Genomic DNA, 232,892 nt, shown 5'->3' on the forward strand with positions numbered 1-232,892 from the left:
TGAGGACAGCAAACTACAAACCCCCCCCCCAAAAAAACAATTCTCTCCATGTCTAATAAATCACAATAAAGATTCTGCTTTAATGTGAGAAAAAGTGAAAAAGTTCGTGGGGTTTGAATATGTTTGCAAGGAACTCTTAGCATAACAAAGCACACGGTGACATAATGACCAATCACATTCAATATAATAAAAAAAAGATGTTAAATAAATTGTAACTTGAGTATCTATCTATAAAGCTAATAATAAGAACAATAGCCTGTGTAATTCAAAATGTACATTTTCATCAAAATTCATATGTATGTACATTTTTAACAATCAAAGTGACTGTGTGTGTGTGTATATAGCTGTGTGTACGTGTGTGTGTGTGTGTGTGTGTGCATGTTTGTTTTTATTTCCTTGTGGGGGCCATTTTCCTGACACATACTACGTTATGGGGACCGAAGCTGTTTTTGGGACATGGGTCAGATTTAGGACTAAGGTGTGAATTGAGTTTTGGTTAGGGTTAGGTTTAGGCTGTAGAAATGAATGGAAGTCAATGGAAAGTCCCCACAAAGTTAGCCACGCAAACATGTGTGTGTGTGTGTGTGTGTGTGTCATCACCTATTGGATATAAATGATGAGATCTGATCATTGTACTGACAGGCTGCTCTCTTTCTGTGGCTGATGGGGGAAAAAAACATTTTCAGTGTGTGTCAGAACAGGCCACCCACACACACACACACACACACACACATTTATCTGACATCAACCTTATGCCGGAGGCTGTGTGTGTCGGTGACGCTGCTGACAGTCGGGGAGGACCACAGACTTCTGCTGAAGGTTACGTGGACTGGATCGAAAAGGACACAAAGAATCACAGTTTCTGCAGCCAGTCAGATATTGCTCCTTTTTTTTTTTCTTTGTGGTGTGATCACAGAGATCTGGACCTGTTGCTCTGTATTATTAATGCTTGACTGGACTAGAGACAGGAAAACATGGTTCTTATTACTGTTCATCAAGAAGAAACTGAAAATAAGTTGAAATAAACTAAACACACAGTGTCCCTCACAAGCTAATAAGTACCCATTGTAAAGATAAAATATCACATGGGCAAATTTATAAAAAAATAAAACATTAGAAAATAAATGAATAATAAAAACTAAAAGAGAAAATATTGGAAGATAAAGAAATAAAATTAAAAAGAAAAATGTACATCTAAACAAAAAACTATAGAAAAAGAAATATAAAAAAAACAATTGGGAAATACATAAAATTAGGAGGAAAATCATATAGCAAACATATAAATAAAATGGGAAAAAACCCATTAGAAAACAAATTAATTAATTAAATTGAAAGACAAAAATAGAAAATATATTATATTTTCTACAATTATTGAACTTCTTTCTTATTAAAACAAAGAAAGAAATAGAAAATAAACAAGCTACTTAATAAGTAAATCAAATTGAAAGAAACAAAAAGAAAACAGAGAGAGAGAAAAAATGTGTGTATATATATATATATATTTAAATACACAATGTTTTTAACAAAATCACCGATGTCTCACTCTTTGGTGGTTAAAGAGGTGGATAAAAAATATCCCAAAATCACTGTCAGAGAATTAGAGAGGCATTTTTATAAGCAAAATGTTAAATATCAATCTGGTGACTTTCACTAAATACCTAAATGTCCAGCCGAACAAAATGTTAAAATGTGGCCCGGTCAACCCAGAAATGGTTCAACACATAAAGTGTTCACAGCTCAGCCCACATCAATGTCAGGTGAGCTGAAAAGAAGAGATCATACTGAAGGAAGATCTCTCTCTCTCTGTCTGTGCCGACTGTTGAAAAAAGCTCCTAACCATCTGGTTGGAGCTGCAGAAGGTCTGCGAAATGCTGCGACAATACTAATTATGTATTATTATTTAAGGCTTTTTGGACATCTTTACCAGGACTACCATAAGTGGGAGGGCACTGTAGATAAAACAAAAATAACAATAAAGCAAAACAAATAGCAAAAAGAAAAACGTCAATGAAAAAACCCTTCCCTCACATTCGCCTGGTTAATGCTTTTTTTGTCTTTTTTTTTTTTTTTAGAAATTATTTTACAGTTTCAGCCAAATATTAAGACATGTGTGGCTTTTTTTTTTTTTCTTTTTTTTTGATACAGCATCAGAGCACAAATATCAGGATCAAGTAAAAGCAAAGAGGCAAGCGGAGATCTGGCAGAAGAAAAACGGCTGACATCGGCTTATTGAAGGCGTCGGGATGTGGCGTGTTCAGGAAAACAAACAGCTACCGATCATTTCGATGCTTAACAACTGCTATGCATTAAGAACCGTGTTGGTCCTGCCGTGACCACACGGGGGCGGTAATGTGCCACAGCGCGCTCTATGGGCGAAGCTTTCGCGGCGTTCGGTTAGACGTAGTCGGCGACAGCGTAGCTCTCTCTCTACGAAGTGGGAAACTATGCATGCTGTTTTTAGCTACTTCTACAGAGGTCTCTATGTACAGGCTCTTTACATTTAACAGCCAGGAGATTATTTCCTGAGCAAAGTAGCAAAGGAAACATGGCGTCTGTGTGCTTATGTGTGAAGCTGCCTCGTTCAAAGGTACAGAACCGGGTGTAAGAACTCCCAGCCGCTCCGGTGCTCAGTGGACAATAACAGGAAGTCAAGACGCTGAAGGAATGAAAAGGTGCAAGTATTTCTCGTGTGGAAAGAAAACACACATTATGCCATGAAGAAATATTCACACCTTTTGATCATTTTCTCCGATTGGAAATGTATGGAGCTAAATTGTGACCATTAAGTTTGTTTGATCCCCCCTCCCCCCGACTTGAATAAAATTGATTTGAAAGCTGAAAACAAAGTTTTGAACATAAAAAACCCCCAAATTTTTAAACTGATAGTTTTGAAAATGAGAAGTCTTCAAAACTGCTTTCCAGATACTTCATTTTGAAACTCACTAAATAATTTTGAAGCGAAAAATAATTTTGAAACTGACAAAAAAGTTCAAACCTACATTACATTATTATTATTATTATTATTATTATTATTATTATTATTATTATTATTATTATTATTATTATTTTATGGAGCAGAAAAGATGACATCATTGATAGAAAGTTCAGACTACGCAAAACTTAAAACTGGAGCCAAATTCAACTTTTAGCAGAAAAATGACCCTCAACAAAGTCAGAGCTACGAGAGAGTGGTTTTGAACAAAGCGTATTCGTGTGTTTGAATGGTCTAGTCAAAGTACAAACCTGAATCCAATTAAGAATCATAATTTGATGTTAACAGATGCCCAATAGTCAGTCTGACTGAGCTTTTGCAGATGTTCGATGTAGATATTTTGAAAGCCATAATCACTTCCTGCCGTATTAGTTATGCATTATTTCACTCTGACTTATCAAATAAAATCCACTGCAGTTTGTGATGATGAGGATCTGGAACGGTTCGAGGGTGTGAATGTTTTTCCAGGCGCAGTACCTTGTGTTTTGTTGATTAGTATGGTGGCCTACAGGGGACCATTTCTGCAATTTCCCCCTTGTCGGCTTATTAAGCGCTAATCAAAATCAGTTTTAATACATTGTCTCTCACTTCTTTACACTCTCATTACCATTTGTAATGGCAGGCTTTAGGTGTGAGCTAACGGCTTGACAGTTGAACTCGTTTGACTCTCTGAAGCTCAAGTTTGAGACACATTTGATTATTTAACAAGAAAGCGCTGTACAGGTTAGAATAAACAGAAAGGCAGCGCTCAGCGAAGGAAGCACACAGCCTTCATGAGATGATGCTAATGCTGCAAGTGAGGAAGAAGCAGAGTCAGTGTCACCATGCTAGCAGCTAATGTACAGTGTGCAGGAGGAGAGTTCGCACCGTGCTGGTACCGTGGGCGGTAAGGGCGGGGCTTTAACCCTGCTCATCCATCGCCTCGCCAGCCGTGTGAAGCGCAGCAGAAGCTTCGCCGTTGCAGCGTGACGTGGGCTCGGCCACCTGCGGCTCCTCGGCCGGGGCCGGCGCCTCGGCCGCCGCCTGTTGGCTCTTCTCCTCTCCGGCGGCATCGGGAGCGCCATCAGGCCCGGCCGCAGACGAAGGTGCTGAGGGGTTGGCAGAGGCCTGGGGAGCCGCGGGGTCGGCAGCTGCTGCGGGGACAGCGGGCTTCGACACGCTCTGCTCAGGCGCTCTTAGTCTCTTCATGATGGTGGTGACTCGCACAGCTTTCTGTAAGAGGAAGAATGGGGATTTTTACACACATGAACAAAATACATATTAAGCGTGTCCTGTCCAGCATTGTGGCACTCAGAACAGTTGTCCAAGTGTCAAAGTGAGGCGCAACAGATTTACTTTCATAAATTACGGCTTTTGCCATGGTACTCCACTTGATATGCATACATAAAACTTTGGTAGAAATTGCTTTGAGTTTAAGGACACGGAGATGGAACAGAAAGAGAGAAAGGTCAGGAAAGGCTTTAAGGGAGATGAGGAGACATGCATAGAGGAGAGAAAGAAGTGTAGAGAGAACACAAGTGAACATCTTATTAGTCTGACTCTAAACCAGCAGAGAGAGAGAAAGGAAAACAGAGAAACCATAGCAACAAACAACATGTGGATATGCAGGTCCTTCAGAGCCACTAGGAACCTCTTAGCTCTCTGTGCCGCTCCAGTCAGGAAGGACGGCCATCTCCTCTGAAGAGAGTTGCTTTCTTTGTGTAGGATCAGAGTAAATACAGCTCAGGACAAATGAGCACTGCTGATTTCTTTTTGTAAAATATGTCCTTTCCTTTTCATGGAAGAGAATTAGGGCAAAATAAAAAAAAAAATATGTATTCTGACTTCTTCTCAGAATTCTGACTTTTATCTTCTGAGAAAAAAAGTCAGAAATTTGAGGGGAAAAAAAGTATGATTTTTTTTTCTCTTCCATCAGTGGTCCTGATCGTCTTCCGTACCCTTTCTTGCTACTTTGTTGTGTTCGTTCAAATAAACCTCCAGTATCGCTGTAATTTGCGGCTGTAATGTGACAAGGCTCCGTTCGAAATCTTTTTCTTTAAATTCACAGCAACGAGAAGTGAAACCCGAAATGCTTTCCGCTTGTGGAGGAAGAGAACAAAAGGGCTCACCTTCCATTTAGCTCTGGCAAAGTTCTTTTCTATCTGTGCACACACATTTTCCTTGATGTTCTTATCAGAAGCTGCGCCACCGGAGATCCTGCAGAGGAAAGAGGAGGATGGAAAATGATGGGTTTACACACACACCAAAAACAAGTTGCAGATTGATAATCCTCTTTCATAAACATGGGATATTTTAGTCCTTTTCTTTCGGTGCAGTCCTAGAAGGTTGTAATATTACTAAAGGGTAAAGGTTGTTGGAAATACCTCTGCAGTACAACTAAGCAGACCAAGGGACAATCTGTCCAAATTGTTCAGGATAATTTATCTTTGTTTTTATTTATTATTATTTTTGTTTAAAACCTCCTGAGAGGTTTTTTAATCATGTTTAGCACACTCAGCTCCCGGCATTCTGATTTAGTCTGATGTATCTAAAAGTCGTCCGCCTACCATTCATGATTTATGGCCTCCTGGGCCGTCAGCCTCTGGTCTTGATCCACCTCCATCAAACGAGCAACCAGGTTCTTAGCTGTCAGAGAGAAGACACAAGGAAGGAAACGCAACGAGAAAAAGGGTTTTTACTTCCTGACGGCGTGACAACAAAACCGTAACCGCTTTGAAAAGTCAACAGGAAGGCAGGCGGGTTCCTTCTGGAGTGTGTGAAGTGTGTGTGTGTGAGAAGCTGCCAGAGAGAGTACCTGAATCGGAGATTTCATCCCAGTACGGAGAGTCGAACTCGTAATCGCCCGCCAGAATTTTTCGGAACAGGTTCTTGTCGTGGTTTTCGTAATCGTCGTCATCGCTTTCGTCGTAGAACGGAGGGTTGCCTGACAGGCTGTGGTAAAAAAAAAAAAAAAAAAAAGAATTAATAAAATGAAAAATTAAAAACAGTGGTGGTCATGAAATCTTTGTGCGATACACCGACCACATTTGAGAACGTCAATGTAGAGATGCACCGATCAGGCCAGTACTGATGTTCCTATTTAGTAGTTCAATGTGTGTGATTTCATATTCCTATCATGTTCAAATTAATTAAAATTATTATTTTTTTTCTCATGCCCGATCTAGTAATTCTGATGTAAAAAACCCCAAAACATTTTATTACAAGAACATAAAAAAACAATCGAAGAACAGGTTGTTTGATAGAGGTGATCATTTTAAATACAACTGAGATTTCCAAGACTTTTTCCATTTATGCATCAAATCTAAGGTCCAAAATTTGACTTAAATTTATTTCACACAGTTTTGTATCTGGGAAAATAAATAAAATAAATAAATTTTTATGCATTCTGACCTTTCATCCAGACAAAAACATTGTTTAAAATCACTAAAAACAATTATTTATAAAAAAAATAAAATAATGCGGGAATATATCAACTTAACTGCTTCAATATGATTCCAAATCGACATCATCTTGGGTTTTAATAATTATAATAATTAATAAAATTTTATCTGTATAGCACATTTCAGTTTAAAGTGCCTAATTAATTTTAGTACAAATATTGAAACATTACATTCTAATAGGCTGTATAAAAGTATTTCAACCTGCATGTCTGTCCACACAAATGAACCTCCTTGCTTCATGTCTAACTCCAAACAGGAAGTTGTGGTTGGTTTGAAGCAATCTGATTGGCTGACAGCTCTGTGCTACACTGCCCCCTATGGGTTTGGCATGTTTAAAACAACAGTCAGGGAAGGCTTTGTATGGGTTCGTGTGGATGAAAACTTTTCTGAGACTGATTCCGTGCACATAAAATAATTTCTTCTGAACAATGTGGCGGATATATTTATTTTCAGGAATACTCAGCTATGTTTGAACAAGGGCTTAGATAATCAGACCTATTAGATTTAGGTCTAAAATAATTTTTATTCAACACAGGAGTTTGTTTCTGGTAAAAATAAATAAATAAAAAAAAGACAGGCAGTAAAAAGAACTATCAAGGAAGAAAAAAATCTTATTTACATTTTATTAAGTAAAAGACACATAAAAATACCAGATCACTAAATTTCTATGCTAGCAGTTTATTGATCAAAAATAATATAGGTAATTGGTTTTGATGCATGTAACGATTGGGGTAAAAACACACATTTTTTGCATTTGGACTACAGTTGACTAGAGACGATTCTGATAACTTACAGTATGTACATGATGACACCGATGGCCCAGCAGTCCACAGGCCTGCCGTACCGCTGTCTGCCAACCACTTCAGGGGCTGAACGGGAAAAACACAAACATCATCAATGACCCAGAACCTTGTTCCACATTATAACTCTTGAAAATGAGATCTAGATCTCAACGGGGTTTACCCGGTTAAATAAAGGAAATGAATAAAACAGAAGAAACATATCTGATTCACCACATTTCATAATCTCACCCAGGTACTCTGGGGTCCCACAGGGGTCTTTGATCAGCCCGTTCTCCAGCTTGGCCAGGTGGAAGTCACTGATGACGATTTTGGAGTGCTTTAGACGGTTGTAGTACACCAAGTTCTCCAACTGTGGGTGAAGAACAAATTACAAAAAGTCACGCACGAACGATTAAAATTAAAATTTTTTGTGGGGAATCCAATTAAGTCAATGACAGAAAAAAAAAGTCTGTTTTAATTTGAACTTCATTATAATTCAACTTTGAGACAAAACCTTTTAATAATCCAATATGTGCAGCCACAGCAAGAAACACTTAGAATCTGTCAGATCTGCACAACATTTGCAGCTTTCCTCAGTCCTTTCAGACTATGAACTCATTTTCAGACTGTGCTTGAACAGTGGTCTTAGCTCTGTCAATCACCCTAGTGCACGCACTGCTCTCATCCTCCCACTTACTCTCTGCTAGGCTAAGCCACAGCTAGCCTGTCGTGAGTGCGAAGGCTAGTTTTCATGACCACAGATGATGTCAGATAAACAGTTTTCCTGCAACAGTAAGATGAGAATACGCAAACACACGTATGATTGACAGCACTGAGTCCCTCCTCCTGGCTCTGACTGGTTGTTTTTGGTCGGGAACGGTTCATTTCTTCAGAAGGCAAAAACACCTCAGTGAGGAGGTGGACGATGATGATCAGTCTGATGTTATAATGTCACAACATGGTGACAGCTTTAACAAATACCATCACTTAGGAGGGTGACCATATGTAAAACATATATTGTTTCTAGCAGTTACATGCTGCAGCTTTAAGAATATTTTCATTTTTTATGTGAAAATCTTGCCTTATGAATAATAGTAATAAAAAAATTTAAATATGAATCAATTACATATGCCACCAGGTAACAATTGGTACCATTAAGAGTGGGCCTCTCAAAAACCATTCAGGGGGCCACAAATGGCCCCTAAGCCACACTTTGACCACCCCACAGTTAGATGCTACAAACATAAAAATTAGGAGATTATGTTTTCAGAGTTGCAGTTCTTGAGTTTGCAAGTGTTTGCTGAAAAACCGCAAAATCTTACCAAGTATTTTTATCCAGTTCCACTTGAAATACAACAAAACTACAGGTAACTTTTTAGCAAGATATAGGAGCTTGTTTTAAGTCAATAATGTGTTAATATCGATGAAAAAGTTCTAATTCCACTATCAGATTATTAGCTTATAACAAGACATTATTCCCATGCTACCAGGGAAATAATCTGGCTGTGGAATAAATATGTTATCATCAATATTAAGGAATTATTGACTTAAAACAAGCTCCTATATCCTGCTAAAAAAAAGTTATTTGTAGGTTTGTTCTGTCTTATTTCAAGCGTGCAGCAATGTCTGCACTAGAAACCAAACCAAAAAAAATACTTGATAAGGTTTAGTCACGTCGGGCTCCCCAAACTCGGTCCTGGAGGGCCGACCTCCTGCATGTTTTAGTTCTCTCCTTGGTTTAACGCACCTGAATCAGACGATGGCTCGTTAGAAGGCCTAAGAAGAACATTGACCTGCTGAAAAGGTTGTTGGTGCCACCAGGGAGAAAACTAAAACATGCAGGATGCCGGGGCCCTCCAGGACCGAGTTTGGTGACCCCTGGTTTAGTGTTGCCGCTGAGCTGTTACCTTCAGGTTTCTGTGGACGATGTGCAGGGAGTGCAGGTAGGCCACGGCCTCCAGGACCTGCCGCACCACGTTGCTGGTGTCCCGCTCCGAGTAGTAGCCCTGGTCCAGAATCCAGTCGAACACCTCTCTGCCTGTCGCGCTGCGGAGAGGTGGGTAGAAAACAAATATACAGTAAAAGGTTCGTTCATTTCTGCAAGCTAGCTATATTTTGCTTTACTTTTTTTTTTCTCTTTCTTTCTTCTTCAGTTCATTTGCCACTCAAAAACAAAAGCAATAAAGTCAAAGAAAATCAGACAAACAAATGTGAGAGAAGCTCCTCGTAATTTAGAGAACTCAGAAAAACTGACTTCAGCTACGAGAAGGTATTTCTGTCTTTCTAAGAACGGAGGATCGTCCACGGGGTGAGTGATAATGATCGTTTCCCCATGGATGACTCCTGTTTGCTGAATTTTCAGCATAACCCCAAAAAAATCCCTCAGGTCTTCTCAGTGGGAAACATTCATTTCCACATTTAGAATTTCCACAGAAATGCACCCGATTCCCCAAACCGGGGGGCAGGAGAGAGGGAGAAGAAGAGAACGGAGCGACCGAAAGCCATCGCATCTGAATACCAAATGATGCGGAGCCGAGAGCTGCTCTCGGAATCCGCTTGGGCCCCGAGCAACACCGGCCCGTTCCCCCAGGAGCGCTCCATCTACAGAAGCGGCTCGGTGGGGGTAGAGACGAGCTGGAAGCCTTTTATTCCCCCCATCAGACGCCTAAACTCACAGCTCCAGGAAGAGGAAGTACTCCTTTTTGGTCTCGAAGACGTCAACCAGCTGGAGGATGTTGGGATGCTTCACCCTGAGGAAGGCAGAAGAGACCGATGTCATTCGATGAGCCAAAGCAGCAAGGCGAGGAAACCGCAGTTCAAAAATGTAATTTACGATGTTTATTATTCAGCAGCAACATTTTCCTGATCTCCCCGGCACGAAGCGGATCAACCTCGCCTGCGCTACAGAGAGCAAAGGGAATAAAAAGTCGTGCATTTCTCTGCCACCTCTCAGGCGGTGACAAACAGTTTCCTTCGTGAGCGCAGAAGGAGAGCTAGACGAGCAGCGGTTGAGTCCTGAAGGAACCCAGAGGAATCGTTCAGGGAGAGAAAAATCACGTTTTGGGACATTTCTGCTGCGCGTCATCTCCTGATTGGTGTACTGACTCAGCTGTAATTAACACATCAGAAAACTTCATTCTCCTTGTAGTAGACGAATATAAAGAAAAGCATTTTGTACTGAAGGAAAATGAGGCTCTGCAGACACAGCTGAGAGTTTGTCTCCACCATGCTAGAACATGTAAAGGTTGTTTTAGCCCAACTCATTCAGTCGAACCAATCCCTGCAACTCGGCCTAAAAAAATACATAAATAAGAGAATCACAACTTTTTTCTTTTCTCACATGTATAAATTTATGCGCCGCTTAGATTTTATCAAGCAACTTAACAGTAAGAGCTCTGACAACAATATCAGATACTTTTAGCTTTTTAAAATATTGGAACAACTGACTTTGTGATGAATCTGTTCCTTTTTTCCTTGATGATTTGTTTTGCTTTACTTAATTTTTTGTCCTAAATTGTACAGACAACTTTTTGTTTCAAAAAAGACTATCAAAGGCTATGTGTTCCCAAAGTCTTCAGAAAGAGAAAATAACACACTTATCTCTCTGTCAGCAACAAATAGTTCAATAAGATTATGCTAAAGCAGGATTTACTGAAAGCCAGATAATCAGAAAAACGGATTTAGATATAAAAAAAAAAGTTTAGATGTTAACTTTTTCACTTTCAGCTGCTTCTTTTTATTATCTTGCCTAAAAATGCTATTTAAAGAGGAAAAGAAAACTATTTGACAAAGTTTTACACTGTCCCAAACCCCCCGCCCCCCAAAAAAAACACAACTCACATCTTCAAGATCAGGATCTCATTTTTGGCAGCCTTCCGGACTTTCCTCCCGTCTTTCTTCAGGAATTTCTTACACGTGTACATTTTCATGGTGGCTTTGTCCTTGGCCCTAAAGATCTCGCAGAACTCCTCCCTGAAAAGAAGCGTTTGGTGTTAAAAAGCACCGTTCGGGTCTCTACACCACAATAAGGCAGACTTAAGGATACTCACGATTTAACAATCTGACCCAGGTCATACTTATCCGTCACGTCCGAAGGATTGTGGTATTCCTTCTTTTCACCCACCGTTAAACAGCCAAATGGCATGGCCACGCCCGACCTGGGAACAACAGGGAGAGACACAGAAGACGGGGAAACTTCAGAGCCTCCAACTGCATTGTGATACTTTGGATGATGACTTTGCACAAAAGAAAAAAAAAAAAACTGTTATTTTTTTCTTTTATGCTGAGAACGCTACCAGACGACGTAGGCCACCAGAGGCAGTTTTAATGCAGCATTTTGTCTTGTTTAACTTTCTGTAGCCAAGCTTTCCATAATCCTGTAATATTAAAAAAGAAAGAGAAAAAAAAACACAAGAAGATATCGGCCTCAGTCCCTCAGCTCTGCGCCGTCATCTTTTCCTCAAAGCGGTAGCCTGACAAATTTTTCTCTGCGGGCGGACAGCGAGAAAAGTCGGGGAGCGAGAACCACAAGAAAGCATCCTAGTGTTTCTATCACTGCATTTCTAAACAACCGAGAACAACACAAGGACGGGGAGAGATGAAGAGATGTTCATCAGTCAGAAATCAGTGAACTACTGCTGCAGCTCATTAAAACTTCTTCCCAGACTCTGGTCTGTGCGGCGCTGTCCGAGGTGTTCGCTGCATGTCTTTTTACTGATTCATGCCTTCATCCTAATCTTAGAAAAATGCCTGATATGAGCCAAATGAAGAGCCCACTGCACTGAACCTCTCTGAAAACCTCCTGGTTTTCCCACCAAATGTTGATTTCTGAACTCTTCCTGAGTTAAAACATTTGTTTTGTTGTTTATAAATGAACATGAACTTGTTTTCTTTCCATGATTTGAGGTCTGAAAGTGCTACAACTTTCTAATTTTCTGGAACTAAATAATAGATTTTTGCTTGATGTTCATTTTACTCAAACATATATCATGAGGCTTTGCATTTCTAGAAAATAAAACCAGATATACTGATAATTTAAGTGGTTTCTTAATTTCTTTCCAGAGCTGTATAGAAAGTACAATATTTGCAAAACTCAAATTCATAAAAACAAATAAAAGAAAAAAATAATCTGCTGCCAAAATAATAATGGCTCCCAAAAAAAGTTAAAAGTCCCTGGGGAACGACTTGATAAATGTAATGAGAGAAGTTGTTTTATTAATATCTTTCTTCAAATTCAGAAATTTACATACAACTTTGTTATTCCTTAAAGCGGTCTAAAACAAAGAGGAGGTGGATGAAGGAATGGGCCAAACTTCCACAAAACCCCCCATTGTTCGGAGCTTGGGAAGGGTTCAATTAAATGTTTGTTAACGGCAATTGTGCTAATATTAACTGACTGTATGTAAACCTAAGAGCTTAAGAGTTCCTAAAAAAAAGTTTTTATGTTATTTGATTGATGCTGTTTTATTTCATCTGGGGAAAAAAGTTCTGCAGTGACGTGAGCATCTGGTTCCAACTGCAGTATACGGAGCTAAAAAATCAAAGCTGCTGGACTGCAGAAAAACAAAAACAGATATGAGGTCGAGTCAAGTCAAGTTTATTTGCGTAGCTATTTCTAGAGCCTTTGTCCTTCTGGAAATGCGTTCTGCCTCTGAACTTCCTTTACAAGGTAACAGCGATCGTGTAAAGTTAAAGAGAAACATTCTCATGTTCAATAAGACGCTCAAAGCTGCTCTTACTTTATTTTATTCTTTTTAAAACACTGAGCTCGTTGGATCTGTGCAATAAGTGAACATTTTGCTGGCCATGTCGCGTACTGGAGGCAGGATAATGCCTCCATTTAAAGCGACCACCATCAGCACCATTAGAGCACTGAGCTCTGACTGGTGTCCCGCCCTCAGTGTGACCCGGTCAACCCGCGGGTCTGACTCGGTCCCCCATCTGGTCTCTACAGGAACGGTGAGGCTGTAGGGCTCAGAAAACGATGTCAGGGAAATGTTTGGGGCTCCATCTTCTTTTCTGACATCGAGTCAGAAGCTCTTGAATTGCTCAGCAATGTTTAGGATTAGGGTAAATGCAGTGCAAAATATGCACTGTCAAGATTCTTTTCAAGCAGCGGTGAGGGGGATTAGTCTACCTGCATGATATGGAAATGCATCTTATAGGAATAAGTTGTTTAGGGTGGTAAGCCTCTATGCAAAGAAGCTACCCGCTGCATTAATCCGATGAAATAAAATCCTCCAGGAGAGGTGGAGGTGTTCTCAGAGGCAGGTTCTGTTTGCACAGGTTTCACGACTTCCACGGTACTCAAGCTGTGGTCCACCAGGCGCAAGACAGTCACGACTCCAGAGCTTTTATATCTGTTTTTCAGCATATTAAACCTGATTTAATAATCCTTTTTTAACTAAGTGGTATTATTCTTCTTTATTCAAAAGATCTCAGCAAGTAAAATACAATTCAGTTCTCTCTGATTCTAAGTTAAGTAGCACAGGGGCCCCCCAAAGTTGGGTCAGTTTGCCTTACCTTTTTATTTTGTACACAGATTAATGTGTTAGTTCTCAAACCAATGAGTACATAATAACATTTTCATAAGATGCTGTTTTTCTCAGTCTCTTAACAGACAATCCCGACAGTCATAAAGCTGCTGTAAATATGCTTGTTTTATGGTGCGACTCTGATAAGCTACAGATAAATACCTCCAAATCTGTTGAATTATTTCTGGATCCTAATTCAATCAGGGACCGGAGTCCCATAGCCGTACATGGCTGCTCCATCAAACAGGTTACATCTTTTAAATATTTTGGTTTGTACATAGATGGCGATTTGAGCTGGCGGACACATGTGACAAATGTATGTGCAAAGGTTCACCAGCGCTTCTATTTTTTTAGACGACTTCAATTGTGTGGTGTTTCAAAAACAATAATGTTGATTTTTTTATAGGGCAACCATTGAGTCTATCCCTAGATATGGCATTAGTGGATGGTTTGGAAATCTTACTGTTAAATTAAAAACTCAAATTCAAAGCCTGGTGAAGATGGCAAGTAAGATTATCAACTCTCCGGATCAATCGTCACCACAGCACCTGTTTGAGCAGGCTACTGTTACCTTCCACCAATCATAAAACGTTTTTTTTAAATGTTTTTATGACACTGGACAATAAACTACAAGAGTACAAATTCTGTAGTAATACCGTTTCAAAGTAGTACTCTAAAGAGATTGTGCCAACTGAAGAGAGGAAGAAATGTACAAACATCAGCATGAGTGTAAAAGTATCAGTGGTTCTGTGCAATTACTTCCACTGAGCCCGTCAAGGTCTTTACCAGCTGATAAACATTTCTTTCAAAGTTTTCAGCCGTTGTCATGGCGAACCTGCAAGCTGCTGGAGTCAAAATGAACCTTTTATAAATACAGTCTACCTGTCAGCAACGTTATATTAACAGTATGTTTTACATCCTTCCTGTTGGTGCTTTGTTTTAGCTTTCACTTTATTACTGCTGCAAGATTCCTTTCCTCTGTCAGCTGGATCAGTGTGTTTAAAGGAGTGAAACTCAGCTAAATTACCTCAGAGAATTGTTTTTTTTTGTTGTTGTTTTTTTTTTCTTCCATGAATAGCTTTAAGCTAAAACAGCATCGTTTCTGGGAATGCAGAGCACTGGCTGATAAAAAAGAAAGACTTCTACAATACAGACTAAAATCCATAAGAGGTTCTTTTCTGCTTGAAGTGCCGTCATGTTGACGTATTTTTACATAAATAAAGTGAAGTGTCAGCAGGTCCAACATTCAAATAAACTTGGACCAAGTTAAAATTCATCTCAGACACGTCACAGCTAATGCTATTGTATGAACTTTTACTGCAGTCATGTTTGGATTGGATGATTTTTTATGTATTTTTATTTTTTTTTACACAAATTCCAGTGATTGCTAAAGGAGCAAATGGAGGTGGGAAGCAAACGTTCACTTCCCGCGAGAAACACATGAACACAAAGCAGGTTACAGGTGCGATTAGCTACCTAAGAATCAACAATATGTTGTTCACGTAAACCATTAAAATATTACTCTCCTAATGAGACAGTTATTCTGAAAATCTGAAACATTTCCAGTTCGTGTTTCACTCAGGAAGATCATAGCTGTTGCGCCAAATTCAGCCTCCTTTTCCTGGAGGTTGAAGCTGGTGAGAAAATTGCTGTATTAAAAGGAAGGTGGCATTATAGCGTGATTTACCCCATGTTTAGAAACACAAGACAGACAGACTCAGTGTCCAGTACAAATTTTGATCAATAATCTGCTAATATTCTATGGTTAATGGAAACAGCGAGTGAGACGTTGCACTATGTTTCTCTAGTTAGAAAATACTTTGAGTTCATTCTGAATATATGCCAGAAAGGTTGGAGGTGTTGAGTGAGTTTTACTATAACTTGCATTCTCTTCACCAAACAAGCGATTTTCTTCCCTTGACAGAACCTTGCACAACAATCTGAGGATTGTTACATTTAACTAATAAGATCTCAATCTTATTAGTTTTCTGCTTTAGTCTTCTGCTTGGATTTAAACACAATTCAGTGGTTACTACAAAAATCGAAACATGAATATCGTAGTATGGCTCTTACAGTATTAGAACTGATCTCTAAAAATGAAGGACTTCATTGATTCAAGTCTTAAATGAGTGTTTGTACAAGTAAGCTAATAATTCTTTTAAACTGACCTGATGGCAGCCTTCAAGAGCGTCACATCGGACCCTCTACTTATCATCCTGCCATCCTGAGATTAGATCTGTCCTCAGCTCCACTCGGAGAACCTCTGCAGCTATTAGGAAACAAACGTCTTTGACATTAATTTTGCTTTCATACCTTCTGATTTCCTGATATTTCCCACGAGAGCCATGAGAACCCTTTCTCCATCAGCTGAAAAGAAAATAAGGTCAGCACACGCGAGCGTGGCAAGTCGCATAAATCTCCGCAGCGGATGGCAGGAGAAGGATGGATCTCATCGACTCTCTGCTATTACGAGTGAAACCGTTCAAGAAAGCGATGTCGTATTTATTGCAATGGGGGCAATGATGAGTTTATTTATTAAAGGGGGAAAGCAAGTCTATTCCCTCCAAATTAGCCATATTTGAAAAGTACAGTTGTTGCTGCCAGTCGTCTTTGGCAGCAACAACTGCCACCGACGACTGCAACAGCTGACAATGAGTGTTTTATATCGATGTGGAGACATTTTGGTCCATTGTTCTTTATAGAATTGTTTTGAGCCACAACTGGAAGGCTTTCGGGCTGGATTGTTTCTAATTGAAGACTTTCCCAGGCAACTCCAAGGCCTCAACTTTCTTTCTTCGTATGTGTGTGTCATTCAGAGGTGGACCTGCTGGTGTACTTCAAGACCCTAATCTGTTGCAAAACTCCAGACTTCCTCAGCCTCGGGTCATAAATTGATGGCCAGACATTTGCTTTCAGGTTTTATTACAGTGGAGCAGAATTTATGATTCTATCAATTATGGCATGTCAACCAGGTCCTGAAGTAGTAAAGCAGTAATGTTTGGCATTCAAACACGGCAGCATGTTTGGCATTTAGTTTTTTTCCACCTCCACCCCTTAATTTCTGTGTAGTTTTACCCCAGATTTAACGGGTGGGACATCTTTGAAAGAGTCTTTGTTTTATCAAAGACTCATTATCTACAGGATAATGAGTCTTTGGATCATCGGGATGTTTGGAAGATGAGCTGCTGTTCTTCCTGGTCTGCAGTTGTTTTTGCCGTTGAACTCTCCTATGGATGACTTTTTTGGACATTGTCTTTCATACTGACTTTAACTGAGGCGAGTTAAATCCTTGAACTGAACTCCAGTGCGTTAGATGCGTTTCTGGGTTCTTTGTAACCTCCTGAATTTATTCTGTTTTTTAACTAATTGTAAAGACAAAATGGGGCACCAGAAGTAGAGACAAAGTAACACATCTTTACATATTTTACATTGTGAGGTCCAAGCTGCATTATTTCAGTGCCCTTACACAAAAAAACCTTCATTCAGGGACTTCATCCTTCTGCATCATTACAGTACCTCATGTGAATTTATATTTCTTTTTGCTTCTGACTTCAAGAAGAAATAGCTTCATGGGAGCACTGACTTAAAAGTTTGCATTCCCAGTCTCTAGGGTTCTTTATAGCTCTGATTTAAGTTTGAATGCAGCATATCAGATTTTTTATTTATTGAAATTTTTTCCCGTTTCAGTTTTTGGAGGTTCAGTGGAGGAATACGGACCTGAACGCTAAGTCAAAACCAGCACAACAAGAGGCAGAAAGCTGCCTTCATTGTTCGATCGGAGAAAAGGTGGTGGCAAAGATTTTTAAAAAGTGGGCGGATGCATAGTCGAGTTAATTATTCATGTCTGGCGGACTCTTTTTCCTCTGCTCGTCTCTCTGGGCTGGTGATTCATGTCTTTCTTGTGTCGAAGAAACTGCCGAGTCCCGCGGTGCCTGCTTAGCGGCGCGCTCGGAGCAGAAGCGTGGCGGCTTTGGCAGAGCACTAATAATTACCAGCCTCCTCTCCTCAGCCCTCGCCTAATCCCAGTTCAGTGAACCGTCCCGCCTGTCGGTGTCAGCGCGGGCCTCACAGAAAACACAAATCTCCAAAGGACGTAATACAGCCCTCATTTTGTCTGACGGCTCTGAAGAATGGGGGTTCTGTTCTGAGCCAGGGACATTAAACCGTTAAGGCACCTTTTAGGAACAATCGTGCCGTTTGTGTCGTCGCTCATTCTGAGCTCTGCTCTCCGTCTGAATTACACTGCAGCATTATTCTTGTTAGAAAATACTGCAGTGGCTCCTGACTGAACACGTTCAGTGCAGATTTCAAATCAGCTTCTTGCAGCAAGCGGCGACTCTAACAAACTCCTAATAATCTTCTCGGGTTAATTTGGTCAAAGTTCTCCAACCATCGTCTCAGTTACACTCGTCAACAGCCAAAAAATTATCTGGGGCTTTTCAACTGTTTTAGGGTCATTTTGATGAGCTGAATCAAAAAGTCCCATTGGTTTTGCTCAATCAGGTCGACTTTCTGAACTTTGGATGCAACATGAGCATCAAAATGCACGACTTGTTTTCACATCTGGATCCTCAGAATCTGGATCAGTGAGTGACCAGCAGGAGGAGAGAGACTCCACCAGGACAGAAAAGAGACGGAGAATTTAGCACAATGAAGACAAATTGTTCAATTCACATGAACTGACTCTTATTAGTGTTTATTATTTAATTTACAGAAATCCTAGTTTGTAACATTTAATTAATACACTCTGCTAGAAAACCATTTTGTTCTCCTAAAACCTGTTTTTGGATAAGAAATATTAACAGAAATGAACTGATAAAGTCAGAAAAATGTTATGAATTTAGTCAGGAGATCAGATTTCTCTAAACCAAATTAGAATAAAAACCTGATTGAGAAAAATGGATGTCAGTTCAGGATTCAGCGGAGCAAAATAATCCTAATTCAGTTGAAAAAACATAGAGGGATTCCAAAGAATATTTTTTGTAACCCGGCGTTATCATTGGTGGTTTGAAAATAGTTTTGTGACAAACGCCCTCTCAGCTCAACCCTTCCCTAAAGTAGTGATGCATTTTGCATGCGATGCCTGCAAGTCATACAGATACGGTGAATATGCGGTTGGGTCACATCAATTATTAAAGCGACTCAAACCAGCAGATAAGCTGACTCTGCCACAACCGCTTGAATAGTAATAGTAAGCTGTGCTTGCATTTCCAGAGGGCATCTTAGGTCTTCTGTGTGGATATTTTTATTTAATGTAGTGTATCACATTCCAGAAAGTAAAAAAAAATAAATAAATAAAAGATTTCAGCAAAAAATGATTTTTTTTAGCAGCCACCAGTCCATCACGTTGCTGATCATCTTTGGGGAATTCAACCAGAAAAGCTGCAATGCTGCTGCTGAGGGTTTATTAGAGAAGAAAGGCGGAGCTAGCTCCACCCAGGCGTTTTGCACAGCTGAATGGTTGCCATGGAGATGGAAGGATTTCTCAAAAATGCACCAAAGAATGAATCAACTCCAGGTATTTTTTTCTTTTTTTGATGAGGGTATAACATTGACGCTAAAAAATTTTAATTTTTCATAATACTGCCTTTTACGTGTTTTTTTCAGGCAGACATTTAACGAATTTTCTTTTCCTTATTTCTACTGTTGGATCCTATTATTGTCTTTCCTTGTGATGAGGTCACCTAGTTCGTTGTTATTAAAAGCCATAGAAATCAATAATCAATCACAAATCAAAAATGTCTTGTCAGGTTTTCAAGTGATTAACCAATACCAAGTAGAGCACAAGACTGAAGTGGAAGGAAAGTCAAATATAGGTTTGAATAAAAACCTCAAAACATCTGACATCTGTAGTATTTTTTGTCACAGTAAAATCAAATCGCAGCTCTTAAGCAATATTCCTGTTGGAAAAGAAACAAATGCACAATTCTCAACCAAGCTACTGCTGTGAAATCAGTGGAGTAGGAACGACATGCTGCTCACAGCACGTCCTCTCACACATAACACCGTTATGCAACCGAGATGCATCAGACATGGCTTAATCTCAGTCTGAAGTACTTTCTGCTCCGCTTGTTTTTAGGAGCTCCTGTTGTTGGCGAAGCAACGCTAACAAACTGCTGTAAACATCTCTGTTCTCTCTGAACGCAGAGGTTCAAAGATCGCGATCCGAGGAGAGAACCTCGACTCGGTTTACAACGCCGTGATTAAGAGACTTTTTTTATTTTTTATTATGCCTGTCCATTACCTTAGGTGAAATCTGTGACCTGTCTTATTGTTGCCTTATAGTTTAGAGTCAAAGAAGCGCATGGAACCCGACTGGAGTCAAAAAACAACTCTGGTCCACTAGTTTAAAGGGGAGGTGTTATGTATTTTACAAGCATATTTAGCCAATTTATACAACAGTCAAGTAAATATGATAACTTCAGCTCTTATAAAAACATTGTAAATATAAAAATAACTTTAAAGAAATCTGACTTTGCTTCTTTGACGCATTCAAATTGGGCTTCTGTCTCTTTAAGAACCTCCTACTACTTCTGACACTCCCTCTTCAGCAAGTCCTCGCAACAGGGCTTGTTGTGGCGTTCACAAGCCGCTCCTAAGAACAGCATCAACCGGGGGTGCTGTGGTGGCACAGGGGCAAAGCACAACCCATGTATTGAGGCCTTAGTTCTCGTGGCGGTGGTCGCAAGTTCGATTCCTGGCCTGGTGGCATTTGCCGCATGTCTTCCCCCTCTTTCCTGTCAAACTACTTTCAAATAAAGGCCACTAGAGCCAACAAAACCTTTAATAAAAAGAACCGTTCTTGGTAGCGCTGCAGTTTGCATGATAAGCACAGCAGACTCTCAGCTTTACTAACTGTTGCTGCCACTAGTCTTGAGGAGCTGTGAGGAGGAACCCTGGGGTAGAGTGCTCTTTTGATCTCAGCATTGTGAGAAAAAAGATACAAATCAGAGGAAAAGGACAAAATTCTGATAATAAAGTCAAATTTTAAAAAGTCAGAATTCTTTGTTTTTTTTCAGTGGCCCTAATCTTCTTCCGTACGCTGGCGAACCAAAGGTGGCTCTCACATGGAAGTTCACGTTCCATCAGACATTATCTGGGGAAAAGTAATCAAAATGTACTTCATTTAAATGCCAGAGAAAGATACTTGTAGAATTATGAACTTTAAACCTACTACTTTAATACTTTTTCTTCAGTAAGTGTTTTTTTCATTGTTTGTCTATGTTTTGGTTTCTTCACTGGAATCCATTTGCATAATTAAAAAGTGATTTCTAAACAGTCTCAAGAACTAAATTTAAAGTGGATCTAAGAGTTTTTCAAATTTAAGTAACAATGCTGATATCTAATATTACAGAAAACGCCACCAGTGCTTTGAAAATAACTCAAAAATAATCAAACTGACTCATCTCCATGTCAGCTAACAATGTTAGTCAGCAGCGATTATTGATGCACCGTCCATCTACGACTGAATGACCACTTGTTCACCTCCAGCAGATACCCAAGGGTCCTTCTGTTCAACACACACAAAAGCTTCCAGCAGCCAGTGTCTGATTTGTTTTTTAATAAAACATCTGCTGACAATTCATCCCCAGGCTGAACGATGTGGTAGCTGTGTAAATATGAGCCCCCTTTATTTATTCCTTACTATATCTGCTGTAGTCGGAGCGTTTTCTGTCCTCTCCTATTTGCAAACAATGCACCCACTATTTCTAATTTTAGCCCTGAAAACGTCTCCGCTGTCAGAAGCAGTGTACCTTTATGCCATTCCGGTGTGATGCAAGAAAGCGCTGTGAGCGCGGCGAACGAAGAAAAAAAACCCCAACAACAAATAAAACAAAAAAATAACCGGAGGATAACAGTATTGTCTGAACGTGCGACTGCGAATCCGGGTGATGCGATTAATGTGTGGCGGAGGTCAGACCGGAGCAAGAGAGACGGCGGACGCAAGAAACTTAGAGCAACTTTAGAGTGAGCGACTGAGCGCTCACTGATCCATTCACTCCATGTTCCTCAGATTATACAGATTATAATCTCAGACAGCCAAAAACAGGCTTCTGCATTAAACAAAAAGGTCAACCTGAGTGATTTGTTCACTGAATGCATCGCGGTAATAAGACGGAGGCTCCCACTCTTCGTCCAGCAGAATCACGTTACATATTAGTTACAGATGGAGGCTCTGAGGCAGGCGTGTCAAACTCTGCTTCATTTAAGAATCGCAACAATCTTAAAGGGTCGGTTTAGCTAGTATGTATTGATAAAGCCCATTAAACTGTTAAAATATTAATTTATAAATACCTGTGCCTCCAGGATTTTGCGATTCTTTTTGTGGGGGCCTTTTTGTAACCAAAATCACAGATTTTGTGGCGCTAATTTAGAAACACTTGTAAGGAATTTTTACAATATTTGCGCTAAAGTGTGATGTTAAGTGTGACTTTTCATTCCTCATTGTATCGATCACGGATTACAACTTGACATCAAGTGAGGATGAGGCAGCAGTCAATAAAACCCAACGTTTTTGACCAGTTTTGAGAAAAAACTTTCAATAAAGTCAGAAAAAATCTGGGGTTCTGCTGAGTCTTGCAGCTCTGTGAAAAACCAGAGGGACTTATCCAGTTGTTGGAACTGGATAAGCTAATCAACATATTTGACGTATAACTGCTTGACAATTTGATATGATGTGACAACGTTCACTGTTTGCTCCGTAATTGGTCAACAATTGGTGTTTTTACGACGTAAAGAACTTTGAAGTGCCTTCTCGCTGAACTGTGCTATGAAAATAAACCTGACTTGGTAAAATTTCTGAAGTAAATTAAATTTTCAATAATATTGTGATTTATTGAATGGGTTTTGTCACCTTTATCTTGCATGCGGTTAATCTTGATGGAAATGAACATTTTTAAGTTTTATGTTTTAGCTTAAAACTGCTAACAGTTTTGAGCTAATCCGAAATTTCAAGCAAGACCCAGCAGTCTGAGAGTAGTGGGTTTTCAGGTAATTATTTACTCTTTGGAGTAAATAAAATCGAATGTGATCTCTGTTCCATTTCCAAGCATATTGGGATCAGTGTTTCCTCCTTAGTATATGAGATCTTGACTCAAGCTGCAAATCATCCTATTCTGCTTTAATCAACATTTTTACGCACTCCCTCACTTTTCATTCTTTCTTCTTTTTCATTGTTATTTTCTGAGGAAATGACTTACACATGAAGAAGCTAGCGCTCGTCTGCAGAGCACGAGCCAATCTCATTAGCTCCCTGTTCCTGTACGCTGCTTCGGTGGACAGAAATTTTAATTGCCGTGCATAAAATCGACGTTACATGAAAAATGATCATCTAAAGGCGGGGATAAATAAAACGGGCGCCGCTTTAATGTCGGACCGGCGCTAATTGAAAGTCCCCCCGGACTGCTGACGGTGGAATTGATAGAGCAAAGGAGAAACAAATTATGGGCAGTGAACTTGAGAAATGCTATCTATGAAAATAACAACTTTAAGTGGATTGTATTTGAAGTGAGGGTTTTGGTGCGTCGGTCACCGCGGGAAGAGCTGATTCCCTGCGGCAAGGAGAAGCTGTGTGAGTGTCAGAAGACGGACTGCAGCAGAAGGTGCAGTCTAGTGCTGGATCTTCTGTCATAAACACACAGCGGTCCACTTTTAGGACAGTTCTGCCTCACATCAGGCGTTATACAGTATCCCATTATTTCTGAATGAAACTCAGCACAGTGAGAAATGAGAGTAAAATCACTTTTTAATCACATTCTCTGCTATCGGTTATGTTTGACCGTCCGCTCCTTCAACAAACTGACAGCGTTCATCTGTGTTTCACCTGTTAGTTTTACTTCACAGTAAAAAGTTATTGTATTTTGAGGGAAATTATTGTACACACATCATAACCAAAACAACAAGCCTATTGATGCTCTACAGTCAGTTTAGTGTTGAATATCACTCAGAGTTTTGTGGCGTCAGTATGGCATGGATTCATCAGCAGCTCCACAGTTGCTTAAGGCTAATGTGTTCTTCATTTCTTTTCCGAAAACAGATGCCTTCAGGGTAGGGCTGTCGCGATCAACGATAAATCAATTAATCGTACGATAAATTAAAACTATCGACGTAATTTTAATTATCGGCTTTATCGTCTCTTCCGGTCTTTTTCTCTTTCTGTTGATGACAATGAATGAAAAAAGGCTCAACTCCGTTCTTTTCCATCCCGTATTTTTACTTTCCACGATATCTGGTTCCATCTAGTCGTCACCTGCAGCGACAGCTAATCTAATTCACCTGTTAAATGTGTTCTGACTCCCTTCTGGGAAGAGCATCTCCAGCATCCAGCTATATTACTTACTAAACTCGACTTGCTGCTGAGCAGAAAATGTTTTCTTTTTTTCATTAAACCACTACGTAAAACTTTGTTTGTAAACTTTTGCACCCTGCATAATAAATTGAAGCATTTAAATTCACAAAAACAAAACCTCAAACAAAAACACGTCTTTATCACCCCATCTTTTGCTGCCCCGTAAAATGGAAATGATTTTTGATTAACTTCATAACCTTGTTTGAGAGATGAGATAACAAGACAGAAAGGATATGTTTTATGTTTGGCTTCAAGCCTGTCTTAAATGTTATATTTATTGACTTTTAAAGCGTTGTTACAATGCTTTGCAAAAGTATTTAAACCTCTCTAACTTTTTTACTTTTGGTCACATCACAACCACAAACATCAGGGGTTTTTTCCACAGTCAGGTCTGCGAACGCTTCTGAGGTTTACTGCAGAACGTTTGTAAACCAACAACATCAGGAAGATTAAGGAAGATAGCAGACTGGAAAAGAAAACAGCAGCTGGCAAAAGAATATTCTGATATTGTCAAAAAAACAAACAAGATTTTACAATTGCTGTGTCTTCATTAAATAAGAAACGGAATTAAAATGACACACAAAAAAGTTTGCTCACATGATAAGTCAAAAAAAGAAAAAAGAAAAGCTGTGCCATCGTACTTCAACTACTTCCTGTTGTCTTCTTTGCAGTTTGTGCCAGTGGTTGTTGATCATGTGACTCGTGTGACCTGAAAAAAAAATTGTTTCCATTGCAGTTTTGCAAAAGTAAACCTTATCAGCCAAAAAAACCAACTCATCATAGCGTCAAAATGTTTATCGAGAAAAAAGAGCTTGTTTGAAATTGCTGCGTTTCCATTAAGCAACTGTATTTTCAAAATGTCAAAATGCGCTGATGGCCCAGCCTTTGCAGTCACCAACTCTTATGTTTTCGATGGCAACTGTTGACTTTCCTCTAGAAGACTATATATAAGGTCAGACACTAATGTTGGACAAAATGGCCTCTCGAAACAAATGAGATCTAGATCCAACCCAGCCCGCCCCCGAACCAAATCAACTACTTAGCATTAATTAGAGGCCCGAGTCAGAAGAAAGCCCAGCCCAATTTTAATTAAGCTATTACTGCTTCTGCTTTTAGACCAAAATTTGAGTAAGCAGTATAAATTCTCCTGTTCTTAGCTTTTGTTTAGCATCTTTCAGCTCCATTTTGTCGTTTGATGTAGTCAAATACAAACCATTTTGGAGAGGCATTTATTGTGCCGTGCGCTGCGCATGTTATAATCTAATGAAAGCCTGCACCTTCCTGCCTTTTCTCAACAGGGAAAGCTGCCTGCTCCTATTTGCACTATAATGAGCAGATCTCATTTGGTTTTATTCTCTGCTGTGTGTATTTGAGCCCAATTTGTCCCAATTTTGGATATAAATCTAAACTGTAGTGAGATAATGTCGTGTCTTTCTGGAAGAACCAGGTTGAAATAAGAAGGAGCAACAACCAAAGCACCGATGAGTCCTAAACTCATTGGTAGAAAATGCAAATGTAGCTTGGCTAATCAGTTAAGGCCACTGATACAAGATACGATAAAATAATCCATACAAAGTGACAACAGGTTGATTTGAAAATGTAGCAAGCAAAAAGACAGCCATTTTTTTTTTTTACTTTAACACAAAAACAATGTATTTTTCTGCCCCATCTCTTATTCTGTCGGACCGAGTTACACGTTTCCCCGTCTCCAGTGAAAGTTTGTCTCATGCTCTGATTAGCTTCTACTCCGTCTCGGCGTAGAAGTGCACGCTGGCTCCGTCTTCCACTTGCTCCTCTCATTCAGTTTGAACAGCTCTGTTCTCCATCTGGGAGAGGATGCTCCTTTAATTCCTCCCTTATATCATCGTTTCACTGAACTGAAAATAGGAAGTTCACAGCTTGAAAAGGGGCTTCTGAGAGAGAGAGAGAGGGAAGCTGATACAGAGGCTGATACACCCAGCAGCTGTTGGAGTTTGAGGCAGAGCTCCTCAAAACCCACTTTTTTTGAAAAATGTTTCAAAATATGTCATGAACAATATGTAGCATAATATAATATAGGATGATTTGTCTAAAGCTGCTGTCTAACGATGATGGGATTTTGAGAAAAGTGTTGCATTGGTAAATTGTTGGCTAATTGTGAGAACAAAAACAGTATTTTGTGGAAAATCAAGTCCTGTCTTTCATATCTTTAAAAGACATGTACTTTTTTTGATGTGCTCTTATTCTGAATAGTGCACGTGCACTGGGATCAGTGCTGCGGACTTCACAGTGTTCAGCCTCATCAGAACTGGTGACATTACTTTTCCTACTTTTCACTGTCTTGTTTGATTGTTTTGCTGTCCACAAAACTCACAGTATGCAAAGAGACTCTTTGAGTGACCCCAGGTGGGAAATTATTAGCCCAGTTAGTTAGCAATGCCATCACTCTCTTTCCGTTTCAAGCATCCAGCACCATGACGTGAGTGAGTGTCAACACAGTGCAGCATGGGAAGTAATATTATTATTATTGGGTCATTGAACTGATATTTGAGTTGCAGTTGCATAAGTTCTGTAGCTATGCTACAAGTATGCTGTACATTGTGTTTTAAATATGGTTAGAATGTATTTTGAATGTATATGTATTTTATGGCTACAATTTGCTATCTTGTCTATTATTATGAAATATAAATAATCCCCTTGCATTAAAAATCAAAATTTAAAATAAAAACTGACTAGGGGTGCTATGATGGCGCAGGGGCAAATCATGACCCAAGTATGGAGGCCTTAAGTCCTCGTGGCGCAGGTTTGATTCCCGGCCTGGCGACATTCTTCCCCCTTTCTCATTGCCCTGTTTCCTGTTGGACTACTTTGAAATAATGGCCAACAAAACCTTTAAAAGAAAATACACTAGCTACTTCTCTCTATGTTTTTTCTTACTGAGAAATCCTTTAATCTCCTGTGGCAAACAACCATTCAGTTGTGCAAAACGCCTGGGTTGAGCTAGCTAAGTGCAATTCTTCAATCAGCAGAGGTATTTATGGGAGCTACTTCTCAGTGCATCCATCCATCAATTTTCTAACATCTTTGTCCCTAATGGGGTCAGGAGGGTTGCTGGTTCCTATCCCCAGCTATCATTCCAGGTGAGAGGCGGGGTTCACCCTGGACAGGTCTCCAGTCTGTCGCAGGGCAACACAGAGACATACAGGACACGTAAACATTCACACACACACTCACACCTAGGGAGAATTCAGAGAGCCCAATTAATCTGACAGTCATGTTTTTGGACTGTGGGAGGAAGCTGGAGAACCCGGAGAGAACCCACCATGCACAGGGAGAACATGCAAACTCCATGCAGAAAGACCCCGGGCTGGGAATCGAACCCAGGACCTTCTTGCTGCAAGGCAACAGCTCTACCAACTGCGCCACTGTGCAGCCCCTTCTCAGTGCAGCGCTGGTAAAAACTTTGTTAAAGGGTTAATAGAGGACGCATGTTGTGATGACTTCCTGAAGGCGGGGCTTCAGAAAGCTTCTAAAAGAAACAGAGGCCCAATTACGAGGCGTTGTATTACAAAGTCAAATGATCTATAAAGCCTTTTTATAACAACATAAGGTAACATAGCTACTTGATTGTGCTATAAAATAGAATTACACGGCTGCTTTAATGGCAGGAAGCACAAGTAATAAATACTTGTACATTTCCTCTTCTGGGATCCTCCAACATCATGAAACAGTTCTGACAAATACATCAACTCCATTACACTCCTTGTGTTTGTAGTCACTACTCTGATTTGTCGTTGTTAATAACGATGATCCAGTTACATCTCTCACTCATGCTCATCATCCATTCTCCCAAACATGAAGGAGGCAAAAACTGATTTCCATCAAAAAATAAATAAATAAATAAACGTCAGGGTTATGAAGACGGATGATGCAAATTACAACCAAATTCAGCTGAATGCAGCTGTCTATCACTCTGGATTTGAGCGTACATTCCTGAATGCTCACCCCATAATTACGAAGTGAAGCTGCTCTAAGTTGGTGTTTGAAATGCTAAACCACCTCGCTACCACCGTCCCCCACTTTTTCCCTTTATGTACTGAACACTATCATGAACACTTTGAGCATTTCTCTACCGTTGACTGTGTTTTTTCAGGCAAATGTTGTTGATTTGACCTTCAGATTTCAGAAATTCTTTTTGGCTTTGGGAGAATAATTAATCATGCTTGAAAGATTCCCTGCACCATCTGTGACAACCGTTTGCACGGCGAGGCAGAATATTTTGTAACAATATGTCACAGTCTAACCAAAATCACTGAAACTTGTTTTATTTTTTTGTTTGTTATGTTTTATTTATTTATTTATTTTTATTCATAGGCCAAGAAAATGGCACTGATGAGAACGTCTAATTTATCCCAAACACCGGAAACTGACAAACTGTGAAAATAATGTGTGAAAGAAGAATATAAACTGCTGTACTGAACAGTAATTATATTTAAAAAAAAACCTAAATAGTAGTTAGTGTTGTTTGAAATGTGATAAGTGATGCAGTGAGAGGGGAAAGTATGAATCCTGTGGTTTGCGAACTGTGAACAAATGTTTTGAATTTAAAGATAAAAATACATCACAAATGTGCTAAAATTTTGATTATTTTTAACTCTTGCAAAACAATCTATGGCTCTTCAATTTCTTCTTATTTTGTCTCCTTTAAAACACAAAGCTGACGGAGATGTACCGCAAAATGCGATTCTACAAAATACTGACTCCACGTTTTTGAAAAGCACATATAAATGTCCATTCACTTCACAATTATCTGGCACACTGAATACAATTTCATACAATATACATGGCAGTTTATGTTTGTAATGTTCCAAAAAAATAATAAAGAATCAGGGGGAATGATGCTGTTTACTGAGACAGGACCAAAAATAAATAAAATCAATCAAACACACCTTTTTTCTCGAAATGCTAATTTTAATGCATCACTCCCAAAGAGGTTCTTTTAACTCTTTTGTTCAAAATATTATTTACTCATTTTAAAGGACAAAGCTGATCTGAAAGAAATTCAAAGATTCATAAGCAGGGATTAGAACCATTTAATAAAAAAAATTAAAAAAATCATGACCCAAATATTTGTTGAGGAAAGAAATGCTGATTTTTATAGTGTACATAGATGAACATACTCCTAAAAACAAATCTCCCTCAACAGCTGCATTTCCATTGACCTTAAACTTGCACAAATGAAGCCTAGGCGAAAATTCAAGCTGGGAGACAAAACACAGCCGTCCCACATCAGACACTCACCACGCCCCCGCTGCAGCCAATCGGGACAGGTGCGCCGCACCGCTTCAGCCAATCGTCGTTCACGGATCCCTTCAAAGGACAAGCCTCCCCGGATCTTCTCGCTCGTCAGCCGTGCTTCAACCCACCTCCTCCCCATCTCCACCATCATCCCAGGGACATCTTCATAGCTCCCTCTCTGCTCCTTCGTTCAAGGCTCCGTTCCACCACCAGTATTCGGACCGGGGGGAAGACTACCCTGAGCTAAACCTGGACCGATCACCTGCCTGGTGATCCTCAGCTCACAAGTCTTCCGCCGGGTTCGAGCGCCAAAGAAAAATTTCGGATCATTAAATCCTCTAACTGCTTCTCTTTCTCTGTGTGAGTCTATCCAGATTGAAATTTAATTTATGAAAATGAATTTATTTAATGGAAACATAATTAAAAAAAAAGAAAAACCTAATGTTTTTCCATAAGACGTTTTTGCGCTCGGGTCAGGTGGTTTTCCTAGCCATATCGAAATTAGTGTATTTCTCAAAACTTCAATGGAAAGATTGTTTTCGCATCACACGAGTCACATGATCAACAACCAGACATTACCAGCGGTGGAAGAAGAAGAACAAGTGGTCGAGCGATCGTGACGCGGTGTGTTTTTTAATGACTTATTACGTGGTTCACGTGTGGTTCAAATTGTGTTTCTTATTTAATAAAAACACTGCATTTGTTTTTTGTTTTGTTTTTTGCGACATTAGCGGAACATGGACAAGGTTTTGTACACATTTCTAATGGGAACGTAGCTATTGTTGAAAAGAGAAAGACTCTGCAGCAGATTTCCAGTCTGCTGTAAACACTGACACGGCGAGGAGCGCTGAGCAGTGCGGCGTTTAGCCTCGACGGTCTGGAGGGAATCACAGCACCGTCTGCCCAACGGCTGAGCCCACCTGCTCATCAACGGCGCCAAGCGAAACTTCATCCCCATACCGGCAACACTTCTATGTACACACAAAATCTAGTTTACATTCCAGCCAGTGCTTAAATTGTTGCAGGCACTCATGCATGTTTCACACCCACAGTGTGATCACTTTTGTCCTTCACATAGGTAAAAGGTTCCAGCTCTTGTAGGTCCAGCACAGCACTCCAGTTCAGCTTACTGTTTTATTCAGCATGTTGCAAAGAGGGTGTTATCTAATACATCTCTGCAATGAAGTTTTCTAAACTTCCCCCGGTTTTTTTTTTTTTTTTGTACTCTGTTTCATCTCAGAAAGTAGAAAAGAGCAGCAGAGAAAAACTGGCAGCAATAAAAACACATTTGTCTCGCGAATGCTTTGTATCCACTCAGCAAAGTTTCGGAAGGAAGTGTAAATCACACAAACGCATTTTCAGCAGCTTCTGTCTGGATTTCTAAGAAAAGAGGAAACACTATAATATTAGCAAAACCAAACACCGATGTCGGCATTTTTGCTATTTTTGAGCCCGCCAGCCTCAGGAACGACAAAAATATAGATTTATTAGAAGTGGGAGTCAATAAAAAACAATCGAGTTAAAGCTGCAGTATATAATTTTGTTTTCTTCAGTATGTGTTTTGCACATTAGTTAATACTGTCACCATGTCATGACAGTATAATGTGAGACAGATATGAAAGGATTGGGCTCTTGCACCTCCTGCTGCTGCTACTTTTGCAATCTGAAGAAATGCACCGTTCCCGACCCTCATCAGCAGTGGCGCAAAAAGTGGATCTGCCCTGTATGCAACGCATAGGAGTGCTGCACTGGAGGTGCAAAAACGACGTGGGGAAATTTTTTCTAGTCGGCATTTTCTGTATTTAACAGCTGTTTGAGCATGCATGAAATGATCAGTAATAGAGGAACGGCACTGATTAGGTCCCTGTTTCTTCACCACCCCTCTCGTCGCCCCCGCCGCCCCTCCTCATACACACAGGAGGGGAGGTAGATTGGACACTTGCCCCTTCGATAACGCACTGAGGCGCGGTTTCTTTTCTTTTAAATTTGAATGGTAGTAGTGCACTTGACAACAGGGAGCTAAAGATGGGGCGGCAGAAAAAAACTCCGGGGCACAAAACAGAATAAGGACAAGGGGGAGGGATAAAGATGTTGGAGAGACGAAGAAAAGCTTTTCAAAGTGGTTGAAAGACAAAAGGTAAGTAATGCCAGTGTATCAACAAGAGAGTTGTAAATATTCAGGTTAGCTTAAGCTAGGCTACAATGACAGGTGACTGTTGTTTTGTTATAGTTGCCACCCGTCCCATAAACTACGGAATCGTCTCATATTCGACTGTTAATTGTTGTGTGCCGTATTGAACCGATACCGGGTGCAATTTGTTTCGTATTTCTATACATGTCTGATAGACACACCTGTCACGCAGATCTCAACAATAATGACCAAAACAAAACAGGAAATATTAAGGTCAGCTAAATTGTCGTGGCGGGAGCAAAATAGGACCCCCGGACGCTGTTGTCATGGTTGCCTAGAGACGGACACTACGCAGCCGCGATGAGCTGCTATCAACCCGCATCTTTTTAAAATGTCCAACCGATTCTCCACTGTCCTCTGGCAAAAATACAGACGTGAGGAGGAAGACACACATTCCAGGCTGAACAATTTCAGTGAAGTTAAACAGGGGCGATTTAAAAAGAAAATGTGTCGGTGACATTCAGTGACGCTGACACACCCACAGACCCATTCTGTCTATATGACCGTGGTTCCCAAAGTGTGTGTGTGTGTGTGTGTGGGGGGGGGCAGCGTCATTGCAAGGGGGGGCGCGGGAAGTGGTAGAGATGAATGAAAAAAAATAAAACACTTACTCAAAAGTGTTTCACAGTAAAAATGGTTTGTAGTTTGTTTTCTTGCAACCTGAAGTGAGAAATAAACTTCAGTGGAGTTTGAAAACAAAGTATGTGTATCAGTTTATGCCTGGTTGAACGACGCGTGTTCCCAGTTGATTCTTTTTTTGTTTGATTGTTTTTTAATTGCTTTCTAGCCTGCAATTTATTCACACATCAGGAAGGAATAATAACATTAGGGAGGCAACAAAAACCTAAATACCATGATGGTTTTAATTTAATTACAGTGTTTTATAAGTGCATGAATAAGGGAGAGCTATATGGACATATTAAAGCTGGGGGAGGGGGGGTGCTGATGATATGTTCACATAGACCTCAGAAAGTATGTATTTGTGCCCCTGCTCATCAGTGGCTAAGTAAACCAGGGGCTGAGGGGAAAGCTGTGCGCACATGAGCATGATTGACAGCACCATAAGCATCAAAAACCTTTTCTGCTGCTAAATTATTGAGTAAATAGATATATGAGCTGCACAACAATATTTATTGTTTTTGATCTGGAATTTAAATTATTTACCCATCCTGATTATTCATGGAACTTGATTAGAAATGTGAACTGTGGACACTGACGTTAGCGTTGGGGGCTTTGTGCTGCTGCTACTCTGTGCTAACATAGCACTGAGATGCGATGTTAGTCTTAAATAGCAGTAAAACCCAGTAATGTTTGGCCCTATGATGAATGCTTAGCCTGCCTCGTACACGCTAACACGACTAGAAAGCAGCTCCACTGCTTTCCAAAAGCTTCCTCTCCACCACAGAAGTTGGACTGGTGCTTCTTTTCCTCCCACACGAATGAAAAACAAAAGCGGCCCTGACTCTGCACGGCTTCCTCAGATCAATAGTAGCAGTCTGAACCTAAATATACTTCCCTTCCTTCCCTTACTTTGTCTAGGCTAATTGACTCTCGCCTTCCGACGATGGGAAGAGCGCGAGAGAGTCCCAACATGAAGCGATAGAGAGCGCCAGGTGACTCAGGTCATGTGACGGGAGGTCACTGCAGTGGGAGGAAGTGAGACGAATGACTGGGGTGCGAATCCTCTCCGCTAATAGAGGCATCCACCTCCACTTAGGTCTGTGGTGCGCTCCTCTCCAGCCAGAACCGTGCCGTCAGCCTCACAGCTCTGCGGCGTTCTGCGTGTTGATCTGATCGTCAAATGAAACCTCGAGGAGACGCACAAACGACCTCAAAAAGGAAGCAGCACATCCAGCTGGTAATGTGCCTTTCACCGTGAAAGCGCTCCACATTCACCGGCTAATCTGACCAAATACCATACCTGTAGTTGGTTGCCTTGGTTACAAAGCCACAGTGCTCGGCGCAGAGGAGCACGAATCGTCGCTTTGGACGACTGTCTGCAATTTCATCATACTGCTAAATTAAGAAGATTCAATTTCAGTTTTCGTTCAAGTTGTTTGTCGCTGAGGAGGTAAATTATCATATGAATGGGAGTTTTGCTGCCGTCTCTTTCATACAGGCTGAGCTGGAACTGTTGTTCTGAATGATTTTCATTAAAGCTGCTCATTCACGACTACCACCTGCTCTCCCGGCGTAGTTTTACTCTTCCATAATCTGTGGATTTCCGTCAGGTTGAGACAGGAGCGTCTAATTATTAAAGCAGTTTTAAGATGTAGTAAAAATCTCCAATCTGGTTTTTTCTTCTTAGTGTACATAAATTCTTCTCTAGGTTACTAAATGACACAGGTGCCTGACAGATAAGGATTTTAATGCCAAAAGTAGAAATACATAAAACTTAAAATCTGTCTTGTAGATTCTTAGAAGCAGTGGAGACATTTGTTCACGCTCTACACAATGAACTAGTTATCTGTTGAGAATTTCTGTCTATTTTTGTGATGTAAAAGTAATCCTGTGATTAAGGGTGTAATCAAAACTAAATTTAAACTCATAATTGTTCATACTCCAGGAGATTTTCATTTTAATCAAATAAGAAGCTCACTTTTTTTGGGAGGGGGGTCGGGGGGGAACAGAAATCTTTCAACAGATAATAAGAGAAATGTAAAATGATTACTGGATATTATTAGATTTAATCAAAGACCTTCCAAAATTCATTTTGCCCTTCTTTTAGTAGCTATGTTAAATATATTACATATTGTAATGTTATTCCCTCATCAAAAACAGACCTGGAGTGTTGCTTTGATTCTCTCTTGCATGTTTGAGAAATCCTGTAATCTCCCATGGCAACCGTTCTGGGGAAGCCAGCTGAGCTTCCGGCTCACAGATCAGCTCCTCTAGACTAGCGGCAGCAGCCATTAGCAACCACCTAGTGGAAGTGTGTATCAGCTGAGCTCATCATATGAACTATTTCTCTGCTCCAAAGAACTTTGTTAGAGACTTAAAGATGGAGCATTAGTGTGAGAACACCCTGAACTGAGAAACAGTTGTCTTGATGGTTAGCCTTAGCTACTGCTAATTTTTTTTATGAGTTTAGTAGTTTAGTGTTAGCTTCTGCAGAAATGTATGCATTTAGCATTAGTTCCTGCTATTTTTTATGTGTGTAATGGGTTAGCGCTAGCAGAGATACTGTTTTTATGTCTTGAAATTTATTCTCAGCTTCGGCTAATTTTTTTGTGTTTAGCTGTTTAGCATTTGCTTGCGTTATTTTTTATGTGTTTAGCAGTTTAGTGCAAGTGGAGCTAAGATTCTTGTTCAGTAAATTAGTGGTGAGTGAACCAACATTTTGGCTAGCTGAGCTCACCACTGTTGGGAACTGGGGTTTTTGGTTTTTCTTTGTGGGTTTTTTTTTCCATTTGCCAGTAATGGTACTCTGAGCCCATTAGAGATACTCTCTGTGTTTTCCTTAGACAAACTTCTAGTAATCGACTCTTGTTGCCTCTCTCTCTCTCTCTCAGGTGTTTCCTCGTGATGCCTTGGAAGACTACCTGTGAAGCCCAAGACCTGGCTTCTTGGATTCCCTCCCTCGTGACGCCGTGGATAGTTACCCACTGGTTGCCCGAGTCCCTTCTCTGCCCCTGCAAACTAGCCAGAGAACCGTTCCTGGATTTCCCAGTTGGAGGTCGGATTGCTCCTCTGTTTTCCTCCATGCCTGAACTTACCTGTCCGCCCTCCACCGCAGTCTCCACATCATCAACCAGAACTCATTCAGTCAGTCAAGACCTCTCTCTGGAACCTGGATTACTCCAGACACCCACAAAGGAACCAAGACCACAAACCCACAGTTTCCTCTCTTCTTGGCAGAAGCGAGCTTCAAATCAAGTAAAGTCAGTTTTCTCTCAAAGTTCCCATTTCCGACAACCTCAAACTCACCATCTCCCTTCTGCTGCTTTTCAGTTTGCAGACGACTGTGTGTGCCCACCCCAAGGACCCGAACTACTCACTGAACCATTTCTTATTGTTTAAATAAACTTGATTTATCTGATTTCCTGTCCTCCTGCGGTTCTGCATGTGGGTTAATAGTTAATAGCAGTAATCTTTCGGTGAGTGCTGAGGATAATTTCGCTAAGACCCTCACAGTCACCAAACTGTTGCATCTAAAGAGGGCATTATCATTGGACATCTTTCTAAGTCGAATCTGTGTTCCAGTTGGTCCGTGTTCATTCAGGACACCGCAAAAGGTTGTTGCTCTAATAGTGAGGACTGATTATGCCCACAGGAAATGCTGTTTGAATCTGTGCTAATTCTTTTTACAGTACAGAACATCTGCTTCTGCTATGTTTTATTAGACGCTGACATTTATGCTACAACTGGTGCTTTTTTTCTTCAACTTTCTCCTCATTGTCTCCCATCTTTCTCCATCGAACTTCATGCAAACAGCAGAATATTGTGTGACTACAATAATTTCCCCTGTAAAATGCGGGGAACGCTGAAAGATGAACTGTCACATGAAATAAATGAATCATCAGTTTAGAGATTATGTCAGTGGGTTGCTCAATGAGTCTTTTACGTCGTCACTCAGCCATTTTCTTTAGTTGTCCAAAGGTCAATGCACACAGGCGATGCCACACACACATCACATATGATCCCACAACCCACACAAGCAGCATCTGGTGGCCGGCTGACGCTAAAAGATCTTTCTGAACCTGTAAGACGTATGCAGAAATGTCTCGAAATGTCTCGAATGTCATGTCTTTGGTTTGGTGCACTTTGTGTCCTTAAGACTCCTCTATGTATGACTTCTGGAGCACTAGAGTTTAACACTGAAAGTTTATCTTGACAGGGTCAAAGATAAACTTTTATCTTTTAGGTCCAGTCTCTTTGACTTCAATGTGGGGACTTGGAGTTCAGCATTTCTATAAAGAAATTTTATTATAATTTAAAATATATTTGTAATTTAGCTGTGATGTTAGTCATATTCTCAACAGCTCATTTATAGTCAAGTTTATGTTGCACAACATATCCATGATCCCGGTCATGGATATGTTGGAAAAATGCTTCTTTCTTTCTTTTTTTTTGCCTTACTTTTAAAATATGAGTCTTGTCTAAAGAACCATCTTAATTTCTCAGGCTCAATAAAAGCTGAAGAAGCTGATAGAGCAATTTACAGTGTTTTATGAGGTGGACTTAACTGATAAATACTGTGGGATTTTGTCTTGTTGAATACTGTTGCAATAAGATCTTGTTTCTTGCAGTGCTTTAAGTTGGCCAGTATGAACCGGTATGCAGTACGACCACTTTTAAATTTTCCCCCTCAGCATACTGAGACCTTTTCCGGTGTCTTCGCTTCTCTGTCAACATGCATTCCCTCAACAGCGCTGCACACTGGGCTCTCCGCACTGCCCAGGCGCCTCGCTCCCGGCCTGTAACTGCCGCGCTACGCTCAAACACCAGAGGACTAAGGCGACCATGAAAGCTAAAACATCCTGCTCTGGTGAAGTAAACCCACTGTCCTCCCACCACTGTCCTGAGGTAGTGTTCAGTCATCACATAAAACGTTGGATAATACTGCTAAACGGCCATGGGTTTGTTGAGACCAGGCTTAACACTTAGAAAAAAATACAATTATATATATATATATATATATATATATATATAAATTTATTAGGGAAGGAAAAAGGAATAGTAGTAAGCTTACTGAAATTTTAAGTTTAAAAGGCACTCATCACTACTTTGTTGTGTTTTTTTCCCCCTCCTCTCCAGGGGTCCTTTGTGGGCTCTAGTGTCCCTTATATGAAAGTAGGCTGACAGGAAAGGGGGAAAACATGCGGCAAATGTCGCCGGGTCCGGGAATCGAACCTGCAACAGCCGCGTTGAGGACTCAAGGCAACCAAAGATGAGTCGTGCTATCCCCTACGCCAGTGGTCCCCAACCACAGAGCCGTGGACCAATTGGTACCGGGCTGCGCAAGAAATAAATGAATATGTCTGTGCTATGTATTGAGTCTGGAGGAGCTTTTATTTTGAAAATACTAAACCGGAAGCTGTCGGTTACGTCTTGTGCGCCAACATGCTGCAGAATGAGTAAGAAACAACGGCATCGCTGTCGATCCTCACGTCCCCTCACTGAGACGTAGCTCATATTATGAACTCAGCTGATGTTCCACCGGGCGTTTGCTAATTGCTGCTGGCTAGTCTGACGGACTTGTTTGGGGGAGGACTGCTCCATGAGGCGGAAGCTGATAAACTTGGAAACTACAGTTCAGAGGAGGAGCTTCGTCTTAGTCCCTCCATGTTGTGATGACATTAGTCCTCCATTATAATGCACAACGGTATAGGATGAATCGGATCTGGACCACAACAAACGGCAGCACTTGCTTCTCCATACATGAACGGCTTGCCCAGGAAAATGCCCAGAGTAGCAACACAAATTGATGCAGAGGTGAAATATTAATCCGTTTCCATTTAAAATTCCCCTTCAATTTTTCTATCTGTGGATAGTGGGCAGGGTGGCTCTTTGATGCTGCACAGTAGAGCAGCCCTTCCTCTAACGATGAGAAGCGACCACAATAAAGACACCTTCTGCCTTGTATCTGCTGTGTCTCCTGGGGTTTAATTTAGCTCTCCAGGTTACACCCCTGGTTTAATGCACTCTGTTTCCTCCTTAGGAACTGAACTGGTACTGCTGCGTGTCATTAAAGAATAATTACTGCTCAAGCCTTGTCTGATAGAAGCCAGTTAATGACAACAAAGTCAAACTGAGTCAGCAACTTGTTCGCCAGAGCGCCAAGGCGAGAGTCAAGTGGGCAGGAGGCGGTAAAAGGTGAGAGGCAGACGCTGCATCGCTCACCGACACGACACAAAACATTTTAACAAGTAAAACAAGAGGAGGTTAAACGTCAAAGCAGTGATCACATTTAATGTTTTTCTTCCAGGTTTCTGTTAATTCAACAAACTTAAGAGCTCGTAGTGGAGCAAGGATTCATACCCGGCCCTGGGGCATTTACTGCAAATCCTCCCCTTCTCTACCAAACCTTCCTGATCGACCAGCACCACAAAACCATGAAAAAACAAAGAATCTTAGGTCATATAACCTAGATATCATCACAGAGCATGTTTTCTATTTCCATATCACTTCTAATTCCTCTTGTCAACTTCCACTACTGAACAAATTTATTGGCAGTCCTGAAAGTGAGTATTTCTTTCTTTTTTTTTTCAGTTGACAAAAAAAAAAAAAATGTTGAGAATGTTTAAACAAAGTCAACACATGTAAAATTGCTGGAATCCCTTTAAAAATGTAAATAAAGATTGTTTTTTAGCTTCCTAAGAAGTTTGCCATTAGTAGTAATTACTAATCAGGAAACTAATTTGTGTCATTGAGGTAAAAATATGACACAAAGAGCCAACTCTATCAGACTCTGGTGTCTAGGCAGGACGATGATCTATATTTATCCCATCACAATGACCAGGATGGTCAGTAAAGGAGAAACATCTCTTGGCGAGGTAAAGACATGATTAAAAGCTCAGGTCTGAAACTTTCAAAACAGTCCATAAGAAACCAGCTGTTTCTTATGGAAACAGATATGTCTAGCCACTGCTGGCTGTTCAGTGCTATCTGGCTTTCTCTCTGTATGTTCCCAGAGACTCTTAAATGTCTAAGCTTCCACTCCAAAGGCTGGTGTTCCTGATCTGGTCGTGCATCCAGAAAGCATAAGGCAAGAATCTCATAAGTATTCTGATAAACCTTATCTGCCATTATTTATCTTGTATTATAAACCCACTAATACATATATAATCCATTTCCTAACATTCTTGTATATTCTGTATAACCTGTGCATATAGGTCCCATATTTATATTTATATTTAGTCTTGTACACCTGTAAATAAATATTTATATCCTGTATAGCACTTCTGGATAGATGCAAATTTCGTTGCTTGTACTTGTGACAGTGCAATGACAATAAAGTTGAATTCTACGATCTGCTAGTTTAGGGCATGAATGCCGATGTAGCATAATTTATCCTTTCTAGATTCATCTGTCATCTTTCATTATGTGAGCATCCATCCCTTCATGATGAGATTAGAAGCTCACAGGCAGATTTCAAACAGCCATTTAACAACTAGATTGTTTTTTTTTCTAGTTACCTAACTCCCTTTTCATCTCTTTTTAATCTCTCACTTCTCACAGCATGGTATTGATCTACTAAAAAGAAGATCACTCTATACTGTACGCCCATCTGCAGAATACATTCATCCCATCTCTCCCTGTGCCGTTCCTCTCTGTGTTCTCCCGTTTCTGTAGTGACAGCTTCGGTCATGTGAGGACAGCTTTGCTCTCTGTTTCACGGAGCAACAGCAAACAGCAGCAATGACATTTCAAAACTCAAATCAAACAGCGGCCGGCTGCTTAAGTCACGCCAAACGAATCAACACGTGGAAGCGAGAGTCTACTTGATTCCCTCCGATGGTTTGCACGAAGCGTTTTGCCCAAGATGTCTGGGAGTGTCACATCGCATTTGCACGCCGTTGCATTCGCTGAAACAGAATGCCTCCGCAGGCTGTTTGAAAACGACTTCTAATGAGCAAATGTTTAATTATGGAACTTCCTTTATTTTACTGACTCATGTAAAATGAAGGAGGCAGACTTTATGTATATGAGACGAACCTTGCATGCAGGGTACGTAAAGTCGAAATGAGTCAGCCTCAGCACCGGCCGAGCTTCTGATTTCACTCTTCAGAGCAAGAGACTGCACTCAGAGTCCACACTGAAAGGAGCCGGGTCCTATCTTATTATTGCGGATCTCACTTTTCCGCAATCTGGTGGATATTGTCTCTGCTTGACTTGATTTCATTAGGCTTCTCTCTCCTCCATCACACAGAAATCCTCACAGTTACTTCCAAAGGCCCTCTATCGTTACGGTCTCATTGTTTCAAGTGTCAAAAAGTATAAAAAAAAAAACACCACCTGGGGTGAGAGTCTGACAGCAGCAGTGGACCTAATGGGTGACAGTTCCTGCTTTTGGTATTGAACTATCAAGTTCATCCTCCAGCCTTTTTCCACGGATGGACGGGAAAACGTAAACATAAAAAACAACACAGCCGCATTAACACACTTCCCACTTTATATACGGCGGAAACAATTAATCGGATTAATCGTGATGAATCGATTATTGAAAGAACTGACATAGTAATCGATTAATTGTTAACTGGAGTGCACAGGCTCAAAGCAAAAGCCATTTGCTGAAAAAAACCCAACATACTCAGAGCAGTAATTAAGCCGAAACTGTGCGTTTCAGTTAAGAACATCTTTTTCAGTACGTTTTACTTCTCAAGCGGCTTCACCCAGTTCAATTTCACTAAAGGAATGCTACGTTATTGAATTGAAGCACTATAATGTTTATTTTCTTATTTAACAAAGGAATAGAAGGTACAAGTTAAACAATAAATCAGTATAATGTGTAAAAGTTTTAATCCGATTAAGCGATTAATCGTCAGCATAAGCGATAGGATACTCGATTTCTAAAAGAATCGTTAGTTGAAGCCCTAATTTTATCATGTCACAAATATACATTTTAAAGCATCTTAGTCCAGTGTAGAGAGTTTTCTCAACTTTTTTAAGAGTAAAAATCTTTAAAGTGTTACGTATATTTGTAATCAGACCCCATTTACTCTGACGCGTCTAAATAAAATCAAGAATAAAGTACTGGATGTTAATGCCTCTCACCTTTAATGTCAGTGTGAATACTGCTGTTGTATGAAGTACACTGAGGTTTGAGAATAAAACAAACCGTATCATAAAGACCAAGGAACATGGGAGACAAGTCAGGGTTAAGGATAAGGAGAAGTTTAAAGCTGAATTAGGTTAGAAAGTAACTACTAAGACATGGCAGTCCACCTCAGACGAGAGGCTGGACAAGAAGAGCATTCAACAGCTTATGAAGGAAACATTCACACAAGCCGTGTTTAGTCCGCTTTAATTGAATTCCAGTCCATTTTTCCTAGAAAGTCCAGTTTATTTGGGGAGGGTTAGAGCAAGGGAATGCATAAATCAACAACAAAAAGTGAACTGTGGCCCACCTAAAAACCTATGTCTCAGCTTGGTTGAAGTGAACTCTGGCGCGGTTTGAATGTCTATGTGGATGCAAGCGGACCAGAGACCACTTCTACAGCAGGAAGCAGAATTCTGGGTAAATACAACCAAAACAAACGAACGAGCGTAGTGGGAGAAATGGCTCGTGATCTTTTACCAACAACAACTGCTAAAATCTGACGCTGCTCCATTTTTGGTTTCATTTAGTAAAGGAGGAAGTTGCGTTCAGGGTCCTCCTTAGAGTTTTTTTGTGCTGTTTCCTTCAGTGGTTCTTGCCGCAGCGCCACGTCAGGTGAGGTGGGGGGGAAGGTTTCTCAAACGGCTTTGTTCGTTTGACACAGTGCGGTGTAAAAGTGAATCGCACCTCTGGAAAATGTAACAAATCTTACAACTTTGGTCCCCAGTCTAACCGAGTCTACTGGATTATCAGGTGTGGAAAAAACATACCTGATAAAAATGACATCCAAATAACTCTTTACAATTCAGAATTATACATTATTGTCTTTTGGTTTGTTACACATAATCTGAATTAAAAAAATTATTTTCGTAAAAACACCTTTGTGCTTTTCTAAGTCTGTACTAATAGATCCCAATGCCATCTATCCTTACAGTGCAGAAGAATCAGGATCCCTCTCCTCCTGTTCTCTTGTTCATTTGAAAACGTCTTCATTGCCCTCAATAAATCAGCAGCTATTGCAAATTTGTACCCTGACAGTCGCATTTGCAAAGCACTCCTCAAAAGTGTTTCCTTCTCCACATTGCCAGAAGCTCACAGAGAATTAAGAGCGGATGACGAGGGAAAGTTGGAGTCGTTTCCCCCGGAGAGCTAATTGTGTACAAACTGGGAGGCCGTGGTGGTCCGCTGCCGTTTCCTGTAAGCGGCTGGCTGCGGCCTCGAGGGACACCTGGGGGGCCAAAGGAGGTCTTATGGGTTTGAAAGAAGAAAGTCATTATGCTCAGCTCGCTGGCAACTTGAGGGCACGTTATAAGGAGGAATGCCATTATAATCTATAATGGTGATGCTCCTGCGGGTGATTTCTTTTTCCTGTGGGACTCCAAGCATGTGGCTTCGCTGCCAAATATACAGTTAGTGATAAACCTCACAAGCAGAACAAATGAAATGTACGTCTTAGACGGAGCTGGTCTCTAACATATTATAGCAGGGCTAGCGGAAAGCTGCATGAGGCCCTAAACAACTGGAATTCACGTGTGTCAAACTCAAGGCCCGGGGGCCAAATCTGGCTCGCCATAGCTTTTTATGTGGCCCTCCAGGCTCCAAATTACACCAATAAGTTCTTCCAGTTTTTCACAAATGTGTAAAATTCAAACTAAATCAACAAATCTCCACATTTCTTTCTTGACTTTACCACAAATTTTCCCCAAATTGGTCAAAGACATTGAGTTCAAGTGACCGCTGCCTCAGCCTTCATGTCAAGTTCTCGTCTGTAATTGATACGGTGAGTAATAAAAAGTCACATATTTGATATCATCCACCAGCACAAATTCTGTAAAAATTCCTTGCAAACATTTCTAAATTGGCGCCACAAAATCTGACCAATTTGATTGGACTAAAACAATCAAAATCCTGGTGGAACAACTACTTATTGATATATTAACAATTTATTGATTTTTTTTCCATTTTTTTTCTCCGAAGAGTTTTTGTGGCGCAAGTGGCTCGTATTTTTTGTGACAGTAGGCTGACAGGAAAGAGGGCGAGGAGAGAGGGGAAGACATGCGGCAAAGGTCGTCGGATCCAGGAATCGAACCCGCGACGTCCGCGTCAAGGACTGAGGCCTCCAAACGTGGGGCGTGCTCAGTGACGTGCGGTCAGGGGAGGCAGGTGAGGCAGTGCCTCACCAGCCATCATGGAAAGAAAGAAAATATATAATCATAAAGTAATTTAAATTGTTATATTCATCCGGTGGTTTGTACTAAAAATATTTATTTTCATGAAGCTTCACCAATTTCGATTTTTATTTGTTCAAAATCGCTGAATTTTCTTATTTTCCCATTCAAATGCTTGAAGCGATGCGGTGAGGCAGCAGCGAGCTCTGCCTCACCTTGGATTGCGCAACCCATGGCTCTGCGCTGGCTGCTAAGCGGAGAGAGCATGTTGCTGTACGGCGTCAATAAAATGGTTTAAACAAATTTAATATGTGAACTTATTTCCAATAATTTAGCTTATGTATATAATGTACAGTGCTTTTTGTCACCAACTGTGTTTGTGTAACGTGTTTCGTGTAATGAGCGATTATAAACGGCAGAGAACAGGTTCGAGGTGAGGCAGGCAGTTCTCTTGCCTCATGGCAGGGGGCGCTCAAGATCCCAGACGTTCGTCTTGTTCACTCCTCAACTGCCGAGTAAGTGACAGCGAGCTAGGCTAAACGATTCGGGAAGCAAGTCAAGTGCAGCGATAGATTATAATAGAGATAGTGATTTTTTTCCTCTCGCTTATCCCGACTTTCGACATGGATGACTACATTACAACACCAAAAAAGTTTTCTCAAGTGGACTTTCAATCGAAGCAGGAGATAATATGTGTGTTTTGTGAGCTACAGTTTGTATGTGTAAGGATGCAGAAGTGAAACATAACCTGTAAACTGCTGTCAATCTATGCATCTGTTTGCAAATCTGATTCTGATGACGTCAGTGCCTCACCAGCTATGAACCTCACCGCACGTCACTGGGCGTGCTAACCCCTTGCGCCACCACAGCACGGCCCAATACTTTAACAATTTAAATGGTTTGATCAACATATTCTGGCACAACTGGCCCTTTAAGAGCTTTCAGATTTTTGATATGACCCAAAATGAAAATGAGTTTGACACCCCTACTGCAATTTCATTGGAGGATCCACAAATAGATTAGCTGATTGCAATTAACATGCACATTGGAATAATGTAATGTTTTGCTCACGAGCAACTCAATCTAGAAAATGTGACCGCAGCTTAAGCAGAAAATCTTAAAGTAGACAAGAAAAATTATTAGAATAATTTGGGAGGAGATGCAGAAATTTTTTTTATGTCTTGGGTAAAAAGTTTCACAACAAATCCATTATCAGTGTGGAATCCAACTTTGACCAGTCCACAAATTGTTGGTAAATTTGTCCAGTTCTAAGGTGGTCTCAATGTTTTTTTTTATTGTTTTTTTTTTTTTTTTATTAAATTGTGAAAATCCTGTCCTTCACAAACACAAGTTTCTGTTAATAAAACAGCTCAACAGTTATGTAATAACAAGCCAAGCCCCAAGCTACATGCTAACTTTAGCGGCTACTTATTAGCCAGCTATGGCATTCTTCGCTTAAAAATGCGTAGTATCTCATCACTTCACCGTTTTTTCTACATTCTGCCAAGCAAACAGTATAAAACTAGTAGGAGGTTCTTTACACAACAGTCTGGCTAGCCATCTTTATTAGCTAGCTCTGCTAATTAGAGCACAGCATCTCAGAAACTACTTCCTGCATTACTTCAAAATAAGAGTCTCAAACACATACCAAACAGATTCTATCTGAACGCATTTTCATATCCAGGGTTCCTAATAGTTTACACTCGCTTCACTTTTCAGAGTCACACACAGAGGAACAGGATAGCAGGTTACAAGACAAATTTCACTTGGCTGATAAATATTGTAGCCTCTTAATATCACGAGATCTCAGGCCACTAAATCTCATTACTCGTCTGTTTTGTGTAGAACTGGCGCGTTTCTAAACCCGTAAATTCAAGCACTCTTGAGGCACCTGGTCAAGCAGAAGGAACTCAGAGTTCACTTATACCTCAGGCCGACTCTGGACTGCATCTTATTCTATCCTTTCACCTGTTAGTTTTCTTTTCCGATTTAAGTTTTTCTCAGAAAACTGTTGAGTTTCTTTGTCCTTTATATGTGCTAAATAAGAAAACCATAAACTAACTATTTAATAATAATAAAAACCCTAGCTAGGACTGGCAGACTGACAGCTCCTGACCCTGAAGCAGCTACAAAAATATTTTCAAAGCAATAATGAGTAAAGTAGAATACAATTTTGACTAATTATAAGTTATAAGTAAGTTATAAGTAAATGACATCTGTGTTTCAAATTTTAAGTAATTCTGCCACACTTATCCGGAGGATGAGAATATAGATGAAAAGATGAATGGATGGAACTCATGAAACAAATATAATCATGCATGATTTCAACATGGGAACACCTCCAAGATTTTACATTGTATTATTATATATGCAGAAAATAAATTTAGACATTAAAACAATTATAATTTTACTTTTAATTGCATTTATTTTCAGTTAAGCATAAATTGTAAGGTAGATAAAATAACTATTCTGTTTAATCACCTCTGGCATTCAGAAATCCTGTGCTTTACCATAAAGAAATTGAAGTTGTCACCATGTTCCCACAAATGTATTCTAACAAGTGATTGGCTAATCTGCAGTTTATCCAATAAATTTTATTGATTGGGTCAAAATAAACCACGCCCATTAATTCTGATGTTTAAGGCTTAAAGATTAAATTAATTCCTTGAATTTATTTAATCAAGTATGACAGCATGCAGCCATAACATGGAGAAATTATGCAGGGGTTTTTTCATGTAATTGTCTTAATTAAGCAAATACCTGATTATGTACTTGATAATTGATCTATTAATTTGTTACTGATTTTTTTTTTATGGGATTGTGTCACGTTTGGGCTTCCACACGATGCAAAGTTAACAGTTTTCATTTAACAACATCAGCCTATTTTTCGCAGAGGTCCCTAAACGCGATGGTTGGGTGGCTGAGCGCCGCTCCGCGTTGTGGCAGCAGCATCCTCACCGGGCTGCATCATCAGCACCAAACTGCAGGGGAAGTGCTCCCGCGGAGCCGCGGCGATGATGAAGTGCTGCAATAAACTCCTGATCAGAACTTGCCAAATGAAGTTCATTTGGACCCTCCACTTATTTAAACTTCGTCCGACATGTTGAAATGAATCGGTTTTCAAGTAAATTCATCAGAACCGGACACAGTTAAACCACGTGTTTTGTAAATTGGGTTCAAGTTAAATTAACGTATCTAATAGTCACTACTGCAATCAACTTGTTTTTCACTCAAATGCCGATTTAAGACACTCCATTTGTACGAAAAAGTGTTGAATGACACAAAAATGAGAGGACTCGTCGCTTCCTCTGCGCACCCAACAAGATTTTTAACGCCTTTCAGAAAAATCCAAACTTACCTTGGCAGCAAACTGCGCCTCTAAATGCGGGGGTCCAGTGACTGTCGGAAAGTCGACTTTTGTCAACGGAGAATCCCGCCACTTCCGCTGAGACTAAACGTTCCGGCGAAGTTCGGAGGTATAAAAGTACTTCTGAGCCAATTTCTTGCGCTCCTGCAGCCTGTGGTACTGTACCATCTGTTGTGCCTGTGCGCGTCGAGCTCTGCGCGGCGAGGGCAGAGAGAGGAGGAAGGGGAGGGGGAGGAGAGGAAAGCTGGCTGAGCTGGGGCCGGAGCGCGCGGACACCGGTGGATGTGAGAGCGAACCCGCGCGCGCGCATGGGAGATTACGGAGTCTCAAAAGGCAAATCGACGTATGGCTAATAATTAGCAGCGCGACCAGAGGTGACTTCAAACATCTTATATTCGGCGAAAGGAGGCGAATGTTTGCAGGCTTAGTTTGATTTATGCAATTCTAAAGAAAGAAAAGAAACGTAAAAACACAAAGGTAGATTTTATAGCAGTAGCATAATCGCTCTTTGAAAAATCCAACCGCACTTTGAGAATATGTCTAGAAGTAACAGGTAAAAGCCAACAATTTCCTTCAAAATAAACATAGAATTTATTTGTAATTTAGGTACTTCTATTGACAGACTTCCTGGGAAATAGATAAGACGTGATGCAGAAGTCACAAGACTGGATGAGGTCCTTTATGGATCTTGTCTCTTCGTTTTTTTAATCTTTAAACACTCTCTACATGGCTCTTTGGAGTATTTTTTTGCACGTATCATCGCAAATGTATAGTTTACAAAACTCTACAGGGACGTTACCTGTAGAATTATATGCTTTGATTAGGTGAGTTGGTCAAAAACAAAAAAGTCAAAAGCCTTTTACTGCCATTGAGCCTCCAGAAAGAGGAGATGCAGAATGCATCATAATTTGGATGTTTCAAACACTCCACGTGGGTCTGAGGTTTAATATATTTTGCATAGCTTATGATTTAAGGAAGATTTGGTTTACAGATATATACCAACAATTAACTTTGGTTAACTCAAACAAAATACATAAATAAAAAAAATATCTTGTGGAGGAAAGAATTAAGACACCCTACTACTCTGGAAGACCTGTTTTTTGTCAATGTATTATTTAGCTTATTCTTCATGTTTTACGTTCAGAGTAAAGGTTTGAACACTCTCCATAAAAGTTAAAACTTGTGCCTTCTCTTTCAGACAGGCCTTTTTATCTCAACAGTGGCAAAATCCTGCACTGATGACAATTTGGGGTTCCCGAAGACTCCTTTCAGCATCTTGCTGTCTGCTCTCAGGGTGAACTTGCTCATAAAATGAACTCAGCAGATGTGCAGTTCCCCCTGCTGTTAGCTAATTCCTGCTGGCTAGTCTGAAGGAGCTGAGAGGCGAGGGGTGCTATGTAGTGTGGAAGGTCAGAAGCTTTGAAACTGCAGCTAAGAGGAGGAGCTTTGTCCTCAAAGGCGGGGCTAGGTCCACCCAGGCGTTTTGTTCAACTGAATGGTTGCCATGGGAGATGAGAGGATTTCTCAAACATGCATGAAAGAATAAAAGGAACACTCCAGGTATGATTTTGATGAGGGAATAATGCTAACTATATAAATAGCTCAAAAAAGTTAAGTTTATCAATCAGTCCTATTTATTCAGAGACAAATATGGTCCATAATAAACAAAAACAGAATAATACTGCCCCTGTAATAAGCTGAAACAAACTTTTTCCTGAAGATCCTAAGACAGATCCTGTATCCTCACTATGATGTTCACTTTCACTTCTGTAAAAGCCTAATGAGGTTCATAATATGAATATTGGACTATCGATAGTGTACAGTGTAGTATACTGTAAAAACACGTTCTAGCGACAGCACTCCCCATGGAGCACCTCCATGATGTCTGGTTCTACAAACCTGAAACTGATGGTAGAGGTGCAGAAACTTTCTATATTCAGTTCTAAAAGAACAACAAAGTGCAAAAAAAGTGTAAAAAATAAGATGCGTGAAAAAACCTTGACAAGGTATAAGTGAGCAATAAGATCCATGATCGCACTTATACTACAAATAGGTTTTCCATATTTGCAGCCCGTCGATTGTGGGCTGATGCTAATCCGGTTAAAAGCACCGCAATTTAAAAATAAGTGATAAGTTAGCCTTGTACTGTGTTAGAGGAATCTCTGCATCTCTGCTGCTGCAGCACAAACCACTTAACTCCACAGCAACAGATAAGGAGACGCGGTTCAAAGACGCGGGCTGTCGGTGCGTCTTACAAATGATTTGTTTACATCTGGGGACTCAATTCATTTCACTTGCAAAGTGCACTTCTGCTGACTTCGCGGCCAACGCGCGAGACACGTTTCACACTTTTTCGCAGGCTCTCGCGCAACACTTAACTTCCATTAATTCTCACGTGGGAGAGAAAGGTCCGAAGCTACAAAAACGCCGAGGCATAAAAAGAAGAGAGAGACCCGGGACACAGAGACGGGTCGGGGTGTTTCTGGTTCTCTGCTTTTCTCACGTGCGTGACTCTGCCGTACACCTCAACAGGCGCTGAGTTGTTGGTGTTAGTCCAGTTGCCCTTAGAGAAAGGGCAACTGGACTGTTTGGACCTTTTATTTATTAAGTGTGAAACTATGAGGTCTCGTACAGGGAGCTATCGCGGTTGGAAGAAACCATCTGCTGTCTGAGAATCCACTGCCACCCAATAAAGCGTTTATATATATAAGCCACTGAAGGTTCAATCAAATATTTTCCAGTTTTTTCAATTTAAAAAACTCTATGCTGTCTTCTCTCTTGATGCAGCCTGGCTTCCATATTCTGCTGCTCTATTTCCAATCTGAAAAGTTATTTCAGCATCGTTCCACCATCTCCATCTTCCTCCCCGAAGTCTCTTTTTTGTCACGGCGTTCCTCTTCAGTCGCCTCGCATCACAACGGCATGCGTGGCCTTGTAGCATCGCAGCACTCTATCTGGAGTTGCCATGGCAACGGGCGGTTGGAGGGGTTATTTTTTTTGGGCCGAGCGTTTGTGAACATATTGAGGATATGATGGGGAGAGGATGATTTTTCATAATCAGACAGAGGCAATCCCAACACACCAGTTTTTTTTTGTTGTTGTTTTTTTTTTTTTTAAGCCTGACGAGTAAAAAGCCCTGGTTTTTGTTTGTTCAACAGTGAATCACGCCAGGACACTGATGTAATCACCATGAGGACGTGGCTGCATATTTTTGGTAGCCATCCATGAATGAATGGCTCTTTTGGCAGCGGCTTCCTGCTGTGCAGATTCCACAAAAACAGGAATTTTAAGAGGGAGACGCGGCTTTGTGGAGGGATTTGACCGCACCGCAACACTCAAAATTAATATCACAACACGCCTTCTAAAAGTATTTATGCCCCTTTTAGCTTTTTCACATTTTGCTTCATTGCAGCCACAATCTTGATGAATTTCATCCGGGGGGGGATGCACCGATCCACTTTTTCCACTTCTGATTCAGATATCAGAGGTTTGGTTTCGGCTGATCCCGATCCGATGCAGAAAAATAAAGCTGGATTGACTTAAAACATTTCTTTTTTCTTTTAAACACAGACATAAATGTACTGAATTACAAATTTGGTTGATAACTCTGCACCACTACAGCACACTTTAATACAACAATGTCGTCCCAAGCTTGGTCAAACATGTAAGAACAACACAACTTTAATGTTGTGAAAGTGAAAGAAAATTTTATTTTTGTAATAGTTTTATAAAGTGCACCTTTTTGGGACACCAATGTGCTAAGTGCACCAATTCAAAGGTTCCCCAAAGGTTGATTTGTTGAGTCAGTGTAATTAAGAGTAAAACAGTCAATGTAAAATAGATCATAAATAAACTGACAAAAACAATAGCTTGACTACATTGGCGAAACAAGTCAAATTAAATGCGACAAACCTTCCTTCAAACGGTTCAGAAAGTGTGATTAGGAATTCTCCATGTAATTTGGAGATAATAATAAAGCATGACATCGCTCTGAGCACAAAGTATAGAATTCAACTAAATAGATCTGCACAGAAAGAACTGTGGAGCATTGTCATCGATATCTGATCTAGGATTTTTTTCCAATGCCGGGACCGATACGGTTGTTAATATCGGATCGGTGCATCTGTACTTGCAAGTTGTAACGGGACGATGCTAAAAAGGTTCAGTCAGTTCAAATAGTTCTACATCAGTCAGTGGGATTCGGCACACTCTCTCTGCTGAGACGTAGATGAGCATGTTTTGTTCAAATATCCACTTAGAGGACAACAAGTCATTAACATGATATAAAGCCGAAACATTTCTATGATTGTTGGCTTGTAAAGGGACGTTCTGGTATAAAAAACGAGATTTGGTAAAAAAAAAAAAAAAATAGATGAACAATCTGCACAACAGCCAGCTGGTAAAAGCCATAAATCATAGACAATATTTAACACCCAAACTACAGCAGGAACATGAAACACAATAAGAGGCTGCTGGAACTTCATGTTCCCTGCTTCACTGATCTGTTCGCAATACGTGCAAGACAAGCATTGGATCTAAGATTTGCAGGCTTGTTCGTCCGGCACTACGGCAGCTCATAACAATAACGTTGTTTGGGATCGTTCCTCCTTTCCTCAAAAATTGCTCCCCTCGTGATGCATGCATTATTTCACAATACATAAATGTATTTGTCTTTGCTTAGCTCGGCGCTCCAGTGGGTTTCTAACACAACGCCAGACTTCAAAAGCATCCTGCAGGTCCTGCAGAGGAGTGTGCCCAATGATGTAATGCCTTTATTGATCTTGTTAAAGTGTTAGATTTATGCTGTGCTGATGTATGCAGATATACGTACATCTCTTGTTGAGCTATGATCATTAAGAAAATAATATACATATAATTGATGTGACTATTTGAAGTTAGTTAGGGTGGACGATTAATCGGATAAAAAAAAAAAAAAATCTGCAGATTTTTTATTTAACTACTTAAGCCTTTTTAGACAATATTAGAAAAAATTTAAATACTGAAAAAATTCAATTCCTTTTTTAAAATAAGAAAAGGCATTTTAGTGCCTGAATTGCAAAATCATAGCATTCCTTTAGTGAACACTTAATCGTTTGTAGCACAGGATGCATAATGTTAAAATCTCAAGCCTTTCTACTTGAATTAATATTAATGCCATGCAAAGCTGACCTGCTGATTATTTATTGGATTAACCAGTCAATAATCAGATAGCAAAAGCTGCAAAATAGGAGATTTAATCACAGAATTTGAGCCAGGTGAAGCCAAAATTACCACTTTAGTATTTCTGGGTAGAACATCATTACAAAAAATGGTTTTTTTTTATCATAAATATGAAATGTATATATTTCTTACAGTTTTGGCTTAGTTACTGCCATGGGTTGTCATTTAAGCAAATGTTTGTTTTTTTTACTGTGCTTTATCCTCTAGATAAAGATAAATCAATTACTAAATTAGTTGACGATTATTTCAACAACCGATTCATCACGATTAATCTGAATAATCGTTTCATCCATTCCTTACTTCCATGCATAATATGATTAAAAAAAAATAAAGAATAGGCACTCTGAATAACGGTGAAAGTCCCAAAGACAACAAACACGTGCTAACATTCACTGTTTCCTCTTACAGAAATGGACATTATGATTTTGATCAGCAATAAAGCCAGGTGAGTCTTCCTCAATAAAAATAGATTCCCTACAAATCCTGAACTCAACTAGTTTAGGAATCTCGTTATGGTTAAGTGTTAACCTCTCAGAATGGGGAGGATTATGTGGGAGGGGCTGAGCACTTCACACTACAAACATTTTATTGACTCACATCTAAAACCATCAAAAACAAGTTTTTATTGTGTTGACAGTCATTTTCAATAAATTAGAATATACGTCCCGATGAGTTTTGTTTCTCAGGTTAAAAGTTGAGAATAACCCTAAAGAGCGTATTAAACATACTTTTCATTAAGTCCATACTTCTAATTTTAAAGACAGATTTTTTTTATTGGTCTGATGTAATGTTCTAATATTAAATGTCCTGTTTTCATTAACATTAAAGCGTAAAATTATAAGAAAGAAAGGCTTTCAAAGAATATATCTATCGCACGTTATATCTATATAATGTGCTTCACTAGTGATAAAGTTTCTTAACTTTTCAATAGCATTCCATTTTATGAAATGAGTCCAGTAGCTTTTGGACTTCACAACATTATCATGAAGAATACAGAAGGTTTAAAATGGAATATTACACATCCCTATGTTACATGTAGGGCTGTCGCGATAAACGATAAATCAATTAATCGTACGATAAATTAAAACTATCGACGTCATTTTAATTATCGCCTTTATCGTCTCTTCCAGCCTTTTTCTCTTTCTGTTGATGACACTGAATGAAAAAAGGCTCAACTCCGCTGCTCTCCACTGACCCTCCTTCCCTCATTTCTTCAGTGTAATGTCCAGTTCACACGACACCATCTTAGAGCTGTCGGTCGATTGTCGGCCCATTTTCAAAACCTGAGAGATCACACAATAGCCGACAGAAATCCTAGGTATAACGGTTACATTTTGCCCTGTGATGTCCAACAATGTACACAAAATAATGGCTACAAGTCCAATTAACTAATTTTAAAACCAGGCATTAATCAATGCTTTATTGCAATCTACCTGCAACGCATGCAGCTCTAGTGTCAGCGTAACGTCCTGCCTGAATGAAAATCATTAGAACCTGTTTATGTCACGTTAACAAAGAACAGCTGAAAAGTTACCGGGTTAAAAGTTATCGCAATAATTTTTGAGACAATTAATCACTCAGCAAAATTTGTTATCGTGACAGGCCTAGTTACATGTAGAACATAATGTCTGTTGTGTATAAAACAATAATGTAAAATGGAGATCCTGAAAAATGTGCAATGTAAGTATATTTCATGCGAACCTGCACAGTCAGGTTGAAGAAGAGAAAACGCCACATTATTCTCTAACACAAAGGCTGAAACTATAAGATCCGTCTCTCCAGAAGAAGGATAAATGTTCCCACATCAGAACCCATTACAGCACTAAAAGGCCTCTTCACAGCACGTAGATTGATCCACTTCTCTCATGGCAGCATTTTTTTTTTTGTTTTTTTTGTTTCCTGAATAAGAGCTAATGGTGAAATCGAAAATAAAATTAGAACAATGGAGAGGCTGTAGAGTGAAGATCTGCTTGTGTTATATAATGGACGCTTTTGAACAATTTTGGTGGCAAACAATTGGAGCCGCAGAGGAACAATGGCAGACCGCACATGGACTTTATTCACCCGCGACGCGTTTAAGCCCGTGGTGGGCCCGTTGTTGATAAAATGTAAAAAGTAAATAAATAACAATAGGAAATGTGATACCATTGGCATTGTGTTTTTAATCCTTCAAAGGAATTCGACATGCCATCTCTTAAGTGTCCGTGAATGCTTCACAAATCCCAGAGCGTCAGCATATTTAATGTCGTCTGAGCAACAAAGGCGCTCTCTCTCCCCGCTGCACAATGGCGCCGAGATTCAATAATAAATGACTGCAAACCACAGATGAAGTTATCTCGCTCTGAAAGTAAACACTCGCTGCGATCAGTGAGTATTTACTGGCCGGTCTGTCTTTTCTGTGGCCGACTGCTCTGCAGCGGGTTAGCATTTGCAGCGTTTCAGCGCCAGACCGCGGAGGGGTTTTAAGTGCGGGAACACAGCCAAATGCACGAGCAGCTCAACATTCAAATATCTTCATGTCTGTGTTTTTTTTTTTGTTTTTTTTTTTCTTCATGCCAGGTAGTGGATGCGAGTGCTCGCCAAGGATTTCTGCTATTTCAGACAGCCCCGAAATAACACAGTGAGCTAATTTCTGTGAAAGGCTTGGAGGATTTACGATAGATTAAATGAATGATTAATCATGGCCAGGCAGACTTAAGACTTATAGATTTCTCTCAGAAACGTAACACAGACGCAACTATGTGAAAGTTGTAAAAATAAAAAAATTAATTATTAAGTCAGGATTGTATTAAAATAATTTTTGCTACAGAAAAGTTTACATTTCAATTCGTGTGTCTGCCTGAGGAAGCGACAACTGTCCTGGTTATTGAACACAATAAAACAAGCAAGAAAAAGTAAGGAGCAATTTGTTGTCGACATCAAAGCTTGTCCAGGGAGTAAAGATGAAGCAGCGTCTTTCTTCAGACATGGAAGATCAAGCAGCACTTTGGACGTGAGCTGCAGCTGACTCATCTTATGACGGCCAAACTGTGGGAGGAATCAGAAACCAATGGCTGCGATTCCATTGACCAGATAATTACGCAATTTCGCATTTTGAAAAGAAATTTGATTCATGGAAACACAGCAAATAAAAAAAACAACTAATTTTTCAAAAAAAAATTTCAATTAAAAAAATGTTATCACTAGGATGAGGCGTTTTTTTGTTTGTTTGTTTTGTGTGAAGAAATCGGTTTATTTTACAAAACCGCAAAGGAAACGTTTTGTCCGCATCACACGACTCACGTGATCAACAACCGAATGTTGCCAGCGGCGTAAATAATAAAGAAGACGAAAACAGGAAGTAGTTGGGTGATGACGCGGGATGTTTTTTAAACTTACAGCATGAACAAACTTATTCACGTGTGAATCAATTGAAACATTGTGTTTTTTGGACATTAGTGGAATACTGACAACGTTTTATATGCACATTTGTAGTGGTGCTGCTTTTCAATCAGCAACATCTCTTCTCCAATCCATAGCAATTAGGGATTGTTATGAAACGCATCAGAGCATCAGGATGTAGGATTTACAGCAAACCCACCACTTCTGCCAGCAAGGCAAAGATTTTAATCAAATAGGTTTTTCCAACTGAACAATGGCTCTAAACTTGTGGCAACATTCGCTACAAAGTGGTAAATAAAAAACAATGTCATCATTTTTTAGAATAAGCGTCACAAAGCTTTGATTTCCATTCAATAGAAATTGCTCATGTTCCTTGTTGGAATCTACCCGTTTCACTTTTAACACTTATTTCACACGTGTAAAACGTGAGACACCTGAAGCTCACGCTGCACGCAGCCGTGACGTTCACTTTTACAGCGACTGTTGTTCTGAAGGAAACGAGTTGGTTTTGAAAAATATTCAGCCATTTATGCAACATTGTGTAAAAGCCACCTGCAGTTCTGGAGATCCATCTGGCACACTGAGATCATCCCAGGATATCAGACAAAATGCCAGCATTTGGTTTCAGTCCTCTTTTGCGCAAAGCACAGGATGGCAAAAGCCTTCGTGTACCAACTGCAACATCCACAGCATCTGAAAATCTGAGTTGTAATCTTCATAATTTAGCTTCTACAGTCAAACATGAAAATTAATCGACCGTCATCTGCTTCAACGCTAATTTGAGAGAGCACTAGACCAGTCCTCCTTTCTTTTCTGTTTCTTGACTGATTTGTGAAGCTCTTTGGTTGCCTTTGATTCTAAATAAATTAATAATTACAAAATAACAAAATCAGGCAAAAATCAACATTTCCAAATCAATTTCTTTCAACATAAAAAGTATGAAACTTTGAGAAAAACCTGCAGGTGTGTCTGTGTGTCTGGTGAATTTAGTCCTTCATTCAGTAAAGTGACTCGCAGAGAACAGAGAATCCAGAAACTTTACTCAAGAGTAGCAATACTTTATAATGAAACTGTAAAGTACAAAGTAGTGAAAAATACTCCTAAAAGTACTTTTTGTCCCCAAAACGTCACTCAAGTCAATGTAACTGCTCACTATCCACTTTCAAGTTGTTGCTTGAGTGATAAAGTTACATATTTAAAAAAAATAAATTATGTGGAATTGAGCTTTCCCCCTCAAAGATAGATGTGTATTTTGTTTATTCTGGAGGTGCATATGGCCGTTTCCTCTGGAAAGGGCCTGTCCATGGAGAACTCGTGGCGTTCACTGCTGGGTGGCGACCATCTGCAAAGGCCCCAGGGAGGAACGGGTCGACCATGTGCTAAATGCGGTTTCTGCTTGTGGTTCCGCTAAAGCACGACTCAAAGCAACAGTGCTTGTGTGTGTTAGCGACCAAACGGCGCCGTTTCATCCAACAAGAGGCAGGATTTCACTCCATTATATGATGAGCAGGGTATGTGGGCCAAATCCCCCCGTATAGAATCTATTAAAGGAACGGGGGAGATCCAGGGCTTTTCGCCACGTCAGCAGTAATATAGCAAAATCTGAGTTCAAGCGATGCTGGTGGCTCAGCAGACGGGGATGTGTCCATTGATGAAATGAAATGAAATCCATTAAGTCCGGTCTGAGTGACAGATCATTGAGTTTGAAGGCGGCTCAAATGACAAATCAATGCGTGCAATGTCAATAGCACAGAGCCGCTTTTCACGGAATAAGTTATGCCGACTCTCACATTATATCATTCGCAATGGATAACTTTGATGAAGCTCTGTCTTTTTAGGCCCCACGCTTTGTAGCTTTAGCGCCCTTCACCCAGCCTGCTCCAGTGTAACGAAACATCATGAGTACATTACACTTAAATGACAGAAAAATAATTCTTAAAACAATTTAAAGAGGCTGTATTATGTAAAATCAACTGTTTTGAGCTTTACATTATGTTATAATGTTAAGCATCAAAACCATACCTGAAGTTCTCGCATGTTTGAGAAATCCTTTAATGTCCCGTGACAACCATTTATGTATGCAAAACACCTGCTAGGCCCTAGCACCGCCTTCAAGGAATAGCTCCTCCTCTGAGCTGCAGTTTCCAAGCTTCCGCATAACAGAGCAGCCCTTCCCCATCAACTCCCCCACTCTTAAGTGTCCGTGAATGCTTCACAAATCCCAGAGCGTCAGCATATTTAATGTCGTCTGAGCAACAAAGGCGCTCTCTCTCCCCGCTGCACAATGGCGCCGAGATTCAATAATAAATGACTGCAAACCACAGATGAAGTTATCTCGCTCTGAAAGTAAACACTCGCTGCGATCAGTGAGTATTTACTGGCCGGTCTGTCTTTTCTGTGGCCGACTGCTCTGCAGCGGGTTAGCATTTGCAGCGTTTCAGCGCCAGACTGCGGAGGGGTTTTAAGTGCGGGAACACAGCCAAATGCACGAGCAGCTCAACATTCAAATATCTTCATGTCTGTGTTTTTTTTTGTTTTTCTTCATGCCAGGTAGTGGATGCGAGTGCTCGCCAAGGAGCACTCAGACTAGCCAGCAGCAATTAGTAATCTGGTGGAACTGTGCATCTGCTGAGTTTATTATATGAGCTACACCTCAGTGCAGCCCTGGTAAAAACGTTGTTAAAGGGTTAATAGAGGAGCCACGTTGTGATGACTTCCTGAAGGTGGAGTTTCAGAAAGAGCAGGAGATTCTTAAAGAGACAGAGGCCCAACTTCAAGGTCACAAGTCCTATTTGAAATAGACAGCATTTTTATCCCAACTGGAGGTAACATAGTTACTTGATTGTGCTGTAAAATGATTTTATGTGATTGGAAAAAACATAATACTGACCCTTTTGAAAACAAGCGCGTTCCATAAATGTGACCTGCATAAAGACAATGAATTAATGGGTGCAGTAAAGTACTAAACCTTTCTTGTCAGTTTCATTTCAGAAATCAGTTTGAGTCCAGCTTGTAATGCGTTCCAAACTCCAACGCCCAAATATGCAGTAGTTACTCCTAGTGCTTTGTAATTTTAAATGACTCAGAAACACATTGAAACAGTTTATTTCAAACTGAGTTTAAGACTATGGTTCAGCCACTGATGAGTAATACCTTAGAAGAGATCTCTGGTTTGTAGTTGGCTGCAAAAGCACTGGGTCAAACAAATCAGAGTATGAAGAAAAATACAAAACTACATCAGAGAAGCCTGCCAAAATATGAGAAACAATGAGGTTGAGCAGACAGAGTAGATGAAACGCCACAAGAGTTACCAGTTAAATGAATCGCCATGCCACTAAATAACAACATTGTGCATTTCCTGCTTTAACATGTCAATAAGGTTCATTGGAAATAATAAGCAGATTGAAACACTTCTTAAGAGAAATTAAAGCAGGTCTCAGTGTTGGCATCGAAAGCTCACAAATCTGACTGGCATGGATTGCGATGTGTTTAATGATGCAGTGGCTGGGTCTCAGTATAACGTGTTGTTCATCCCCAGCTGTTACAGAGGAAGACTCTCACCGGACTCTATGACGGCAACTTATCAAAGTCTGATTAAAAAAAGAACGACTTGCAGATTTTAATCAGACGTGGAAGGCAGATGCAGTTTATTGCAATCCGCCTTAAAACCGGTGGGCCACCAGCTTTCATTTTATAGACGTTTCTTCTGAGGCCACCGGTTGTGTTTTGGAAAGCCTGCAGCGTGGCAGGTTGGATCATACTTGACTTCATGAGAGAATTTATAGTTAGATGATCTGAGCTGGCCTATTGCAAACTACCTCTGAATCACAGCTGCCTCACCAGCACAAGGGGTTCACACACACACACACACACACACACACACACACACGCATACAAATATCGTTTCCATGGCGACGTTATTTGATAAGCGCTCTTGTAGCGATCAAAAGGGAGAATAAAGAGCCACCTTTTTAATAAGTTATAGACTGGTGAGAGCTACTCTATGACTGCTTAGCAGTGTTGTAGTACTCGAGACCATTTTCTGATGGTCTCAGGCGCTGAGGACTTGGGATTTTATTTCAAGACCAGCCAACACCGCAACTGTGGAAATATCACTAAACTTACAGCATACTGACCAGTTTATTTGTTAGCATGTTTATTATCACTGGATGCAAAACGCACCGATTAAAATCCAAGCAATAACGTGACTTACCAATTAAGCGTTTCTGTCACTCCCCCCGTGCCCACCTTTCACTTGTGTAAGAGTTGTAAAACGGATCAATAAAGTCACACTGGAATCAGGATCTGCTTCAGTTTCTTCCTATAAGACAGAGTGAGACACACTCAACCATGCGGGTATGGCACACACAGTCACAGTCAGATCCCAGCAGCTCAGTTAGGCAGCTTCTCGCTTTTTATATTAACAACAAATGGAATAAAGAAAAATAAAATTGTGTACAAAACAGCATCAATGAAATATGTTAATACATGATGCAAAATAGTATAAATAAAAATCAAAAATATAATAAAAAAACTTAAAAGTCTTACTTTATGTAAAAGAATGCATAGAGGACCTATTCTGTAATAAAGTAATTAAATTAAAAGATATAAAACTACAACAGAAAGCTGTATTCATCACATACCTATAAGACACCGTGTGGGACACACTCAACCATCATCGGGTTTGGTACACAGTCACAGTCTGATCAACAAAAAAACGTCAGACAAACTTTATAGGAGTAACAGTTTCATTTTAACCAAACCCAAAGATTTTATAACACTTAAAGACAGTTAACATTATATTTTTATGCAGCACAAAAACTGAGAACTATTTTTAACGTTATAAACATTATTGAGAGTGAGAGGTAGCATTAGCACACGTCTTAGCAGCAGCGCAGTTAGGCAGCTTCTGCCTGGCTGCTGCAGCTGCCTCCCAGAACCCTGCTTTGTGCAACACTAATAACCGTCCTCCCAGAACAATATTTACAGCAGGTACCAAAAATAAAAGCAGTATAAAACAGAAATAGCCTGCCGCAGTGCAAAAGCGATAACAGACAAGTCAATTCAACAAAATCGTGTTTGGAGAAGGTTTTGAGACAAAAATATATACACAAATAAATAAATAAAATTAACTCCGCTACACTTCCACGCAGCGCTCCAAGACATGCGCAGTGGTTTTCTTTGAGTGGTAGAAGATGTCTGTCCAATCGACAGTAATGGCCTCTTTGCACCTCAGCTTCCGTGTTCGGGGAAAAGCGGCTCAGTCGTTTCCGATCTATTGAAAATAGCACTTTACGCTAAGTGCTTGTCCAAGGTAACAATTAATGATGTACATCGATCTGAAGCCCCAACAAGTAAGCTGGAGAAAGGTTTTAAGATGCATGCATCATTATACATTCACAGACATGAAGGTGAAGGTTACCTTCTTTAAACTTTGTGGCTAACATTAGCTTTAGCATTTGCTAGTAGGCAACATTCTCTGACATTTTTCTTGTAAAAATTTGCTATTTAAGTACCTAAACATTTTTCATTCATTCTAACGGACAATGTTTTTACCATATGTTCAAGTATATTATGTGACTTTATTGTCGTTACAGTCAGAGACCAAGTAATGGGGGAGGTTACGGTTCAGGCTTTTAGCTTCTGAAGCAGGAGGAAGCACAACAACCCCGTAGCTTAGCAGTAGAGCAGCTCTGATGTCGGAGTTCTAGTTCAGCTGACTGTTCAGGTTCAGAGTTGTTGCTTTTTGAAAAATATGGTCGTGTTCCTTAAGATGTCCATGTTATTTCGTTTTATTAGTTTTGCATGCTTCTTGTGAAGCGCTGTATATTTCATAAGTAATCCAATGGTGACAGCTAATTCAGCAGCGCTTCGCTTTCACAGACGGTGGGGACTAGGTCTAACTTTTTTCGTCACTTAGAAAAGAAGCTCAAAGAAAGATAAGCTGCTCCGTTGACGTGATGTTAGCAAAGCTAGCTGTACAGAGACACACAAGCATTTGTGATGAAAAAAAAAGTCACTCACTGCTCTGAATTATTGTGCGGAGGTGTTGACTAACGTGTCGTATATATTGGACAACACTGTGTCCAAAAGTCTGCAACATAGTGAGGTGACTTTCACGAATGATCTGAGTCTTCTGAACTTCTCTTTGCTAATGTAACAGTTATGGGCTAGGCAGCTAACTGCGGCTACAGAAGCAGCATCAGAAGAGTGTTCTTTTAGGAGCCGATGTGCATAAACTGAGTAGCTAGTGTTTATTTTTTTAATATATATACATTGATATTTATTTAAAACAACAATTACAACAACACTAGAATGAGACAAGACAATTGACCCATTGTTCTTGAATAAATTAATTGCTGTAATTATCATTAGCAGTTCAGAGTAATGCATTATACCATCTTCAAATTCTATAATGCATCTGATCCAACCGGAAAAAACCCCGCCCTTATCAAGAGAGGGGGGTTAGGGTTAGCAATCAGCTGCGCCAGAACTTCTTGCCGGCGACATCCAGGTAACAACGCCAATAATTCAGGCAATCAAATCAGTGCTGTTTAATGGTGCAGACAGTGGTGATTTCTGGCATGAATGATATGGGCAAATGCCCAGGGCATTATCTTTTTAGATAACACCCTGGGCGTTATCTAAAATTTAAATACTTAAATTTATTTCAGCAATAAGTATTTAATATCTAAGTGTTTTTATGAGAATGTGAATCTTTCAGATCAATTTGATTAGTAATTTTGACCATATTTCACATTTTATTGTGTCATTTAGCATGGGGCACTGGTCTAAACTCATCGTAAGCTTTCAGTTCCTTTGGGTAAATTCATGTGCGCCTGCCTTTTATACTGATGAGCTAAAGTGAGGATTTTCGCCTCATCACAAACCCAAAGCAGGATCGTTGTACCAGTGTGTGGAACAGTTTGGCCGCACAACACACATGAAGCTAACCTCAGATTCTGCCCTGAAGGTGAAATATTAATACCTTTTCTTCCTGCTTGAAGTTGCCAAGCTTTGTCCTACAAAAAAAGTTTCTTAAGTTTGCAGCTGGTTCCTCGCTAATTGATTTTCTTTTAACACCGCCAGAGTGAGGAGTGCTGAGTTTAGGTCTCGTCGGGTCATAACTCTGCGGATAAGTTTAGGATGTACTGAAAATATGAATGTCATTTATTAGTGAGCTCATGTGAACAGACTATCATGTTGATAGATCAAAGCAGGTTTAGCTTTTCAATCAGAGCATTTGGACACTTCCAGACTTACCAAGACGTGGCCATCTACCTAAACTAACCGGTTGTACAGGGAGAGCATTAAGCAAAGAAGCTACCAAGGTCCAGACATAGATCCATTGCTCAGATGGGACAATCTGTCAGCTGGTCAACTAACTGCCAAGTCTGGTACTTATGCAAAGGGAACAAGAACCCGGCCATTGTTGAGAGAAAGCCACAAGAAGTCCTGTTTACATTTTGGTAGGGGATGCAGCAAACATGGAAGAAGGTGGTATCTATCAAACAATTCAAAACAATCTGTGGTTTACATCACTGACAGCACATCTCCGTACCATCCCCAATGTAAAACATGGCAATTGCATGATGCAGTTGGGAAGAAAGATGAAGAGAGACTACAGAAGAGTTGATACTGTGAAGGTTTTCCTCATTTTTAGACTTTTGTTTAAAATAAATACTATAAATTCCACAGAAGTTTGTGATTGGAATATGACCAAATGCTAAAATGTTTACTGGGAGTGAATATGTTTGTCGGAGACTGTTAGACTATGTTCTCAAAGCAGGCAAATGCGACCTATATCCAATCTTTTTACCGACAAAAAAAAAAATCGGATCTGTGCTACTTCCATATGTGTGACTGTATTTTCAAAGTGTCTCCGGTCTGAATGGCCATGTCGCATCTGATCCGGCTTTTACGTCACTGACGTGAGACGTGCGTCATAATCCTGCACCAGAAAAGGCCAGAGAATTATAAAGCTGAATAATCATGAACTTATGAAGGAAGTCTGTGTCACTGAAGCACATGACTTTATAATCCCACAACTCTTGGCTCCAACTACACATCCAAACAGACTTCTCTACAGAAATTGTGGTCACTGCTCCATGGAAGGCAATCGCTATTAGCTATTTTCTTTTTGTTAGCTCCCATCGCTGTATGAGCTTCAAAACTGATCCATACACGACTCTATCCCTTATTACTTCTGCAAACGGTGCGCTGCCATGTGGCATTTTATGCAAACGCAGGTTGCTTTGGGGATGGGTTTACTTAGTTACATGAACAGCCACACACACACCAAAAAAAATCTGAATACAGCAATAAACCTGCTGTGTGAACATAGTCTTAGTACATTTTTCAAGAACAAGGTTCTTTCATGAACTATTCTTATTCGATTCAGAATCTTCCATAAGAAAAAGAAAAAAACTAATATTTCAGCCTAAAAGATGTGCCACCGTGTCCCATTTTACACCCTGAAAATAACTCCAATCCCTCCATGTGTGAGGCATGATTTGTCACCATCAGCAAATAAATGCGGCGATCACAGATTGGATGACATAATTTGACCGACGCAGTCATGGCAACCTGAAGAGGCGGCTCTGGCATCTTGATAGGCTGTCGTCTCTGTGGCTAGGCGGCTCAGTTGCATAATATTCTCAACCTTGATTTTTCTGGGCTCCTCTTTGTGCCTTTGTACCTGCGCTGAATATTTATATAACGAACAGAGAGAGGAGAGGACAGGAACAGCTGCATTACAGAGCAAGAGTGTTAAAGAGATGCTGGAGGTGAAGCTGGATTTTAGGGTGTTTTTGTTTTTCTTTTTCTCTTTTTTCCCAAAATCCAACATTCCCCTGCTGGTGCACCATGCAAACTACAGCACACCAAACTCCAGAAAGCAATTATGAAGAGAATCGGCAAAGTTCCTCCTGTTTGGATGGAAGGTGGCCCGGCAAGCACAGCAAGTTTAGCTTCTGTCAAAGCCATCTGCTGGCCCCTTTAATCAAACGCGTTTGAACCGTGTCACATTCGTTCGACCGGCCTCACCGTTTACTCCACCAGTCTCAGCGGCGAGAGATGACAGAGAACGGTGGCATGGGTGGGAAAAAGGATGCGAAAATGTAATGTGTGTGTGTGTGTGTGAGAAAGAGCTGCTGGCAGCGGGTGGGTGGGTAGGTGGGAGGAAGATAGGGGTGCGGGCAGTGAAAGAAAGACTAAATGTCACTTTAAAATGCAGCGTGTTCCTGCTAATGACCGGCATTACAGCGAATTAAAATGCAAGCGGCGTTTTGTCCCTTGGTAGGCAGACCTTCGCTTGTTCCTAAAATATTTAGAAACGTGCTCAAAGAGTTTATAGCAGAGGTCCCCAAACCTTTTGAGACCAACATCTACTTTTTTCTGTCACCGGCTGGCTGAGATCTACCACATGACATGAAGATATAAAAATTGTAAATGAAACATTTTTGTATGTGAATATAAATTAGCTAAAGCAAACATATTCAAGCGATGGAAAACCCAATGCAGTTTCTTCCAATTAATTCACATAATTATCGCGGTAGGAGGCAATTGTTGAAATACAGCTTTACAAAGACGACATTACATGACGATCTTGACTGAGAGGACAGCGGCCAAAGAAAAGAACTGACCCGGCTGGGGAAGATTTATCTGCGGCTGACCAGACAGCAAAAGCCTTTGCTGAACTGACCAGGCAAATTTTGACTTCATCGATTTCATCTCTGTCTTTGCCAGAAAAGTCTCCATTAAAAGGCACATACACAAGTGTGTTTGAATGACCAAGTTCCCCAAACGGGAAACTTATCTCAGAGGCAGAGAGAGTCAACAGAGATGTCACAACCGTCGACTTGTCCAAAAGATCACCTCTGAATTGTAGGGTATCCGTTGTTTTTGAGGAGAAGTTTTCCCCGGACGGAGAACTTCAAATACCACATTCCCAAAGGAATAACCGACCTGGACGAGAACGTTAATAATTTGGAACTGACCGTTGATGAAGACGTCCTAGATGTAGAGAGGATAGAAGCTGCACAAGGACAAACTGAGATGGTAATCAAGGAACAAGTACCAAAACAATTGGGTGAATGCCAGTTTTCAAAGTGTCCTTAACCTGAGCTTTACCAGGAGGTGTCTCACTCGGGAAAGGGTGTTTGTAGAGACTTCATCCATCCCATGTTGTGCAAGTCTGATCCACTCAGCAGTTAGACATCCAGGCTAACACTTTTCCCCAAACGAAATCTCTCCAGTTCTGATGGAGCTGAGAGAAAACTGTCATCAAAGGTGGGAAAAGAATTTGAGACAAAATGCCTACTGGAGTCTCTCTGTTGGTCTGGCTGGACTCATTTGGTGGGGACACAGACAGGGAATTTCACACCGAAAAGTCTTGTACAAAATGTGAGACAGATTCCCTGGAGCTCCTGAGTAACGGCCCTCTAGTTGTCCTTCCACTGGCAACAGCTCCCTCCGACAAAGCTTCCCTCTTTATCAGGTGAGTATGTTTGGGGAGCAAACGTTACTGTTCAGGGTGCAGGTCAATGTGCTAGCATTTTTTCTCCACCGGTCGGCCAAGTGTTATTGTTTGAGTCATCAAGTGATTCCCAATCGCACCATTGACATTCCTGGAGCTTGTGGGACTGAGCAGTACCACCTGTCCTCCATCATTCGTGGTGATTCTGAACTGGTCCATTTTTGTGACTGGACAGGAGACACTAAAGGCCAATGATGAACATGTCTTCACTGCAGATAGCCAGTGCAGTGAGGATTCATTCATGTTTATGAAAAGGACATAAAGGGAGAGGAAGACACCACTCAACAGGATATGATGGTTTCTCTTGCTGACGATGACAAAGGTGCTGTTGTTTTAAAATTATTTTGGCAATGGAACCGAAACGCACAGAATTGCGCAGCACCTTGTTGAAACTATAATTACTGAGATAATTTTTGTTGGGTCACAAATTTTGAACACGTTTTGTTGAATTTTTTTATTCTTTAATAAAGCTAAGTTTGTCACCCACTGCCAAGATCGACACAAAACCTTCCGCGAACGACGTATTGAGCACCCCTGGTTTACAGTGAGAAGTTTCTATTCATGAATGGATTTTCTGCAGTGGAAGGTATTAGCATGAACTCACATACAAGTATTCCTCTGTGGCGTATGCGTCTGTGACAAAAAGAAAAAGAAAAAAAAAAAGAGCGGGTAGCAGCAGAATGTAGAATGTATCCTTCACTATTTTTACACCTTGTACTGTGTGAGATGGTAAAAATATTGACATACTGCAATGCTTCAAGTACGACTCAGACCCAAAATTCACACCACACCACAAGAAGGGTTAAATGGATTTTCCAGTCAGTCAGAATGTGAGAAACAGCAGATTTTCATTGGGATTGTGTTAGAATGGCCCTTAGCTGCTGGATTAAGTAGGAGTCTTGAGACAGAAACGGTGCAGAACCACTGGGTGTTTATTCACCAACATTTAACACACAGACAACCCTGCTCCACAATGGCCTAGGATCTCAGCAGCAGCCACTCACAATGTGGCCAACATGCAGCCTTTTATAGTCCCTGGCTGCTCCAATTAACAAACCCACCAAGAAAACAGGGTAAAACAAAATACATACAAACAAACAAACTTTGACAAAAATAACCAAATCTTCAGGTAGCAAATAGTATTCATTTTAAGCACCTCTAAAAACACATTTCTATAAATATAAACGTAACATTAAACTTGTAAAGTGCATAGTTCTATTGCTCCCCCCTTCCATCTGCATTGGTCTCTTCTGTAACCTTTAAAAGGCGTTGAGGCCCCTGGGGAACCTTTTAGCCTGAACACCCTGCAGAGGAAGCGACAGAGATAAGACACATATCTACAAAAAGCCTTCAAACATTTCAGTGCATCCCAAACAGTCACAATACTTATATTATCCATTTGTTTGTTTTATTATAACAGAACACCATCAGTTCCAGCTGAGATGACGCTGCATGGAAACACATGTCGTGGAAAGAATACTATTTCCAAGCACTGTTCAGGTAAAATCACTCAATCAGGTTTATTCATATATTGTGCACAATACAGAGAGCTTGTAGGACAATCAGTAATGAAGCAGGTCTGGATGAAAAGCTGTCAGGTAGAGACAACACATAAGTTTTATACCAAAGATGAAGAATTAACAACAAGGGGCGAGACAGCCTGGTTCTGATGCAGCTGTAGAAAACAACTTCCAACCTTCTGCACGTGACCCAAATAGTTCTTTTGGTGAGAGTTCATAAGCATTTCATATGACATGACTAGCACATGTGACCTTATTGTAATTTTTCCATGACACACACAATCAATAAAATACTTCAATCTGTTTGTACTTGTTAAGTAATGAAGACCTTTGTTACAGATTGTCTCACCTGTCAGACTCTGAAGAAAAATAGGTCTATGAGTAACCAGCAGAAAAAATGGGAAGTATTGAAGAATCAAGAATTGGTGAGCTGCCCATAATTGCACAACTTGACATTTCGAAAATAAGTTTCTCTAATGGCAACACATCAATTTAAAAAAAAAACCCTAGTTTCTTGATAAAACGTTCTGCCGCTAGGAAGAGGTGGACTTTTGACCGTATTGAAATTGGTTTACTTAGCAAAACTGCAATGGAAACACTTTTTTTGGATCACACAAGTCACGTGATCAACAACCGGATGTTGCCACAGGCACAAACCACAAAGAAGATGACAGTGGTTGTAGGATCATGGAGCAGCGTGTTTTTTTAATGATGAGTGCATAGTTCTATTATTACAAGAACAAACTTATTTGCGTGATTTTAATTGTTTATTTAATGAAAATACAGCAATTGCGAATCCTGGGCACTTTTAAATTTGCGGAATATTGACGAAGTTCTGCGCACTCTTGTAATGAAAATGTATCTATTGAGATGTGTTGTCATAGAAACGTCCCAATGAAATACGGTGAATTTTAGCTGTTATATGGCATGATGTGAAAGGAAGAAGGAATGCTTTTCATAATCTCGAGTAACTTTCTCTGCAGCTATTTCTTTCTTACCCATGAGACTAAGATAGGATTTTTTTTTCTGCACCTAAATGACTAGTTCCTGTAAGAAAATCAAAGATTTTCACATGCACTCAAAGACTGTCTGCTTAATACCCACAATCCTCCTTCAGCTCCAACACTCTGCTCCATTGACAAAACGCGACTTCAGCCCCGTGTCACTTCCTTTTTTTTAACAATGCTCCTGAGGACCAACTGCACTGGTTATTAATATTTCAGCTGTGTGTAAAGTATGCATTCTGATCCGTATGTAAGCGAAGGAATCAGCACTTTATCCCGACCGTTTTCCAATAATGCCGGAGCTTCACGTTTCCGCGGCTTGAGCCTGTCAAAACACTGCAGTAATGGGAGAACATTAGGTACGTTTTTGCAGAGCCTAAGTGGAGATTCTTATTCACAGTCCAAAAGTGATTCCTGCATGAGGAGAAAGACGTTCAGCATACGCGTTGCCACTGCTTCTCGTCTTCTGCAACCCGTGGCGCCTGATGAGTCTCATTAAGAAACACAGATGGAGTTGGAGCGATCTCGGCCCTGAACTTGATGTTAGGGGGAAGTGTTGACCTCGTCACGCAACACATGGCAAATTCAATATGGCCCTAAGTGGGGTGAATGCTCGAACAAATTGCGCTGCAAATAATGTATCAAATAACGGAACAGATTCAATTTCTTACACACACACACACACACACACACACACTCCCTGGAGATGGATTTGGAGAAGTTGCCTGCTAATCCTCGACATGAACACACACCAAGAGGGTGAGAAGGAAAGCAACAACAATCGTTTATTGTGTTCCTGCCGAGAGAAGAAAAATTAAATTCTTAAGGCTGCCAGCATCTTTTTTTGGTTTGCCTGGATCTGTCTTACAATGCCAGCTCACAATGGATTTTTCTATCTTTAAATGCTCTTTTTTTTTTTTTTTTTTTTTTTCCCACAGAAAAGCAGGCCCGCTGAGGTGAGGCACTGCTACACCGTCAATATGCCAGTATTAGCCCGTTAATCCCAAAGCACGGCGATCTTAGAAGCGGGATTACTTGCTGCATCGACGCTGTGTTTTCTGGCAGAGTTAATTTAGTATCTGGTGGGAAATAGTGAATGAGGCTCCCGCTGCAGGGAGACGTATGTGTGCACTGTTAGCAGATGAAGCTCGTTTTTGCCGCAAATCAGATGATAAAGTCTCCAGGAATTCACAGAAACTCATCGGCGCTCACCAGTTCTTCCGTCCTGCAGGAGTCAGACCAGTGTTTACCTGTCAGCGAGCTGTGAAATAAAACTCCAAACTCCTTCCAGCCAGAGGTCTCAGGGAGATGCTCAGGTTCTTCATTTCTCTTGGCAGAATCTGCCAGAGGGAAGTTTAAGAAGTGGGAACCTGCACAGACAGGTGGATGATGTGTTTTTCACCAGTGTGTTGCAGCTCTGCAGCAAGAGAAACTTCAGGCATATTTAGTGTGGCATTCAGTTTATGACTCCAGGATTGCCGTATTTGCTACGTTTTTACAAAATTTTGCATGTAATCGTTCTCAAATGCTTTCTGGAGACAACAGAGGTGCAACGTCCATGCAGCTTTAAATTTAAAACAATATGCCATAACTCATGACAGAAAATCGGTCAATCCATTAATTTGTATGTATGGAGAACTTTTTATTAACAATGAGGGGACTGCAGAGTGACAAAACAGGAGCTGATGAAAAAGAAAGCATACAAAGCATAAAACACAAACGACATAATGGGCAAAACAAGAAAACATAAAGAAACATGTAGTTAACTTAGGAAAGACTTATGTTGGTAGAAAAATTGATTGAGGTGTTATAGAGCTGTGGAACATGACATTACTGCTCTAGGCGTAGGGATATGAGCGCCATCTCGCATTAACAAGCCTATTCATGTATGATTTGAATTTCATTTCTTATTTAGCAGAAACAACTCAATTGTGTTTTGTCGTCATAAGCACAATATCGAACAAAAGTTTGCGCACATTTGTAATGGAAACACAAACTCTTCTCACTTTGACATGGCAGAGTGAACAGGAATATTGTTTAATAACGTAACTCTGCCGCGTTCGCTGGTCTCCAGGGTGCAGGAGACAGAACACTGATCTGACCAAATCAGCCAATTTGATTCGTTATTGAATGTCATCTAAACTAAATTGAACTATTAATTGGCATTTTATTTTGTAATGTACTTAAATTAATCATCTACTATCTATTAAAAAAAAGAAGCTAAACAGTCAACAGCAGGAAACGGTACGACTGGGACGCATGATGTCAATCAGGGACTTCCTGCAGAGAGCTGGAGGGAGACGGCGCTCTGACCTTATTTCCAAACCCTGTAAATATCCTCCACCTTTCTGATCCTGAAGAGAAACAGTGAATAAAGCCTTCTTTCCTGACAACTACATTTATAATTCATCTTCTTTCAGGCCACATGTATACAGGCATCAAATAAATATAGCCTTTTTTTTCCCTGTGTTCTGCTACAATCCTCACATGCACCTGCATCACACAACACTCCTTCCTCTTGGCTTCCTGACTCTCATGGATTCTATATAAAGCAGCATGACAAACACAGCATACAGAAGATCCACCAGAGTTCTGCAGACATGTGACCCAGCTGACTTGTTGCTTCTTTGTTTTCCTTCGTGCCCTGTGGTCACAAACAGCTACGTTTTCCTCAGGCAGTCCGGATGCGAGTGGTGGGGATGAAACGCCTGCCCACTGTTTACAGTCGTACTCTCCATCGAAAGACTTTCTGTTTTGTTGACTCATCATTTCCCTGGCAGCAGTCCAAATGACCGCATATCTGTCGCAACAACTGAAAGTAAAACCTAAACATGAAAATTGGACTTTATCGGATAATATCTCTAATTTACATTATGAGTAAAAATAATAATAAAAACACAGCGATGACAATTATGTTTAAGCTGTTATTTGCGTTTCCAATAATTGGAATGAGTTTCACTTGCGCATGAACTATTATTCATCAGAATTGTAACCTGGAAAATAGATGAGATTCCTAAAAGATATTCCATCTCAAAGGTCCAAGCTTTTTAAATTCATTGTTTCATGATTTTCATCACGTTTGTTCATGTGCATGCAAAACACTTGGCAGCAACTCAATGCTAAGTTTATTTTAGAACTTTTTGGACTCCAGGATTAATTTCAATCCACCAAACTGATTCCAAAGATAAATTGCTGCTAGAACTTCAGCTGTGTTACGATTTTATTTGGAACTGGAAAATTCAGACTTCTGGGCCTTAATGAAAGCTCAAACGTTATTGTCATAAGGGACTTTTAATCTGTCAAAGGACATTCATAATTTACTTTTCTTTTTGGGGGAGGATTGTTTCTAGCACTTAATTGTCAAATGACGTGCCAGAAGCGAGGCCAAGATCTGTTCCGCATCTCTCTTTGTACACGTGAGACAAACGCAGCAGTTCAACAAAAAAGTACAAAACCAAGCAAAGATTTTAAACTTTTCAGGTCACATTTACAGCCATAAGTATTAAACAGTGGCGGCAGATCTTCTCTGGGTTCACTTCCTCTCTGGCTGTGGTTCACTGGACAGTCCACTTACAATCACTGTAAGCAAACTGCAGCAGGGATCACCAGAGACCAAACTGAGACTGGCTTTTATGTGAACCAGAGTCAGCGAAACACTCTGGTTTAGCTATTCACACCTTCCAAAACAAAGCGCACTACCTGACAAGATGGTAATACTACTGATTAAACCTCGAGCAAAAAGCTAAAAACCATTAAAATGGCTCTGTGAGCTTGAGCTTTATCTTCAAAATCCCCCAAAAATCCAATAGTCGTGAAAAAAAGTCAACGTTTTGCTTGGTTAATCAAAGATAAAATGATTAGTTTAACTAAAAAACTTTCTAATTCGAATTCATACCTTTGAGGAAAAACTTCTCCAAACTTGGAAAACGATCAAGTGAAATTCTGTACCTTTTCAGACTGCTTAGAAACCCTGTGCAGTGCACCAAACCTTAACTGAGCCAATTATGTCCTCCATACAGCTCTCAGAAATAATAAGCTTAAAGCTGTTAAAATGTAAAAACCTCAGCCATTTATAATGAGGTAAACACAAGTGGCTCTGGATTTAAATTGTAAATCCACGCACACCCTGCCTTTCGACTACATAAAAGTGAAAGGTAAATTCTTTTCACGAGGCAGCGCCAGACTCGTAGGTAGATAATCGGGATTTGAGCATTTGTTCCCCTCCCGCAGCAAACTTCGCACATCAAAACAGCTAAGAGAACGTAAAGTGTTTCAATTAAAATGTATATTAGCGAGGCAGATGGAGGGAGCATTAAACCTGGTTAGAACAGCAGCAGATTAGATCTGAGTCATACAATTTTTTTATTTGCAATAACATCACTGCCTGTGCCTCCCACTCTGCTCTGACCTCTGGATAGTTGAGTGCACTTGTTTCTATGTTTTTCTGCCACTCGTCCTGTTGGTATCCAACAGCGCAAATATGTGATGCGCACAGTCACTACAAACCCACAAAATGACCTAAAAAGTACCACCAGCCAAAATTCAAAGGCATATCCAGCGAAAACAAAAAGGTGGCATCATTCATTCGTTGTGTTCAGGTTTGAGTCCCGAAGGCACAACAAGTTGAACCTCTGAAAAGGGCTGTGTGGTGGGAATGGGTGACACAAGTGCCCACGGGCAGATTCCACGAAGGCGGGCGTTGCTATTTTAGATTCAAGTGGACCCCTGCTACCTGTGTGTGCTCAGATGTACGTCACAAGCTAAATGTTCCTACATACAGGAAATTTGTGGTGTGATTTGATGTTTTTCCTGACCTTTTACACCTGTAGTTTCACCTCTTTATTTATTTTGTAGCCTGCTAAAAATCAGTGCTTTCTTCTACGCTCCGTTTTGTACAAAGTGTTTGGACTTTCAGTTATTTAGAAACTATTGTTCCTGCTTTGAACTCCAGACAGCAAATCAAAGCTACGTTCGATTTGCTAAGAGGTTCTTTTTTTTTTTGAAGAACATCTTACAACTATTTTGCTTCCTCTGATAGTATTTTAGGTTGTTTTCACATCTCATAGTCCGGTGCACTCGGTTTGACTGGGGTCCGAAATTGCAGCATTTGTTACATTTCCAGCTGGTGCGGTTCGCTTTCACACTGCACTGTCAAGTGATCCAAACCTTTTTAAATACATGGTTACAACTGAGGATGGCGCAACGCCAAGTACCGCTGAAGGAAATAACATAAAAACCTCTGAAGAAGACACTGAGCACAACTTTCTTCTTTGCAAAATGAAAACAAAAATGGAGTGGCGTCAGACAGTGAGCGATTTCTCCCAAACCTTATTGGCGACACTGAGCCAATAAGGTTGAGAGTCGACACCATCTTGTGGACAAAATGGAGTCAAATTTTTAAGCGTGTCTGTCAGACGAGATTAGAAAATATAGAAACTTGTATCATACATCAGTGAGGGAATATAAGGACCTTCAGGGAACAAAATATACGTTGTAGGAAACAGCTAAGACACTCGGTGAGGTTGAGGCACTGTTTTGAGTTACGTGCAATTGTTGGAAATGAAGGAATTTGTCATAAGAAATGTAAGAAATTAAAACACAGAATACACACTTATGTGGAAGCCTTTATTGTCTTCTTAACATGGCACCACCTGCCTACGTTCTGCGCATTGATCAGAAAAATTATCCAATTTCTGAAAATTAACATTAGGCAAAAACAGGCTAAAAATCACCTACCGTATTTTTCGGACTATAGAGCGCACTTCACTATAAGCCGCACCCACAAGTTTTTTGAAAAAAAAAAACTGGAAACGTAGATATACAAACCGCATCGGGCTATAAGCTGCTGGTATCTTTGCTGCTCTCGATTTTCCACTGCCTTAATAAATCTGCTATTATAGTCCCAAAAATACGGTAATTACTCTGAATAGACATTTATCGGTGCATCACATGGTGTCTCTTGAAGATTAGATTGATTTTTATAAATAGAAATCTCTGTTTCTGTTCTCCTTCTTTACTTGTATGGTGTTTTGTGTTTCTCTTGTCTGCCTTTGTATCTAAACTTCAAGTCCAAATGATGCATCCAGCCTCAACTAAAGAGATGCAGGAAAACTAAGCAAGGCCGGCTGAGGGAACTCGCCGGGCAGTGAAGCATACCTACCATCACTGAAAAACACAAATTAAGCTCCGCAACAACAGTGGGAGTTGTGGAAACAGAGAAGCTGAAACGATCCTCTCTGTTGGGAGATTGCATGTATTGAATCAGTGTGCGGAAGAGGAAATGTGAATTAAGCCTACTGATTTACAACTCTGCTCGCTGCACCCCACACAGTGTCTGCACTACAATCAGCTGGTAGGTGGTGAGATGCAGTTGACGTCTGCTTGTGGGCAGATAGTCTGCAAGTTTTTCCTTTCCAAGGAGACGAGAGCTTCTTCATTGACTCGGAAGATGGACTGCCTTCAAAGAGCCAAAAGTCACATGAGAACATCTGCTGTGAGAAAACAGTGAAAAATATTTTTTCCCCTCCCCTCCTTCCCTATATTAGCGCGCTCTGATCGGCCCGTTGCCATAGTTATGTGAGGCTGGGGGACCAACACGGCTGAATAATGAAATTATTAATAAATGAGCAAACAACAAGACCAAGGCAGCACAAGGCCCGAGTACATACACGTTACAGGACGTGTAATCTTTTCCCGAAGAAATAAAATAGAGAAGAAATGTTGGACCTGTGGATTCATTAAAATTTCATGCCCAGCTTTCAGCAAAAAATGTGCAGAAAAACCGAAGATAAAAATGAATTTGAGTAGCAAACCTTTGAGGTTTCCACAGAATAGCTGCATTTATACTGATTAAATTAGGCCTATATTAGGTCATATGGGTCATTAGATGAATTAAATTTGCTTTAAAATATCAGATTTTATTGAAATGTGTCTGATTTACTTCTACGTAACAATGCACTAAATTGGGCTGGTATATCACAGAAAATCCCAAAAAATAATAAAAGAAAAATGTTTGTGGTTATAACGTGACAAAACAGGGACGATTCAAAAGTTACGTATTTGTTTACCTGGTACTGTGTGAATTGGACCTACTGTTAGTTGATGAAGATCATGGTTTGTCTGTGCTGGCCATTAGCACAAATAAGATAATGTTACCCTTGGCTACTCTAACAACTAGCATGTCTAGATTTGTCACCTGCAACTCATACCTTTTTCTTTAAAGATAACTTTATAAAGAAAAAATGTTTGGCATACAATATCTGTAAGTGACATACATTAGATGCTTTGACGTGTTCTTTTCACATTCCACTGGGGGACATGGACACTAGGAAAGTCTCCACAACAGGTCTCATTGCATCATTTTTTTAAAAGTAAGAGTTTCAAAACCACCAAAACTTTCCGCCATTTTGTTTTGTTGTTTATTTAGACGGGTTGAAAAGCTCAATCTGTCCACAACCGCGTGCCGACAGCGCATGTCAGTTTCCCTAGCAACGCTCCCTTCCTGTCTATTTGTTTGTCTCACCCAGAAAGTGGAAGATCCTTCAAGGTTGGACCAGACTGAAAAGCCACACTCCAAAAAAGCACATTCGAATGTCACGTAACTTTGCGTTGCTGTGAGAGCTCTGGTGGAGCCAGATGCTGTCTGAACAAAACACAATTATCAAGCAAAATTATTATTACTTTCTGTTGTCTTTTTCATAATTTTCACTAGTAGTAGCATCTGCCTGTTGATCATGTGACTCGTTTCCATTGCCATTGTGAAATACATCTATTTTGAAACAGCGGAAAAACCACCTCACCTAACGCAAAACCTTTTCATCAAAAACCATGAGTTTTTTCAAAATTGCCTCGTTTCCATTTAGCAAATTTATTTTTGTGATTTCAATTTGTGCAATTTTATGGTTAATGTAAGCACAGGTTTCCAGTTACCAAATGGTCAGCCTTGCACTGGAAACCAGAAAAAAAAAAAAACTAAAAAGACTTTGGGACTCTTCTCTGTAACCTCTGCTGAACCCAGAATCAAGGGCTCTACAGCGTCTCCTGAGCCTCACTTTTCTGTGATGATTTTCTCCATTCACAAGAGGCACTCAGATCAGCCCATGTAACAAAGTGGCCACTCAAAAGCGACAGGACACGAGTATCTTCTTTAGCCTACACACAGTACAGAAGAGCCAAAGACGAAGGTGGTGATGAGGATGATGAGGATGATAAACAAACTGGAAGCTGAATCTTGGCATTGATTTTGCTGGATGCTGCCTTAATGATATTATTATTCAAACATATTTTTGAGCTTTGTGAATATTATCGGGTCGTGATCTGCAGCTCTCGCTGGAGTGGTTCGCAGCCGAGTGTGAAGCGGCTAGGATGGCGATCAGTGCCTCCAAATCCGAGGCCATGGTCTTGAGCCGGAAAAGGGTAGAGTGCCTTCTCCGGGTCAGGGGGGGGTGTCCTGCCCCAAGTGGAGGAGTTTAAGTATCTCGGGATCTTGTTCACGAATGGGGGAAGAAGGGAGCGGGAGATCAACAGGCGGATTGGTGCAGCGTCTGCCGTCAAGCAGGCGCTGTACCGGTCCGTCGTGGTGAAGAGAGAGCTGAGCCAAAGAGTGAAGCTCTCGATTTACCGGTCAGTCTGCGTTCCCACCCTCATCTATGGTCATGAGCTTTGGGTCATGACTGAAAGAACGAGATCGCGGATACAAGCGGCCGAAATGGGTTTTCTCCATAGGGTGGCTGGGCTCTCCCTTAGAGATAGGATGAGAAGCTCCGTCATCTGGGAGGGACTCAGAGTAGAGCCGCTGCTCCTTCACATAGAGAGGGGCCAGTTGAGGTGGCTCGGGCATCTGGTCAGGATGCCTCCTGGACGCCTCCCTGGTGAGGTGTTCCGGGCACGTCCCACCGGGAGGAGACCCCGGGGAAGACCCAGGACACGCTGGAGGGACTATGTCTCTCGGCTGGCCTGGGAACATCTTGGGATTCCTCCGGAGGAGCTGGTGGAAGTGGCTGGGGAGAGGGAAGTCTGGGCCTCCCTTCTGAAGCTGCTACCCCCGCGACCCGACCCCGGATAAACGGAAGAAGATGGATGGATGGATGAATATTATCTGTTGCTATAATAACTGCATCTCTGCAGAGATGTTCCTTTGCTCTAGGATTGTTTTTTTTTTTTTTATTACTCTGATTCAGATTATGGTGATGTGATTGCCTGATCTGTTATCCCATTCATTCAGCAATGAGTGCTATGTTTTCTGTTTAAGTAGTTTCATTGAATTTACTATCCCCGTAGAAAGAAGGCAGATGTTTTAATCACAGCATTTAAAATAGAAAAAAAACTATATAACCTTTCCAGGTTTGTGCAGCTATGTAAGAGTCAAGTTTTCAAAACAAAAATATGTTGTTTATAGAACAACTACTGTATAAAACCAAAATGGATAACATTGTAGAAAACTACGCACACCCTAAATTTCTATGTACAAGATGTACTAGATGTTCATGATTTATTCTTTTATTTGTTTTCTAATGTGTCCCATACAGACTGTGGTCTTGAGTGTCAAAGAGAAGCCCAACTTTTACCTCCACAAGTATATATATATATATAATTAACCAGTTTATTAACTGGTTAATTAACCCAAAATGAGGGGAAAAAGGGAGAAAGAAGTTGGAAATATAGACATTAAAAGTTTGTTCTTTCTTTCTTGCATGACTGCGAAGAACAACCTTTGGCTAGGATTCAATGGAAGGTCTGCTGTCACCACCATTTTACATGTTTTAATTACTTTGGGGAGTTTTGGGGGGGATTTGTTAATAGGTTCTAAAGTAGAGGATTTAATTTAAACAGGACAAGTCTTTAATTGATCTTTGACAAATATGACATTACCATTATTTGTCTTGTAGTGGTATATGAATGTAATTAAAACTCCATGTTCTCTTTTTTTATTTAAAAATATCCGAGGCTGGGTAAAAGTAAAAAAGCTTTCTAGCTCTGTGGCCAGAACACCGACATCTGTATATGGCTGGTCACCTGAAGGAATTTGTCACAGAGATATGATATAGACAAAACAGTGAGTGTTCCCATCACTCCCACTGTTTTTCCCTCTTAATGAACATCCTGTCAGTCTTTTGGTGGCTTCATTTCACAGCCAAAAACAGCCATTAGCTCCAGGAACATGGCACATTGTTGTACTTCCATGTTCAGTTTAGCATCATTTTGCCTCTACTCCTCTCTCTTTTCCTTTAGTTTGGGTTGTCAACCACTGATTATTATTATTATCATTATTATTATTATTATTATTATTATTATTATTATTATTATTATTATTATTATTATTATTTCACAGTTCACCAACAACATTTTGTTTTAGCAAAGAAGAAAAAAGCCATTAAGTTTATCACGCTTGAGGCAGTTTAAATTGAGTTTTTTAAAGTGGCGTTAACTGGTTGTTGTTTTGTTGTTTTATTATGTTTATTAGGTATTTTTGAACGTTTATACAAAAACAGAAAAGGAAAGAACAATAACAGGGCAAAACTTATACAGCACTGATACAGAAAACAAGACAAAATCAAAAACGGAGACATGTACATAAATTACAGCTTCATATGAGGAACATAACCAATTTATACATACACGTCATTCAGATTCACATTACTGGTTTTTTATTTTTGAAATCTTGAAGTTTTCAAGAATACGTTCCCAGTTAACTGGTTGTTAAAAAATCTAATCTGGCACTGTGAAGCCTGAGTGGTTGCCTGTTTTTTACCCAAAGTAAAAAAAAAAACAGGCAAAATGAAACATAGTTTATTTCACTTTGAAACAAATTATGTATAGTTCCTTTTGTATATATTATTTTGCATTTACTCAGTGTTGTCTATAAAAAACAATGTACATTATTTAATAGTTTCCCGGGGCAAATCTGTCAACATTAAGGGACAAAACAGGTAACCAAACAGAAGAGTTTGCTTTTCAGTCATTTGAGCTCATGCCACCTATTGAACGTCGTGCTCACATTTTCAACAAGTTGAGTTAATTCGTGTGATTTTAGTCTCAAGTGATTTAAGATGAGGCCACAATGGGAACACTTTGCTTATCAACTTCTGCCACTTTCCAAAGGTCGACAAGCGGAGCTTCAAGGAAGTTGCAAGGCTTTCCACACCCGTTAATTAAAGACTTCTGCTGGACAAGAGTTGGCAATTAAAGTGTCTCCTGAACCACTGTGTGTCCCGAGGGAGGTGCCAGGAGGAACTCCCGCTCACCCATTAATCTTTAAACCGCCTTTATTGCGCTGAATTATTCAGTGAGTCGCGTGTCCTCTGGAACTAAGTTGGTACTTGTTGCCTTTGGTCTCCAGTCCTAATGGGAAGCAGCAGTTTTGCTTCCAATTAGGACTGGAGACCAAAGACTGCACATGTCTTAGGCTACAGGAAACATGAGGAAAGTCTGTAGACAACAATAAAAAGTGAGAAATCCAAGAAGTTTATTTTAACTTTGAAATCAGCTTTTTTTTTTTTTTCTTCGTTTTGAATCTGAAACATCTGACTTGAAAAGTCAGGCCTGGCTAAGAATATCAGCCATGTTAGATTTTCTTAACCCTCAAAATCAAACAGATGGCTTAAATAAAAAAAAATTAAATAAAAAAATTTTAAAAAAGTGGCGACTGAAGAACTAAATTATTCCTTTCCTGTTTTGCTATTTTTCTGCTTATTAAATCTGCTGCACACACAATATTCTACAATTTCCATTGGAGCTCATGGAAATTGCTCTAAAGGAATTCTTTTTTTTAATGTATTCACTGTTTGAATACATTAAAAAATTAAGACACCAACACAGTGCCTTGATATAAGTATTAAGACTATTACAATGAGGAAAAATAGCAGATTTTTCAAACTGAAACCAGAACACGGTTGAGTAAGAATCAATACTAGTTTCAAGTTCTCACATCTGAAGCTGTTTGACTGCAGCATTACTGCAGGTGAGTGATGACAAACAACACATCATGTTGAGACAGCGGAGGCAGCCAATACAGAAACCAACTTAAGTAATAAAAAGCAAATTTGTTCAAATGAAACAATGTGTAATATGTACAGTTTTGAAACTTTCAAACTAAAACGTCAATGTCAGATATGTAGTGAGTCGATTGATTTAGTTAATCCAGTTATCCAAACTAACTGGATAAACTAACTGGAGTTAGCATAAAGCTAGCAAAACGTTAGCACAGGTTCAGGACTGCTAAACTTAGTGAACTAGAATGTTTTGTAATTCAACTCGATGGTTATTTGGTCAAGTAGTAATAATTGCAGTAAGATAGGGTCTTGTATACAAAGATGTTTTAGGGCAATTGTACATTTAAAAAAAAGGTTTTTAAAAAAGGAGTGAATTTCCACAAAACATGTAAGAAATTTTAAGAATAATTTAATACATTTTCTAAAAAAATTAATATATTGTTCTAGAGCTGGTCTTACATCAAATGGTACATCTTGGTTTTTTTTATGCAGGCCAAACACCATAGTCAAAACAATCTTACAAAAAATACTTTGTCGTTTCAGACCTATCTAGTGCAAACTCAAACATGCCTATTTTCATAAAGACAATCATGGCAGCTATATTTTTGTACATAGATTGGTAATTAGAGAACAATAATGTTGGTTAGATCTAGTTTAGCTTAACTCAGTCTGTCTGTGGTCGCCACTCGGTAATGTAGAGCAACGTTAAGAGAGAAAATGGAGGATAGATAAGGTGATAGTGGAGGCATGGACGCATAAACTGATTCTAAATGTCACTTTCCGTTCCCTGTGGATGCTAATAACCAGTAGCTGGTCTTGAAAGAAACTCATCGCAATGGCTCCTGGTCTTATTTATGCTATCAACATTTCTTACAATCAATAACCCTCCAGCCCCCCCCCACACACACACAAAAAAACTAAAGGTTTTCCGAGTTCCAGAAGTTCACAACGTACACACACTCAGATGCATCATGTTGATATATTTCTCCCTAGTGGTTTAATTTCGTTTTCCTAAACACAAAGGTATGGATCGTGCTTCCAGAACAGATCGTGAAGAGACATGCAGCTCCAGCAGACTACCCCATAGAAAATGGCTGACACCACAGAGTTAAAAAAGCTGCCCTCCAAAACACCTCGGTCTCCTCATGCACAGCTCCTTACAATGCACACCTTACCCCAGCAGCGGGTGAAAGAACCAACTGGTTTAAATATGCAAAGTACTTCGTCTTCATAATGTATGAATTTAGGGCAGGAGACCAGAATACAATTCAGACCGTTTGTTTCATTGAAAGATTCAGTTTAGTTTGTCGTCTCCCAGCTTACTCTAAACGTGTTGCACTAAACGCATTTCATAAGCCAGTGAAGCTTATGTAAGACTCCAGCAGAGACGCAGCGTTGCCTCCGGTTCGGATCGCCCGGGCCGTGCACACACAATGAACGACATATCTCACACTGATCCTAATCCATTATTCACAACATCCATTTTTCTAGCAGAATCTACCACAGAGGCCCATTTTAATCTGTGGGGGTTATTTTTGTTTTGGGTATTTTTTTTTTTCCTCGAACGCCGACTCTGACCGACTCCGACCGCACGTTCCAGCTCTAACCGGAGCCGTTCATAGTAGCTTATTTTAACAGCTCTGCGAAGACCCGTTTATCTTTATTGAACCGAATTCTGGCAACGCTTCTGGCATCCTACACGTTTTTATTGTGAAAACAGCGGTTACCGTGGTAACAAGAGGCACCACAATAAGGGCATGTTAGAAGACAAACAAACCGTGCTGCGCCGTGGAGGCTGGGGCCGAATGATACGTTTATGTAATCAAGGACAGCTACTGTACAGCCACTTTTTTTTTTTTCTGTCATCTAGAGCATTGCCATGGCAACACATTTGGTCGATATGTTATTCGGACTCATCCATGCTTTCTTTTACCACCTAGCTCATAACTGACCAGGTCAGCTCTACCTTTTTCTTTTTTTTTTTTTTTTTTGCAAACGCTCCAGGGTGCAAGCAGGTAGGAGAACAGATAGAGAGCTCTGACATCAACATGGTGAATCTCCTCAGCAGTGCCATGGATTTGTGTCCTGCTCATTCACATGGATGCCACCACTGGCACTTCTCCTGGAGTAACTGGATGAATTTGTACACTTGAGGTGACAGATGCACCTCTACAGTGTAGAGATTTTAAAAAATCACGCAGATTTCAAGTGATACTACCTATTAAAGGGTCAGTGTTATGTGTTTTCCTGCCGTACAGAATCATTTTTGTAGAACAAGTCATTCTCTCACCATCAAGTGTTATAAAAATGCTATATATCTCAAGCATGACTTAAAAGAAATTTAACTTTGGAATTTATCGCCTTGAACTTGGGCCTCTGTCTCCTTAAGAAGCGGCTGTTCTTCAGCATGTCATCATTCCTCTATTAAGCGTTTACAAACATTCGTCAGAGTACTGGACTGAGAAGTAGCTCGTATAATGAGCTCAGCAAATGCACAGTTCCATCAGATGTTTGCTAATTGCTGTTGGCTAGTCTGAAGGAGCTGAGTGGGGGAGAGCTGCTCTGTAATGAGGACGTTTGGAAACTACAGCACCAAGGTGGAGCTTTGTCTCAACGGCGTTGCCCCAGGCGTTTTACAATCCAGAATTGTTGCCACGGGCGATTCAGGGATTTCTCCAGCATGCATGAAAGACTCAAGGAAACACTCCGGGTGTGTTTTTGATGATTGGATAACACCATAAGATGATCGATTTTACATAATAGTACCGCTTTAAAAGTAAAGTTTAGCTATAACTTGTGAAATCAGAATCACAAACTCTCCATATGACCTTAAATTCTTCCTGATAAAAGAAAAACAGAACACCTTACTTACAGTTTTGATATTTGTGGCTGAAATCTTCAGAGTGAGCAGGACTGAATTCTGGTGTGCAGATACCTAGCTATTGTTTCTAAATTTAAATATGGCTGACACAGGTTTTTAGCAGCTTTTCAATTTGTTCCCACAGTATGTGCATTGAATTTCCACAAAGACTGAGGCTAAAAGTACTAGTGATATTCTTTTATTTCTATTTTTCTGGTCATTAGGTTGGAATCTATGTGGCCTTTTAATTTTTTTTACATCATTTTCCATCCCACACACACAGAACAAGAAGCATCCTCTTTTTTGCAAAATTTTACGTTTATTTGTTTTAAATCCTAAAAATTGGAAACAAACTGGTGATCCTTTAAAAATCACAACAATTTCCCTGTAGCATATATTTATTTAAAGTTATACAATGTCTTTTTTTAAAATCATTGTGTGACCTTTACAGCTCTAAACAAGTTTTATTTGGCTTGCCTGGAAGTAAAAACATTTTATTTTATTAGTGTGTGTTGTTTTGCAGACTCCTGCCCCACAGGTTGGACCACTTACCAGAACTTTGAAGCCGAGTCAGTTTGGAGCCCGAAACTCACAATCCAGACAGGATATGCACTATGGCACATCTGCAGTATCACTTTTGAATGGCAAAAATATTATTAATGGCTTTTGAGTTCTATGGTCCGAATCTGTAGTTAAATGAGACTGAGATGCTGTGGCTTTTCCTTAAACTGGTCGATTATGATTGAAAATTCTGCAACGTGTTTAAATTATAACAGTTCTTTCAGAAGGAATGAGCCAAACCACCTCTAAAATAACAAAACATTATCACTCACTACAATTCTTGGAAGGTGATAGTTGCAGCCAAGTGAATCTTGTAACTCTGCATCTAATAAGCCCCACTTCCCCCTGTGCGGCGAACTCAGTTTAGATTGTGGATAGTGCATCGCTTCAAAAGTTCAACGTTAGGTCATTATCTTTTTTTTTTTTTTTGCCGCAGAAAGCTTTGAGCATTTTTTCCTTCTGATGCTGGGGCATTTATTATTCAGCTTTACAGTTATCCTAAAATAGAAATATATCCCACGAAGAATTACTGACCAACGCAGAGCTACACTAAACGAAACCATCGTGGCTGCTCTCTCGCACTTACACGACCAGCTGAACAGATTCAAATTAGAGACTAGTAAGTAAATGTATGTTCTTTTGTATGCGGGGGGGTGGGGGGAAAGGGGGATGAACAAATGGCACATAAAACTGAGTTATTATTAATATCAGTGAAAGGTGCAATTAGAACCCAAATTAAAAGTTTTTTATAAAACGTAAAGAACAGCTGAACAAAAACTACTGTTTGCAGGAGTCCAAAAAGGTTTGCTAATGCTAAGCATATATCAGGATAGTTAAGTCTGGCCAATTTACTTACATAGGAAGTTTTTCCTGGTTTTGATGCTAGGTTGGTCGCAAAGTGAAGAAATTCCGCTCGTAAAATTACGTATTGCACATTAATACAACTATACATACATTTTCAGTAATTCTTACCTGTGAAAGGTATTGCCAATGGATCTAGTTTGTACTGTAAAGCCCTGGAACAATTCAATTAACGATATCCGTTCCAACATGGCGGCGACATCAACGTAGGACTCAGCGCTCAATGAGGCGCCTGCCTGACAATGGCGCCACCTGCAGGAGGCTTCTCTCTGTCGCCTTTCTTTCTGAGACATTTTCGTCTGAAACAGTTTCGGGTTGATTCTTTTGTTTTATTGCTGAAATTTTACTCTGACGCCGTTTAGTCAAAGGTCTAATGTCTGTCGTCTATAGTTTGACATCTGAGCCCCATTGTTCAGACGTCCAAGACCTAAGAATGTCCTAAAATGATGCCGTACTACAGAGACCATCTCTAGGTTCAGAGTAAACAGTTTTCACAAGGAAATATTCCAATACTTCTTGTGGAAAAAATGACAAAAAACTTTTAGTGTGGCTCCGTTTAAGAGGATTTAACGCAACACCTCCTTTAGAGACCATTATAAAATTTCACGCTTCTCGCTGCCCTTGTTTACTCAGCCAACAGTTTTAAGACTTTTTAAAATCAGCTAATTATTTTCACGTTTAGAAATGGTGGTCCTCATTTGGTGTCACCCTTGAATTCATTTCTCAGTGCAACGCCGTGTCTCACTAATGAGATGCTTTGAGTCTGAGGGAGTTTAGCATCGCTGCTGTGCCACTTTAGCTCCTTCTCTCCTCGATTGTAATGGTACCGAACATGTTTGGTCCATATTGGTACCGAATTATGAAGCTGTTGAGTCTATTTTTGTTTTACCAATAAAATTAGTTTTTACATGCTATCCTGTAGCTTCCAAAAGGAAAAACTCTTCAACTTTTTCACATTATGCCATGGTGCGGCTAAAAGAATGGATACTTTAGCGAGCCGGTAAGTAGAACTAGATGTTTTATTGTGAAAGAAAAAATAGTTACAAAAATGTAATTTTTGTTTTTTCTTGTGTCATTCTTACTTTGTTCACTAAAGATATTAGAAAGAAGTGTTATTCTGGATCAGAGTGATGCCCAGACAATACATCAGAGATCAAATTACTACTAAAAATGTTTCCGTTTAATTTTTATTTTGCTTTTTTTTTTATCTCATTCGCTTAATAATAAATATGAATAGTTCATGTAACCACTAAAAAAAATCATGACTGAAAAGGAGCAGAAAGAAGTATAAATTTGTAATATTCATCTAAAAAGAAAATTAGCTATTCAGTTCAGAAAAATATTAAACACACTTCAAATGCACAACAGAACACAGCTTATTCAGTGCCAGATTGCTTTGTAATAATAATTTTACATTTTCTAATTCATGCAGAAAGAGATTTAGACAGTTTCATATCACCTTATTTGAAATGCATCTTTCCATCGTCGCCGTCCGTGAAAACCCGGCTGAGGGTTGACTTTGCAGAACAGTTTGCGAGAAAGAGGGCCTGTTTTAATTGGCTCAGGTTGAAAACAACAACACAGCAGACGTTTGTTTGGCTGTACAGACGGAGACGTTTCAAAAAAGGAGCTGCCGAGCGTACGGAGGCCGCGGACAAACCGTGATCTTTGTCCGTCACATTCAGCTGTTTTTCTCCGATGTGGAAAAACAAAAACTTCTGATGGAAATGAAATTATTTTCTTACAAACAGCATGCATTTCATGAATTTTAATGCTGTGCGTGCTCGTTCGGCTAGATAATTGTCCTGTATTTTTCGTTAGCAGCACTGCCAGCTACTCATTCTGGGGTTTTCATTCATTAGTCCCTTTACAGAATGTTTATCTAACACGCTCTAATTTCTCTCTTGCTGAGGGTGATTTAGCAACGCCGAGATCCCAGACAGACAAAGCGGTCAACCTGAGCGGCTGAAATTACTCCAACACACTGCCGTTGATGCACAAATATGGCGGCGCGTTGGAGCATTACATATGGAAGCACAAACACATTTCACTTTGCGATGCAAGACGAAAACATACTCAAAGATAGCCTGAGTTCTAAGACTTTAACTTGTGTTGTGTTTTGTCCTAATAATAATACAGTCAGCAACACTAAACAACATCTGAATGAGAAAGAAGGAGCTTCTCATTCAGATGTCTCATTCAGCACTGGAGACGTAATGATAGCGTGTTCAGAGCAAGGAAAACCTGACTAGCATCTTATATTAGCAACTGGCACTGTTAGCATTACTAGGGCAAGTCAGACTCTCAGAAGGTTGCCTGCATTTCCCAGTCACACTGTGCTCCCTGACAGACAGATATTGCACTTTATTGTCCATTTAAACTGCAATATATAACTTTTATTTAAAAAGTATGTTTTTTTATTTGTTAAAACTATCACCATGTCGTGACAGTGTAAGATGAGACAATATGTGGACAAGTTGAACTCCACGGCCTTCTCCCAGTGCTGACAGCGGAAATACACCACTCAGTCAGAAACCGACCCAGGAGGAGGGTCTTAGTGCTGTCAATCACCCTCTTCGCCACAACATAGCCTGCCAACATGCTAAGGCTAGTTAGCATTCACGGGAGCCCAGGGAGGAGGTTTAAATTGATCTTTCACAGATTATCTGTCTCATATTCTACACCCAGGAGTCAGGACATAGTGACAGTTTGAACAAATATGTAAAAAAAAATATATATATATCCATATGTGATTATGTCCGCGCTGACAGGAGACAGGCGTCTCATCCTCTCTCACAATCTGATCCATCGTTCCAACCCTGAAGTTTGAGATGAGGGGAAGGATTCCCATGTCGGCTCATATCTTTAACATTGATGACGTCCCTGTTTGTAGAGGGGAGGGCTTTTGTTGTGCAGCGTTGGGAAACTGAGTCTTATTTTTATATTTGGTTCCAATAAAGCAGAAACCACATTTACAGTAATTACTGCGAAATGTAGGGCATGCTCTTAACTGAGGAAATATATTCCGACAGACATATGCAGTGATTCATATTGGTGTCGGGCAGCAACTGAAAACACAAAGGTTAAAGGAAATATTTAAAACATGGATCATGGTGATCATGATGAATAAAAATGTTCTAGCAACATTTGAAAAAGTGCAAAGAAAGCAACGAGCCTCATAGGCAACTTGCAAACACAGTTTGCTTATGGATAAATAGGAAAGTAGTAACATATGGCAGTCCAAATTTATCTATTTCTGTTTCGGTGTCTGATTTATTCATGTATCTCTAATTATGCAAGTCAAGCTCAAGTTTTTTTTTTCCCACCCTGAGAGTCCCTGAGAGACGGGCAGCATGTGTTCAAGGTGAAACATGTTCACAGCTTTGCTCTTTAGATGTGGAGCAGCTTCGGTGCGTTCCACTCAGCTTTTTGCTTGTTCCCAAGCTTTCCGCAGTTTTTAGTTTTAAAAACTAAAACTCAGTCAGACTGAAGCTATAGTCGAGCACTTCTTAATTTTGCTCAGACACTGAGAAAAAAAACTGATAAAATGCATCTAATTGGTGTAGATAAACATGCAGTTTTTCAAATTTAGTTGTAATCTTGTATAAAGGCAACATATTTCTTGCAGTTAGGGTCTGAAATGGACAAGATAAAACCTGCAGAGACTTTGATGGAATAATTATTCTCTTAGGGCCCGACCGTGCTCTCATCCACTTGTGCACAAGCTTCCCATCTTAAATTTATCAACATTTCAAATTTCCACATCATATGAAGACACAAAATTGCCTTGTGGTTCTGTAATGAGACATGAGCTTTGTGTCTGTGTTGAAAAATTGTAAAAAGAGGGAAGAAGATAATGCTTCATTTCATAATTTAAAAAACAACATCACGTCTTGCTTCAGAACAACAAAGCATGATGTAGAATTGGGCTGAAATCTGCATCCACTGTGAAACGTAACATATCTTCTGTTAGAAAACCAGAAGTAAAACTGCTGGACAGCACAACGCGGATAAGTAGGGACAAACTGAACTCTTAACTCGCAGCTTACGGACACACATTTCCAAACCTTACGCTTCTAAAAGCTCACAAACTAAACACGTAGTCGCTTTTCTCCGCTTCGGCTTCTCCTTGGCAAGAATATTGCCTCGTGAGTTGTCTGTGTTAAGGCAGAATTGTCATGCACTTCTGCTGCTGATAAGCTTCTGTGAAAGTGCAGCTATATTACATGGCTCTTCCTCCCAGAAAGCACAAGTTGAGAGACCGAGGCACTTTTGTGACTGCTTGAAGAAAAATGATTGAAGTAGAGGTGGTCGTGAATGGGCGTGGGAGGCGCATACAATCTTTTGAAGTATAGATTTTCTTGGAAGTGTCATGATATTTCTGCAGAGCTTTAGATGCCCTGCATAGTGTTTTTGGTTAATTTTTTTTTACAGTTATTGTTCCTGTATATTATTTATTTCTCTAAATAAAGTAAACTCTCACAGGTCTAGCAAGATGAGCCAGTCGCAGCGTCGACCTGAATACAACGGCAGAACGTTGTTGGTGAAAGGCTAAAAATAAGCGCGGTTATTGCGGCTTTATTGTTTTAGACGGCATTGATTGTGTATAGGTGCGGCAAATAAACTTGAGGGAGAATGTCCATTTTTCCTAGTAATGAGTGTGATGTTGCGCAAGTGACAGTAATGCGTAGTTGATGAAAGTGTAACTATGTTAGCAAGAAACTGGCCGAGTACACCGCTGTTTCATCGTTTCTACATCCAAGCGTTAGCAGCGCAGAGAATTTAGCACCGTTGCTATGTGAGTCACAAGACTCGGTTGGTTTACTGATTTTTACATTTAAAATTAAAACAGACATAAAGAACGCCATCATTTCAGATCAGATACTTACACTAAAGTGTCTCGTGCATGGTTACTTAGGACGCTGGGCTAATGTTTGCGATCACTGCTCACCATGATGACGGTTAGCATAACTCTTGCTAAACGCTTTTAAACAAGCCTGCCAGAGTAAGGCCGAAACTCAGTCTCACATAACAGAGAGCACGTAGGTTTTTTTCTTTTTAAATTTTCAGTCAGCTTTTTTTATTTATTTACCTACTTAACTGGGAAATATTAATCCTTACAACAAACCAACTTCCACGTGACTTATTGACAAAAAGTATGACTTTAAGCTGTGCTATTATTCCACATTTCAGAGGGGTTTATGTGTTCTGTTTACATTTATTTAAACTTGACTCTGATTTTTTACGCTTACACGACTTAAGATAAGAAGGTTTTCGTTTGCTCTGCTTCCTTTTCCTGGAACCTGCTACTGAGCTAACATTGAGATTGACTGAATTTTTGTGTGGCTGCACAGTGGTGCAGTTGGTAGAGCTGTTGCCTTGCAGCAAGAAGGTTCTGGGTTCGATTCCCGGCCGGGGTCTTTCTGCATGGAGTTTGCATGTTCTCCCTGTGCATGGTGGGTTCTCTCCGGGTTCTCTGGCTTCCTCCCACAGTCCAAAAACATGACTGTCAGGTTAATTGGTCTCTTGTGTGTGAGTGTGTGTGTGAATGGTTGTTTTCTGTGTTGCCCTGCGACAGGTTGGTGACCCGTCCAGGGTGAACCCCGCCTCTCGCCCGGAACGTTAGCTGGAGAGGAACCAGCAACCCTCCTGACCCCATTAGGGACAAGGATGAACAGAAAATGAATGGATGGATGGATTAATTTTTGTGTCGCTTTGTGCTTTTACATCCAAACTAAACGTTCTTCATGCTGTTTCAATGATGTGCCTGTTTTTTTTAATAACTCATCATTTTCAACTCTGTTAGTTTTTATGTTGTATTTGTTCTTAAATGAAAAAGAGGCTTTTGATCTCAATGGGCTTTTATCCTGGTAAAATAAAGGTCAAATAAGAAATATATATATATTTTTTTTTACTCTGAAACAACACTCAAACAAGTTTGCTGCAAGTCTAACAGAATAAGGTGTAATAAATCCAAGCAACAAAAAAAATTCTTGCCACTGGTGTTTCTAATTTGGAAGACAGACACGGAGGGGTTTTAGTCAGCAGCAATTGTTCATCTTCAAGGACAGCTGATGACTGACAGGAATCTTTTAAGTGGGAGGCAAGAGGTGAGAATGTGTGAATTAAAGCGTCAGAGGAGCTGGAACGTTCGCTCCGACCAAACGAACAGCGGCGTCACGAACAGCACCGCAACCTGAGGGAAATGCAGCTGGCACGTCGCTCCTGTCCTGCTGTGCAGCTAAATGGGCAACGTTTATCACCGCTTGTTGTGAAACCATCTGGTGTCACCTGTAGATCAGAGCCAACACCTGGTGACTCAGACTGCATATTATAACATTTATTATTACATTTAAGAAGTCTACATTTGAGGGATTACGGTTGGTCTGGCCCTCTTAAATGTTTTTTGTTTTGTTGGGGGTTTTTTTATACCATATTGAGAGTAGTACATACTACATTTTGGCTAACCTTGGCTACTACCAGATACCAAATACATCTACTGTATTCAGTTTCTGCCTCGATGGAGCTGACACCGTCTGACATTCACAGTTGATGTTTAAGAAAGATTTTTTTATTTTTTTTAGCCGCCACTGGTGTCAGGTCTCATTGTGCCCTTGGCTAGTTCTGTGGGCCTGACATAATGTCATCTACATTTTGCAAGTTGAATTCTCTGTATGGCAGTAAAAATGTCTCAGGAAGCAGCTAACCCGATTACTGGAGTGAGTCAAAAAAAAAAAAATATATATATATCACTCAGTCTGACACTGCTCATATCATATCCTTTAAACTTGATTATCTCTGTGGAGTCCATTTTGATTGACTGAAACACTAGGAGTATATAGGAATTAATTTACAAAAATGTCAACACAGTTAAAGTAAGATAAGATTAGAGTCAAAATTATATGTTTATAAAATAAGGTGATTCAATAGTACTTATGGTAGTTAAACATTAAAGCTGCAGTATGTAACTTTTACAAACATTTTTTTTTCATATTTATTAAAACTGTCACCATGTCATAACAGTAGTATGAGACAGATAGTCTGTGAAAAACATTAAGCTCCTTTACCTTCTGCTACTATTGTGGTGAGGTCTGCAAAAAGGCACCGCTCCCAGTCAAAAACACCCAATCAGAACCAGGGGGAAGGTCTTAGTGCCGTCAATCAACCTCCTGTGTGCTGCTTTACGTGCTAATTGTGGAGACATAACTTGCCTTTACAGGAAATCCACTTATCCGGTGTCATCAGTGGCTGTGCTGACTAGACTTTGGATTTTTTGGCAGGCTACGTTTTGGTAAACCAGCTTAGCAAAGAGCAAATGGGTGAGCACGAGAGTGATTGGCAGCGTTAAGATCCTCCTCCTGGCTCTGGTTGGTTGTTTCTGACTGAGTGGTGTACTGGTTGTACTGGGAGCAATGGAAGAAGGCAGAGGAGCTCAACCCTAACCTTGTTTTCACATTTTATCTGTCTTATACTGTCAGGACATAATGACAATTTTAAGAAAAGTGTAAAAAAAATATTATTGACTTTATATATATATATATATGTGTGTGTGTGTGTGCGTGCGCGTGTGCGTGCGTGTGTGTGTGTGTGTGTGTAAAAGTTGCATTTCAAGGATGATAGGATTTATTCATTTTTGGAAGCCTCAACTAGACTGGTGGCAAACTTTAAGTGCAAAACTCAAATTCCATCTGGGTGGCAGCAGCAATCAAGGGTCTGGATAAAAAAAACAAAATGGAGGCCTGACGTTTTGGGGAAGTCACAGTTTTTTTATTTATTTATTGATGTGCCTTGTGAGCTGGCAGGGGCTTGTTTTGCTGTCCTCCCCCTTCGTCCCTAGCAAGTTATAATTATTTTACAAATTGCCGTGGTAGAGCGTGAAAAGCACTGGCTTTTCAATTGCTTCTGAGATGAGTGCTAATTTTAAGGGGGGAAAAGGTCTTGCATAACTAATCCATTGTACACAAGATCAGAAAGGCCTATTTATAAGTCAGACGTGGGTCGGAAATGTCTCTGTGATTAAAGATCTTCACACGCTACAAACATGGCTTAAGAACAATACAGCTTGAGTATTTTACTACCTTAGTGCTTGATTATTAAGTTTGACCATTACAATAAATTTGGATTTAAACCAAAAAATCAGTTAAAAGTTTCTACTGTCTTATGTTAAGGTTACCAAATAGTGGTACGAAAAGAATAACTACTAGCCTTTATTACTAAACATTGCTAATAATAAAACAAAAAAACATAACATTTGGGTGGGATAAATATTTTTATTGATAATATTACTGTACTGTGGCTCGTTGTATGCTGTCGTGTTGACCTTTGCACCTGGCAAGACTTAAGGAAACTAAGCAAAAAAAAGTATTTAAAAATAACTTTTTACCAATCTCCGGTTAAAGAGTGGTTGGAGTAAAGACAACAACAATCAAAGTAAAAAAAAACTAAAACTAAAACAAAATTTTTGCAACTTGAACGATGCCATGTGGTCCGAGTGTGAATGTTTTTAGCTAGCACTACCTTGTGCTAACAGGCAAAAATTTAATGCTAACAATCAACAAAGTGGTTCTTCAGAGTTCTTTAGTGTTAACTAAAGTCATGAACACATGTTAACATTAACTATTATTAAGTTAACATTAATTATTAGCATTAGTATAAAGTTTTTCTGATTATCTTAACATTTCTTTTTACATTCTCTGGAAGACGCAGGTTGTTGTATGGTTCAAAATGGAGGCCTCTGAAGAATGAAGCTTCTTTCAGCCTCTTTTCTTAACCCAACAAACTGGGTCACAATTTTTTTAAACAGTATTTGGTTAAAGCTCCCAACTTCTGCCCCACTATCTTAAACCATGTGGGTCAAAGAAGCAACATGGCAACGTTTTATATGCGTCTGTTTTTTCATTCGGATCATGCGAGTGGTTGTATTTAGGCCAATGGGCAAAGCAGCATTGTGTAAAAGAGAATAATTCACTTCAATAATATTCTTCCGAAACTCAGCTGCTTGTTTTGTGTAATTCTCTGTCCTCTCACGGGGTGTGAGGAGAACAAACACACGGGGTCCTTTGACAGGTTGTCATCTTTATCTGCCTGTAGAAGCTGTCTGACTCCATCCGTCTGCTGTTTCCATGACTCCCGCTGTCATCTCTGCATCCTACCGCCCTAACTGCAGCCTGGTCTTGAAAGACACTCTTTTTAATTGCGCTCTGTTTTATGATGACCGTCTTATCTCCCTGAGGACTTGCTAGTAAACCGTCAGAGGGAGCCAGCTTCAGATTGAGGCCTTTGTAGCGATGTTAATGGATCTAAGTTTCTGCTGATTTATAAGTTCCTCTTTATTACACACATGTTTCATTCACTCAGCTCTATATTCTGAATAGTCATGCGTTTTTATTAATATTAATAAAATACATCTTGCTTTACAGTCTTAATGCAGAGATATATCATCATTGCGACTTTTATACGTGTCACATTTCTATAACCGTCAAGTTAGGTTGTTTACGCGATGGTGATCTGGTACAACAAGTCTTTTTGGTGTAAAGTCTTTAGACAATTGCAAATTGAAGTAAACTTTTGAGTTGAGAGCAATTATTTAAACTTTTTTTTTTTCCTTCGCAATGTTTGGTGTTTTCTTCTGAATGAAAAGCAACTTTATACCATGACAAACAAGGACCACAAATTGCTGTCAGAGCTGGTACAGTTTGCCTGGCATTGCTGTCAAAACACAGGTTTATATGGGCACAGAGTCTGTGGAAAGATTGGACCGTCGTGTGGGAGCAATGTTTGCACCATATGGGGTTACTGTTGCAAAGAGTGGCCCCACATCCCTGTGCTTCAGAGTTAGAAGAACCCACAAGGTGCCCCATTCCAAATAAACGGGAGCAATGGCTGCTTTTCCTTCAACCACAGAATTGCGCCAATTGAAATTCTTAAAAAAAAATTTGCTTTACGGAAGAACGGCAATTTAGAAAAAAATAAATAAAGAGTCCCATTTTTCGCTGAAAAGGGTTTTTGCAGTAGGATGATGTAGTTTGTCAGCCGTATTAAAAATAAGTGTCTCATAATACTGCAATGGAAACCGTTTTTTGGGGGGGGGGTTTTCGTATCACACGTGTCATGTGATCGACAGCTATCAGCGAAAACACTGAAAAAGATGCACAGGAAGTAGTTGGAAGATGTTGGATTGTGTTTGGACAATGTGCGGCTGACTCCACCTGCGCTCTCACTGCAGAGCACAGTTCATAAAAAGTCACATGACATTCAAATGCGTTGAATCCATAGGTCTTCTCCAAAACGCCAAATATGTAGTTGCTCCCAAATATGAAGGACTTGTCACTCCAACACTTTACTAAGACGCTAATGTCTCCTCTGATCGCTGGCACATGCAAGATGCATCACAACTGAATTATGAATATATTTAATCTAAGCGTTTATATCCATCACTACTATGATTTTTAATGATTTTTTTGTTGTGTGAACAAGCTCCTTCATGCATGATTATAAATTCATTTCTTATTTAGTTTAGCAGAATATAGACAAATGTTTGCGCACATTTGTAACGGAGTTGTCGCTGAAAGAAAGTAAGATTTGCTACAGCTGAATAGTAGAAACTAACGTTGCACATCACCATGAACGCACCATCAAAACAGCAAATTGGGAGATAGGGTGATGGTGGTAGACTGTCCTTCAATTGTGACAAAGAACCTAATAAGAGTTATTGGAAAAAATGGATGAAGCAGTACAATACAGGTCAATACTGAGTGGAAAAGACCTGAGACTGGTGTAGCGATTCACCTTTAAACTGGACAATTACCATAAATATACATCCCTGAGGTACAATTACAAAGTCTAGATCAAAGTATATCTATATGTTGGAGTGGCCTAGTCAAAGTTGAACCTAAATACAATGTGTGCTTTGTAATACAATAGAATTGATGAATGTGAGCGATTTTGGAGGAAGGAAGGAAAAAGAATGGGCAAAAATTTGAGTCAGTAACCTTGCAAACCTTCCAGAGTCACACCCATAACAATATGAAAGGTGGTTGTTGAAAACATTTGTCATGTTCCTTCCACCTCACAGTAATGGGAAAAATGTTTTAAATGTTGTGAGAAGAGCAGCTTTGAAACATGCTGTGATGCTGTCACTATGTTGGAATGTATTGCATACCTAAAAACACAGGAATGGATCCATACGAATGCAGGCTGATGCAACCGAGCGTAACCTGTCTCCTTCGTACATTAAGTTAAATTTGCTTCCTATTTCACCTTTCATATTTTTTCTTTATGTTTTGACTGTGATGATTGTTTTCCACTCTCATCTGTTTCGGTCCCAGTAATCACCGTACCTTGCACATCTTCTTCAATGGTGTGTTCATTCATAATCTGGTTGTTGCCACAATATTTCCTCATAGCTCTTTTGTTTGGTTTTATCTTCTGCTGTACACTTTGTGACAGTAGGTTTCAATTTTTAAAACGTTTTAGTCTTCGGTTCCCTCTTCTTCTATTGAAGAGACATAGTTTTTAAACTGTAGAGAGCAATGTGTGTCTGGGAGGTTATATTTATTATGGCACTAGCTGGAGATGTGACAATTTCTTTGAGTAAAGTGACAGGCTTCTATTTTTCTAGAAGACCTGAGGCAGGTGCCGAGGTCACAAGTTGAATTCTTTCAGCTCCGATGATTGAACCGCCAAAGAGTTAAGTTGTTGGCACTAACACACAAATACGTTTTGATCCTGGCTAATCCATCTCTCAGCCTGCAGAGGAAGCTAAGGGTGATTGTGCAGGACATTAAAGCAATAGACCCAAACATCATCACTGGAAGGGTGCTGAAGGAGTGTGTCCAATAACTCACCGAGATGCAGACTGGTCTTTCCAACACTTTGCCGTCCCAGGCTGTGGTCTGAGTGTGTCTGAAGACACTCTGACCACTCTAATTACTCTAATGATTAGAGGTTTCTGGTTTCTGGTCATAGCACAGATAAAGAACACCAGCCACAGAAAGGTGGACCCAGATCAGTTTGCCTTCAGGACGAACCACTCTTTATCAGATGTAGTGTCAATAGTTATCATCTCAACCACTTAGAGAGTCTGGCCTGCTACTCTTTAGCTCTGTATTTACTATTGAAGTACCGCAGAAGACTATGAGACAGACTCTTAATGCTTGGTATAACATTGAAGACCTATACCGATTTCTCTTCGCCTTTTATAGCAAAGCCTTGCTAGTTTCTATGAGTCTCTCATAACATCAGCACAATAACAGACGTAGACATAGCATGAGAATCCCTGCTTCAAATAAAGAACTAAATCTTATGGCTGAACTTCCTCATCTGCAGAGGTCTGATATGTTCATAAGGAAAGGCATTTGATTCAGGTGTGTTGGAGAAGTGAAGCATCTAAAGGTTGAAGGGTGGTATCTCTCGAGAGCCGGACTTTAGGGAGACAATCTGTAGATATCTGCTAAAATTAATACCTGGACCAGTAGGATGTCATCTGCATAGAAACAAACCATCAGGATCCTCTCCGAAAAATGGAGCAATGTATGAAAGTGTCCAAAAATTGTATTAAATTGACATTATTATTTCATCACCAACTGATGTGTTTTTCTGGTAATGGAAAAAAATATGATGGTGTCCAAATGTGTACCCTAAAATTATATAATTTATAGACATGGAGGTTGGTACTGTTCCTTCTCAGCTATTAAATATATCAGGTCTCGAGAGCGAGGCTCCAGACTTTTCCAAAGTTCTTTCTGTACGACCTGGACCAGTAGGATGTCATCTGCATAGAACTGCAGCATTCCACTCAGAGAGAGGCTCTCTGGCCTTATAAATTTTGCAGAGTACATTATGGGGCTGAAACTATCAAAAATAAGGTTTCTTGTTGAGTTTGCAGGTACCTCCACTGATATTACCCATCTTCCCAATGCATCTCAATATCTCTGACCTGGAAACGCCTGAAAAATGATGAGTTTTGGAGCCTGAGAAATCTGAGTATTTTCATTCACAAATGCATACAGATGCACATCTTTACCTCGTCTGACCAAAAATGCCGCTAAGAAAAGCTAAATCACGTAGGTAGATTAAGTGGAAATATCTTTTATCCTGCATGTGTTGGGTTGTTAGATTTTTAAAGGGGAAATATTATGTGATTTCCAGGCACATAATGCCCTTTTACAGCATAACTAAGGGTGTTATGTTAACTCCAGTTGTTATAAAAATGCTAAATCTATCAAACATGACTTAAAAGAAATTTAACACCATAAAATTGGGCCTCTCTTTCTTTAAAAACTCCTGCTCTTTCTGAAACGGCGCCTTCAGGAAGTCATCGTAATGTTGCTCCTCTATTAACCCTTTAACAACGTTTTTACTGGAGCTGTACTGAGAATTAGCTCCTATACGAGATCAGCAGATGGTTCACCAGGTGTTTGCTAATTGCTGCTGGCTAGTCTGAAGGAGCTGAGTGGGGGAGACGGGGGGGCAGGGCTGTTCTGTACGGCGGAAGCTCAATAGCGTGGAAAATGCAGCTCTGGGGAGGAGTTGAGCCTCGAAAGCGGAGCTAGGTCAACCTAGGCGTTTTGCACAGGTGAGTGGTTGCCATGGGAGATTAAAGGATTTCTCATGCATAAACATGCATAAACGAATCAAGGCAAAACTCCAGCTATGTTTTTGATGGTGGAACAGCATTAAAACATGTAAAGTAAAATTTTATCATAACTCTTCCCCTTTCAATCATCTCCAAATGTAAAGTTTATCAAAACACAAAAAGCTAATTGGAGTCAGATGATCTTATTCAGTAAGCTTTTTAAATGCTCTATTGTTAATTTGTGATCCGCTGCGACGTCTAGTGTTAAACTGTATGCATTCTTGTCTGTTGCTTCTTAATGCACGTCACAGATTACATCTCCCGCAGGTGGTATCCTCATTTAGCCCCTTTTTAGAAAATTTGAGTCTGGAATTTTGAAACCGGAAAATTATCATCATCCTCATCGCTCGTTTAAAACCACATTTAGATACAGACTGAGCAATATGTATAGACGCAAAACAAAGCTGCTCCTGTTCATCTACTCTGAATGCAACTGTGAGGAAAAAGAATTTGAAGTAAAACTTTTAAAATGTGTGTGTGGAGGGGGGTAGAGTCAAAGCGTCAGTCAAACTGACAAAACAAACAGTTGCAGATGGAAGAGTTAGGAGTTAGAACCGGCTGTGGAAATTTGGGAGGACAGAAAGCTCAAATTATACAAAGAACTTGTTTGCGTACAGCGGGGAAAGAGACGGCTTTTTTTTTCTTTTTCTTTTTTTTTTGGTGATGTGAACACCTTGCGTAATAGTCACCCCGGCGCTCAGCCACTTCCACAGATGCTGCAGGGAGAGGTGGGCTGCTGCTTCACCAGCACATCTAGCTCCACAGCGCAGCAGTAAGAGCTCTTATCCCCTCTCTGCAAGCCCACACTCTGACAGCACCGTGAGGCTCTTGACGAGCCGCGGCGAGGCCAGATACCGCGATTAAAAATGGATGCTGATGTGTGAAAGAGAGTCAGCATGATGCTGCCATATAAAAAATAATAATAATAATAAAAAAATCCAGTCAGCTCCGCGTGTCTCTGGATGTAGCGGCTTTCGCAGCATTATTGATTACGCGAACGGAGATAAAAGACTGCTGTGGCTGGAGGTTTTGCGTGGTTTATGCATTCTTTACGAGCCTATCCCATCCTGAGCATCAACGCGTCAGCTCAACGCGAGGGGGGGGACAGAAGAGGCACACTGTCCCCGATGATGAATGGCAACTTGTTGGGATGGGGATGAATCCACATGCAGCCAATGGCGGCATGAATTGCAAATGTCAAACGCCTGAAAAGCAGGAGGTCCGTGCAGAGGACGGCTTTAGTCGAGCGATAAATACAGTTGGATGTGTTTGGATAAGCTGATTTGAACAGATGCTTTCAGCGTCTGGAGAAGTGTGAGGTCTGCTGCCGACGCAGAAACACGTTTATTACTTACGGCGCTGATCCCTGGTAGAAATGTTTTTACAGTAAAAGCATTAATATCCTTTACATTTTTTTTCTTATTGACTGAAACTTTCATGGATATCATCTGGGATTTTAAGCGATAGGCCAACACCACACTCTGTGCAATTGTGGCAGCATACAAAGTTTTTACTTTTTTAATGTAAAAAAAAAAATCAATCAATCAGATTGATACTGACAACACTTATTGACGGAAAGTGTCAAATTTTAGGAAATGTTCAAATTTTCACCCTGTTTCTTTTAATGGTTATGAATCTTTCAGTGCTCGTATTCCAACTCTTATTTTGTTTATTGTCTCAAACTTAGCTCAAAATATGAAGCGGTTTTTAATTATTATTATTATTATTATTATAAACATTTATTTTTTTAAAGGAAGTTGTCAAACAAAAGCGTTATTCACTGTTGTGTGAACTCAAATATGAGCTAAGCCACAGAATCACAGTAGAAGATATTGATCATTTTAATCTTGACTTCCAGTCCTGTAAAACGATTTGATTTGTCACTTTCTGACAAAGAATGAGCAGAATCCAATCCATTTAACTCTAACTGGACTAAAAGTTTACACACACACACACACACACACTGTTGTCACTGATTAACGGCTGTAAAGATTTAGAGGAAAATTACCTACTCTGTCACCTCATTAGTTTCGTTTAAACTAAAGGATGTGAACTGAAAAGATAGTGAAGACGTATAATGGGGAACTTTCGTTATCAAGCCTGACAGCCACACAGATAGTCCAAATGTGTGCCTGCCTGCTCGCTATTGTGCCTGGTGTTATCATCCTGCGCACCCTTGAGCCCAAATTAGAGCAGCAGATGTCCAGTAAAGGCCTGCCTTTCATTACAATGCTTTTGAATCGAGGAGTCACAAAAAAAGCCGGCTATAATTGAGCTCTGCCTCCTGCCGCTTGTACCAGACTATTGTCCCACCGGAGGCTATTTTCGGTCACCCGCCCTTATGCTACGTGCCAAACAAAGCCCGTCCTCGGTGAGTAAGTCGGTAAAAATAGTGGTGAAAATGGGGGTGGGGGGGGTGAATGGGAGCGTTTACAGCACGAGGAATGTTTTCTGGATGTTCCTGCAGGATGGCGCACAGCTGGGAGTCTTTAGAAAAGGCAGAGATGTAATGAGAGGAACGCTGGTGGCAGCTTGTTTCCAGAGAGGCACAAGTTACATTTAATTTGTTCAGTTGGTCACAAAGAGCAGTCGGCGATTTAGTCGCGTTGTATTTGGCAAGATATTAGCTAGTAGCGCTTTGCAAAAAGGCTCCACGCTCCTTGACTTTTTTTGTCACATTACAACTGGAAACGTTCATCAGTTTTATCAGGATTTTCTGTTCCGACATTCCATGAAGGAGTGCATGTTTGTAAAAGTTTGTTTCATCAGGTTTCAGGTTTGCCAGGTCTTTCAGGGTATGACTCTGCCAAGTTTGCACATCTAGAGACCGAACCTGACTGAAGCCAGTTCTTGACAAAACAAATGTTGACAAAAGACATAGAATCTTGCTACTGATTCTCGTGGGATTGAAGTCTGGATTTGACGGGGTCATCAAGGCAGAGAGTCACTGCTTGTGTTCAACTTTTTACATTCTGTTTTTTACCCGACATACAGGTTCTGACTCAACGGTTCGTCAACTGGAGTCCAGAGAGAGTGAGCATTCACTTTAGAGTACATACCAGAAATCCCTCCAGCAGACGCAAACGCTGGTCCAGCAGTGAACTCAAGCTGCTCAGACAAGATTACTACTTTGTTCTTACATTTTATTATACTTCTAAGCTCCTACTCACTGTCTTTTTTTGTGAGTAAAATATTTAAGTTTGTATTTCATCCCAAAGCAGAAGCATTTTACTTTGGTTGATTGTGGTCTGCAAGGCCCCATTAACTCTAATTACTCTTCTAATTACTGTGTACATCATCCAACGCAACTTTCTGTTGGGTTAGATGCCAAAGCAGGTCCAGTGTGTGTTGGCACTAACACACGAATACGTTTTGATCCTAGTTAATCAACCTCTCAGCCTGCAGAGGAAGCTAAGGGTGATTGTGCAGGACATTAAAGCAATAGACCCAAACATCATCACTGGAAGGGTGCTGAAGGAGTGTGTCCAATAACTCACCGAGATGCAGACTGGTCTTTCCAACACTTTGCTGTCCCAGGCTGTGGTCTGAGTGTGTCTGAAGACACTCTGACCACTCTAATTACTCTAATGATTAGTGGTTTCTGGTTTCTGGTCATAGCACAGATAAAGAACACCGGCCACAGAAAGGTGGACCCAGATCAGTTTGCCTTCAGGATGGACCACTCTTTATCAGATGTAGTGTCAATAGTTATCATCTCAACCACTTAGAGAGTCTGGCCTGCTACTCTTTAGCTCTGTATTTACTATTGAAGTACCGCAGACACTATAAGACAGACTCTTAACGCTTGGTATAGCACCTTCTCTCTGGAGCTACATCCTGGGTTTCCAGACAGACAAACTACTGACTGTCAGAGTCCAAATAAATCCATCTGCCCTGTCACTCTGAATGCTGGTGCACCTCACCACACCTGACTGCTTAGCTGAATATCCAGTCTGCTGAAGCCTACTGATACTGAAACACCACAGAAATGACTCAGCCTATTGGCAGGAGGTCAACAGAGTAGTGGGCTGGTGCCTAAAGAACGATCTCTGCTTCAGTGCAAGGAGGATCGAGGATCTCATCATTGACCTTTGGAGTATGGAACCCACTCTTGTTCCAGTATTCATTAATGGGACTCTTATGGAAATGGTTCAAAGCAAGTACCTTGAAGTCTAGATTTCCAAGGATTTGACATGGACCATCAACACCTTCAGTGTCAGGAAGAAGGTTCTCCAACTCCTTTTCTGAGGAAGCTGAGGCAAACTGGATTGCCCCCCACACCACAGATTTACTGCTATGCTGCAGTTGTGCTGTAATTTTTTTTCATGCATGAATGATGGTGTGAGATGCATAGCCAAACTTTACTCTCCATAGCTTCGTCCTTGGTCTGTCGGCTACGTTCCTTGATGCTGTTTGTTCTCGAATGTCCTCTCACAAACCCCAGAGGCCTTCAGAGAGCAGCTGGATTTGAATTACACACCGGTGGCCTCCAGCAATTTAGGTGACCTGTTTGACTTTAACACGTCAACAGCGAGATACACCATGTTAACTTTTCAGAAAAGTTGTTGATGTTGTCTATCAACTTACGAAGCAAATATGTTTTAGCTCCACATCGGACCACAACAGTCGTTTCACTTCAAAGCTGCTCCAGCCTTCAGAAGACGTTAAATAATTGAAGGGTTGAATTCAGAGAGGTGCGGAGGAAAGCTACCAAAGGGATGTTCACTCTGCTCGGGCAAGATGGACTCACAGCTTCTGCAGATGAAGCATCTCTGATGGAGTATTGATTGGTGCAAACCTTCAGCTTTGCTTCCTGCCAACAGGCTCCAGCGTCTGGGGACTACAAGTTCCTGCATCTGTACTGGATTTGGGCGCCAGGCTGAGAACCTTTTCACTGTTCCTCATGGAAATTTCTCTTTTTTTAAAGGATAGCTGTTCAACTTTAAATGTTTCATGAAGAGCCGACACCATAGGAAAAGGAGATCCTAGTCATATTTAGAATATCTATACGTTTCATTTCACTCATCTATGTTTTCTCTCACCGTGTACTCTTCCTTTTTTTTCTTTTTCTTTTTTTGCGAGAGCTAAGCATTACATGATGTTATGTGCATGAAACTTCCACCTATTTTCAAGGAACTCAGGTTTGGAAGCGTCTCTTCAGAAAGGTGATGATTAACTCAATCCAGCATGTTGGGAAATTCATCGATGGCGCAGCAGACATTTTATGTTTTGAGCAGCTGGATTAATCTCCACAATAAAACCAAAGACTAAAGACTCTACAACCAGCACCGTACAAAACAGAAAGAAAGTTGCAAACTCCACAGTGTTTATTTTTAAATGATTTGCTCAAATCTAAAATGAAACTAAAGAACAGATAATTTGGGGTAAATTTTGTTTGTTATTTGTGTCTCTATAAACTTCCATTGATAATTTTTCATAAAGATTTGGAGCTAGATTCACAGGAAGAGAGCAGGTGACTAAAGTACTTTGTAGTTGTGGTTTGCAGTCAGAATGTTGGCGCTAACTGTTTTTGGGTTTTTTTTAAAAGGGCTTGTTGTCGAAGCCAAACACTTGCAACAATCATCACTACTCACAGAACCTCAGTCCAGTTAAAGCACTCTGACTCATCCTGTTTCCGCAATTTTGTACATTCTTTCTTTTTTTTTTCTTTTTTTTTTAGGATTTGTACTATTTCTGTGCTCTCCTGTGGCAGACTTCCAGACCTTCACACACAGATCTGATGAAGGGGGAGCACACACCATTTCTACATTTTCAGCAACTTTGAGAGGATTTATTTTTCCTTTTCTTTGTGGCTCCCCACTTTTTTTATTTATTTATTTTTTTTTATCGTCTCTCAATTGTCCGCATGTTTGGCACTCCCTTCACCCAGCAAGGTCTTTTTTGTTTGTTTGTTTAGGTTTATGGGGTTTAATACACTCCTCAGCCCAGCAGGGGGGTCATAAATGAACTCTCCCGTTTTACTTCCTTGTTTACAATTTACTGCCGTCTGAGGGACGGCCAGGGCTCCTGCTGCAGCGCGATAAAGATTAATGGCTGCAGGAAATCATCAATCCAAACCACCGTTTAAAATATGGAGATAAGTTAAAGTCCCGCAGCGAATGGCTGGCTTTCTGGACGGACGGGGCCATCCGTTATGTTTATTTTTGTTTTAAATTATTGCGTTTGACTGGAATGAGAGTGATCCACTGAATGACTCATCAAGTCTTTACAGATTTGATGAGTCACCTGTGAGAGATTCGAGGAAATGTAACACCTGCAGATTAACCTCGACGGTTTTGCAAACACAAATAATACCGGTGAGATGATTTCCTCCGAACTCGACTCACCAGTGTTGGTTGACGGAGGTCAAAGGTGAAAAAGCAAAGTGTTGGAAATGGTGTAAACACTTGGATTGAACATAACTTCTTGCCTCAGTGTTTCAAATAGGGTTGGACGGTAGATGTACAGTGCTGTGAAGAAGTATTTACCCCCTTTACAGCCATACGTTTCGCTTCTTTTTTTCCTTTGTCTTATTTAAATATGTCAGATCAAAGGCAAGGGTTCTACAAAGGACAGCTTCATACAAAAACATAACTCACTCTTTAGATTTTTCTAAATTAAATTAATTATTTATTTATTTTTTGCTTTATTTTTCAACCATTTCCTTCCTGAGTCAACACCGCTAACACATAGCTCAGTAAACTGCACTGTCGTAAACTGCTTTACGACCACATGTTCGGACGCCAATTATATCATGAAGAAAACCAGAGCAACAACCAAAGGTGTAAGTAGTGCTCCAAGCAATTAAGGCTGGAGCTATAAAGCTGTACATTAACTCCATTTAGCAGGGCCAATTTATGCTAGGTGCTGTCTGCAGTGTTCCTCTTAGAGTACGGTGACTCGGTGCAGCCATAATTAATGCGTCAGTTCTGTTATGTCCAGATGTTACACCACAGACACCAGTAACGTCACGTTGCAGCAATGTCTTCGGAAGACAACGGATTAATTGCCTGGCACAAGCCTGGACTTCGTGGATTATATTTTACTAATAAACCAGGAATCTCAGACAATGTTTTATGCTCTAACCAAGACATGAAGGGATAGAAACACCATATTTGATTCCAAAGCTGAACTGTCATTGAGTTAAACTGTAAATATCAAGCAGAAAATGGAGGGAAACCAGGAAACTTGTTCCCAGTATACAGATGTTTATTGTTTGGGTTTTTTTTAAAAAGCTTTTACAAAACGCTTTTGTCTGATTTTTTTTCTTTCTCTCTCTCCCAGGCATGCACACTGCACAGCCATTCAGACTAAAGACCCACCCTGGGACCTTTTTCCCTGCAGAACAATGAGCTCGGGAGCCTTTTTTTCCACAGAATCAGCATGAAGCTCAGCGCCTCTGACAATACCTGAAAACACTTGCCGGGGTTCACAGCTCACTGCTGCACAATAAAACACTTTAACACAGCAGGGAATAATTCCCTTTTTCTTTGCACAAAAGTGTTTTTTTTGTTTGTTTTTTTCTTAAAGGACATTATTTTATCATAGAGTTTTTTTGTGTGTTTGTGTTGTAATAACAGGGCTAGAGCCGAATCAACAGAATCCCACAAACTGTTACTTAGGCTTTGCCATTCGTTTGCAAACCTGCCACCAGCGCGGCGGCATTCTGACGGAAATAATTAGCATATCAATTTCTGAAATTCCTGTTCACGTGGCCAATCTCAAAAATTGCTTTTTCCTCTCTCTCTCTCTCTCTCTCTGAAGATCTGGCACAGGAGTCCAGCACCAGTTATTTATGTTTCCGCAAATCTGTCTAATTCAACAGCTCATAAACCACCAGGACGAGAAAAAACATCAGTACCTAGAGGATGCCTGTTATTAGTGGTAGGAATAAAAACCTGCATTTTGTGGGAGATGCACATAGGGAAGAGGACATCTGCAAAGGAGAGGATGTGGAAAAGCATAAACATTTTTCCTCTTTTTCCTTTACATTTTATCTCATTACAAACCCAAAGTGTATTTTATTGAGACTTTCTGTAATGAAATAATACAAAGTAGCACAGAATTGTGATGCATTGGGAAGACAAAAAAAGGATTTTCTTTTTCCCTGATTCCTTGTTGTTACTATTGTTTTTAGTCTTTGTTTCTCTTTTTACTATACAGAGTCTTTGAGTGTCTTGAAAAGTGCTTTATAAATGAAATGTATTATTATTATTATTATTATTATTATTATTATTATTATTATTACTACTACAACTCAAAGTCTGAAAAGTGAGCAATACATTTGTAGTCAAACCCCTTTAACTCTGATATGCACAAATTAAACTCCAGTGCAACCAATTGAAAAAGAATCGCCACCCAAGAGAAATTTGCCACCTGAGGCGACCGTAGTTTGTAACAAATCGTAGCTTATCGCTTCTTTGTAGTCCAGACACAAAACAGACCAAAGTTACTCTGAAATAAAATCCTAACGCTAAGCAAGACATTTGGGGAAAACATTTCATTTTGCACATTTAAAGCTTTCCTCGGTTCGATTTTTTTATTTCCACTCCACCGGTTTTGTCCAGAGTCAGGATTGGACTCTATCGAAGGTGATGTCTATTTACATCGCAGGGAGTTGCTGCTGCATGTTGGTGAGGCGTTCCCTACATTGCTGAGATTCCTATAGGCTGGTCAATCTTACATCTTATTAGTTTGAGATTTAAATTGGTCTGTCCTGATACAGTGTGAAGAGAGGAAGAAGTTGAGTTGTTAAAAGTGCTCTCATCTGTTTTAGTACCGTACACGGAGCTTACAGTTTGTCTCCAAAAGAAGGGGCGGAAAACCTGATTCAGTCATGTTGCAACACTGCTGTGAAAATGATTAGCATACCCCACAAAATGACAGCTTGAGCTGTGCAGCTGGGAAGCAGCGAGTCGGTGCCAGGAAGTCCTTGTTGATACATTAGTGACCTCTAGTGGAGAACTGGGAAATCCGTTCCTTGCTGTAGTGTAACACCAGGCACACAGATACAGAAGAAGAAATTAAAAATATGAGAAGACAACTTAGCGAGAACTCAACAACACGACAGCCAACCTATAAACAAATAAATATTTTATTACACTATTTCAAGGACAGAAATATCAACAGACTATCTTGCTCATCTTTTATTTACACTGAAGAAAAGACAGAAAATGTAAGAATGCATTTAACGTGACGCTATTGTAAAAGTGTACCACATAGTGTTGAATAATATTTTACTCGCCGTTGTGTGGAATAACTGACACTACAGTTGTCATATTTACACGAATAACAGGAAACCAGCAAAGTTACAAATATTGCCATACTATTTTCTCAGCACTAACAAGTTTTGTTAAAAAAAAAAAAAAAAAAAAAAAAACATGGCTCAGAGCGGCTAACCTTTTTAAAAAAAAGCCATCGAGCTAACCATTAGCTAGCTAAGTAAAACGCAGTCTGACTTTAAAGGCCAGTGAGGCGCTACAAGCTATGCTAAAATTAATGTTGGCAAACTAACATATTTTTCCTTTGTTGGTATATTGGCACTACATACTGTAATGTGTTAAACTTGTACTGTATAACTAACTATACTATAGTGCTGTTTAGCAACATTAAAACAGTGCTAGCTAGCTAGTCAGATAGCCAGCTAGTTAACGGGTGAGTAACAAACAGCACAAGCAGTCAGAACATTTGTGTTTGATTAATTATGTGTCCCCCTAAAGCTTATTAGTGATCAATTCTATATCATGGGAAAGCCTCTATGCCAATACTACACAGTTTTTGGCAGAGGTTGTGTGTGATGGTGTGGGTCAGCTTCCCTTTCGCTGAAATGTATTATTGGAGGAAAACTCAATTTTGATAGATACCAAAATATGAGATTCTGCATCCAGTGGATGTCACGCATTTCCATTATTAGAGCCTGATTTCTGCCCTGCAATATGTCAGAACTGATGGGTTCTTATCAGAAACTATTTCCAAAATTTGGAACAGGAGAGGATGTAATGGAATCCATATGGCAATAAAAAGTTTGTTGAATTATCATATTATTAGGAGAGATGCGACTGAAATAATGTTTAAGAGAAACAACTGATGGGTAAAAATTCACAAGATTTGATAGAAAATCTTGTGAATTTTTTTTTGGGTTGTTTCAATTTCCAGAATAACATAATAAAGGTAAATATAGCATGAAATCATTGAATAAACCCTTCAAAAGTTCTTTATACGTCATTGAGTTAAAATAAAGGGAAGCATTTTACTGAATTCATGTTCTGATTTCTCCATTGCTACTATATCAAACATTGTTAAGTTCTAAATGCTTAACAGGTCCAACTCAATATATTATAAAATCACCGACATTTTAATTTACTTCAGTAATTTAAATTCAAAGAGGAAACTCATATATCCTTACAGACAGAGTGATCGAGTTCAAACATTTAGTTCTAGGGTTGCACCAATTGCAGTTTTCTGATCGATCACCGATCTTTAGAAAGCCTGACCTGCCGATTCTGATTTTGGCCAGTACTGAGTTTTTTTATATTTTTTTTTCCTCTGTCTGAAAAGTTGCTAAATATGCTGGCTGAGGCAAACGGGACAGTGGCTGATTTTAGATATGATCTGTTTCACACGTAAGTATCGGCTGATCTCCAAAATTTAAGGAAATTGGTGCGATTTACCAGCCGGCTGATTTCTCTGGGCGTACCCATTTCATTCTTTTCGTTTTGATAATTACTGCTCACAACTAATAAAAAATAACTAATTTAGTTTATTAGGAAATTACAATTTTACAAAAGACCAAAACAAAGAGGTTTTTTTTATACGGAAATATCGTGGCCTAAAAAAAATAAATAAATGAAGGCGAAGTGCTGACTTGACATTTCCCTAGCCGACAGTCAGTGACACACTCCACAGGCAGAGGAAGCAGTAGAAGTTCAGCACAGAGCTGCGGCAAAGCAGATTCATGGGAAATTTAGTGGAAGGAAAATGTGTGGTAAAAACCACTCCCACTAAAGGCCGTGATTTAAACAGTCTGGGCTTCTTTAACACCTCCACATCCATTCTACACAGAATCGACGCAGTAATCAGTTTAAAAGGACGCATAAAAACTTTTCAGCATGCCGGCATTTTTTTTTTTGTTAGAAATATGTTTTAGCTGTAAAACACAATTAAGAGAAATAAATGCTTGAAATATATACCCGGGAGTGAAATGAGTTTTCAGGTCTTGTTGTTTTCAAATAGAAAAACTAACAGCTTTTGGTAAAGTCTCTTATTATCACATTCATGTGGTCAGACAGTAAGAAGGTACTTTGTTTTTCCTGCTTTGACATAAAACACACGAATGTGTCAGAGGAGAGTGTTTTTTTGTTGTTGTTTTTTTTGTTTGGTTTGTTTGTTTTTTTTGTCTGTTTCAGGAAGAGTCAGAGTCTGAGCCGGAGTCCTCGACGTCTGTGGAGTCGTACTCATCGGGGGAGTCTGTGAGGGCGGGGTACGGCCGCGGCTGGTCCAGGTTCACGTAGGTGACGTTCAGGCTGATGTAATGCTCTCCCTCCAGGCTCGACAGGATGGTGGAGACGGCCAAAACCAGAGTGGCGAAGCTGGGCCTGAGCTCCGGATCAGGATCCCAGCACTGCAGCATGATGCGATACCTGGGAAGAAGCGAGGATAGAGTGTATATCAGGGGTGTCCAAACATGTGGCCCGGGCGCTATTAGCAGCCAGAGAAGGGCTTTTGTGAGGCCCCTGACTGCAGTTCAGGATGAGTCAGGGCAACACGGTGCGTTGCACCAGCCCCGTTTAGTCAGCTTCAATCGGACTCCAGCCCGTTTGTCTAGAAGACGTGTGTCAAACTCAAGGCCTGTGGGCCAAATCTGGCCCGCCATAGCTTTTTATGTGGTCCTCTAGATTCTTAAATATTATGTCATCAATCAAATAATTGCAGTTTTATCTATTTCCTGCCAAATTATACCAATCAGTTCCTCCGGTTTCTTGAGAATTATCGTTGAAATTCACACAAAATCAATACATAATTGGGAGTATAGTGCAGATTTTTCTCAGAAATTGTCAAAAACGGTCTTACTAAACAGCTGCCTCAGTCCTTATTGACATCAGATTATAGTCCATGATCTATACAGCGAGTAATAAAAAGTGGCTTTTACCATCATAAATAAGTGCAGATATGGCAAATATTTCCAAATTAATACCACAAACACTTTGATTTTTATTGCAAAAAATCACAAAAAGAATCACGAGGGACTGAAGAGATGTTCTATAAACCATTTAATTTGAAGAATTCATTGATATTTTAACAGCTTGTGAACAGGTTCTGGCACAACCGGCCCTTTAAGAGCCTTCAATGTCTTGATTTGGCCCTAAATGAAAATGAGTTTGACGCCCCTGGTCTAGAAAGTCCGGTTTGTTTGGGGATCTGTGAATGTGCAATTGAACTCAAATGCGAACCAAAAAAGCAAACTCTAGTCTGGATGAGAACTTAGGTCTGGGTTTCATAAAGGGAATTCTGGCGCGGTTGAAATTCATGTAAATGCTAGCAGGAAGCTAACTGTAGCGCAATGCATTCTGGGCCTGTATTTAGCTGCTTCTGACAAACTACAACCTGCATTAATTACTTTCCTCCAACAGTGGGTTTGTACTTGTGACTCATCAGTCGTGAATTTATGAAGGGATTTGTGTAATTTTGTGAGAATGCTTTTTGACGGAGTGTGCGACAAAACCTCGGGGGAAAATACACGCGAAACGATTGGCTGGTTAGAAGTATCTCTCAAACCGCTCATTAAGGCTGCCAGGAACAGCGTTCAGTGCAAAAAAAAAAAAAAAGTATCATTAAACCTGCTAAGACACAGAAGTGTGTCACTGAGTTTGTTTTCAAAGTGCGTCGTACACATTAACTCCCCAACAACATTTCATAACCATGTTAGAACAAGCGTAGTGGACAATTTACCACTACTGGGTTACCATTTGAACTGCTTGTTTCCGCTGGTTGGACTTTGAGTCCAGATCTCCTGCGCTACGCCTGCATGGGGGGCTACTTTATTTCCAATTGGGAATCCACAGTGCTAGCGGCTAATTGCTGTCATTCGTGTTACTCACAGCGGGTCAGGGCAGTACTGTGGCTGGGGAAGCCTCCTGCCTTTCAGTAAGTAATGCGTTATGTCATAAGGGTCCACCTCTGGGTAGGGGCTCGCTCCTCTGGTCAGCATTTCCCACATCAGAACACCAAAGGACCACTGCAGGAAAGAACACGGGGGGAGCAGACAGTAAGACACATGCAGAGTCCCACATAGAGGACCTTGCAAAAGTATCCAGACACAGTCCATGAAACATTTTCACTGCGACCTAATGTGACAAAATAGATTTAAGATGCAAGTCAAAGGGCACGTGGTTTTATTTTTTAATTTTAGAAATTAAAATAGGAGAAATTAGTTTGTTTAAGTATTTAGACTCTTTTATTCCAATACCCCGTAAATGAATCTTGTCAAATTCAATTCTCAAGAATTCAGAACTTCAGTGATCAAAGTTCTGGAGAAACTTTCAGGCAGGGTTAGACCGTAAAACAATATCCAACGTTTTGAATGAGAAATAATGGGAAAAGACGGACATAAATATTAATATTTTCCGCTTCACAAACATGGATAACTCTGTGGCGGTTTATCACATATTATTATCCCAAAAATAAACACTGAAGTGTGTGATTGCTACTGAGGATATATTGCCACTAACATCGACATCGGGGGAAATTCAGAATTTTTTAACAAAAAAAGCGATATTAACAACCAATATTTATCTCCATCTTGTCCATCCTTTGTGTCTGGAGATTGTTTTGTCATGTGGTTTTTGTTTGGTCATGTGATGCTGATAATGATGCAGCAAAGGATTGTGGGAAGTCTAACTGAAGCACAAAAACATTGTCAGCGGTGTGGGTATTTTTTTTCAAGATGTCGAAAGGATAGTGAAATATGTATAATATCGGTAAGTATCGGTTAATTACAATGATGTTAATATGGGTTATCGATATCAGCCCAAATTTTCATATCGGTGCATTCCTAATAGTAGCAACACAAGATATGAAAAAAAAGTTTACTGGTTCTGAATACGTTTGTAAGATATGTCAGATCTAGAATAGACATCAACAAACAAACATATTTAACTCTCCTGCCAGCATCCCACGTACCACGTCTGACTTGGTGGTGAATTTCTGCGTCTGCAAACTCTCGATGGCCATCCATTTGACGGGCAGCTTAGCCTTCCTGTGATCCTGCACGCTGTAGTATTCCTTATCAAAAACGTCTCTGGCCATGCCAAAGTCCGCCACCTTCACCGTGTACGACTCATCCAACCTGAAGGCGGAACAGTGAGTTTATCCTCTCTTGATTCGCCGATTTTAGCAAGAGGTCAAAATCTAGTAGCGCTGACTGGTGTTCGTTTCTTACATGCAGTTGCGCGCAGCGAGATCTCTGTGGACAAACTTCTTGGTTGCCAAATACTCCATCCCCTTGGCGACCTGCAGCCCGAATCCGATGAGATCCTTTACGGTCGGGTTCTAAAAACAATTTAAATAAAAATTCAACAAAGGAAATATGTTACCCATTAGGTAGTTAGCAGATAGCTTTATGAGAACAGACGAGTTCAATCAAATAATGCAGCCATTTCCCTGGACTGGCTTCTTGAGTCATTTTTAAGATTTATTTGAGTTGCTTTTAAAAGCGTAAAGCACAATAAATTAAAACATAATTGTTCTTTACTTGATATTTGATTTCAGTTTGTATTTTCTTTTCCAACCTGTGACACACTAAGACTTTTTGCTCTGTCTTCTGTTTTAGCATTTTATTGATCTTTTGTTTGTTTTTGTTTTTTTTCTGTAGTTTATTAATTTTATCTGTACTGTTCTTTGTCGCAGCAGTTGCTGCTGTTGTTTTGTTTTGTTTTTTAATGCTTTATAATTAAACGAGTAGTAGTGCGATCACACCCTCTTCTCGCAGCGTATGAAGTGCCGTAGGTCTCCGTGTTTCATATACGGAAGCACCACCAGGGGGAGCCCTTCCTGCGGCAGGAAGATGCCCAGCAGAGACAGGACGTTGGTGTGGTGGAAACCCTTCATTATGATGCCCTCTTTCAGGAACTGCTCCACCTCTTCCACATCCGTTATTCCTGGAGAGTGGAGAGATTTAAAAAAAAAACCAACATAAAACATTCCGGATGCTTAGACAATTTGTTCCACTGGATTGACTTTCTAGTTCTCATGTTAAATCGACAGCAGACTTTACTATTCAAAGACTTGACAGCGCAGTGAGTTTCTCTGTTGGTGGAGTCTGATAAGTAACCATGGTAGACAGTTCCAAAATGGCCTGCGGGGAAAACCACAAACAGAATGAGAAATGTTGACTTTTAGAACCCCTTTGACGATCATTTTGTTGTGGTTCTTCTCACCCTTCCCGATGATGCGGTGGTGCTGGACTATCAGCATCTCAGCAGGAATGAGAACGTCCTTCACCTCCTCCAGCAGCTCTGGTCTGAAGCTGGAGATGGAGATCTTCTCTGTCTGCATGAGAGGGGTGAGGGTCGGATCTCTGTTGCAGGCGGAGTAGGCCAGGCCCCGAAACACCACCGGCCCAATCAAAGGGGTCGGGGGGCTCAGGGAAACGACTGGTGGAAGCACAGATACGGAGGCGTGTTACTGCTGTGTCACTGCGCTTTTGATGTGTAGATTATTACTGCAAAATTATTAAAACCCCTTCAACTTTTGCACATTTTTTCACGTCAGCAACCACAAACTTTAATGTAGTTGACTGGGATTATGTGTCAATGCACTACAACGTGTGTCAAGCTGTAGGTCTGGGGGCCAAATAGCTTTTTATGTGGCCCTCTAGACTCTAGAGAGATTTCACTTCAAAAAGACAAAATCTTACCAAGTATTTTTGGTCGAGTTTCTAGTGGAAGATCTCTTGGTACACGTGAAATAAGACAATACAAACTTACAAGTAACTTTTTAGCAAGAAACAAGAGCTTGTTTTAAGTCAATAATTCCCTAATATTGATGAAAGAAGAACTAGTTCCATTGGCAGGTCATTTCACTTATAACTTGGGGAAAAGGTCTTGTTATAAATAAAACAATCTGCCAGTGGTAGCAGTACTTTTTTTCATCAATATTAAGGAATTATTTACTTAAAACAAGCTCGTAGTAATATAGCTTTTTTCTTGTGACGTCATAATTTTATATGTGTAATTTTACGTTAATTTGTATTTTCTTGTTGTGGCCTTGATACTCCTTCACACAGTAAAGTTTGTTAGTCACGTTAAAAAATGTGCAAAGGTCCAAGGGGTGTGAACAGGTTTTCTAGAGTTACCTCTCCTGTAGTCTCCCGTGGGAGACAAGTCCACAGTGTTGGTCACAGAGCGAGTAGCAGAGTGGGACAAACGGGCTTCTATCATTGAGGCTGAAAGACATTTCACAAAGCTTTTGTTGTTGTTTTGTTTTTAATCATCAGCCCCCCCAACCCCCCCCAAAAAAAAAGCAAAGCGCATGAACATCCGGTCGAAAACTTGCGTTGTTCTAGTTGAAAGACTTTTGTTACCCATTCAAGACTCCAATCCAGACCTAGCAACAGTTTTATAAACAACTCTGATCAAGGTCCACACAAGAAAGAGAGAGACAGAGAGGGAGAAAAAGAGAGAGAGAGAGAAAGAAAGAGAGAGAGAGAGAGAGGAGGACATACCTTTCTTTTTCTTCCTCAAATGTTTCATCACAACAAAGGCCAGCACGGCCCCGGCCACCAGAGCCGCCAGGATTCCCAGAACTACTCCCACCATGTAGTGATTGTTGACCCTCACCACCGTGCCAACATTATGAACCTGGCCGTTGATGGAGATCTGGAGCGCAGCGACAACACACACACACACACACGCACACACACACACGCTGCAAGTGTTATTATTTTTTGCACATATCTCCTTTTTGATGCTAAGCACCGCCTTGCAGTCCTCCAAGTGTTTAAAACAAAGCTGTGTTTCCTGAAGCCTAAATGCTTGACCTGAAAAATGAGAAGTTTTTTTGATGTGATTTGTTTTTGCATTTCGAGGAGAGAAAATATCAATCATTGTTAAAAGAAAGTTCTAGGGCTTAACAAAAAAAAAATAAAATAATCAAAGATCAAAAGCCTAGTGTAAAACACTTGGGTACATTTTCTACTGCGATATAATGTACACCTAAATTTAAAAAAAACTGAGTTAATTGCAGGGTCTATAACTAATTAATTGCAATTAATCAAAAACTACCTCTATTGACAAAATGAGCAACATTTTCAGTTCTAAAACTTTTTGCTGCTGAATTATTGAATAAACAAACATGTGAGCTTAATAACAAAGATATTCATTGTCTTTATATGTTGTTTTGATTATTCAACCATCATATTGGTGCAAAGTGGTATGATACCGATTGATCAATCAAGTGTTTCAGGAACTCCTGATCATTCATGGGACCTCTTTAGAAATGTGGACTGTGGATGATGCTGACATTAGCATTGGGGACGTCTGTGCTGCTGCAACCTGTTTAGCACTGAGATGCTATTTTAGGGTTGAATATGTTTGCTGGTAGGTCAGGTCCTTTTTGCACAAATTGCAAGTCACAATAGTCTTCTCCAGCACATAGTGTTTTGAAGCAAAAATTAACCACCAGTGGGCCAAGAGGAGCAGCTCTTTCATACACAGCTGTTGCTTGCAGACGTGCGATAGATTTATGGGCGAACCAGAAGCATGCGAATTCAAAGATTCCAGCTGGAACCGTTTGGCTACAGTCGGACTAGCTCTGAACTTCAACTAAATCTATTGCATGACTAAAAAAATCCAGCTAAATATTTCCTCAGCCACCGTCCTTTTGTTCCCTGTCACGGTTAAATCTGAGTCAAAGGTCAACGAACAGAGTGTTCAATAAGTGCCTGAACAAATCGCCTTCACAACATGATCCTGGAGGGCAACTTTTCCCTAAAAACAACCTGACGAACCTTCACTGGAAGGCCCTCGCTGGGAATGGTGATGTTTTTGGGGATCCTGCAGGTTATCTCATTGTCCAGGACTTTGGCATCGCAGTCGACGTCGGCCACCGTCATGATGATGGTCATGCAGGAGCTCACCAGGTTCAGTTTCTTATGCTGAGAACAACAAGTCCAATGGAGAACATTTTAAGAGATATTATATACTCACCGGCCACTTCATCAGCTATACAAGTTCAACTGCTCGATAGCACGAGTAGGGAAGTAGCAAATCACATGGCAGCAATCAGATACCCCGAAGCATTTTGATATGATAAAGACTTCTGTCTGAAGGTTAAACCGGGCATTAGAATGGGGAAGAAAGAGGGTTTAAGTAATGTTTCTGAAACTCCACCATATTTCAGAATTATAGAAAATGGTCTGAAAATGACACAACATGCAGAGACGGGATCCCTTCAATGGGAGAAATCCCAGACACAGCAGTTTAATGGGATTAGAATCCAGCAGAATTACGTAGGAGGGCAACGGCCATGCTAGCAAAGAACTGAAGGCTGTAAGGAAAGGTATGATTTTCCTTGCAAAAATTGGATAATAACAGATTAGAAAAATGTCACTAGGTCCAACGAGTCTCGATTTCAGCTGCCATTTTTTCACAAAGATGGTGTTATGTAGTGCAAGATGCTGTTTTGTTGAAACTTTTAGCAGCAGCTAAACATTTACCCACCACAGCCGGTTGCTGCTGATATTCATCCCTTTGTGACGACCATGTACCCGTGTTCTGATGGACACCTCCCGCGGACAAAAATACAAACCCACACCCCAGTTCTTGTGAGGTGTACCTAATCAAGTGGCCGGTAAGCATTTCATTCCAATAGAATGTTTTCAGAGTAATTATAAACAAGCTAATCACTTACATGAAGGGACACTTCGTCAAACCCAGGATACAAACTGAGCACATGTCCCTCTGTTTCAAAAGGAATGGGTTCTCCGTAGGGGTGATAGGAGAACTCTTTGTTCCAAAGGCCCAGGGCGCCGTCCATGTCAAACGACAGCAGGCCCTCCTCGCTCTCATCCCTCTGGAACGCCGGAGTGACGCACTCCATCCGAGTGGGCAGGGACTTCCCAATGCACTCCTAGAGCCAAACACCGTGGCGTTACTTTAGCTCTCAGTACATGGTAAAAATTAATAACCCAAAAGGACTTTTTTAGGGTCACATGCCTCTTGAAAAAACACAGTCAAAATGTACCGTTGTTACTGCTCTGAGGTGGCTCTCGTTGGGCTTAAAGCGGATTACGGTGCGGTAAACCGAGTCGAGGTTCTGCCCTTCGATCACGATCTTTGAACCTCTACGTTCAGAGAGAAGAACAAAGGCGTTTGTGTTTTCATTCCTAGACTGTCAAGTCCTGTTAAACTCGACATCTTTCACGGTTTGACGTCCTTGTACGTTCCAGATCAAATTAGATAAAATTAACCTGTGAAAGCTGCAGTCGGGCAGCACGGCCATGATCTTGGGAGTTTCCTTGTAGTAAAACACCTTTGTGGTGTGGACTGGAGATTTGTCGATGAAAACGCTCAGCGGGACATCCCTCACCTCCGAGATGGCCTGGGACAAGCAGATGATGGACGAAACATTGGCTACTGATTTGGACCTGAAGAAACAAAAATGTGAATTCAACTGAAATGCTCTCCACATTTGACCCCAGTTTTCCCGTTAGGTGAAGATTACAGTAAAATGAGTTGAATTATCCCTCTGCCTCAGTCAGCAGATTCCTGACTAGGAATTAAAGCACGTTTGAACAAGTTTGACTGTTAGGTCACAGCAATAAAAATGTCTGAGCAAATATCAAGTCTTTTAATCATCCAACAATTCAAGGCCTTAAAGGGATTGTTAAGAAATTCATAACCTCTGCCTGAAGGTTATAAGCAGCTAATATCTTTGCAGCAGTAGACAACTCTTGGTGTCTTAGTATAAATCCAGGCTGAGGCTGGTCATAGGGGCCAAGACCAAAACATGCTTTTTATACTCGCAACTTAAAAAATTAAAGGGCATTTATAGAAAATACCTGCAAATGACTGTCAAGTTTGCATTGAGTGGGTATGTACATAGAAATTACTGATTATTTACTGAGCAAATGGAGGTGGGAGGCTGTGCGCCACCAATGATCTTCCTGAGTGAAATATATACTGAGGAGGAAACATGTAAAGCATCTCCAGTCAGAGTAACGATCCAAATACATATTCTGTTCTTGGTACGCGTTCCACACTGGAAGGTCACTGATGGCGCACTACCCACAGGTTCAGTTTGACTCTAGATTTTCTGTGGGAATAGCAGCGCTAATGCAAAAGTGGAAATGCAAACATGGAAATGGTTTGAAGGTCATTAAAACAGCATTTCAACAAACCAGTGTTCAGTTTTTGACACTTTAATTTTTGAAGATGCTAGAAGTCAGCCTTCTCAGATTAGCTGCTAGCTTTAGCCTCTGGGACCAAATAATCTGGATGAACATTAAACGAAGACTTGAAATGAGTTAGCATAAGTTAAAATAATATGTTCAATGCAAACGTGGAAATGGTTTGAAGGTCATTAAAACAGCATTTCAACAAATCAGTGTGCAGCTTTTGACACTGGAGTTGTTTTAAGATTCTGCCTTCTCAGATTAGCTGTTAGCTTTAGCCTCTGGGACCAAATAATCTGGATGAATAGCAAGCGAAGCCATAAAAAGAGTTATGGAAATTTCCAGTAACTTGTTCAACACATATGTGAAAATGGTTTGAAGGTCATTAAGGAAGCATTTGCACACACCAGTGTGAGGTTCTTGTCACTGGAGTTGCTATAAGATGGTAGAGGCCTGTTTGGTTTCGGTCCCGGTGGGGACAGACATAACCTTTAGCATCTGGAACCAACTTATCTCAATGTTTTTTGACATTTAAAAATAGGAAAATCCATTGTTCACCTTCTCATATGGCAGGGTACTTCATTCAGAGTGACTCTCCTGTTTTTTCCAGCATCTAAGTGGAACCCAGTGATCGTGATGAGTGTTCCTCCGACACGCGGTCCGTAGTTGGGCTGGATTTCTGTGATGTTTGGAACCTACAGGGAAAGTGACTCTCTGTTTTGGTTAAAAAGTTACTGAAAACAATTATATTTACATTTTAGTCACTATGAACTTGTAATTTTCAGGGTCTGACAGAAGGATGAATATAGTTACCACAAACATGAACCCTGGTACTTCAGCCTTGCCATCGATAGAGTAGCGGCCCTCCACCCTGCCCTCATGCACGTCCACTGTAATGTTGACCGGCTTGAAGAGCTCGGAGGTCCCAGAGCGAATCTTACATACTAAACTGACAGAACCAAAACACAGGCAATCCGCAAGTCATCAGCAAACAACTTAAATTTGATTTCAGCAACAATTTCCTGTTTTAAAAAGAAAATGGGTAAAGTTTTTCCATACATAGAAACAGTACATGTTTTGTGAGTACATTGTAATTGTACAAGATTTTGGGGGGTGGCAAATTAACAAAATAAACTGTGATAATGGTCAAGATTAAAAAATAAAATTGTAAACTGCCATGTTGATTTTTTAGGTAACCCTGTGAGCATGATCAAGGGCAATAATGTGTGAAAAGTAGAGAACAGCGTCCTTGTAGTGTCAGTCCTTTGTACTTGTTTTGAACAAGAAAACACAAAACTGTTTTGTTTCTACAATAACAAGTGGAGTGGGAATCGGATTACAGGTGTAACTTTTAGGGAGAAGGGGCGGACATGTTTGGGATTACAGCTCTGGAGTGAAGGACAGCTTTTGTGTAAAGTTATCGAAACTTATAGAAATTCCTAGCGGTACAAACATACTTCAATGTGTACCTACTCAATTCAAACGTCCTCTGAAAACCTTTGTAGTTCATAAATTGTACTTCTTCAACAGCTTCCAATAATTTATTTTTGTCATATTCACTCATTGATGCCTAAATCAGTTTTACTTTTTCATGTTGCTGCTTCAGAGCTCTTCATACTCGGCAGACATGTTTCCCCTGTCTCTTTAATGACCACCTTTTCACAGTGATGGTTGGCACAATTGCTCCATTTTCTCACAATCTGCCAAGTTTCTCTTTATGTATGACATTAACATGCATTGTCGTAATTTAAATAAATAGGGAATGAAAAAAGGAGATTTGTCTGAGTAAGAGTAAAAGTGACAGGCATGCTGGAGACATGAAAGCTGGCAACCCTACGAGAACCAACAAAGGTTTCTTTTTTCTGTCTAGAGAAAATTTTTGTTTAATGTTTTGTATTCTTCTGGACCGCATTGACTATTAAACGAAGAACGACAACAGTTAACCCTTCAGGTTCACTCACTGCGTGTTGTTGCTTTTGAGTGGAATCACAGTGCAGGCGGCCTGTCCCAGTCGGACCTGGTGGGTCTTGGAGGTGATAGCAGGTCGAAGCTGTGACCGAAACTCCCATCCGCACACCGTAAGCTCTGTTTGTCCATCAGGGGGAGCAGTCCTTGGAAAAAACTGCATAAGTAGAAGGAGAAAAAATGAACGACCTCAATGTACAAAGTCAAGGCCTTACGTTGTTGAAAAGAGACATCTGTATCTCGGATCGCAGCGCAAACCTCACCCCACTGATCCCGGGCGGACAGGATTCATTCCTCCAGCGGCTGTGGCACTCGCTCTTCCACAAACACACTCCAGAGCACCAACCGCAGCCCATGAACTTCGGGGCCGTCAGGCACGTGACGCAGGTCATGAAGTGCTGGCAGCCGGGTCCCCTCTGGGGCACCTGAATCATCTGAACAGAGAAATCAGTCGACTCATTCAAAGACCGCTTCATTCTGCTACAGTTTTCATTCCAAACACAGCTTTTCTATTTTAGCTTGTCTAAAAACAATAGAATAGAGAATAGAATAGTTTTCTAAAAGGAAGCTGTTAAATGTTGATAACCGGAGCTCCTTTGCATAGTTTTGGTAAAAAAAAAAAAAAGCCTTGAAAAAGACCAACATGTTTCAGGATTCCATTAATATTATAACAAAGCCTTTCTGTTGTTAACAGTGCTAAGTTTGCCAAATGTAGTAACTGATCTGGTATCTAACATCCATCTACACAGACTCTGTTTTATCAAAAACATTCAGGCCTGGACTGTAATAAAACCTTACAGGAATGTCTTTAAACTGCTGGAGAAAAGTTTTGCTCCTTCCACCCAAGAGCTCAACTAAAAACGGGTCAGTAATATAAACTAATATTTAACCAGAGAAACAGGCCGTTTGACCATACCTTGTCTCCAACTACAAATAGCAGATACTCAGAGGAGTAAACAGCAGCAATAGAAGACACCCTCTGATTCTCGACCAAGGAGTAGTTGGCAAAGATGTCTGGGCTGGATCTTGTCAGCACAAGCTGCAAACACAGACATAGCATAGCATGTGATAAGAAATTATATATATATATATATATATATATATATATATATATATATATATATATATATATATATATATATATATATATATATATATATATATATATATATATATATATAAGCTATTTATGGGTTAATATATTGATCATCCATCCATCAATCACTGGTACCTATCACTGGGCGAGAGACAGGTCACCAGTGAGAATACTGTTGATCATCTCCACTTCTAATGCTGCACTAAACTTGTTTTAAACACTGTTTAAGATTTATGGAATTTTATTCTGCTTGTGTAAACACAAGAACCAAGTATTTTAAATGTTTTTTTGTTCAGACTAGATAAAGATAAAAAGCACAACATAAGGTTTAATTAATCATAGGGATGCACCAATCCACTTTTTTCTCCACTTTCGATACCGATGCTGATATCTGAGGTTTTGTATCGGATCGGATCGGCCGATACGTTATTTTGTATCGATACGGTCCGATACAAAATAATGGCCCTGAATTGACTTAAGATGTTTCTTTTTTTTTAAAACAAAAATATAAATGTACTTAATTACACATTTATCTGATAACTCTGCACCAGTACAGCACACTTTAATAAACTGATAGCTTTACAAGCTTGGGCAAAAATGTAAAAACAACGTAACTTTAATTTGTTCAGTCAGTGCCATGAGGAAGAAAATAATTAAGAAACTGACAAAAATAATAGGTTGACTCTCTTGGTCAAACAAATGATTCAGAATGTGCAATTGGCAATTTTAAATATAATATATTGCACCATCTCAGGAGGTGAATGTACTATAACCCAACACCCCCTGGCAATTTGCAAAGCATCGTTATTTAGTTGGGTTTTATTTTTTGCAACAGTGCGACATACCTGAAGCAGCCGTCCAGTTGAGGTGCCAATGTGAGCAACGGTTTTGTTCTCTATGGTCGTCACCAGGAGAGAGGTGAGCAGGACGTTGGTCATCTTCCTGTTGAAGAGGTCCACTCTGTAGTACGGCTTTGACACCATGGTGGGATGGTCGTTGCACGTGGCGTTGTTCTCCATGCTCTGACGCACCACCACCAGGGGGAGCAAACAGAGAGGAAACAGTGACCAGAAGTAGAGAGTAGGCAGTCTTTAGGTTCTAACATTGAAATGCTGACAATGTCTACAAACTAGAAAAAGAGTTGAAGTTTTTGAAGTTCAACTGTCTACCCCGCTACTGAAAGAACAAGTTTGTTTTTACTGGAGTTGCTGTTTTCAGGGTCAGATATTACCGAACATCATTTAACAGCTAGACAAACAAGCCCATCTGCTCCAAAAGACGCCTGTTAATACTTACAGGCAACTGTTTATAGGCAATTTAACGACAAATCAGCAATCATTTTTATGTTAGCTTGACGAAAACAGTACAAGCCTGACAACTGGGCATGTCGGGTCAAAGCCAGAGTCATAAAAACTATGAACTGTCCACCTTCAAGATTTGATCTTTAGAAGCTGATACGTGTCCAGGCTCAGACAGAGATGTGGGGCAAGGTGTGTTCGTCACCATGACGACCATGAGAAAAAGACCCGGCACACCAGCTGCCCAAAGTGATAATGTGATTTAGTAAGAAGCCGTGAAAGATGATGCATCGCCGACAGAGACATCGCCTTGCAGAGGGCAACAGAGCACAAGTTAGATCTAAGCTTGACTAAAAGCAGCTCATTAAATGAACAAATGTTTGTTTGTTACAGAAGGAGGTCAAAGTTGATGATTATAAATGGTATGAACTTTGGTTTTAGTAATCTCCATGGAGAATTACATTCCAGTATTCTGATTACCTTATTGTGATCGATCAGTGGATTAATGGGAGTACGTGGGTTTCTTTTGGGAAATGGTTTGTTTATTTCCTGTATGTACACTGGTTGCTGTGGGAACACTGGCATACGAAGAACAATAAAGAGACATCAGAGATGGATGTTCTCACATCAGGAGAACCTTTTAGGCTCTTTAGCATTTGTGTTTCTGTCCCGTCCTTGTGGCCATCGCTGATAACATTAAAAGTATGTGCTTGAAAAGTTAGGAAGAGTGGATCACAACATGTCCAAAGACAACGTGTCAGAAACAAAACTACAATGTATCGCTCTTTAGATGATCATTCACTATATTTCTAGTCTTTATGCTAGTTTAATTCTGCTGTCGGTGTTTTTTTATATAGCTAAGGTGGGATTGATGGAGGCTGTGTTAGAACTGGTTCTTTGATAGCATTTCATTTATGTGTAAATGCAACAGTGATCCAGCTCAAACTTTCAGTTTATGAGTTTATGTTCAATAGGTCTAAGTTAAGCCACTTAGCAAATACGCAAAAGGTTCCTGCTTAATCAGTGGTCCGAAACAAAGATGTAATTACTTTGTGAGGACTAAAACTAACTCTGGACACAATTGAGTTTTTAATTAAGGATGGACATTTATTGTACAGCTTTGGAGAAAAATGGCCTTATTGTGCTAAGAATTTTTTATTTATTGTAAAAACAATACAATTAATATCTGAAAAGCCCCAAGAACAATATTAATGAGACTGTTATAAATTTGAACATACATTTTCTTTTTATCACTATTCTTATTATCATCATTCTAAATACTAAATAATGTGGGGGGAAAAACAACTCCAGACCAAAATCCACCAGAAAATCTTTAAAAAAAGAAAAGAAAAAAGAAAAAGGACTTAAAAATGTGTCTTTGAAACCTAATTGAGCTTAATGAACAACACTGTCAGATTCTAGATGTGCTCAGGGCTGAATACAAATGCACTGCACAATTTTCAGATCATTATCCTTTAAACGTTTTGACACCATGTATAAATTTTTTCCCACATCACAGTTATGCACTGCTCCTTTGCTTTGCCATATAAAATGTAAATACAACACATTTACATTTTACATGTAATATGAAATGTTTTTCAGTTGTAACATGACAAAAATAAAGTAAGGGGCGTGAATAGTTTCACTAGGACCTGTCCAGTTGTAAATCTGTTTGGAAGAGAAAGATTTGTCATAGAGAAAATAAGACAATCAACAAAAACATTTCAGTCCCTAATGTTTTCTACACTTCTTTATTGGCACAGGCGGTTTGGACTTTAGAGTGCATTAAAGAGTGTTGGAAAACACATGTGGCTGGATAATAGAAACACTTAGAGCACAGGAAGCCCGGGGAAAGGAGTTTTCATTCTAATTATAATAAAAGACAGAATATCAGAAACATTACAAACATTGTTTAATTATAACATAACTGCATAACTTCAAAACAGAGCGTTACAAACAATTACTGATCAAGTACAAAACTTAGTTGTGAAGTTACTGTGGATGTTCTGTTTAAATCACTAAAATGAAGTGACATCCAAACTATTAACTATTGTTGCAAATGTTGCAGCCGTAAAATTTCCCATGAATTCTCCAAGACAACTGTCTACACGAGACTTGATGGAAAAGGTCGTCTCACCACAATCCCCACGTTGCCAGTCCTCCTCCCTACTGGTGGCACTGGTGCCAAAGCAGAGAAAGCATGTATGCTATGGGAAATATGCATGAGAATTGGGAAAATAAGCAGCCTTTTTGTAAGCTTTCCCCTGGAGAATTAACGCACCATATGCTGTGAGACGATAATATCCTAAAAAAAAAATATGCAATTTTGTGTACATCGCTCAACTGTTTCATAAAACAGTAGTAATAATAATAACACTGTGCAGGCAGTGAGACTTTTTCCCTAAGGAATTTTTTATGACTTTTTTTTAACCAAAAAAGAAATCTGTAGCCCAGACTTCCTCTCCTCCAGCGCTGTATAAAACTAGAGATAAATAAAATAGATAAGACAGACAACTTCACTATAAAATTTTCAGTTATGAAAATTTTCTTATGATGAAAAGAGTTTGGATTTATAGTTGTCTTTATAAATTCCAAGTAATGGTGTTAAAATAAAACAAAAACTGACAGTCTTTTCAGAAATGTTATTTTTACTATTTGTCTCACAAGAGCATCAAAAAGTATCATTGAATTTGAAAATGTGATTAAATGCAGTTACTGTGTGCAGTTTAATGACACTAATCACACTTTTTTAAGTACCCGGCATCCCGAGGAACCCAATTATAGGAATTTTTTGCGTTTGTGGTACTATTAATGATGTTACCTACTTTATCATCATTTTCATCGTTATCACAATAGTACCACAAAATATCGTCAGTTCATAATTCCTAGAAATGGTGTTGGCTATGTCCCACTTGGGCTACCATAGTAACATAATGGTGCGACATGTTGCATCTACACTTCTTCACAAATGCAAATTATGTTAGCCTGGATTAAAATAACCAACTTTTCCATCTTAATTGTTTCTGGATTTGATCTTAATCAATTTGTTTTTATAGACTTTTCTCAAACATGGTGCTTGAAAGGAATTGCTATTGTCTTTATTTGCTTTGTTTTCTTTCATGAGACATATTAAGATGATTTTTCTACAGCTATAATTCACCTGCCTTAGCAGGTGAAGAGCTAATTCTTATGGTTTTATTTCAGTCAGAAATACTGTTTTGGCTAAAACAATCATATATCAAAATTTTTTATTGCTCCACTCATTGAAAAAGCTGTTAAAACATGCCAAAGATACTTTAAAATTTCACATGCAGTGATCATTCTTTATCAAGCTACTGTACCTGAACAGTAATTAAGGAAATATGTATTCCTGTAAATACAATCTTATCGATTATATGACCTCATTCTCATCTTATCATGTTCTCTCTTTCCAGCACAATTCAGATCAGTCACACACACTCCACTCCGCTGCCGACCAGACTCTGTCTTTACATAATAATACAGTAATGAGTCCCAAGTCAATTATAATGAATGAGGCAAACATTGCATCACATATATGCATGCAGTTTAGTGCCTGAGTTATGAAAGCAAATTATGTTCAAATCTGCATTTTCATTAAGCCTAATTTTATGCAATAAGATTTAAATGTTATCTTTTTCAGAACCTGTCATGAAGTGCTCCAAATTACTCATATAATTACATTTCCTGTTTTCCTTATTGTCATGTGAAAAAACTGGCAGCCTCCTCAGGGTGCGACCATCTTCTTGAACAATGACCGCAAACACACACACACACACACACACACACACCAATGCAAGAATAGTTAGGTATAGAAAATAAATGGATGAATCTTCCCTATCAGATTTTTTTGCCTTTAGGTCAAAGGAAAAATTGTATGAAAGGTATAAACAACAGTTAATGCTGAATTTCAAAATCAGTCAAACTGCAAGTCCTTTTATTTTGAAGAAAGACAATCATCTTTGAAATAGTTTCATGAACACCTGCTAGTCCTAATTTAAACATTTCCCACTCCTTCACTGTAAAGTGAAAAAAAAAAATATATATATTTTTATATATATATATATTTTTTTTTTTCTACATATTCCAATTTGCCAAATTGTATAAAAAAAATTCTAAATATGCATTTACATTTTCTTATCAAGTAGAAAGAGCAAAAATATCCCAAGGCAATTCACCAATTACAGATGGAGGCACAATGAAACGAGAAAGTTGAATTTCCCCTAATTGCCTAAGTTAAAGGTTGTTCATGAGACCTGAGTTCCTGACAACAAGTCTAAGTCAAGCTACCATCTCTGCTGTCCATAAGCAGAACTGCTGACCTTTCCGTTACATCAAGTGTCACATCAATGAGGTGGATTTGTTCTGTTGTTGTTGTGAACATATAGACTCACCTCGTGTGGACAGCTTTCACATGGCTGGAAGTGGCAAAGCCCTCTGGAGAGTTGCTCTGGTCCAGACTGACAGCAATCATCAACGCCGTCAACGATCGCCTTGTTCACACTGTCCATAGGAAAGGCGCACAGAGCCGAGTCGTTCTCTGTGACCCCATTGTCATCAGTCACAGCAAACACCCCATAGAGGATGTCGTCCTCCTCCTCCGCCCCCAGTTCCTCCGCCAGCTCCCTGCCAGCCTTGCCGAAGTAAGCCGCCTGGACCACGTTGTACACGATGTCCTTGTAGGGCTCGCGAACGTTCCTCCTCCTGCGCTTAGGCTCAAAGCGACACTCCAGGATCAGTTCACGATACCTCTTCACCTCCCACTCGCGGGCTCCTGAGTGAAGAAGCTGTAGACATAGTCAATGTGGTAAGTCCTCCGGAGGGTGGGCAGGACAGTAAGGCCTCGCACATCACTATAGAAACCATCCTCAGTGGCCAGTGGTCTGCGGACTGATATCGACTTCCTTCCATAACGTTGCGTAACGCTATCATTGACGGAGGCAGCAACAAAAAAGTAGACCGCCTGACCCTCCTCTACCAATGACATTTTGGTACCCAGAGGGCTCGCCACGCAGTCTGGACAATAAGCAGCAGAGTTTGCACTCTTCCTGAACAAACACTTAGAGCGAGAAGGTAGTTCCCCATTTGAGTTCAGCTCGTGAAAATAGCAAACACCATACTGAGAGCTTCCACAGGAATATAAATACATAAAAGGAGTGTCCAGCAACAACACTTGATTGTCCGTGTCCTCCAGAAAGTTGTAATCCTTATCGATATCGCATAAGTTGCATATGCGACACTCTGGACTTCCAACCGGCCCAGTGCGGAGCTCCCAGGCCTTTTCCAGACTCCTGTTGACGGCTTCGATGACATTCTGCGAGGCCACATAGACTTCCTGGTAAATTGAGTTGTTCACTATGTTCTGAATGGGTCCATGTGCCTGAAAGAAGGGCATGGTGTAAACAACGGAGAAGTTGACAGGGTTAGGGGTCTGTGAGGGACAGTTGGCCCAGGCGAAGGCCAGCAGAGTCTGGAGCCGGATGCATGTCCCCCACACTCTGGTCCAGTGGACCATCGCCACTCCCAGGTTCGAAGGGGGAACAATACACAGATGATGTAGGACTACCTCCACGCCTGGTGATATAACAAAAACATCCTTAGCACCAGCTAATGACTCCTTCACCTAAAGGAGAAGGACAAAAAAAAAGTAGTACAATTGTTAAAGGCATCAGTTTAATTTAGAAAATATTACAGGATTCTGTTCCTGTAGCCCTGGTTTAGTAATCCTTGCAGCTTATTTTTTACACGTCATCTGGCAGGTGTCAGAAGTTCTGCAATTTTTTTAAGACTGATCAGAAATTTGAAGTGGGCGTGGCTACTATACCAACAAAAGCAGCAGTGGGCGGTCTCTATGAGGACCTCCCTAGAGTTCTGAACTTGCTGTAAAGTATGAAATGTCCTGACCAGTTTTTGCTGCCTCGAGTAAACAATCAAATTTCTTTGTAATTGCACACGATGCACTGGCCTGTACTCAAGGTGGCAAGAACAAGAATAACTGTTTTGTGTTTGTTGTTTTTTTTGCATTTGGAAATAATTGTTTTTTTCCTCTGTTCATCTGCAGTTTATTCCAAGTTGACATTGCCGACCATCCTGCAAGATAAACAGAAGCTAAATTGCTGTTCTAGTCTGTGAAGATAAAAGTTATAGTCCTAGAACTTCTGATCATATTATTCATATTCATTTCTTCATTCTATTACAAATGGGGCCATAAGTATCATCACTCTGGTGGAGACTGATGATAAAAGCAGAAAGAGAAGAATTTCCTGTGACTCACCACAAACACTTAGTAGAAATGCTTATGTATTCCAACACAGAGCTTCTCCAAACACGACTAAATCTGTTTCTATTGTGACATCCTGAAAACACTAATCTATGAGTGCTTTGCAAAAGTATCCATACCCCTATGAAATTCCACATTTTGGCAGATTACAATCTTTAAAGCATACTCCTGGAATTTTCTATGACAGTCCAGCGTGAAGGTGTGCATAAATGATAAGTGGAAGAAAAATAATGCATGGTTTTCAATCAGATTATTTCTCTTATAACAGGGAAAATGTCTTGTTATAAGTGAAATAATAAGCCAGTGGAACTAGAAGCTTTTTAAAATCAATATTAAAGAATTATTTACTTAAAACAAGCTCCCCTAATTTGTAAGTTGGTTTTGTCTTATTGCAAGTGTACTTAGATATTTGCACTAGAAACTAGGGAGAAAAAAAAAACTTGGTAAGATTTTGTGTTTTTGCAGTGTGTTCGGTTTGACTGATCTTGTTTTGAAAAGAAGACTTTCAATCTGTAGATGTGCAAAACTCTTAAAAACATAAATAAAATGCAACTATAATTGTAGTAAAACAGCCTTCTGGGAAATATTCACCACACTCAGCAGGTCTTTGCTTTGTAATTCTGCACTGCTTTGCGTTTTCCTGTGTCTATTTTTGTCAGTCCAAATATGGAAATTCTCCAAATTAGTCGCTTTATGCAAGAGAGCAGAGAACAGGTAAATCACCGCTGTCACCAAATGTTTCCGTTGGCTCTCGCTGACCCATCTCTGCACAACAACCAACCACGACCCTTCCCTTCATTCTGCACACACGTTCTCACGTGGATCATTAACTCGACACATTACAGTAGAGTTGCAGTCAAGAACCCCCGGCCGCTCTAGTTTGCATTCCTGTCACAACCTCTACGTGCCTCGCGGAGGGGAAAGATGTGTGTGAATTCACGGCAAGGAGACACAATGTACCTCCTGAAAACTCCCAGGCGGTGAAGAAAGTACTTTTCCGCTCGTGTCACTGAAGGTAATCAGCGCTGAGCGTTTTGTTTAGAAGTAAACAAACTTTATTCAGACCAGAAAAAGGAGATCCAGAAACAAACAAAAAAACACTCGATCTCCACTAAGCAGCCGAACGGAACATTTTGCAGAACCAGAACGTCCTTGCATCAATAATTCATAGGATGCCGCTTATGTCGTGTTACATTTTAACGTTTTCATCTCCATGTGAACCTGAGGTTAAAGTGTGAGGACATGGGCGTACATAGTAATGGCACTGATTGACTTTCTTTCTGACTCACGGTGAATAAAGCGGGGAAAATGGTTGCAAACCGGTTTCAGCTCATTGTGCTATTTCCAGCGCGGCTCCGCAGACGTTTTTTGTTTTTTTAGACCGTTATATTTCCTCGCTCAAATGACTCGGTCTCAAGGACGTGACCCGTGGATCGAGAACGAACCGTCCACCGCGATATTCCGCAGCTTCTCCCGATAAATGGCACTCAGGTGCGCGAGGAAACAAAAAAGGGAGGACGACGCCGTCACGAATCGAAGCAGAGAATTCCGCTGGGATTAATAGAGATGAGTTGTGATTCAAACCGTGTCACATTCACATCGTCCCCAGAGGACTCTGGTTCACAGGCAGAAATTAAGTTCCTGATTATTATAGAACCTGCCTGTTGATTTTCACCGTTTTATTCCATTCTACAAAAGGCCTGTCGCAATAAGCAATAAATCAATTACTCACGTGACAAATAAAAACAAACATAATCATTTCCATTTGCATGATTTATTGTTTTGTCTCTTTTCTTCCTTTCTAACCAAAAATTGGATGACAAAAATCTTCAGTCTGGTGCATTGGTCTCAACTAGACCTTTGTTTTAAGGACTGTTTTGTTTTCGTACACCTCATAATTCATTTATCTTGGATATTTAAAATGTATTCAAGTTCCAGTGTTAAACGTTCATTACATTTGAAAGTTTATTGATCTTTATATTACTTGGAAATTGTCTCAAAACACCAATATTATCATTTATTGCAATAACTTCTGGGACAATTTATCATCCAGCAAAATTTGTCATAGTGACAGGCCTATTCCATAAATCAATTCAAGATTAACACCAAAATTCAGATCAAGACACAAAGTTCTCCTGTTGAAAATATCTAAAATTAGGCGTCATTAGCGAAATTGCCACTTTTACCCCTCACTAAAGCTGAATAAAACTGGTTTAGAGCCACAGATGTTACACGACCTTTTGAAAAATGACAACATATTTTTTGTTGCATATCTACTGTAGACAATGTGACGTCATTTTTAAAGAACAGCCGTTTTATTTCTATTTCTAGGTTTTAAAATAAAGAAAGAGTTGACAGTTTGGCCAAAAAAAGGGGGTACATTTCTCCTATAGGATGTTAACATTTGATGAAGTTTATGTGAAAAAGTATATTTGAAAAACATCACTGGTACTTTTATTGTCACTGTGTGGTGGAAATTCAGTGTAATTGTTCCTTTAAAATACAGAGAAACGGCTAAAGACCCACATTTGTTATTGAATTTATATTTAAAAACATCAATTGTTCCTTTCTCATTATTAACCACAGTTATTAAGAGCCATTATGGAAAGTCCAAACGGCCACTTGCGGTTCTGTAAATCCCAGCTCCAAGTGGGACATTATGCTGGCCAAACAGCTGCAGTGTTGCTCACTGTAATCTCTTTTACTAATAGCTTTGTCACTTTAAGAATAACGGATTCTTCCTCTGTGAATAACATTCACATATGGAAATTGTGCCCAAGGTTGAACTAGATCAATATTTCTCTTCTTTATATTGTCATGATGAAGCAGTCTGTTTGAGATATTGCATTACACAACATCCACAGGTCGTCCTCCGTTTTCCCCGAATGTTGTTAATTAACCTATCAGAAGCTTTCTAAGCTGAGTCATCCTCTTCTGAGCTTTACAACATTGCCTAAAGGCAAAATGACTTTAGTGTAAACAAACTTCTGAGTTGAAAAACACAAACAAACAAAAAATAAAACGCAATAAAAAACTTTACGACCAGTTATCCTAAGAGATCTAAAACAGGAAAAGTGATTTCAAGGACCTGTGAGGAAAAATGCCTTTCTACAGAATGAACTTCAATATTTGGTTTTCTTGTGATAAGATGTAAGAAAGTTAAGATTCATAAACTGTTTTCCAACTTTCTGCCGAGCTCAGCACTCAGAGGTCTGAAAGATGTCTCCACCAATCGTGAAAGAACATTTAGATGAAAACTTGGAAAATATTTTTGTTCTCCCCAATATTGATTTTAATAACAATAGCATCAATTTTAACTTCTTTTCTTTTTTTTTTACTTCTAAATTTATTCCAGACAGACACTAGTATTTTCCCTCAGATTACCACAACATGTTGCAAACTGTTACAAATTAAACAGGGCTTTAAACTAAATGTTCTTATTCTCCTGGTCACCACTGCTTCTTAATCCAACAGTCTACCTTGAGCACACTTGAGCCACGCCAACGGATCCTGGCTGCAGTCCACAGACAGGATGCAAACATCTGAGCCAACTTGAAATCCTAAACCAGGCCAACACCTTATTCTGGGAATTTATTGCGAGTCAGTGATGTTTGAGGTATGCTGCTGCTGCTGCTGCTGCTGCTTAACCCACTTAATTGCTATCGAATCGATGCAGAGATAACAGTAGAATCTCAGTAATCTCAGTAATATGTTTGCTGCAAAATAAAGAGTTTTAATTTCTTATTTTGTTATTAAATTGGTGTACAGCACGAATATGTTTGACATTATGAATTAGCTTAGTTTATTGTTTTATAAACTAGAGCTGAAAGCGTACCTGCGCAGTATCCTCCAACAACTTTGGATCCTCCGTCCCTGGCTGGGAGCGCGCGCGGGGTTCTCATCGGGTTGGGAGGAAAATCACCGCCCGCGTGTGTTGTTGCTTCTCACGTCACACTTCAAAACCAGCAAATCTTCATGTGTAAACTCCTGGTGTCGATGGAAAGCTCCTCCGCCGTTTCTCCGGCTCGCACTCCTCTCCTCCTCTCTGTCCCCCCGGACTGACACCGACTGCGAATCCAAACCTGGATTTATCCTTTTCCGTCGTCTGCGCGCGAGGTCCAGGGGCGCCGCCACGGGGTGGGCCGGAAAAGGGGCCACTGTGTTAAATGACATATACTGTATTTGTTAACATAACAAATACAGTTATGTTAACTAACATAACTGTTTGTTAACAACAAACAGTTGTTTGTTGTTAACAAACAACTGTTACAGACATGTTTCAGTTAATGTACTGTACAGTGTATATGCACTCAGAACCTGCTTGTTGCTTCTGCATGAATTATGACATCTCTCTTGTTTAGGTCAGACGAGTTTAACCAGAAATAAATGTCACGGCATTAAAGACAGGTATTTTTTTTATATTATTATTATTATTATTATTATTATTATTATTATTATTATTATTATTATTATTATTATTATTATTATTTCCTTTACCTAATCCCATTGAGATGCATATATCATTTCCACAAGGGACCTAGGTATAAAATCTGCAACACACAACAACCTGGTAGTCCAAAAGTAAAACAAATTAAACTATATACACAAATTTAAAGCAAACTACAATACTGTTTAAAAGAAATGACATGGATTACTAGAACCACGTCATTGCGACTGACAATATGGGAAGCTCTGGAGTAAAATGAAATCAGAAACCTTGATAAAGCTCACCACGAAGAAAGGATGTCGTGCATTAACTTTTATTAAAGTTCCACTCTCCACTCCTGACATCTTGATTATTTATTTTCCTATTGAAGTACTGATCATGTGTTTTAATGTGAAAAGGGACTTTGGACATCTTAGTCCTGGTGAAATGCATCCAAGGTTGTCTCTGGTTTTGGAATGGCTTAACCCAGTGTAACCAGTAGATCCCATACCTCTGATGTTCCCTCGCTAAACTCTCAAAATGGGATTTGCTTCCCAATCCACTCAAGGACGCTATTTCTGCCATTTATGCACTTTCCCCCCCTTAACCAAACTTTTTCCTTCCACTAAACTTGCCATTAACATGCTTGGATGCCACCAACTCAGCTGCCTTCCCCATGATTGTGCACACCATGATGTAATATTTGTGCTAAAAGTATTTTCTGCTAGTCTAAAAATAAGTCACTTTTCCACAAAAACTGAATTTAGGGTTTTCATCTGTGGCAACCAATATTAGTCAAAATTTCAAATACTCAAATTGCATCTGTTCAACCTATTTAAGCCTCACAATTTGAATTGTACACATCTTTTAGTGTCATTTTAACTGTTTGAGATGCAAAATGTGAATTTGTCCCTCCCTTCCAGTCCTGCCTTAACCATTTTAATCCAATCTTTATGTGAAAACTACAACTAATACACTTCCTTTATACTAGCCTGTCTCCTCCAATCTAAAGTCATATTTTTGGAGCGTCTGGGTCTCTTGTTTTCACCGTGCCTCATGTGTGTACAGTTCACCTACTCCTTAGGGCAACAGTAAACATGGCGTTGTGTTTTGTACACGTTTGCATCGGGGAGGGATTCAAGGACGACAAAAGCTTGGATTGGTCTCTTATTTATTAACACACAATTGTTCGGAGAATGCGGCTTCAATAAATTATCAGCTTTTGCACAAAAACGAATTAGTTAAGGCGTGCTTAGTGGCAAAAAACCCCAAAACCAGATGTAGTAAAACACAGAGGACTCTCGTGGTGTGGCACATGCATTAGAAGGTGATTTCTCAGGTGAGAGGAATGAAACGGCACGTTAGCGTTTGAACACTGGAACAGTTTACATCGAGAAAAACGACGAGAAGCTTAAAAACACAGTGAACAGCTTCCAGTCTCTTACATGGAGCGTTTCTTTAGAAGATAGCAGTGCATAGACGGGGAAACGGCAGCGTTTCCTGGAATCGACGGGGCTCAACAGGAATGTGGCCGACAGCCTTGGATCTTCAAAGACAGAAAACGGTGTTGCTGCAGCTTGTTAGCGCCACGTTTGCAAAGGCTGTTTTTTTTTTTTGTTTACTCTTAAGTTCCTAAGAAATTAAATTACAGCTTTAAAAAAAACTGTTGTGCTTTCAGAAGCATGACGGCTCTGTTACAGTGAAAGGAGTCTTTATTATTAAGAACTTTCACAACAAACAATTTCTCTCTCAAGCTGCAGTAGCCTCTCTTAGTTCAAAATAAAACGATTTAAAATCTTCCCAAGTAAAATGCTGCTTTAATTCAACTTCTATAGCAAAGCCTGTAAAATAACAAATGAAGGAATTAAATCAGGGGAGTGTCAGAATCTTGAAATGCAAAGCTCTGACAATCAACTTGTCTACGGTGAGATGATTGTGGTTTTATTGTCCCATGAGGCTGCTGGCACCATGACAGTAGGTGGCGACAGAGTTGTCCATCTCTGCAGCAAGGGGTCAGTATGTGAGAGGACTCAGGATGAAGAGGCGATCCTCCTCCCTCCGGATCCACTTTAGGAGCTTGTTTACAGCAGAATATGCCAGGGCCTTAGTCGCCAGCGGACTGAAGCAGAGGTAGAGCTCAAAGCCACTCGTCACCTGCAGGCCAGAAAAAACAAAAAATGCAGGAAAGGTGGCATCAAAAAGCAGCAGGATGTAACATTCACTTAAGCTCCACTACTACAGATTTTTTTTTTTTTTTATGTACTTTTTTTTTTAGGAAACAAGATGGTAAAACTACAAGAGATCTTCCCAGATTTGAAATAACAGAAACAGCTTGGACTCGTTTCAGCAAGTTCTCATTACACAACTAAAACACTGAGGATGTCAAACTTTAGAAATGTCCTGCTGTGGGATCACAGGCTGCAGGATTCATCAAGCCAACTACAACCAAACGAAAGCGTCAAACTCCAGAGGCCAAGTCTGCAAGGTAAACAATCCCACCAGTAGGTGGCAGTAACAGAATACTCTCAGATGCACTCCCACATAAAAAGTTAAGGGAAGCAATTTAAAATACTTTATCCAAGAAGTGAATTGATTCAGATATTTGTTTTTTTTGTTTCTCAAAATTCTGATGTTTGGCCTCTGATAATTTTTCTTTTGCCTTTTTATTTATTTTTAATATGAGGTTGTTTGTGAGTTTTGGAATTACTTTTGATGTTGGTTTCATTCTAAAATGTCATTTCCATTTTCAATAATTAATCTACCAGCAGATGAAGCTGAACTTTTATGTCTCCAAGAAGTGGAACTGTACTTTACAAAGCATCTATTATTGTTTTACAGTGACATTCTTATTTAACTTGAACAAAATCTGCAGCTATTGGCTAAATATTGTCCCTTTAAAGTAGCAACAACTGTATGTAGAGCTGCACAATATACAGCACCACAATTATCATCACCATGCTAATAACTGTAATATTGCATTTGGGAAGTATTGCTTGGAAGTCGTTTTTGGTTGCCTATAATAGGGCGGAATAGTAAACTAATAGCAATATATATCAGGATAAACAAGTGATTGAGAGCAATAAAAAAAATGTGTCTGAAAGAATATTAAACATTGAATATTCACTGAACTCCAATCCAGAACTGCACAGCATTCTGGGACATGTAGGCAGAGGAAAGGCTTCAACTGCTGAAACGCTCACAATGAATCAAGTCTGTGTCTGCAGCATCCAGACACAGACTTGAAGGAGGTGAATAATTAATTATTTGTACTCTTTTTTTTTTTTTTTTTGTCAAAAAAGCCACCCTGTGTTGATCATGACTGCTTCATTAAGCCAAAAAATACTTTCTGTAGCCACTGCATGGAGCTTGAAGTAAAAACAATCAGCTTATTGGATTCTGTGCTCCTCGTGTTCACGCTAATGAATTCAATTTACAATCTGCGCTCCTCTTCAAGCAGTGCATAACTCCTTAACAAAAGCAAAAACCCAGCTTCTGCTGTGACATTTTTACATTTTGACAGAGACGTCCACCCACCATGGCCAGCAGGTTCTCAGCTTCACCGCAGCGGTAGAAGGAGCGCAGCGGTCTGGTCGGGTGGTGTAACCAGCTGTGAAGGTCCTGGTAGAGTCCCATCAGCCTCTCCTGCGCCTCATCAGACTGGTACAACTCAGGTATCTCTGGACTGGACAGGAAAAAAACAAAACATAAAAGTACTCGAAAAACCTCAAACATCTCAGTAAGAGGATAAAAATGAGCATTTTCACTAGAGATGCACCGATCCAATCTTAAATACTACCAAGGTGTTGAAATAGCATTAAATTATGTATAATATTGGTGCATTGATAGTTTTTCAGCGTCAGGTTGGTGTTGGCTGATACTAAACCTCAGATATTGGTATCAGAACCAAAAAAAAACCAAACAAACAAAAAAACAAAAAAGTGGATCGGTGCATCCCCATTTTCCGCCAGACGTTGACCTCTCACCTGGTGTACAAGCCCGAGCTCTTCGACTTGTACAGGAAGTGCCGCAGTTCGGGGATTCCAACCTGCACCACCGAGTAGCTTTGGCACTTGAGCGCCTCCTTCATGGCCTGGTAGGCGCTGCGCTTACTCAGCCTCTCCATGAAGCGCTGCTTGCAGTCCGACATGTTGAAGAAGTCCTCCCTGTCGGTGGAGACCAGGATGAGGCAGAGCTCGGAGCCGGGCTCCAGGTAGGAGATGTGGGCGTGGAAGAAGCCGGCCGTGTTGAACTTGGGCAGGCAGATGGGCGTCCAGCCCTCGCCCTCCCGGAACGACGAAGACGAGCCGACCAGGTTGAAGACCAGGTGCAGGTCTATGTGGTGCAGGAACTGGTCCTTCTTGCGGACCAGGGTGACCAGGCGGTCGCCGGCCAGCAGGATGGAGAACACCAGGTTCTTGGCCTTGGCCGCCTGCAGGCTGGACGACACCACGTCCCTGGCGGAGCTGGCCAGGGGCAGGCAGGTGACGGCGCTGAGCAGCAGGCCCGGGTCGCGCTCCAGCCGGTGCAGCAGGTTGTCGGTGAGGTACTCGGAGCCGGCCAGCAGGCGGCGCAGGTCGTAGTTCTGCTTGTGCTGGAAGATGTGGTTGAGCTGGGTGAGGGTGAGCAGGCTGACGATCTGGTAGTAGATGTACTGAAGCTCCCGGAGCAGCTCCTTCTCCGACTGACCGCTCTTGGTCACGCCCACCAGGACCAGAGGACTCTTGGTGAGGAAAACCACCTTACAGCCATCTGGAAGCCAAGACACAGGGTCAGGTGGATTGGCTGCTTTGCTGAACCAATCACCAATCAATCGTCACTGATGAAACCCAGCTTCTATCTGACACAAATCTGGAAAACTGCAAAACTGCCAAAACACCAAGTTCCTTTAAATCAAGGCTAAAAACCGGCCTGTGTAGAGCTGCTTTTGATTCGAAGTAAATGGAACACTGACCAACATATTTAAAGTGTATTGATGATGACTTTTGATTATGGCTTTTGATTAAAGATCATGTTTATTGCTTTTTTCAAAACTGTATGATGTTTTGTGCTGAAATGTGCTAAATAAATCCTCTTGACTTCTACCTGTTGCTGGTCAATCGTCAAAACTGTTTTTCATCCTTTAAAACGAGGATCACAGGATGTCGTCTGACCTGGTCTGTTCTCAGATTAGAGACGCACCGATCCGATATTAATATCTGTATCATTCCCAAAACTGAAAAAAAAAAATCTAGACAGGGTATTAGTGGCAACGTGCCGGATCCATAAGGGCAGATCTACACAGTCTAATTCTATGCTTTGTTTCTGTTTTTGTCAGCTTCAGTTTTGATATTATTTATTTTACATTGGCTGTTCTACTCCTAGTTGCACTGAAGGAGCAAACTAAAGTTTTGTTGCTTGTACATGTTTGACCAAGCTTGTGAAGCTATTGGTGTATTTAAGCATGCTCTACAGATGCAGAGTCATAAGGTAAATTTGTAATTCAGCACATTTTCGTCTGTGTTTAAAATAAAATGCTTTAAGTCAATTCATCATTGTTTTTCTGTATCAGATCAGTATCGGTCGATACTGAACCTCAGATATCGGTATCGGCATCAGGAGAGAAAAAAAGTGGATTGATGCATCCCTAATTCAAACAATAAAAAAACATAACATTTTTGATACATAAATTGGATCTTAATGAAACTGTATGTTGTCGTCACACAAACAAGCCTCCCAAGAATACATACTAATTATTGAATATGACTGAAGTTGATATTCAAGCAAAAAAAACTTATTTGCATGCATGTTACGAGTTTTTGCTAGATCAAACTATGTAGTAGTAGTAAAAACCATTTAAAAGTGAATATCTATGCTATTTTACCAAAATTTAAGATAATGAAGCATTTATTGACTTTACTAAAGTATCCCACTCAGCATATCAGGGACAAAACCTGATATGCTGAGTTAATACGGAAGCGTTCTCTGACCTGCATGGATGGAGCGGATGATGTTCTTCTCCGCCTCTACAAAAGACACCAGCGCCATCATCACCCCCATGGTGCTGGACAGGGCCTCCTCCGTGCCGTAGCGGGTGTAGATCGGCTTTCCGGCCTCACTCAGCACAAACACGTGCTTTCTGTGGCTCCTCCACGCCTCGCTGGACACGTCCTCCTCTTTGGTTCTGCTCTCGGACGAGGCGTCGCTGTTGAGCCGCTCCTTGGCGCTTTTTTCCCCCACCAGGGCGTTGAACTCCTCTTCAACGTGTTCCCCTGAACCGTCTGATTCTGGCGCCCTCTGGGCTTCTTCTTCAGCCTGGGCGGTCAGGTCTTCGAAGGACTGTGTGTGATAGAAAATAGCACTCTGCTGGACAGCGCCTGCATTGATAAAAGGGACATATTTATTAAAACGAATGGCTTTTAATGGAAGGCGTTAAGAGGCCATTTCTACTTACATACCACAAAAAGACCTGAAATCAAAGTGGTTAACCAATGGTGCATTTCTCAAAACATCCTCTTAGTCCCTAACCTAAGGACAGAGATTGTGGAACTCATCCATTTAAGATCCACAATCATGATCGGATTAGGACATGTTTTCATGTAACACAAAAACAAAACAAGAGTTTAATGTGAAAAAAACATCAATATTTCTCCTAGTGGACACATCCACAGTGATGGTATGTCAGGCTTGCATTTTTTTTTTTTTATACCATTTGTCATATTAAGGAGTTCTGACGTGGACCAGGTGGGGGCGCCAAAAAACCCCACCTGGTCCTACCCAGTTTACTTTCTACTAAAAGTAAACTGGGGGATAAAAAAGCTTTTTTCTTACAACTGAGCATTAAGGCCACTATAAATAGAAGAAAATAAGTAAATTTTCATCAAAAAAAAAAATCATCTCAATTTAAAAAAATAAATAAAAAATTGACACATAAATGTTTGAAAAGTCAAACTTTGCTAGAAAACCCCCCCAAAAAACATGAAATCAAGCTTTATCTCAAACAAAAAACCTGGAAATTTTTAAGGTTCCGTAATTTTCAACATTTTGAACATGAGAAATTTCTATCGATGTCTCTGATGAATAATCGAACACAGAAAAATTGACATATTCCACTGATTTTTCATTCAACCACTTTACCTTTTTTTTTTTAACAGTATTAGAATTACATTAAAATATGAATATAAAACAAGTACTTCAGTTCCTTTTTAAATATATATATTAAAAAAATACATTTCCTAGAATGCAATAAGTTTGAATCCCTTTAGTGAATCTAAACAAGGCAAAGCCAAAACTATTCCATTTGAGGAAATTTGGCTAAAACATATTTACAGACAATTGTGTGTTCATCTTAAATGAGAAATGTATCAATTTTTGATACAGTTTTTGGCTTAATTACTGCTCTAAATGTATTATGTTTTCAGTAAGTGTCCCTTTTTTGAGTCTGCATACTCCAGATAACAATTAATTGTTTACTGAATTAGTTGACGATTATTTCATTAATTGATTAATCACGATTAATCGTTTCAGCCCCAATCTGAAGGTTGCAGGACGCTGGCTCTGGAGAACTGGACCTTGATGACTGTGTTGTAGAACGTCTAATGTCAGCTTGTAGCTCACATTAGACAACAGCTAGTTCTGCGTTAGCATTAGCAGCTGCTCTTCACTGAGTGCTGCCTCCACTTGCGGAATACAAGTGTGCTCTTATGAAAACACGATGACTTGGTATAAACGTTCAAGTTCAAGTCATCTCTGCATGTACTGCTGTCTTTCATGACAGGAAGAGCTAAAGCACAGTGTTCTGGATTATTTTACACAACCCTAGAATGTGCACAATCATGCCACTTCATACCCAAACCACCTTCAGCATGATCCCATCAAAAAATACCGCTGGGTTCAAGATATAAGCTGGCCTGACTACAAATACATTCTGCATTTTTTTAAGTTAAAGTGTGTGTATATATGTCTTTCAGGTCAACAGTTATTGCTTTTATTTATTCCGTCTTTGCTTTCATCATCTTTCTTTCATCTAGGTCACAAATTCTGTGGACAGTCCCACTGACACCGTGAATAAATACGGTTATGGATTTTAAAATCACCTCTGAACAGACAGTGGCAAGTAAATTTATCTATCAGATGTAGAACCTTTGTACCTAAATCTGTTCTAAACGCAACGTAAATCTATTACCTTCTGATAAATGAGGCCCTAGACAGGCAAAGTGGGGAGTGGCATATCCCGAAAGACCTGTAGCAATTGGTGGTTATACTAAAGTGTTGGGGGGCCAAATACAAATCTCTTTTGATATAAAAAGTTATACCAAGCTTTTGGGGTATAACTGAAAATTCTGAAAAGTTGCAACAAAGGCAGTAAAAGATACTGAATATAATCTAATCCAGATTACTCCAAGATTGACCTGGAGTCTACATGATGTTGAAGGAGGGGGAAAAAAAACAACAACATCTGTCTGGGAAATACAGACATGTTGATGTTCACATATAACAGTTTCACGTGAATCCTGAAACAAAAACAAACAAAAATCACCCCAGAAATAATTTCAGAACGTTTTTTGGAGAGGTGAGAGCGGGCTGAGCTCAGCTCACCTGGTTCCGTCCCCTCCACCAGACCCGGTGTGGGGCTGTCCGCCCTGTCCGAGCGCAGCCGGTCCACAGGGGCCAGCAGACCGTTCTCCCAGGACACGGTCGCCTTGACAGTTTCTCCTTCCATCCCTGCTACTTCCGGCGGGGACACGCACCTGTACAGCAGGATTGACACAGACTGAGAGCTGGGTCCAAAAGTCGGGCTGCTTCGTGACTGCGTCGTTTAAAGATGCAGGGAGTTATCCTGTATGGAAACCTGCTTTATTTCTACAGTGACTAAAAGCTACAAACTAGTACCAGCAGTAAAAATGAAGTGAAACTAAACTACGGAACCAAAACAATAGTGTTGGGGGGTATATTGTTCTCTCACATCCTTTATTTAACTGGAAGCATTACCTAAAGGAGAACTTCAGAGGCTACTCTTGACTGCTAACTCCAACGGACGTGAGCTATATCGGAGGCTCGCGACGTATATTCCAACTTCCTACAGTAACACGAATACTTCTCGTTACAAGACGGACAACTGTCAGATTTCTACCTCTCATTTCCACGGCTTTCGAGTTTCAGTCCACGTCTCCTCCACTCATGTAACTGCTGCTGCAGCTAGCTGCACGAAACTAAAGTACTTCTGCTGTCTGTCAACATGCTAGGTAGCGGAAGTGGGAATTATGGGATATGAAGTCCCTAGTGCACAAAATGCTGTGAATTCTGTGACTATGTGTTTTTTTTGTTGTTGTTGTGTGTTTACGTTTAGTCGATTATCTAAGCTACTTTATGTATTTTGAGTCGAAGTTATTGAAGGAAAAAAACATAATTATTGAGTCAATGACTGAATGAAGGGTGAAAAATACTTCAAATAGCCCACATATAAATTACACTTTAAATAAATAAATAAATAAATAAATATTTAAACCTTCACCAGATTATTCTTAAAATTAAAAATAAATAAATACAATTATATGTGATTTTTTAAAATGTAGACTGGAAAAGTATGCATTCATTTTTACCTATAGCCTACTACATGTTTGTTATAAAAAAAAATAGAAATAATTTATTTTATTATATGCCAAATTAACATATGAATATGTATTTATTTTGCAGTTTCATCATTCCATGTTTCAGTACATTGTGAATTTATTTGCCAGGTTAACCGTAAATTAAAGCCTTTTTTTTTAGTGCACATTCAGACTCTCACCTATGGTCGCAGGATGTGGATAGTAACTGAGCGCCCCCCCTCCACCTCCCAGCAGGATTATGCTTTAGGGATTTAGTCTGATTGCAAGGATCAAATTACTCCAGTAAGCATGTGCATTTGAACAACAACAGCGCACAAACTCTAGTAAAGATGATAACTTGGGTTCCTGAAAACTTCCTTGAAGTTCAAATTAAAACAAACTGTGTAATTCATGAAGTGAATCCGTTTAGTCGCCTCTAAATCGGTCTTGTCAATCAGTAACCTTGTTATCACTGTTCTTTGCTCGCTCAATCATTCACCGGGATTGTCTCGGTATTTTATTCATGGTGACTCTTCACGTTTTTCATCGGACACTAAAACACTCGAAAAGCTGCAGATTTCTAGTTCGGACAATCAAAGCCCACTGTAAGTATAAATGGTTGAGTTAAAATCGGTCTATGCATGGTTTAACATGAAAAAGACATTTGTGTGCTTTACATTGTCTTGATGCAATTGATTTAATTCCTATATTATAGCAATTCACCATGGATTTTGTGTAACACTGGTTGGACCTGTTGGAGCATTAATGGATGGGAGAACCTGCTTCAACGCTAGTTAACTTTAAAAAATAATAAAAATAGCTTCTCAAGTAATTGGTCTTATTGCAAATTTAGAAAGAATTTAACTATGCAGACAAATTATAAAGATGGGAGCAAATTCTTGCAGAATTGGGGTGGTTTTTTTTGTTTTCTTTTTGGAGGTGGGTGGGTTGTTAAGCATCGTTCCACCCTGATGAAATCACACAAATCTCTAAATAGCTCCACCATGGAAGTCACCACAATAAAAATTGAATACTTGCACTTCATAAAAACGTCAACATCGAATCTAACTGTGGTTGGACTTGATATATTTTTATTAATTTTCTTTTGGCAACATGTGCAAGTAATTTAGTAAATTTAATGCATTTATACGGTTTTAATTTGGTGTTAAGAGATGAGCGTTTTATCTTTTTCAGGTAACAAACTGTCTCGAAACATGAATCAGATTTTTACTTTTGTGTTCAATGGCTGTAAAGGCAAAAAAACCATTTTCACTTTTGTCCAAAATTCACAAACTTGACAATTCTTAAGTAGAATCAGATGAGAAGTACTTTAAAAAAGCAGAGGAAATCTTATGTTTTTTGAACAATAAAAATATATGTTGTTAAGCAGTTACTAAGAGATGACAGCGTTTTCTGGTAACCGAGGGCCACAATATAAACATTAGATATTTTAGTTTTTCAAAGTTTACCAACTCTAAACTTGTTATCTAAGCATTTAAGCAGTATTTGAAAAGAACTTATGTTTTATAAACAATAATAACACTTATTAATTTGGTGTTAAGAGATGAGCGTTTTTTCATTTTCTGGTAACAAACTGCCTTGAAGTTTAAATCAGATTTTTACTTTTCTGTTCAATGTCTGTGTACCATTAAATGTAAAAAAAAAAAACCATTTTCACATTTGTCCAAAATTCACAAACTTGACAATTCTTAAGTAGAATCAGATGAGAAGTGCTTTAAAAAAGCAGAGGAAATCTTATGTTTTTTGAACAATAAAAATATATGTTGTTAAGCAGTTACTAAGAGATGACAGCGTTTTCTGGTAACCGAGGGCCACAATATAAACATTAGATATTTTAGTTTTGCAAAATTTACCAACTCTAAATTTGTTGTCTAAGCATATAAGCAGTATTTCAAAAGAACTTATATTTTATAAACAATAATATTACTTATTAAATTGGTGTAAAGAGATGAAAGTTTTTCTTCTGGTAACAAACTGCCACGATGTATAAATCAGATTTTTACTTTTGTGTTCAATGTCTGTGTACCATTAATGGCAAAAAACACAATTTTCACTTTTCTCCAAAATTCACCAACTTGACAATTCTTAAGTAGAATTAGATGAAACGTATGATAAAAGAGCAGAGGAAATCTTATGTTTTTTGAACAATAACAATATTTGTTGTTAAACAGTTGTTAAGCAGTTGTTAAGCAGTTGTTAACAGCGCCAAGGGCCACAATGTAAACATTAGATATTTTAGTTTTCAAAGTTTACCAACTCTAAATTTGTTGTCTAAGCATATAAGCAGTATTTCAAAAGAACTTATATTTTATAAACAATAATATTACTTATTAATTGTTGTTAAGAGATTAGCTTTTTTTCTTTTTCTCATAACAAACTGTCTCAAAGGATAAATCAGATTTTTACTTTTGTGTTCAATGTCTGTGTACCATTAATGGTAAAAAAAACATTTTCACTTTTCTCCAAAATTCACCAACTTGACAATTTTTAAGCTGAATCAGATGAGTAATGTTTTAAAAGAGCAGAGGAAATTTTATGTTCTTTGTACAATAACAATATTTGTTGTTAAGCAGTTGTTAAGCAGTTGCTAAGCGATCACAGCGTTTTCTGGTAACCAAGGGCCACAATGTAAACATTAGATATTTTAGGTTTTCAAAGTTTACCAAGTCTAAACTTGTTGTCTAAGCATATAAGCAGTATTTAAAACAACATATGTTTTATAAACAATAATATTACTTATTAATTTGTTGTTAAGAGATTAGCTTTTCTTCTTTTTCTCGGAACAAACTGTCTCGAAGCATGAATTAGTTTTTTTCTTTTGTGTTCAATGTCTGTGTACCATTAATGGCAAAAAACAAAATTTTTACTTTTCTCCAAAATTCACCAACTTGTCAATTCTTAAGTAGAATAAGATGAGTAGTGTTATAAAAGAGAAGAGAAAATGATGTTTTTTGAACAATAACAATATTGGTTGTTAAGCAGTTGTTAAGCAGTTGCTAAGCGATGACAGCGTTTTCTGGTAACCAAGGGCCACAATGTAAACATTAGATATTTTAGTTTTGCAAAATTGACCAACTCTAAATTTGTTGTCTAAGCATATAAGCAGTATTTCAAAAGAACTTATATTTTATAAACAATAATATTCACCAAAGTGACGATTCTTTTTTTTTTTTTTTTTTTTTTTTTTTGCTGTGTATCATTTATTTTTTTATCAGGAGATCATACATACGTTGATATTACATACATTTTGCAAAGCTTACATGACTTCTCCAATTTTTTTTTTCTTTTTTACACAGGTTTTTACTCTTCCTTCTCAATAATTATAATTACATAAAAGAATTCATTAACAACCAAAATAAATAAATATATTTAAAAAATTAAAAAATTATTATTCTAATTTAAGTCACATGACATGATGGGTCAGTCACATCAATCTAAATATTATTAAGGCAGAGATTTTATGTAAGGTGCCCACTTGTGAGTAAATTTTGCTGAATTACCGTCGACTCTGTTTATCACTTTAAACTGTACAAGCTGTAACCTGGCACATGGTGTGCTTTGGCGTATATCGAGAATAACTTTATCCCACCATGAATCAGACAGTTCAACACCCAATTCACGTTCCCAAAGAGTTCTGGATTTACCCGATGAGTCGGGATCAATTCCCATAAGCTTTCCATATATATTAGAGAGGGGTGATTTCAGATTGGGTTTCAAAACTAGTAGGTCGACCCATGGTGGGTCAACAGGAAGAGTTGGAAAATTTGGGAACAACGAAGAAACACAATGTCTAATTTGGAAATAGAGAAACAGATGAGAAGTAGGTACTTTAAATTTTGAGGACAACTCCGTAAAACTAAGAAATAGACCATCTTTGTAGAGATCTCTCATTGTACAAATGCCTCTCTCATGCCAAACTCTGTAGCCAACATTAGTGTTCGCAGGAGAAAATATAGGATTTTTTAATAACGACATTTTATGAGAGGGAGACATAAATTTAAAATGGGACCTAAATTGTGACCAGATCTTAAGTGTAGAGAGCACCATAGGATTTGTAATAACAGATGGTAGTTTAATTGGTAGTGATGAATAGATAATTGAGGCAGGTGAAAAAGATGTAGATATCGATTGAATTTCAAGTTTACACCAGAACAGATTGGGTGAATTTAGCCAATAACTCAATTTATGAATATGTGAAGACCAGTAATACATTGCAAAATTGGGTAAGGAAAGAACCACTTGTGGTGAACAGTTGCAATAGAGAAAGCCTCAATATGGGGGCCTTATTGTTCCATACAAATGAAGAAACCATCTGATCCAGGGACTTCAAGAACTGTTTAGGCAAGAAAAAAGGGATACATTGAAATAAAAAAAGAAATCTAGGTAGAACATTCATTTTAATAACATTAATTCTGCCAATTAGTGAAAGAGGGAGAGAGTTCCATCTCCGAAAATCTGATGCAATTTGAGAAACTAGGGGGGCAAAACTCAAAGAAAACATTGAGGGCAAAAGATGAGCATTTTTTCTTTTTTCCTGTAACAAACTGCCAGGAAGTATAAATCAGAATTTTAATTTCTGTTCAATGTCTGTGTACCATTAATGGCAAAAAAAAGCTTATTCACTTTTCTGTAAAATTCAACAAAGTGACGATTCTTAAGTATTATAAGAAACGTAGTATTTCAACAGAGCAGAGGAAATCTTATGTTCTTTGAACAATAACAATATTTGTTGTTAAGCTGTTGCTAAGAGATGAAAGCATTTTCTGGTAACCAAGGCCAAAATGTAAACAATACATATTTTTGTTTTTCAACATATTTTAGTTTACCAACTCTAAACTTGTTGTCTAAGCATATAAGCAGTATTTAAAAAGAACTAATGTTTTATAAACAATAATATTACTTATTAATTTGGTGTTAAGAGATGAGCGTTTTTTCTTTTTCTGGTAAACTGTCTCGAAGCTAAAATCAGATTTTTTCTTTTGTGTTCAATTTCTGTTTTATAGTATATCTACAATCAATGATAAAAAAAAAACTAAATAACTTTTCTGGTGAATTCACCAAAGTGATGATTCTTAAGTATTATAAGATACGTAATATTTCAAAAGAGCAGAGGAAATCTTATGTTCTTTGAACAATAACAATATTTGTTGTTAAGCTGTTGCTAAGAGATGACAGCGTTTTCTGGTAACCAAGGGCCACAATGTAAACATTAGATATTTTAGTTTTTCAAAGTTTACCAACTCTAAATTTGTTGTCTAATCATATAGGCCGTATTTCAAAAGAACTTATATTTTATAAACAATAATATTACTTATTAATTTGGTGTTAAGAGATGAGCATTTTTCTTCTGGTAACAAACTGTCACGAATCATAAATCAGATTTTTACTTTTGTGTTCAATGTCTGTGTACCATTAATGGTAAAACAACATTTTCACTTTTCTCCAAAATTCAGCCAAAAGGACAATTCTTAAGTAGAATCAGATGAGTAGTGTTTTAAAAGAGCAGAGGAAATTATGTTTTTTGAACAATAACAATATTTGTTGCTAAGCAGTTGCTAAGCAGTTGCTAAGCGATGACAGCATTTTCTGGTAACCAAGGGCCACAATGTAAACATTACATATTTTAGTTTTTCAAAGTTTACAAACTCTAAACTTGTTGTCTAAGCATATAAGCAGTATTTCAAAAGAACTTATGTTTTATAAACAATAATATTTCTTATTTGGTGTTAAGAGATTAGCTTTTTTTTCTTTTTCTCGTAACAAACTGTCTCGAAGCATAAATCAGATTTTTCCTTTTGTGTTCAATGTCTTTGTACCATTAATGGCAAAAAAAACATTTTCACTTTTCTCCAAACTTCACCAACTTGACAATTCTTAAGTAGAATCAGATGAGTAGTATTTTAAAAGAGCACAGGAAATGATGTTTTTGAACAAGATTGAGTAGATTGAGAATAATATCCTTATTTAATCTTGAATTATGTAAAAAAAATAAATAAAAGTTAGATAAAATTAAGATAAAAAAAAGATAATAAAAGAATATCTAGTTTATTCTTTTTGAATGAATAAGCTGTTTATTTTACCGACATTCTAGTTTTGCTAACTTGACAGCAATGTTTTATTGTAAAGCATCATTATGTGGTTGACTTTTCATTTAGAATTCATTTTAAAATCTTGATTAAAATGTCAGGGTCCTGCATTCTAGAGTGTTTGTTTATTATAAAGTTGGTAAATAAACATTAGCCTATCTTGGCTAATGTGGTTTTAGCACATTAGCCACTAGCTTGATAACCCTGAGGTCACAAGGACACAAAGCTGGGAGAACCAGCTTCCTTTCGTTTTATGTTATTAATTTATAACTGAGCTGCATTGTTGCAGTGAGAGGATATAGGTTTCTCCCATCAAACAACTGCAGAATATCATTCATTGGCATATTGGTTATATATTCAATAGTGTGAATGCTGTAGACATTCACACTATTGAGTTCCACTTTTCTGGTTGCTCCCTAAATTTCGCCTCGCTTCTTCTCCTGCATACATTGTTCAGTTTTCACCATTAAACGTTTAGACTACTCAGCTTGCTCTCCTAATGCCGGCTATATCTCTTGGTATTTATAACCTTCATACTTTTTATATTATTCAGCTTTTTATGAATTTTTATGAAAATTCATAAAATTTTCGAAAAAATTTAAAAATTTATTTTTTAAAAGTAAAAAATTCATTTTTATGAAATGAATTTTCATAAAAAATTATTTTTTATGAAATGAATTTTCATAAAAAATTATTTTTTATGAATCCATAAAATTCATAAAAATGAACTTTTATGAAAATTAACAGCTTTTGTGCTCTTTAACACCTGGGAATAATTTGAGCTTTTGACATTGTTTTCTTTGTGCTGCATGTAGCATGTTTTTTGTGCTAACTGTGCTAACTGTGCTAACCGATGCCTCCAAACAAATGTTGACATCTCAGGAACCATGAAAGGTGTGGATTTCATTCACTCACCGTTTTTATCAGAGGGTACAGGGGAACGTTTCTCTTTTTCAACTCCTCCTGACTCAGAGGGACTCGGAGGGCGCTCCTGACCCAGAGAATGGTCCCGATTCAGAGGACGATTCCGACTTAGGGGCCGGACCCGAGTCAGAGGCAGGACCCGACTCAGTGGCCGGTCCCGACTCAGGGGCAGGACTCGACTCAGAGGCCAGTCCCAAGTCAGGGGCTGGACCCGACTCAGAGGCCGGTCCCAAGTCAGAAGCAGGATCCGAGTCAGAGGCCGGACCCGAGTCAGAGGCCGATCCCGAGTCAGGGGCCGGTCCTGACTCAAGGGCCGGTCCCGAGTCAGGGGCCGGTCCGGACTCAGTGGCTGGTCCAGAGTCAGAAGCAGGATCCGAGTCAGAGGCAGGACCAGAGTCAGAGGCCGGACCAGAGTCAGAGGCCGGACCCGAATCAGGGGCCGGTCCGGACTCAGGGGCCGGTCCGGACTCAGGGGCCGTTTCCGACTCAAGGGCCGGTCCCGACTCAGATGCACGACCTGAGTCAGATGCCGGTCCCAACTCAGAGGCCGGTCCCGAGTCACAGGACTCAAGAGCTGGTCCCGACTCAGAGGCACGACCCGAGTCAGAGGCCGGTCCCAAGTCAGATGCCGGTCCCGACTCAGAGGCACAACCCGAGTCAGAGGCCGGTCCCGAGTCAGCTGCCGGTTCTGACTCAGGGGCTGGACTCGACTCAGAGGCCGGTCCCGAGTCAGCTGCCGGTTCTGACTCAGGGGCTGGACTCGACTCAGAGGCCGGTCCCAAGTCACGGGCCGGACCCGACTCAGAGGCCAGTTCTGAGTCAGCTGCCGGTTCTGACTCAGGGGCTGGACTCGACTCAGAGGCCGGTCCCAAGTCAGGGGCCGGACCCGAGTCAGATGCCGGTCCCGAGTCACAGGCACGACCCGAGTCAGAGGCCGGTCCCGAGTCAGCTGCCGGTTCTGACTCAGGGGCTGGACCCGACTCAGAGGCCGGTCCTGAGTCAGGGGCTGGACCCGAGTCAGAGGCCGGTCCCAAGTCAGCTGCCGGTTCTAGCCAGAGGCCGGTCCCAAGTCAGGGGCTGGACCCGACTCAGAGGCCGGTCCTGTGTCAGGGGCTGGACCCGACTCAGAGGCCGGTCCCAAGTCAGGGGCTGGACCCGACTCAGAGGCCGGTCCTGAGTCAGCTGCTGGTTCTGACTCAGGTGCCGGTCCCGACTCAGCGGCTGGGTGAGGCTCAAAATTTGGTCCATTGTTAAAAGGTTCTTGGCTCTGATCCTCAGAATCGTCTCCACAGCAGACGGCGTGTTCAATCCACTTCCATGCTTTTCTCATATAGTTTTTTTGCAGGTGAACTTTTCTAGGTCGGGCCAGGGTTCTTCGGAAAGATTCTGTGAGCTTGTAGATGACGATCGGGTTCTCACTCTTAATCATTTTGAACAGCAATTCCTTGACCACATCGTCATTGCCACTCAGAAGTTGAAAGATGTCATTGCAAAGTTTTCTTTCCATTTCTTCAAAGAATACAAAATCTATGTCTCTTACTGCTTCCCAGAGTTTTGGGGCAAGTTTCTTGTGGACTGGGTCTGTGTGCTTCATTTGGTAATGGGCGTATGTGGACCTGTTGCTTGATTTATAAATTAATCGCCAAAATATTTTTTCCACCATGTGTTTCCGTTCGTCTTCGGTTCCCCGTTTGAAGCCCATTTTGTTCGCATCTTTCAGAAATCGTTCTGGATCCATGTTTGCCTTAGAATAATCTTCGCTCAGGCAGTTTTCTTCAGAATACAATTCTTCAGTAGGAAAAAAAGTCTCTCTTATCCATTTCTTTGTAGAAACAAACCTTTTTCTTGGGGGAACTGGATTTTCCAGGTGGCGTTTAAATTTTCTAACAATAACGTCGTGTCCTTCCGGGTAGTCGAGAAGCGCTACTAAGTTTAGTGCAGAGGCGAATTGGAATGCATCTCTCGTAATGCTTCTGTAGATCCTGTTATTTAATTCCTCCGACACTTCAGAAAGAACATCAACATTTAACGCTCCTGTTTCTTTCTGAAGTAAAAGCAAAACCTTCTGGTGTTGCTCATGAAAGGTTTGTCTTACGAGATGCAGTGTTGGTCCGTCGGCTGTCTTTTCAATTATTGCCCAAAGAAGTTCATCAAGAAACTTTTTCTTTCTGTAATCTGGGGTGATTCGCCCCGGATGAACTCTGTTACAGAAAGTCTTCCTAATCCTTTTCGATAAGGAGTCCGTAGGTCTCACGTAGACGTCACTTTGGTTACTCATCTTTTCTCTGTAAGCTAAAATGTCCAAATGAATTTTTTGTTGACTGACCAGAGAATTAACTGAGCAGTTGGTGATGTCATGGTCTTTATGACATCACAAAGGCCCTTAGAAGGACCTCATGACACAGACATCATTTGAAGTTATTCTGATGACATCATTGTCAGCAGCATGGCAACTGTTGCTGGGGTACTAATGCCACACAGTGAGCATGTGCTATGAAAAAAAAAAAAAAATCTGTGGGCACTAAATACATTATTCCCACAAGTCTGAACTGGAAATGACCTGTGGAGCTTCGCTGGAACGGGGGTGGAGGGGCAGGGAGCCATTGGTCCCTCCACTTTACTGCCCTACCCATTTTTATTAGTGTGAATGCTGTAGGCATTCATTCACACTATTGAGTTCTACTTTTCTGGTTGCTCCGTAAATTTCACTACGCTTCTTCTCCTGTACACTTTATACTATTTTCACCATTCAACTTTTATTTACTACTCAGCTTGCTCTCTTAATGGGTCAAAGGGCTTTCAGTGCCGTTTCATCTCAGCCTTAACAAACATAGACATGCAGTAAAAAAAAATAAATAAATTTTCAATCAGTGTTTTGCACCAAACGGTTAATGATAATAATGACAAGTTTTCAGTGAGGCTCTGTAACAGCCTTATGAATGAAACAAGTAATCATTGATATGACAGGAGCACGAGGCTTTGACACCTGGATGGTGTGTGTGTGTCGCTGTGGGCGTGACTGACTACATCAACACACACACACTGGGTGGTGTGTGTGTGTCGCTGTGGGCGTGACGATCAAGTGTGAATGGGAAAGTTACTGGCCTGCTGGCTTTGTGTGTTTTAGGAAGCGGATGAGCTTCCTAATACAAACTTCCTAGTTTCCCGTGTTTTAATAGGTATTCATGGACAAAATATAATTAACATCAGTCTGTGATTCAGATATTTTTAGGCCAGCAGAGAAGGCCTTGCAGGCCCCGACGGTCCACCACTCCTTTAAACAAATAAATCTTCCAATTGGTAGCTTTTTTTTATTTGTAATAAGAAATATAAAAATAGTTTTCCTTCCACTTCATAATGATACACCACTTTATTTATCATATAAAAACTTCTATAAAATCCTCTGACGTTTGTGGCTATAACAGGACGAAATGTGAAAATAGTTCAGGAGTTATGCAATCTTTTTTACAAGGCATTATAATTGCCAACTTCACCAACAGCTCTGTAATCTTCAAGGACATTCAGGCTCACAAACCAAGGTAGAGTCAGGGAGGCTTCACTAACCTGTAATTAGAAGCTGTTTGTAGTTTTACCTCCTGCATCAGTATCATTTACAGAGATTCTATTCTTGAAAGGTAAGAGTTGCCTGAGGTGTGACAAAATTCATATTAACTTGTTATTTACCAACATTGTCAGAAATAAATTTGAACAATTTCCTGTAAGAAGGATGTAATCAGTTTTAGAATTTATTATTTGAAAATCTCATAAGTCAGTAACAATAAATGAGTTTTCCATAACCTTTGAGTCTTTTTCTAATGTCCTTTATTGTTGGGAGGCATGATAACATGGTAACAGTAGTAAATTGACACATTGATGTTCAATGTAGATTAAAAAAAGAAATATAAAAATGAATAGGAAATGTTATAATTCTCTACGTATGTGTTCTGTTTAATGCACTTCAAGCATTAGTTATCTGTCTCATATTATACTGTTACGAAACGGTAATATTTTTTTAACAAATATGTACGGTAAAAAATAAACATTGGTTACTGCAGCTACTACTGAGAGGATGCAGTGTACCCAAGAGGTGGCTTCTGAAGGCAACTGGTTGCTTTAAACCAGTGGCGGGCCGTGCATTTCACACCTAGGCCTTCAGCAGTGCTCCGTCTGAATCAACCAACCCTCAATTACTATTTTATGGCTATAAAACGTCTACAGCTGCGACACACATAAAAAAGCATCAAAAATAACCTGTTAAATAACCTGCAATATTATTTAGGAATATAAGCAACATTTTACTCACCAAAAATCCTGATTATTTGTACACAAAATCCATCCTCCTTTCTTTCCGCAAGAAGATTTCAATGACTCTGTTGTGCAGATTATCCGTGCGTTTCAGTTCCGTTAAGAAGTCCTTTTCTGTCGCCATCGGAGCTAATGCTGAAGGTTGAGCCTGCCCTGTCGTATTTCTGGCATAAATTTTAATTCGCTTAAGGGCTGAGAATGTCCGTTCAACAGAAGCAGTACACACGGGTATGGTCACCGCCAAACGCACAAATATGTATAGCTGCCTCATGCTCTCATTCGGATTTTTCTGCTGAAGGAAGTCAAGAAGATCAGGGGGAGATTTTCCTGCAAAATCCTCCATGGTATACATTACAGTTAGTTCTGTTCTTAGCCGAGACAGGTCGAAAAGTGTTCCGTGGCTCTGTGCTAAGCTGGAAAAGGCTGCATGCGGGAATTTTTTCTGGTATTCCCGAAACTTCTGGGGCTGCTTCTGCAGCTCGCTACAGATGCAGTTTGCTAGCTCTGGCTAATCCACTCTTTGACTATCCAATCAAAGCCCGTGAATACGCTGACATTTCCGCACGCCTGCTAGAGGGCCATGGTGTCGCCAACTCAAAATCTGATTGGTTGAAGCAAAATCGACATTATTTTATGCTGCAGGGCCCGCAGAACTGATTGTGAAGGCCTCCTGGCAGATTTCTGTTGACCCTGGCAACAAACAGTGGCGGAAATGTGATTGGTTAAATGCTTAAATATGAAAATACACGTCTGGAAGTAGCGCAACCAGGGGGCTAGCAAAGAAAGAAAGCTGACAGACCGTTTGGAATTATTTAAATCATGTTTATTATTATTATTATTAATAATAAAATTAATAATAATTAAATAATAATGATTTTGTGCAAAAAAACTGATTAAAAATTTATTTATTCACTTCATGTTTATGTCTGTTAAGGTTGAATGGAACCGAACATGAAAACGGCCCTTCAGACAACCAGGAACAACATAGACACAATCAAAACCTTCAGATGACTAATTACCCAGTGATAATCTCAGAAATAATCTGAGTATAATTTCAAGGATTATTTATCCCGAGAAAAATGGTTTGAGTAAATTTAAAAAGAACTTATGATTTATAAACAATAATATTACTCATTAATTTGGTGTTAAAAGATGAGCGTTTTTTCTGGTAAACTGCCATGAATTTTAAATCAGATTTTTACTTTTGTGTTCAATGTCTGTGTACGATTAATGGTAAAAAACCTTTTCACTTTTCTCCAAAATTCACCAACAGGACAATTCTTGAGTAGAATCAGATGAGTAGTATTTTAAAAGAGCGGAGGAAACCTTATGTTTTTTGAACAATAACAATATTTGTTGTTAAGCTGTTGCTAAGAGATGACCGCATTTTCTGGTAACCAAGTGCCACAATGTAAACATTAGATATTTTAAGTTTTCAAAGTTTACCTACTCTAAATTTGTTGTGTCCAAACTGCGGAGCAGTATTTCAAAAGAACTAATATTTTATAAACAATAACATTTCTTATTTAGTGTTAAGAGATGAGCTTTTTTTCTTTTTCTCGTAACAAACTGTCTCAAAGGATGAATCAGATTTTTACTTTTGTTTTCAATGTCTGTGTACCATTAATGGCAAAAAACACCATTTTCACTTTTCTCCAAAATTCACCAACTTGTCAATTCTTAAGTAGAATAAGATGAGTAGTATTTTAAAAGAGAAGAGGAAATTATGTTTTTTGAACAATAACAATTCTTGTTGTTAAGCAGTTGCTAAGCGATGACAGCGTTTTCTGGTAACCAAGGGCCACAATGTAAACATTAGATATTTTAGTTTTGCAAAATTGACCAACTCTAAATTTGTTGTCTAAGCATATAAGCAGTATTTCAAAAGAACTTATATTTTATAAACAATAATATTACTTATTAATTTGGTGTTAAAAGATGAGCATTTTTCTTCTGGTAACAAACTGTCACGAGTCATAAATCTGATTTTTACTTTTGTGTTCAATGTTTGTGTACCATTAATGGTAAAACAACATTTTCACTTTTCTCCAAACTTCACCAACTTGACAATTCTTAAGTATAATCAGATGAGTAGTGTTTTAAAAGAGCAGAGGAAATTGTATGTTCTTTGAACAATAACAATATTTGTTGTTAAGCAGTTGCTAAGCGATCACAGCGTTTTCTGGTAACCAAGGGCCACAATGTAAACATTAGATATTTTAGGTTTTCAAAGTTTACCAACTCTAAACTTGTTGTCTAAGCATATAAGCAGTATTTAAAAACAACATATGTTTTTATAAACAATAATATTACTTATTAATTTGGTGTTAAGAGATGAGCTTTTTTTCTTTTTCTCGTAACAAACTGTCTCAAAGGATGAATCAGATTTTTACTTTTGTTTTCAATATCTGTGTACCAATAATGGCAAAAAACACCATTTTCACTTTTCTCCAAAATTCACCAACTTGATAATTCTTAAGTAGAATAAGATGAGTAGTGTTATAAAAGAGCAGAGGAAATTATGTTTTTTGAACAATAACAATTCTTGTTGTTAAGCAGTTGCTAAGCGATGACAGCTTTTCTGGTAACCAAGGGCCACAATGTAAACAATAGATATTTTAGGTTTTCAAAGTTTACCAACTCTAAACTTGTTGTCTAAGCATATAAGCAGTATTTAAAAACAACATATGTTTTATAAACAATAATATTACTTATTAATTTGGTGTTAAGAGACGAGCATTTATTCTTTTTCTTGTAACAAACTGTCTCCAAGCATGAATCAGTTTTTTTCTTTCGTGCTCAATGTCTGTGTACCATTTATGGTAAAAAAGCATTTTTACTTTTCTCCATAATTCACCAACTTGACAATTCTTAAGTAGAATAAGATGAGTAGTATTTTAAAAGAGAAGAGGAAATCTTATGTTTTTTGAACAATAACAATATTACTTATTAATTTGGTGTTAAGAGATGAAAGTTTTTCTTCTGGTAACAAACTGTCACGAAGCATAAATCAGATTTTTACTTTTGTGTTCAATGTCTGTGTACCATTTATGGTAAAAAAGAATTTTTACTTTTCTCCATAATTCACCAACTTGACAATTCGTAAGTAGAATAAGATGAGTAGTATTTTAAAAGAGCAGAGGAAATGATGTTTTTGAACAATAACAATATTTGTTGTTAAGCTGTTGCTAAGAGATGACAGCGTTTTCTGGTAACCAAGGGCCACAATGTAAACATTAGATATTTTAGTTTTGCTAAATTTACCAACTCTAAATTTGTTGTCTAAGCATATAAGCAGTATTTAAAAAGAACTTATGTTTTATAAACAATAATATTACTTATTAATTTGGTGTTAAGAGATGATTCTTAAGTATTAAAAGATACGTAGTATTTCAAAAGAGCAGACGAAATCTTATATTCTTTGAACAACAACATTTGTTGATAGCTGTTGCTAAGAGATGAAAGCATTTTCTGGTAACCAAGGCCACAATGTAAACATTACATATTTTAGTTTTTCAAAGTTTACCATCTCTAAACTTGTTGTCTAAGCATATAAGCAGTATTTCAAAAGAACTTATGCTTTATAGACAATAATATAACTTATTAATTTGGTGTTAAGTGTTGAGCGTTTTTTTTCTTTTTCTGGTAACAAACTGCTACGAAGCATAAATCAGATTTTTACTCTTATGGTCAATTTCTGTTTTATATCATTTCTACCGCAATGATAAAAAACAAACAAACTAACTTTTCTGTAAAATTCACCAAAGTGACGATTCTTTTTTTTTTTTTTTTTTTTTGCTGTGTATCATTTATTTTTTTATCAGGAGATCATACATACGTTGATATTACATACATTTTGCAAAGCTTACATGACTTCTCCAATTTTTTTTTTCTTTTTTACACAGGTTTTTTACCCCCTTTTCCCTCTTCCTTCTCTCATTTTCTTTCCTTCTTCCCTTCCCTTTCCCCGTAGCGAACATAAATCCCCATATTGACATAACAAAAACGAGACCAAATAAGTATAATTACATAAAAAAGAATTCATTAACAACCAAAATAAATAAATATATTTAAAAAAATAAAAAAAATTGGGGGTTGGACGGCATTGAGAAGCTTAAAGGCAACAACATTTCACTCAATTATTCTGTAAATTTAAGTCACATGACATGATGGGTCAGTCACATCAATCTATATATTATTAAGGCAGAGATTTTATGTATGTCATAAGAGGTGCCCACTTGTGAGTAAATTTTGCTGAATTACCTTTTACTGTTAATAGAATCTTTTCTATCCTTAAGCATGATCTAACAGTATTAAGCCATTGAGAAGTAGATGGCGGTATAGGGGATTTCCAGCAGAGTAAAATGCAGCGCCTGGCAAGCAGAGAACAGAAAGCCAAGACCTCCCCCTGCAGGGGCGACAGATTAAGTGAGGTTCCTGGAACTCCAAAAATGGCAATTAGTGGATCTCTTTGGATCTGGATTCCAAAAACCCCTGAGAGTGTGGAAAAGACATAGTCCCAAAATTTTGGTAAACTCGGACAAAAGAAAAACATATGACTTAAGTTGCAGGGAGAGGTCCGGCACCTGTCACACTGGTCCAAAATCGAAGGGAAAATTTCAGAAAGACGGGATTTTGAGAAGTGGACTCTGTTTATCACTTTAAACTGTACAAGCTGTAACCTGGCACATGGTGTGCTTTGGCGTATATCGAGAATAACTTTATCCCACCATGAATCAGACAGTTCAACACCCAATTCACGTTCCCAAAGAGTTCTGGATTTACCCGATGAGTCGGGCTCAATTCCCATAAGCTTTCCATATATATTAGAGAGGGGTGATTTCAGATTGGGTTTCAAAACTAGTAGGTCGACCCATGGTGGGTCAACAGGAAGAGTTGGAAAATTTGGGAACAACGAAGAAACACAATGTCTAATTTGGAAATAGAGAAACAGATGAGAAGTAGGTATGTTAAATTTTGAGGACAACTCCGAAAAACTAAGAAATAGACCATCTTTGTAGAGATCTATCATTGAAAAAATGCCTCTCTCATGCCAAACTCTGTAGCCAACATTAGTGGTCGTAGGAGAAAATATATGATTTTTTAATAACGGCATTTTATTAGAGGGAGACATAAATTTAAAATGGGATCTAAATTGTGACCAGATCTTAAGTGTAGAGAGCACTATAGGATTTGTAACAACAGAAGGTAGTTTAATTGGTAGTGATGAATAAATAATTGAGGCAGGTGAAAAAGATGTAGATATCGATTGAATTTCAAGTTTACACCAGAACAGATTGGGTGAATTTAGCCAATAACTCAATGTATGAATATGTGAAGACCAGTAATATGCAAAATTGGGTAAGGAAAGACCACCACTTGTGGTGAACAGTTGCAATAGAGAAAGCCTCAATCTGGGGGCCTTATTGTTCCATACAAATGAAGAAACCATCTGATCCAGGGACTTCAAGAACTGTTTAGGCAAGAAAAAAGGGATACATTGAAATAAAAAAAGAAATCTAGGTAGAACATTCATTTTAATAACATTAATTCTGCTAATTAATGAAAGAGGGAGAGAGTTCCATCTCCGAAAATCTGATGCAATTTGAGAGACTAGGGGGGCAAAATTCAGAGAAAACACTGAGGGCAGAATACGAGTAATATTAATTCCCAAGTACCTAAACCCTGAAGGGCTGAGTCTAAAAGGAATGTCAGATTGTCTAAGTTCCAAAGCCAATGAATTTACTGGGTAGCATTCACTTTTAAGCAAATTAATTTTGTAGCCAGAGAAAGATCCAAATTTTTCAAGGAAATCCAAAATTGGAGGAAGACTGTGTAAGGGATCCGAAACATATAAGAGAAGGTCGTCTGCATACAAGGACAGTTTAAGTTCAACACCAGAGCGGATAATTCCATGAAAAGAAGAGAGGGATCTTAGCGCAGCAGAAAGAGGTTCAATGGCTAATGCAAACAAGAGGACAACCCTGTCTAGTACCACGTCCCAACGGAAAATAATCAGATTGGACGGAGTTAGTGACAATACAAGCTTGAGCAGATGAATAAAGTAGCTTGATCAAGGCCAAAAACCTCCCTCCAAAACCAAACCTATCGAGAATTTGAATTTCTTAAAAAATTCGGCAGGAAATCCATCCGAGCCGGGGGCCTTACCACTCTGCATATTATTGATTGATGTAAAAATTTCTTCCAATTTAATGGGCGCATCAAGTTGATCAGAAACCAATTTATTTATCCTAGGGATGTCAATATTCTGAAGAAAGGCAAATAACTCATCCGAGCCAGATTGTAGTTCAGATTTATACAGATTACAATAAAATTTCTTAAAAATGTCACTGATAGAAACAGGATTGGACACGAGATTGCCTAACTGATCCTTGATTTGTGATATTGTGTGAGAGCTAGCTTTTCGTTTCAGTTGATGCGCCAGGAGCCTACTTGGTTTTTCTTCATGCTCATAATAAGAGGCTCGAGATAGAATCAAGAGACGCTCCGCATCAATTGTTAGGGGAACAAGTTCAGTTTGAAGATCCAGTCGTGGCTTCAGTAAAGCGAGTGATGGATTAGTGGCATTTTGCCTGTCGATTTTCTGAATTTTTTTTTATATTTCTGATATCTTAACATGTCTATTTTTCAAAGTGACGATTCTTAAGTTTTATAAGATAAGTAGTGTTTCAAAAGAGCTGAGGAAATCTGATGTTTTTTGAACAATAACAATATTTGTTGTTAAGCTGTTGCTAAGAGATGACAGCGTTTTCTGGTAACCAAGGGCCACAATGTAAACATTAGATATTTTAGTTTTTCAAAGATTACCAACTCTAAATTTTTTGTCTAAGCGTATAGGCAGTATTTAAATAGAACTTATATTTTAAAAAACAATAGTATTATTTATTAATTTGGTGCTAAGAAATTAGCATTTTTTTTATTTTTCTGGTAACAAACTGTCACGAAGCATAAATCAGATTTTTACTTTTATGTTCAATTTCTGTTTTATAGTATATCTACCATCAATGATAAAAAAACAAAAACAACTAACTTTTCTGTAAAATTCACCAAAGTGACAATTTTTAAGGTTTATAAGATAAGTAGTATTTCAAAAGAGCAGAGGAAATCTTATGTTTTTTGAACAATAACAATATTTGTTGTTAAGCTGTTGCTAGCGTTTTCTGGTAACCAAGGGCCACAATGTAAACATTACAATTTTTAGTTTTTCAAAGTTTACCAACTCTAAATTTGTTGTGTGAGCATATAAGCAGTATTTCAAAAGAACCTATGTTTTATAGACAATAATATAACTTATTAATTTTGTGTTAAGAGTTGAGCGAAATTTTCTGGTAAGTATAAATCAGAATTTTACTTTTGTGTTCAATGTCTTTGTACCATTAATGGCAAAAAAAACATTTTCACTTTTCTTCAAAATTCACCAAATTGACAATTCTTAAGTAGAATAAAATGACTAGGATTTCAACAGAGCAGTGGAAATCATGTTTTTTGAACAATAACAATACTTGTTGTTAAGCCGTTGCTAAGCAATGACAACATTTTCTGGTAACCAAGGGCCAGAATGTAAACATTACATATTTTAGTTTTTCAAAGTTTACCAAATCTAAATTTGTTGTGTCCAAACTGAGGAGCAGTATTTCAAAAGAACTTATGTTTTATAAACAATAATATAACTTATTAATTTGGTGTTAAAAGATGAGCGTTTTTTCTTTTTCTTGTAACAAACTGCCACGAAGTATAAATCAGAATTTTACTTTTGTATTCAATGTCTGTGTACCTTTAATGGCAAAAAAAAAACATTTTCACTTTTCTGTAAAATTCACCAAAGTGACGATTCTTAAGGAGAATAAGATACGTAGTATTTAAACAGAGCTGAGGAAATCTGATGTTTTTTGAACAATAACAATATTTGTTGTTAAGCTGTTGCTAAGAGATGACAGCGTTTTCTGGTAACCAAGGGCCACAATGTAAACATAACATATTTTAGTTTTTCAAAGTTTACCAACTCTAAATTTGTTGTGTAAGCATATAAGCAGTATTTAAAATGAATTTATATTGTATAAACAATAATATTACTTATTAATTGGTGCTAAGAAATTTGCGTTTTTTTCTTTTACTGGTTACAAACTGTCACGAAGCATAAATCAGATTTTTACTTTTATGTTCAATTTCTGCTTTATAGTATATTTACCATCAATGATAAAAAAACAAACAAACTAACTTTTCTGTAAAATTCACCAAAGTGACGATTCTTAAGTATTATGAGATACGTAGTATTTCAAAAGAGCGGAGGAAATCTTATGTTTTTTGAACAATAACAATACTTGTTGTTAAGCAGTTGCTAAGAGATGACTGCATTTTCTGGTAACCAAGGGCCACAATGTAAACATTACATATTTTAGGTTTTCAAAGTTTACCAACTCTAAATTTGTTGTCTAAGCATATAGGCAGTATTTAAATAGATCTTATGTTTTATAGACAATAATATTACTTATTAATTTGGTGCTAAGAGATGAGCGTTTTTTTCTGGTAACAAACTGCCATGAAGTTTAAATCAGATTTTTACTTTTGTGTTCAATGTCTTTGTACCATTAATGGCAAAACAAGCATTTTCACTTTTCTCCAAAATTCACCAACTTGACAATTCTCAAGTAGAATAAGATCAGTAGTATTTTAAAAGAGCAGAGGAAATCTTATGTTTTTTGAACAATAACAATATTTGTTTTTAAGCAGTTGCTAAGAGATGACAGCATTTTCTGGTAACTGAGGGCCAAAATGTAAACATTACATACAGTATTTTAGTTTTACAAACTTTACCAACTCTAAATGTGTTGTCTAAGCATATAAGCAGTATTTCAAAACAACTTATACTGTATAAACAATAATATAACTTGTTAATTTGATGTTAAGAGATGAGTGTTTTTTTCTTTTTCTGGTAACAAACTGCCATGAAGTATAAATCAGAATATTACTTTTGTGTTCAATGTCTTTGTACCATTAATGGCAAAAAAATATTTTTACTTTTCTCCAAAATTCACCAAATTGACAATTCTTAAGTAGAATAAAATGACTAGGATTTTAAAAGAGCAGAGGAAATCCTGTTTTTTGAACAATAACAACACTTGTTGTTTAGCCGTTGCTAAGAGATGACAGCATTTTCTGGTAACCAAGGGCCACAATATAAACATTCCATATTTTAGCTTTTCAAAGTTTACCAAGTCTAAATTTGTTGTGTACAAACTGAGGAGCAGTATTTCAAAAGAACTTATGTTTTATAAACAATAATATAACTTATTAATTTGGTGTTAAAAGATGAGTGTTTGTTCTTTTTGCTGTAACAAACTGCCACGAAGTATAAATCAGAATTTTACTTTTGTGTTCAATGTCTGTGTACCATTAATGGCATGGCAAAAAGAAAACATTTTCATCCCTACATAATCTACCACTGGACAAACTGACAGCGACAAAACTGACGCACATAAAGTACAGTGAACGCACCATGTGGGGGCGGGACTTACGTTTGAACGTCTCGCGGGGAAACACACAGAGATGGAGGAAATGTTGTGTGACTGTTAGCTAGCTATGGTTTGAGTTACAATGTGGCGCTAACTACGTTCAAATAAAGCTTTACGGATATGTTTAGGGATGATTGAGGTTGTTACGAAGGACTGTGCTGTAACTTAGCGTCTCTGTTTAGTAAGTATGAACACAGGTAATGTAGGTGTTAGCTACGTTGCTGTTGTAGCTATCACTGTGTCTCATGAGACGACAACATTCATTTTAAAACATGTCCTGTTAAACACGCTGACAGTTGGTGAGATAGTAACACAGTAAAGTCGTGACGTGAACCGTTTGTTGTTTCTTTTATATAACACGAACAGGTCGAGCCTTTTTTTTCCTTTTCCGGCTTTTTTTTTTAAGAAAAAAGAAAATGCCCATTCGAGCCTATTGTACAATCTGCTCGGACTTCTTTGATCACGCCAAAGATGTGTCTGCCATTCACTGCGGACACACTTTTCACTACGAATGGTAAGACGATTTAAACTGTCCTAATCCGTCAATATTCTCCTAAAATGTCAGCACATTTCTTGTGTGTGTGTAAAATATATTTTCCTAATTTCTTCCAGTCTTCTTCAGTGGTTTCAGACCGCTCCTACCAAAACCTGTCCTCAGTGCCGGAAACAGGTACTGTAGCCCACAATAACAAAGAAAACAGAGCCTGATCTGAACTATGTGCTCATACATATTGATCCATAACTTTCTTCTTCTTCTTCTGTAGGTTAGCACCCGACACATTATTAACAAACTGTTCTTCGACATTGGAGGAGAGGGGGAGGAAGGGTCTGTAGATCCAGAGAGCCTGCAAGTAAGCAAATGGTCCAAGAGAGATTTTAAAAAATTAATTTAATTTAATTTTAATTGGTCCGATCAAGGTAAAATTGACAGATTCTGCTCTCTAGCATGTGTTTTTGCATTTCACTTAAGTGTGTTCTCTACATGTTTTTCACAGAATGAGGTTGATCGAATGAAGGCACTGCTAAGCACAAAAGGTGCTCCACACCTTTAATTTCCCCTTTCAATTTGAAGGCCAGCTGATCGACTATCTAATCGTTTCTGTTTGTTTACTTTTTCAGATCGAGACTGGCGGGAGAAACAGAAGGCGATGGACGGCTTGAAGGACACGGTGAACAAGCAGAGGAGAGACCTGGACGCCATGCGGAAAGAGGTCTCGGAAAAGGAGATGGTCTGCGTCGCTCTCAAAGTACGGATTTTTGTTTCGAGGCCGACGCGATGAATCCTCCCCGTGAGAGCGTAATTGGTCGGCCTGGTAATGTTTGGATGTGTCAACAGAAGCAGATGGTTTATTTGGAGGCGCAGCAGAATGAAATTCAGGCGGCGAAGGAGGAGGTCCGCAGACTGAGGGCCAAAATGAAAACCTTTGAAGGGTAAAACGAGGAGTTTAAATGTTCACTTTAGCTGAGTGGTGGGGAGGGGGATTATGTGTCACAGGAAGCAGAATGGATTTATTCTGATGAAATCGTTTTGACTTTAATTGCTGTTGTCTTCCCCAGCCTGGATGTGCTGCTGCAGGGTCAGCGAGGCGAAGTGGAGTCCATGATCACAGATATGGGTGTGAGCCAGGCAGCAATGGAGCAGCTCTCCATTTACTGCATCTCTCTGAAGAAGTAAGCACCAGCTGGTTAGGCTGGATCCTTTCTTTCGATTGATGGATTTTTGTTGTTGTTGTTGTTGCAGGGGTCACCGTCTCCTCATCCATGTCACACGTTCTGTTAAGGTCACAAAATCTGCCTACGAACAGTAAATAATTATTTCTAGCTGACAGATTCGTCAACATCCAGATATATTGGCCAGTGTACACACTAGGGGTGTATCCGATGGAGTTTTTTGGCCGATCCCCAAGTTTTAAAAAGCCTGAGCTGCTGCTTTTGGCCAAAACCGACTTTTACGTGTTTTAAAAAAAAAAATGTTTTAATTATTAGTCTTAAAAGTCACCAGCACCAATAAACCGGCACATAATTTTATCATTTTTTTTGGTGGTTTGGTGGTCACAGAATCGCCCAAAATTAAAGGTCCACCAGGTGACATCTGTAGCTAGCTGCCTCATAGCTAACCTCTATAGAGCTAACTGTAGATGTGACCTTGGTTTTTATTCACACTGTTAGCTTTTGGTATCTCTGCCAATTTTATGTTTGTCTTATTATTTTTAACTAAACTTAATTTTATCATTTATCTACCTGTGATGATGTTTGTTGTGAAGCACTTTGGTCAGTTGGCTGTTGTAAATGTGCTGTATAAATAAAGGTTGACTTTGAACTTTGACCTGGCAGACCTTAATTGTGGCCGATTCTGTGCCAGTTGTTTTGCTTTACCCCTCTTGCTCGCAGTTTCATAAATAATTCTCCTGCCACCACCTCTGCATCCAGATCTACCCTCAATCTTTGATAAACGATTCTCAGTGAGACTTTTGAGGAAGGAAAGTCCTCTCAACATGGCGCTCTGCCTCGTTCTCCGGCTTTACCTGCAAGTTAAATCCAAAGCAAGTTGAAATTAGTAAAAGCTAATTACTAATGACATATTTCTTCCGATTTAAAGAACTGTTCAGCGGTGGGAGAGTTTGTAGTGACTCTTGATCCATTGAGGTCAGACACAGTAATCAGCAGTACTTGTTGCCCTTCTGGATATGTGATATCTAGTATCTTGTAATAAGTTAATTTAAATTTGACAGAAAGAAAACCTATCAGAATGAATAATTTTTCTTAATTCTATTTCCTCAAAACATTTTCATCTACTTCCTTGTACTCAGAGAATATGATAACCTCAAAGGAAGCCTCAAGTCTTCAAACGACATGTGCGAGAAGCTGAAGAGAGAAGTTCTCTCCTCAAACAGCAAGGTAGCGTCACGTCTGGAGCTTTAAGTGAAACGTCCCAAAAAACATCTTCCTGATTGTCCACTGTTTTTTTTTTTTTTTTTGGTTGTTTTGTTTTTTAGCTGCAGAAGGCTTCCCTGGAGTCGCATCAACTCAAAGAGGAGCTGAAGTCTCTGCAGAAAGACCTGGCCGGCGCCGACAAGGAGATCTCCGTAAGAGCAGATCAGACGAACACATACACTTGCACTCTCCCAGGGGCTTGTGCCGATTCCTGCCCGCGTTCTGTCCCCAGAGTCTCAAGAAGAAAGTGGAGTTTCTCCAGAAGACTCTGAGCACGCCGACACGCACCAACGAAGCCCTCAGCAGGCTCGTCTTCGAAAGGTTCGTTCTCTCGGCGCCTCCTCTGGCGTCGAAGCGGTTTCCCAGGAAACTCTGTCGGTCATTCACCGGGGGCTTTTCTCCGCAGCCCGGCACCTCTGGAACTGAAGCCCCCCCGCCTGCACCAGCCGGCGCACGGAGACGACATCGACCTCAACATGACCTATGACATCGCCACGCCCGATGCCGCGTCAAAGAGACCAGCCCAGGTTCCCTCGAAGAAGATGCGGCTGGAGCGACCGGGGTAAGCTCTTTGAGTCGACGGGTTCGGATGACGAGTCAGTCGATTTAAGGCTCAGACGGAGAACACTTGTTTCATTTCTAGAACGTCTTCGTCGAAACACGGCGAGAAACTTTCCTCTCTGAGCAAGGTAAGGCTTGAAGTGATCTCTCTGCAAGACATGTCTGACTATCACCCGTTGAGCGTAACGCAGTGATTTTCTGCCGTTGGCTCAGAATGAAGATTCAACGCTTGATCCTTTTTTGAGGAACTCCCTTCTCTTCAGAAAGAAAACTTTTGGAAGCATGTTGGACCCTCAGAAGAAGGCTGGAGTCGTATGTACAACATAATCAATCTACAAATCTCGAAGTACCATCTGTCTTATTTAGTTTTTGGTTTTTCTTTTCATTAGGTCCAAACTGGCTACGATGGATTAGGAGGACGGACGAAATTTATCCAACCTGTATCCTTTCTTTTTTCTTCCTGTTTTCACTTCTGTGGCAGAAAAAAGTTCAAAATGGTCTTTGTTGATGTTACAGGTTTTGTCCGTTTATTCATTTACTGAAAGAGGAGGTCATTTATTTTAGGTGGAAACAAAACAAAAATAAACCTTTTACCAAAGGTTCTGTCTCATTCCATACTGTTACACCAAAACGACATTTTCAACAAACATTTCATTTTATTTCATAGAAATTTCATACTGCAGCTTCAAAGTAGTTGGTTTGTTGGCGGGGTTGTTTTCTAGATGTAACCAGGTTTCAGTTGCTACTGCCAGTATTAGTGTTTCTCTGCATCTTGCTAAAGAACATTTAACCAAATATCAGTGGTCGTGTGTGGGTATATATGAGAAAATCCACAATAAATTCAAATTTGTTCTCAATTCTAGCTCTTAAAAAGCACGTTAGGTATTTGCTGTAAATTTCCCAAGTTGTTTTTGGACCAGCATGTCATCATTCCTTCACCGAACTCTTTGATCCAGTCTCCTTTATCCGAGATCCGGCCTCTGCTGAAAGCCAAAAGGAAAAAAGTGAGTCGGCCTCCCTCTAAGATTCCAACATGTCTGACTCTGGACAGCTTCCTGGAATGAAGTCGGGGCGTTTGGGGGAGAAACAAATCATTGGTGCTGCGGACGGGTCAGGCAGCAGGACTTTTTATTTACTTTTTATTAAAAATCAGGAGAACGCACCTCAGAAAACAACAAATGCGGCCTTTATTTTTTTAACATCAACATGTCTGATGTATATAGTCTATTTTTGTTGTGTGTTGATATGAATTTGTTTGTACTCAGTCTGTCCTGAAGCACTTCTAACTAGAACCATTATTGTCTGAGTTTATTTTCACGGCATTATGTCATAAAGATTCACAGTTAGATTAATTATGTTATAGGGTTTTTTTTTTTGTTTGTTTTTTTAAATCTCTCGCTTAGTGTCAACCAGCTCAAAAATAAACTTTTTTTTATCGAGTCTGTTTTTTTCACTAATACTTGCACTGAGCGGTGCTCTCCAGCAGAGGGCAGTACAAACTATTTTATTTATTCCTTTAACATTACGTGTCTATTGGTCTGATGTAGTACTTCTTACTTAAGGAACTGAAATTTTAATTTTCATAGCTGTAAGCCATAATCCAAATTAAATAATTTCTTTTCTTATTGAAGAACAACCTGCCAACAAATGTTTTGTGATGTAAACGTGAATTAAGTGAAGGTGGCTGCTCAGATCTGATAGGATTCAGTTGCTGTGATGCAACACAACTGACGTCAAACCATGTTTCAGGTCAAGGTTCAAAAACCAGCAGGATTTGCTAACTGATGTGCTAACAATGCTGTTAGCAGTACAAGCTAACACCATTTTATTTCTATCACTAAACATCAAAAGAAAGGCAATTATTTTCAATTTTGAGGATAAGATTAGGTACAAAAAAAAAAAATCAAACTCTGAACCAAACCTTGTTTGAATTCTCGGTCACCTATTCACACTTCATATTTACAAATTTTAATTTCTAAAAAAAAAAAACGGACCGCTAACCTGCAGCCCATCCTTCAAACAAAGAAGCACCACTAACAGGAAAAAACATTTTCTTCAGTTTGGTGAAACGAGAAAGTGAAAAAGTTCAAGTCGTGCTCCTTAACTATTTACTTTGTTGAAAAAAACAAAAAGAAAATCCTGAGATGAATGAAGTTTACAAAGGAAACTAAAGCAGGTCTATTAGGCGAACAGGAGCTCGTATTGATTCAGTGTCATTTCAATCATTCCCAACATTTCCTCGGCTGTATTTTCATCGTGACGAAGGCCGACCGGCTGCGCTCAGGCAGCTTCTCGGGCGGTAGCAGCATAGCTGCCACGCAGCCTGACCTTTTCACAGAACGCTTCATATTTTCACAAACAATATGGGGAAATACCAAACATTGTTTTCCAGAATGCTGATGTGAAAGTACCAGGTAGAGAACAAAACATCCTGCTCACAATCACCCACGTCCTGTTTGCGCCCCGAAATGAAGTTTCCACCTAAAAACAAATTAGGTTGTCTCATTATTACCTTAGTAAAAAAAAAAGAAATATTGCATGACATAAGCGACTGGCTATTGAGACCAGCAGCGATACAGACATAGTGATATGTTTTAAATCTACCTCCCTCCAGTCCCTCATAAACAACGTGTGAAACATTCACAAACACAGAGACCATGCAGTGCTTCAGGAGCCGCTCAGCCCCAACGGCTTCCACTAACAATGTAAATCTTCCTGTAGGTCCAAGGAAAATGCTTTTCTTTTCCCCAACATGTATTTCCGAAGGAGCGTTTAAACTTCTAACACGCCTCCATTGAGCTGAAGTATAAGGACAGTCCTGCCGAGACGTTTATGTCCACCAATCGTAGGCATGGATCTATTCACGAAGGGCTTTCAGAGACTCATTAGAACCATTAGAAATTAGATATAAATTTTTTTGTTCTCCACAAAGGGTGACCATTATAACTATAGGCTCATATATGTAGAAATCGCTTTGAAACCCGCACAGATTTTGAACTTCAGGCACAATTTGCAGTTGGATGTTTGATCGTTGAAGCAGGAGGACTAGAGCAAGATTCTTGAACTTCACAGGTAGTCGTCTGAAACTTGGCCACCAGTGGATGTTCCAACAGGACACTGATCCCAAACTAGAGCTGCACCGACTCAAGTTTTCCAGTCGATCTCCTACCTTTTAAAAAGCCTGACTTGTCGACTCCAATTTTGGCCGACACAGATTTTTATTTTTTTTTGGTCTGAAAAGTTGGCAAATAAAGCAACAAAGTCAAATCGTTGGCGACGTGCAGCTGTGACCTGGTAGAAGATCTGTCAGTTAAGCCAGGAGAGAAAAAGGACACACCTTTGCAGAGCTAGATAAGATCGGTTTCTCTTGTAGGTATCGTCCTATCTGTAAAATTGATCGGTGCACTCCTAATTAAAACTGTTTTTTGGAATGCATGGAGCAGGCCGACGTTAGGCTTGTGGAATGAATGCGATTTAAATGCGTTGACCAAGCCTAAGAAGAATGGTGAAATATCCATGCAGAATTATGCTGACCCCCTCAAAAGGTGTGTGGTTTCTCTGCAGTGTGCTGAAGGACATTTCAAATATCGGCGGATGTTCACGTATATATTTGAGCTTCTACGTCTCATTTTGTCCCTTTTTGCATCAGAAAATCAACAGTGAATTCAAACCTGTGCACCAATTTCATATTTTTGAAATGTAATTAATCCCACCTCCCCTTTATCCACCTACAGTCTAGAGCTGTAAGTGGATAAAGGAGTATTAAAAAACTCAGTATTGTTACAGTCCCTATGTGTGTGAGTGTCAGTTTTTCCTTTGTTTCCATGTTTCCCTCCAGGTTGAATAAAGTTTTATAAACCTCCACATTTGCTGGTAGTTTGGTTCCACAACTCAAGGACAGAAACAGACGCTCAGATGTTTCCAGCTCTAAATGTCCCCCCGCCCCCCGTCGTGTCACTGAGACCTGTCCGGCTCCATCTTGGACTCGCCGTTCTGCCTGTCGTTGACCTTCTGGGACAGGCGCGTGGACACGGTGGCCGCCTGGACCACGGCTTTGAAGCTGCGCTTCCTTTTCTGGACGTTCTGCTCCGGGTGGAAGATGATGACGTAGACCTTGGGGATGTAGAGCATGCCCAGGGACACGGTGGCGCTCAGGCTCATGGAGACGGTCAGGGTGGTGGTCTGGATGAACATCTACAGACAGAGAAACCCACTGGAGGTGAGAAACGCAAGCAGGGGAGCTGGGAACAACGACAAGGCTCAGGAGAACAGGCTGTCATATTTATTTTATTTTTTTCATTTTAAACCACAGCGGCCAGTGTTCCCTGATGAATGATGTATGTCTCTGTATATGTAGTCTGGAGAAGATATTCCCATTTCTGGGTTTACACAACATTTCCTCTTCACTGTTTACTTTACTTCTGCAAAAAATATGGCAAAAAAATCAAAAAGTATGACGAAGTACTGCAGCCATACTAAGATAAAACAAAAATAAAGTTGTACTGCGAGCAAAAACATCTAAACAGCACAAAAATAAAGTCGTGCTACAAGAATAAAGTCCAAATAATATGAGACTACCATTGCAATAGGAGAAAAGTCAATATTTTGAGAATAAAGTAATATTATGACTTTATTTTTGGAATACTATTCTCATAATGCTGGCTTTATTCTCGGAATTTCATTTATTTAGCTTTATTTTCTTAGCGTCGCTAAAAAGTACCAATACCATATGAAATTATATATATTTTTTAAAAATCTGTCCAGGCAAAAAAACATGAAGGGTATGTGCCATGAATAATACATACGTCTGCCATAAATAAGTCACCAACCATCATTCAGCCGCTTCTGAGTACTGCTGTCCTCTGCCGTCTTTAGCATGTTTCCCTTTTTTGTATTATTATTTATTTTTTCTCTGAAGAATTTTCTTAGAGAAGCTTTCAGTGATTTTGTGGCACAGTAGAGAGAGATGAAGGTGTGTGTGTGTGTGTGCGCGTTTGTTTTTAATACCTTGTGGGGACCATTTTCCTGACACATACTACGTTGTGGGGACCCACCGCTCTTTGTGGGGACTCAAACCTGGTCCCCACAAAGGGGTCAGGGGTCAGATTTAGGACTAAGGTGTGAATTAAGTTTTGGTTGGGGATAGGATTAGGTATGTAATGGATGGGGTTAGGGTAAAGGTAAGGTTTAGGCTGTAGAAATGAGGATATGAAGTCAATGGAAAGTCCCCACAAATATAGCCGTGCAAATGTGTGTGTGTGTGTGTGTGTGTGTGTGTGTGTGTGCGTGTGCGTGTGTGTGTGTGTGTCTGGGTGTGTTTGGCCCCGGGGCGAGCAGGGAGACGTGCTCAGAAACTGATAACTTTTGCCGCCACCATATTTCGGATTAACAGGTAGACCAGCTCCTCCCCGTGAAAGGCTCTCTGCACGTGACGGCTTGATAACAGATGTCACTTTCACGACGCTGACAGAAGACGCAGCCTATATTTAGCCGTTTTTCCCAAAGTGATGATTAATTGAACGAGACGGTTAAATTGGTCTCCGAGTGGTCCGGATCATCCCGTCGGCTCGTCTGTCCTCCTGTCGTTTTCCCTTCCTGTCTTCATTCACTTCACTTCCAGTTTGTAGAGGTGAAAAGACTTTAAAAGCACCCCCAGGCTTTAATTGTTTCAGCTTGACTGAGTCATAATGCGGCTCTCGATTAGTCAAAGCCTATCCGTATTTTTCTCTCCGATATTCCTCCATTGGTCCCGTATTTTGTTGTGGCAGAAAATAACCCCAAAGCTAATTTAAACCCTAAGTACAGTGGTGGCAGGATGTTCTGCGAGGGCAGCAGAAAGCAAATACGATTTGACAGGCAGCAAACCGAGATTTCACTTTGAGGATTTGAGGGTTTGTTTTCTTTCACTTTCCAACTGTGAGTGTGCTTGCCTTTGTGTGTTGCAATATTTTCAGCCCCTGCACCAATTTAATGCCTTCATAGGGATAAAGGAGAGAGAGTTGTCTTTAAAGGGAGTCGACAGACCATCCATTGTCTCTTTTTTAGACCAACAGTGCTTTGCAAACGTGTTCACAACTCTTAGTCTCCATCCATCTTCTGTTCAACTTCAGCTGGCCTGCCCCATGCCCACAGCATGCTGCTTCTGACACCATGTATCACCGTGGTGTGTGAAGGTGTGACATGTTAAGATTTCCACCGCATATTCTTTTGGACATAGCCCACAAAGTTAAGTCAGGGTCTCCTCTGGTCAGAGAATCTTCTTCCACATGCTTGCTCTATTCACGTTCTCGCTACGTGTTGCGTTGATCGCCCCCGTGTGGTGACCCCTTAAGAATGAGTTAGTTACACTTTTAAAAGTTTGCAGTAAGCGCACACGAGCCGAGCAAGTGGCCTGACATTTACATTAGACACATACGTTGGTGCGGTATTCTCTGAAAATGGCCCTCATGTAGGGTTCATTGAAATGCCAGTGCAGGTGTACCTGCATTGACAGGCCACAATCCGAATTGTTCAGTATGAGTGACGGGTGGTGCACAAGTTGCAAAAATTCAAAGGTTCAGGGACTGCACTACTTAATAAGGCTCAGTCAGCCTAGGTCTTTTGGTGTTTTGACATATCTGCAGTTAAAAGGGAATAGTGTAGTATTCCTACTGTATCAGTTGGCAAGATGTGAGGTACTGAACCCTGCTTCACCCTTGTGTTCATTGACACTTAGATTTGTGAATGGTAAGAACATGGGCCGAGGGCACAGTCTGAAAAGTCTGAATACGGGATAGTGAAAGTACATTCCACTGTATAAATAATCTAAGTCCTCAATAAGACTAAAGGTGATGTTTACTAGTCGTCCTTGCCTAGTTTCAACTAACCAAATCATTTGTTTTAATATCTTATTTCTGCCACTTTAATTACAGCAAAAAAATTGACAATGTGGCACTTTTAAATCGAAGAAACTTCAAAATTAAAAACAATTCCTCATTAAAAAAATAGGTTAGCTAGATGTTGGGGATCAGAAAACAGGGTTCATTCTTGAGTTACCTACCTTCTCAGTAGACTGTGCTGTTCCAAAAAAGATGGGAACGAAGGCCAGCCAGATGATGCAGGTGGTGTACATGGTGAAGCCAATGGGCTTTGCCTCGTTGAAGGTCTCCGGGACTCCTCTGCTCTTGATGGCGTACACCGTGCAGGTGATCATGAGCACAATGCTGTAGCTCAGACAGAGTATGAGGGACAGATCAGACATGTCGCACTTCAGGATACCGCGTGCAAACTCGGGATTCGGAGGCTTTAGCTCATCGTAGTCAATGGTAGTGTGAGGGGGAACCACGCCAAACCAAATGAACACCCCCAATAACTACAGAGAGAGAGAGAGAGAGAGAGAGAGAGAAGAATTAGACTGCTGTAGCTACCGAAGCGATGATGTATGTCACATAACCATTTACCGGTTTACCTGAACCGAAATGAGGATGAACGTGATAATCAGCTGAGAAGTGGGGCTGATGAACTTGGGAGGCGTGACTGATTTCTTGCCCTGTTCAAAAATCCGGTAGATCCGATTGGTCTTGGTGAGCATCGCGGAATAGGTAATGCACATCCCGAGACCTAGCAGCAGCCTGCGTATGGTGCACACACCGGCACTGGGCTCCGCAATCATGAAGAAGGTGATGAGGTAGATGAGAAAGATGCCCGTCAGCAAGACGTAGCTCAGCTCTCTGCCAGATGCGCGAACAATGGGCGTGTCGTTGAATCGGATGAAAGTGGCGATGACGCCGGTCGTGGCTAGGATTCCCAGTATGGCCAAGAAGACAGGGATGATGGCCCAGGGAGACCTCCACTCCAACTTGATTATGGGCGTGGGCCGACAGCCTGTGCGGTTCTTCAGGGGCCGCATGTCAAAAGGGCACATGTCACAGGAGAACTCGTCCAGCAGGAACTGGTAGCCGTCACAGAGCTCACAATGCCAACAGCAGGGAACGCCTTTCACCATCTTCTTCCTCTCACCGGGCTCACAGGGGAAACTGCACACAGACTCCGGGATCTTGCGGTCACCTCCTGACCACTGCATCTCCTCCACCTATGGTAGATGTTCAAACACACACTCGTGTAACCACTCCTGATTTCTGTCATTACGTAGATAACACTAATAGAAGATATTTTTTGCTGAATTTGACACAGCTGAAAAAAACCTCACAATGTGGCACTACTGCATGCATTGCTGGAATTATACAAATGCTAACTATACTCAATGGTTAGCTTAGCATTTAGCTAGGGGAACAGCATTGCTCCTTTGAAACAATTAGAACAAGGAAACCACAAAATACAATCATTAATCTTTTTTTTTTTTTCAAGAAAAAAAAAATACTGTTTATAACTGAAAGTTGCTTGCTTTCAGATTGTGCTGCACTTCATAGAAGAGTAAGTCCTTCTAACAAAATGCTGGAGGAAACCCGACTGACCACAGTTTCCCCAGGTTATCTGAGAAATGTTAGCGTTCCCCTTTCCTCCACTTATTGGTCCATACAGCCAGTTGCTACAATCTTGCCAACACTGTTATTTGGAGACCTTTTTCCTCCCTTTAAGCTAGCACAATTAGCTAGCATCTAATCAGGATGCTGGAGGCTAGCCACCTGGGCAGTTGTCCCAAATTAAACAGATAATATCAATTAGTAAGAGTTTTGTTGCTCTGTAAAGAGCAGAACGAAAAAAAGAGCATGTTATTTAACTACTACTAAACTGACCAAGTTTTTATTTTATATTTTGTGTAGCCACATACTGTGCGTACAGCTGACATGTCCTCTTGTTTAGGCGATCACTATCTTGTTTAAAATGTATCTGACTATGACCCTTTATGTAGAGTTTCAAAATATTTCTAGACGCAAGAGACTGATTGGTATATACGTCTGTTGGAATCATAATAATAAATAAATGTTAAATATGACATTAGAACATGTAATATTTTAGAAGCACTAGGAGCAATTCTTGATATTCTGTTGTACATTAAAGTGATTGTATCCTGTTTTGCATTTTTACCATGAAAATCATACTTAAGACTTATTTAATGTAAACTGTCAGCGATACCATTTAATAGTTTAGCAAATCAGCTACTGGCATGTTTTTTATGGGAAGCAGCCATATTGGATTTTGAATCTAGGTAACCCTCTGACTTTCCAACTTGTACATCAAACCTTAGGGGGCGTTATAATTTGTGTTTTCATAACTGTATTCCATTAAAAGCTAATAAAAACAGTTTATTACTTCAACTGTCAATAGGTTTTATGAGGCAATCAATCAGCTTGGGTTATGCAGTTACTTAAGGTTTGAATTTTCTACTTGGATTTCTGACTTTATTCCTGCCAGCTAATTTCTCCCACTGGAAAATGTTGGAAAGGTTGAAGTTGCATAATCTAAATCTTACATGAACTCTTCCTTTGTGGACTGAAGTCCCTCTCACTTGGACTCACATCTAATTGATTTTTCCAACTTGGAAGTTGGAAGCTTCATATTGAAAGTACAGGTGGAACATGGCAAATTCACCTGGATATTAGCAAAGTTAGCAATAAAACAACATATATTGCAAATAGATGTTATTTTGAAGCAATATGTAGGTTTTAGAGAACCAATGATCATTTTTTTAACATCTGCGAAAAAAGAAAATATTCTTCTTTTATTTTGTCACTATTATTTTTATCCTCTCTACTGACAGATTCTCTTTGTCAAAACCAGATACCTTTTTTTTTTTAGTAATTTCCAATTTGTTGGTATTAAAGGTCTGAATGGTGCAGATATTTACGTTAAGTCGCAGGTGGTTTGTCCATTGGCCGATGACCCTGTAGCCGGGGTTGCTGACGTTGGACATTTGGTACTGGAAGATATCGTAGCGACCGGGAGCGTCTCCGTTCTCATTGAACATCACTGCCGTACCTGCGCTGCCTGTTGTTTGGAGGAAGACTTTTAAGAAGCTGAACCCACACAAGACGTGTGACAGAGAAATCAAGGATACAGAGAGAGAGAGAGAGAGAAAAAATGCCCACACACTGTTGAATACAGTGTTGCTTACTTTAGTCTCGCGCAGTCATTTGAAAGCTAAGTGCAGGATGCTTTTTAGTAGCTCCAAGCGTACAGTCTTTCAGCGCACTCTGCTCTCTTGCCCTAACGTGATTGAATGCTCCTCTCGGGTCCCTGCAGGAGCTCTCAATCAGAAAGTCTTCTATACAAGACAAGGTCACCCAGGAAGGAGGAAAGTAGTAAATAGGATGCTTTCATAGAACACTTTTTTTTCATTTTTCCAAACTGACTCCTTTTCTATAAAAGACGAGAGAGCAGTGAAAAGCGGGAGTGTTGTGCGCACAAAAGACCGAGGAGTTAGCCCCAAAGGGGTGGGGGGGCTCTTTTTGAAAGCAACGTGTTGTGTTCTGCAGTTTGGAGCATAAGCAGAAAGCATCTCAAAGCCACTCTCCCCTTTATATCAGCTTTTTTTCTTTTTCTTTCTTTATTTTTTTTCCGGCAAAGCGGCCTTTGCCAGGTCTAAATCTTAATTTTCTTCCAGTTTGTCCTCTTTTCTAAACGCGACACGGGAAAAGGTGGGAAAAAAAATCAGACGGGCAGCTGAGGACTCACCGTTAAAGTTTACAGAGCGAATGTACTGGAGGAGCATCCGCCCCTCCACGGGGTCCATCTTCTCACAGACGCCCATGGAGCCGGGACAGAGGTCCATGTGCATGCTGTGCAGCGCGTGGGCCATGGCGTACACGGCGTCGATGACAAACTGCACCTTGCCCTCCTGTTCGTACTGAGAGTCCCGGCTGATTCTTTCTTCGCCTGGCGGGAAACATGCCACACACACACACACACACACACACACACACACATAGAGCCGAGGTTAAGTTTCAAACGTGTACGTGTCGCTGTCTTCACTGCGGATTGAAACCGTGGTCTCCTCACCTGTGCATTTCCTTCTGTCGGGGTCGTATTTTATACCAGGTCGAGTCAGTTTGCACTTGAAGTCGTCCTCCCAGAATTCAGCGAACCAGATGTTTCTTCTGTTGTTTTCGAGCGACCTCGAGGTGAAGTACTGGTCAAACCCTGGATCGAGAAGCATTTTGTAGTGAGTTCAAGTTCATGAGGGTTTATACGGCAGTGAAACAGACAGTTTGAATGTGATTCTGCTTTCCTCAATAAGATGGTGATATCAGATCGGACTTATCAATAAGTTGTGAACTATTCTATTGCATTATTAGTGGACTCTTCGATCACTGTCAGATGTAAAATCCCTTTGGACGTGCACCCAGCCGTCCCAGATGTATAAATCTTATACCATCAATAGAGGCTCTTTTCGGCAGGATGGTGACCGCTCCCTCTGCCACCTCTTCCTGATCTTCGATGGGGGAGCTTTTGGCCCCCCAGCTGTCGGACCCAACGAACAGGAAGTGGCCTGTCAGGTTGGCTTTTTTCGCAGCCTGCAACACCCGTCTGAAACACACAAAACACAAAAAATAATGGATGCTCTGGTGGATTTCACCATCTCTCATATCGTAACTGCTGCAGCCAGCGGAGCTTGACTCACTTGATGTCGTCCTCGTTAGCAAAGATGATTACCCCACGAGCGTTAGAAGTCTCCATCAGTCTCTTGATGATTTTGTCGAACTCGCCTCGCCTGGGCTCTCTGGGGATCCTTATGGACTGAGCGATGCAGAGACCCCCTGCAAAACAGGCGGCACAGACAATGTCGGGACTGTACATCCAATTCAGTTCAAAAATACTTTATTGATTCCAAAGGGGGATCAAATAATGTGCTGTGAAAAGTATTTTACCTTCCCACAAATTTCTTGTGTGTTTTCCAGACACATGGTGCCATTTTATAGCACAATCAAGTAACTGTGTTACTTTCAGTTGTTCTAAAAATGCAACTTAAAAGAAACATGGCTTCGTAATTTAGCGCCTTGTAATTGGGCTTCTGTCTTTTTAAAAACTGCTGCTCTTTCTGAAACTCCGCCTTTAGGAAGTTTTCACAACATGGCTCCTCTATTAACCCGTTGACAACGATTTTACCAGTGCTTTATCGAGAAGTAGCTCTTCAGCATGCACGGTTCCATTAGATGTTTGCTAATTGCTGATGACTAGTCTGAAGGAGCTGCATGGGAGAGGGCTGCTCTGTGAGGCCGAAGCGCAGAAGCTTGGAAACTGCAGCTCAGAGGAGGAGCTGCGTCTTGAGGGCGGAGCTAGGTCCACCCAAGCGTTTTGCACAGCTGAGCGGTTGCCGTCGGAGATTAAAGGATTTCTCAAACATGCGTGAAAGAATCAAGGCAACTCTCTAGGTATGATGAGGGAATATCGTCATAACATCATGTAAGACTCAAAAAAGTTGATTTTACACAGTAATACTCCTTTAAATGTTTCAGGTCATCAAACAAATTTCAATATCAAACGACGAGTAGAAACAAAATCCAGCTATCAAATGATGATTTCATTTATTAGGGGGAAAAAAAGCTATCAGAACCAATGCGTTTTATTTCATTCTCATAAAGTTTTTGAGCATAAATGATCTACAAAAGCATCTTGTTCCACGTGCTCGTTGTGTCCTCTACCAACTGCAAGCAGGACTATTTCATAGGCGTTAAGAGAACACCTATCCAGAAGCCTTCAGGAAGTTTTCTTCTTGCCACACTTCAGTGAAACACCAACTTTGTGAAATGCACAAGTTGTCTAGAAAAATCAATATGTACAAACAGTTTTGCAAGGCTACATGTATGCTGTTAAATATTGATAGGAGGTGTACGTGGTTTAGTTGCTGCCCTGGTTCATCTCAAAAGTCAGGCATAATAAGTTCTTAGTAGTGTAGTCATGAAAGATTCAAGAATGCAGGGTCACGCAAGGGGCTCTGAGACTTCTGCTAGCATGCTGCTGTTTAGCAAGTACACTGTTAAAGAGCCTAATTTGGCACGCTAGCTTTTTGTGTAGCAGCACTAAGTACCATCAAGTACCAGCAGGGAATTTACACGACTCTCTCTGGTTTTCCGGTGTAAAAACACAGCTGTTAGCTCTGGATTTGGTGTTAACGTCTCACTCGTTACGATTCCCCGACAAGAAATCGTGACCGTCTGCTCAGTTTGCACTGCACACTGTTCAAAACATACTCCCATGCAAACCACTTAGTAAAGATGTGAGTCATAAAACAGTCATACAGACAGATTAGTCATAAAAAAAAAGATATTTTATCCCAGCTACGTTATCCATCAATCAGAAAAATCGAGCTTTTGAGAAATAACTACCTTTATTTAAATCGCCAGCGGCACAATCGTTGCTATTTTTGTGACTTGGCCAAATCCGTTTCCTGCTTTCTGACCACCAGATTTTTTTTATTATTCAACATAGCATTTTGAAATTGCGTAAAGTTCCTAATGCCACACACTCCACTGGGGTTCCAAGAAACTTTGGAGAAGAAAAAATAAATAAATTCTTGAGATGTGGTGACCCTAAAGTGCCATTCTTTCCTACAGTTTTACGTATAGCTATTCCTCAGGTGAACAGGAAGTGATTGGTTCTTAGCTAGAATGTTTTAGAAACTGTAAGCAACTTTAAAAAGTTAATTTGTTTAAAAACTGTGCTGTTACACTTACTTTAAAAGAGTTTTTAGCCGTACACAGTGGTGCAAACAGTGGATATCCAACTTGGCGGAAAGATTATTTCTAGTCAGCATTTTCTGAATTTACTAGCAAAAGCTGTGGCCTGTGCAAATTACATGATCAATAACTGAGTAAGTACCCTTCTGCTCCCACCTCCACCCCCACGTCGCTCGCCATTATTTCATAGAAAGACGCTCCAGCCCCTTCGAGAAATCCCCAATAATGAGTTTGCATACACCTCAGAAAGTACCAAAATTTATACCATTAAAACAATTCTTCAATTCAATAAGGAATATGATATTCCTGCAACAGAAAAAACAAATGAATTCATTTTAAGCCCTGGTACACATCTTTGCCAGCGGTTTGATTAAACGTCAAAAGTGGTAGCGTGCCCTCTGTGGTCACTGATGTCTGTCTTGTTTTTTCAATGGTATTGAATCGATACATTAACGGTAGACCTTAACGGTAGAGCTGCAGTTGCTCGTCATTGAGTATTAAAGGATTGCCCTTTCGTATTCCAGTCGTTTAACAAGCGAGAGCAGCGCAGCTCGACAAGTTCTGTAATTCCCCTCGTTGCGGAAGCACGTGTACAGTCTCGCGGGCGGCGAACTCGACCTGCTTCTCTGGATATCTGCACGAAGGCGTCCACGCCGCTCTCCCCGTAGTTGCCTTCGGAGGCCAGCGTGGAGACGTAGTTCCATCCCATGGCCTTGACGATGTCCAGCATGGCCTGGGCCTGGTAGGAGTCCGGGGGCACCACGCGGGAGAAGAACTCGTAGCGGCTGTTGTCGCTCAGCTCCGGGGCGGTGGAGGCGTAGCTGATCTGTGGGATCTGAGACACACACGGGACGGGGTCAGCTGTTAGCAGAGGGGTCGGGTCGAGTGGAAAATGCGAGCGGCGCTGATTATTAGGCCGATGCGTCAATAAAAAAAAAATAAAAATAAAATAATTTTAAAAAAGGAATGACAAGAGGACGCACTGAGCCATGTCAGAGGATGATGCACCACTTACTCACAGAAACACAAAGTCTAAGTGAAGGTTTTCTATATTTATCCTGTCTGGATGTTGAGCATAAAAAAAAGAAACATTTGGTCTAGATTTAACTCTTAGTGGCTGACATAGAAATTCAGATGCAACAAGCTAAAAGCATTTGTTTCTGGGTAAAAAAAAAAATGGATATAGAGATTAATTTAGTAGTGTGCTACTTCTTTTAATGACGGCAGTGCATGTTGGCAGCCTTAACCCCGAACCTGCTAATGCCATGTAGGCTTCAGCGTGGCTTACAGGCGAGGCCCTCCGCAGGGAGCGAGGGGGGGAAGGTAGACACAAGGGCTGGGGAAGGGAGAAGGAGAGAGGGGCGAGAACCATTTCACAGATTATCTGGAAGGATTATAGGGGTTTTAAGCAAATTATGTTAAGCACAGAGGGAGAGACGGCGATCAAGAGACTAAAAAGGTTAGCATTTCTCAGCTGTAAGCCATACAATAAATGTTGTTTGATGCAGCTCAGCGTAGCAGCTGTTTCGAACCCTCCCAAACTCCTAATTTCCTGCTTGATATTTCAAGCAACACTGCTTGAAAAACGAAACCCCTCTTTCAAGAACGTTGACGAAGAGTCTGCAGCCGGGATCACAGAGCAGATCCAAATGTTTGCATACAAATCGCTAATGAGCGAGACAACGCGTAATCCCCTGCAAATTAATCCCACAGAGGCGCCCGCTCTAATTCTGGCGGTACAATCAATAAACCACGTCGGTGACACAGCATTCCCCTCCGTGAGAGAACATCTCGCCGAAGTCGTCAAAAGACGCGGTTCAGAGCGGGAGCGGCGGGAAGCTGCATGAATTTATGAGTCAGGAGGGAAACAAACTGCGTTTCCCCGAGGTGGGTGAGCAAAAGACACAATGACAGATTATGTGTTTGTAATTAACTTCCATTAGAGTTGTTAGCTCTTATATAAGTAAACAGTGAAATGGGTTCATTATTGCAAATTGAACTGCTGTCGCTCTTCATCCCGTCACTGTTTGTCTTGCTTTTGAAGCCTTTACATTTGACCCACATTTCAACACGGGAATGTGTTTTTGATCAAAGTCGGTGTATGTTAGTTGGTCACTGTCCTGCCGCATGGTCAACGCCCAACTCAAACCGGATCTGACCAGATCTCTGGGTTCCTGGAAACGTTTGGTGTTCATCTACCGAGAGCGTCTCCTGCCACATATTGGCTGTGTTCCTACATTTTTTTTTCCAACAACTGTTTTTTTTTTTTCTTGTCGATCTTCCATAAAAGATGGGATTCGTGGAGTGCAGGGACTTAAGGTTGTCCAGTTGACAGATTCTTCAGGTTTCTGCAGCGGATCCAGTTGGGCCTCTTGGCTGCTTCTTGGGTTTCTGCTTATCGTGCCCAGCCTTTAAGTAAGTTTTTTTTTTTTGTAACCAGGTTGCTGTGTATTGCGGACTTCTGCCCAGGTACCTCTTGAGAATGAGATCCAAATCTCAGTGGGGTTCACCTGGTTAAATAAAGGAAATAAAAAAGTGCGCAGCTATTTCATAGCAGCTACATGTTTGGAGCAAAAGTTGGAACTAGTGTTGACTGGACTTGTTTGCATGCCTTGTTTGCAGTCATTGCACAAAAACAGCACAATAATAATAATAATAATAATAATAATAATAATAATAATGTATTAGACAAAAATAAGAAAAACCCACCCAGCCTGATTAAGATCAGTTGTTCAGTATATATTGTATCTCAGACTAGAAGCCTCTGCAGTTTGTTGCTATCTGGATATCAGGAGCAAATACAGCATTTAGCTAAATGGACCCTGCCGGGTCATAAGTCAGTTTCATCCTGAATCAGCACTGACCTGCTGCTCTGATGCTGTTTTGTTTTGTTGTTGTTGTTTTTTTTTCTTCTTCTGATCCATTGAGCTGCTGAGAGGTTGTTTTTTTATATAAAAGAGGAGGTTGGGATCCATGATTCTGTAGTTAACGTCTACCTCGACTGCCAGCCGCTTCTCATTGGCTGCTGCCTCAGCACGCTCGCTGTGACGCGCGACGTTCGGGATTTCACAGAACGAGCTAACGCCGCACGGAGACAGCGAGTTAAAGACGTGTTAGCGTTTCAATTTTAGTCACATTTTGTCTCGCTACAGTCACAAACCTCAGCGTGTTTTAGGACTATTTGATTCGAAAGGATCGCAAAGTAGTTGTGTGTGTGGATTATGAGCTGAAATAAAAACGGTAAATGTTTCACAAAATTCGGGCGAATGAAATCTGAAAAAAACAAAGTGGTGTTCAGATTAGACTGATATTTACCTTTCCGGCACATTTTCTCTCATCAGCTGTCGACTGATGCTCTCCTTCAAAACACCTCCGGATTCATACCGAGATTAAATCCAATTCATTATGCGGCTTCTAAAGCCAATTATGTACACTGGATTTTATTTAGGGGCATTAAGTTAAAGGGGACTGAGTACATAAAAGTTTACTGATCTTTATCAGGGAAAATGTGTTCAAAAGGATGTGTCATTTTCAATTTGTGCTTCAGTTCTGCACCGTAACAGAGGATCCAGCAGTGAGCGACAGAGGAAGGGCGGCTTCAGTGCTGAGGGAGAAAGGCACCAGAAGAGCTAATCACAGGTGAGTGGATGCAGCTGAGGAAGGGAGCAGGCAGAGGCACATGAGGACATGAAAAGCAGCTGGGGAGTGGAAGGGAAAAATACCGGAACTGACATAAACAGGAAACGGAAAGAAACGCTAAACTAATTAAAGCAGCTTAAAGCAGAAAGGATGAATAAACCCATATAAAGGAATAAACCAAAAATAGCGAGATCTGAGCAAACACATGATCAGAACAGGAAGACAAATGAAAACCAAACCTTCAAACGCCTACGGATCCAAACAAGATTGTGGTTATTCCACAACGAAACACTTCATTATCAAAATTCAGTATGCTAATTTCAAAATGCTAATTTCAGACACCAAGTGAAAAAACCAACAACAACAATATTATATATTATCCTATTGGAACAAACACAGATGCTCTCAGTCAAATGGTGGGCGTCATGACAACAACAACAACAACAACTAATACGGCGCTGAACTGGTGAGTTGATGCTGTAAAGGAACCAAAATCAAGAGACTGAGACGATAGAAAATAAACACCGTTAGAAAAGAGCTGGTCATTTTTGAGAGAAGTTTTTAGTCAACCCATTAAATCTGAAGATAAACTGAAAACTTGGAAAACGATTCAACAATTGTCGCTTTAGGCTGTTTATTAAGTGGAAAACTTTTTTTTATAAATTTTTTTTGCTTCGCTAACCTTCAGAAATATCAACAAAAGCTTCCATTTAATGTCTGTCACAATCTCTGGACCCATCTAAAGTATCGACAGCTCACTCCCGACTCACTGGACCTTCAGAACCAGCACTGGGTTACGGAAAATATTCTTTGGAATCCCTCTATGTTTTTTCATCTGAATTAGGATTATTTTGCTCTGCTGAATCCTAAACTGACATCCATTTTTCTCAATCAGGTTTTTATTCTAATTTGATTTAGAGAAATCTGATCTCCTGACTAAATTCATGACATTTTTCTGACTTTATCAGTTCATTTCTGTTAATATTTCTTATCCAAAAACAGGTTTTAGGAGAACAAAATGGTTTTCTAGCAGAGTGTATTAATTAAATGTTACAAACTTGGATTTCTGTAAATTAAATAATAAACACTAATAAGGGTCAGTTCATGTGAATCAAACATTTCTTCTTCATTGTGCTAAATTCTCCGTCTCTTTTCTGTCCTGATGGAGTCTCTCTCCTCCTGCTGGTCACTCACTGATCCAGATTCTGAGGATCCAGATGTGAAAACAAGTCGTGCATTTTGATGCTCATGTTGCATCCAAAGTTCAGAAAGTCGACCTGATTGAGCAAAACCAATGGGATTTCTGGATTGAGCTAATCAAAATGACCCTAAAACAGTTGAAAAACCCCAGACATTTATTTATTTTTTTTTAGCCGTTGACCAGTGCAGTTTATCGCTTCTGTCTGTGTCGGTCAGAAGGAGGACATTCAGGCCACTCAGCCGCTTCCCTTCATTTGCAAAAACAAATAAAACCTCACTGCGACAGACTGGCGACCTGTCCAGGGTGACCCCGCCTCTCGCCCAGGACGCAGCTGGAGATAGAACCCAGCAACCCTCCCGACCCCATTAGGGACGAAGGGTGTTCAGAAAATGGATGGATGGATGGAAATAAAGCCTCACCGCAAACAGTCTGAGCACGTTGGCCACCATGATGGACACGGAGCTGCCCGACGCCCCGATCACTCCCACCACCCTCTCCGGTTTGGGGAGGATGGGGGGCTCCCCGTTGGAGCAGCGGACCCCCGAGTTGTCCTTCTGGATGAGGGCCTGGACGAAGGTGAGCGACTGCTCCAGGGCGTAGGTGTCCCTGGAGCAGGTGTCGAGGACCCGGGCCCCCAGGGTGATGTTAGGCAGCAGGTCGGGGTCGCTGTTGATCTGGTCCAGGGCGTACAGCATGGCCTCCAGCCGATGGATCCCCTTCTCCCTCTTGATCTCGCCGCAGGGCAAGCCGGCGGGGCCCCGGGAGTGCACCGGGAAGAGCCCCCCCAGGGTGATGTCGCCCTCGATTTTGAGGCTGGACTGGGGCTGGGTGCCCAGCGAGAGGCGGCTGGAGCCCACCAGCAGGAGCCAAACCGCACGAAGCCATGGAGGGGACGCAAGCAGCGAAGTGGAACGGCAGAGGAGACGGTATGGACAGGCCTCTGGCGTCATGACGATGTCCAGCAGAGGTACTGGCAGCACCGGGCCACTCCGTCTACCTGAGGGGCCCCGGGGGCAGAAAACAGGAGCAGTCAGGGTGAAAACGTGATATCATACAGAAAAACCTGTCTGATATTCTGTTGCATGACGTTTTTAATGTTTTCTGAAGAAGTCGTCGTTGAAAGTGAGAATTTGTTCTCAATCTACTTACCTGGTTAAATAAAGCTTAAATTTATGTTTTTAAAATTATTCTTTCATGATCTCATAGATCTACAGCGCTGGGTAAAAAAATTAACGAGACCATTTAAAATGACCAATTTCTCTGATTTTACTCTTTATAGGTAAATGTTTGGGTAAAATAAACGTTGTTCTTTTACTCTACGAACTACTGACAAACCAAAGCAAACTGAAAATCCAAGCAACAATTTGGCATTTATTGACAGAAAATGAGAAATTGTCAAAATAAGGAAAAGCATGCAGCGCTTCCAGACCTCAAATAAAACAAAGCAAACAAGTTCATGTCCATTTAGAGACAACAATAGTAATGTTTTAGCTCAGGAAGTGTTCAGAAATCGACATTTGGTGGAACAACCAGGAGGTTTTCAGAGGTCTCTTCATCTTTTCTGCAGCTGTACATCCTGCTGGGGGATCCTCAGAAAGTTTCCGTACTCCTTTACATGTTTTTCCACACTTAGACCAACTTTCCATGGGTTTCAGGATTGGTGTTTCAATTAGATGTTTTGCAAATAAAACCTGAAGCAGACTTTACACATTTAGACGCTTGAATTGTTGCCCGTTGTTTTGTTTTGCACAGCGGCTCAAGGAAAAAAAACACACAAAAAAAAACGGCTCAGTCAGATTGCATGAAGACCATCAATTGTCAAGTTTTGCCACAGACTCTCAATTGAATTTTGGTCTGGGATTGGACTAGGCCACTCCAACACACGACTGCGTTTCAGTCTACAGCGTTCCATTGTAGCCTCCACTGTATTTTTAGGGTTGTTCTTGTTACACACAGAGGGTTCAGGTTTTGTCCTGCTGCAGGAAACGTGCGCACTGATCAGATCATGACCGTAATAATCAGTTGGTGGTTGTTTTTTTTTTTTTTTCAATAAACGTAAACCGAACAATTTGTGGAAGAAGAGATGTAAACGGTCCGCCTCATTGATGCCAGCCTTTCAGCTAAAGATGGCGACTAAAGCGCCGCTCTGATTTTTGCAGCCAGGACTCAAACGTTAGTCAGCACAGAGAGAAAGAAACATGCCGCATTAATGAAGCTCTTCCCATGGTGAGTCGAGCAAACGTCAACATTTCAGGAAGACAGCAACATAAAGAAAGCTGCTAAATAAATTTAAAAAAACCCTCTAAAAGTCAAGGAGTGATCCAGAGTTTAGAGTTGAAATTCTGGATCCCACCTTGAATATCACTCTTATTCTACCAGGAAGACAGAAGCCAAAAGACGGTCGCCATGGACACCGAGGTGTGTGAAAGCAAGGAGAATTTCAGGCTCTCATCGTTACATAAATCCTAAGAAAACCCCAATTTGGGGGAAATTTTTTTTTTTGACAATATCCAAACAGTTTTGACATATTTCAGCTACAAAAACCGAACACTGTCTGCTGAATTTAGGTCACGCTTCAAACACGAGGCCCGTGGGGCCAAATCCGGCCCGCCGCAGCCTTTTAAGTGGCCCTCTAGATTCTAAACACTAAGTGTCCTTAAATATCAATGCAGTTTTCATTTATTTGCTGCCAAATTATATCAATCAGTCCCTTTTTCTCATTGAGAATTATCATGGAAATTCACACAAAATCAACAAATTTGCTAATTCTTTTTCTAATACATAACTAGGAGTTAACTGCAGATTTTTCTCAAACATTTTCAAATATTTTCTTTTACTGAACAGCTTCCTCAGCCTTCATTGATGTCAGATCAAAGTCCATGATCGATACAGCGAGTCATAAAATTTTAATTTACCATCATAAATAAGTGCCAATATCTGCAAATATTTCCAAATTAGAGCCACAAACACTTTGATTTTTATTGCAAAAATCCACTAAAAGAATCACAAAATCCTGGAGGAACTGAATAGATGTTCAATAATATTTCATTTTAAGAACTAATTGACATTTTAACTGTTGGTGAGCGGGTTTTATCAGTACATTCTGCCACAACCGGCCCTTTAAGAACCTTCATGATCTGGATTTGGCCCAAAACAAAAATGAGTTTGATTCCCCTGATCTAGGTGCTGGTGGTTGTATTGTTTCAGGAAACTAGCTTTTGCTTTGCTACACAACTAAAAACAAAACTCAGACGAAAGGCCAAAACAAGTGCATAAAAAGTAAAGTTGAAAAAGCAACAACCAAAAAATAAAAAATAAAAAAATAAAGCAGAGGAGGAGGAGTTTTGTAAACAACCTGCAGGATGACACGGAGGGAACGCCGGAAGCTTTTATCGTGGAGGGCTGAGAGCCGAAGATGGAAAACATTATAAATTTTGCAAAACCAGAAAACATCACGAAAACTGACGGGGGCAATCCGTGCCTCGAAACACCAACCAGGTTGATTATATCTGCATGAGAAGAGCAAGAAAAAGAGAGAGAGAGAAACATCCACAGCTGTCTGTGGAGTCTGGAAATTTTTACTTGATGTTTTTCACTCCAAGGACATTTGAAGTCATTTAATCTGTCCAGATTTAATTTCTAACAAAGCTACTGTTTTTTGTTTTTGCCGTGATTCTTTTTTACATATTTAAATACTGCTTTTGATTGCTATTTTAAGTAACGCCCAGAGCCAAATATGTGACGTCTGTAATTTGAGTTCAACAGATTGAAATCAATTTGAAATACAGGGATGATGGAGAAAGACAAGTCACTTTATAACAAACAAACAAACAAAACTGCACCATTACAAACAACTTGAACGAAGTGAAGTCATTACTCACCTGTCCATTCTTCATGGATCACTCTTCATTCATTCATCCATCACAGGAGATTCTCCAGGTCCAGATTCGACGAACTGCACTTCAAACCCGAGGCTCTGTCATCTCAGACTGCCTGATCAGGACGACTTTAAAAACAACAACTAAAAAAATAAAACCAAGTTAGAAAATATTTGAAAAAGCAAAACAAAAACCTGATGTAATTTTTAAAAAGACTAAATGAAGAAGAGGCTCTGGAGGGTTTCAGAGTGCAACGTTACGGCATGAGAATCTCCAAATCTCCGCCAAATCCCTTAAAAGCTCTCCTCCCGTTCTGCCGTCCTTTTTTCAGCCGTGCGCGTCTCGGTCCAGAGCAGTCACTCCTCCCTCACTCCGGTGAACCCTCTCTCTCTCTCTCTCAGAGCACTAATGGCCTCAGATTGGGATTATCATGCAGCCGTCTGTGAAGAAAGCACTAGGTGGACAAGCTCACTTTTCTCTCTCTCTCTCATACAGCTGCAGCAAAAAAAACGAAAAAAAAACCCTCCTCCCACTCCATCACTTTAAGAGATTAGATAAGCAGCAATTTGCTCTCTCTCTTTCTCCCTCTCTCTCACAAACACACACTGACAGAATATCAGAGCAGGTTTGTGCGCTACGGAATGTAGCTGGATTAGGTTTCCGATTGATTTGAGTCGATGCTCTGAAAAAAAAAAAAGGCAGCTCCCAGATCAGTTCGCAGCTCATCTGTTAATTAGGAGCTCGGTTAAAGGATCGCCCCACCGCCGCAACGTGCTGGACAGAAACACTCACAACTTTCAGGATCAAGTGTTCAGGCTCGCAAAAATGTTCATACCCAGTTGATTTTTATTTCCTTATTTTTTTTTGCTTTTTGACAAGTTACAATTAACGTCTACGTGTTTCACCGACCCAGGACCGGATTTGGCAATTTTGGTGCCCTACACAAACAAACAAACAAACCTGCAGCATTAACATCCCATGTGAGATGGCTTGGTCCCATAAATATATATACCTTAACTTCAGAATTTTTGAATATTTGCGTATAGATTTAAAAGAAAAAAAAGAAAATATTAAAACCACCACACTTCATACAGGCCTATAAGTTTTATATAAGGTACAATGTTTGCAAACAACAACAAAAAAACAAAACATTCCGAAATCAGCCCCTCTGCCCCCCATCCTCCAAAGAAAAGTAAAACGTGGCGCCCTGGGCTACTGCCCAGGAGACACCAACGCTCCAGGCAGCGTGAGAGATGAATCAGGAAGATAAACAGACATTTTGTTTACAAATAGGATTTTTGAAAGGTTTGGCAGTTCAGAGAATTCATATCAAATTGCTCTGAATTAAGCAGGTTTGATGAAAAACAACCCAACCCCCCATCACCGGCGCAACATGATGCTGCCCCCTCCATGAGAAAACTATCAGTTCTCTGCTAATGAAGTATTTTGCATATTGACATAAAATTAAATAAAATAAATCTCCATTTTGTTATTTTCTAAGGCAACATCTTTCTTAGTTCCCAAATGGCTTGTGGGAAAAAAATGTTTGTTCTGTCATGATAAAAAAAGAGGGAAAAAAAAAGTCCCAACAAACAAACAATGAAAGCTGAAATGAAGACATGACAATGTGTGAAAAACGTCACGGCAATAAAGAACGCAACATTGCATTTGTATTTCATGTGACTTTTATTTTCAAGTCAACGTCTTCATTACATTAGAAAAAGAGACGGGATTTCTTATTCTCTGGAAGATTCTGAAATGTGAGTTTGAGGCTCTTCTATTGAAGATCTACCCTAAGAAAACCGATTTCTCCAAACCATCTTCCACTTTGGTGTACTCCAGGTGAGATCTGAAGTACTGGCTTTTATACCGGGGGCTGTGGCGAACGTACTCCAGGTAGTCGGGCGTTCCGGGGCAGATGACGTTATCTGCCAACAGGACGCTTCCTTCCCTGAGGAGACCGCACTCCTGCTTTTGAAAAAACAAAAACTGCGTCATGGCAGAATGACCAGGGAAAGCGTTCCATCCAAACTGAAGCGTGTTACAACAAGACGCACCTCCATCAGCTTCGTGTCGGGAAGGTAGCGATCCTTCCAGTGATCCAAGAAAACCAAATCAAACGCTTCTATCCCAAACTTCTCCCTCAGTTTGGGGATCCAGTCACCAGATGCTCCTTCCACTAACTGGATCTAGAGGGAAGAAAACACTCGGCCATGTGACCCAGAAGTGGATTTTTTTTTTTCCTCCCTTCCCCTTTCTCGTAGTTCGCTTTAGACGTCGGGCTTTTACCTTGTCTCCCAATCCTGCCCAAGCGATCACCTGGCGAGCTATGGCGGCGTTGTGTGGGTTGAACTCCAGGGTGATGAGCTTGGCGTCAGGCGGCAGCAGGCTGGCGATGCGCACGGTGGAGTAGCCGCAGTAGGTTCCCAGCTCCAGCACCGTCGCCGGGTTCACTTCAGTCACCACGGAGTCCAGGATGCACCCTGGGGGGTCGAAGGAAGAATCAAAACGTATTGGAAGTTTTTTGTTTGTTTGTGTTTTTTTTTTAATAAAAGGACAGAGTCATAAACTTTTAATAATAATAATTATTAAAAGTCGCCACCTTTCTCATCTCCCACATTCATGGCCCACTCCTTCTGCCTGCAGAACTGATCGATGGCTTTCACCACGCTGCGAGGGTCCCCTCTAGTGGCGTTCTTCTGCACTGCAGCCAACATCCGCTGCAGGGAGCAAACAAAAACACTTCCAGTTCGGTCAATAACCTCCCAGTGAGTAAAAAGAAAAAACTGTTTTATTATTTTTCATCACATTTAATGAACATTTTCTCCTCCTGAAGGCAGACCAGAGTTGCAGCTTACAGTCAGCTGATTATTGGGGATGTGATAACTGGAATATTTATAAGCCTGTTTGTATCTTTATCATTTTCTTAAAGTCACTAACAGCCTTTTTACTGCTGCTGCTGCATACTGTCCAATCAGCAGCCCATCTCGGTGACTGGCTCCTCAGTTACATGTTAGCCTGTTAGCTAACCCATGTTCCTTATGAAAGGATTCTCAAAGTCTAGCAATTTCTCCTGTGGAAATGCCGCCAGACGTTATGATGACTTCCTAATGAAACCATTTAAAAAAAAACAAAAAACCAAAACCTATATTACTTTAAAAATAATTGTAAATCTATTCCGCAGGAGTTAGATTTTTACTAAGCTGCTGTGTTTTAGTGTCTTCTCCAGATTAAACAAGTTGATGTTGTCAGTTTCTGCTTGCGTGAAATTAAAATAGGACAGTAAGCTTTTTTTAAAAAGACGACAGGAAATGTATTTTATTACTGAATTCTTCTTCTTCAAATTTTATTAAAACCGGGGGCTGGGGGAGGAACTTCCTCGAGATCAAAGATCTCCAAAACGAAAGTAAAAAATCTTTTACAAGATAATCAGTCACAATTAAGTTAAATCATGAAAACATTGGGGGGGTTTTCTGGTTAAATAAAGGTTGAAAAAAAGAAACAAATATCACGACAACCAATTGCTTTGGGTATTGGTTACTCTACGTTTGATTAAAACCGTTTAAAAATCACCCGCATTTCTTTTCTCCATGTTCCAATTTCCAGGGAGCCGTGTTCGCTGTGCGATCGCTTTCAGCCGGCTGCATTCGCCTCTCCTGTTTTCAAACTAGAAAATATTTCAACAAGCCCAGACGTGCGAAACGCCCCGCAAGCCTGCGCCGTTCCTTCACTCCACTCGGGACGACACGCCGACGTGTTAACGTAGCAGAATCTACATTCGGCGGTCGCGAGCGAACGGCGTGAAGGTACAGAAGGGGCGAGAACGAGGAACCGAGTCTTTGGAAAGCGTGGAAACGTTTTGGAAGGCGTCTCTGTTCCTGCAGGAAGGGTTTCACGTCGTCTTCAGAGGCAGGCGTTTTTATTTTAATATACTTCGCAGCACTTACACAAACATCGGTCGAGCCTGGGTGGTTGAGGCTCGCTGTGACGGGGAGTAAGGTTTCACGCCGTTAATGCCAAGTTGTGAGCCTTAAGAAGGCTCAGACCACGAATCCGCTGAGGTCAGCAGATCTCCGCAGATCTACGCAGCTTTGCTGAGCCCAAGAATTGTTTTCTTAGCTGACAGGAGGGAGTCCCAGCATGCATCTGTCCTGCTGCGGCTGAGCCACCTTAACAAAACGGATCGTCTCCACACGAAGGGCTTGAAAGGGTTTTTTTTTTTTTGGCTTCCCTCGTATCTTCTCCTACAAGTTCACTCTTGACTAAAAGAGAGTGAACCCAAATGAAGAGGCAGAGATATTTTTTGCAGCCTCCAAAAGACCAACATCAAATACATGCATCATGTTGCCACGACAATCTGTGGTGCGCCTCGAAAAAGTCTTCACGTTTCAGATCTTGACCACCCAACAGAAAGCACCGAGCACTGATGAGGCGACAGGAACACGGTACATCTTGAGGAGGGAGCACTGAAGGTCAGCTACTCTGATGCCACCAAATAAAATTCAGTCCAACCAATTGCCTGCAAAAGAACTCGGGTCTATTTGCGTGAAATTTAATCTCAGTGTGAATCCAGATGTTTGTAAAAGAACATTAGTGAGCAAACAACATCTTAAAAACCAGGGACTGACCCGCGAAACACAAAGAGTTTTAACGAACCCGAACGGTTGCCACGGGAGATTGAAGGATTTCTCAAACATGCATGAAAAACAGAAAGAAACACTCCAGGTACGTTTTTGATGGGGGAATAACATTGTAGCGTTATGTAAAGCTAAAAAAAGTCACATTTACACACTACTGGCCCTTTAATCCATAACTAGCCCTGTTCAGGTCATCCTGCGAAACTGGGCAAGACAGAAACTGGTACAACTGAGAATATATTAAGACATGGCCAAGATGGTAACTCAGGAGGAGCTGGTGAGGTCAGTAGCACAGTCAGCAAATATTAGCTGTCACTTCACAAATCTGGCCTCTATACAAGCGTCCCACTGCTAAAAGGAAGCCGCAGGAATTTACGGTTTGCCACAAAGTCCTGCAAGACGAACTGCAAACACCTCGAAGAAAATGCTCTGGTGAGATGAGAAATTAAAAAAAAAAACAAAAAAAAAACACATTTTTCCACAAGTGAAATACTAGAAATCAACACTACACATCAACGCAAGTGTTGACAGGAAGATGGATGGATGGAGTTACACACAAAGCAGTCCTGAAGGGAAAAGCTCTTTGAAACTGAGAAACACCCAAGACTGGGTGAGAAGTTCGTCTTCCGGTTCAAACCCAACTCCGTTTAAGGGTCTGTGGAAGACTTGAAAACTGTTCCAAACAACCTCACTGAACCCGAGACGTTTCACACAGAAGAACGGCCAACAGGTTCACTCAGATGCACAAACAGATGCACTGCTTTCCTTCCACTTCACTTCCACAGAACGTGAATAATAATTTTTTTTGCAAGGCATTGCGTTTCACTGCTGAGGCAAAAACAAACCAGGTAATTTGGAGAGTTTAACGAGGTAGTCAATGAGCGTTTTTAAAAAATAAAAAGGTTTCCCTAATACTCTGACGCCTTCGATGAAGGTTTTGTTCGTTTATCGTGTTCGGCGAGCGTCTGGCAAAGGCCCACCTGAGGACGCGTGGTCTGGGTCAGTGTGTTCAGCAATCCCTCCACGATGGTGTCGTGCCAAACGAGTGCGAGACCCCCGTGGTACTGCACGACAGACGGGATCACCCATCTGTAGAGCACATACAGCAGAGCGGCCCCGCTAGCGCAGCTGTAGAGGAGAGTCAGCCACATCCTGGGGGGGGATGAAAAATAAAGAAAATTGTACTGTTACAGTGTGCAGTGCTGCAATATTGAAAGAGACGGTGATGAATGAAGAGCAAAAAAAATCTGCAAGGGGAAAGATGAAGGGACCCTTGTGTCTCCCATCGCTCTACCTGTCCCTTTGTGTTTAGATAATGAGATGGGTGTTTACTATGCAGGGTACAATACAGGAGCTGCTCCTGCTGCCACATCCAATCTGAACACACACACACACAAAATACATGTATATATATCACTGTGAAGAATGTATCCAAAATGAGCTGCAATAATCTGAAACAAACAGCTGCTTTCCCACACTTAGGAGCTGTTTATCTGCAGCCTGTGCGCAGATGAAGCGGGGAGGGAAAAGAGGAGAAGAGCACAGCTTGAATCTTAAACAGAACTCGTTCTCTGGAAAAGCGGTGAGGAGAGCAGCAGAGAGAAAGAGAGAAAAGGGCTACCTTGGAGTAATAATGCAGCTGTGAAAGCTCGGTTGTAGCTGAGGTAATCCCTTCTGATTTAGAGTTTGAGTCGCATGGCAACTGGCTGGGGGTTAAGAGCTGTGTCACCCAAAGGCACAAAACTGAGACTGTGACCTTTTACTCGGGCTTTCTTCTCAACGTATTAAAATGCAGAACAAAACTGGTACCTTTTATTATAATTATTATTATTGTTAAACCAGTCATTCCTTTTTGACAATGCAATGTTTAAATTATAGCTGCAGTTTAGAAAAAAAAAGCGCGCGCACACACACAGAGACACGCATAGAGACAGCAAAGGCTGTTTGACCACATTTCCTGTGGCAAAAGATTTCAAATTAACAAGTCAATCTGCTACAAATGAGCACATTTCCAAGTGCGGAAGGCATGAATCCAGATTGAGCCATGCGTCCCTTTTAGCGAAACAGAAACAAAGTAACTCAAGAGTAATCATGAATCAACTCACCTTACGATCCAACACGAGAGACTTTGCCCATGTGATCAGGTGGAGTTCCTCCGTCCTCTCCTCGCCTCGTCGCTGCTCCAGGGAAAATGTGGCATATGCCCGAGTTTACATGAAGCTAACTCCTCCCTCGTCCTCCTCCGCTCATGCGAAGTGTGGGCATGCGAGAAATGTGCAGCCCGCTGAAACCTCCACGCTCCGCAGCCGCAGAAAACAAGAAGCGTCTGTCACAGCGTTTGTTATTTTTAGTCTTGACGTGAGGAGTCTTTGGAGTGGAGATAACCGCTTCCCTCTTCTAGATGTTCGGCTTGAATTGAAGGACTCCGTTAATGTTCCAGAGGGGGAACGGATTATTTCAGGTGGGTAAAATATTTGGTTCCCCCCTCATAACTTTGTCAAATTTAGAGCAAATGCTACCAAATTCACAGGATTTATTGTTGGTTATGAGAGGAATAAGCACAGTAAAAGATTTTCTGGTAAGTTAATTTGTTCCCATTTTATGGAGGGGGGACTGATTATTTCAGGCAGCTGAAATATCCATTCTCTCCTCTCCTCCTCCCATAACTTTGGGGAATAAAGAGCAACTGTTTCCAAATTCTCAAAAATTGTTATGTGTGGTAGCATGTAGTATACTAGAAATTTCCTCAATCCAGTAATCTGTCATATTTTACATTAGAACAAGATTTACCAGAAAGTCTACACTCTCATCTTTTCAGGAAGTCTTAATTTTTGTGCCTTGCTATCAGCCAGCTACCATCCTCTTATATCAGCAATGAAAAACTATAAATACATACTACGTGTTGAAAAATTGTTTGGTGACTGACTTTTATTTCTGTCAAGCTGAAGTGACAAAAGTTGAAGAAAGACCGATTCTCTTGGCGTTTAAAATAACACAAAACAGCGTAAAAAGACGTCGTTTATTTAATTACTGTACAATTTTGTAAACAACAGCTGCCGATTAAACTGAATGTTACAAGCTTGACATGATTATATGAGTTGTTTTACCGAGAAATCGATCAGAAGCGCCGTGAAAATGTTCAGATCCGCCTTTCTGGCTGCAATGCGCGCTCCCGACACAGGGGGAACAGATTTTCACAGGGGAACAGAATTTCGCACAAGACCTGCATCAAACACCTGTACATAGAAAAAAAAAAAAAAAAGTAAGATATTTCCACCAAACCCCCCCTCCCCCCCCCCCAAAAAAAAAAGCAGAAATTTTGAGAATAATCTCAGAAATGTTCTAAAAAAAAGGGGGTGGGGGAGTTTCTGTGGTCCAAAAGTAAAAAAAAAAAAAATAATAATAATAATAATAATAATAAAGAATGCCAAATTTTGAGAATAATCTCAGAAATTTTCAAGGAAAAATGACAAAATTTGACTTTTGATACCCGGAAATTAATCTTTTGTCTGAGATTGACCTCAAAATTTGAGTTTTTTGGGGGGGTTTTTTAATAGCAAATGTTTGACTTTTGAAACTCAGAAATGCAAGGCCTTCTATAAACTACTTAGCTCAAGATTTCCAATTTGTTTTCTTTCCCAGTAGACATTAGACTTTTGAAGCTGAGAAATTTCCTTGTTTTTTTTTTCCAGAAAATCTTCTGAGATGAATTTCAAAATTTCTGACAAAAGCCGGGAGACCAGGGCCCTCTTGTCCAAGGGCCCTGGTCTCCCGGCGCTGCTGTGCGTCTCTAGGAGGAAACCCAGGGGTGTTTCAGACACTGAGCAGCTGTGGCTCTTTTCTGTGGCTGCAGTTCCAACATGGTGAGGAGAAACGAACTGAACTGGAGCGCCTCCTCCCGTGGCCACTCGTACTTATCCAGCAGGATCTCCAACAAGCTCCACGGTTTCAGTTTGGAGATGTGCCGCAGCTGCCCTGAAGAGAGAGAGAGGGAGAGAGACGGGTTTCTGGCTCCTCAGAGCAGCTCGACTTTGTAATTATTCATATCATAAACCGTCCATACGGTCCAGTACCGCAAAAAGCAAGAACCATATCAAATAATTAGACTGAATCAATTTCATGTATTTTACAAATCTGTGTGAGAATCGGGCTTTTAAAATGTTACCCTAATAAAAAGCAGCAGTTGTACAAGAGCAGAAATGCAGAGGGAGAGAAAAAAAAAGGCTGGTGGGAGAAATAAGCTCTGACTCTTGATTGGTCAGTCAGGAGCTCAAAGGTTGTGTTGGAGCGCAGGCTAGCTTTATCAGGTCGTGTTGATAAAGAAGAAAGAGTCGTTGGATTGTTTGCAGTATTAGTGAACTAAGGTCAGAGCGCTGAGACGCAAAGACTAGTCAAAACAAATATATATTTTCCGTCTGGAGAAATATCTGGGTCAGCTCAGGCTGAGTGATTCTTTTCTGCAGAGAACACAAAAGGCTGAGCCGCGTAAAGCAGGGCCTGCCGCTTTATTCCCTTGACCTTTGAAACAAACAGTGTGCTACGGGCAATGCTGGACGCTGAAATGCTGGCAGCTCTCAGAAATCCCAGAGTTCAGATTAGCGTCAAACATACTGTGGTGAAGGTTTGCATGCGAAGCTGAGGGCAGCACCTCATAGCGGCAAAGTCATAAACCTTAGAATCATAAGCTGCATCGGTTAACTGACTACTGAAATATATGTATGTATTGAAATTGAAGTCTCACTTGAGAGGATTTTTATCAGTCTCAGATCTTCCAAAGCCTCTCTGAACGGCAAAATTCTCTTTGTAAACATCTCAGTGTTGACACTTCAGGTAGACGCTGAATGATTGGATTAGATTTAATCACTAAAAACAACCCACAATGAACCTATTAGTACTCACTAATAGATCGGTTAGTAATTGAGTAATGAAAGGAGAGACAAAACAAGCAGAAACTACCTAAGTGGAACTTTGAAGGTAAATGAGAATAAATGCTAATATTCTCTTCATATAAGTGTTTCTATCCCTCTCAGACATGGATTAGCATCTTCTTAGAAGAGCACACGGGTGTCAGTTTGTCACGCTGCAATTTTGTAGCCATGCTAAGTCTGTTTACCGCCAACAGAAGACTCTAAAGGTGCCCTAACAAGTGAACACTCCAATCACATCATCATCTCTTGTATTTTCTTGTGCTGTACGAGATAAATTAGGTATGTACTCAAAATGTACTATATTAAAACAAAAAAATTTGCCAAAAGAGGAAAAGAGACGTCTATTTCTTGAACACTTGACTTTACCTTTCCTGTTGAAGTATTGTTTGGATTTTCTCCCAGAAAGGGCAAACTGGGACGGGAGAGGTCCGAGCAGCTCGATGATATGGGCAATGTGATCTACGGACGTGAAAAACGTTCATATTATTGATCTCAAACACATCAATAATAGTACCCAAACACACACACACACCTTCCTCCCGGCAGAACGCGGCTCCTGCCTGGGGGTCAAACAGGTAGTCTCCCGTGGCCAGCTCAAAGGCCTTGGGAGGACACAAGGAGACAATAGCAACGCAATCCTTCCAACGGTGGAGCAATTGTTTCGCTATCGTCTCTCTCACCATGCAGGCGGCGCTCCAGATGTCGGCTGGCGTGTCGTAGTCCGCACCAATCAGAACCTCAATGGAGCGATACTGACAGGTCTGAATGTCTTCGCTGAAGTGCTTGTGCTGAAAACAGAGAAGAACCAAAAATACGATCCGGCAATCTGCAGCCAAGCACATCTGGTTGGTCGAACAGAACTGGACTGGGCCTTTCTAAACCAGGCTGGAGCTCAGAACCAGGACGGGAAGGTTTGTTTGTTTTTCTGTTAAACGGATTCATTTCTGTCTTGTTTTTTTTAATGGATGGTTTTCTACATTTACAAGGTTTAAACCCTTGGTCATTTCTTTCTTTTTAGTAGTTTATGGTCTGAAGTTCTCTAGGTTCATCTTACTGTCTTCATTCAAGGTTGAAAGATCAGGGTCAGATAAATAAATCAGAATGTTACAGGAAATCTTATTTAGGTGACTCAAGTCAAAATGTCTGTGACAGACTGGCGACCTGTCCAGGGTGAACCCGCCTCTCGCCCAGAACGTAGCTGGAGATTGGAACCAGCAACCCTCCTGACCCCTTTAAGGGACAAGGGTGAACAGAAAATGGATGGATGGAAGTCAAAATGTGAGAACGAACTGCAGAAATTCATCAACACTCGGTTATGTGTGTTTTAAAACCCAAAACTGTGGAAGATGGGGCCACTGGAAAAAAAATTATTCAGATTTTCTTTTCAGAAGATCAGAATTCTGAGGTTAAAAAGTCAGAATAATCATTGTCATTATTCCTACTAAGGCTGGTGTTTCCCTGGGATTCTTTATCAACAACACATTTTTCCAGCTGAACTTTTCATCCAAGTATTTAGGATGCAGCTCTCTGTGGACAGCCGGCTTCTTAAGCACGGAGATTTCCCACGTCTCCCCCGTGACGGCGCAGGCGACAACTGAACTTTTCTTCTTTAACTTCCTTCATCCAGATTTGTTCGGTCAAACGGCACATAGTCAATTTCACAGTCTGCTGTCTAGCCACTGGTCAAAAAGAGAAAAAAAATCTCACACGCCGAAGCTATTTATTCTTACTGCTTTCATGCGATCTTATTTTCTCAGAAGTAGTTTTTTTGATATTCGGTTTATTAAGATTCATCTCTATTAGTAAAACGTATGTTTCTGAAGGCTCTCAATAACTAACAAAGACAGCAATGCTCAAAATGTTCAATTTAAGCGATTTGGAGTGAAATGGGACGAAAAGCTGACGTCAGTACGTATGTCCACCTTTCATACTGTGATAAAAGCTAGAAAACACTGAAGCTAAGCTCCATAATGTTTCTGTTCATCTTCTTCACCTCTTCAGAATCTCATAAAGCTAGAGAATAAAGTGAGACATGAGAGTAAAGCATATTTTTTTGTTGATTGTCTTGATGGTGAGCAGATTCAGATTCGCTACATGTATAAAAAATAAATAAAAATGAAGTTGTAAATATCAATCCAGAGTGAGTCTCATCAAAAGACTCAACTTACTCATTAAAAATTGTATGAGATTAATCACTTAAATCATTTTAACTGTATGTTTGACTTTAATCACTCACCACCCAGCAGGCGTTGCCCAGATCTGCAATCTTGACCACAATTTTGTCGGCATTGTGAGGCTTCAGTACGTCCAGAGGAACATCTGTGTCGCCGATTCCTGAAACGCAGTAAAAGGTTTAAAGAAACTTCAGTGACTTGGTCAAAGAGATAAGAATGCAGATCATTAAAACACATTAACCAAGCTGAGGCTTCATTCAAGTGATTTTTAACTTCTCCTTCTTTTTTTTTTTTTTTTTTAAACAAGTGTAGCAGTAAGCAGTGATACTGACCTCTAGCGGAGGAAGCCGGAGGTGCAACGGGCTCCGTGTGCGACGTCTGGGGGAACAGCGCAGATCTGGAGCCGGAGGCCGGGGCGTCCACGCTAAAGTTTGGGCATGAGCCCATGGAGAGCCTGTGGCTGCGTGGATCACTGTCCAGTCCATCCTCAAACAGCAAAGTCTGCCTCCTCATCTTAAGGTCATGACCTCTGAGCTTTGAGGCGCTAGTGAAGTGATGCACGTTTGAAGCGGCATCTTCAGAAAACGTCACATGAGGCTTGTCTGACTTCAGGTCAGACGGACTCTTCTGTCCCCGACGGCTTTTGTCCTTCGCCGATAGCTTCTTCAGCGGACTCCTGGAGACCTTGCTGGACTGTCGTAGTCAGAAACAATCGGACGTGAGCGTTAACCGTGTGATTAAAGCAAACCATGTAAATTCACGCATGTTCCCAACTCGACTGGCTCCGTGATTCCTTTACTTGCGCGCCGTGACAGGGACAAAAAAAATAAATAAAAAAATAAACACATTGAAAATGAAAAACCCTGTTGGAAGATCTGTGATCTGAACCGTTGAACTGAGCGTTGCTAACAGCAAAGTACAGTGTAACCATAACAACAGCTGCCGCTGCTGCAGGAACATTTCCTCGTCTCTTCTGACATAAAGCAGACATCGCCACTGCAGCGCAAAAGCCTTCTCCACGTTTCTCCTAATTTGGACAAAGGACATTCACTTCAAAATAACTATCTTGAAAACTATTTTTGCTTCCTTTAGGATTTCTACAACTTATCTGCCACGTAGCAGGAAATGTATCAACTTATTTAGAGCTACAAAAAAAAAAAAAAAAGAATGTGTGGATTTTACATTTACAGCAAACAAACAATCCCTTAGAAAACTGGGTTTGAGATTCACACAGGCGGGTGGAAATGTTGGACGGCAAGTTGAGAGGGATTTGGTTACAGCAGAGTGTTGTCCACACAACAAACCAATGTGTTTATGAAATATTGGTTCATAACCAATAGGAAATTTGCAGGAAATAGCCTACTGCCAGAGGGGAAGCACGTATGTGATGAGGAAGGAGGGTCCGAGGACAAATCCCTGGGTTCGCCTGATCCAACGGGGACTCGGTTCAGATCTGAAAGACTTTTGGCTTTTTACCTCCCTTACAATCCTGCTTACTGCTTGTGGTGGAAAGACAAATATTATCGCAATTCTCATCGGCTAAAAGAAATAGTATGAATACATGGAATAGGGTTGAATTTGCTGAATCTTGAGTATTATGCTATAGAAATGTTATTTTAGCCTAAGGCTTTTTTTTATATATGTATATAGGCTATCTTTATCGAGGGTGATCAGATATTTTTTTTAAATCAGACACATTGCTAAAGAGGGATTAGAGCACAATAACGCACGCTTCCCCAACGCTCTTCATCAGCATCCCATGCGGTTGCCGTCTGTCAGCTTACCCATTCGCCAAGCGTGTGCAGGACCCCCGTCAGCTTCCCAAACCAGTTGAACACGCTCTTAGGAAAGAGTAGCGGGAAAGACAAAGGTCACAACAAAGCTCAGCGTGAATCGAGTCACAATTATTCCGGAAGAGTTCATTTTAAAGTCCCACACCTGCTTTTCTCTCGAGTCTCTGTTCACTGGCAGAAAGAGAGAAGAATGAAAATGAGACTAATGAACGACCCTCAACAAGAGCTACACCAAACAAAACAAACAAAAAAACCCAAAACAACTTTTGATTCTCAAAATTTATTGAGTCAAAGCAATTACTCAAAGGATTTGCACCAAACCTGAGCTGCTGCTGCTGCTGAGACGAGGAGGAGGAGGAGGAACGGGTAACTGCTGCAGCTTGGTGCTGGCTGCAAGCTTCCGGAGATAAATCTCGTCCGCTCTCAGGAGGATGTTCTCCGGCTTGATGTCCGTGTGGATGACTTTGCATTTAGTGTGCAAGTAATCTAAACCCTGCAAGACCTGCAACAGAATTCACACGGCTGACGCGATCCAAGTCAGAAGTGAAATGAAAGGAGATAAAAATGCAGCACACCTGCTTGAGGATGCTTTTAACACAAGGCAGGGGGAGGCCTGTGTAGTTGGATTTGACGATCCACTTGAGAAGCTCGTGGCCGAGAACCTCCAGAACCATGCACACGTCTGGACGTGCAGCTAAGGAGCTTTGTTTGTTTTGTTTTGTTTTCCCCACAGTGAAGTGATGTGAGCGCTTCTTGCAGCGACGGCATTAAAAGCGGAACCCTCTAAGTCCAGCAACAACCTCGCAACCGAATCGTTTCGGAGCGACGTCGTCTCCGTTCTGGAAAAGATACGCTCTCCGGTCGGAGCCGAGATTCGAAAGTCGTCAATGAGCTGCACGATTTTCTCACGCTTAGGATCCTTGGGGTCGCTGTCCCTTACCTTGTAAGCACAAAAGAAAAAGAAGATCTGCTCATTCAAATGACTTTTGGTTTCAACAACAGCAAAAAAAAAATAAAATAAATAAAAAATAAAAACAACAAAAACTAAAGACGACACAACAAAGTATAAGCTGTTGCAACATGTTGCTTCACTACACGTTTCAAACAATGCTTGAAAGAAAGAAACAAACGAGACGCATCGAAGTGGAAACTCAGACTGACACATTTAAGCAGTGTGATCTCATCCAGTGCCATCTCAGTGAACATTTCAGCGCTCTTCACCACCTTCAGAGCCACAAAGCGCTTCGTTCTGCGGGCAAAACAAAAAAAAAAAAGTTTTTTATATGATTACAACAGTGACCATCACGGTTCCTTGCACTTCCTGGCAAAACTGTTCATACCCTGTTGGGATTTTTACACAGTTGTCATATTACAACCAGTGGTTTTTTTTTGTTTTTGTTTTTAAATAAGATTTTAATATCGTAGAACGAACGATATAAAGTCACATATAATTTTCAATGGTTAATTGCCAGTCCCCAATTAGGGGCCTCAGCAAATGTAAAAAAAAAAATAAAAAATTAGCTCCAGTCTCATGAAACCAAAATAAAAACACATGACCCTGAAGCCACCATCTCCACAATGGAACATGCTGAGAAGATGTTTATCTACAGCGGGAACAATGAAGCAGGGTAGCTGTGATGGAAAAAACCCAGGCAAGCCTGTAAGAGGCTGCACAAGACTGGAAGCAGAGCCACTGGACTAGATTACGTTGGTTGTTGCAACGAGACACATTGTTGAAAACTTCAAATGATAGAAATAATATTTTTAGCATGGCTAGGTATCATTACGCTTAATGCAAAAGCTACAAGGTCAAGCTTTTACTCACACCATGTCCCAGCAGAGCCACACGGTGGAGAAGTGACCCCTTCCCAACTTTTTAAGGACTTGATAGCGGTCAACAAATATTTCTCCAATCTCTACCTGGTAATAACCACCTGGAAGCAATGTGCGGTTGATAGAAATCAGAAGTGAAGACGTTACAGGGCTGAGATTTATTACTGGGATCTGACTTACCAATGCCGTAGTCTGAAGGATTCTCCTGTTGCTCTTCATAAGATCCCAGAGGCTCCGGTGAAGCGGCGTGGCTCTGTAAAGACAGAGGGCAGTGGGGGGTCTTGCTGGGTGTGGGACTCTTTCTGCTGCTGCTCTTATGTTTTGTTTCCGAGAAAGGCTGATGGATGGGTTGGTTGGATGTAAGAAGGGCCGATATGGCAGCCGCGTAGGACGACGACATGTTGGCTGGAGAGCGACCAGTCTGGGTGGAGCTTTAGAAGAGCCGGTGCGACGGCAGCATTCGGGAAGACTGAAACGAAAAGGCATTTTAAGAAATTCAGAAACTTCCAAGTACATCTCTTCTACGGGGGTCTGTGCATTCACCCACTGGCTGTGTGGAATGACATTTTAAGAGGGCCAACGAGTGTGTACCTTTATTTTTAGCTGGATGAATGGCATGTCAACGTAAATAGCCCCTGACACCAGCCCAGCTGCAACCAGACTCTCCTTGGGCTTGCATAACTGCTGCTGAGGGAGCCTCTGCTGTGAACATGAACTCCTGATATGAACTCTCTGGTCTCTGAAAACCTCATGAGGCCATTTTTTATTTATTTTTTGTCATTTCTGTGTAGACTGATAAGAGTATTGTAAGAGTCAAAAGATAATGTTGTCCACAGGAGATTACGTTGGCTGGATTTAGACATTTAAACATCCCAATTATTAATTGTTCTAGTTATAACACCATTAACGACTTTAATTTGGTATTTCATTGCAGAACTGACAAACTTTCATATTCAGTCACATTTGCTCAAAAATGCACAATAATTACTTAATAAACACATTTCTCTATGATACTGTAGTTGAATCATATCTATTCAATAACCTTTGAACATTTGCTGGATTTATTGAGCATTTTTAATTAGGTGAGCAGAAAGCTATTATTGGTTTTATGCATTACTGTTTCAAGGAATAAACAAACTGTATGGACACTACTGTTGAAAGAGGAGGAGGAACGAAGTATACCAAAGAACAGCAATACAGGCTAACATCACACACCAGCTACCAAAGGCTGAATATATAAAATAAGTTCAAAAATAATACATTATTTTAAATTAGTTGTATTGCAAACAACTTTATTTGCCTTTTATCTCACTCTTTAGCTTTTAGTAAAAAGCAAAAAAGTTAGCTTTTTACTTTTTAAGAAGTAAAAACCTAACTTTTTACTTCTTAAAATGTTAGCTAATCTCTTAATGAAGAAAGAACGTTTCTACAAGGAAACAATATTTATTATTTTAATGTAAAACTATGCTGTTTTGTTAAATGGACGTATTATTCTTTCAAAAATAATTGACGTTTATATTACCCAATGGTTTCTTCTTTGGGAGGTCGAACAGTGGTGCTGTGTTGTTGTCGGCTCTTTGAAGTTATGACGCAGCTTCTCCAGTGAAAAGTAATTAATACTGGTAAGGCGGGACTCGAAGCGAGGCCGACACACCAGAGCTGAGCGCGGCGGAGTGGAGCGTTTCAGTCCTGGGCTGTTCTGCTCATCACCCCTCAGTCTGAGAGGAGGGTCTAGGAATAGCAGAGCGCCGCCGCTGCTGTTGCCTGGAGAGACAGCAAGCTCAGTTCCCGGCAGTGGCAGCTAGAAGAGTTGCCACGACTGCTGCCGCTGTTTTGGCGGGATGCCACGCCGGTTTACGGCAAAACGTGATTGTTATATTGCCCATTAGCGAATTAATATTTTTAAAACATGATGACGGTGGTTATTAAGCCTTGTAAGAATAAAGTGACTTCACTTACTTGGTGTCAGCTTCAGTGGCACTTCAGTTTATTGACCACTAGATGTCGGACTCGAGCACCGTTTTATTGAAAGCTGGAGCTTTTATTGAAAGCTCCAGTGTTTCAACCGCATCGTTTCACTTACTAAAAGCCGGGATCGACCATCACTAGTGAAAATTGTGAAAGGGCTCAAGAGGTACGAATAATTTTGCAAGGCACTGAATTTAGATTATTCTAAAAATATAAAAACCATCACCACTAGATGGCAGTGTTTCACCAGGATAAGCTGGTGTCTTATTTTTCCGCTTCTGCGGGTCATTGATCCCTCAAACAGCATCTTGAATCGTGGCCCAAACAACCCGTAACCGATAAAATTCAATTCATGTTGTTTTTAAGACAAATCGTTTTCGAAACTGGTGCTTTAATTTTCACTAATGTTTCCAAATGACTGATATGTAAAGTTGTCAAGACATATACCAGATCTGTAAAGAATAAATCCGAATTGTTACAATGCAAAATATTTCACATAGAGACGGATGTATATACATCGCTTAGCAACTAAATACCAAATCACCACTCTATTTATTTTTAAGCAAACATACAGTAAACCAACGATATCACATGAAATTACTGCTCTGAAAAAAAAAATCAAACTTAATCTAAAAGAGTTTATAAGAATTTTAAAAATCTTTGGTAATTGTAATGTATCAATTTTAACTTCTGCTACCAAATGTCTTGGAGAAAATACTTCAGAGGAATATAGAGGTAATTTCAACATGACACTTTATTTAGAACAAATGCAAAATCTCAAAGGTACAGCAGAGAGCAGGTCTGTTAAGTCAAAAGTCATAGGCCTGATTAGAAAGAGAAGAGGGAAAGACAAAACAGCTGCATTTATATATTTTGAAAAAAAAAGAAAAAGAAAAAAAATAGTCAAATTATATATCAACGCATCACACTGCTAGATAAAATGGTTTAAACACACACTGGCAATTCCTGCACCAAGAGCTACAGTAGGTGGCTACAAAATGTTATAGGTTCATAAATATAATATAGTTTGAATACATTTTGCTTTAGAGCTAAATTCATAGCATTTATTTTGTATTTACAGAGTACATTATATGAAAAATACCTTTCTGACCCCCAGTGCACAGCAGTTTGGTCTTTGATTTCAGGTTTTTAATGAGCTGGGAGGGAGATTTGTGAAGCTGGAAACTGAAACGCATCAGAAAACATGGCACTCCACAGCGTGCTACACTTTAAGACAGTGGAAAAATGTAGAGTCACACACTTAAATAATTACATTCAAATTAGTTCTACAATGGCAATGCTTCAAGTATGTAAACCGACAACAAATACGATTAAAAAAAAGAAAGAAAAGTTATGGTACACCAAACAGTATTTCAGTTTTTTCATGCCTCATGGCTTTTCTAAATGCTACAGAGTCTGATTAGAAAACGAATTATGATGCAACATACGGTAGAAAAATGTAAAATGAGTTTTTCTTTTAAACAACAACAACAAAAAAACCCCAAGCACATGATTTACAGTCCCTACAAATACAGACCAGTTTTCATTTTATTTTACAGGATGTAACAGTGCGAGACCTGCTCACACAAACCACCAATGATGCTCACGTGGGGGTGGAAGGCATGGTGAGGTTATTTTATACTATACTGTTATGAGATTAGTTGGGAATAAAATGCCAGTGTGAAACCCCTCAGCACCATCCACACACCGACACGCAGACTTACAGCAGACGTTGAAGAGCCTCTTTAGCTTTGCCTCATAGCAAAACCTCACTGCTGCCCGTCTCCTGGTGACTACTTAATAGGGAATTAAGGCTTCAGATGTTTATAAAGTGCTCTGTATGACACTCAAATCCAGCTGAATGTAGTTTCCTTTGTTGTCCTACAGTCATGTGCTACAACCATACAGCAGGTCTCACTCCAGCCCTCCGCGTTGGCCTGCAGCTGCTTTTAACTCGTCTGTTGAGGTCTTAACAGAGAAGGCTTCATTTATTACCCAGCACTTATCTGAGTCTAGAAAATCATTTTTAAAAAAGACAATCACATCAGTCTATTAACTAATTGAGTGACATCATCAACGGTTTCACTTTGATTATGTTATAGCTTTTTACAGATTATTGTTAGCACAAAGGTTAGCTAAAACATTTGAACCAGCCTGATCACCGTAACATTTTTATTGGGATTTTAACGTGACAGACCAATACAAAGTAGCGCATAAATCGAGTAGGAAAAATTATGCATGATTCTCTATATTTTACAGGCAACAAAAAGCAGGAAAGTGAGGGGTGTGTTTGTATTCAGCTCCCCTTGAGTCAATAACTTTGCGTATAATTGTACGCCTCACTTTTCTAAACCATCCAGAAAACCATGCATGTTTTTCGCTTTCCTTCATCTTTTTGCATCAGCGTATTTCGTCCAGTATGATGTTTGTGGTTGTAACGTGACAAAAAGTGGAAAAGTTCATCTGCTACAAATACTTCAGGAAGGCAGTGTTTGTAAACATCTTGGCACTTCCGCCTGAGCGTCGTGTCACTGCATTTCATGCTGCCCGTTCATTTTCATAAAATACTTTTCTTAAAAAAAAGAAAAAATAGGAGAAATGCTAGCGAGTGAATGGCAGATGAACAGCGAGGCATGTTTTCACTTTTTATATATATATCTATATATATATCTATATATATATATATATATATATATATATATATATATATAGTTTAGAAAAGCAATGGTGTAGCTATTTTGTTCAAATGGGATGAGACCGTAACTACTGTTTATCACATATCTGAGAAGCAATAAATTACCCTCTGTAATATAACTGTTTTTATATCAGGATATACAAAATAGTTATTTAGAGATGTCTATATTCTGTAAAAAAGTATATCTCGGGAGATTTAGTAGGACCAGACGCGGTGTTTACTAGTATTAGATGTTTCCACAAGTCAGCACCAGCGCACATTCAGACAGAAACACTGGGTTACAAGTTTATACTGTTGGAATCAGACAGAACACAGGAAATTCTTCAGCTTTTTTAATTCGTCTTCTGTTTTTTTGTTGTTGTTTTTTTTAACTATACAGTTACAATTCAGTCTGATTCTGCTGAGGTTGCCATGTTTTGCTTTGCTACTGAGGTCACGTTGTTTCCACTTGTAACTTTTTATCGAGTCTAGGTGAGGCTACAGTGTTTCTGCTGATACGTTGCATCGTGTGGCTTTCAGACCAGGGTACCTGGGTCCGCACTCGGCTCTTTTGGGGTCGCCTCTTGCTTGTGTGGATCTGGAGTTTCCTGGTAGAGAGAAAACTCCATTGATCTGGAAGAAAAACACACACACACACACACACACACACACACACAAAAATCATGGTCAGTGCATGAAGTCTATAAAGGTAGTATGTTAAAAGTTAAAAAATATATCAAAAAAGCACGTCGTTAAGGAGCTACATGGAGAAACAGCAATCACTAGTCTGGAACAAACTCCCAGAAAACTGCAAAACTGTGGAAATACTGATTTCTTTTAAAGGCTAAAATCCACCTGCTTATTGTTAGTTTTTATTCATAATAACTGGAATATTGGAATAATAACTTATATATTATTTGATGTCCATTTCATTTGACAAAATGAAATATTTATTGCACATTCACAATTAGGATCTAAAGTACTTTGACGTTTTGTTACAACATGTGAGAGTTTTTGATCATGAACAACCCATTTGCGATCATGCACCTTTATCAAATTATGCACAGACCTTGACTAGGGCACTTCAAACTTATTGCTTTGTGGGGAACGATTCAGAGACAGATTTGTATGTGCTCATCGATCAACGTCCTGTTGCACGACCCGGCTGTACTACACAAACTGCAAGCTAAATCTGATTGGTATTGCTTTTGAAAAAACAAACAGAGAGGCTAAATGTTAGCATCCGGCTTTAGGTGGGAAGTTTATGCTTGTTCAAAAATGCCCCCATAAAATGAGGAACAGTTGTAAAAGTGGATGATGGATCCATTCATAGCGGGTAAGGCTAGAGTAACATGAGGTCAAAGATACACACACAACATTCTCCTTTTAAGTAATTACCTCCCAAACAAACAAAACCTGCTGACTCCACCTCATTAGGATCTAGTCAGTAGTTTGTGTCCTCCGACAATAACAACCTCCAGTCTCCTTTAAACAAAGTGTAAACTTTGTGAAGTCTGTTTATTTATCCACAAGCAAAGAAAAGTCGACAAGCATAAATCACTGCACATTTATGACTAAACGCTCCCTTCTTGCATACTGAGGTTCAAAAATACTTAATTGAGCCAGAAATATCATGTGCATTTATTTCTACCAATTAGAACTTCACTAATGTAAAAAGCTAAGCTTAATTCTAAAACACTACACAGCTTATATATGTTTTTATTTTTTGGTAAAAATGTTTATTACTCACTTGACAAATTAAAAGTAAGCACCTCCTACATTTACCACCTCAGTCTCACAGGACTACCGGCATTTTCTGTCACAAATGTCTGGCAGAAGATTTATAGGAAAAATCTGAGTTTTGCTTTTTCCCCACACACTTTTCTGACTTCACAATGTAAAAATATCCTAGTCTAAATATCCTAAATTTATGCCTTTAACCTCTGGAAATTTATCATTTTTTCTTGCAAATTTACAACTTCTTAATATAAGATTGTCCAAGTTTATCCAAAAAACTTTTTTTTAATGTTTTTTTGGTGTAAATGTACTCTGGCATTATTTTTTTACAGTGGAGAATTAGGGTGATTGTAGATTAAAAGGAAAAACACCAGTCAGACATTGTTTTTTGTTGTTGATTCAGCATGACATAAATTCACATGCCTGATCCAGACATTTAATGCTTCTGCTGTTTAATTTGTCCTCTTCTTTTAGCAGTGCATTGTACTCAGACAATGTGTTGACTTTCCTTGCAAACCACAAGCTAAATACTTTACAGCGCACAGTCTAAAGTTAGGGATAATCTAGAGCATGGAGAACATTTTTCTTTTCAAAAACAGAATGTTGTTTTGATCTCTTCATTTTACATAAATACGTATAAATTCTAGCTTTTGACATAGAATATTCCAGAGACATTTGTGTACTGACCGTCCATGCAGGGGGTGACCATGGAAGCTAGCTGACTGGGGTATTTGAGGCCTTTGGAGGTTGGCCGTTTCCCCTTGAAGCGCCTGGGGATGGTGCACCAGAGGATGGGGATGCGAGAGCCGAGAGATGCCCGCCTCCTGGCCCTGTGAGGCAGAGGGAGGGTAGCCGAAGGCGTTCCTCAAGTACCAGTCCCTCAGTCCCTCCAGGGCGAGAGCTTTATGTAGACTTCTGGTTGAATCTTCTGGAGTGGGGAGAGAAAACTGCGGGGGCCTACGGGGGCCTACTCCCATATCAGTCTGATATGGGAGTAGGTTGGGGATGGAGGATGTGGTGGTGCCAGTGGCAGGAAGAGGAGACTCATACGCCGAGAGCAAAATGCCGTCTTGTGAATGTTGCTGCAAAGGAATGAAAGGCCCACAAGATTTGGTCCTGGTGACCTTGACCCTACGGAGCTCCGCCTGGGACCCTCTGAGGACCATGGGGCTGTAAGGACTTGCAGCACTGGGAAGGTTCACCTGGGAATGGGAGAAGCCGTTGGCATGTGGAGGCACTGCAGCAGTAGAGGAACGAGGAGAGGACATGTCTTGCCAAATTCGGCCTGTGGACTGGTACAACTGGTGCTGCACCTGCATCCTCTGCTGCTTTCCCCAGATGTAGTCCATCAGTAGTTCGTTGTAGCCTCCGCTGGCCCCTCTGCCGCCCACCGACAGACGCATTTTACTCTGCTCCACGGAGCCGTCGCCTTGGCTCTCTGGGCTGCCGAGCTGAATCTGCCGCAGTTTGCCGTCGGTCAGGGTCTCGGAGCTCTTGTACGGTCCTCCCCGCTGAGGCATGCCGTTCCTGGGTCCGGGCTCGTCTGGCAGGCTGGAGCGATCCAGGAGGGCCTCAGAGCTGTTGCTGCGCCGTGCTCTGGAGCTGTAAGGGCAGCTCCTGCGATCAGAAGATGAGCCCTCCTGAGCCAGGGGAATCATGTACGGCACATCCAGGCTGCCAGACCACTGCTTCAACCCATTACTACCCGATGCGTCAGACCTGCAGGGGGATTAAACACAAGAACATAAAGACTCACAAAGACAACTACAGATAAAGATCAGTGGACATTTTCTGTATTTTTTAAGTGAGTCATAACATGGCAGCTAAATTTGATCAGTACAAAACTACAAGTGCATCAAACCAACTAAAACAAAATCTAAATATCAGAATCATAAAGAGCTGCTGTTTGCATGTTGTATAACAGGTGCTCCTCAACAGTGAGACTGATCAAATATCTTAGACTAGGGCTGTTCAAAATTTGTGGCCCTTGAAATCATTTTGTTCGGCTTCTGATCACATGTCGAAAATGGTAAACAGCTGATGACCAAGAAAGATGTGGAAACTGTTTTACTTTTAATAAGGCAACAGTCCAAAACCATTCATTTCATGTTGCGTGATATACATATTTCAGAAATATCGAGTAGGAAATTAAAAAAATACAAAAATCACAATCAACGAATTTTTGTATTAGTTCATTGAACTAATTTAATGAATCTTGTAGTTTAGATTTGTCAGTTTTGACCCCAGGAGAAAAAGTTTGGACAAAACCCATCAGAGCCCTCGCTGGATACCTGACATGAACGCTGATTGGAGCAGTTCGGGCCAACAGCGGAGTTGCTGGAACACTTCTACCTTCAACGTTGGAAGCACTTCTGGGTAAAGAGTGAGTTGGGCTGCAAAAGTCAACATAAAGTTGGTATAACTTACACAATAGAGGTTGTATCCTGTACGTCCATGGGACCAGGTTGGCAGCAGAACGTATACAAATGAACTCGTAGACAGTTACCTCACAGAGCTTGTGACCGAGTTGCGACGTGTCCTCATTTCATAGTAAATCTCAACAGGGGAGAGCTTCCTGCTGATTCTGTGGTCGGGGCTTCCCACGGTGAGCCGGGGCTGAGACAGGGAGCGCTGGTCAGCAGCAACGCTGGGCGAAGAGTCTATGAGGAGAAAAACAGCAGCAAATGACGACCAACTGCGAAACACACCAACAAATACCAACCGTTCCTGGGGTATTTAGGCAGAGTAAAATATTTAGAGAAGAACATTTATGTACAGTCAACTCACCGTTGTCGTGTGACGTTGAATCCGACATGGAGCTGGTACTTTCTGACATCACAGTGTCCTCTAAAAGACAGTCAGGAGTTCAGGTTGTGGGCTGATTAGTTAATTTCACTTATGTTTGCTAAACATAAGTGAAACCGTGAGATTAACATTGTTGTTTGTATTTATTTCCTTCTCCTGCAGACCTTGGGGATGAATTCCTCATGTTAAGCCACAAAAATCCAAGTCTTTCATTGGGATTTATGTCACAGAGCAACAAAAAGCAGTGCTTAATTGTCCTCTGAATAAACATAACTCAGACATGAGCACCGTAGTAAGTATTGCATGTATTTTAATATCAGTATGAATGCAGCTGTTTAGACGTTTTTAGATTAGACTGTATTTGTTGTTCAGGTTCCCCTGGGGATTCCAGTTTCCAGCAGCAGAAGAAACAGCTTAGCAAGAAACATAAGACAGCAAAATGTAATAAAAACACAAATGGAAATTAATTAATGTAATATTTTTTAGAGAAATTAAAGAACAAACAGCCTTATGAAGACCAATATCTCAGTGCTCATCAATAGCAGATAAAGGTAGTAGCCATAGACTGTAGAGGCAAATATGTTCTGGATATTCAGCAGGTGAAAGCATGACTTGAGATAATAAATCCTCACAAATAGTGCATCCAGGCATCCACTGCAATGTCACACACACTGTGGCATAGCAGAGGGGATTCAACATATTGTGCAGCTCTAGTTCAGATGTGAAGCGTTTTAGTGAGCTACAATGGCTCAGTCAAAGTCCACACCTAAATTCAGTTGAGACTTTAAAGTTGATGTTAACGTCTGTTAACATCAATCCGACTCAACTTGAGATAAACAATGAGCAAAAGAAATTAAGTCTCTACGTGTGCAAATGAAGTGTCACACTTTCAGATTTCTATTTGCACAACAACTGAATACTAAGTAACCTTTTTTACAACAATACATTACTGTGTGTTGGTCTGTCACATAAAATTCAACAAATTGGTTTGTTGTTCGAATGTGAAAAGAGTAGAAATACACATGCACGGCACTTAAGGTTTCTTTTCATTTGGAAGAAACAATGTCTTTCACCTGTATGACACCCCCTGTGGACTGTCCTCTTGCTGTTCAGGCCATTTCTGTCTGACTCAGAGTGTCTGCATAGAGCGCCGGTGAAGATCGCCTTCATCTGCTTTCTTTGGCCGGAGTCATCCTGAAGCCAGAAGACAGCCGTTCACATTACGACACAAGCACAGAGATCCAGCTAATGCGTAAAGCACTATTGATATTCAGGGGGATGGCTTGCCTCTGCCTTGGTGCTCGGCGCCAGGCCAGCTCTGCGCTGCACCACTGGGGGTTTCTCCCCGACCTCCAGAGGGAAAGCACGCGGCAACTTCCCAGTCAGCTCCTATGGATGACATTTAGTAACCACTCTTTACATGTCTGAGAGATCCAACATGAGTTTACTGCACATAAATGCACTAATAGTACAGCAAATCAATGGACACAACTGTATATAAACTCCCATCTGTTGTGTCCGGAATAAAATCCTGCAGAAGAGCAGCCGTTCAAAACATCTGAGACGAGCTGATCTGTCGCCGTTTGAGTTCAAAAACAGGCAAAGTGAGATGGAGTGACTCGCTACACGTCCAGCTGAAAATGAAGGGACGTGTTAAACAGCTGCAAGGAAAAGCTGAGGGCCCTGTGGCCTTATTAACATGTGCTGACAGGCTCTCAGGAGCAATTCATCTGCAGGCCTCTGTTTTGGAGAAAACGCTGCGGCAAGTTGCTCCATCAGTCCGAGCTCAACGGTGGAGAAGAAAGGAGAGTGAAAATATGGAGGTAAACTGAGCAGGAATGTAAACAGGTCAAAGAGAAAACCACTTCTCAGTCGCATGGAGGAATTAGGTCTCTCTGTTTAATACTTTGTCATTAAGTTAATCTAATTTTTATGTCTGTGAAAAGGTAATTTTATTGTATTTAATAACTTTTAAAAAAAGAGAAAAAGGTTAAGATCCTACCCACCAAGAGCCTGTTTTGCCCTCTTTTGTCACAATAACTAATTTTGGGAAACAAGTTGTCCCAGAAATTATTGCGATAAATGATAATATTAGTATTTTGAGGCCATTTTCAACTAATATAATGATGCAAGAACCTCCTCTCAAAGATCAATAAACTCTAATTTCCATTTAACACTGGAACTGAGAGACATTTTAAGTGTTCAAAATAAATAAACAAAACAAACTAAGCCATAAGTAAAGTGGATTGTGCAGTCTCAACAAAACACAAATTCCCTTCAGATCATATATGAGGCTCAGACAGAGAAAACAGAAAAAACTGCAAAAAAGAAAACAAAACAAAAACAAAGTGCAAACTAACCACTTTGTACTGATTGTCAAATGTTTGCAGCATTTTTTTTTAAATGGTGGTTTTCCAATAACATTAAAGGGCAGCATTTCTAACAACACAAACCAGCATGCAAATGGATATTATCACGCTCAGTTTAATCTCTCAGGCGATTAATTGACTTATTACTTATTGTGACAAGCCTATGTGTGGCCATCTACCAATTTCTGACACCTCCCTTCACTTTCAGCTTTGAGATGGGTTTCTGATCATAATCCCTCTCAAGTCACCGCTCTACAATGAACACAATTATCAATTCCTTCCACATTACACAAACCGAGCTGAAGGATCACAGGCGTTGTGCTCTTTCAGATTATTAGCACTGACCTGGCAGGACCGGTGTGTGTGTGTGTGTGTGTGTGTGTGTGAGACCCGTGCGATTGCTCCAAAAAGCTTCTTCGGTTCTGAATGTGGTCGAAAGTACCGGCCCCATACATATGTTGTAGTCAGAACAAATGCACTATTGCTTGGTTGATTCCTTATAAAGTGTTAATATGGTGAAATGAACCAGTCATACCTGGTCACTATGTATGTTTGTCTCTGGTTTGCATTGTGGTCAGCACACAGTGCTCTGAAGGTCTCACAACGACAAACCTCCCTGAAAATGCTCAGTGTCAATTTTACTAGTCGTGTGCCTGAGCTGACATGCTAATGTTTAATTTCAGCCTTTACTAGAGGAAGTAAAAGTGGGGATGTTATAATTCATTTTGCAGAAAATGTTAAAATGCCTTCAGTTTCTCTTTATTTTTCATCACTCTTGTTAAAGCCAGTAATATCCATACGTCCAAGAAAAATAGGCTACAATAGGTTTATTTCACATGGTGAAAGGGAATATGTTTTTTGTTGTTGTTTTTTTCACCCTGACCTTCATTTGGTACGTCTGAAAGCTGAAATGAAAGCTGCTCACCGCTTCCTGCAAACACACTTGTTTAAGCTCTCCCACTCTGGCATTGAGGAGAGCCTCCAGGGTCTGCTTTCTCTCCTGCAGAGCTGCAATCCTCTCAGCCTGCAGTTTGCTGTCCTGGCAGCTTTGAACATCTGCAGGGCCACAACACATGCAAAGCATCTTTAGATAGCAAACAACAGCAGCTTCACATTGACTCAGGTTTACATGTACAGTAGCTAAAAAAAGAACCTGGTGCAACGAGTGTTTTTCCCATCATATCACTGTTTCTCTCTTTCTCTTTTTTTTTGCACCATTTTATTCTCAGATTTCTACTTTTCTGATTAAAGTATCTTGCAGCTGTGGTGACACTGTGTGAACAAAAGGCGTTCACACAAGCAGATGTTTTTTCAGCTGACTGGTCTTATGAGAAAACTCGTCAAAACAAGAAGAAGAAGAAGAAAACAAGCTACTGAATAAATTTCTCAGGCCATTGTCCAGACATGAGGGGCTGTTTTTTTTCTTTGTTTTCTTACTCAGTGAGACGACTCTGCTACTCACCAGGAGTCCCCAAACCCATGGATGTTATCAGATGTCCTTTGACCTCCATGCAAAGTAACTTTGGGGACACAACTCACTCTCCCAGCAACGCCTTTACCTGGGTGAAGACGGATTAGAGATCATTGGCATCTGAAAGGCACGGATAGAAATGTTTGCAAGTTTCAATCTTTCCTTCAGTCTGACCTTGCAGCCATCTGTGGTGTTGAGGTGTGGAGGTAGCAGCATTTTCTCTCCAAATTAGCAGTAGATAAACACGGGCGGGGTCCGAATCGTGAGAGACACACAGGGAGGCGCAGCGCCTCGGCTCAGATGGATAAAGTCGAGTTCTGAGAGAGATCAGAGAAGAAATACACATTAATGTTATTATATTATTATTTTGGAGTAATTGTGGCACAGTTCTCTGCTGCTTTAGGTTGACAAAAAATAGGAATTTAAAAGTAAATCAAGCCAGATAGTGCAAGTAAACAGGATAAAGGAAACTGATGGTTAGAGTTGCAACAATTCACCGATACGCTAACTTTAGAAACTACTGCAATAACTTGCAAATATAACATTTTTCACACTTTGTCACATTGCAGCCACAAACTCTTTAGTATTTTATTGGGATTTTATGAAATAGACAAACACAAGGTAGGGCACAATTGCAAAGTTATTATATCAAGGTGTTGGTTGATTTATTTATTTTTAAGTAAAACATGGGAATATTTCAATTGCACATTTATTAAAGTACAGACACAACAACTTGAGGCTTGTTTCGCTACACTCACAATGGGCTTTAATTGTTGAATTAAAGGGGTTGAAAAAATGCGTCCCTCACTTTGAACGTATAAAGAAATAAGCGTTGCTTTGAGTTGGCCAGTCATATTAAATCCAAATAGAAACATCAACAATTCTACACTGAACTAAATCCAGTATTGAGTCTGATTTTAACATGCGTGTAAGAGATTCTGAAAGAATGACTCTAAAATTAGCACTCCACTACAATTAGCAACTAATTAATTTGCAAAAAGATGGGAAATGAGACACGATAAGTAGCATTAATAATGTATGGACTGAATTAGTCGAGGAGAAATTTATTCTCTTAGTAGTTTGTCCATGTCTTGATTAAAGCAAAGTGAGGAGAAGAACAGGAGGAACAAATCCAAAAGGACTGAAACCTGGGTGGTGGAATTGGTAACAAAAGTAGGAAATCAATATAAATATAAATATTTTATCTCCTCCTCTCTCTCAAATTTTGTATTTTACACCACTGAGACAGATAATTCTTAAAATATTTCAGTCAAGAAATACACCCAAACCTTTGAAAAGTATTATTTTCACTGAACTGGAGCAGGTATAGTTTTGTTTCCATGTAGCCTATGTGCCAAAAGCACAAAGCTTCATCTCTAATATCCAACAGAGACCTGATATCCAAAAATAGTCACAGTGTTTTCTGCCAAAACCCCTTTACTCATCGCTGCTCACAGATCGCTGCCATAAACAATCGCCCTTCTGTCTCCTTGCCAGTTGCTTAAATCATAAAACGACTTCTGGCAGCCCACAAATCCACACGGAGGGCTCTTAATGCCTGGCGCACAATCGCTGCATCTTTGAAACAGAAACATTTATCTACCGGTTAGTTAGAGCAGCTGATCTTCGAAGCTCTGCTCACTGTCAACCGGCTACTTCCTCGTTTTCTGTGCAAACGGAGACTAGATGCTTCAAAAGTTTGTGTTGGCTTCTGTCCTGAAAGTGAACCGGTAGCTAGTGCATGTGTGAAAGCCTCCACCCCCCCCCTCCTCCAAAGCACGCCTGACCTCCCTTTGACAGACAAGTGGGAGCCTTTCACAAAAAACATGTGGCAGACTTACGACTGCCGCCAGGACAAAAGCTCGTCACATGAATCCCGTTAGACCAAGTGGAGTCTATGATGATCGGATTTTCACTGCTAATCTAATGGACTGAGAGGAAGTTTTGTTTTTTGGGCTGTTTTTTTTTTTTTTAACCTGAGATAAACAATACGCTGTCACAACTGTTATCCGACGGGCGGCAGAGTGGAACAGAGAGAAGCGCTTGAGAAAACAAGAGGGAAACATTTGGTATTCATCTAGGCAGCTGAACGCGGGAGCCAAAAGGTTGCCATGCCTCTTAAGAATTGCTCTGTTGTGCCACAGAAACATTTGCTCAGACATTTGGTGCCTTTCTCAATAAAGATGTCCCCACCATCTTGACCAAAAACAAATATTTCACTCTCGCGGCTCTGCTTGTGTTCTTGTAATCCTTTGGCATACAAAGACAAAAAAAAAAAAAAAAAAAAAAAAAAACACCACATTGTTCCTGTCAGAACATTTACCAGTAGATCCAGAGGCACAATTTTCACTTTACCTTTACATTTTATGTTCACCAGATCTGCTGGCTAATGGAGGATGATTTTAATAAGGTTTCATAAGTAAATATTGTGCAGCTTTTTCCACTTTGTGGCAACATACGACTACTAAATCGATTTTGTTGGCATTTTATGTGACAGACCAACACAAACTAGTTGGGAAGTGGAAAAAAAAAACTATTTATGAGTAAAAAAATAAATACATGATGAAGGCATCTATTTGGTGTCAGTTAGATAAAAACAAGCTGTTGCACTTTGTCTAGAAGTAGAAAAGAAAATAACACAACTGTTTGCCACACTTTCCTTCGTGAAAGAACTGAAATAATATATTATTTTCCTTTCAGTATACAGTTATTTATTATATAAGGTCTGTGACAGAATGTTGGTTTATACATTAAGAGTAAGATTAAGTAAGATTTTTTTTTAAAATAGAGTCTATCCCAAAAGAAAAAAAAAGAAAGTGTGTGTCTGTGGAGTGGATTTATGGAACAGGCTAAATGTTGGATTGAAACAATGTAAAGACATTTAAAATATGATATAAAAAGTCATTTTATATATTTTATATATGCAAATATTTGTTTCTTAAATGAAGAATGTAAAAAGTAAAACCTAATAAAAGGAAGACAGGATTGAATAAGTTTATACTTCTATCTACCTAAAAAAACAAACTATTAAAAAACATTTTATGACATTTGAATTGTGGCTAGGCAATACATTTTGCTGGATGATAAATTGTCCCAGAAGTTAATGCGATAAAACGATGACACTGTTATTTTGAGCCCATTGACTGGAAGACATTATTATCCAAAATAAATAAAATACAACAAATAAAATGAATTATTAACGTCTGTAAACAAAACTGTACTTCATAAAAATGGCTAGTTGAGACCAAAGCACCAGATTGAAGACTTATCATCCAGTTTTAGGTAGAAAAACAATAAATTATGCAAATAGAAATTACTGAGATCATTCTAAAGCTAATTTTATTTATATAGCACATTTTCAGCAACAAGGCAATACAAAGTGCTTTACATGATTTGAAAGGAAATACAAACAAAATAACAAACAAAAGGAAAGAGCAAAAGAAGAAAAAGCTAATAATATTGATCCAAAGTAAATAAACTAGATACTTTTATTCAGGGTTGGTAGACAAGTAAGTATCTAATTCCTCTGGTCTAATTCATTTTCTGGTTTGGGAGAATAGATGTTGCTAACGTAATTTTTCTTGGTTCCAAGTTCTAATTCCTGTTCTGGGTTGTTAAATAAGTGTAAGTAAGTAAATATTCTCTGGACTTTCTAAGTGTGCTCTAAATTTGTAAAAGTAATGAGTACTCCACACTTTCTAAGTAATAATAAAAACTAAATGTTCCTGTTCGGGGAGAATTTTTTTCTGGATTCTAAGTTTGTTCTAATTCATTTTCTAGGTTAAAATCCACAGTTTCTAACTAAATGAAATAAATAGAGGAAAGGACACATTAGGGCAAATAGCAACATTCAGACAAAACAAAAGGCAAAACAGAGACATGAGTGAAGGCAGTGACATCACAGGGCCATGAAACCACGTTGGCCCTGTGTTCGATAAGATGGTGTTATCGAGGAATGTCCTTGGGAGCGCTCAGCTCCACAGCTGCATGGATGACAGGAGGGGCTGAGCTGGGAAGGAGAGTTATGTTTACATTTCTTCAAGGAGATTGGAACTATACAGCCCTTCAATGCAACACGGGAAAAGCCAATTCAGATACAGAATGACTTAGGTCAGGTAGATTATAAATTTCAATCTCCCCTAAAGTCTCTCCAATACATCTCAGTTCATCCCAATTATCCAGATTAATTTGGTCGTTCCACTGAACCAAAACTAGCAACTTCTCCAAGATCGATTCCATCCCATTAGTGAGTTTTGAAGTCCTCAGCTGGGCTGCGAGTCTCAGCAAGACTCACATCCAACTTGCATCTCCAATAATCTGAGTGTCTGCTACTTCGCCCAAGTCCGTCACAAATTTGTCAATAAGCCAGGCATCCGGACGCTCCAAACAGCAGAAATCCTGTTATTGTGAATGAATCCAGGGTGAATCCCACCAGGTGTGTCCCTGCAGGACAACAGGGCTCTCCTGTGCCCAGTCTTCTCGTCGACAAAATTTGATCAATTGCATTGAGAGACCGGTTGACCAGATCCACAATTTGTAGATTTGGAGGACGTGCAAAGAAAGGCTCCAAAGAAATAGAAAAAGACAGGACAAAAACAGAGCAAGCAGGGCAGAGAGGGAGCAGAGGAAAAATAAATAAAAATCTAATCTATCATGTGATTAATTGGTCATTATTTTTTACTGTGACCGGCCTATTTGTGAATGTTTAAATAAACTAAACTACTTAGGTGTTAGTTTCTAATGGTTTATCTTTGAACTGTAAAACAGTTCAAAAAGTCTGACAACTTTTTCATGGTGGTATTCATCTCACGAGGACAACATCTTCAATGTCTGTCCAGCAAAACAAGCTTTTTTATTACAACTGAGCTCCTGGTTTCTCTAATTAAATTACTGGAGTCTGTCTGAGTCTGGTGTGCGTAACGACTATCAGATGAGATAAGTTGGCTTCGAACAATACAGTCAGTGTTTGCTACACTTCAGTGTGTAATTATAATAGCCTGGTTGCAGCTCAGAGTTGTGCGTTTATGAGGTTTTGGAGAAGCGGTGGTTTGCACACAAAAACAGGCCGAACAAAGAGGATCACCAGGTTTAAACCTTTGATCATTACGACGTCTAAAGTACAGGGCACCTGACTGCTAAATGTTCAAAAACATCTGGTTTGCAGATGTGGGTAGGTACAAAGGAAGCAGATTCCAGAAGGATGCTGGTGGGACAGTGGAGAATCAGATAAAGACTCGGAGAGCAGCATCAAAGAAAGGATTACATTAAAGCATCGACAGAAGAGACCCGAGCATCAGATCATCAAACACGTGTTGACTTTGCATGTGTAGAGCTTTAGACGGCACCCAGGAGGACGTGTTAGCTAAACGTGGGCTGAGAACTACCCTGGCACAGATCACAACACTGGAGAGGCCCGAACGTCGCATCTTCATCTTCGGGCTAATACACGAGAGATTATAACGTTCACAGCAAGATTAACTCTTCAAATCATACGGATTTATACGCAGCTTTTATCCCTACATGATTCCAATCGTTCTGTTTCGCTGCTTTGTGTTTTCATCTCACTCTTGCTTTATTTATAGAGCACATTTTAAACGATCAAATGCGTCCCGACAACAATCAGCAATCACATCAAAAAATACCAACCAGGAAGTAAAATTATTAGGCAACTAGAATAGAAAGTGTCATTAACTGAGGGCACACAATCGTAATCAACACAAAATGACATTCATTAAAATAGTTGAAATTGCAGTGTGGTGTCTATTCTCGGTCATTACATGATAATGCACAATGTTTCTGAAAGACTTCTCCTCTCATCCAAAAGGATTCATCAGTTCAGTTCAGAACCAGGAAATAAACATTTAGAAAGGAACTGAAACGTCTCTAAGAAACAATAGAAATGAATTTACTGTATGTTATACATGAAGTAGGAGGAAATTGACATTAAGAGAAAATGAAAAATGAAAAAGAAAACAAGATGTCTGAAAATCTGAAAGAAGAAAGTTAATAAAGGTGGAAAATATAAATATGAATCAATAAGTCTCCTGTTCAGATTGCAGCTGTAGCTGAGTTTCCATTGCAAATGTGAGCAAATCTTTGTCTTCTGCTGATGTAAAAAAATAAAATAAAATTCCCAATGAAAGTAAAATCACATGTGAATAAGCTTGTTCCCGCGATAAGTCATTACAAATCATGTCAGGGACGGATGCTGATGCATATACTACAAAAAATAAAAAATAAATAAAAATCAACCCTGTATGCACTGAATGCATCCAAACTGAGAACTCACTAATTTCTGTCTATAAACAGTATCAATAAAAGTGTTCAGTTCAGAGAAAATATGCATGTGCTCATTTTTATGTGTTCTAGTCCAAAGGGGAAAAAACTGTACATTTGTGAAGACTTCCAGAAATCTGCGTCAGTGCAGCGTTACTTTAAAGGAGGGAGTCTCCAAAACAACTATTGATGAATCAGATAGAACGTGACTGAAACTTCAGGCTTTCTCCAGAACAAACACAAAAAATATTTAGCCCAGAATCCTATTTATTAACACATTACACACTGCAGGAAGTCTGTTTACCTTCCTACAGCAGGTTTCGTACAATCTGTAGAAATCAAAACACTCTCAGCTTGTATGTTTTAAATTCTTCACCTTGCTGAGATCAGAACCAGTCGTGTGGTGCCACCGTTAGAAATTCATTGCTGAAGAGTTTGAGCTCCAAGTAATCCACATGCGTTTTTACAACCGTAACTCGTTGCGTTTGCTGAGCAGCTGACGCATAAAAGAGCAGCTGGAAGCGTTCGTCCAGCTCGCCGTGGACAGGTGAGGCCGACACCCGCATGTTGACGGTTGGTGTTGACGCAGCTGCTGCTGTTGTCAACTTACACATGGTACCCACCCTGCCGCCCGCCTCGGGGCCGGGCTACAAGTCGGCACCTCCAGTTGGGTTAGAGCGAGGATCGCAGCTTAGAGTTTATATAGAGCGTGTCTCTTTAAAATGACCATGACAAAGATTGCAGATCTGAACAGCATGCAGCTGTAGCCGAGTTTCCATTACAAATGTGAGCAAGTCGTTGTCTTCTGCTGTTGTCGAAAAAATAAAAATAACATTCCCAATGAAAGTAAAATCACGTGTGAATAATCTTGTTCCCGCGATAAGTTGTTACAAATCATGTCGGGGACGGATGTAAACATTTTTATTATAAGTCAGTCATGGCCCTGGCATCCTCATCTGTCAGCCATCAGAGGAGACATCTGTGTCTTATTCAGGCGTTGGAGCGACAAGCTGCCTGGGAACAGCTATGAATGCTGGGGTTTGGGGCGGCGATTTTACAGAAGAGCTGTGGATTCAACATGTGTCAGTGACTAGGCCTGCCACTGTAAACAATAAACCAATTCATGGCATGATACATTAAAAGAAACAATAATTTTCATTTGCTTAATTTATTGTTTCTCTTTTCTCTTATTTTATCAAACAATTTCATGATAAAAGTCTTCAGTCTGATGTTTTGGTTTTAACCAAACCTTTTTTTGAAAGATAATTTTATTTCCAGTCTTCATAATTTATTTCATTTGGTGTTTCTTTTGTTTGTTTGTTTTTTTGTATTATTTTGGATATTCCAAATATCTTCCAGTTCCAGTGTTTAATTGTTCATAAGAATTTTAAGTTTATTAATCTTTGAGAATGTGTTCTTACAATTTTATGCAATTATAACTATTATGTTACTTGAAAATGTTCTCAAAACAACAATGTTATCGTTTATTGCAATAAGTTCTGGGACAATTTATCGTCCAACAAAATTGTTATTATCAGAGGCCTATGAGTGACACACAATTTTTTATGAACTGTGCGACGCTCTGATGGAGCCAGATCCACACAAAAAAAAAACATCATCCTCCAACTACTTCCTGTCTTCTTCTTTGTCGTTTTCACCAGTAGTAACATCCGGTTGTTGATCACACGATACGGATGGAAAACCACCTCATCCCGACGCCAATGACTTTTATAAATCTGAAAATGTGATTTTTTTGGTTTTTTTAATTGTCGTATTTCAATGAAGCCAGTTTATTTTTGTAATTTCAAGTTGCAAAATTTTCTCGTTAATGGAAACACAGTCACAGGCTCACACTCTGTGTGTCGTCTGTCCTCCAAACCTCTCACTGTGTGACTGCGGTCAGCTCAATCACGGTGGAGGTTTGACCCCCACCTGAGCGACCCCAACCAAAGGAACTGTGCAAAAGTTTACGGGAGGTCAGGTGACCCCCACCAACCCCTGATTACGAAGTAATCTCCAGCTGTGCGATCTGTATCCACTATATACTGATCCATGAACACACCAAGCAGCACAAAGGAGGCTCACACTGACCAATAACATCGGTGTATTATTCCCCCTTCACTGGCCTTGAGTCGCCTTTGCTCCTGGGCAAAACACAGACGTTCTGATTGCGATCCACCTGGAGTCTGCTATGATAGGCTGGGGAGAGAGAAGGGGAGTAGCAATAAAGAAAGGAATGTGCTTCTGTAGTCCAAGGGGATTATTTCCATACGTTTCCCCCCCTCTGCTCTACACACCTGGAGGGACTCCTGCATGTACTCCAAAGAGTGTTTCTACTCTCTGTAATCCGCTTTGTTGATTTTGGAAGCAGCTCAGCGCTTTTGTTTCAGTCAGATTTATGAAGGCAGCCCTGGCCCTGCAGTCAGAGGCTTTACTTACACGCACATACAGTAGCTTCTCTGATCTGATTTCATTTTCCCCCTTTTGAGCTACTTTTTCTTTTTTTGTGCTTATGCGATTTAAAGACAAAGTGGGTTATCTAACAAGACCACCACTTGATAAGGTCTGGGACTCGATTCCTCCCCCAGGGTGTTTTCGTGTTAAATCTGTGCAGATGTTTAAGTAGATCCATGTCAAGAGAGCGCAGAGGACTTTTACTAGACCAGTTGCTATGGTTATAGAAAAAAAATGAAAAAGATAAGAAGAGCAGAAATAAAAACGGATCAAAATGACAAACAGGATAAAAAAAAAACCTCTGTGATGCCACTATGGGTGCATCCAGGGACGAATTTACATTGATGTGGAACCCTGGGCTGGAAATCGTTTTGGTTCTCTGAATATTGCTAATGCTAATTATGCTAATTGCAGTACATTTATATGTCCTATATGTAACCAGATATGAACTGATGATACCAACTGATTGGGTTTAATGCATCCCTTGGCTAATAGCACCATGTTGTTTCCCCCTCCCAAAAAATGAAAAATCTGTAATTTTTCAAATACTTTGGTATTGTTTATATGCACAACAAACCCAAGATATTATTACAACTCACCTGATATTAGTCTACTACTCATAATAGTACAATGTTCGCAAACATGTATTCATAAAAAAGTAATAATAATCTGTGGGCACCCCAAATAAACTGTAGCCCTGGGTTACCGCCACTTTAAGCCCTTTCTAAGGTCCAGGCCAGGTTGCACCAAGAAATCTCTAAATGGAAGCACCACTAAACTGCGCTGACGACACTCTTCCATGTAGAAGTTGTCACGGAGGGAAGAAGACCCATTTCACTGTTTTCAGAACAAACGACATGTTTAATATGAAATCACAAGAAGCTCAAGAGCTTATAGAGAAAAAAACAATTTTTCCTTCAGGCAAAACAGAGACTATTGTAGACTATAGTACAAATGTATAAAAGATAAAGCTGCTCTCCTTTATCCCTTTGATGACTTTAATTCTATCAGGAAATTTAGGGAAGGGATGGTTTATAACGCTACAGGGCATACACACCTGATAATTGCCCTCACAGCTAAAACAAGATGCTAAAACCTGCATCTTTGCTTTGAACTATTAAATGCTGTGACATCATTAGGCTCTTCAATAACTGAATAAATGATTCAATGATCTGTTAAATTAGGAATTTGCATTCAACTATTAAGCTATTGTTATTTTTAAGTTATTTTGAAGGAATAGAGCTGAGTACATATGGTGCTACACTCTCAACAGTGAAATGGAAGCATTTTTATTTAACTTATTATTATTTTGTACAGCCTCATCTGTCCCAGACAGTGTTTGCATCAGTGGCGCTGATAGCTTCGGCTCTGTACCACTGGCTTGTATCGTAACATTTCTATTAACGTGTAACGTGACATATAAACTAGATCCATTTTAAATTCACCCAGAAAGCAGAAGTAAAGATGTTTGGTTTTAGTTATAGTTTTTCAAGATTGGCATACATCAGAATCAGGCCAAAATCTGATATCAGGGGAACAAAATCTCAGATTAGCACAGATATGACTAATAATTCACTCTCAGTTGAATTTTACATTTAAGAACACAGTGCTACAGTGGAGTCACATGACTTCACGTTTGAGGTGATCTAGCAAAAATAAAAACCAAAAGTTGTGTGTCCAGACAAATTATTTCATTTGAAATAGCTTAAACATTTGAGTAATGAGATTATGTGTCCAAGATACTTAATGTACCTAAAATAACGCACTGAATTTTGCAGATGGAAGTTTTTGATCATGAATCAAATAACCAGACTTGGTTTGTTCTTGAAAACATGGAGGGACCATTTGTTTACAGAAAGGTAAAAAAAATGACTGTCTATCATTGCAAAACACCTAATATCAGAAATTTACTAAAGATGGATCTAAACAAGATTCAACTTATGTAGATGTTTACCAGAAAACAGAGGCAACAATCCCCCTTCAGCTCAAAATAAAACCACATTTAACTTCTGAAAACAAAGACAAAACAAAAACATTGGGGTAAGTAGATGACCCTGGAGGCACTGACTGATCAACAACTTCTTCTGGATTAGATTTTTCACATCCCCGCAGGCCTCATGGTTCAGGAATCTGTTAATAATAGGGCTTAACGAGTCTGCATGGGAACAGGCAGCGCTCATGCAGGTGGAAACAGCGAAACATGTGAGAGACAGCCGTGTCAGGATCCTGCCTGAGAATGCAGCAACAGGGAGAAGTTGTATTCCCAGAAAGCCTGACACATATTTGTACTCCTTCATGCCGCCTGATAATATTCATGTAAATGGACGCGCATCCCCCGTTTTCAATGTATTGGTGCCTGCCACGGAAAAACAGCGCGCTCCCTTGCACCCAGACGAAAAATATTTGGCCTTATTCCATGCAGTCCTTGCATTTAATGCGCAGACGTGTCGTTCTGAAAACAGCATGCCCCTCATTAAAGGCCGGCTTGTCAGGCTGCAGCAACCCCGCATTGAGACGGCAACGCCGGCTCTTAACGAGCCACCCAGGACCAATTCATTCGAGCAATAACATTTCGCAGGTGTGTCTTTAGGCTGGTCTAAAAACAGAAGCTCTACTTATTTTTTATTTATCTATTTTTTTTAACCCCATAAATACTTCTGTTGACGTCGACTTAAATGTTAATGTAACACATAAAAGCAGTGCTGACGAAGATACCCTCGCCCGCCCAGTCAGGATGAGAGAGACATCTTGGAGCTTACCAGAGAGCATGACCGATGCCTTCGAAGGTCTTCGTGGTCCTCTGTAGCAAAACCCAGCCGGGCAAAAACATTCCTGTGGCAGACTAAAAGACAAAACAAAAAAAAATCCCCTTCGGTGAAAAAGCTACAATTAGCAGGAAGGGGTGGAAATTCGTCGCACGCGATTTAAAAATAAAAAGCCCGTCGTTCACGGTGGCTCCGCGTGCCAATTGTAATTCACCAGCAGCCTCGCGACCTCCGCTGCGTCGGAGCCGCGCGCATCTCAGTCAGCAGAGTCTCTTTTTTCCGCGAGAAGAAAGCTCCCCCTTCTCCACCGACCGAAGAGCCGCTGTTTTTCACGGCCAGCTGAGACGCTACTGTCACAACACGGAGGCCCCTCCCAGATGTTTCACGCCTCCCAGTGTGCGCCAGTGATACTAATGTCACCCAGTTGTTATTAGGCGGAGTGGCATGAAACGGAAAAGCAGTAAAAGCTAATTGAAGGGATTTCCCTCCTTTCCCTTCTTGGTTCAAGTAAGATGAAATGTGTGTTAAATTTAAATACATTGTTTCTAGAAATAGTTATTAAATGTTCTAAAAGTAAAATTGTATTTGTGTGTGTGCGTGCGTGTGCGTGTGTGTAAATACACCGAATATATATTTTAGTTCAGAGAAGATGAATGAAAGTCACTTGAATCAACACAGAATAGTCTACAGTGCGTTGCGATTGTTTTCATAACATTTTTATAAATTTTTTTTAATACATATTTGTTAAACTATTACTTTGTCATGAGCAGTGATGACATAGTTACTTTGAAAATGTAACTTTAATTAGATTACTGATTACTCCTTGAAAAAGTTACTTAGATTACTGAGTATGTTTCCCCAGCGTCCACGTTCTGCGTTACGCCCCTGCGTTTGCTGTCAGAGCGCAGCGCACAGCGCTTCTCCTGCAGCTACACATCTCAGATGCCCCGCTGCACAAATCTGTGATACTTATCTTAATATTACTGATTATAATGGCATTTAGTTGCACAACTTTACGGACTCGTTCATTCGTGGCTGTTTTCAGGTCTATTGTGCTGCTCATATTAGTCTCGATGTTTGCAATTTTCTGGAGCGCAACGCGAAACTCGAGGTTATTCACAATATATTAACTTAACATTAACAAAGACATTAACAGCAGGACGGATCATGTGTCTGACTAAAACTAATGACAGACAAATTCTGGGGTTTATGTCTGCTTTTTTTCGAGCCCAAGAACCGCACCCCGCGACCCATTAAATCTGCAAGAGACTTTAGATCGGCGGTTTTCAAAGTGTGAGGCGCGCCTCCCCTGGGGGGCGCCAGAGCACTTTAGGGGAGGCGCGGTGCGAGGGAAAAAGTAAACCGGAAAAGCTATCTGCTTGCTGTCTACTGATGTGAGAGAAACGTCTTTTACGCACACGATCAACTCTGTGGATTTAGGAAAAGTTGGTACTGTGGGAGGCGGGATCAGTGGAAAAGTTTCCCCTTAGAGGATGTTTTGGCCAGTGATGTCAGTAACGCTGACGCCGGACCACTTTTTTCCGTAACGAGTAATCTAACGCGTTGCTATTTCAAATCCAGTAGTCAGACTACAGTTACTTATCAAGTATTTCTCTCGCGTCTTGTCGAGTGACCGGCGTCTCTATGCAACAGAAATGTAAACAATGGATTTTGTTGGTGGAAAAACTGGAACTATTTTCATTTTCTGTCGCCAAGTCCGATTATTATAAGCGGCTTTGGGCTTCATCTTTGTTTAATGAGCGGCGTGTGTGTCGCCTTGTGTGGGTGTGTGTGTGTGTGTGTGAAGTGTGCTCATTTGGGCTTGGGAATAAGCAGAGACACAATAAATCCCAGAAATTGTCCGTCATTAAGCTAGTTTTAGTCAGTCTCTCCCTGTTCATCATTTCCCGGATGATCCGTCCCGCTGTGTCTTTGTTAATGTCAAGTTAATATATTACCTCTCAATGACATCGAACTTCACGTTGCGCTCCAGAAAACTGCAAATATCGAAACCAATATGAACAGCGCAATAAACGTGAAAACAGCCACGAATAAACGTGTCCGTAGTTGGCAATAGTTATAATGGCAAGTTAGCACCGTTATAATTATTAATATTACGGTAAGAGTCGCAGCCAACGGAGCTGTGGAGCTGCAGGAGCTGTGTGGGTGCGACATCAAACTCAGGCAGGTGTAACGCAGAATCTGGAGGCTGGGGAGGGGGGGCTTTAAAATCCTTCTTTGAGTTTTCCAGACAACAGTGGACCACACAAATTACTCATGTTTTTTATTTTTGTACTGTTTTTTGTACAATCTCCTCTTCAGTTCAACCTTATCAGTGGAGACACATTGTTGATGTTACCATTATAAAATAACTTCCAATTAAGTATTAGCAAAGATCAATGTGATCTTCACAGGAGGCAGAGCGTTGTTGTTAGCAGCTGCTGAAAGTAACTAAAAAGTTACTTTTAGTGTAACTTAGTTACTTTCCAAGTCAAGTAATCAGTAATATAACTAAGTTACTTTTTCAAGGAGTAATCAGTAGTCCGATTAAAGTTACTTTTTCAAAGTAACTATGCCATCACTGGTTTTGGCCAGAGCGGGGGCTGAAGGCGGAGTTTTTACAACTCCACCCCCTCCCGCAGCAGGCATTGGGCTCCTTGGAGGGGGGCTCACCCTTTCATACTTTGAAAACCCCTGCTTTAGATAAAACATAAAATAAAAAAAAACGCCCAAAGCTATTTTGAGTTTGCGAGCAAAAATAGTTCCTGTTTTTCCAGCAACAAGATGCGCAAATCCGTCTTCCCTCCATTGTTTATGTTTCTGTCAACGGCGGTCACTCCCCAA

General features: G+C 40.0%; 8 protein-coding genes and 1 long non-coding RNA gene across 18 annotated transcripts; 2 read left to right on the top strand and 7 right to left on the bottom strand.

Annotated features, from left to right (window-relative positions):
- Positions 1 to 1,504: 1,504 nt before the first annotated feature.
- LOC122833735 (caM kinase-like vesicle-associated protein) lies at positions 1,505 to 61,589 on the bottom strand. 2 transcript variants are annotated; one of them, XM_044121568.1, is made up of 12 exons: positions 61,484 to 61,589; positions 59,673 to 59,780; positions 11,264 to 11,371; positions 11,055 to 11,186; positions 9,890 to 9,964; positions 9,122 to 9,260; positions 7,464 to 7,584; positions 7,226 to 7,301; positions 5,787 to 5,923; positions 5,539 to 5,617; positions 5,101 to 5,188; positions 1,505 to 4,204 (listed from the first exon to the last, which is right to left on the bottom strand). In XM_044121568.1, exons 3-12 carry the CDS (start codon positions 11,356 to 11,358, stop codon positions 3,893 to 3,895), a joined length of 1,254 nt encoding a protein of 417 aa, XP_043977503.1. In that variant the 5' UTR covers positions 11,359 to 11,371; positions 59,673 to 59,780; positions 61,484 to 61,589; the 3' UTR covers positions 1,505 to 3,892. The 2 variants fall into 2 exon arrangements, with proteins under 2 accessions (XP_043977503.1, XP_043977502.1); XM_044121567.1 differs by lacking the exons at positions 59,673 to 59,780; positions 61,484 to 61,589 and adding an exon at positions 46,850 to 47,043.
- A 45,919-nt stretch (positions 61,590 to 107,508) lies between these two features.
- Positions 107,509 to 133,567, bottom strand: mst1rb (macrophage stimulating 1 receptor b). The gene is given in 22 exon segments (XM_044121569.1): positions 107,509 to 110,067; positions 111,526 to 111,662; positions 112,607 to 112,772; positions 112,866 to 112,975; positions 113,402 to 113,583; positions 113,700 to 113,780; positions 113,863 to 114,078; positions 114,780 to 114,869; positions 115,149 to 115,302; positions 116,433 to 116,579; positions 117,335 to 117,553; positions 117,668 to 117,767; positions 117,894 to 118,070; positions 119,376 to 119,512; positions 119,631 to 119,766; positions 120,779 to 120,939; positions 121,046 to 121,216; positions 121,699 to 121,821; positions 122,724 to 122,900; positions 127,589 to 127,965; positions 127,968 to 128,768; positions 133,310 to 133,567. Coding segments are annotated over 22 exon segments (4,167 nt in total). The 5' UTR covers positions 133,377 to 133,567; the 3' UTR covers positions 107,509 to 109,829.
- Positions 133,568 to 135,054: 1,487 nt separating this feature from the next.
- Positions 135,055 to 143,159, bottom strand: mon1a (MON1 secretory trafficking family member A). 2 transcript variants are annotated; one of them, XM_044121570.1, is made up of 6 exons: positions 143,010 to 143,159; positions 142,475 to 142,626; positions 139,867 to 140,253; positions 137,884 to 138,649; positions 137,435 to 137,582; positions 135,055 to 136,054 (listed from the first exon to the last, which is right to left on the bottom strand). In XM_044121570.1, exons 2-6 carry the CDS (start codon positions 142,596 to 142,598, stop codon positions 135,914 to 135,916), a joined length of 1,566 nt encoding a protein of 521 aa, XP_043977505.1. In that variant the 5' UTR covers positions 142,599 to 142,626; positions 143,010 to 143,159; the 3' UTR covers positions 135,055 to 135,913. The 2 variants fall into 2 exon arrangements, with proteins under 2 accessions (XP_043977505.1, XP_043977506.1); XM_044121571.1 differs by lacking the exon at positions 143,010 to 143,159 and adding an exon at positions 142,868 to 142,996.
- Positions 143,160 to 164,119: 20,960 nt separating this feature from the next.
- Positions 164,120 to 169,274, top strand: LOC122833739 (TRAF-interacting protein). 2 transcript variants are annotated; one of them, XM_044121575.1, is made up of 16 exons: positions 164,120 to 164,516; positions 164,702 to 164,849; positions 164,948 to 165,005; positions 165,100 to 165,186; positions 165,331 to 165,370; positions 165,455 to 165,582; positions 165,672 to 165,766; positions 165,893 to 166,006; positions 167,146 to 167,233; positions 167,332 to 167,421; positions 167,502 to 167,590; positions 167,676 to 167,831; positions 167,913 to 167,958; positions 168,044 to 168,142; positions 168,220 to 168,270; positions 168,787 to 169,274. In XM_044121575.1, exons 2-16 carry the CDS (start codon positions 164,752 to 164,754, stop codon positions 168,892 to 168,894), a joined length of 1,347 nt encoding a protein of 448 aa, XP_043977510.1. In that variant the 5' UTR covers positions 164,120 to 164,516; positions 164,702 to 164,751; the 3' UTR covers positions 168,895 to 169,274. The 2 variants fall into 2 exon arrangements, with proteins under 2 accessions (XP_043977510.1, XP_043977509.1); XM_044121574.1 differs by having other exon boundaries at positions 164,120 to 164,849.
- Positions 169,275 to 169,375: 101 nt separating this feature from the next.
- grm6b (glutamate receptor, metabotropic 6b) lies at positions 169,376 to 187,236 on the bottom strand. Of its 2 annotated transcripts, none has more exons than XM_044121572.1 (10): positions 186,706 to 187,236; positions 182,065 to 182,281; positions 179,391 to 179,526; positions 179,142 to 179,296; positions 178,769 to 178,909; positions 178,445 to 178,645; positions 177,618 to 177,757; positions 175,278 to 175,901; positions 174,870 to 175,181; positions 169,376 to 172,024 (listed from the first exon to the last, which is right to left on the bottom strand). In XM_044121572.1, exons 1-10 carry the CDS (start codon positions 187,234 to 187,236, stop codon positions 171,785 to 171,787), a joined length of 2,697 nt encoding a protein of 898 aa, XP_043977507.1. In that variant the 3' UTR covers positions 169,376 to 171,784. The 2 variants fall into 2 exon arrangements, with proteins under 2 accessions (XP_043977507.1, XP_043977508.1); XM_044121573.1 differs by lacking the exon at positions 186,706 to 187,236 and adding an exon at positions 184,311 to 184,431.
- LOC122833740 lies at positions 184,439 to 187,470 on the top strand. Its single transcript, XR_006371048.1, has 3 exons — positions 184,439 to 184,686; positions 184,994 to 185,085; positions 187,028 to 187,470. It is a non-coding gene; the product is annotated as an uncharacterized LOC122833740 (long non-coding RNA).
- Positions 187,471 to 191,826: 4,356 nt separating this feature from the next.
- comtb (catechol-O-methyltransferase b) lies at positions 191,827 to 197,237 on the bottom strand. Of its 4 annotated transcripts, none has more exons than XM_044121593.1 (7): positions 196,907 to 197,022; positions 196,096 to 196,178; positions 195,782 to 195,953; positions 192,767 to 192,884; positions 192,454 to 192,647; positions 192,222 to 192,353; positions 191,827 to 192,135 (listed from the first exon to the last, which is right to left on the bottom strand). In XM_044121593.1, exons 3-7 carry the CDS (start codon positions 195,950 to 195,952, stop codon positions 191,953 to 191,955), a joined length of 798 nt encoding a protein of 265 aa, XP_043977528.1. In that variant the 5' UTR covers position 195,953; positions 196,096 to 196,178; positions 196,907 to 197,022; the 3' UTR covers positions 191,827 to 191,952. The 4 variants fall into 4 exon arrangements, with proteins under 4 accessions (XP_043977528.1, XP_043977529.1, XP_043977530.1 ...); XM_044121594.1 differs by lacking the exon at positions 196,907 to 197,022 and adding an exon at positions 196,423 to 196,439; XM_044121595.1 differs by lacking the exon at positions 196,096 to 196,178 and having other exon boundaries at positions 191,827 to 192,132; positions 196,907 to 197,237.
- Positions 197,238 to 198,167: 930 nt separating this feature from the next.
- LOC122833750 (SRSF protein kinase 2-like) lies at positions 198,168 to 207,242 on the bottom strand. 2 transcript variants are annotated; one of them, XM_044121588.1, is made up of 15 exons: positions 207,052 to 207,242; positions 205,710 to 205,998; positions 205,522 to 205,630; positions 204,858 to 204,945; positions 204,549 to 204,636; positions 204,272 to 204,378; positions 204,018 to 204,198; positions 203,842 to 203,867; positions 203,688 to 203,744; positions 202,236 to 202,596; positions 201,966 to 202,063; positions 200,410 to 200,517; positions 200,262 to 200,331; positions 200,096 to 200,188; positions 198,168 to 198,776 (listed from the first exon to the last, which is right to left on the bottom strand). In XM_044121588.1, exons 2-15 carry the CDS (start codon positions 205,927 to 205,929, stop codon positions 198,592 to 198,594), a joined length of 1,791 nt encoding a protein of 596 aa, XP_043977523.1. In that variant the 5' UTR covers positions 205,930 to 205,998; positions 207,052 to 207,242; the 3' UTR covers positions 198,168 to 198,591. The 2 variants fall into 2 exon arrangements, with proteins under 2 accessions (XP_043977523.1, XP_043977526.1); XM_044121591.1 differs by lacking the exons at positions 205,522 to 205,630; positions 207,052 to 207,242 and having other exon boundaries at positions 204,549 to 204,945; positions 205,710 to 205,847.
- A 991-nt stretch (positions 207,243 to 208,233) lies between these two features.
- ccdc120b (coiled-coil domain containing 120b) lies at positions 208,234 to 230,416 on the bottom strand. 2 transcript variants are annotated; one of them, XM_044122512.1, is made up of 13 exons: positions 230,263 to 230,414; positions 230,043 to 230,125; positions 218,728 to 218,870; positions 218,545 to 218,641; positions 218,008 to 218,138; positions 216,001 to 216,102; positions 215,787 to 215,907; positions 214,696 to 214,755; positions 214,415 to 214,568; positions 214,200 to 214,301; positions 212,596 to 213,627; positions 210,722 to 210,804; positions 208,234 to 209,465 (listed from the first exon to the last, which is right to left on the bottom strand). In XM_044122512.1, exons 4-13 carry the CDS (start codon positions 218,591 to 218,593, stop codon positions 209,392 to 209,394), a joined length of 1,908 nt encoding a protein of 635 aa, XP_043978447.1. In that variant the 5' UTR covers positions 218,594 to 218,641; positions 218,728 to 218,870; positions 230,043 to 230,125; positions 230,263 to 230,414; the 3' UTR covers positions 208,234 to 209,391. The 2 variants fall into 2 exon arrangements, with proteins under 2 accessions (XP_043978447.1, XP_043978448.1); XM_044122513.1 differs by having other exon boundaries at positions 230,043 to 230,416.
- Between the last annotated feature and the right edge of the window lie 2,476 nt (positions 230,417 to 232,892).

This window comes from Gambusia affinis, linkage group LG07 (assembly GCF_019740435.1).
Source record: "Gambusia affinis linkage group LG07, SWU_Gaff_1.0, whole genome shotgun sequence".
Classification (NCBI taxonomy): Eukaryota; Metazoa; Chordata; class Actinopteri; order Cyprinodontiformes; family Poeciliidae; genus Gambusia; species Gambusia affinis.

Coding starts and splice junctions, on each gene's coding strand:
- comtb (XM_044121592.1), bottom strand. CDS start 195,952: ATGTGGCTGACTCTCCTCTACAGCTGCGCTAGCGGGGCCGCTCTGCTG. Junction 192,648..192,766: donor GAATGTGGGAGATGAGAAAG/GTGGCGACTTTT, acceptor TCGACCCCCCAG/GGTGCATCCTGGACTCCGTG. Junction 192,136..192,221: donor CCGACACGAAGCTGATGGAG/GTGCGTCTTGTT, acceptor TTTTTTCAAAAG/CAGGAGTGCGGTCTCCTCAG.
- ccdc120b (XM_044122513.1), bottom strand. CDS start 218,593: ATGGAGGTCAAAGGACATCTGATAACATCCATGGGTTTGGGGACTCCT. Junction 218,139..218,544: donor CATGGGTTTGGGGACTCCTG/GTGAGTAGCAGA, acceptor GTGGCCCTGCAG/ATGTTCAAAGCTGCCAGGAC. Junction 214,569..214,695: donor TTCAACGTCACACGACAACG/GTGAGTTGACTG, acceptor TTCTCCTCATAG/ACTCTTCGCCCAGCGTTGCT.
- LOC122833735 (XM_044121568.1), bottom strand. CDS start 11,358: ATGCCATTTGGCTGTTTAACGGTGGGTGAAAAGAAGGAATACCACAAT. Junction 11,187..11,263: donor CTGGGTCAGATTGTTAAATC/GTGAGTATCCTT, acceptor GCTTCTTTTCAG/GGAGGAGTTCTGCGAGATCT. Junction 7,302..7,463: donor TGGGACCCCAGAGTACCTGG/GTGAGATTATGA, acceptor TTTCCCGTTCAG/CCCCTGAAGTGGTTGGCAGA.
- mon1a (XM_044121570.1), bottom strand. CDS start 142,598: ATGGAAGGAGAAACTGTCAAGGCGACCGTGTCCTGGGAGAACGGTCTG. Junction 140,254..142,474: donor GGTGGAGGGGACGGAACCAG/GTGAGCTGAGCT, acceptor TTATCAATGCAG/GCGCTGTCCAGCAGAGTGCT. Junction 137,583..137,883: donor AGCTCGGGCTTGTACACCAG/GTGAGAGGTCAA, acceptor TTTCCTGTCCAG/TCCAGAGATACCTGAGTTGT.
- LOC122833739 (XM_044121574.1), top strand. CDS start 164,752: ATGCCCATTCGAGCCTATTGTACAATCTGCTCGGACTTCTTTGATCAC. Junction 166,007..167,145: donor TACTGCATCTCTCTGAAGAA/GTAAGCACCAGC, acceptor CCTTGTACTCAG/AGAATATGATAACCTCAAAG. Junction 167,422..167,501: donor GCGCCGACAAGGAGATCTCC/GTAAGAGCAGAT, acceptor TTCTGTCCCCAG/AGTCTCAAGAAGAAAGTGGA.
- LOC122833750 (XM_044121588.1), bottom strand. CDS start 205,929: ATGTCGTCGTCCTACGCGGCTGCCATATCGGCCCTTCTTACATCCAAC. Junction 204,946..205,521: donor TGGCTCTGCTGGGACATGGT/GTGAGTAAAAGC, acceptor TTTTGCCCGCAG/AACGAAGCGCTTTGTGGCTC. Junction 202,064..202,235: donor TCCGGCTTCCTCCGCTAGAG/GTCAGTATCACT, acceptor ACTGCGTTTCAG/GAATCGGCGACACAGATGTT.
- grm6b (XM_044121572.1), bottom strand. CDS start 187,236: ATGACGCCAGAGGCCTGTCCATACCGTCTCCTCTGCCGTTCCACTTCG. Junction 182,282..186,705: donor ACGTGCTCAGACTGTTTGCG/GTGAGGCTTTAT, acceptor TGTGTGTCTCAG/ATCCCACAGATCAGCTACGC. Junction 179,297..179,390: donor GCTAACGAGGACGACATCAA/GTGAGTCAAGCT, acceptor TGTGTGTTTCAG/ACGGGTGTTGCAGGCTGCGA.